Source organism: Bufo gargarizans, chromosome 4 (genome assembly GCF_014858855.1).
Source record: "Bufo gargarizans isolate SCDJY-AF-19 chromosome 4, ASM1485885v1, whole genome shotgun sequence".
NCBI classification, from domain to species: Eukaryota; Metazoa; Chordata; class Amphibia; order Anura; family Bufonidae; genus Bufo; species Bufo gargarizans.
This window is the reverse complement of record NC_058083.1, coordinates 280203573-280491930: the sequence shown is the minus strand read 5'-3', so window position 1 is coordinate 280491930 and position 288358 is coordinate 280203573. Positions and strand designations below refer to the sequence as shown.

Sequence of the window (288358 nt, the reverse complement as noted above, 5' to 3'; positions counted from 1 at the left end):
AGCTTGGCTGCATCTGTATGTCAATCTTCAATCATCGCATGTAGCATCATTAAATCCATTATAACAAAATGTAAAGAATATGATACAACTACAATCCTAACAAGAGAAGGCTGACCACCAATACATACAGACCGAGTAAGGAGGGCATAAAACAATGATTCACTTAGACACCAATGACAACACGGAGCTTCAAAGATCCACAGAAGAGATGGAAGTCTCTGTTCATACGAACACTGTAAGCTGTACATACCACAAAGTGGGGCTTTATGGAAGAGTGGCCAGAAGAAAGCCATAGCTTAAAGAAAAATATAAGAAAATACATTTGGGGTTTGCCAAACATCATGTGGCAGACTCCCCAAACATATGGAAGAAGGTTCTTTGGTCAGATGAAACCATAATGGGAAGCTGTCCGTTGAAAGCTTATTCTTGATTCAGCAGTATGCATATTTATTTCAATAGGGGTACAATCTGTTGCTAGATACTTCAAGCAGCAGCTTATCTCTTGGCAGGACAACGTTTAGGACATACTGAAATCCAGTATGTCTGACCTTCATTTTCCTCCCATATCTGTTACTGAGCGACAGTCCGGAGTCCCTTATGCACATCATCTGATCTCACAAAAATCCTGTTCTGTCTGTCTATGTGGCTTGAAAATTTGACAAACTTGCTTTTGACAGACTACCTCTAATAATATGCATCATTCTGTGCTTTTGAGAAGTGATGGACGAACATTGGCCGGGACGGTTCGCAAATGCAAATGCGATCAAATGTTCGCAAACAGCAAGTTAGCGGCGGGCCCCATTCACTTGAATAGCAGGCGGACCTGAAAAACTTTCAGCTCATATTTACAGCCACCAAATACTTAGTAGAAATGCACAAATAGTCCCACAACATGGACAGTGACATACTAGAGGGGGATCAATGACAAAAATTCCAACAAAAAATATGTGTCTTAATCAGGGGACATTTTTATGCGTCTTAAAGGTAAATTCTCTTAAATGTGCCCTGTTTGAGCCTAGAAAATTTTTATTTTAGGCCACAGGAGTGCGGGCCTTAAAAATTAGGCATTCAACTAAATAAATTCAGATTATGTGGCTCGAGGTACATTATTGGGTCAATGGATAAAAATTTTACTGTAGGCCACTGGACTACAGGACCCAAACATTCATTCACTGGACAGAAAAGATCAAGTGATTATGTGGCCGGAGGCATATTACACGGTCAATGGACAGTACAAATACAGGTCAAATACATATGTTTTAAAGAACTAAAAATATAAAATTGGATTAAAAACATGGCTAACGATTCGCCCCCTTTTGAAAAAAAACCTAATAAAAATTGTTAAAATTCGATAACACGTGGTTGTCAATGATGTTGAATTCCTCCGAGGCTGCAACAATTATTCATTCACCGTACTGAAAAGAACAAGTATGTGGCTGGGGATAGATTACACGGTCATTGGATATCAATTTTACAGCAGGCCAGTGGACTGCAGGCACCAAAAATTATGCATTCAGCGTACAGAAAAGAACAAGTAAGTATGTGGCTGGAGGTAGATTACACGGTCTTTGGATATCAATTTTACAGCAGGCCAGTGTACTACAGGCCCCAAAAATTATGCATTCAGCGTACAGAAAAGAACAAGTAAGTAGGTGGCTAGAGGTAGATTACATGGTCATTGGATATAAATTTTACAGCAGGCCAGTGGACTAAAGGCCCCAAAAATTATGCATTCACCGTACAGAAAAGATCAAGTGATTATGTGGCTGGAGGTCTATTAGATAGTCAATGGATATCAATTTTACTGAAGGACAGTACAAATACAGGTCAAATACATATGTTTAAAAGAACTAAAAATATAAAATTGGATAAAAAAAAACATGGCTAACGAAATCCAACCTCTTGAAAAAAAAACTAATGATAATAGTTGAAACACGTGGTAGTCACAGGTGTTGAATTCCTCCGAGGCCCAAAACATTAGACATTCACCGGACAGAAAAGGCCTTTTATACTCCTGTATTTACCTAAAACAGAGAACATTATTTGTTTTGGGTGGTGGCGGATATTTGTGGGTTGTAAATTCAATTAAACTTGGTCGTCGACTCGTCACATGTAGAATTCTTCCAAGATCCATGCCTCATTAATTTTTATAAATGTGAGGTAGTCGTGAGCTAGGCGAGTGCGCTTATCGGTCACGATCCCCCCTGCTGCACTGAACGTCCTTTCGGACAGGACACTAGACGAGGGGCAAGTTAAGTGTTCCATGACAAATTGTGCCAGCTCTGGCCACAGGTAAGGCCTGCACACCCAGTAGTCCGAGCGTCCACATTGGCCTGATGTAGTTGGACACCTGTCGGTCTAGGCGTTCCCTGAGGCTAGATCCGGAGGGCGGCTGTCGATGGGTTGGCTGCAAGAATGATATCATATCCTAAGTGACCAACACATCTTCAAACTGCCCTTTTCTTGCATGCACTGTTGGATTGGTACCCGCAACTGTTTCCCTGTGAGTGGGAATTCCTCTGCCAGCACCCACAAAGGCAGAATGCAGCATTTCTCGAAGCAAGGCCTGGATGTGCTGTATTCTAACAGCCCTCTCTGATGTTGGTAACGTTGCCACCCACTTCTGGTCCTTGCCCTTTATGCTTTTTATACGGGGGTCCCTCTTCAAACACTGGAGCATGAAGGCCTCTATTTGCACACTAAACTGGAAGTGGTAGAGTGGCCTTGCTCTTGCTCATCGTCCAGGATAATGTCATCCTCGGTCTCCTTCCCCCAGCCACGGACAACACCAGGGATCCCAGAAAAGTTTAAAGCATGCTCTTCTTTCTCCTCCTCCTCCTCCGCCCCGGCACCATCCTCCTCTGACTCTTGTTCAGACTCCTGTTGACTTGTCTCAGATGGAGTAGCCCCCCCTGGGAAATCACCCAGCATTGCAACTTCCTCATCTTCCTGCTCCTGCTCCTCGACAGCTTTATCAATGACACAACGCAATGCAGAAAGAAGGCGTGATCTCATCAAATGGCCGCAAAAGTCTGCGTGCGTTGCGCATGAGCAGCCACTGGCGTGGTGAAAAAAAAACAAGCTCCCCAGAACCTGTCCTGCCGCAGAGTTCATACAGGTAGTCGTTAACTGCACGTTTCTGCTGGAGAAGCCTATCAAGCATATACAAAATGGAGGACCAGCGAGTCGGGCAGTCACAAATCATACGTCTGACAGACAGGTGGTGTCGCCGCTGAACGTCAGCAAGGTGAGCCATGGCCATGTAAGATCTTCAAAAATAGCCAGAGATTTTCCTGGCCTGCCACAAGACGTCCTGGACCCCAGGGTATTTGGCAACGAATTGCTGCACGACTAAGTTCAAAACGTGTGCCATGCACAGCACATGTGTCATTTTGCTCTGTTTCAGCGTGCTCAGCAGATTGGCACCATTGTCGCACACCACTTTGCCAACTGTCAAATTAAGCGGGATTAGCCACTGATCGCCCTGTGACTTAAAAAATGATAGGAGTGCAGGACCGGTGTGGCTCTTAGCTCCCAGGCACAACAGCCGCAGCAAAGCATGGGAACATCTCACCTGGCACGTCGAATAGGTTCTGGGTAGAGTTGAGCGGACACCTGGATGTTCGGGTTCGACGTGTTCGGACGAACTTCAGAAAAAAGTTTGAGTTCGGGACCGAAACTTGACCCGAGCTTGACCCCGAACCAGAACCCCATTGAAGTCAATGGGGACCCAAACTTCTGAGCACTAAAATGGCTGTAAAAATGTCATGGAAAGGACTAGAGGGCTGCAAATGCCAGCAAAATGTGGTTAAGAGCATGGCAAGTGCTCTGCAAACAAAAGTGGAAAGGGAAATGACTTTAAATAACATACAATTTGTAAAAAACAAAATAATAATATTGATCTAGGAGGACGAGGTCCATATAGAGTAGGAGGTTGAGGAAGTGGTGGCTGTGTCGGTGTAGGTGTATGCGGCGGTGGAGGAGGAGGAGGTAGCCTACACAGTTTTTTGGTTTAAAATTTTATTTTTATTTTTTTAAATTTGGATACACCCCAAAACATTGGGAAATATAACCTTTGATAACCCCCTCCAGTCGGTTTTAAACACACGTTCAGACAATTTCACTGGCTCCAGCACCTCCAAGGCGTAAAGGGCAAGCTCAGGCCATGTGCCTAATTTGGAGACCCAGAAGTTGAAGGGGGCAGACCCATCATTCAGTACGTGTAGGCGTGTGCATAAATACTGCTCCACCATGTCGCACGTCCCCGTGATGTCCACAATCCAATTGGATATCTTCTCTATCAACTTTCGATGTTCTTTTATGCGCCCTACCATGGTGATCACGGGTGGCAGGGATTCAGGGTTCCAGGCCGGAGAGGGAGCTTGAGAAAGGGATACCACATCCAAGGGAGGTCAATGGAGGAAATTAAATGTAATCACGTGGAAATGTGGGACAAAGTATTAAAGCATAAACTTCCAAGTTAAGGAGGGGGCGCACGGCAATTACCCACTCCTGACTCGTGGAGGTAGTGACGATAAATAACAATACAGGACTCTTAAGATGCCCTGTTATTGGAATGATTAATAAAAAAAATTATAGGGAATGTCACTGTGGTATTTTGGATTTGGAAACGTTAGCCAGGAGAGGCCCTGCTGCCGCTTTGTTGACTCTAGATAACTTCTGCCTGATCGAACGTCCCTGTGACATCCACCATCCATTTGGATATCTTCTCTATCAACTTTCGATGTTCTTTTCTGAGCCTACCATGTTGATCATGGTTATCGGCGAATCAGGGTTCCACGCCGGAGAGGGAGCATGAGAAAGAGAGACCACATACAAGGGAGACAAATGGATGAAATTTTATTTAGATCAAGCGGAAATATGGGAAAAGTTATTGAGGCGCAAATGTGGGACAAATTATTAAAGCGCAAATGTGGGACAAATTATTGAAGCTCAAATGTGGGACAAATATTTGAAGCACAAATGTGGGAAAAATTATTGAAGCGCAAATGTGGGACAACTTGATAAAGTTTAAGCATTGAATGAAAGGAAGTGGTGCGCATCAAGTAAAGAATAATTTCTGAAATGTTATTCTCTGTCACCTGTGCAGAGCAGGGGTTTATTCACGTCACAAATTGTAAAGTGTTAACCCAAGAGTGTAACATAAAAATTTGTGAAATTTATTAACCTGTCTACTTGATAGAGAAGGGGTCTATGACAGAAAAAAATTGTTTAATGTCACCCGAAAATGTAAAAGAAAAATTTGTGAAATTTATTAAGCTGTCAACTAGGTAGAGGAGGGGTATATTACACCCAAAAATTGGTGAATTTCACCTGAAAATGTAACAGAAAAATTTGTATATTTTTTTAACCTGTCTACTAGGTATAGCAGTGGTACATCACACCCAAAAATTGGTGAATTTCACCCGAAAATGTAACAGACAAATTTGTGAATTTTTTTAACCTGGTGGTGAAGGTGTTACGCTGACCAGATGAGGAGCCGGTAGAGGATGAGGAAGTGGAGTAGGAGGAGTAAGCAACAGGAGGCAAACTGAAGCGCCCTGCAATCCTCGGTGGTGGAAGGATATGCGCCAAACTGCTATCCGCCTCAGGCCTAGTCGCCACTGAATTTACCCAGTGTGCTGTTATGGAGATATAACATCCCTGACCATGCTTACTGGTCCACGTATCCGTAGTGAGGTGCACCTTGCCACAGATGGCGTTGCGCAGTGCACACCTGATTTTGTCCCCTACTTGGTTGTGCAGGGAATGGATGGCTCGCCTGGAAAAGTAGTGGCGGCTGGGCACCGCCACCGCCATAAGGCCTTTAAAACTCTCCACCTCCACCAGACGGAATGACAGAATTTCAAAGGCCAGTAATTTATAAATGCTGGCATTCAGGGCCAGGGATCACGGGTGGGTAGGGGGGTACTTCCTCTTCCGCTCCAGTGTTTAGGAGATGGAGAGCTGAACGCTTCCGTGGGACATTGTGGAGATGCTAGGTGACCCAGGTGGTGGTGTTGCTGGCAGATCCTCAGTTTGCGCGGTGGCATGTCACTCCAGATGTGGATGAAGAGGCCGAGACTGCAGCAGAAGAGGAAGCTGGAGGAGCCAGAGGTGTCTACTCCACTGCAGCTCATGCTTTGCACCTAAATGCCTGGTCATGCAGGTTGTGCTCAGGTTGAGAACGTTTATGCCTCGCTTAAGGCTCTGATTGCACAGCGTGCAAACCACTTGTGTCTTGTCGTCAGCACATTGTCTGAAGAACTGCCACGCCAGGGAACTCCTTGGAGCTGGCTTTGGTGTGCTCGGTCCCTTGCTCGGTGGGCAGTAGCAGGCGTACTGTCTAGGGGATGGCCGCTCTGCTTTTGCACCCTGCTCCCTCTTCTACTGTGCTAGTGGCTCTGTGCGACCACTGCCTCTTCCTCCGAACTACACAGGTCACTCGCATGACCTTAATTCCATGTGGGGTCGAGGACCTCCACATCATCTTCCACCCAGTCTTCACCCCTGCCCTCCTTGTCAGTCTGCACACTTTTGAGGGCCCCAGCGGTTGGCACTTGTGTTTTGTCATCATCCGAGACGTGCTCCGATGGTCCTCCTATGTACTCAGCAGGAGACTGGGTGGGAGACAATGTGAAGGAACTGGAGGCACTGTCAGCAACCCAATCTATCGCCTGTACTTGTTCTGGCCACACCATTCGTAGAGCCGCATTAGGCCCGACCAAATACCGCTGCAGGTTCTGTCGCCTACTTGCACCTGAGAAAGGGGTTTCACTTGTGCGTGTAGCTGGCACAGATCGACCTCATCCTCTCCCTGCAACAGGAGCTCCACCAGCAGCACCACGATCTGGGCCACGTCCCTTTTTTGACGCTCTCCTCATATTTCTAAAATGTAGAATCTTGCCATAAATGGGTGTTTAATTAATAGCAGAATAGAATGACAGTATGTAAAGGTTGTATGGTGTTTTATTAATAGAAGAATATAATCACAGTATCGAAAGTGTGTATCTCACATGGACTTATCCAGACTAGGCCGCAATTAAAGTTTTTTGCCCAAAATGGTTGTTTTTCAAATATCTGAATAGAACCACAGTATCTAAAGCATGTATCTCACAATGACATATGCAGCAAAAGCTGCAAAATTAATTTTTTTGCCCAAAATGAGTGTTTTTTTTTAAATAACTGAATATGACAGCAGTATATAACTCTTGAATTTCACACGTGCTGATGCAGCAAGGGCTGTAAAATTGTGTATTTTGCCCAAAAAGGGTGTTTTATTAATAGAAGAATATAACCACAGTATCTAAAGTGTGTATCTTACACATACTGATCCAGACTAGGGCTCAATTAAAGTTTTTTGCCCAAAATGGTTGTTTTTCAAATATCTGAATAGAACCACAGTATCTAAAGTGTGTATCTCACAATGAAATATGCAGCAAAGGCTGCAAAATTTTGTTTTTTGCCCAAAATGAGTGTTTGTTTAATAACTGAATATGACAGCGATATATAACCCTTGAATTTAACACGTGCTGATGCTGCAAGGGCTGTAAAATTGTGTATTTTGCCCAAAAAAATGTGTTTTTAAAACCCAGAAAATTATGGCTGTGTTTCTAGCTTAAATTGCACATTGACTGATCCTGCAAAGGCACCAGATGTTGGATATTGAAAAAAATTGGTGTTTTTTCAAAGCCAGAAAATTATAAAAAAAAATGTAAAACTTGTTTTTAACAATCACAGATGCAGCAAGGGCTGCAATATTAAAGGGACACTGACAGGCAAAATCTGCATATTTAGTTATATATATGACATTACAGGTCTTATACAGTCTATTAAATGCATCTAAGTATCCCCCCTGTCCACCTTATAAATCTTCGCGATGTAACCACGGCCGGGCGCAAGCGCAGAAGATTAGACGTGAACGATGCCAGGAGGATTCAATTGCCCCTGCGCAGGATCGTGACTGGGGAGAGTTGTAGCTGCCGCCCAGCAAAGTGAATATTGATGAGCTGGGCGGGGCTTCAGAACGGCAGTTGGGAGCGGCTGGCTGGGCGCATTTTGAGATGAAACGCCGCCCCTTGGGCAGATTGGTGACGAGACAGGCAGGTTATAAAACTTTATTTTTCGGTATTTATAAGGTGGACAGGGGGGATACTTAGATGCTTTTAATAGACTGTATAAGACCTGTAATGTCATATATATAACTAAATATGCTGATTTTGCCTGTCAGTGTCCCTTTAAGTATTTTGCAAAAAAAAGGTTATTTTTTTAATAACAGAATATGAAAGCTGTATATAAAGATAGAATTTTACACGTGCAGATGCAGCTAGGGTTGTAAAATAGTGTATTTTGCACAAAAAGGGTGTTTAAAAACCCTGAAAATTATGGCTGTATTTCTAGCCTAAATTGCACACTGACTAATCCTGCAAAGGCACCAGATGTTGTATATTGCCCAAAAAGTTTTTTTTTTTTTACTAACAGCAGGCCTTTTTTTTCTGGCGGAACGCCCCGGAACTGCGTTCCGGCACCTATTTGTCCGATATGTGAATAAGAGAAATCTTCTGCGATTCTGCAATCCTCTCTGTACTCACAAACTCAGTAGCAGGCAGGCCGGGCGGCAGCGTAACTCACTGACGTCACGCGCCTGCTCCGCCTGCTTCATTCATAAAGTGGGAGGAGCGTGACGTCAGTGAGTTGCGCTGCCGCCCGGCCTGCCTGCTACGGGAGTTTGTGAGTACAGAGACTCTGTAATACAGGGAATAAGGAAGGAGAGGCAAAGTGATATATGACATGTAATATTGCTGTGAGGGGTGGTCGGATAATTAGAAGATGGGCAATGCTTCAATACCAGTCATGTAGTAATCTAGTGCTGAGTGCTCGTCTGGGAGAGATCTTGTCTGCTGTAATTGAGGAAACGCAGGGTAGAAATGACCCTGCAGGCTGTACAATACGGTAATCTTATGGAAATGCAGGAATCTGGAGTGGACCGCTGGTTTCGGATGAATACAGCTGACAGGACACGGCAGCCCGGGCAGTTTCGGGTCTCGTGCCGGGTAATTGATCAATTAGCGCCGCTCATTACCGATCATTTCCATAAATGGATTAGCAGAGGATCCCAGACAATGGACTCAGGGCTGCCCGGTGTAATTCACTTATCCTGCCCAAGAGTTCACCAGTGATCACTGCTGCTAGCAATGCCATATTATATTACTGCCACTATATACCACCACTACACCTAGATTACTGCCATATTACTGCCACTATATACTACCTCTACATCACCACTACACCGGGCCCCGCTCACTGTAATATTGAGGCATTATTGTAGGCAATATGCATTTTAAACAAGAGGAATCCTCTGCGATCCTCTCCCTCTCTGTGAAGAGGATCGCAGAGGATTTCTCTTATTTAAAATGCCTATTGCCTACATTAATGCCTCAATATTACAGTGAGCGTGGCCCGGTGTAATAGAATACAGTGACTGCACCGGGCCCCGCTGCCATTACAACGCCAGATTCTGGCCCCCAGACCCTGTATTGGGGATCATTACCTCACAGGGACACTGTTATGGGGGATCTGTGGATGACACATATATAGCATAAGGTGCTATATATGTGTCACCCACAGATCCCCACAACAGTGCAATCCACAGAGCCCCCACAACAGTGCCATCCACAGAGTCCCCACAACAGTGCCATCCACAGAGCCCCCACAACAGTGCCATCCACAGAGCCCCCACAACAGTGCCATGTTGGATATTGTCAAAAAAAGGGTGTTTAAAAAAAAAAAGATTATTAGTGCAGTATTTCAAGCTTGGTGTCACGGCCACTTCTGTGAGAAGGTCTGTTAGATGTTCTTCTCTACCTGCATGAAGTTCTTTGTTTTGGTTTCACTTTGTCATCTCCTTTCCTTCTCCCAGCTGTCACCTATTTACACTAATTGTCTCCCTTTATATTCCCTCCCATACCGTTTCTTTTATTTGTGTTTCCTTGCTGGCTAGATTCTAGGTGACCCTGACTCCGTTCGTATTAAGTGCAGGGAGCCGGTGGTCGTGTCCCCTCACTATTATAGGGTTTTCAGGTGTCACATATTATAAGGTATGTGGACATGCAATCGTCTACCATAAAGACCTTTGCATGGGCATAGCAGTCAGGGAGAGCTCTAGGGGTTTTAAAGGGCTGAGCTTGCATTAAATTGCCTCCGTCACCGTCCACCTAACTAACAGACGGATAAAAGTAGTTTTTATCTATCACTGGGCTCAGGGCAGGGTAACAAGATTGTGCACTGCACCCACAAAACAAAATCGCTGTAGATCGTTGAGTTCAATTGGAGTTCTGATCACAGATTCTGTCCTATTCTCTCCCTCAAAGCACCAGCAGCATCCTCTCCCTACACTAAGCACAGCAGAGTGACGTGCAGCGCTACGTGACTCCAGCTTATATAGAGGCTGGGTCACATGCTGCACTGGCCAATCACAGCCGTGATGGCTTCTAAGGTCACACAGTTAAACGCTTGTTGATTGGCTGCTCTGCAGCCTTTCAAAAAGCGCCAAGAAATCGCCGAACCCGTTTACTGAAATGTTCAGGTTCGGGTCCGGGGTCCAAAAATCTTACAGTTCGGGTTCGCTCAACACTATTTCTGGGGAGTTTGAGGGGCGCAGCAAAAGAGGCGGTAGCAGTGGAAAAGGAGGAGTCAGCCGAAGAAGAGACGGAGGATGGAGTAGGAGGAGGAGAAGAAGAGGCAGGCCTGCATGCAATCCGTCGCGGTAACACCAAATCCACACAGGTGCCACGGGTTTCATGCTTGACGACTGTCAGAAGGTTCACCCAGTGGGCAGTAAAAGTTATGTACCTTTCCTGCCCATGTTTGCTAGACCACGTTTCTGTGGTCAGATGTATCTTGGCACCAACACTGTGTGCCAGAGATACATTTAATTGCTGCTGAAGGTGGCCATATAGTTCCGGGATGCCCTTCTGGGAGAAATATTTCCTTCCGGGGACCTTCCATTGCGGTGTGCCAATGGCCACAAATTTTCTAAAAGCCTCCGAGTCCACCAGTTTATATGGCAGTAGTTGGGGGGCTAGCAGTTCCGAAAAGCCAGCGGTCAGTCGTTAGGCAAGAGGGTTATCCAGCGTCATCATCTTTTTACGCTCGAACATTTAGGCCACGGAAGCCTGCCTTTTGTCAGATGAACGTGACAACGGCACGGTGGAAGGTGGAGTGGAGGACAAATGGGAGGAGAAGAGGCAGGATGTGGAGCGCCGAGAGTGTGGCTTTGTGGGTTCTGACGGTGTTGCTCTCACTGGGCTTGATGATGGGAGGCCAGGTGCCTTCTAAAGGCAGTTGTCCCTAGATGAGTGTTGGGCTTACCACGACTTATGCGTTGACAGTACAGGCAGCAGATGGCAGCACTATTGTCAGCAGCAGACACGTTAAAAAAAGCCCACACTGCAGAGCCATGTGCCGACTTCCTGAGAGCGCTAGATGTAACCATGGATGGTAGATGGGTCGTTCCACATACATTAGCAGTCAGCTTTTTGCCTCCTTTGCACTGTAAATTCTGCTTGCTTCTCCTCCTTCTCCTCCCTATCTGCTTCTCCGTCTCTCTCTCTGAACTCCCCTCCTTTTCCTCTCTTGTGGGCACCCACGTGACATCCATCGACACATCATCATCGTCACCTTCACCAACACTGACATTAGAGATCGTGGAGTAGGCAGCAACAGCGGGGATCACCCTCCTTGGGCTGACCTGGGTACTGTCGTCAGACTGCTGGGTGTCGACTGTTGATACCGCCTCTTCCTGATCCGATGCCAAGAATGGCTGCGCATCGGTAAGGTCTTGGAATTGATGGGAAAATAATTCCTCTGACTCGAGGGGAGGGGATATAGTGGTGATGGTGGCTTTGGGTGTGCACACAGCAGAGAGTGAAAAGGGTGCAGATAGAGAGGATGAGGAGGATGCAGAAGCGGAAGGCGGAGTGAGCCACTCAACCAAGTCTGCGTCCTTTGACGTAATTGCACGCACCTTCTGCAACTTCCCACTTAGGGTCTGGCCTGGTGCACCTGCCCGACCCCTACAACCCCTGCAGAATGGCCTGCCTCTTCCTCTGCCTGTAATTTTCAAAATGACCCTGTGACTAAAGTCCCTACTTCAATCAGTTTTTTGGGGGGGCAACTGGTATATCACACTAGCAGAAATTATTTCTACCAATAGCATTTGTCACTCTGTGTAGCTGCGGTAACGCAGCAAAACCGCAAACAAATGCTGCACTACCTAAATGCACTATATAGAAAGTATATTATTGGTATATAACACCCCTGCTTCAATATTTTTTTTTGTGGGGCAATTGGTATATCACACCAGTAGAAATTGTTAGCGTTTGTCACTCTGTGTAGCTGCGGTATCGCAGCAAAACCGCAAACAAATGCTTCACTACCCAATTGCACTATATAGAAAGTATATTATTGGTATATCACACCCCTGCTTCAATCAGTTTTTTTGGGGGGCAACTGGTATATCACAGCAGTAAAAATTATTTGCTCCAATAGCGTTTGTCACTCTGTATAGCTGCGGTAACGCAGCAAAACCGCAAACAAATGCTGCACTACCCAAATGCACTATATAGAAAGTATATTATTGGTATATCACACCCCTGCTTCAATCAGTTTTTTTGGGGGGGGCAACTGGTATATCACACCAGTAGAAATTATTTGTTCCAATAGCGTTTGGCACTCTGTGTAGCTGCAGTATCGCAGCAGAACCGCACACAACTGCTGCACAATACAAATGCACTATAATATATTTTCTATGTTAGAAAGTGATATTATAAGTATATTACACCCCTCAGTAAGTCACACCTATCAATAGCACACCTATACCAGTCCTTAAAAGGACTTTTGTGGCCCTATTAGCTAGCGTTTGGTGTCCCTAACAGTCTGTCCCTGCTCCACACAGCAGCCTCTCCCTACGCTGGCAAAAGACTGAATATAAAATGGCAGGTGGTATGTCCAAGTGCTGAAACGTCTCAATTTGCTGTATTGTACCACCTGATGGATGTGTCATGGGTCAAAGTTCTTCAAAATGTAAAAGAATATGGCGCCGGCGGACATCGCCATATGTTTGCATGTTTGGCAAGCCGCGAACGAGCAAAGTTCGCCGTGAAACGACCGCCGAGTAAACCGCAAGGCCATCTCTGCTTTTGAGTATAATAGATGCTAACACTGTATATGTGGCCAGCGATATCATAATGACCCAAAACGCATACATTAATCATTTTATTATTTATAAACTGATGATATGAAAGGCAAATTTTCAATTCTTCAGCAGAACTGTACTGTGTCAAAGAATGGAAACATAGATCTGTAATTTCAGATGTAAAGGATCCTTCAAAGTGTTTCTTAATCTTAAACTGTATAATGACTAATCACTGAGAAGTAATGTATTAATAAATTGTCAGGTGTTAACGTCAAATCAATTGAGCCGAATGTCAGAAGAGAATGTTTTATTTCAATGTCACCAGGTTTTAGCAGCAACTGTTATGAATCAAAATCCAGGATTTCCAAATGTTCTTCAATCTGCGGAACAAGTTTTCATCAATAACCATATTTGTGCATTTTTTCAAATAATGACAGACTTTCAAGCTGTGAACTGAAAAGGAATACTACTGCAATATTTTAATAAAAAGAGAAAACTGTGATTTAACAATTCAGCTGATCCATTTTCTGATATTGAACTAGATATAATAAATGTTTAAAGTGAATGTGTCATCAGACAATGATCTCTTGTTTAACTCATTTTTATGTTAAACATTTTGTAAGAGTTTTTGGTAATGTTTTATTTTTATTTTCCATATAGTATATTTTACGCTCTATAAGACGCACCTAGGTTTTAGAGGAGTAAAATTAGAAAAAAAATATTTTTTTCCAGACCTCAGATCAGACCCTCAAGCTTCATCAAACCCCAGATCAGACCCCCAATCTTCATTAGACCTCAGATCAGACCCCCACTCTTCATCAGACCTCAGATCAGATCCCCAATCTTCATTAGACCTCCCAAATCAGACCACCAATCTTCATCAGACCCCCAATCTTTATCACACCTCAGATCAGACCCCCAAATCAGACTCCCAATCTTCATCAGGGAAAAAATAAATAAAACAACTTACCTCTCCTATTCCGGATTGCTCCTCCTGGAGATCCAGGGAGTGGTTAGTAATACCAGCGCTAGCATCACTACACTCACTGTTCCCCAGTCCTACTGTATCAATGAGCGCTTCCATAATGAAAGAGCTCATTATTCTTTGTTTTATAAGATGCAATGTCATTTCCCCCTACCTTTTTTAAAATCCTAAAATAATGCAGTTTTTATCAGGCTGAAAATATTTTTCAGAGAAGCCACATGGGCCACAGACACAATGAACAGGAGGAGACCTCATTATCTTCTATTGAGGAGTTTTCTAGCTATGTTCTGTGACATGTGCAGAGGTCAGGAGGGAGTAGATAAGCTGTGATATCACTGATTGTGAATGGAGGATCCTGTGCTATCTATACATATGACATATCTGTTACTGTAATTCTGCCTGTGATGATAATGAGATGGCTACTAAAAGGTTACATTTGCAGAACAGGACATCTGAACTCATGTATAATCTGTCTATTTAGGCAATAAATCACCTTACCTATAATTTCATAAGCCCCTCACCAATTGCTAATGTCCATTATAGTCAATAGGCCAATTCACATGTCCAATTTTCCTAACAGACCATCATTCCAATACAGGGATAATAGACTTATGTATTTTGGTCTGACTTTTTCATTAAAATTACCCCATCAAGTGAATGGGTCAGCAAGAAAAATGGACTGCATCGGAGAGTGGTCTGTTTAAAAAAAAAAAAACTGCCCTTTTCTTGCAGTCAAAACATAGAGGACTTTTACAAAACTTATTTAAATTGCCCCTTACTAGTCTCCAGTGGTGATACCATAGGTTCCCTTATCTGCCAGCTTGGTTGACTGTTTCTGTAATGTGTGTACACTGGGTTCTTTACGTTCAGTTCCCGACTCCCCACATGGATGCAGTGACTGCCTCACTAGGTTGGCAGGGTCCCCTGTCCTCCAACACATGCAATCCCAAAATGACATATTTATGGCATATTTGGTGTATTTGTCATACATTTCAGAGGTGGTTAATGGCTTTACAAAGGACCTGTTACTGACATTTTTGCTTTAGTAACTACTTGCATTCCCCATTTAATACCAACTCTGGGTCATCTATTCTTGACTCCATGTTGTGTCATTCCTTTATTATTCCTGCCTGAAGATATAAATGAATTGCTTGCAGTTTGTATTAAAGGTCCAGACTGGTGTTGCCAGTTGGGGGGGTGTCCCTGCAAAGTCTGACATTGGCAGCACTGATTCGATGGTATCAGACTTTGCCAGGACACACCCTAACTGTTAACTAGTGTTGAGCGTGAATATTCGAATAATGAATTTTATTTGCGAATATTTCGAATATAGTGCTATATATTCGTTATATCAAATATTTGTCATTTTTTCCATCTGAACACATGATTCCTCCCTGCTTTTGCTTGTGGGCCAATGATGTCATTGGCCCACAAGCAAGAAGCAGGGAGGAATCATGTGTTCACTTCAGATGGAAGAAAATGATGAATATTCTAAAAAACAAATATATAGCACTATGTTGAATATTCAATATAGTGCTATATATTCGTTTTTTAGAATATTTGTCACTTTTTTCCATCTGAAATCATGATTCCTCCCTGCTTAAGTTGCTTGTGGGCCAAAGACTCATTGGCCCACAAGCAAGAAGCAGGGAGAAATCATGTCTAGATGGAAACAATGACGAATATTCGTAAAAACGAATATATAGCACTATATTCTATAGTGCTATATATAAATTTTTGACCCATGCCTGTATTGAGCGCATAATATTCGCATATTACGCAATCATTACCTTGCCAATTTTTGCGTAAAAAAAAAAAGAATGTAGAATATAACGAATATACGAATTCGTGAATATATGACGAATATTCTACAAAATGTCCCCGGCTGCTCATCACTACTGTTAACACCCATCAGAACCTTTATTGCATCTTGCTAGTAATTCATTTATAACTTCTAGCAGGAATATTAAAGGAAAGGCACACCATAGAGTCATAAGAAAAGATGCTCCAGAATTGCTATTACATGGGAATTGTATGTCAGAAGATATTTTTCTATTTTTTTTCCTATAGAGAAGTCTACAGTAAAATGGCTAAAAAATATATATTTTATTTTATTTATATACTATGACCCCAAGTTTGAAACAAAAATTTGTTTAAACGAAAACAGCACAAAAATACACAGTTTGAAATGCCTTTAATATTTCTCTAATGCAGGGATCTGCAACCTTCGGCACTCCAGCTGCTGTGAAACTACAACTCTCAGCATGCAAACATACTCTGCTCTTCTTGAAACTCCCAAAAAATGAAAGGAGGATTCTGGGAGTTGTAGTTTCAGAACAGCTGGAGTGCCGGAGGTTACTGGTCCCTGCTCTAATACCTTCCAGCTAACATCTGGTCATAGCATTAAAAAGAAAGAAATTGTAAAGCACCACAAATCACTGATCTATCCTGAGGACCCCCTCTCAGCTCATTGGCAGCAATGTGGCTTTGACGTTAGAAGCATGTCTCAGCAATGCTAGAAAATCCCTGGTGTTGCTGGTGCACTACCGGCCGGCGCCAATACCTTTCACAGCACTAGTTGTAGAACAGAGTCTTATAGGGTAAATTGTATGATCGCTAGCCATGACTATGGTATCCATTTCTGATTAATCTCTATGGAAAACAATGATGATTTCTTTAGTAAAGGGTTTGGAGAAAAAAGATGTGTTGTAATACAGTAATGCAGCACTACATCCTAAGAAGCCTTTCACATATTCAAAGAATTCCAGAAAGTCGTTCCATTAATATAATAAAATAAACAAGACTCGTTGGACAGAAAATGGTGATTCCATCACATAAAACCATCGGTAAAGTCAGAGAAGGATCTGACTCAGTCCAATAAAATGTTAAACTGAAGAAATGTACTGTCTGAAATGTAAAAAACTTCATCTCCCCAAAGTATAGTAAACGCTAGGGAAGAGAGGGGGAGGCTTTGCGGACTTCTGCCAGCAGTGTCTGCTTTTCTTTGCCCTCGGGGAGTTAACCTTTCCACTCCTGGCCTGTGGCAGATACAGATGGACTTTGTCAGACCTTGCTGCTAAGCTAAAACAGGTGTAGAGATAAAGACTTTGCTCCATTAAATATCTTTTGTTTTCAAACCATTCCCTTTTCTGTTTCACACAGAACGTATAATAGTATAATTTGTTCCATATTTGATATTTTGGAACACACTAACATACCCTGTGGTGAACGAAGTCATCATTTCCATATCCAGGTCATTTATACAGGTGATCCTTTGCATACAAAGTGTGTCTACGTTGAAGGCAATCAGTTGAATAAGTTTGTATCTTAATGTCATACTGTTCATTTTTAAGATCTCTCCGTCATGGCATTTTAAAGTTGTGTTCTAATTAACAAGTGCATAAGTTATTCCAAATCACACCCTTTAAATGGAGTCCCCCATGAATTGACTTGTTTTGTGTTAAGTCTTTATTTCCTCTGTATATTCAATTTCGTTTGTAGAATGGAAATCAAGTGTTTCTTTCCTCTTTTCATCTGAGCCACCAGCTCCCTTTGGACCACTCACGAGAAGAAAGCTTGTCAGAAACCCTGACAACTCCACAATACAAAAGTGCTTCTCAGCACCACCAGTTCAGGTGGATTTCAGCGTAAAAAATTGTACTATACTTGACACCATTGCTGAGCTGCTTGCCGTCTGTAGACGCACATTAAACAAAATGTTAAAAGGGATTAAGTAACCCATTTTTCTGGCAGCTACAAATTAGAACGGTGTAACCTTAGTATTTATTTGCGAAAATTCTAAAAAGTGATAAATTCTATGGACTGCTTTGCCTTAGAGCTTCAATTATTCCGGCAAAGAGGAAAGAAATCTGACTAAGGCCTCCTGCACACGACCGTATGGCTTTTTGAGTGTTTTGCGGTCCGTTTTTTTCACGGATCCATTGTTCCGTTTTTTATTTTCCGTTGTGTTCCCATTTCCATTCCATTTTTCCGTATGGCATATACAGTAATTACATAGAAAAAATTGGGCTGGGCAAAAAAAATTTCAATAGATGGTTTCGCAAAAATGGAACAGATATGGAAGGCATACGGAGTACATTCCATATGTGTTCCGTTTTTTTTGTGGACCCATTAACTGGAATGGAGCGACGGAATAATATGTTTTATCTTTCAACGGAACGGGAAATAAAAGGAAATAAAGAAACGGAATGCATAAGGAGTACATTAAAACTGGAGTACAAAAAAAACTGCCCGTAAACGGAAAAAAAAAAAACGGTCGTGTGCAGGAGGCCTAAGGCCTCATGCACATTGCTGTACCGTGTTTTGTAGTCTGCAAATAGCAAATCTGCAAAACACGGATATCAGTTGTGTGCGTTCAGCAGTTTGTGGCATGGAAGATCTGAGCCTCAATAAAGTGTGATACGATCAAGAATAGGACATGCTGCGACCCCATTGAAGTGTGCACGAGCCTTACAGCAAATAAGACTCTACCAGCACATCATAAAGGACATTTTTTCACAAATTTAAAGGGAACTTGTCACCATGAAATGCAGTGCAGATTGCAGGCAGCATGTCATAGAGCAGGGGAAGTTGAGTCGATTGATAGGAAAAGATTCAGTATAACTTGTGTTTCATTCATTTTAACCTCTGCTTTTTCTATGCTTTGGAGTCACATAGGTGGTTTTATCAGTGATGGACAGCTAATCTGTATGACTAACCATCCAGAGACAGATGTCAATCAATAGGTACAACCGTCCATATGTCTTCTAAGCAGAGAAAGCGCAGAGGTTTAAATTTATAAAATACAAGTTGCATGACTGTTTAGCTTTCCGTTCTTCTGATCCGTCAGAAGAAGAGAGGAAAAAAAAACTGGATCCTGTAGAAAAAACATCCTGTTGCATCAGTTGTCATCCATTTGAGCTATTTCCGTCTGAGATCCGTTTTTTAGATGGGGGAAAAAAATCCTGCATGCAGCACTTTTGTTTCCATCTAAAAAAATGGATCTCAGACTAAAATGGCTGAAACGGGTGACAACTGATGCAACGGGATGTTTTTTTTTACTGGATCCTGTAAAAAAACAAATCCTTTGCAACTAGATCCATTTCTTTACAGGATCCTCTCTCTTCTTCTGAACGGTGATGGGAATACACCCTTAGGGTACGGCCACACACAGTTTTTTAGCAGGTCTGCCTGCAGTATTTTCTGCCAAAGCCAGAAATGGATTCTAAATTAATGGGAAATATAAAGGAAGGATTGGTACGTCTCCTTCCTGGTAGATCTGCCTCGAAACCTCGGCCAAAAACATACCCTTATACTGCATCTTTTCCCATAAAATAATACAGCTCCTCCCGCTCCATACCTTGCTACCTGCAGAGTGCACTGCCTTTACATGGTGACAGGTTCCCTTCAATGGAAATTCTAATCATTTTCAGGTTGTGGGTGATAAAAACAAGACGCACAATACCACTGATGTTTTGATTTTGTAACCACTTTTTACCAATATCTCCTTCTTAGCTTTTTTTGGGACACTGACCATTTAGAGGGGTACCTCTATAATGCATAAATAAAGGTGGATTTAGACGGGCAGATAATCGGGCGGATTATTATGAATGAACGTTCTTGCAAATGCTCATTCCCAACAATCTGCCCTTCTAAAGGTGCAGCTGATCATTCGATGAACGAGCAAAACGCTCGTTCATCGGGTAAAACTGTTGCTTGTACAGGCACCTAAATTATCGTTTCTGGGCAGCAGATTATTCTATCTAAACAGTGATCTGCTGCCCAGAAATAATGCAGCTATATGAAAACGAGCGATCGAAAAGTGATCATACTGTGGAGGTGATCGCTGCATGTAAATACAGAGCTTCACCTCCACTGAACGAGCAGCCGACTATCGGTAAGGAACGCTTCCTCCCTGACTATCTGCTGCTCATTGCACCATCCACCATTACATTTATTGTACAGGGCACAGGGTGTGTTACCACTCTGTAATATACTGCTGATTCCAATACTGTCTCCAAGCTGTGATCATGGGAACAGAAGCTACAAGGACGCACCAGGGCACATACCCTATGTGTAGACGTTCCGGTCACACTTGAACCCTGGAGCTTTAGCCAAATGAGGAGATAAATGCTATTAAAATGCGCATTAGTTGGGGAGCTCCAAAACAGAATTCATTCTTATTCAAGCAATTAAATATGACGATCTAAATCCATATGTATTATATAATGGTATAGTGACAGATTTTCTGTTTTAGGTTTTATTGTACAAAAATATGGCTGTCTTTGATGCAGCAGATGTAAGGTATTGTAATTTTGTCTCAAGCAACAAATCTTTCCCATCAACTACAGTAAAGTATAATCAGCAGAGTTCAGCAAAGCAGATATCAAGTCTAAAGCACGTCTAATACCAATAAATTCTATCCAGAATCCAGTCTATTAACGATCTACGCACGCGATATAAATTACTCTAGTCTATCCAATTACTATAAGACAGTCTACTACAACTATAAAACATCAGATATGTTTTTAGCACCATCATTGCTTTGATTTTCAGTCAATTCTTTGTTACGTGGGTTAGCAGAGTTATAGCTACACATATTCAGATAAGAGGAACCACATGGGGGAATGAAGCATACATGATAAAGTGATATTCATGTTTCCATGCATAGATAGAAATGGACATACGGTATGATATAAGCTACAACCGACAGCGAGAAATGAAAACATGAGGTGTGCACTGCTATGTTGACCACTGTTTCAACTCCCATCATTTCACATCATGGTTCATCAAGCTAAGGGCTTGTCAAAACGGATCCATCTTTTCCTACAAGAGAACAGATGGTTATTAAATATGCTGCTATGTTGAACATTCTTAACAATTCAGCAGATATCAATACTTCTTGTTCTTATCACATTTTGTTTGATCCCAAAAATCTTCACCTGTTCTTAAACAGCAGACAACATGCCATCATTTATTAATATTTGGACACATGCTTATCTACTACTTTACATTTTTGTTATATAATTTTAAGTACAATGTCTGTAATCCAACAACGCCATAGCTTGAAATTGCCTAATGGATCCTGATTCATAATATTCTCCACATGTTTGTCTTCTCTAATTGCACATCAGAAGAATATATTACTAAGGCCTCATTCACAAGACGGTGCCGTTTTTTTTGCGGTCCGCAAACCGCGGATTCACAAAAAACGGAAGCCGTCCGTGTGCCTTCCGCAATTTGCGGAACGGAACGGGCGGCCCATTGTAGACATGCCTATTCTTGTCTGCAAAACGGACAAGAATAGGACATGCTATATACAGACGTGGACAAAATTGTTGGTACCCTTTGGTCAATGAAAGAAAAAGTCACAATGGTCACAGAAATAACTTTAATCTGACAAAAGTAATAATAAATTAAAATTCTATAAATGTTAACCAATGAAAGTCAGACATTGTTTTTCAACCATGCTTCAACAGAATTATGTAAAAAAATAAACTCATGAAACAGGCATGGACAAAAATGATGGTACCCCTAACTTAATATTTTGTTGCGCAACCTTTTGAGGCAATCACTGCAATCAAACGCTTCCTGTAACTGTCAATGAGACATCTGCACCTCTCAGCAGGTATTTTGGCCCACTCCTCATGAGCAAACTGCTCCAGTTGTGTCCGGTTTGAAGGGTGCCTTTTCCAGACTGCATGTTTCAGCTCCTTCCAAAGATGCTCAATAGGATTGAGGTCAGGGCTCATAGAAGGCCACTTTAGAATAGTCCAATTTTTTCCTCTTAGCCATTCTTGGGTGTTTTTAGCGGTGTGTTTTGGGTCATTGTCCTGTTGCAAGACCCATGACCTGCGACTGAGACCAAGCTTTCTGACACTGGCTAGTACATTTCTCTCTAGAATTCCTTGATAGTCTTGAGATTTCATTGTACCCTGCACAGATTCAAGACACCCTGTGCCAGACGCAGCAAAGCAGCCCCAGAACATAACAGAGCCTCCTCCATGTTTCACAGTAGGGACAGTGTTCTTTTCTTGATATGCTTCATTTTTTCGTCTGTGAACATACAGCTGATGTGCCTTGGCAAAAACTTCGATTTTTGTCTCATCTGTCCACAGGACATTCTCCCAGAAGCTTTGTGGCTTGTCAACATGTAGTTTGGCATATTCCAGTCTTGCTTTTTTATGATTCGTTTTCAACAATGGTGTCCTCCTTGGTCGTCTCCCATGTAGTCCACTTTGGCTCAAACAACGACGGATGGTGCGATCTGACACTGATGTTCCTTGAGCATGAAGTTCACCTTGAATCTCTTTAGAAGTCTTTCTAGGCTCTTTTGTTACCATTCGGATTATCCGTCTCTTAGATTTGTCATCAATTTTCCTCCTGCGGCCACGTCCAGGGAGGTTGGCTACAGTCCCATGGATCTTAAACTTATGAATAATATGTGCAACTGTACTCACAGGAACATCTAGTTGCTTGGAGATGGTCTTATAGCCTTTACCTTTAACATGCTTGTCTATAATTTTCTTTCTGATCTCTTGAGACAGCTCTTTCCTTTGCTTCCTCTGGTCCATGTCGAGTGTGGTACACACCATATCACCAAACAACACAGTGATTACCTGGAGCCATATATATAGGCCCAATGGCTGATTACAAGGTTGTAGACACCTGTGATGCTAATTAGTGGACACACCTTGAATTAACATGTCCCTTTGGTCACATTATGTTCTGTGTTTTCTAGGGGTACCATCATTTTTGTCCATGCCTGTTTCATGAGTTTATTTTTTTACATAATTCTGTTGAAGCATGGTTGAAAAACAATGTCTGACTTTCATTGGTTAACATTTATAGAATTTTAATTTATTATTACTTTTGTCAGATTAAAGTTATTTCTGTGACCATTGTGACTTTTTCTTTCATTGACCAAAGGGTACCAACAATTTTGTCCACGTCTGTATTTTTTTTCAGGGCCTCAGAGCGGAGCAACAGATGCGGACAGCACACTGAGTGCTGTCCGCATCTTTTGCGGCCCCATTGAAGTGAATGGGTCCGCACCCGAGCCGCAAAAACTGCGGCTCAGATGCAGACCCGAAAAATGGTCGTGTGCATGAGGCCTAATTGTATAACCATTTTTGTATAAAATATACATTGCTAAGCTGAGCAATATCATTGCAGGACTGACTTTTTTGATTCCCTCTACTCAACTGTTAATGCCTTGTGAAATGCTTCATAGAGAGGGACATATGGTTCCAAGTGATGTATTGACTCTGTCCTCCTGTATTGCTTAGTGATGGATCTATTTACTGATGTTTTACTATTTTAACACTCAGATGATGAGGGAGTTCACCAGTTGCGCAGGTTTGGTTCCCCTGATCCTCTAAAGCCTTGAGTTCTTGAGGAATTCACACCTTAACAGTCTCACTAGTACAAATGCAACATGCTGCAGGGGAGCAGAGGAGAGGATAGGAGTGGCAGTAGCAAGAATGGCAGTCTTAGTACTCACTCTGTCACTCCCCTGGAATGTGCAGTGATGGGATAAAGCCAGGTTAACAACAAACAATCATTTACTGAAGGATTAAGGTAAAGCACATCGGTTACAGTTTTCAGCATGCATTGGAATGTCTAATGTTACAAAAATGCCCGTTTCACAATTCTTCCAGGTAACATAAGCATGCAGGCATGTCCAGGCTTTGACATAAGCATCCAGGCATGGAGTGCAACACTTTCTCTCTGCAATGCAACCTCAGGGCGGACTCTTATCATCAGACTATGTTCTGCACCTTTTTTGATGTACTTACATTACTTTTCCACAAATATGCTGTAGAGCCAATAGGTCCTCTTCAGATAACTTATTTCTACAGATCTTCTACTCTGCACCTCTCTCTCTTCTGGCCTGCTTTTGCAAGTAAAGTCCTTTCTGGCCTTTCCCTGGCTAGTACCAAGGTCCAGATGTGGCTTGTGTGCCAGCATTACATTTTGCATCTGGCCTCTTTGCTGTCCAGGCACTAACTTACAATTAGACTCTAGATTGTTCTAAACTCCTTCTTCTCTATAGAAAAGAGAAACAGCCCCACCCACTGGTTGGTGGGTGACTTATGATCTATTAATATCTTATGTATACATATATACAGAGATACATTTCCTACTCCTACTACAGTGGGACACTGTGCAGTGACCCAGTGGATCACTACTAAAAAGCTAATCTGTTGCTAAAAGAGTTAATACCTTTCGTTATACCTTGTATGTACTCTCAAGAGCTATGTATGGGCAGCACCACTTAGTTTTTTTTGTCTTACTCAGTAGGAGGGAGGCTGGCTCTGCACCCTCTGGGTGGGGAGCTGATCAGTGCAGACCTGTTGTGGTTGCATCAGCCTCTAAGACTGGTGTGATCCAGGGAGTTATCAGCCTGAGGAGCTAAGGAACAGACCTGTTTTGGTTTTGCTAAAGTCAAACAGGCCCAAGAAGGAACTTTCATCCAGGAAAGTACCATTTCGGAACAGCTGCTAAGGAACAACTTAACCGAGAGAATCCTGCTGAAAGGAAGAGAACTACCATTTGCATAAAAAAGTAGAGCAACCCGTAAAAGGAACAAAATCTAGTCTGTTGTAAAGGGGGACACGCCATGTTTGAATTGGGAAGATTGCAAAGTGTTATATAGATGGAAATGCAGGGAGGATTACTACCATCATTGTTGCTGCCTATGCATAGCTGTTGGGAAAAGCTGTTGGATACTTGTACTGCATCGCCCATCATCCTCAGTAAAGAGACAGTTCTATGTTATCATTTAACTGGGCCTGGTTACTGTCTCCACCATTTGCCAGCCCTCATTCTACCTGACCTTCTGCTTTGTACCCTGTCAAATATCCATCAAGGGCACCCCAACTACCACCAGGCAGGAGCCCAAAGTGTCAGGGAGTTCCATTCACTGTTGTACAGCCCCAGGGAGCGCCAGAGTGAGAACAGCCACCATAAACCACTACTACTTCTATTAGTGCCATTACCACTCCCATCCTCCTAACAGCCCTGTGGGTTGCTACACTTGCTTTTGAGTCACAGGAAGAATTGACAGAAGTGTCTGTAGGTCCGATTTCATGTTTTATAATTCTAAATAAACTCTTTATTGAGCACACTAAGTAAATATTCACAGTCAGGGCCATATTAACCATTAGGCACATGCTGGCATGTGCCTAGGGTACTGGCCAGCAGTAGGGGCAGTGCCAGTAGAGGATTTTTCCCCCACTCCCCTTCCCCCCCTGCCAACAGGCCACCATATTCTCGCTGGAAGGATGGGGTTGGGGGAGTAGCTGTGGCGCCCTGCAACAACACAACAGCAGTGACTATGAACCAGGCCTTGACGGACCTGTCATGATGTTACCATCATGTGATCAATGCAGCGTGGGTCATAGCTCAGCAAATAAGGGGGGAAGAGGTGAAGGACCAGTAATGACACAATGGATTTAATGTGAGAGACAGTGAATTGCTGAAAGTTGTAGTTCTCTACACTTGTACCCCCTCCCTGTCTGGAGGGAGTGATGTCATTTATGTGGCACTGTATTTTAGTATGGGGCTGGAGGTAGGGAGTTATGTTATTAGCATGGGACTGTATGTTAGAAGGGCTGAAGGGAGGGAGTAATGCGATTTACATGGAACTTTATGTTGATGGGGGCTAAAGGGAGTGATGTTATTTACATGGGACTGTATATTGGCGACAGCTGGGAAAAGGAGTGATGTTATTTACATAGGACTATGGGGGTCATTTACTATCCATAATTACACCTATATTAGGCGTATTTCTGGCACAGATTACAGTACAATGGTTAGTTGGGCCGCAATCGGAAGAGGACAGGCCGGCAGGCCCGTCTCACTCATTATTTTCTACGCATGTTTTAGGCATAGAAAATGGTCTAAATTTAAGCCACCTAGGAGGTGCTCAAGGGAGTGGACTGATGTTATTTGCATGGGAATGTATATCTGAGGAGATGAATAGAGTGATGTTATTTACATGGGACTGTATGATGGAGGGGGCTGAAGGGAGGAAGTGAAATTATTTACATGGGACTGTATGTTGGAGGGGACTGGAGAGAGCGATGTTATTTACATGGGAATGGATGTTGGAGGAGCTGATGGGAGGAGAGCAATGTTATGAACAAGGGATTGTATATTGGAGATGGCTAGGGGAGAGTGATGTTATTTATGTGGGACTGAAGGGTGTGTTAGAGGGGACTGAAGGGTGTGGAGCAGGGGCAGGCTGGGACCTTTAAGTGACCCTGGCAAAAATACTAAAAAAGTGGCCCAGTTTTGTAGTTGGGTCCAAATTGATGGAAGGTAGGGGTATCAATATTATATTGTGGCACATTATACCACCCCAACAGAGCTAAATACCACAGTTCATTACAAAATAATGCCAGCAGCACAAAATACATCCCCAAGAACTTCCACTGGCTGGTTGTGAGGAGGGCCCAGGTGGGGAAATTTCTGTGTAAGATCTATGGCCATGGAGTGGAGTGTTTTTTTTTTTACATGTGACTACTGCATATGTTGGGATTAAAGGGAGAGGAATTAAGTTATTTACATGGGACTAAATGCTACAGGGACTGGAAAGAGGGTGTGATGTTTCTTACATGGGACTGTATGCTGAACGAAGGGAATGATGTTATTTACATGTGCCTGTATGTTGGAGACTGGAGAATTATAATTTCTGGGGCACTGCAGAGGGTAATTATAAATACTAGAAGCACATTATAAATATTATAAATACTGTGGGCACTGCAGTGGGGCATTTTAAATACTAGGGGGATACACCAAGTGGCATTTTAACTACAGGAGGAGTACTGGGGGCATTATAATTACTAGGACTTCTACAGGGAGCATTAAAAATAATGTATGGGGCATTATAACTACAGGGGACACTACATGAGGCTTTATTATTACTGAGGGCTCTATATGAGTTCCTTATAGAAGATCATACTTCTACTGGGGGGTCTAAAAGGGTTTATTTATACTGGGGCTATTATTACTACTAGAGGTTTTGTGAAGGCATTAATATTATTGGGCATAATATGGAGAGCACTTCTACTAATAAAGGCACTGTTGTGGAGCATTATTACTATTGGCGGCACTGTAGGTGACACTATTATTAATGAAGGCACTCTGGGAGAAAATTACTATTGGTGGGACAGGGGTAATGCATAAAGTGATATAAAATGACAGTGATCATGCACAGTGATAGCACAGTAGTGTGATAATGTACTTATCTACAGATTAGATAATAAACACAATAATGTAATATTAATAACTAACTGAATTAAGTTACAGGATTCATGTACCCATGTCACAACAGTATGATAATACAGTGAGGTCACAGTACCTGAACAATGCACACTGTATGTCGCCATAATGAGAAAAAGCACAGTGTTGTCACTGTACAGGGATAATGTACACAGTGATGTCACATACAGCAATAATCTGCTCAGTGAAGCTACAGCACAAGCATTACACAAACAGTGATGTCACAGTACAGGGAAAAGGCACACAATGATGTCACAGTACAAGAAGAAGGCACACAATGATGTCACAGTACAGGAAAAGGCACACAATGATGTCACATTACAAGAAGGCACACAATGATGTCACAGTACAAGAAGAAGGCACACAATGATGTCACAGTACAAGAAGAAGGCACACAATGCTGTCACAGTACAAGAAGAAGGCACACAAGGCTGTCACAGTACAAGAAGAAGGCACACAATGCTGTCACAGTACAAGAAGAAGGCACACAATGCTGTCACAGTACAAGAAGAAGGCACACAATACTGTCACAGTACAAGAAGGCACACAATGATGTCACAGTACAAGAAGAAGGCACACAATGATGTCACAGTACAAGAAGAAGGCACACAATGATGTCACAGTACAAGAAGAAGGCACACAATGCTGTCACAGTACAAGAAGAAGGCACACAATGCTGTCACAGTACAAGAAGAAGGCACACAATGATGTCACAGTACAAGAAGAAGGCACACAATGATGTCACAGAACAAGAAGGCACACAATGATGTCACAGTACAAGAAGAAGGCACACAATGCTGTCACAGTACAAGAAGAAGGCACACAATGCTGTCACAGTACAAGAAGAAGGCACACAATGCTGTCACAGTACAAGAAAAAGGCACACAATGATGTCACAGTACAAGAAGAAGGCACACAATGATGTCACAGTACAAGAAGAAGGCACACAATGATGTCACAGTACAAGAAGAAGGCACACAATGCTGTCACAGTACAAGAAGAAGGCACACAATGATGTCACAGTACAAGAAGAAGGCACACAATGATGTCACAGAACAAGAAGAAGGCACACAATGCTGTCACAGTACAAGAAGAAGGCACACAATGATGTCACAGTACAAGAAGAAGGCACACAATGCTGTCACAGTACAAGAAGAAGGCACACAATGCTGTCACAGTACAAGAAGAAGGCACACAATGATGTCACAGTACAAGAAGAAGGCACACAATGATGTCACAGAACAAGAAGAAGGCACACAATGCTGTCACAGTACAAGAAGGCACACAATGATGTCACAGTACAAGAAGAAGGCACACAATGATGTCACAGTACAAGAAGGCACACAATGCTGTCACAGTACAAGAAGAAGGCACACAATGCTGTCACAGTACAAGAAGGCACACAATGATGTCACAGAACAAGAAGAAGGCACACAATGCTGTCACAGTACAAGAAGGCACACAATGATGTCACAGTACAAGAAGAAGGCACACAATGATGTCACAGTACAAGAAGAAGGCACACAATGATGTCACAGAATAAGAAGAAGGCACACAATGCTGTCACAGTACAAGAAGAAGGCACACAATGCTGTCACAGTACAAGAAGAAGGCACACAATGATGTCACAGTACAAGAAGAAGGCACACAATGATGTCACAGTACAAGAAGAAGGCACACAATGATGTCACAGAATAAGAAGAAGGCACACAATGCTGTCACAGTACAAGAAGAAGGTACACAATGATGTCACAGAACAAGAAGAAGGCACACAATGCTGTCACAGTACAAGAAGGCACACAATGATGTCACAGTACAAGAAGAAGGCACACAATGCTGTCACAGTACAAGAAGGCACACAATGCTGTCACTACAAGAATAATAGACACAATGAAATGATAGCACAGGAAGAGTACAAATAAAGAGGATAACAATGTACTCTATTACATGTCACGTGCACATATAATGCAAAAAGTAATGCAGCCGTAGAGAATAAAAGTTCCTAGAAGAGGTCACCATGGGATGTATAGTACAAATTAGAATAGGCTTACAAAGCCCACCATAGTACCTCCACCAATAGTGAAGACTAACTGTGCCTATTCTCTATGTGCTCTACGTGAGGTAATCACCCCCTTAGTTGTTAGGCAGCGGCTCTCAATGGTTCTGCAAACCATTTTGACAGGATTTTACATATATGTCCACTATAAGGACACTTGATTATAACCTGATAGGAGCCATGTTGGCAAATGGTTAAGGAACGGTCTGCGCCTATTTCCAAACTCAAAGGCATAATCCTACATGGAATTACTAGCAGTATTTGTTAACTCACTAAAATGGTTTCTTTCATACTTTGTACAGTTAAATAAACAGTATTTTTTCCCCCTTCTGTTTCAAGGCTGTTAACCCCGGCCACGGTTAAGTTAAGCAGAAGACAATTTAAAAGGGCATACTGGCTTTGTTGTAATGTGCCTTGATGTTGGTGATGAGTGGAAGGCCAGGCTGCCTTTGCGGCTGCACCATGCATTCTTTACAAGACACAAAACTTTGAAGAGGCATGACAGAAAAAACTATTAGCAGATTAATGAGGATCCCCACAGTTCTGTCTTTTATGATAGCCAGCTTCTTATTCATCGGTCATTTTCACTGGACAAGTAAATCCGCAAAGGAAAATGTGAAAGGCTTTCTCCTTCAACTGCAGAGAAGTATTAGGTTCTTCATAAAAAGATCTGGCTGCATTCAACAACCACAGTGCTATTCAACACCCCCCTCCAACCACCTCACAACATATTAGTGTTATCTACAGGGGAAATATTCTCACATACTGGATAAAAATGGTCTCCACACAAATATGCAGCTTTTCCTCTTTATATTATTATCTTTAGAGATAAGACGTGGCATGCGGAATCAAAACAATTACTTGATGTATAATGTGCTGCCTTTAAAAAAACAGCATATCTCATCGCTAATGATATTGCATAGTAGTGTGAAATGTTGATCCGTGTAACAGTAATTAATTTATTGCACAATTATTTTTGCAGCATATCATTTTTCAACAGTTATGACCTAATGGTTGTAACAATCATCTATCATTATGAAACATAGTAATGTTTGATAAGCATGGATTGTCTTTTTACGTAGCAACTTAAGTATTTCTGTTACATTACTATTCAGCTCCATATAATGGTTAGCTTTTTTTCACTTAAAGGGAACCTGTCATCAACTTTATGCTGACCTCATTGGGGGCAGCATAAATTAGTGCCAGAAATTCTGATTTCAGCGGTGTGTCACTCATGAGCTAAAAGTAAGTGGTTGCTGAGAACCAGCATCATAATCATTGCAGCCCAGGCCTTGAAAAGAGTCAAATCTACTTGAGAAGAGTTCTGGTTATTCCTAATCTCCTGTATGCTCACCCATCTGCTGATGGTTGGCAGTTCTCTCCTAGAGAGAAAGGGAGACAACTAGGTAGAAGCCTGTCAGTCATCAGCAGGTGGGCAGGAGATCATGAATAACCAGGACTCTTCTCAGGTGGCCGGGACTCTTTTCCAGGCCCAGTCTGCAATGATTGTGATGTTGGTTCTCGGCAACCACTTACTTTTAACTTATAAATGACAGACCGCTGAAATCAACCCCCCTGTCTCTACTTTATGCTGCCGTTAGTATGGGCAGCATAAAGTTGATGACGGGTTCCCTTTAAGCATACAAATTCATAAAAAAATAAAATAAAATTGAAATAATAAAAAAATGCATAAGATTGACATGATCTACATGAAGCTTGGAGTTTTGGCCATGGTCTCAACTTCATTAAAATTTCAATTTAATTGCACTTGCAGCTTAGAAGTCCCTACTAAATAGCTGGTAGGATCTCTTTTGCCTTCAGGAGTGCCTGAGGAATGGTTTTAATGTTGTGGATACACTGCTCACAGATGCCATCCTGTTTAGGGCTTGTTCACACGATCATGTGAAGCCCATGCTGGCGACCCCAAATTGCAGTCCGCAATGCATGGGCACCATCCGTGGGGCAGCCGCATAGGGATCGCAGACCCATTCACTTGAATGGGTCCGCGATCCGTCTGTTCCGCATACGAAATGTACACAGAACGGTGCCCGTGTATTGCAGATCCGCAAATGCGGTCCGCAATACGGCAATGGGCAGCACACGTTCGTGTGAATGAGCCTTTAGGCTGTGGAGCAGCAAACTGGTCTTGCTGATTTGATGACAGTACTGCTCACAGCCTGTTCTTAATTACACAGATTGGTAATTGGATTGTGATGAAGGAGTCGTACTGATCACTTAGGTGTTAAGTCATGAACGTGGTCCTTGAACTATTCCGACAGAGTCTATGCCTTGTACCAAAGTTTGTTGACTTGGATGGTGACGTTTTAGACCTCAACAATTGGGGAACAATAGTCCAGTAATATGCACCATGGTATGTTTAATTTATTTTATTTAATCTGCACATCCTTGGCGATGGGTGCTCGTAGGGGACGTATGCCAATCTATTTTGAAGGAGAAATCTACAGCACACCAAAAGTCCTTTTCAGATAATTATTTTAATACATAATGTTTAGTTATACATCATTTTGTTCCATCCAGAAAAAAAGTGTGAATATAACAGGCCATAAAAGAAACCCCAACGTTTCAGTAGGGTAGCGACCTTTATCAAAGGGTCTAGAAAGAATATAAAACAATATCTTATGAGATATCCTGGCAAAATGATAATGAGGATATAACATAAATATGCAAATAAATGGTAAATGCTGTTTTCAATGTAAATAGGGAGGGTATATGCATATATGCAGGCTAGATTCACAATCATAAATTGATCAAGGTCCAAGTAAAATGGTTCAGAGTAAAGGAGAGACAAAAGTAAATAAGGTAGGGAATGAAAGGGTGCACAGTGTGCATGGGTATCCTCTATATACAGGTCCATATAGTATAATTAGGTACATGTAAAACATTGTAGAGAGGCATAGTGGAGGTCACTGGAGAGATTAAGACAATCACTGGAGAGGTGAAGACAATCAAAGGGGATATGGAGAGGACATGGAGAGTACTTTACCTGTGGCCTCAGTGAGACAGCGCTTGCCCTTTCCAGCTTCACCATGCGCCACGTGCATTCACGCGCCTCCTGGCCGGGTGACGTCAGACGCCCGAGGCGTCACCTCTTTCATTCCCTACCTTATTTACTTTTAGCTCTCCTTTAGGTCTCATGCACACGACAGTTGTTTTTCTCGGCCTCCGTTCCGTTTTTTTGTGGATAGGATGGGGACCCATTCATTTCAATGGGTCAGCAAAAAAATGCTGATAGTTCATAGCAAAAAATAAAAAAAAAATAGTGCATGTCCTACTTTTTTCACATTTGTGGACAAGGATAGGCATTTATTACAAGGGATCTGTGGAAAAAAAACTGATCCTCCATCCGTTTTTTTGGGCCGATGCACAATTTGCGGCCGCAAAAAACGTGTGCATGAGGACTTACTCTGAACCATTTTACTTGGACTTGGACATTTTACTTGGACTTTGAGCGATATACCTTGATCAATTTATGATTGTGAATCTAGCCTGCATATATGCATATACCCTCCCTATTTACATGGAAAAAAGTATTTACCATTTATTTGCATATTTATCTTATATCCTCATTATCATTTTGCAATCCAGGATATCTCATAAGGTATTGTTTTATATTATTTATAGATCTCTTGATAAAGGTCGCTATCCAACCAAAATGTTGGGGTTTCTTTTATGGCCTGTTACATTGACATTTTCTCTGGATTGAACAAAATGATGTATAACTAAACGTTATGTATTAAAATTCACTAAAGGGACTTAGGATGGATCGCCGCCTTTACATGGTGGCCCAATCTAAGCACTGCACGGGTCTCCCATGCAGTGGAGAGCGGGGGCTCGGCTCTCATATTAGAGCCGCGCTCTTGCTCTATCAGCCCACAGGCAAAGGCTCCCGCTACATGTAAGCAGTTACAGAGGGAGCTGACTAATTCTGTCTCCGATCTGCACCCTGTAGAGATTCAGAGTACTGATGTATGTATACGCAAGCTGGGACCTAGTATAGGTCTCAAGCCTGACTAGAGTGTTCCCCAGCAGGCTGCACCTCTCTGGCATTGACATATAGAAATAGGGTATTGTATTAACTGCTTAAAGAAATCAAAAGAAAAATGTGTTAAATAAAAAAAATCCAATAAAAATATATACTTTTTTCTTATTGAAAAAACGCTTTTCAATGGAAAAAAATAAAATCTCCCCCAAAGGTTTGGTATCATCGCATCTGTAATGACCTACACTACAAAAATATAATGTAAATTATCCAATACAGTGAACACTGTAAAAAAAGCCAGAATGCTGCTTTTTGCTTAGTCACCACCATAAAAACATAATAAAAAGCGATCAAAAGTGTTATGTTCCCCAAAATAATATCACTGAAAACTAAAAGTCGTCCCTCAAAAATCATTTCCTCACACACATCTGTAGAACGAAAAATAAAACTGTTATCTTGGAATGCGGCAATGAAAAAAGATTTTCTTCTTTTAAAAAAAAGGGGGTTTTATTGTGCAGCAGTAGAAAAAAAAAACTGAATGTATTTGGTATTGCTGCAATCGTACTGACCCAGAGAATGAAGTTATTGTGTTATTTATGCTGAAAAATGAACTCCACAAAAACTCAGTAGCAGTATTGCTGTTTTTTTCCCATCCCACTCCCAGAAAGAGTTAGCCCTCCTGCACACGACTGTATGGCTTTTTCAGTGTTTTGCAGTCCGTTTTTCACAGATCCGTTGTTCAGTTTTTTGTTTCTGTTGTGTTTCCGTTTCTGTTCCGTTTTTATGTTTCGTTTTTCCGTATGGCATATACAGTATACAGTAATTACATAAATAAAATTGGGCTGGGCATAACATTTTCAATAGATGGTTCCGCAAAAAACGGAAGACATACAGATGGATTTCCATATGTGTTCCATTTTTTTGCGGACCCATTGACTTGAATAGAGTCGTGATTTGCGGGCAATAATAGGACATGTTTTATCTTTAAATGGAACGGAAATACGGAAACGGAATGCATGCAGTGTACATTCAGTTTTTTTTGCGGAACCATTGAAATGAATGGTTCCGTATAAAGGACCATATACGGAACGCAAAAAAACGGCCAGTAAACGGGGGAAAAAACTGTCGCGTTCAGGAGGCCTTAGACCTCTTGCACACGACCGTGGAAGACTTGGCGGAAAGGACAAAAGAGAAAAATAAATACAGTTTATTGTACGAAGGGGTTAAATGATATGGTTCTTTACATGGTTTTGGGAGAAGGTGCTAGATATTTCCTAAGGAACGTGAAAAGCATGTATTCAAAGTAGCACATTTTCTTCTCCTTTGTATACCTGACAATGTAGAAAAGCATTGACAAAGACACAAAACAATACATTCCATACAGGTTACCATTACGTATTACACTTCATTCCTGATGAATATACCAGAAGAACAAGAAGAACAACACATGTGGTGCTGCATATTAATAGATTTTGTCTGCATCTATTTCTGGTCAGCTTAACTCATTCTTAACAGGAGGCTTTTGTGAATATACAGTATATACACTGAACAAAAATATAATCACAACACTTTCGGTTTTGCTCCCATTTTGCATGAGCTGAACTCAAAGATCTGAAACATTTTCTACATACACAAAAGACCCATTACTCTCAAATATTGTTCACAAATCTGTCTTAGGCCTCATGCACACGACAGTATTTTTTCACTGTCCGCAAAACGGGGTCCGTTGGTCCGTGATCCGTGACCGTTTTTTCATCCGTGGGTCTTCCTTGATTTTTGGAGGATCCACGGACATGAAAAAAAAGTCGTTTTGGTGTCCGCCTGGCCGTCCGGAGCCAAAAGAAGCATAAGTATGATGCTTCTACTATTGCTAAGTAACCATGGCAACCAGGACTGCAGTAGCTTCCTGGTTGCATGGTTACCGATCGGAGCCCCAGCGATTAAACTGGGACTCCGATCGGAACTCCGCTGCCACCAATGATGTGGGGGCCGGGGGAGGCCGCACACTGTGCCACCAATGTTCTAATTACAATAGAGGGAGGGAGGGGGGGGGCGGGGGAGGCCGCACACTGCCACCAATGTTCTAATTACAATAGAGGGAGGGAGGGGGTGTCGGGGAAGGCTGCACACTGCCACCAATGTTCTTATTACAATAGAGGGAGGGGGGGGGGCCGGGCAGGCTGCACACTGCCACCAATGTTCTTATTACAATAGAGGGAGGGAGGGGAGCCGGGGGAGGCCGCACACTGCCACCAATGTTCTAATTACAATAGAGGGAGGGAGGGGGTGCCGGGGAAGGCCGCACACTGCCACCAATGTTCTTATTACAATAGAGGGAGGGAGGGGGGCCGGGGGAGGCTGCACACTGCCACCAATGTTCTTATTACAATAGAGGGAGGGAGGGGGGCCGGGGGAGGCCGCACACTGCCACCAATGTTCTAATTACAATAGAGGGAGGGAGGGGGGACCGGGGGAGGCCGCACACTGCCACCAATGTTCTTATTACAATAGAGGGAGGAAGGGGGGGGGGGCAGGGGGCGCACACTGTGCCACCAATGTTATTATTATAATAGAGGGAGGGAGGGGGGGCCGGGGGAGGCCGCACACTGCCACCAATGTTCTAATTACAATAGAGGGAGGGAGGGGGGGCCGGGGGAGGCCGCACACTGCCACCAATGTTCTTATTACAATAGAGGGAGGAAGGGGGGGGGCCGGGGGGCGCACACTGTGCCATCAATGTTATTATTATAATAGAGGGAGGGAGGGGGGGCCGCACTGGCCACCAATGAAATTTAAACTGGGGAGAGAGGGGGGTCTGCCTGAGGGGTCAATTGTGCAGCACCTGAGGGGTTAATTGTACGGATCACAGCCCCCTGTAAGAGATCGGGTGCTGCCAGGCAGCAGGGGGCAGTCATGTACACAGTTTGTTGTATATTCTAACTAGAAGCGTCCCCATCACTATGTGAACGCCTCTGTGTTAGAATATACTGTTGGATCTGAGTTTTCACGAAGTGAAAACTCAGCTCTGAAAAAGCTTTTATGCAGACGGATCTTCGGATCCGTCTGTATGAAAGTAACCTACGGCCACGGATCACGGACATGGATGCCAATCTTGTGTGCATCCGTGTTCTTTCACGGACCCATGGACTTGAATGGGTCCGTGAATCGTTGTCCATCAAAAAAATAGGACAGGTCCTATTTTTTTGATGGACAGGATACACGGATCACGGAGGCGGATGACAAACGGGGCATTTTCCGAGTTTTCAACGGACCCATTGAAAGTCAATGGGTCCGCAGAAAATCACGGAAAACGGAACAACAGCCACGGGTGCACACAACGGTCGTGTGCATGAGGCCTTAATCTGAGTTTTTGAGCACTTCTCCTTTGCTGAGATAATCCATCCCACCTCACAGGTGTGAAATATCAAGGTGCTGATTAGACAGCATAAATATTGCACAGGTGTGCCTTAGACTTCCCACAATATAAAGCCACTCTGAAATGTTTTGCCTTACTGGGGAAGGGGGGTGTCAGAAAACCAGTCAGTACCTGGTGTGGCCACCATTTGCCTCACGCAGTGCAACATATCTCCGTCGCATAGAGTTGATCAGGTTGTTGATTGTGGCCTGTGAAATGTTGGTCCACTCCTCTTCAATAGCTGTGCAAAATTGCAGAATATTGTCTGGAACTGGAACACGCTGTCATATACTCTGATCCAGAGCATCTCAAACATGCTCAATGGGTGACATGTCCGGTGAGTATGCTGGCCATGCAAGAACTGGGATGTTTTCAGCTTCCAGGAATTGTGTACAGATCCTTGCAATATGGGGCCGTGCATTATCATGCTGCAACATGAGGTGATGGTCGTGGATGAATGGCACAGCAATGGCCCTCAGGATCTTGTCATGGTATCTCTGTGCATTCAAAATGCCATCAATAAAATGCACCTGTGTTCGTTGTCCATAACATACGCCTGCCCATTCCATAACCTCACCGCCACTCGATCCACAACGTTGTCGTCAGCAAACTGCTCACCCACACAACGACACACACGCTGTCTGCCATCTGCCCTGAACAGTTAAAACAAGGACTCATCCATGAACAGAATGCCTCTCCAACTTGCCAGATGCCATCGAACACAGGAGCGCGTGTTCACAGGAAAGGCAGGAAAACGAGTGCATCTACAGCCTGCCAGCGGCGATCATTCGCTGGCAGGCTGTAGATGCAATTTTTTTAACTTTTGAAAGGTATATCAGATGCTGTTTTGTTAACAGCGTCTGATATACCTGCTACCTGGTCCTCTGGTGGTCCCTTTTGCTTGGATCGACCACCAGAGGACACAGGTAGCTCTGTAATAAGTAGCACCAAGCACCACTACACTACACCCCCCTGTCACTTATTAACCCCTTATTAACCCCTGATCACCCCATATAGACTCCCTGATCACCCCCCTGTCATTGATCACCCCCCTGTAAGGTTCCATTCAGACGTCCGTATGTGTTTTGCGGATCCGCAAAACACATACGGACGTCTGAATGGAGCCTTACATGGGGGTGATCACTCCATATAGACTCCCTGATCACCCCTTGTCATTGATCACCCCCCTGTAAGGCTCCATTCAGACGTCCGTATGTGTTTTGCGGATCCACGGATCCGCAAAACACATACGGACGTCTGAATGGAGCCTTACAGGGGGGGGGGGTGATCACCCCATATAGACTCCCTGATCACCCCCCTGTCATTGATCACCCCCATGTAATCACCCCCAAAACACGTGATTACGTGTGAATGGAGCCTTACATGGGGGTGATCAATGACAGGGGGGTGATCAGGGAGTCTATATGGGGTGATCACCCCCCCCCCCTGTAAGGCTCCATTCAGACGTCCGTATGTGTTTTGCGGATCCGCGGATCTGCAAAACACGGACACCGCGGATCTGCAAAACACGGACATCGGCAATGTGCTTTTCGCATTTTGCGGATCCGCACATTGCCAGAACTATATAGAAAATGCCTTTTCTTGTCCGCAATCAGGCCTGATCTTGTGCGCACACTTGCGTTCAGTCCGCCCCAGCGCAGTGACAGAATTTTTTTTTTCTGATCAGTGCAAAAATACCGTAAATTCGCTGTGGCGCTATAAAAAGATCACTTTTGAGGGGCATGGCGAGTTCATAGAAGAATTTTTGTTTTTTGCACAAGTTAGCGGAAATCGATTTTTTTTTGTTTTTTCTTACAAAGTCTCATATTCCACTAACTTGTGACAAAAAAGAAAATCTCACATGAACCTCACAGAATCCAAATGCGTAAAAATTTTTAGACATTTATATTCCAGACTTCTTCTCACGCTTTAGGGCCCCTAAAATGCCAGGGCAGTATAAATACCCATTAAGTGACCCCATTATGGAAAGAAGACACCCCAAGGTATTCCGTGAGGGATATGGTGAGTTCATGTAAAATTTTATTTTTTGTCGCAAGTTAGTGGAATATGAGACTTTGTAAGAAAAAAAAAAAACATTGGGGTGTCTTCTTTCCAAAATGGGGTCACTTGTGGGGTATTTATACTGCCCTGGCATTTTAGGGGCCCTAAAGTGTGAGAATCCAAATGCCTAAAAATGCCCTCCTAAAAGATACTCATTGGAATGTGGGCCCCTTTGCACACCTAGGCCGCAATTTTATTTTTTGTCACAAGTTAGTGGAATATGAGACTTTGTAAAAAAAAAAAATCATCGGCACCCATCACCCTCCTGCACCTATTACCCTCCAGGTAGGTTAGGGTCAGTGAGGGAGAGGCACCGTTAGGCAGGGATAGAAGGCAAAAGTTAGTTAGGATAACACAGGCGCTCTGACGGCCGCTTGGCCGCTCCTTCCTCAGTGCGCCTGCGCCGATGACATCAGCCCTACACCTGGAAGAGAGGTCTTCTCTTCTGGGTGTAGGGCTGACGTCATTGGCGCAGGCGCACTGAGGAAGGAGCGGCCGTCCTTCTGTCAGAGCGCCTGCGCCGAATGACGACCGGTACGGCGCAGGCATGGGATTTGAGGCTGCAGGCAGGGCCAGCGAGAGGAGGAGAGCGCTCGCTGGCCCTGTCAATCAAGAGGAGGAGGGGGCGTTTTTTCAAACAGAGGATGTGGCGGCTACCAGCAAGTCCGCCCAACTTGCTGGTAGTGAAGAAACTGACATATAATAAAAGTATGTTTTTTTACTGTAATTACTGCACTGCCCGAGGTAAGAGGGGCATAGATGGAATCTGCTTACATTAACAAATATAATAAGTCAAAAACTGAAAATTGGGGGTGACAGAAGCCCTTTAACTCTTGTGGAACACCTAAAGTGTTAACAAAGTTTGTACACCCAGTTTTGAATACCTTGAGGGGTGTACTTTCTTAGATGGAGTCACTTTTTTGGAATTTCTATTCTAGGGGTGCAACGGGGGGCTTGAAATGGGACATGGTATAAACAAAACCAGTCCTGCAAAATCTGCCTTCCAAAACCCATATGGCATTCCCCTCCTTCTATGTCCTCCCGTTTGGCCAAACAGTAGTTTAGGACCATATATGGGGTGTTTTTGCAGCTACAGAATCAGGGCAACCCATATTGAGTTTTGTTTGGCAGTTAACCCTTTCTTTATTACTGGAAAAAATGGGTTAAAATGAAAAATTTTGCAAAAAAATAAAATTCCAAAATTGTTTCTCCATCTGCCATTAACTCTTGTGGAACACCTAAAGGGTTAACAAAGTTTGTAAACCCAGTTTTGAATACCTTGAGGGGTTGTCCCCATATTGAGTTTTGTTTGGCAGTTAACCCTTGCTTTGTTCCTGGAAAAAAATGGATTTTATTGGAAAATTTTCCAAAAAATTGAAATTCTTACATTTTATTTCCATTTGCCATGAAGTCTTGTGGAAGACCTAAAGGGTTAACAAAGTTTGTAAAATCAGTTTTGAATACATTGAGGGGTGTAGTTTCTAAAATGGGATCATTTTGGGATGGTTTCTATTACATAAACTTCTAAGCTATGTAACATCCCCCAAAAATAAAATATCATTCCCAAAATGATACAAACATGAGGTAGACATATGGGGAATGTAAAGTCATCACAATTGTTGGGGGTATTACTATGTATTACAAAAGTAGAGAAACTGAAACTTTGAAATTTGCTAATTTTTCCAAACTTTTGGTAAATTTGGTATTTTTTTTTGCAAAAAAAATTTCTTTTTTGACCCAATTTTAGCAGTGTCATGAAATACAATATGTGACGAAAAAACTATCTCAGAACGGCCTGGGTAAGTAAAAGCGTTTTAAAGTTATCAGCACTTAAAGTGACACTGGTCAGATTTGCAAAAGATGTCCAAGACCTTAAGGTGAAATAGGGCTGAGTCCTTAAGGGGTTAATGAAACTGAACAAACCAAAAAACTCATCATGGTCTATTTAACAATTTAACCGTTCTGGGAAGAAATAAATGCATAACCACAGAAGAGGAAAATGCATATGAAAAATGAGGTTTATAAAACACATTAAATTACTTTTGCTGCTTTAATCATTTGTTTCTACAGGTTTGACAATACAGCTAATTATTTGCATAAAATGAAATGTGCTTGTTTAGCTAAACTAAGAAGGTAGCACAAAATGGAGCTGCGTAAGCAAATTGGGCTCCTGCTTAAAAAGAATTAATATTGATGGAATCCCACAATCCGCTTGTCCCAAAGGACTGTGAAATTTCATACTAAATCTTTCAGGGTGTTGAATGTAACACGTTTCATACATTAGCGATGTAGGTTATGTATTAATCAATGTTTAACAATGTAATTACAGCGGTTTTAGTATCACTGGAAAACAGATCGCTAAATGACCTGGACTTAGTGAAGCGTGTAGGCAATGTCATGAATCCTTCTGTTCACCGCACGGGTCTATGGAAAAATCACACAGTAAAATAGTTTGGTTAATTTCAAGTATTTCAATTCAGCAGATAAGTCATTTTATACTAATTTCAATCGGAATCAATCAAGGCATAGAATATCCAAATAAAGACAACTCGCCCTTGTGATTAGGCTTGCCTTTGACAGAACCCCCAGCAGTTTTCTTAAATCCTGGAAATGAGATTTTAATATGGAGTGTGGGAACTTCATGCAGATCCATTGTTTACAGCTACAAAGACCAGCAGTTTATTCTTCAAGTGAACACATTTGAGTTATTCCTTCTGAAGGGAATTATTAATGCAGTTTGTAGATACACTACCGAGTCTGCATCCAACAGTTTACTGAAGCAAAAGGAAGCAGCAAGAGGTAACAATGTAATTCTGGATACAGATTATATGCAGATCAGCAAAGCCAAGCTCTACAGGGCTAGTTAAATAGTTCACAGCGGCTAACTTTCTGCTCCAACTATGTTTTTCTAACCATCTGCTTTAGAAAGTCAACCAAACAGGTCTGGTCAGTGCAATTACAGTCCTGATCAAAAGTTTAAGACCACTTGAAAAATTGCAAAAAATCATATTTAGCATGGCAGGATCTTAACAAGGTTCCAAGTAGAGCTTTAACATGCAACAAGAAGAAATGGGAGTGAGACAAAACATTTTTTGAGCATTCAATTTAATGAAAACAAGAAATAAACTGAAACACCCCCAAAACAGAAATCCAACTTACAAACATGAACTCAGTAATGAGTAGCTTTGTTGTTATTGTTTATCACTTCAAAAATTCGTTTCGGCATGCTTGATGCAAGCGTTTCCATGAGGTGAGTGGGAACATTTCTCCAAGTGGTGAAGACGGCCGCACGAAGGCCATCTACTGTCTGGAACTGTTGTCCATTTTTGTAAACTTCCCTTGCCATCCATCCCCAAAGGTTCTCAATTGGATTTAGATCAGGGGAACACGCAGGATGGGCCAAAAGAGTGATGTTATTCTCCTGGAATAAGTCCCTTGTCCTGCGGGCATTGTGTACTGTAGCATTGTCCTGTTGAAAAACCCAGTTGTTACCACACAGAGGAGGGCCCTCAGTCATGAGGAATGCTCTCTGCAACATCTGGACATAGCCAGCGGCTGTTTGACGCCCCTGCACTTCCTAAAGCTCAATTGTTTCACTGAAGGAAAAAGCACCCCAGACCATTATGGCGCCCCCTCCACTGTGGCGCGTAGAAAACATCTCAGGTGGGATCTGCTGACGTTACTATGCCAGTAACGTTGGAAACCATCAGGACTATCAAGGTTAAATTTTTTTCTCATCAGAGAATAAAACTTTCTTCCACCTTTGAATGTCCCATGTTCGGTGCTCTCTTACAAAGCCCAAACGAGCAGTTCTGTGGCGTTCAAGGAGACGAGGTCTTTGAAGGCATTTTTCTTTTTTGAAGCCCTTCGGTCTCAGATGCCGTCTGATAGTTATGGGGCTGCAGTCAGCACCAGTAAGGGCCTTAATTTGGGTCGAGGATCGTCCTGTGTCTTGACGGACAGCCAATTAGATCCTCCGCCTCAGTGCTGATGAAATTTTTTAGGGTCTTCCACTTGACTTTTTTGTTCCATAACCCTCAGGATCATTTAAGAAATTCCAAATGACTGTCTTACTGCGTCCCACCTCAGCAGTGATGGCGCGCTGCGAGAGACCCTGCTTATGCAGTTCAACAACCCGACCACGTTCAAAAAGGGAGAGTTTTTTTGCCTTTGCCATCGCAAAATGTGACTACCTGACAGAAAATGACAATGAATACACATTTTTGCACAGATTTGGCCTTTTAAAGACATGTGGTCCTAAAATTTGGATCAGCTGAAAAACAGCCTGTTTTGGTTTAATAGTTATTTTCAATAAATTGAATGCTCAAAAAATGTTTTGTCTCACTCCCATTTCTTCTTGTTGCATGTTGAAGCTCTACTTGGAACCTTGTTAAGATCCAACAATGTAAAATATGATTTTTTGCAATTTTTCAAGTGGTCTTAAACTTTTGATCAGGACTTTATGGAGACACCCCTGTAAACCTCTTATTGACCACCCAAACACCTTTTCATAGTGGTCACTAAGGGGCGTTAGGCTGGGCCCGCCGCCTTTTTACGTCTTCTTTGCAGCACAGATTGGGGATTTGGCTCTCACATGAGAGCTGTTCTCCTGTTGTAACGTCCTGGACCAGCAGAAGTGCTGATCAAGGCCGCTTAACCCCCTCAGATGCTACAGTCAATAGCGACGCGTCATCTAAAAGGTCTCAGAGCTCCAGACTTCCTCCGTCTCCCATTGCCACCCCACAAATGAAATTGCAGGGTGCCAATATCTTTGTATGGTAGCATAGGGCCTAATAAAAGCCCAGGCCTGCCATCAGTGTATTTCTAGCAAGCTTTGCCTCTCTGGTGCAACCTGCTGGTGGATGTCAGTGTAGCACTGACAGAATAATACATTGCATTGCATAAGCAAAACCATGCATTTCCTGGATGATCATCATAGTAGCATCATTGGCTTAAGGCCTCATGCACACGACAGTTTTTTTTCACGGTCCGCAAAAACGGGGTCCATGGGTCCGTGATCCGTGACTGTTTTTTCGGCCGTGGGTCTTCCTTCATTTTTGGAGGATCCACGGACATGAAAAAAAAGTTGTTTTGGCGTCCGCCTGGCCGTGCGGAGCCAAACGGATCCGTCCTGAATTACAATGCAAGTCAATAGGGACGGATCCGTTTGACGTTGACACAATATGGTGCAATTGCAAACGGATCCGTCCCCATTGACTTTCAATGTAAAGTCAGGAGTCCCTTTACTTTCACACTTGTGTTCATAATGCAGACGGTGGCTCCGTTCAGAGCGGATCCGTCTGCATTATATTGTTAAAACATTTCTAAGTGTGAAAATAGCCTCAGACGGATCCGTCCAGACTTTACATTGAAAGTCAATAGGGGACGGATCCGTTTGAAAATTGAGCCACAGTGTGTCATCTTCAAACGGATCCGTCCCCATTGACTTACATTATAAGTCTGGACGGATCCGCTTGCCTCCGCACGGCCAGGCGGACACCCAAACATAACTTGAAGCGTCCCCATCACCATGGGAACGCCTCTACGTTAGAATATACTGTCGGATATGAGCTACATCGTGAAACTCATTTCCGACAGTATATTCTAACACAGAGGCGTTCCCATGGTGATGGGGACGCTTCAGGTTAGAATATACTGAAAAACTGTGTACATGACTGCCCCCTGCTGCCTGGCAGCACCCGATCTCTTACAGGGGGCCGTGATCAGCACAATTAACTCCTCAGGTGCCGCACCTGAAGGGGTTAATTGTACTATCATATCCCCCTGTAAGAGATCAGGGCTGCCAGGCAGCAGGGGGCAGACCCCCCCCCTCCCCAGTTTGAATATCGTTGGTGGCACAGTGTGCGCCCACCATCGGGCCCCCCCTCCCTCCCTCTATTGTTATAAATCGTTGGTGGCACAGTGTGCGCCCACCATCGCCCCCCCCTTCCTCCCTCTATAGTTAAAAATCGTTGGTGGCACAGTGTGCGCCCAGCATCGGCCCCCCCTCTCTCTATAGTAGTAACAACCATTGGTGGCAGTGTGCGGCCTCCCATTTCCCCCCCCCCCATCATTGGTGGCAGCGGAGTTCCGATCGGAGTCCCAGTTTAATCGCTGGGGCTCCGATCGGTAACCATGGCAACCAGGAAGCTACTGCATCCCTGGTTGCCATGGTTACTTAGCAATAGTACAATTGTAGAAGATTCATACTTACCTGCTTGCTGCTGCGATGTCTGTGACCGGCCGGGAGCTCCACCTACTGGTAAGTGAAAGGTCTGTGCGGCGCATTGCTAAAGAACTGTCACTTACCAGTAGGAGGAGCTCCCGGCCGGTCACAGACATCGCAGCAGCAAGCAGGTAAGTATGAATCTTCTACTGTTGTACTATTGCTAAGTAACCATGGCAACCAGGGCTGCAGTAGCTTCCTGGTTGCCATGGTTACCGATCGGAGCCCCAGCGATTAAACTGGGACTCCGATCGGAACTCCGCTGCCACCAATGATGGGGGGGGGAATGGGAGGCCGCACACTGCCACCAATGGTTGTTACTACTATAGAGAGAGGGGGGCCGATGGTGGGCGCACACTGTGCCACCAACGACTTTTAACTATAGAGGGAGGAAGGGGGGGGGCGATGGTGGGCGCACACTGTGCCACCAACGATTTATTACAATAGAGGGAGGGAGGGGGGGCGATGGTGGGCGCACACTGTGCCACCAACGATATTCAAACTGGGGAGGGGGGGGTCTGCCCCCTGCTGCCTGGCAGCCCTGATCTCTTACAGGGGAATATGATAGTACAATTAACCCCTTTAGGTGCCGCACCTGAAGGGGTTAATTGTGCTATCATAACCCCCTGTAAGAGATCGGGTGGTGCCAGGCAGCAGGGGGCAGTCTTGTACAAAGTTTGCAGTGTATTCTAACTAGAAGCGTCCCCATCACCATGGGAACGCTTCTGTGTTAGAATATACTGTCGGAAATGAGTTTTCACGAAGTGAAAACTTAGATCAGAAAAAGCTTTTATGCAGACGGATTTTCGGATCCGTCTGTATGAAAGCAACCTACGGCCACGGATCACGGACACGGATGCCAATCTTGTGTGCATCCGTGTTCTTTCACGGACCCATTGACTTGAATGGGTCCGTGAACCGTTGTCCGTCAAAAAAATAGGACAGGTCATATTTTTTTGACGGACAGGATACACGGATCACGGCCTCGGCTGCAAAACGGTGCATTTTCCGATTTTTCCACGGACCCATTGAAAGTCAATGGGTCCGCGAAAAAAAAACGGAAAACGGCACAACGGCCACGGATGCACACAACGGTCGTGTGCATGAGGCCTAAGAGTTGTAGGACTAGGCCGAGTACATCATAACCTTATACTGGATGTTTTTCCCTTTTCACACCATTCTTTGTAAACCCTAGAAATGGTTGTGCGTGAAAATCCCAGTAACTGAGCAGATTGTGAAATACTCAGACCGGCCCGTCTGGCACCAACAACCATGCCACACTCAAAATTGCTTAAATCACCTTTCTTTCCCATTCTGACAGTTTGGAGTTCAAGAGATTGTCTTGACCAGGACCACAACCCTACATGCATTGAAGCAACTGCCATGTGATTGGTTGACTAGATAATTGCATTAAATAGAAAAGAACAGGTGTTCCTAATAATTCTTTAGGTGAGTGCATATTTAAGTATATTTAATTATATTTGTGTCATATTATTTAATTTAATTGATTTACATGAAGTTTGATATCATATACGTATTTTTTGGCCAATAAATCTTTTGGCATATTTATATGTATCATGTGCACCTAATTATGTTTGCTACTGATTTCATTGATTTTGTGATCATGAGTAGGGATGAGCGAACTCGAACTGTATAGTTCGGGTTCGTACCGAATTTTGGGGTGTCCGTGACACGGACCCGAACCCGGACATTTTCGTAAAAGTCCGGGTTCGGGTTCGGTGTTCGTCGCTTTCTTCGCGCTTTTGTGACGCTTTCTTGGCGCTTTTTGAAAGGCTGCAAAGCAGCCAATCAACAAGCGTCATACTACTTGCCCCAAGAGGCCATCACAGCCATGCCTACTATTGGCATGGCTGTGATTGGCCAGAGCACCATGTGACCCAGCCTCTATTTAAGCTGGAGTCACATAGCGCCGCCCGTCACTCTGCTCTGATTAGCGTAGGGAGAGGTTGCGGCTGCGACAGTAGGGCGAGATTAGGCAGATTAACTCCTCCAAAGGACTTGATTAACTGATCGATCTGCAGCTGTGGATCATTGAGCTGCTGATCCTCAATTGCTCACTTTTTTTAGCCTGCACAGACCGTTTGTCAGTCACATTTTTCTGGGGTGATCGGCGGCCATTTTGTGTCTTGTGGTGCGCCAGCACAAGCTGCGACCAAGTGCATTTAACCCTCAATGGTGTGGTTGTTTTTTGGCTAAAGCCTACATCAGGGTGAAGCTGTCACACCAAGTGCATTTAACCAGCAATAGTCTGTTCATTTTTTGGCCATATACAAAATCAGGGGCAAGCTGCGCCTGTCACCAAGTGCATTTAACCCTCAATGGTGTGGTTGTTTTTTGGCTAAAGCCTACATCAGGGTGAAGCTGTCACACCAAGTGCATTTAACCAGCAATAGTCTGTTCATTTTTTGGCCATATACTAAATCAGGGGCAAGCTGCGCCTGTCACCAAGTGCATTTAACCCTCAATGGTGTGGTTGTTTTTTGGCTAAAGCCTACATCAGGGTGAAGCTGTCACACCAAGTGCATTTAACCAGCAATAGTCTGTTTATTTTTTGGCCATATCCCAGTCTAATTCTGTCACTAAATCCATACCGGTCACCCAGCGCCTAAATACTAGGCCTCAAATTTATATCCAGCTAAATCTGTCCCTAGTGCTGTAGCTGGGCGAGTTATTTAGTGTCCGTTCAAGCACATTTCTTGTTCTGGGTTGAAATACAATTCCCAATTTAGCAATTTCATAATTTAGTGGTTTCTGCTATATCAGAGCTATTTGAAATCTATCCCTAAAAGGGTATATAATATTCAAGGTGCACATTGGGTCATTCAGAATAACTTCACACACACCCGCTACTGTGTATTTCCAAGTCTAATTCTGTCACTAAACCCATACCTGTCACGCAGCGCCTAAATACTAGGCCTCAAATTTATATCCCGCTAAATCTGTCCCTAGTGCTGTAGCTGGGCGAGTTATTTAGTGTCCGTTCAAGCACATTTCTTGTTCTGGGTTGAAATACAATTCCCAATTTAGCAATTTCATAATTTAGTGGTTTCTGCTATATCAGAGCTATTTGAAATCTATCCCTAAAAGGGTATATAATATTCAAGGTGCACATTGGGTCATTCAGAATAACTTCACACACACCCGCTACTGTGTATTTCCAAGTCTAATTCTGGCACTAAACCCATACCTGTCACCCAGCGCCTAAATACTAGGCCTCAAATTTATATCCCGCTAAATCTGTCCTTAGTGCTGTAGCTGGGCGAGTTATTTAGTGTCCGTTCAAGCACATTTCTTGTTCTGGGTTGAAATACAATTCCCAATTTAGCAATTTCATAATTTAGTGGTTTCTGCTATATCAGAGCTATTTGAAATCTATCCCTAAAAGGGTATATAATATTCAAGGTGCACATTGGGTCATTCAGAATAACTTCACACACACCCGCTACTGTGTATTTCCAAGTCTAATTCTGGCACTAAACCCATACCTGTCACCCAGCGCCTAAATACTAGGCCTCAAATTTATATCCCGCTAAATCTGTCCCTAGTGCTGTAGCTGGGCGAGTTATTTAGTGTCCGTTCAAGCACATTTCTTGTTCTGGGTTGAAATACAATTCCCAATTTAGCAATTTCATAATTTAGTGGTTTCTGCTATATCAGAGCTATTTGAAATCTATCCCTAAAAGGGTATATAATATTCAAGGTGCACATTGGGTCATTCAGAATAACTTCACACACACCCGCTACTGTGTATTTCCAAGTCTAATTCTGGCACTAAACCCATACCTGTCACCCAGCGCCTAAATACTAGGCCTCAAATTTATATCCCGCTAAATCTGTCCCTAGTGCTGTAGCTGGGCGAGTTATTTAGTGTCCGTTCAAGCACATTTCTTGTTCTGGGTTGAAATACAATTCCCAATTTAGCAATTTCATAATTTAGTGGTTTCTGCTATATCAGAGCTATTTGAAATCTATCCCTAAAAGGGTATATAATATTCAAGGTGCACATTGGGTCATTCAGAATAACTTCACACACACCCGCTACTGTGTATTTCCAAGTCTAATTCTGGCACTAAACCCATACCTGTCACCCAGCGCCTAAATACTAGGCCTCAAATTTATATCCCGCTAAATCTGTCCCTAGTGCTGTAGCTGGGCGAGTTATTTAGTGTCCGTTCAAGCACATTTCTTGTTCTGGGTTGAAATACAATTCCCAATTTAGCAATTTCATAATTTAGTGGTTTCTGCTATATCAGAGCTATTTGAAATCTATCCCTAAAAGGGTATATAATATTCAAGGTGCACATTGGGTCATTCAGAATAACTTCACACACACCCGCTACTGTGTATTTCCAAGTCTAATTCTGGCACTAAACCCATACCTGTCACCCAGCGCCTAAATACTAGGCCTCAAATTTATATCCCGCTAAATCTGTCCCTAGTGCTGTAGCTGGGCGAGTTATTTAGTGTCCGTTCAAGCACATTTCTTGTTCTGGGTTGAAATACAATTCCCAATTTAGCAATTTCATAATTTAGTGGTTTCTGCTATATCAGAGCTATTTGAAATCTATCCCTAAAAGGGTATATAATATTCAAGGTGCACATTGGGTCATTCAGAATAACTTCACACACACCCGCTACTGTGTATTTCCAAGTCTAATTCTGGCACTAAACCCATACCTGTCACCCAGCGCCTAAATACTAGGCCTCAAATTTATATCCCGCTAAATCTGTCCCTAGTGCTGTAGCTGGGCGAGTTATTTAGTGTCCGTTCAAGCACATTTCTTGTTCTGGGTTGAAATACAATTCCCAATTTAGCAATTTCATAATTTAGTGGTTTCTGCTATATCAGAGCTATTTGAAATCTATCCCTAAAAGGGTATATAATATTCAAGGTGCACATAGGGTCATTCAGAATAACTTCACACACCCGCTACTGTGCATTTCCAAATCTAATTCTGTCACTAAACCCATACCTGTCACCCAGCGCCTAAATACTAGGCCTCAAATTTATATCCCGCTAAATCTCTCGTTACCGCTGTCCTGTTGTGGCTGGGAAAGTTATTTAGTGTCCGTCAAAGCACATTTTTTGTTCTGGGTTGAAATACAATTCCCAATTTAGCAATTTCATAATTTAGTCGTTTCTGCTATATCAGAGCTATTTGAAATCTATCCCTAAAAGGGTAGATCATATTGAAGGTGCACATAGGGTCATTCAGAATAACTTCACACACACGCTTCTGTGCATTTCCAAGTCTAATTCTGTCACTAAATCCATACCGGTCACCCAGCGCCTAAATACTAGGCCTCAAATTTATATCCCGCTGAATTTGAATACAATACATTGGGCCAAATAATATATTTGTTGTTGTGGTGAACCATAACAATGAGAAAAACATCTAGTAAGGGACGCGGACGTGGACATGGTCGTGGTGGTGTTAGTGGACCCTCTGGTGCTGGGAGAGGACGTGGCCGTTCTGCCACATCCACACGTCCTAGTGTACCAACTACCTCAGGTCCCAGTAGCCGCCAGAATTTACAGCGATATATGGTGGGGCCCAATGCCGTTCTAAGGATGGTAAGGCCTGAGCAGGTACAGGCATTAGTCAATTGGGTGGCCGACAGTGGATCCAGCACGTTCACATTATCTCCCACCCAGTCTTCTGCAGAAAGCGCACAGATGGCGCCTGAAAACCAACCCCATCAGTCTGTCACATCACCCCCATGCATACCAGGGAAACTGTCTCAGCCTCAAGTTATGCAGCAGTCTCTTATGCTGTTTGAAGACTCCGCTGGCAGGGTTTCCCAAGGGCATCCACCTAGCCCTTCCCCAGCGGTGAAAGACATAGAATGCACTGACGCACAACCACTTATGTTTCCTGATGATGAGGACATGGGAATACCACCTCAGCATGTCTCTGATGATGACGAAACACAGGTGCCAACTGCTGCGTCTTTCTGCAGTGTGCAGACTGAACAGGAGGTCAGGGATCAAGACTGGGTGGAAGACGATGCAGGGGACGATGAGGTCCTAGACCCCACATGGAATGAAGGTCGTGCCACTGACTTTCACAGTTCGGAGGAAGAGGCAGTGGTGAGACCGAGCCAACAGCGTAGCAAAAGAGGGAGCAGTGGGCAAAAGCAGAACACCCGCCGCCAAGAGACTCCGCCTGCTACTGACCGCCGCCATCTGGGACCGAGCACCCCAAAGGCAGCTTCAAGGAGTTCCCTGGCATGGCACTTCTTCAAACAATGTGCTGACGACAAGACCCGAGTGGTTTGCACGCTGTGCCATCAGAGCCTGAAGCGAGGCATTAACGTTCTGAACCTGAGCACAACCTGCATGACCAGGCACCTGCATGCAAAGCATGAACTGCAGTGGAGTAAACACCTTAAAACCAAGGAAGTCACTCAGGCTCCCCCTGCTACCTCTTCTGCTGCTGCCGCCTCGGCCTATTCTGCTGCTGCCGCCTCGGCCTCTTCCTCCGCCTCTGGAGGAACGTTGGCACCTGCCGCCCAGCAAACAGGGGATGTACCACCAACACCACCACCACCACCTCCGTCACCAAGCGTCTCAACCATGTCACACGCCAGCGTTCAGCTCTCCATCTCACAAACATTTGATAGAAAGCGTAAATTCCCACCTAGCCACCCTCGATCCCTGGCCCTGAATGCCAGCATTTCTAAACTACTGGCCTATGAAATGCTGTCATTTAGGCTGGTGGACACAGACAGCTTCAAACAGCTCATGTCGCTTGCTGTCCCACAGTATGTTGTTCCCAGCCGGCACTACTTCTCCAAGAGAGCCGTGCCTTCCCTGCACAACCAAGTATCCGATAAAATCAAGTGTGCACTGCGCAACGCCATCTGTGGCAAGGTCCACCTAACCACAGATACGTGGACCAGTAAGCACGGCCAGGGACGCTATATCTCCCTAACTGCACACTGGGTAAATGTAGTGGCAGCTGGGCCCCAGGCGGAGAGCTGTTTGGCGCACGTCCTTCCGCCGCCAAGGATCGCAGGGCAACATTCTTTGCCTCCTGTTGCCACCTCCTCCTTCTCGGCTTCCTCCTCCTCTTCTTCCACCTGCTCATCCAGTCAGCCACACACCTTCACCACCAACTTCAGCACAGCCCGGGGTAAACGTCAGCAGGCCATTCTGAAACTCATATGTTTGGGGGACAGGCCCCACACCGCACAGGAGTTGTGGCGGGGTATAGAACAACAGACCGACGAGTGGTTGCTGCCGGTGAGCCTCAAGCCCGGCCTGGTGGTGTGTGATAATGGGCGAAATCTCGTTGCAGCTCTGGGACTAGCCAATTTGACGCACATCCCTTGCTTGGCGCATGTGCTGAATTTGGTGGTGCAGAAGTTCATTCACAACTACCCCGACATGTCAGAGCTGCTGCATAAAGTGCGGGCCGTCTGTTCGCGCTTCCGGCGTTCACATCCTGCTGCTGCTCGCCTGTCTGCGCTACAGCGTAACTTCGGCCTTCCCGCTCACCGCCTCATATGCGACGTGCCCACCAGGTGGAACTCCACCTTGCACATGCTGGACAGACTGTGCGAGCAGCAGCAGGCCATAGTGGAGTTTCAGCTGCAGCACGCACGGGTCAGTCGCACTACAGAACAGCACCACTTCACCACCAATGACTGGGCCTCCATGCGAGACCTGTGTGCCCTGTTGCGCTGTTTCGAGTACTCCACCAACATGGCCAGTGGCGATGACACCGTTATCAGCGTTACAATACCACTTCTATGTCTCCTTGAGAAAACACTTAGGGCGATGATGGAAGAGGAGGTGGCCCAGGAGGAGGAGGAGGAGGAGGAGGAAGAGGGGTCATTTTTAGCACTTTCAGGCCAGTCTCTTCGAAGTGACTCAGAGGGAGGTTTTTGGCAACAGCAGAGGCCAGGTACAAATGTGGCCAGCCAGGGCCCACTACTGGAGGACGAGGAGGACGAGGATGAGGAGGAGGTGGAGGAGGATGAGGATGAAGCATGGTCACAGCGGGGTGGCACCCAACGCAGCTCGGGTCCATCACTGGTGCGTGGCTGGGGGGAAAGGCAGGACGATGACGATACGCCTCCCACAGAGGACAGCTTGTCCTTATCCCTGGGCAGCCTGGCACACATGAGCGACTACATGCTGCAGTGCCTGCGCAACGACAGCAGAGTTGCCCACATTTTAACCTGTGCGGACTACTGGGTTGCCACCCTGCTGGATCCACGCTACAAAGACAATGTGCCCACCTTACTTCCTGCACTGGAGCGTGATAGGAAGATGCGCGAGTACAAGCGCACGTTGGTAGACGCGCTACTGAGAGCATTCCCAAATGTCACAGGGGAACAAGTGGAAGCCCAAGGCCAAGGCAGAGGAGGAGCAAGAGGTCGCCAAGGCAGCTGTGTCACGGCCAGCTCCTCTGAGGGCAGGGTTAGCATGGCAGAGATGTGGAAAACTTTTGTCAACACGCCACAGCTAACTGCACCACCACCTGATACGCAACGTGTTAGCAGGAGGCAACATTTCACTAACATGGTGGAACAGTACGTGTGCACACCCCTCCACGTACTGACTGATGGTTCGGCCCCATTCAACTTCTGGGTCTCTAAATTGTCCACGTGGCCAGAGCTAGCCTTTTATGCCTTGGAGGTGCTGGCCTGCCCGGCAGCCAGCGTTTTGTCTGAACGTGTATTCAGCACGGCAGGGGGCGTCATTACAGACAAACGCAGCCGCCTGTCTACAGCCAATGTGGACAAGCTGACGTTCATAAAAATGAACCAGGCATGGATCCCACAGGACCTGTCCGTCCCTTGTCCAGATTAGACATTAACTACCTCCCCATAACCATATATTATTGGACTCCAGGGCACTTCCTCATTCAATCCTATTTTTATTTTCATTTTACCATTATATTGCGATGCTACCCAAAGTTGAATGAACCTCTCCTCTGCCTGTGTGCTAGGCCTAAATATATGCCAATGGACTGTTGCAGTGGTGGCTGACATGAAGCCTGATTCTCTGCTATGACATGCAGACTAATTCTCTGCTGACATGAAGCCAGATTGTCTGTTACGGGACCTCTCTCCTCTGCCTGGGTGCTGGGCCTAAATTTATGACAATGGACTGTTGCAGTGGTGGCTGACGTGAAGCCTGATTCTCTGCTATGACATGCAGACTGATTCTCTGCTGTCATGAAGCCAGATTGTCTGTTACGGGACCTCTCTGCTCTGCCTGTGTGCTAGGCCTAAATATATGCCAATGGACTGTTGCAGTGGTGGGTGACGTGAAGCCTGATTCTCTGCTATGATATGAAGACTGATTCTCTGCTGACATGAAGCCAGATTGTCTGTTACGGGACCTTTCTCCTCTGCCTGGGTTCTGGGCCTAAATATATGCCAATGGACTGTTGCAGTGGTGGGTGACGTGAAGCCTCATTCTCTGCTATGACATGCAGACTGATTCTCTGCTGACATGAAGCCAGATTGTCTGTTACGGGACCTCTCTGCTCTGCCTGTGTGCTAGGCCTAAATATATGCCAATGGACTGTTGCAGTGGTGGGTGACGTGAAGCCTGATTCTCTGCTATGATATGAAGACTGATTCTCTGCTGACATGAAGCCAGATTGTCTGTTACGGGACCTTTCTCCTCTGCCTGGGTTCTGGGCCTAAATTTATGAAAATTGACTCTTACAGTGGTGGGTGACGTGAAGCCTGATTCTCTGCTATGATATGAAGACTGATTCTCTGCTGACATGAAGCCAGATTGTCTGTTACGGGACCTTTCTCCTCTGCCTGGGTTCTGGGCCTAAATTTATGAAAATTGACTCTTACAGTGGTGGGTGACGTGAAGCCTGATTCTCTGCTATGATATGAAGACTGATTCTCTGCTGACATGAAGCCAGATTGTCTGTTACGGGACCTTTCTCCTCTGCCTGGGTTCTGGGCCTAAATTTATGAAAATTGACTCTTACAGTGGTGGGTGACGTGAAGCCTGATTCTCTGCTATGATATGAAGACTGATTCTCTGCTGACATGAAGCCAGATTGTCTGTTACGGGACCTTTCTCCTCTGCCTGGGTTCTGGGCCTAAATTTATGAAAATTGACTCTTACAGTGGTGGGTGACGTGAAGCCTGATTCTCTGCTATGATATGAAGACTGATTCTCTGCTGACATGAAGCCAGATTGTCTGTTACGGGACCTTTCTCCTCTGCCTGGGTTCTGGGCCTAAATTTATGAAAATTGACTCTTACAGTGGTGGGTGACGTGAAGCCTGATTCTCTGCTATGATATGAAGACTGATTCTCTGCTGACATGAAGCCAGATTCTCTGTTACGGGACCTCTCTCCTCTGCCTGGGTGCTGGGCCTAAATTTATGACAATGGACTGTTGCAGTGGTGGCTGACGTGAAGCCTGATTCTCTGCTATGACATGCAGACTGATTCTCTGCTGACATGAAGCCAGATCCTCTGTTACGGGACCTCTCTCCTCTGCCTGTGTGTGTGCTGGGCCTAAATATATGCCAATGGACTGTTGCAGTGGTGGCTGACGTGAAGCCTCATTCTCAGCTATGACATGCAGACTAATTCTCTGCTGACATGAAGACAGATTCTCTGTTACGGGACCTCCCTCCTCTGCCTGGGTGCTGGGCCTAAATATATGCCAATGGACTGTTGCAGTGGTGGGTGACGTGAAGCCTCATTCTCTGCTATGACATGCAGACTAATTCTCTGCTGACATGAAGCCAGATTGTCTGTTACGGGACCTCTCTCCTCTGCCTGTGTGTGTGCTGGGCCTAAATATATGCCAATGGACTGTTGCAGTGGTGGCTGACGTGAAGCCTCATTCTCTGCTATGACATGCAGACTAATTCTCTGCTGACATGAAGACAGATTCTCTGTTACGGGACCTCTCTCCTCTGCCTGTGTGTGTGCTGGGCCTAAATATATGCCAATGGACTGTTGCAGTGGTGGCTGACGTGAAGCCTCATTCTCTGCTATGACATGCAGACTAATTCTCTGCTGACATGAAGACAGATTCTCTGTTACGGGACCTCCCTCCTCTGCCTGGGTGCTGGGCCTAAATATATGCCAATGGACTGTTGCAGTGGTGGCTGACGTGAAGCCTCATTCTCTGCTATGACATGCAGACTGATTCTCTGCTGACATGAAGCCAGATCGTCTGTTACGGGACCTCTCTGCTCTGCCTGTGTGCTAGGCCTAAATATATGCCAATGGACTGTTGCAGTGGTGGGTGACGTGAAGCCTCATTCTCTGCTATGACATGCAGACTGATTCTCTGCTGTCATGAAGCCAGATTGTCTGTTACGGGACCTCTCTGCTCTGCCTGTGTGCTAGGCCTAAATATATGCCAATGGACTGTTGCAGTGGTGGGTGACGTGAAGCCTCATTCTCTGCTATGACATGCAGACTGATTCTCTGCTGACATGAAGCCAGATTGTCTGTTACGGGACCTCTCTCCTCTGCCTGTGTGCTAGGCCTAAATATATGCCAATGGACTGTTGCAGTGGTGGCTGACGTGAAGCCTGATTCTCTGCTATGACATGCAGACTAATTCTCTGCTGACATGAAGCCAGATTGTCTGTTACGGGACCTCTCTCCTCTGCCTGGGTGCTGGGCCTAAATTTATGACAATGGACTGTTGCAGTGGTGGCTGACGTGAAGCCTGATTCTCTGCTATGACATGCAGACTGATTCTCTGCTGACATGAAGCCAGATCCTCTGTTACGGGACCTCTCTCCTCTGCCTGTGTGTGTGCTGGGCCTAAATATATGCCAATGGACTGTTGCAGTGGTGGCTGACGTGAAGCCTCATTCTCTGCTATGACATGCAGACTGATTCTCTGCTGACATGAAGCCAGATTCTCTGTTACGGGACCTCTCTCCTCTGCCTGTGTGTGTGCTGGGCCTAAATATATGCCAATGGACTGTTGCAGTGGTGGCTGACGTGAAGCCTCATTCTCTGCTATGACATGCAGACTAATTCTCTGCTGACATGAAGACAGATTCTCTGTTACGGGACCTCTCTCCTCTGCCTGTGTGTGTGCTGGGCCTAAATATATGCCAATGGACTGTTGCAGTGGTGGCTGACGTGAAGCCTCATTCTCTGCTATGACATGCAGACTAATTCTCTGCTGACATGAAGACAGATTCTCTGTTACGGGACCTCCCTCCTCTGCCTGGGTGCTGGGCCTAAATATATGCCAATGGACTGTTGCAGTGGTGGCTGACGTGAAGCCTCATTCTCTGCTATGACATGCAGACTAATTCTCTGCTGACATGAAGACAGATTCTCTGTTACGGGACCTCTCTCCTCTGCCTGGGTGCCGGGGCCTAAATATCTGAGAATGGACTGTTCCAGTGGTGGGTGACGGGAAGCCAGATTCTCTGCTATGGAACCTCTCTCCAATTGATTTTGGTTAATTTTTATTTATTTAATTTTTATTTTAATTCATTTCCCTATCCACATTTGTTTGCAGGGGATTTACCTACATGTTGCTGCCTTTTGCAGCCCTCTAGCTCTTTCCTGGGCTGTTTTACAGCCTTTTTAGTGCCGAAAAGTTTGGGTCCCCATTGACTTCAATGGGGTTCGGGTTCGGGACGAAGTTCGGATCGGGTTCGGATCCCGAACCCGAACATTTCCGGGATGTTCGGCCGAACTTCTCGAACCCGAACATCCAGGTGTTCGCTCAACTCTAATCATGAGTTATTTTATACATGGCTGCTATATACTAATCATGTTTTCATGATGTATTCTACATTTATGTTACTTAATTACTGGTGGTCATACATATAATCTTTATTACGTGATTTATTATTAATGTTGTATTATGTGTATATATAAATGTATTTGATTTCCTTTTGTAAATTATCATGTTGCTATTCTGTTGATTGTTCCCTTATTGTTCAATTTACATCTATGCTTTAAACAACATCTTTGTTTTCAGAGTAGAGCACAATTTGCCCTTCTAGATCGTGTTATGATTGGCTTTACTCCATCAGTATCGCAGACTGCCTCCATGTTTGTGGAACACATTTGCGTTCCACCAACGGAGGGGGCATGCACCATGTGTGATCACTTGACCACACTATATTTCCTCTGGCTTGCCATTGGCGCAGACGTGCTTACCGCTGCATGAACGTTCTTTGTTATTTAATTTATTTATATGAATTTTGTTTCCTTATAAATTTTTCATGGTATCCATTGGCCATAAATCTCTCAGTATTTTTATATATATGCATACCTAATCATGTACTTATGTGTGTTACTGATTTTGTGATCATGGGTCATTTTATACACAGTTACTATATATTAATCATGTTTTCATTATGCACTATGTCACTTAATTATTGGGGCTGCAATTTGGACTACCTACATTTCACCCATATTTGCAGTACTTGGTGGGAGCTGGATAGGTGGTCTTTTTGTGTACCAACACTTGTATTCATTGTATACATTTTTTAATCATGTCTTAGTGTCAATTCTTGTACTGTTTTTATAATTAGTGGATGTGCATTCTTTGGGGTTTCTTTGGTGCTTGTGGCCAGTATTTATATACAGAAATGATCAAAAGATCACCTATTAAAGTCCTTCTGTGTGCCCAATGAATAGTTTAAAAAAAGTAAACACAAAGTTATATTTAATAAAAAAATTCCAAGTTAAAAATATATATTTTTTCCATCACTAGAAAAAAGTTTTTCAATAGAAAAATGCTATTAATCTCCACCTCTCCCTACATATTCAGTATCGCTGCGTTCTTAATCATCTCCACTATACAATTATCATGTCAATTTCCATACGGTAAAGAGCACAAAACAACAACAAAAACAAGCCCTGAACTGCTGCTTTTTGCTTATTTGTCACACAAAATAAGCTGTATGTACCCCAAAATTATATCAATGAAAAGTACAAGCCATCCCACAAAGATCAAGCCTTCAAACAGCTCTGTAGAAAAAAAAAAAAGTTATGAGCTGTGGCGAAGCAAAAACATGTTAAAAATGTTAAAAAATCTATGGAGGTCATTTATAACCAGATATACACTACTTTTGTGGCATATATCTGGTGCAGATTTGGTTGCACGCCGTGGTGCGGCAGAATCTGCAACTTATTCCCTGCTCACGCCAGGTCTAAAAACTGATTCAGGCGTAGAAAATGGTCGAAATATAAGACTGTCCTCATTTAGAAGCAGAGATATGCAGAGGCCTGCACCTCTATATAACTTTGACGATCCACCGCCAGTTATAGGGCTTATTAAGACCGGCGTCTAAAACGCTTGTCTTAATAAATGTGCCCCTGTGTATTTGGTGTCACTGTAATCGTACTGAATTTATAACGTAAAAACTCAGTGGCAGTATTGCTGTTTTTTCACATCCGCATCCCAGAAAGAGCTGATAAAAGTAAGTAATCAGTAAGTTATTTGTACACCAATATGGTGCCATTACTACAACTACAATTGCCCCACAAAAAAACAAGCCCTCATACGGTTATATGAATATAAAAATATAAAAAAAATTGATAGCTTTTGGAATGCAACTATGAAAAAATTGGTAAAAAATGCTTCGTCACTAAGGCCCAAAACAGGCTGGTTGATAAGGTGTTAATCATTGAATTCAGGTGTTTCATTCTGTCCCATATCCACAGGTGTATAAAATCCAGCCCCTAGCCATGCAGTCTACTTTTACAAAAATTTGTGAAAGAATGGGTCATTCTAAAGAGCTGAATTGTACTGTGGTACTGTAATAGTAAACCACCGAGTCCCTTCTTCCCTCCTAGATATTCCGCCAACAACTATGAGTGGTATTACTGCAAATTGGAAGCGTTTAGGAACCACAGCAATGCAACCATGAAAGGGGGAATTTGTAACGTTTACAGAGCGGGGATCACTGAGTACATCGTGCATAAAAGTCACCAACACTCTGCGGACTCAGCCTTCCTCTGGCAATAATATCAGTACAAGAACTGGGTGCCGGCAGCTTCATGGCATAGGTTTTTGTAAGTCGTACATCATTAAACATCAAGTATTGGCTGGAGTGGTATAAAGTATGTCACCACTGGACACTAGAGCAGTGGAAACGTGTTCTGTGGAGTCATGAATCACACTTCTCTATATGACAGACTGATGGATCAGTCTGGGTATGGTGAATGTCAGGAGAACGTTACCTGTCTGACTGCACTATGCCAACTATAAAGTTTGATGGAGGCAGACTAATGCTACGCATTTGGTTTTCAGGAGTTGGCCTAAGCCCCTTAGTTTCAGTGAAGGGAAATATTAATGCTTTAGCATACCAAGACATTTTGGACTATTGTATGCTTTTGGGGAAGGACCAATGTGGCTGTGCCCCAGAGGACATTGTAAGGGTACTTTCACACTAGCGTTTTTCTTTTCCGGTGTTTAGTTCCGTCACAGGAGTTAAATTTTTTGAAAAAAACTGATCAGTTTTATCCTTATGTATTCTAAAAGGAGATCATTCCGTTCAGTATGCATCAGTTCAGTCCCTCATGCGCAGACCTATAAAAATGCAAAAATAAATAAAACTGGATCAGTTTTTCCATATGGCACCGGAGAGACGGATCCGGTATTTCAATGCATTTGTCAAACGGATCCGTCTGACAAATGCCACCCATTTGCATCCGGATTTCCGGATCCAGCGACGGAACTGCCTGTCGGAATCCTCTGCGGCAAGTGTGAAAGTACCCTAAAGCCCATGAAGGCATGATTGGGTGAGTTTGGTGTCAAAGAACATGACTGGCCTGCACATAGCCTTGACCTCAACCCTATCCACACCTTCAGGATGAAATAGAATTGAGATTGTGAGCCAGACCCTCTTGTCCAACATCAATGTCTGACCTCACAAAAGGTCCTCTGGATGAATGGGTAAAAGTTCCTACAGACAAACTCCAAAATCTTGTAGAGTCTTGTAAGTCTTCCCAGAAGATTATGACTAAGAACAGAAGTGTTCGAAACGCGTAAATCGGGGAAGAGTGGGAACAAGTGCCACTGTATTTGTATATCTTGAAAATTTGGTGAATAAAGACCGGGAACGAAAAACTTTCAAAACTGGTGCTGGATCCTCTTCTTTTTTCATATGGATATTCATCAGGACTTACTTGGGTCTGTTCCGTGCACCTGTCTACAGGATTGATGTGGGTGAGCTGGTTTTTACAATTTCTTTATCAGAAGATTGGACATTGTTTTAGCTGCAAAGGGCGGACCAACTCCATATTAATACATTTTAGAATGGGATGTCAAGCTCCTGTAGATGTAATGTGTAGGCGGACCAGTACTTGTCTATATAGTATATATCTATTTAAACACCGAAAAAAAACAAGTTGGTGGTTAAATCGAAGACAAAACTGGGGCAGATTTCTTTTTAATCCTGAATTGATGGGTAGAGATTCAGGGACAATCATCAGTCAGTTATCAACAATTGATACCAAGGGCACATAATGACTACTGAGGGCTTCTGCGGTGGGTGGGGCCCTTCTGCCAATACACGCACAATCAACATGCTGAAAATAAATTGTGATATTAAAATAATATTTTAGCTGTTATTGCTACAGAAACTCTCAATTTATATTGCAGGAATCATTTGCAACTCTAGTGGTCTAGGAAAGTGAAGGATTTATTACTAACATCCCTAGTGGTCGGGTTAATAGTACCATTTTATGATGTCATCCCTTGGGGGTTAATGTAGAGAACAGTTTAAAGAGGACCTTTCACTACCCCTGACATGTCTCTTTCAGTAAATAGTAAATATTTGTGTTCCACGTGAAACAATAATTCCATAGCATCTTTTCTCCACATTTTGCTGTTCCTCCTTTATTCCTCCTGGAAATGTATGAATACATTGATAATGGTGTGTTACTCTTCCCTGGTTGCACTTAGGGGCACATTTATTAAGACCAGTGTTTTATACACCGGTCTTAATAAAGCCCCATAGCTGGCCTGGCGGTGATTCTGCCAAAGTTATGAGGTGCCGGCCTCTCTATAACTTTGGTGCAACCAGCGCCAGTTCTAAGTGTAAGCCAGCTTCCTTCCTTCCAGGCGTAGAAAATGGTAAATGAGACAGGCCTTCCAGCCCTCAATATTAGGCCTGGCGTGAGCGGGTCAAAGTCGCAGATAGTGGCGCAACTAACCGTTGCGTCGCCATATGCGCCTGAAATGTGCCTAATTTTGACGTATTTCAGTATAGTAAATGACCCCCTTAGTTTCCAATTTATGAATGTTTCTAGGAGTAATAATAAAGAAACACCACAGAGGTATAAGAAATAAAGCTCCTGCATCATTATTCATGGGAAATACAAGTATTTAGCAAAACAGATATGTCAGGGTAACTGATAACTCCTCTCTGAATACATATACTGAAGGCTTCATGACTCCTTCCTCATGCTCATCCATTTCTGAATGTAGGTCCCTGTGGCACAGATATACTGCTGCAGTGACCAGGTGGTTCATTGCTAAGTGGGCTTATGTGACTGTACTGTGTATATTATGTCCCTTAGGGCTTGTTCACACGACCATATAGCTTTTTCATTGTTTTGCAGGCCGTTTTTAACGGATCAGTTTTTTGTTTCAGTAGTGTTACATGGAGGGCCCCCGAGAGGAAAAAACTGGTGTACCCCTCCCATTTCTGCACAACCCATGGAGGAGCACCAGAGGAGGACTTCTACCAGAACTATTTTGACTCCTAATCTCACCATCACTACCACTCCTCTCCCCCTGTACCTTCCTCTGCTTGCTGCACTGCTTCATCAGCAATAAGACAATTACAAGCATCTGGGATGATACAGTATCTGTATAAGTGTATGAGAAGGGTTGATAGGAGAAGAACACTTACAGGCTGCACAGGCTGTACAATACCAAATATATCAATATATGATAAAAAATTATATACTAACTTTTTTTAAGCATCACTTCAATATTTTCACTACAAAAGGTGGAGTTTTAGTCAACAAATGTAACTGTTATGTAACATGTCCAATCTCAACAATATTTTTGGTTGCTCAAGAACCTGTCTTCTTGGTCTAGAGCAGGGGTGCACAACCTGCGGCCCGGGGGCCACATGCGGCCCTTGATACCATTCTGTGCGGCCCCCAACCATCTGGTAACAGCCATTTGTATGCCTATGTATTGTGGCTGCTCACATGTATTTTTCATGTATTTCTCCGATAAGATGGGAGTCCTGGAAGTGTAACTAGACATTCATGTTATATAATGTGTGTTCAATATGCCATAAGTACAATATTTCAGTTGTTAATACACCTTTAAATTTTAATTTCGGCCCTCGTCATTGGTTCAGTCTGGCAATGTGGCCCCCAAACAGAAAACGTTGTGCACCCCTGGTCTAGAGGGTCATGCACTTGACCAAATTAAGACTTTGTACAGCAGCAGTGAGTAGAGCAGAGATGTAAGACAGAGCCTCTCTGTGCTTCATCTACATTTTGTTTCATATAGAATCCGACAAAAAATTATCTTAAACTGCTCTATCAGACGCTGTAATATGTAGATGTTTTTTCTCATAAGACCACTGAATCTAGGGTAAAGAGTCTCAGACATATGACACTATACAGTGTACCATGCTGCAACACACTGCAGTCCTAAGGCTCTGTAGTACGTTGTTGCTGGGACTCCAAGTGCTGCCGTACAGTGTCCTGTCCAGACACAACTATTATTCATTCATTCACTCAGTACTGGGGCTAGGTATTCATTCCTGGTAGCAAAAAGGCTGGAGTCAAACAGCTTTGTCTGTAACACCACATACAAAATACACTACAAAGCCGCATAACTTTTCATTATCTCACCCAGTGATTAAGAATTATCTACATGAGGCCAGACAACCATTTCACCATATGTTGTGGATTTACATTCCCATATATTCTACAACCATGAAAGGCTGGATATGGCCGTGAAGTAGTAATAGAAGTCTAGACTATCCCTCTCAATTGTCAAAGACATACAGCTTATCTATATACAGTGGATATAAAAAGTCTACACACCCCTGTTAAAATGACAGGTTTCTGTAATGTAAAAAAATGAGACAAAGATAAATCATTTCAGAACTTTTTCCACCTTTAATGTGACCTATAAACTGTACCACTCAATTGAAAAACAAACTGAAATCTTTTAGGTAGAGGGAAGAAAAAATATAAAAATAAAACAATGTGGTTGCATAAGTGTGCACACCCATAAACTAATACTTTGTTGAAGCACCTTTTGATTTATTACAGCACTCAATCTTTTTGGGGTATGAGTCTATCAGCATGGCACATTTTGACTTGACAAGATTTGCCCACTCTTCTTTGCAAAAACACTCCAAATCTGTCAGATTGCGAAGGCATCTCCTGTGCACAGCCCTCTTCAGATCACCCCACAGATTTTCAATCGGATTCAGGTCTGGGCTCTGGCTGGGCCATTCCAAAACTTTAATCTTCTTCTGGTGGAGCCATTCCTTTGTTGATTTGGATGTATGCTTTGGGGCGTTGTCATGCTGAAAGATGAAGTTCCTCTTCATGTTCAGATTTCTAGCAGTAGCCTGAAGGTTTTGTGCCAATATTTACTGGTATTTGGAACTGTTCATAATTCCTCTAGCTTAACTAAGGCCCCAGTTCCATCTAAGGAAAAACAGCCCCAAAACATGATGCTGCCACCACCATGCTTCACTGTGGGGATGGTATTCTTCTGGTGATGTGCAATGTTGTTTTTGCGCCAAACATATCTTTTGAAATTATGGCCAAAAAGTTCAACCTTGGTTTCATCAGACCATAACACCTTTTCCCACATGCTTTTGGGAGACTTCAGATGTGTTTTTGCAAAATGTAGCCTGGCTTGGATGTTTTTCTTCGCCTTGCCACTCTACCCCATAGCCCAGACATATGAAGAATACGGGAGATTGTTGTCACATGTACCATACAGCCAGTACTTGCCAGATATTTCTGCAGCTCCTTTAATGTTGCTGTAGGCCTCTTGGTAGCCTACCAGACCAGTTTTCTTCTCGTCTTTTCATCAATTTTGGAGGGACATCCAGTTCTTGGTAATGTCACTGTTGTGCTATATTTCCTCCACTTGATGATGACTGTCTTCACTGTGTTCCATGGTATATCTAATTCCTTGGAAATTCTTTTGTACCCTTCTCCTGACTGATACCTATTAACAATGAGATCCCTCAGATGCTTTGGAAGCTCTCTGTGGACCATGGCTTTTGCTGTGGGATGCGACTAAGAAAATTTCAGGAAAGACCAACTATAGTATATATATTATATATTGCCACAATAGCGCTAAAATAGTGACCAGTCCATAGATATGGAAGAACGATGGAATCCTGACTTCTTGCTGCTAATGGTCATGTAGATGCAAGCAATATTATCGCAATAAGATTCACAATAAATTCACAAATTCTAGAATTTGTGATCTCGTCATTGTTTTCGGGATTGTGCAAATCGGCACAAATGATGCGTGTATTTTTTGCACAATACATGCAACTTCACATTTTATCAGGTCTCAGTAGATATTACTGATTGGTGCACTAAGTATTGTTGTGACATCACAGCACTATGTCTGTAGTATGTATGTATGGACAGCTACACTATGTCACAATCTAACCTACACTGACTATCTCCCACTAACTATCTGTATTATATATATAAGCTAACTAACTATCTATCTAAAGTAGTGTGGAAAGCACAGAGCACATGACACTACCTGACACACTGCACTGGAACCTATCAGCTACACTATATCACTATCTAACCTACACTGACTATCTCCCACTAACTATCTGTATTATATATATAAGCTATCTAACTATCTAATGTAATGACACAGCAAAGCACAGAGCACAGCAATGACACTGCCGTCTCTCTCAGAACTCCATAAAACTACAGAAAATGGCTGCTGGGGAGGTTCTTATATAGTAAAGGGGTAGGCAACTTTGCTATTGGTTGCTAGGGATGTTGCTAAGCTCAGACAAAGACATTGCAGCCTTCTCATTGGCCCACAAACAAGAAGGTGTCAAGGAACCATGAACCAGACGTACAACAAGAGATACGTGGAAATAAGAAGGCTTTATTGCAAATCAAGCTGTAAGCAAAAGTCCAAACGGATGGCTAAACCGGAGCAGGGTCTTGTGAAGCCAGAGGTCAGGAACCAGAAGGGTAGTCAGACGAAGCCAGGATCAGGAACCAGAAGCAGCAGCAGTCTTAGAAGCATGTGCACACAGGAGGACCAAGCAAGGAACTGAAGCCACAGACCTCCTATATATATGAGCTAGGCATCCAGCTCCTCCCAGTGGGAAGGAGAAGCCGCAGGGTGGGAGGCTACAAGAAACCCAGAAACCAAGATGGCCGCCAGCACATGTCAAACGAAGGAGAACAGCAAGAAGGTAAGACCATGACAGAAGGGAGGTTACTGATGAAGAAAAAATCTAGAATACTCGCGATTACGAATATATATCACTATATTCTACATCTTCGCGAATTCTCGAACTGACGATATTTGCGATAAAAATTTGCAATTAGAATATTCGCACTATTGTCAATGAATGGGGACAAAACAGAAGCGTTTTCTCTGGTATTGAGACCCTAGGATGGATCTCAACACCGGAAAAGTAAAAGACAAACGTAAAAGTAGCCTAACATGACTACATGATCTGACAATACTAGGCTTGTTTGTAGTCTGTTACTATGGAGACACACAGGTCTGCATAGGAGCTGCATACACAATACCACTTGATATCTTTTATTGAAGATCAAATAGCGAATGTACAGTAGGTCTGTAGACTCAGTGGTAGAAAAATGTTTGTTTTCCAGGAGAGTTCATCTCATTCCGGGTAAAAATGTTAAATGTGTTTTAGTGCACGCTCACACATCCAGGTTTCTTTGGAAGCCAAAACCAGGAGTGAATTTAAAAAAGAGAAGTATCTGTCCTGAACACTTTCTCATCTTTTATGATCCAAACATGATTTTGGCTTCCAAAACCGCATCAGGAAACCTGACCATGTGGCCGGACCCCTATACAAGCATGTTGTTGTTTTGAGAACTCTTAATAACTCATTAATAACGATATGTATATGAAATTGAAGGTAGCATTTCACCGCTTACTCAACCACATGATCTACTGCCACGTTAATGCTGTTGTCACCTCGTTCAGGTAGAAGGCGTACATTGCTGAGTGTTTGAAGCAGTTCCCACAATCTGGCATGTAATGCAATCAGCTCATTCAGCACCGGCACATCTGTAAGCATGTGGTTATACTTTCAAAGTGAAATAAAATCCTGAAATAAAGCAGTTAGTAGTAAAGTGGTTTTCCACTTAATGGATTTCTCAAATATGTCTTGCTTTTCCTATTTTTCAAAATGGAAGGTATAGAGAAAAATGCAGACAATAAAATTCATTCTGGTAATTCTCAGCATCTGCAAAACAAATGATGTAGTAGAAATAAATGCAAAGTCCTTGGCAAAACAAATAGCTAAATTCTGTGTTGCCAAGCAATGTACACTTCTCTGGAGTCTCCTCTGTCTACATGAAAAGGAAATCTAATTCTAATCTAATTTAGTCATGGCTAGAAACTGTTTTGTTAACTAAAATGCAAAAAAGAAAAGTATTAGAGTTCAGAGGATGGGGAATAATAAAAAAAAAGGGACAGACAATAGATTGGATAATTTATACTGTAGAGTAATAAATGTTATAGACGGCAGATAAACAGATAATAAAGAGATGATAGATATACAGACTATGGGTGTTCACCATGCTTTGGTCTTATGTAGCGACCACTATGTGTGTGTACAGTGACATACAGAGAACCTGTCAAGTCCAAGTCAGTAGGATTGCATGGGATTGATACTGCACCTATGAACAGGAGGTGGGCCTTGCTCCAAAAGACAGGTAACCCCGACAGTCCATGTGAGTAGCTGAAGACTGATTCCAGTGCCTTGATTCCAAACTGGTTCTGCCAGGGAGGGAGATCTGTGGCTGGTGAAGAAGGCCCTGAGTTTCCTGCAACAAGACTCCTGTATGGAGTTGGGTGGTGGCTGCACCACAACATCTCAAAGTGTAGCCAAGGATTGACACTGTCTCAGCATCACCGTATCCTGGCAGGATGTCTACAGTCGTGGCCAAAAGTTTTGAGAATGACACAAATATTCGTTTTCACAAAGTTTGCTGCTAAACTGCTTTTAGATCTTTGTTTCAGTTGTTTCTGTGATGTAGTGAAATATAATTACACGCACTTCATACGTTTCAAAGGCTTTTAGCAACTTAGTTATCACTTTTGCCTTATGGGACGATGCTCCATCGTGCTGGAAAATGCATTGTTCTTCACCAAACTGTTGTTGGAAGAAGTTGCTGTTGGAGGGTGTTTTGGTACCATTCTTTATTCATGGCGGTGTTTTGGGGCAAAATTGTGAGTGAGCCCACTCCCTTGGATGAGAAGCAACCCCACACATGAATGGTCTCAAGATGCTTTACTGTTGGCATGACACAGGACTGATGGTAGCGCTCACCTTTTCTTCTCTGGACAAGCCTTTTTCCTGATGCCCCAAACAATCGGAAAGAGGCTTCATCGGAGAATATGACTTTGCCCCAGTCCTCAGCAGTCCATTCACCATATTTTCTGCAGAAGATCAATCTGTCCCTGATGGGTTTTTTTGGAGAGAAGTGGCTTCTTTGCTGCCCTTCTTGACACCAGGCCATCTTCCAAAAGTCTTCGCCTCACTGTGCGTGCAGATGCGCTCACACCTGCCTGCTGCCATTCCTGAGCAAGCTCTGCACTGGTGGCACTCCAATCCCGCAGCTGAATCCCCTTTAGGAGACGATCCTGGCGCTTGCTGGACTTTCTTGGATGCCCTGAAGCCTTCTTAACAAGAATTGAACCTCTTTCCTTGAAGTTCTTGATCCTATAAATAGTTGATTGAGGTGCAATCTTAGTAGCCACAATATCCTTGCCTGTGAAGCCATTTTTATGCAACGCAATGATGGCTGCATGCGTTTCTTTGCAGGTCACCATGGTTAACAATGGAAGAACAATAATTTCAAGCATCACCCTCCTTTTAACAGGTCAAGTCTACCCAATCAGCCTGACATAATGATTTCCAGCCTTCTGCTCGTCAACATTCTCACCTGAGTCAACAAGACGATTACTGAAATGATCTCAGCAGGTCCTTTAATGACAGCAATGAAATGCAGTGGAAAGTTTTTTGGGGGATTAAGTTAATTTTCATGGCAAAGAAGGACTATGCAATTCATCTGATCACTCTTCATAACATTCTGGAGTATATGCAAATTGCTATTATAAAAACTTAAGCAGCAACATTTTCAATATTTGTGTAATTCTTGAAACTTTTGGCCACGACTGTACATACAGAATGCCGTATTTTCCTCAGCTTCCTGTTGGGTTTTCTAACCAAACCCAGCATGCTTTCCCTGTACATTTCAATAGGCTTGCTGCACCTCGCTAATATGGAGAAGAGAGGTGTGGACTTGTGACTACTGCAGACAGAACAGTGTGGAATTACGTGCTTACATAATATTACATAAATATATAGTATGTGTAGACACTTTTACACTTGGCTGTAGAGTCAAAGATTACTGGAATGAGTCGTGACAATGAATACAATCTCACGTACATAAATGCTCACTGGCACTAATATTCAAATAGACAACAATACAGCCAGGTGTGAATAGAAGCTTACATATATCAGATGTAGGGCAAAACACGCCTCATGCTAAATAGAGCATGTAATCAATAAAATATATTATATATTTTTACTCAGGACCGATGCTTCCTGTTTTTTTGCTTATTTGTGGTTGAATTATGAGAAGGGTCCATTGGTTATTTCTTATGGGCATATGTAGGTGATATTAATTAGAAAACTAAACAGGAAGTTGAGGAAAACAGGAAGTTCTGTATGTAAACATCCTGCCAGGATGCCGTGATGGTGAAAAAAGGGGAAGGAAAGTGCTGACCTGAAAAATATGTATGTAGGACAAAGGATGCAGTATTTGGGTTACTCTGGGAAGATTTAAAAATTGTGCTCTGCTCTTAATCCACTGGCGCTGATCTATATAGTGTGCTGCGGTAAGATGATTTTTATCTTCAAACGTGGGGGACCGCGATGTGGGACAAGGTTCACACCAGAGTTCGCTAATCTCTATGTGGGAGCATAAATATATACACCCCAATGGCAAGCTCCGGGCGGGCCTCGTCCTATAGCGGCGGTTTATAGACAATGTTATTTGTATATGGGAGGGAGGGGAAGTAGCATTAAAGCAATTTTTAAAGGCTATAAATAAAAATGAGTTTTATCTGGATTTTACCTCAGCATATGGTAGGGAAGAGATATTTTTTTTAGATCTGACCATTTATACAGAAGGAGAAAAAATCTGCACGAAAACCTTCAATAAACCCACAGATTCCAATAGTTTTATCTCCAGAGAGAGTAGCCATTTACCTCAGTGGCTAGAAAATATCCCCAAAAGTCAGTTTTGCGCATCAAAAGAAATTGTACTACATGGGAGGACTATAAGAAGGAGGCAGAAAAATTGCAGAAAAAAATTGAGCTAAAAGGGTATGATACACAAAAACGTATTCATCAGAAAACTGAAATAGGACAAAAGGATAGACAGCTATTATTAATGAATCGAAGAAGGAAGGAAAAAGATAAGAATGACAAAAAAACATATGAACTACAGGAAGTAATAAAGGAATCAATTCTGCCTATTATCATACCATATAATGGGCAAACAAAGTATTTTAGGAAGATAGTAAGCAGATATTGGGACATCCTAAAGGAAGATAAAGTAATTGGAGACCATATTCCAGAAGCAATAAATATAGGAAATCTAGTAGCATCCACTGGGAAAGGTGCGGCAATAGAAAATAAAAGAATAACAGATAACAGGTTACCTAGGGTTTTTTTCCGGTGCAAAAAATGTACAAGATGTAAAAATTTTCTGAATAAAAACCAAATCCAAATACAGAATAGTGATGGTTTATATACACACAACATAAAAGAACACATAACACCAGAGGAGTAATATATGTCATTAAATGTCCCTGCAATAACATATACATCGGCCGCACAAAAAGACAATTGAAAAAGAGAGTAGGAGAACATGTATATAATATCCAAGGGAATTTTAAGGGACACCCGTTGTCAAGACACTATAAGGATAAACATGGAGGGAAATTTGAGGGATCTACGTTTTGTGGAGTAGAAACAGATGCACGAGGAGGAGATTACAATAAAAGTATGTCCAAAGTGGATCTTCAATATGGATACAATGGCACCAAAAGGTTTAAATGTAGAGATAGAGCTGATTGCGTTTGAATAAGCGGGAGGGGGGGAGGAATATGTGTAATAGTATGAACTGTCGAGGCGGAGTGTGGCAGAGAAAGTGTTAATGCAATTAAGAGAGTACAGGTCTATATAAGAAGCGGTGTAGGTAGTACCAAAGTGATTCCATAATGAAGAACAATGTTACTCTTCGAAACGCGTTGGTCCTTTTTGGTACTCACAGTGATCCTTAGCTCGTACAAGTGACGTCACTAGGTAGCTCTACGTGAACACGAGCCCCCGTAAAAACTGAGTTACACCGGCCGGGGCGTGCTCTGACAAACAATTACCGAACCCGAATATATCCAGTAAGAGACATCTGCAACAAGGAATACAGAGGAAGCCGCAGAACATAGATCAATTACAGGGAACTCTTCATTTTAATATTGATTGAAGTGGTTATCCTGCCAGGATAGGTACGGGGGAAGTTGTGCGCAGTATTGTGTATATCATTAAAGATTTAAAAATTGTCATTATGAAATCAGAGAACCCCTTTAAATTAGTCAATTGTTCCCCCCCCCCCCAAAAAAATCTAAAGACAAAACAAAACCAAATAAAACACAGGTAAATCTACAGAGAACTTTACTTGCCATTCTTTCCTGTTAAAAAAAAGCCCACGTTTGAAGTTCTTACGGGAAGAGATTGAATCTTGATATATTCTTCTCTTAAACTGTAATTTTAAAGAACAGGCCTCAAACTAATTCTGTTAACTTCAGCTTCAGTACACTGACTCCGGAAAGCACTTTATTATTTCCAGTCACTGCGTTCCGAGAAAACAATACATGGTTTCTGTGCTGCAACCAAGAACAAGAAACATATTGTATGTTTTAGATAGAACAGTAGAGATTACATATTTAATCTGCAGTGGTAATTTGACGTGGTTTATCCGTGTCTAGTAGACGAGTACATCATGTTGTTTGTTGGGTTCAAGCTCCAGGGATCCTTTGCTTGCTTCTCAGGAATGCAGCTCTCAGTGCGCATGGGTGACAAGTAATTAGGCTGCACATTTGGAATACCTGAACCTGAGATGCTCGCTAGTAAAACATCAGAATACCTGATTAACATACCAAGCAGCCAGCAAAGGAAGGGGGATAAAGCACACAACAAGCAGTGGCTATCTACTCACATAGCAGTGTCCAGTTTGTCAATACAGCAGAGCTGAGTGTGACAGCTGGCTCAGTTTACTATGCAGTATGTGTGGTTCTAAATATGACTGCAGAAAAAATCCTGCATTATCGTAAATCTTGGAACAATACACCCCAAAGAGTTAATGGCAACCTTATCATGCAACATCTATCTACAGTATCTATCTAATTATCTATCTATATTATCATCCTCTGGGCTGTGATAGGAAGAGAGCTGCAGCAGACAGGACACATACTCTGAGCTGTGATAGGAAGAGAGCTGCAGCAGACAGGACACATCCTCTGAGCTGTGATAGGAAGAGAGCTGCAGCAGACAGGACACATCCTCTGAGCTGTGATAGGAAGAGAGCTGCAGCAGACAGGACACATCCTCTGAGCTGTGATAGGAAGAGAGCTGCAGCAGACAGGACACATCCTCTGAGCTGTGATAGAAAGAGAGCTGCAGCAGACAGGACACATCCTCTGAGCTGTGATAGGAAGAGAGCTGCAGCAGACAGGACACATCCTCTGAGCTGTGATAGGAAGAGAGCTGCAGCAGACAGGACACATCCTCTGAGCTGTGATAGGGAGAGAGCTGTAGCAGACAGGACGCATCCTCTGAGCTGTGATAGGGAGAGAGCTGCAGCAGAAAGGACGCATCCTCTGAGCCGTGATAGGAAGAGAGCTGCAGCAGACAGGACACATCCTCTGAGCTGTGATAGGAAGAGTGCTGCAGCAGACAGGACACATCCTCTGAGCTGTGATAGGGAGAGAGCTGCAGCAGAAAGGACGCATCCTCTGAGCCGTGATAGAAAGAGAGCTGCAGCAGACAGGACACATCCTCTGAGCTGTGATAGGAAGAGAGCTGCAGCAGACAGGACACATCCTCTGAGCTGTGATAGGAAGAGAGCTGCAGCAGACAGGACACATCCTCTGAGCTGTGATAGGGAGAGAGCTGTAGCAGACAGGACGCATCCTCTGAGCTGTGATAGGGAGAGAGCTGCAGCAGAAAGGACGCATCCTCTGAGCCGTGATAGGAAGAGAGCTGCAGCAGACAGGACACATCCTCTGAGCTGTGATAGGAAGAGTGCTGCAGCAGACAGGACACATCCTCTGAGCTGTGATAGGAAGAGAGCTGCAGCAGACAGGACACATCCTCTGAGCTGTGATAGGAAGAGAGCTGCAGCAGACAGGACACATCCTCTGAGCCGTGATAGAAAGAGAGCTGCAGCAGACAGGACACATCCTCTGAGCTGTGATAGGAAGAAAGCTGCAGCAGACAGGACACATCCTCTGAGCTGTGATAGGAAGAGAGCTGCAGCAGACAGGACACATCCTCTGAGCTGTGACAGGCCCCGAGGTGTATTAAAGCAAGAGCTGCAAAAGAAAAGATGCACCCTTGAGCTGCCACTAGCCCTATTGACTGTTAGAATCTGTGACAGTTGCAGGGAGAGAGCTGCAGCAGCAAGGACACCCCCTGAGTTGCTACCAGCTGTATTTCTGTATTTACTGTTAGAAGCTGTGGAAGTTACAGGGAGAGAGCTGCAGCAGCAAGACCCCCCCCCCCCCCCCCGACTTGCCACTATCCATATTTAAGTGACGTAGCTAGAAATGACTCGGCCCCACAGCATATTTTTCAATGGGGCCCCCCTCCCACAGTAATTTTTTAGTGACCCCTTCCTTTCATGCCGCCCCCATTCCTGTGGCTAGTAAAGATCGCTCTCTCAGACCAGGGCCGGCAGCTTTTCCATCCATTTTCTACACTGTCTATACCGTCACTGTATCTAATTTCATTGTGTAATACTGTTGAGGGGGCCCTGACAAAATCTTTTAGTCCTCCTCCTCCTTCTGGGTCAGGGCCCCAAAGCAGCTGCTTCCCCTATAGCTACGCCCCTGCCATATTTACTGTTAGAAGCTGTGACAGTTACAGGGAAAGAGCTGCAGCAGAGAGGACATGCCCCCTGAGCTGCCAGCTTGAAATAAAACTAGCAGAGCAATTGGAGCAATGCATGTGGAGAGCTCTGGATCCACATGAGGAACATTACTTTTTTTATTTTTGCAGTTTGGCCCTTTGCCCGATGGCAGAGCCAGGTATGTGGTCCTTTACAAAACGTATTTGTGTACACCTCTTCCATGTTTTGGACCCACTCCTGGTTTTGGCTTACAAATACTGATGTAAAATACTGACCAAATACAGATTGTGTGAATACGTCCTTATATAATAATTAGGCAATTTATAGAAAAAAAAAACTGCCTTTTTCATATAATTGGACCAGCTAAAACAATCAGGTATTTAATGATACATTCCAAATGTCCCAATAAAATATACTAATGTTAACCTCTCCAAACCAAATCCAAATCACATAAGTATTTTAGTTTTAATTTGAGGGCTTATTTTTTGTGTGATAGCATTTTTTTTATGTTGACGGACTGCATAAAGAAGCAATTTTGCGTATTGTAATGGCAGGGTTCATGGGCAAATAATAAATGGGGCTCCTTCCCAGCACACGTCACGCTGCTGAAAGGGTTAAATGGGTTGAAGGTTTCCTGTTGCATGTGATTGTGTTGGCACATATGTTGTATTCCATGTACACTGTTTATATGACTGTGTGATCTGCAATATACTATAGGACTGGCCTTACACCTGCAGGATAGATGCCAAGCCGAGCATTAAGCTACATAATAAACTAGTTTTACATTACAGACGTCTGCCAAGTGGGCGTCTGAAGATCAAGGATGCTTCTACAGGAACCATCTATAGTAAGATTTTGGGAATCCATTTTCTTACATTAACCCTTGATATTGCCCAGAGAGCAAATGCATAATATCACACACTGAACTATGGAGCTATTGATTGAGATATAAGTAATATATATGATAGAAAATGACCTCCCTGCATTAACTGTAGATGCTATCAATGCCTTTTTTAGAAGTCTGTATTAGCTGTCTACTATCATTTTGATGGCATTGACATACTGTACAATATATACTGAAATCCTGCTCTGTCTTATATACTTTACACAGTAAAGGGGTATTCCCACATTATAATGTTATAGAATATTACTAGTATCAACATGATAATTGGTGTGGTCCGACCTCTGGGACTCAGATGATTACAAGAAGGGAGGTACTGTTGTCTCCTTGGCCACTGTGCAGGGAACTACAAGCGAGTGAGGCTGTGTTTTATCTCTCTGCTGCTGCAGTGCTCTACTGCTTAAGGGGATTCATGTAATATCATTGTATTTGGGCACTGTGTATATTAAAGGCTGTGTATAGGTAAGTATAGGGTTTATTATCCAGTCCCTATGTCAGTTGATAGGCAGTTGTTTGGTGTGAGCTGGCTCCACCCTACTGGAAGTAGTCAGAGTCTGGAGTGAGCTGGGAGTTGAGTCTCTGATTTGTGAGCCCTGTGTCTGAGGAAAGAAAAACATCTAGCTAAGTGAACCCACGCTTGAGGGAAAAATTGAACTAAAGAGGCTGCACAGCGGCCATTTACAAATACAAGATACAAGCCAGTGAGAGGTAACACACACACACACACACATCTGTTTTGGACTTTACATCAATTTGGTCTGATTAGAAGTCTCAGATACCCTGCCATACTTAACAAACAGGCTGGCTACCTGTGAAAAGGGTATTCCAGTCGTTAGAGGCTATCTTCTATCCAAATGATAGGGGATAACTATTAGATTGGTTTAGGTCCTACCATTGGGAGCCCCACGATTATGAAAATGGGGGCCCCATTCACCCTGCAGCTCCCTTGAAATGATAATTTGGAGTAAGGGGATAACTTCTAACAACCGGAATACCCCTTTAAGTGTCTGTCTCTGCAGTGGGAAGAGCAGAAATCCTTACTCAATAAGCGGAAGTAGAGCTGGGCATTGCACCCCTTGGTAGGATTTGAGAAGACTTTGCAGGTTATATAGAGAGGAATTCCAGAGGACATTTATACCATCAAATCCACCTGTACAGAACCCTGAGAACATGTATATGCTAACTGTAAAGATTGTGTGTAATGTGTGCAGTGCCAGTGTACCATCCACTGAACTGCCCCTGTTAAATACAGTGGACTTGTTGCATTAAACCTTGCCTCATCATCATTAAAGGTGCACCCTTTCTACCACTGCATGGCTCTAAAGAGTGTTGGAGAGGACAAACATCATGAGTACTACAACCTCCATCTGTGCCACTACTACCACCCTCATGCACTCCACCTTCTCATTTGGTCACTGCACATGCACACAGCTGGCCAAAAAGGTTGTCCCATCATAACGGCTTATCTACAGGATAGGTCATAAGTATCTGATAAGTGGTGGTTTGACTGCTGTGGTCCAGACGACAAGAACAGGGTACCGGTGTGAATGTAGTGATGGTCATGCAGGCTTCATTTATCTCTACGGAACTGCTGGATATAGCCAAGCACTTTACTCGACTTCTTTTTAGACAGTCCCATAGAATTAAATAGAACAAGCAGTGGTCTTGGAAATATTACTTCAACAACTCTAGGATCACATTCTCTTAATCAGTTGGAACCTCCACCAATCAGATACAGGTGATGAGTTATTGTAGAACAACCCCTTTAACACCTCTCCACCCACTGACTAGCCACACTAGAGTTCATTCAAGGACAATACTGATTTGTAAAAGACCAGCTGGTGCTGTATGGTTGCAAAGGGGGAGGGGGGAAAGCTATAGAGGGTTTAATCCTGGCTTTAAAACAAGACCATGAACATGGCTCTAGTTACAATCTAGCCTGAACTAGAGCAGGTTGAAGTGAGAGTTGCATATACTGTACTTGCAGCTCTCACTTTATGTTACCTTCCCCATATCAATCAGCAAAGTGGTTTTACAGAAAAAAAATACATTTTTTTCTCCTGTATATAATAGTTTGAAGACCTTAAATCTGTAAGTGATGTCATATCCTAGTGATATGACATCACTTCCATTATAGGAAAAACTTTTAAATAGAGAACTCAAAGAGTAATCAGAGATAAGTTCTTGAATGAGTATGCACACGTTCCGTTCATCCAAGTTGTCCCTGCTGGAGAAGGTCTGGAACAAATATGACTTAGAATTCATGGTAAATAAACCGTTGACTATCGGACAGGAAAAAAAACACAAAAAGAACATGTATGATTATTTTAACAAGGGTTGTAGTAACTAAGGATCTATATATTGTGAGAATACGAGGGGATCCATTCATCAATGTCTCCAAGCTGTAAACATAGGAAATAGAAGGCAACAAGACAATGCAAGAACTACAGCTCAGATCTACGTTCTACTTGTAGGGTCTTCAGAAATGATATGTATCTCTATATTTATTGCAGGTCATTGGGAACATTTGTTTGTTTTTTTGTTTTCATTTTCAGTGACACTTTTTAAACATGACCCCCCCCCCCCCATTCCCCCCGGAAAGTCATGGTCAAGACATATGAACATATTTGTAGTGTATATTTACCCCATACATTAACAAACACTCTCTGGAGGGATTAGTGCTTGTAACATGCACTTGGACATTTTCTGGGAGGTCTGGCAGTATTGATACAGAGCCCTTACTGCATAACCAGTGGCTCTCTGTCTATTATGAAACTACAACTCTCAGCATTCTACTTTCAAAAGTTTTGGAGAGCCACAGGCTGTCCTACTCTGTGTAGACGAGAGACAGTCGACATTGTGACTCCAGCCAGCTAAATAAATAATCATGCAGGAAAATGAATTATAGAATAAAATATCTCAGATAGCAGTCAGTTGAACTGCAGATCCCTGGAGGTCCCTCTGTAATGTGTGCCAGCCAGGCAGGGAAGTATTGATCTGAGGAGATGTCAGGCCAGTGTCCATTTGCTAAACACTTCTCCAGCACTTGGAGTGACATGGCAACCACATTCCCATGGCTGTACTTAGCAGGAATGTAGTAGACTGAGATAATAATGAGCAGCCTCACCAAACTTCATTATGTATTGCAGAGAAGTCTCAATGTCTTTCCCGCTTGATATTGTGCTCCTGTCAATCACGCACATTACCCAGGCATATATTAATCAATGCATTCATTAATTGGTGCTCTCATGAATGGAAGCAGCATCTTAAGTCACTTTTAAAAGTGTCCTGTGAGAAATAATAATACTCTCCAGGCTCTGCCATGTTCCCATGAACTTTACCGATCCTGCTTCGTGCCTTTGTATACAAATACGCCGTGTATATTACACATGTACATTGGTGGGATGAAAAGAAAGACCAGTAGTGAGAGATAACGGAGGGGGTCTTTCCTGCACACACGTAGGGCCACAATGCAGGTGACCGGCTGCACAGACATTATGGGTTGTATGCCATCCTGGGCTAGTCATCATTATTCTGCTGCCAGACTCCTGTCCTGGACTGTCCGGTGATTGGCAGCCTTTGAGAGAAGTCCCCGGATCTTCCCAATGATGCGCCTGATGAATTTCCAACTATAGGCTGGTTTCACGCACAGGGTTGCAATTTATTTTTAGTGGAATTTGTTTGTTTTTGTTCACAGATGTCACTTTACAGTAAAACACTGTCTACCAACATTATGTTTTTGCAGCTTTTTAGGCTCAGTTTAGTTTTTAGTAAAATCAAGCAGTTTCTAGATGTGGTATTTTTTCTCATGCTGAAAATATCAAAAGCTATAAAGAACCACATAAACACTTGCATAAAAAAAAAAAAATCACACACATCAATAAGACTTGTTCACATACATTTTTGGTCCTGCTGTGGTGCATCAAAGGTGTCTGACTTGATCAGTACTTTTTTGCAGCAATTTTGAGGTGTTTTTTTTTCCCCTTATAACGTATTTTAGAACCTAGTATTTTTTATGGCATTTTTGAATGTCTGCTTTTTTTTCTTTAGAGGAAAGCATGTGCCACTTCCCCCATTTTTGGGGGGAATGATTTTATTAAATTGCAACATGCTCTGGGTGTGGTGTTTTTTTCTCAGGTATTTTTTCCCATAGACTTCTCTATGAAGGAAAAAACACCTATAAAAATGCTGTTTGACTAAAAAAAACACATCCTTAAAAAATGCTTGTAAAAATGCCAGAATCCCCTGTTTTTTCCAAGTAAAAAAAAACAAGACTGTTTGGCAGGCAGCACCCTTAAAACCCTTTTACTTGTATTTTTATAAGGTCACTTTCACACAGTCGGTGATCAGTGATTTTCAGCCAAAACCAATAGTAGAAGCTACACAGAGATCAGGAAAAAAGGAAAGATCTGCACCTGTTCTGTGTTTAGAGCCGCACCTGGTTTTAGCTCACAATGGGCTCATGCACACGACCGTATGTCTTCCGACACATATGGTCCGTGAACGGGCAATATGTCCCCGAGCGGCATACATTGTGCGTATGGGAGCGCACAGTATCATAGGTTACTATGATGCTGTGCGCACCAGGCCACCTGTGGGGCTATTGTCCCACACTCATATGAAGTATCTGAGGCTCCGCTGCATGGGAAGAAGGTCGGTGCTAAGATCCAAGTCCTTTAGATCATTTGAATGGTCTTGGGGTGAGAAGACCGCCATTAACTCACGGCCGTTGCAGGCGATTTTGTGCAACCTCAAATTAGATAGAGCGAGCATTTCTTGGGCCCTTTCAAGAGACTGATTGTGGTTTCGTTCATGGGTGTGGATTTCAAACCGTCGTCAACATAGAAATCCTTTTCCACAAAGGACCTGACATCCGACCCATACTTTGCTTCACCCTCTTGGGCTGAATGTTTGAGACCGTAGATAGCGACTGCAGGGAAAGGACTGTTTCCGAAGAAGTGCACTCTCATTCGATACTCTACAATGTCTTCATTGGGGTCGTTGTTGCGGTATCAGAAGAACATCAAGTAGTTTTTGTGTTCTTCCTTGACAAGGAAGCAGTGGAACATCTGCTCTATGTCGGACATAAATACGGAATATCTGTTGAAGCAAAGTACCTCTAGAAGTCTGTTGTTGAGGTCTGGACCAGACAGTAAGACATTGTTTAGCGAGACGCTTTTGCACCTAGCGCTCAAGTCGAATACTACTATTATCTGCCCTGGTTTTTTAGGATGACACACGCCAAATATGGGTAAGTACCAACACTCTCTGAGTCTTGGAGCGTGAGTGCCATTTTTGCTGGTTGTTCTGGAATATTCTTTCCATGAAGGTAAAGAAATGTTCTTTCGTCTCTGGTGTCCTCTGAAGTTTGTGTTTGAGGGAGATAAATTGACTGTAGACAAGTTCTTTATTGTTAGGTAAGCGTCGTCTCTGGACTTTGTCGTCTCTTTTGTTGTAATGGTGCGACCCAGCTTTATGACTTGTCTTTTACTATTCCTTGATCCATTATATTCAAGAACAGCCTGTCTTCGATGGACATTGGAGCCCTGTTGACTTCTTTTGCCCTGTGGAAGACCGTGCACCCTAAGTGATCTTGCTCACCATTGCAGACGTGGTCTTCACAGGAGGGATCTGCAAAAGGACATGGCACAGGAGCGCTGTGTGGTAATTCTTTTATCAGGAAACTGTTGTGACTATACTGGAATATGGAAGAATGTCAATTTTCAACTGTGTTGGTTAGCATACTGTTAACTGAGGTCGGCTTGTCTGCTCCTCCTAGAGAGATGTCTATAATGACCCATCCAAGGTCAAGTCTCTGGGCGTATGGAGAGTTTGGGGACCGTTAATCTTTACTCTAGCCTCATGAACTCGCAGTATGTCTCTTCCAAGGAGTAAGACTATTGGGGCTTCTCAGTCCAGTTCCGGTATCAGGTGAGCTATACGCCTCAGGTAAGGGTGGTGTGCTGCTACCTTTGGTGTTGGTATCTCAGAAAGGTTGTCAGGAATGTTATTGCACTCCAGTATGGTTGGCAAGGACAAGCAGGTCTGACCATCCATGGACTCTACCTTGTACCTAGTTGCCAGTACCAGTCTATTGAAGGCGTCGAAGAAGGTGGATTTAGCTAAAGACCTGTTGCTTTGATCATCAAAGACTACCTATACCTTGATCGCCTTATCTCGGTGGCCGACGGATATACTTTGACAAGGCAGATTTTTAAGCAGGACCTCCCTCCTACGAGTCTTTTACAGATCTCTGTACACTGAAAAGTGACTACCGGGGTGTCTATGTTAGTGTGTATCTGCTTTCCGTCATGATCCTTTGCTTGGGATGCTACCTGAGAAGGTGATCCAGGGTGTAAAGCCGTGTTGTATTCTGTGCTACCTCATTATGTGCATGTCACACTGACTTTACACTTCCTGGTGAAGTGTGATGATGTTGTAGTGCAGCACCTGAAGCAGATGTTGTTTTCTTTCAGGAGTTCTCTTTGGTCCTCTGAAGACTTCTCCCTGAAGGCTTTGCATTTTAGTACAGAATGTGGTTTCTTGTGCAGGGGGCATTGTTTGTAAGATCTTTGGGTTTGTTCTCTTCTTGAGAAGACTTACACGGCCTGTAAAGAGAACCTATGGAGGCAACATTAGTTTTGTGTACTACCACTGGTGTTTTATGAGGTTTGACACCAGGGGGAGTAAAGTCAAAACTGAGATAATTTCTGATCTTTGCCTGTTGACTGGAAAGGCGACGACCATGTTGCAGCTGGTATTCCACTACTGCCCTCTGCTGCTCACAAAGCCTGGCCAACATGTGGCACATAGAGTTCCAGCACATGCTCACATCGCACAACAGCCAGTGAGCTGGCAAATTTAAGCACTGCTGCAGCGTTGACAGACCGGCTGAAGCTGTCGATGACTTCGAAATGTGCACACACGCAGCGCACCTTCACCAGTAGCTCAGGCAAATTTGGGTGGGTTTTGAGAAACCACTGAATCACCAAGTTTAAGAAGTGGGCTGGGCATGGGATATGTGTGAGCTTGCCAAGCTTCAAAGCTGCCATTATCAGACACAACTATGCCTGGTTCTAGGTTGAGTGGCGAGAGCCACAACTCAGTCTAGTCTCATCCCCTGCCAAAGCTCTGCGTCGGTGTGCTGTTTGTCTCCTAAGCATATTAGCTTCAGCAAGGCCTGTTGCCGCTTTCCCACTGCAGTGTTACACTGCTTCCAGCTACAACTAATGACTGACTGGTGCTGCATGCGGATAATTCGAAGGTGGAAGTGGAGCCACTAATGTAGGTGGTGGCGGAAAACCTGATGGAATTAGGACCCGCAATCCTTGACGTCAGCACCTGTGCCATGCCAGGGTACGACTCGCTCCCGGCCTCCACAACATTCACCCAGTGTGCTGTCAGAGAAATGTAGCGTCCCTGGCTGAATGCACTTGTCCATGTGTCCGTGGTTAAGTGGACCTTCCCAGTAACTGCGTTGGTCAGGGCATGTGTGATGTTACAGGACACATGTTGGTGTAAGGCGGGCACGGCCCACCTTGAAAAATTGTGGCGGCTGGGGACTGCGTAATGCGGGACGGCCGCCGACATCAAGCTGTGGAAGGCCTCAGTGTCCACTAGCCTAAATGGCAACATTTCCAGGGTTAGTAATTTGGAAAGCTGTGCATTTAGTGCTATCGCCTGTGGGTGGGTGGCTGGGTATTTGCGCTTGCGTTCAAATGCCTGGGGTAAGGACATTTGTATGCTGCACTGTGGATGTGGTCGCTTATAGTGCTTGCGAAGGCCCAGGGTGGGAGGCATTCGGCCCGGCCTTCAACAGGGGATTGGCCAGCACATAACACAGGGGAAGAGGAGGCAGTGGTGTGATCTGCAGACACAGATTGTGGACCCAGGCGTTCGTCCCAGTTATTACAGTGCTTGAATGCCATGTGGCGGATCATGCTGGTGAGGTTGCTAGTATTCACGCCCGGCTCATTTTGGTACGGCACAGGTTGCAAACTACTATCCTTTCGTCGTCCGCACTTTCCTCAAAAAAGCGCCATACTGCGGAACATCTACCCCTTAGCAAGGGAGATTTCCGCAAGAGGGTGCTCCGGGGAACAGTTGAGGGCCTGTTTGGTGTGGCCCGCCTTCTCCCTTTTGACACCCCACTGCCTCTTCTAGCCTGTTGCGGTAAAGCAGATCCCTGCCTCTTAGTATTGTCCTCGCTCGCCTTTCCACCTTCCTAGGTTGGGTTAGTGACTCATTGTTCACCACCTCCTCCTCCACTTCCTCACTCTGCTCATCCTGACTTGTTGACCTAACCACTTACTCAGTGACTGACAAGTGTGTCTCATCCTCTTAATCAACCTCTTGAGACAGTAATTGCCGTTGAGTTAATGGCACCTGTGTCTCATCATCATCCACCTCATTAAACAGTAATTGCCGTTCCCCACCGTCATCTTCTTGTGATTGTGGATGCTCAAGAGTTTGGGAATCAGGGCACAAGATCTGTCTCTCATCGAGCATGCTTGGCGAGAGGGCCAATTCAAAAAATGGCGCTGAAAAGAGCTCCTCAGAATATCCAAGTGTGGGATCACTTGTTTCCCCAGACTCTCCATGGTGGGAGGAAGGAGGATCAGGGTAAGGATTGGGTTGAGCAGACTCTTGGCTACTGTGACTGGACTTGGCGGAAGACAGGGTGGTGCTTAACTGACTGGAAGCATTATCTGCTACAATCCAACCGACCACCTGGTCGCATTGGTCTGACTTCAAGAGTGGTGTCCTGCACCTCCCTGCAAACTGGGACATTAAGCTAGGTATTGTGGATGATTGCGGCCACTGCCCCGTCCCTTACTGCTCGCCTTCTTCATATTAAATGTTATATATGATTGAAAGTCTTTCACACGTACAGTAGCGTAGGATTTGGAAGTGTATGAGCAAACAAATTTAAAAAGGTATTTGGGATGTGGAAACGTCACACAGGACACATCCTGCAGGTCAATGCTGTCACCAGTGGCTAATGAAAAATTATAGGGAATGTCACAGGTATTTGGGATGAGGAAACGTTATACAGGAGAGGTACCACCGGTAATGTCACTGTCCGCAGCGTCAATGCAAAAAAGTACACTGTATGTCACAGATAAATTTTTGAAGCGCACACGTTACACTTTAGATGTGGCCCTGGTAATGTCACTGTCCGAAGCGGACACCATGTATTGTATGTTATAGATATTTTTTGGATGCGCACACTTTACACAGGAGATGTGACGCAGCTAATGTCACTGTCCGCAGCGGACACCATCTACAGAAAAAGTACACTGGATGTCACAGATATTTTTAGGATATGCACACTTTACACTGGAGATGTGGCGCAGCTAATGTCACTGTCTGCAGCGTACACTGTCTATGGAAAAAGGACACTGTATGTCAGATAATTTTTTTGCAGCGCACACATTACACTGCAGATGTGGCCCTGGTTATGTCACTGTCAGAAGCGGACACCGTCTATTAAAAAAGTACACTGTATGTCACAGATATTTTTTGGATGTGCACACTTTACACAGGAGATGTGGTGCAGCTAATGTCAATGTCTGCAGCGGACACCATCCACAGAAAAAGGACACTGTATCTCACAGATATTTTTTGGATGTGTACACTTTACACAGGAGATATGGCGTCGCTAATTTCACTGTCCGCAGAGGACACCATCTACAGAAAAAGGACACTGTATTATCACAGATAAAAAATTTCAGCACACATGCTACACTGCAGATGTGGCCCTGGTTATGTCACTGTCAGAAGCGGACACCGTCTGCACACTGTATGTCACAGATATTTTTGGGATGCGCACACTTTACACTGGAGATGTGACGCAGCTAATGTCACTGTCCGCGGAGGACACAGTTTATGGAAAAAGTACACTGGATGTAAGATATTTATTGGATACGCACACTTTACACTAGAGATGTGGGACAGCTAATGTCACTGTCCACAGTGGACACCGTCTACGGAAAAAGTACACTGGATGCCACAGATATTTTTGGGATGCACACAATTTACACTGGAGATGTGACGTAGCTAATGTTACTGTCCGCAGCAGACAGAGTCTACGGAAAAAGTACACTGGATGTCACCGATTTTTTGGGGATGCGCACACTTTACACTGGAGATGTGGCATAGCTAATGTCGCTGTCTGCAGCGGCCTAACTATTGTACGCTATTTAGCACAGGTTGCGCTAAAAATAGATAGTCCTTAGAAGGACTTTTGGGTCGGTAAAGTTTTAGCAATTTAGCGCAGGTTGCGCCAAAAATATAGATTGCTGCTGCCACACAGAATAGTCCTTAAAAGGACTTTTGGGTCTCTGAAAAGTTTTGGTGGTAAAAATATTCTTAAATCACTCCCTACACTGTCTGTCCCTTCCTCAGCACAGCTCTCCCTGACTAAGAATGAGCCGAACATGCATCGTCCGATATAGATTTTTTTGAACCGATAATCTGGGAACTTTCAGGCCGATAGCCGATAATTTATACCGATATTCTGTGAATTTTCTTTTTTGAAGAAAAAAATAAAAAATCCTACACAAATCTGCTAAAAATGAACATGTTTATTGTTAACTTGTAGATTTTATTTCGTAAATCTTTATTTTTCATTAATACTTAATATTTCTTTTTTTACTAACTTTTAGCCCCCTTAGGAACTAGAACCCTTGTCCTATTCACCCTGATAGAGATCTATCAGAGTGAATAGGACTTCACACTGTCCCTGCTGCCCTGTGCATAGTGCACAGGGCAGCAGGGAGTCGACTATGGCAGCCAGGGCTTCAATAGCATCCTGGCTGCCATGGTAACCGATCGGAGCCCCAGGATTACACTGCTGGGGCTTCAATGGGAACTGCCACTGAGAAGGAGGTGGAGAGAGGATCCTGTGGCCACTGCCACCAACGATTAATACTGAGGGGCGCACTGCGCCACCAATGTTTTTAATACTGGGGTCGGGGGCGCACTGCACCACCAATGATTAATACTGGGGGGGCGCACTGCGCCACCAATGAAGATAACTCTCTTATTAATTAATATACAGGAGGCGGGAGCTGGCTGCAGAATCACATAGCCGGCTCCCGACCTCTATGACAAGTAGCTACGATCCGCGGTAGTTAACCCCTCACATGCGGCACATGAGGGGTTAACTGCCGCGGATCGCAGCTACCGCTCATAGAGGTCGGGAGCCGGCAATATACCGATAACTTTCAAAATCCTGAATATCGGCCGATAATATTGGTAAAACCGATAATCGGTCGATCCCTACTATATAGCACCTGATGACGGGTTCTGGCCAGCCAATCACAGTAATGCCAGCAGCCAACATGGCTACGGCATTACAGTGAGGGCAATACTTCCCTGAGCGTTTATTGGCTGCGTGCAGGTGTTCGGCCGAGCATGCTCGATCATCACTAGTTGACACCTCTGACGGTGTCCAGGAATGCTAGCCCTGGCAGATCTCCTTCTGCCTGAGCAACCTGTACCTCTATTAACAAGTCTCTGAGTTCCCTGAGCTTCTGGTAACCCCTACCCACTATTCTGGGAAAATTATCAATTCTCTTATATAAAGCATTTTCTAAAGCTTTTATTGACCCATAACACTCATCGAGTCTTTCCCACACCATTGCCTGGATAGTTTATGCTAATGTCTCTGATTCATTTAGCATGTTCAGCAGACTCGCTTCCAAGCCACTTTACCAAGATCTAACTCCTCACTACAGGAAAGATCTAAGTCCCTTATGGCGTTCTGGAATGAGGCTCGCCATGCCCTATATTTCTCGGCCTGATCAGTGAACTTTGTAAGTCCTTTGGTAACCAGCTTCCATTTAGCAAAGAACTTAGCAAAGTCCATGGCAGCCTGGTTAGAACCGATAATACCAGGTGTGCTGTTGTTATGCTGCGTATCACCATCCCTCTTAGGGGTTTCTGGCTTAGGGCAGTCTGTATAATACCATTCTGACGCAAAGGGTGTCCCTTTAAGTTGAAGCAAAGTTTGTAGTTTTCGTTCTGTAGAGAGGTAGTTGTGGCTGACATCGCCTTGTCGTATACCGTCCTGCGGTTCAAGGTAGGATCTTTGGCACTCTGTATAAGCTGGCTGATATACTTGATCATAGTTGTTGTCCGTCCTAGTATGCTGATGGACATATTCTGAGACGCGCTGTGCTGGATCTTGTTGATCTAGGTCTGGTCCAAGTACTTTGCTGTGTTTCTTAGATCCGGGGAAGTCCATGGCTTCTAGGAACTTGGCTTTGGCTACTGCGGCTGCCGCTTCTTTCTCTGCGGTGAGTTTTTTCAGTGATGCTTGCAGGCATGCCTTCTCTTCTTCCAGTGACGCTTGCAGGCATGCTTTCTCTTTCTTTAGTTGCATCTCTTGTGCATCAAAGGAAGATTTTACTTTTGCAGCATCAACCTCTGCACGGGCGAGAGCAGCCATTTCTTTTATTCAGGACTTGCTAGAGAGGCTTGCATGTGACCTGGTCCTGAATGATGATTTCTGGCTAGTGGACATTGTGTCCCTGTTTGCTGGCTGCTTAATTTCTCTATGCAGACTCAGTCCAGGTAGGAACAGACTTCAGTGTGGTCTGGATCGTGCTGCACTTTTGCTTCTTGTAACAGTTTGCCATCCGCTGCAATTGTGCACGCAGGACCACGTGGCTCCGTATAGTCAGATCCACTATCGCTGGCGACAAGCATCTGTTTTACTGTTCTGTCTTCATACACGTTGACACAGTGTGACATTCAGCATAAAACATTCCTATCTTCCAAATAAGAGGACTGTTCTTTGTAGTCTAACTTGTTTATTATATAAACTACAAATTGGTGTGGTAATGAAAAGCAGGAAGTGCTCAACCCCATATGCAGTGGTGCATCTATATAGGGGGGCAGATCCTGCACTTGTGGTCCGCTGCTAATGGCAATCCCCACAATAGACATCCTACACAGGATAGCAAATGTGTGGATGTGATAAACAATAAAACAAAATAACAATAACTTTTACAAAGCCAGGTGCACTCTGCAGTCTTACTAAACCCTCATACTGATGCAAAATTGAGAGATTAGCCAACATATCCTACTTTGGAGGGCATGTCTGATCCTGAGCACCGTGTCATTGTAAGCATGGCTGCATGCTGGAGGTAACTGGGAGCTTCCTGTGAGTCAGACCTTGCGCTTTTGTATTTTGTCCACTGGCTCCTGGTATTGCCCATACGGCACAGGTAGGTTTAGCGTTAGGTCCCGAGCAGTGTTCCCTGTAAGCTGCGCGGGCGCGCGGCCGCGCAGCTTCCTTTATGCCTCCGCTCAGCACCTCTGCTGGCCCGCTCACTGCTGCTGCCCGGACTTTATGTAAGGGGCTCGGGGCCTCTCTGTGCAATTTATTTTTATGATGCCTACAGTGCGATTGGCCGGCTGCGCTACCGGCCCAGTGCGCACATTAAGTAACCCATACCCTCTTCGGTGCTGCGCCTGCGCCACCAGCTGTGACAGTGCGAGACTCGGCACTGAGGTCACAGGTCTCGCAGGATCACGCGGGATGACTGAATGGCGCGGCGCCGGAGAGGGTATGACGGGATTGTCCTGACAGATGAGTGGAGCAGAGAAGGTATTTTTATTTATTTATGTATGCACACACACCGGCTTCATAGGGAGGGGGGGGGGCACGCCGCACTTGAATTCAGAAAAGGGAGCCCACGCCGGCCATATGAGGGCAGGCCCACTGGCAGCAAATCCTTCATTATCATGGAATATATACAGAGATGGAGAGAGGGGCAAAATAATGAAATATATACAGAGAGGTGTAGGGACACCGTGTAGGGGTTATACTGTTTATTGTACAGCATGGCACAGGGGTTATATTGTCATTTGCTGTACAGTATACTGTACATTATAATCCCTGTACCATGCCGTACAATATACAGTATAGTTCATACACCGTGCCGTACAATATACAGTATAGTTTATACACTATGCCGTACAATATACAGTATAGCTCATACACTATGCCGTACAATATACAGTATAGTTCAGATACCATGCCGTACAATATACAGTATACCACCTACACTGGGGGATTATTGTGTATATTGTACGGCATGGTGTATGAATTATAATGTATATTATACGTCATGGTGTATGGATTATATTGTGCAGCACGGTGTATGAACTATACTGTTCATTATCATGATTAAGGACCAGCATGTAAATGTCCGAAATGCATAGATTTGACTGCCCTGCATATGTGGAAGTTTTAATACCGCTGTGAATAAAGTATTCCCTGCTATCAAGAGCTGGATTTTCTCTCTTTTCTTCATGAACTATACTGTATATTGTACGGCATGGTGTATGGATTATAACGTACATCGTACAGCATGGTGTAGGGATTATAACGTACATCGTACAGCATGGTGTAGGGATTATAATGTACATCATATTGCATGGTTTTGGGGTTATATTGTATATTGTACAGCATGGTGCATGAACTATACTGTATATTGTACGGCACTGTGTATGAACTATACTATATATTGTACGGCATGGTGCAGCGGTTACACTGTATTGTACGGCATGGTGCAGAGGTTACACTGTATGCTCTTTGATGTGACACTTATCTTAGGTTTTCCTAGCGCCCACCTTTGATGGCGCTGTGCCCAGCTCTGAGCCGACCCCGCTCAGCAGCTGCCAAGGCTTAGAGGGAACACTGGTCCCGAGCTACTTGAGAAACCTTGGCGCGGTGCTAGGGCTCAGACATGTCCTCCACAGTAGGATATGTTGGCTAATCTCTCAATTTTACATCAGTATGAGGGTTTAGTAAGACCGCAGAGTGCACCTGTCTTTGTAAAAGTTATTGTTAACTTGTTTATTGGTCAACAGGTCGTATATACTGTATGTGATTGATTATATATGATTGATAAAACAGGAGTATTAAGCATGGATAGCATGTACTATAACATTTGCATTGACTGTGAAAGCACATGGTGCTGGGCAGAACCTGTTCTATTTTTTATTTTTTTTTGCAGTGCGGAGCCAAGGAACGAAATCCCACAGAAGTGCTTCCAATCCGTGCCTCTGCTCCTTGAGGATTGAGGACCAATTCAGGTCAATGGATCTGCATCCATGATACTGAGTGCACACAGCCGGTGCCCGTATATTGCGGACCTGCTGTTTATGGTTCCCAATACAGTTAAGGGGCACAAATACCTTGTGTGCTTGATCCCTAAGGTTGACATCTGTGAGGAATCCGTGTTTAGTCCATGGTCCTCAGACACTAATTAGCTAAAAATTTATTTCCAGAGCATCACCTAGAAATTGGTCTGTAAAACACTGACAGAGCATGGACACCATCCGTGTTGTGTCGTGGTTTTCACGGCCCCATAGACTTCAATGCGCTTGTTTGGTCCGCTTCATGGACCAAAGTAGTACATGTCTCTGTGACTTTTCCACTGACCCATAGTCAATGGAAAAATCACAGATGTGTGAAAAAATGCATAAAAAAATCTGTGGGTATGTGTGCTGTCTACTTAACCCCTTAGGGACACAGCCTTTTTACACCTTAGGACCAGGCCATTTTTTGAAAATCTGACCAGTGTCACTTTAAGTGATGATAACTTTAAAACGCTTTGACTTATCCAGGCCATTCTGAGATTGTTTTTTCGTCACATATTGTACTTCATGACACTGGTAAAATAAAGTTAAAAAAAATATTTTTTTTTGCATAAAAAAATGTCAAATTTACCAAAAATTGGGAAAAATTTGCAAATTTCAAAGTTTCAGTTTCTCTACTTCTGTAATACATAGTAATACCCTTAAAAATTGTGATGACTTTACATTCCCCATATGTCTACTTCATGTTTGAATTATTTTGGGAATGATATTTTATTTTTTGGGGATGTTACAAGGCTTAGAAGTTTAGAAGCAAATCTTGAAATTTTTCAGAAATTTACAAAAACCCAATTTTTAGGGACCACTACAGCTCTGAAGTCACTTTGCGAGGCTTACATAATAGAAACCACCCAAAAATGACCCCATTCTATAAACTACACCCCTCAAGGTATTCAAAACTGATTTTACAAACTTTGTTAACCCTTTAGGTGTTGCACAAGAGTTATTGGCAAATGGGGATGAAATTTGAGAATTTCATTTTATTGCCTAATTTTCCATTTTAACCAATTTTTTCCACTAACAAAGCAAGGGTTAACAGCCAAACAAGACTGTATCTTTATTGCCCTGACTCTGCCGTTTACAGAAACACCCCATATGTGGCCGTAAACTACTGTACGGCCACACAGCGGGGCGTAGAGTGAAAGGTGCGCCGTTTGGTTTTTGGAAGGCAGGTTTTGCTGGACTGGTTTTTTGACACCATGTCCCATTTGAAGCCCCCTGATGCACCCCTAGAGTAGAAACTCCATAAAAGTGACCCCATCTAAGAAACTACACCCCTCAAGGTATTCAAAACTGATTTTACAAACTTTGTTAACCCTTTAGGTGTTGCACAAGAGTTATTGGCAAATGGGGATGAAATTTGAGAATTTCATTTTTATGCCTAATTTTCCATTTTAATCCATTTTTTCCACTAACAAAGCAAGGGTTAACAGCCAAACAAGACTGTATCTTTATTGCCCTGACTCTGCCGTTTACAGAAACACGCCATATGTGGCCGTAAACTACTGTACGGCCACACAGCGGGGCGTAGAGTGAAAGGTGCGCCGTTTGGTTTTTGGAAGGCATGTTTTGCTGGACAGTTTTTTTGACACCATGTCCCATTTGAAGCCCCCTGATGCACCCCTAGAGTAGAAACTCCATAAAAGTGACCCCATCTAAGAAACTACACCCCTCAAGGTATACAAAACTGATTTTACAAACTTTGTTAACCCTTTAGGTGTTGCACAAGATTTAATGGAAAATAGAGATACAATTTCAAAATTTCACTTTTTTGGCAGATTTTCCATTTTAATATTTTTTTTCCAGTTACAAAGCAAGGGTTAACAGCCAAACAAAACTCGTTATTTATGGCCCTGATTCTGTAGTTTACAGAAACACCCCATATGTGGTCGTAAACTGCTGTACGGGCACACGGCAGGGCGCAGGAGGAAAGGAATGCCATACGGTTTTTGGAAGGCAGATTTTGCTGGACTGGTTTTTTTGACACCATGTCCCATTTGAAGCCCCCTGATGCACCCCTAGAGTAGAAACTCCAAAAAAGTGACCCCATTTTAGAAACTACGGGATAGGGTGGCAGTTTTGTTGGTACAAGTTTAGGGTACATATGATTTTTGGTTGCTCTATATTACACTTTTTGTGCGGCAAGGTAACAAGAAATTGCTTTTTTGGCACCGTTTTTTTTTTTGTTATTTACACCATTCATCTGACAGGTTAGATCATGACGTAATTTTAAAGAGCAGGTTGTCACGGACGCGGTGATACCCAATATGTATACAATTTTTTTTATTTATGTACGTTTTACACAGTAATTTCATTTTTAAAACAAAAAAAATGTTTTAGTGTCTCCATAGTCTAAGAGCCATAGTTTTTTAAATTTTTGGGCGATTATCTTAAGTAGGGTCTCATTTTTTGTGGGATGAGATGACGGTTTGATTGGCACTATTTTGGGGTGCACATGACTTTTTGATTGCTTGCTATTACACTTTTTGTGACGGAAGATGACAAAAAATGGCTTTTTTTACACCGTTTTTATTTTAATTTTTTTACGGTGGTCATCTGAGGGGTTAGTTCATGTGATATTTTTATAGAGCCGGTCAATACGGACGCGGCGATACCTAATATGTATACTTTTTTTTTTATTTATGTAAGTTTTACACAATGATTTCATTTTTGAAACAAAAGAAATCATGTTTTAGTGTTTCCATAGTCTAAGAGCCATAACTTTTTCAGTTTTTGGGCGATTATCTTGGGTAGGGTATGATTTTTGCGGGATGAGATAACGGTTTGATTATTACAATTTTGGCGTAGATGCGACTTTTTTGATCACTTTTATTACCTTTTTTGGGAAGTAAGGTGGGCAAAATTCCAATTTCATCATAGTTTTTAATTTTTTATTTTTATGGCGTTCACCGTTCGGGTAAAGTAACATGACCGTTTTATAGATCAGGTCGTTACGGACGCGGCGATACCAAACATGTGTAGGGAATTTTATTTTTTTCATTTTTAATCAGTGATAAATGTGTTTTTTGATTTTTACTTTATTTTTCACTTTTTTCACTTTTTTTTTGACCCAGACCCACTTGGTTCTTGAAGATCCAGTGGGTCTGATGTCTGCATAATACAGTACAGTACAATATATATTGTACTGTACTGTATTTTACTTACACTTTGTCTGAACAGATCTATGCTTTCAGCACAGATCTGTTCAGCACCATGGACAGCAGGACGCCTGAGCAGGCGTCCTGTTGCCATGGGAACCTTCCCCGTCTGCTCAGTAGTGGCCAGAACTGCGCAGACGGGGAAGGGTAAGGACGGGACTTGGGGGGCTGCCTGGAAGCTCTCTCCCTCTCCATTCGGGGGACTGCAAAGGCACAGCAGCCCCCCGATCGGAGAGGGAGGGAGCTCCCTCTTACTGTTAACCTTTTCCATACAGCGGTCCGTACGGACCGCTGTATGGAAAGGGTTAAACGGCTGACATCGCATCACCGATGTCAGCCGTTTATACCAGGGTGCCAGCAATGTGCTGGCACCCTGGTATAACCCACTAGACGCCAACGATTACGCAATGGGAGGCGGGCGGGGGATCGCGATCCCGCCTACCGCACCGCCCGCCTCCCGCACCGCCCGCAACCCTCCCCCTGCACCTCCCACCGTGCTCGAATAACTCAGGGGTGCAGGGGGGGAGGGATACATTTATATTTTACCAATGCAAAAGTTTCTGATCCCCGCGGTCAGGGACCGCGGGGATCAGAAACTGCAGAAATCGCAGCAAACCGCAGGTCTGAATTGACCTGCGGTTTGCCGCGATCGCAGACATGGGGGGGTCACGGGACCCCCCCGCGCATTTAGCCTAGGTGCCTGCTCAATGATTTGAGCAGGCACCGGGTTCCGATCACTGCCAGCCGCACGGCAGTGATCGAAAATGCACAGGGCGTACATGTACGCCCTGTGTCCTTAAGTACCAGGGCACAAGGGCGTACCTGTACGCCCTGTGTCCTTAAGGGGTTAAACATGACAAAGGCCTAACACTGAATGTCAGTGGAAAAACTGCATCAAATCTGCACCAAAAACCGCTGTTAGACATTGTGGATTTTAGTGCGGATACACTACAGAACAACTTGCACAGATCTTATGTGCGTTCACCCACACCCCTGTGCAGGTGGCCTTAGAGGGAAAAGACCGACCACTATTTTCATATAAAGCATGCTAGTATTGCATATGTATTTAGCTCATACTACTTTGAAATGTTTAATACTAAACTGTACACACCATAAAGCTACCATCATTCCACAGAACATCCCTTTCCATAAGGGCTCATTCACACGGCCGTAGGTGGGCCGTTCCGTGCATTGGGGACCACAATTTGCGGTCTCCAATGCAAGGGCACCCTCCGTATGGCCGCCGGGATAAATCCAGACACATTAGACTTGAATGGTTCTGCATTCGTCCGTTCCACAAAAAGATAGAGCAAGTTCTATTTTTTGCGGAACGGAAGTACGGAACAGAACCCCACAGAAGCACTTTGTAGTGTTCCATTTCATGATTCCATTCAGCATCTCCAGATTTGTGGACCCATTGAAGTGAATGGGTTCGCACTGAAGTGAATGGGTCTGCAATATGGCCACGGTCAGCACACGTTCGTATGCATGAGCCCTAAGGCTGGAATCAAACTTGATTCTTTTTTTACAGGAGTGGACACAAAAGAGAGATGTATAAATGAACGTCTGATTCTCCTCTCTTTGGTATTCAGCTCCGGGCTGTGTTCACATCACGTTGTTGTCCCACATTTAACGTATATATGTGGGGTAAAACAGGATGTAAAGGCGTAGTATACTGTGCTTTTCCATCCGCAGTGTCCAGTAAAATCCCTATATGTTAAATATGACCCTATGGTGAAGGATTCTACTGTATGGCATCTGTTTAACTCATTAAGGACACAGCCTTATTTCACTTTAAGAACCAGGCCAATTTTTGGAAATCTGACCAGTGTCACTTTAAGTGGTGATAACTTTAAAACGCTTTGACTTATCCAGGCCATTCTGAGATAGTTTTTTCATCACATATTGTACTTCATGACACTGGTAAAATGGAGTAAAAAAAATAAATCATTTTTATTTATAAAAAAAATACCAAATTTGCCAAAGATTTGGAAAAAATACCAAATTTCCAAGTTTAAATTTCTCTACTTCAACAATACATAGCAATACCTACAAAAATAGTTATTACTTTACATTCCCCATATGTCTACTTCATGTTAGAATAATTTTGGGAATGACATTTTATTTTTGGGGGATGTTACAAGGCTTAGAAGTTTAGAAGTAAATCTTGAAATTTCTCAAAAACCAACTTTTTAAGGACCAGTTCAGGTCTGAAATCACTTTGTGAGGATTACATAATAAAAACCACCCAAAAATTACCCCATTCTAGAAACTACACCCCTCAAGGTATTTAAAACTACTTTTACAAACATTGTTAACCCTTTAGGTGTTCTACAAGAATTAATGGGAAATAGATATACAATTTCAAAATTTCACTTTTTTGGCAGATTTTCCATTTTAATTTTTTTTTTCCAGTTACAAAGCAAGGGTTAACAGCCAAACAAAACTCAATATTTATGGCCCTGATTCTATAGTTTACAGAAACACCTCATATGTGGTCGTAAACTGCTGTACGGGCACATGGCAGGGCGCAGAAGGAAAGGAATGCCATATGGTTTTTGGAAGGCAGATTTTGCTGGACTGGTTTTTTTGACACCATGTCCCATTTGAAGCCCCCTGATGCACCCCTAGAGTAGAAACTCCATAAAAGTGACCCCATCTAAGAAACTACACCCCTCAAGGTATTCAAAACTAATTTTACAAACGTCGTTAACCCTTTAGGTGTTCCACAAGAATTAATGGAATATAGAGATACAATTTAAAAATTTTACTTTTTTGGCAGATTTTTCATTTTAATATTTTTTTTCCAGTTACAAAGCAAGGGTTAACAGCCAAACAAAACTCAATATTTATGGCCCTGATTCTGTAGTTTACAGAAACACCCCATATGTGGTCGTAAACTGCTGTACGGGCACACTGCAGGGCACACAAGGAAAGAAATGCCATACAGTTTTTGGAAGGCAGATTTTGCTGGACTGGTTTTTTGACACCATGTCCCATTTGAAGCCCCTCTGATGCACCCCTAGAAACTCCAAAAAAGTTACCCCATTTTAGAAACTACGGGATAGAGTGGGGACCCGATGGCACCGACGCCGCCCGCAACATGAAAAGCTGCAAACTGCAGGTCTGAGTTGGGGGGGTGCACGGGACACCCCCGTGCATTTAGCCAAGGTGCCTGCTCAATGATTTGAGCAGGCACCTTGTTCTGATCACCGCCCACCGCCCTGTGTCCTAAAGAGGTTAAAGAGGTTGTCTAGTCCCAAAATCAAAATTATTTTTATGTGCTCCTAACACCCCTCACCATCCTTACATATACCCCAATACCTGTTTTTGATGTCCGAGCTTTCCTTCCCCCCTGGAAGGCATCACTTTATCCTGGCAGATCTGTTTACTTTCTCCCCTTCATGTTTTGTTGAATACATAACTTTATTGGTACACAAGCCTGGCTGCACTGCACAGAGATGAGTCACAGGCTGGCCACGCCCCCCACTGCTCTGTCTGCAGCAGCTACTCCATCTATGACTCCTGTGTCCATCTTTCTGCACACAGACATGATTCTACTTCTCACTCAGTGTCTAAATCCCATTACTGACCGTCCACAGGCTCTGCCCTCACATGTGTATCTAATCCTATCCTGTGTGATACCGCCTGCTGAGCGGTGTATCTAAACTCATCACTGACTGTCTGCAGGCTCTTCCCTCACCATCTCCAGTGTGTGATAAACAGCTGGAAGCAGCAAGCGTATCCAATCACATGTGTATCTAATCCTATCCTGTGTGATACAGCCTGCTGAGCGGTGTATCTAAACTCATCACTGACTGTCCACAGGCTCTTCCCTCACCATCTCCAGAGTGTGATAAACAGCTAGAAGCAGCAAGCACACCCAAACACATGTGTATCTAATCCTATCCTGTGTAATACAGCCTGCTGAGCGGTGTATCTAAACTCATCACTGACTGTCCACAGGCTCTTCCCTCACCATCTCCAGAGTGTGATAAACAGCTAGAAGCAGCAAGCACACCCAAACACATGTGTATCTAATCCTATCCTGTGTGATACAGCCTGCTGAACGGTGTATCTAAACTCATCACTGACCATCCACGGGCTCTTCCCTCACCATCTCCAGAGTGTGATAAACAGCTGGAAGCAGCAAGTGTATCCAATCACATCTGTATCTAATCCTATCCTGTGTGATACAGCCTGCTGAGCGGTGTATCTAAACTCATCACTGACCATCCATGGGCTCTTCCCTCACCATCTCCAGAGTGTGATAAACAGCTGGAATTGGCAAGCACGTTCAAACACATCTGTATCTAATCCTAACATGTATGTGTGCCTGATACAGAGCCTGTTGTGTGCGATACTGCCTGCTGAAGTGTATCTAATCCCATCTTATATAATACAGCCTGCTGAGCTGTGTATCTAATCCCATTTTGTATCATAAAACCCTTATGCACACAACCGTATCCATTTTGCGATCCACATTTTTTGCAGTCCAATTGAGTTCTATGGATTTGAGGACCTCATTTTGAAGACCAGAATAGGACATGTTCTGTCTTTGTTGGAACTGACATACCGATGTATAAAACACACTGATGACGTCCCTGTGCTTTTCACATCTGTATGTCAGTTCTGCGAAAGATAGAACATGTCCTATTCTGGTCCTCGTAATGCAGATCTAAAACCCATAGAACTCAATGGGACTGCAAAAAAAAATGTGAATGTGAATCGCACACGGACAGTAACCTTATTTAGTGGATCCGAAACGTGCAGACCGCAAAACCGAAACGGTTCTGTGCACGAGTCCTATCACTTATACTCAGCGCCCATGACAGTGCCATCCACGGTGCCCCCATAACAGTGCCATCCACAGTGCGTCCATAACAGTGCCATCCACAGTGCGTCCATAACAGTGACATCCACAGTGCCTCATAACAATGACGTCCACAGTGCCACCATAACAGTGACGTCCACAGTGTTCCCATAAGTGTCAGCCACACTGCCCCTATAACAGTGACATCCACAGTGCCATCCACAGCGCCCCCATAACAGTGACATCCATAGCACTCCCTCATAACAGTGACATCCACAGTACCCCCATTCTACCATCCAGTGCCCCCTGTTTGCTGTCCAAAGTGCCCCCATTGTGCCATTCAGTGCCCTCATTGTGTCATCCAGTGCCCCCTTGTGCCCGTTTGCCATCCAAAGTGTCCCCCTTGTGCCATCCATTGCCCAATCCAGTGACCCTGTTTGCAATCCAAAGTGCCCCCTGGATCATGCACAGCATAGCGATCAGCCTCTGCGTTTACATTGCGCTGTGCAGGAGTCAGTACAGGCTTCACATAGAAGCCTGTACACTGCAGAGAGCGGTCGGCAATTCCGCGCTTGCGCACAAGCTGAATGCTAGCTAGTGCGCATGCACTGTGAGTGAAGACGGCCGGGCGGAGCTTTCTTTTGCAGGAGGCGGTGACGTCATTCATGACGATCCGTCTCCTGCACAAGAAAGGAAGAGAAGACAGTAAGAGAAGAACACGGAGACTCACCGGAAGACAAGAAAGCCCGACAGGAGCAGTCACGTGACCGGGTGGTGGATCTTGGAACCGGCTGCGCTGTGGAAGGTAAGTATGCGCTCAATAATCTTTCCTCCACAGGTTAGCTTTTAATAAAAAATAAAAAAAAAGATTAAGTCCGGAGAACCCCTTTAATGTATACGTTAAATGTGGGAAACGCTCATGATGTGAACGCAGCCTAAGGCCTCATGCACATGGCCGTTCTGTGCATTGGGGACCGCAATTTGTGGCAAATATACAACTTAGACAGGTTTTTTTTTCATATTATTTTATAACCATTTAAAGAACAGATTAAATGAAATATTCACACCGTATAAACATAAGACATAATAATCTAATAAAGCATTGTTTCTTTTTCTGAATTACTAGAGAGCGCTGAGCCAACCCACTCACACAACGAAAGGGCATAGCGAAAAATGTAAAACACATGTCCATCACCCTATAAAACAGATTGCACAGGATAAAAAAAAAAAAAACACAACTCTTGTGTATGAGTCAATCCCATTTACTTCAACTGGGATGATATACTGTACACAATACCAGTCACAGTGGTGCCGTTTCTTTATTACCAAAAAATAAAAAAAGCTAGAGATAAATATTATTATTTTATTCCATTGAAACTAGGGATGAGCGAATCGACATCCGAAGTCAGTATCGCATAATACCTCATTTGAATACTGCATATAGTGAGCTCTCCGTACAGTATTAGAATGTATTGGCTCCTAAGAGCCAAAGTTATTACTTTGCGAAGACGTCCCTAATTGAAACAACCGAGTAAACAGCATGGTGAATCTGAGCCATTTGTTCCCCAGTAGATGCTTTTTTTTCTTCTTCTTTACAACGATGTTCAAAACTTACAGTATCCATTAGACTTTCAACAAATACATAAAGCTCATCCAACCAGATGAAACGCTCTAAATAAAAGGGGTTGTCCGGGATTTTAATACTGATGACCTATCCTCGGGATAGATCATCAATATCAGATCAAGGGGGTCTGACAATCTACACCCCCGCCGTTCAGCTGGTTGAAGAGAATCCTGTGTGCCATGCCAGCACAGCCTTACCTTTATTGTTTACCTGCTCGCTGTTGACATCGCAGTGGTGAGCAGGTGTAATTACAAGCCGTCCTATTCACTTCTATGGGACGGCTCGTTCTCATTCAAGTGTATAGGAACGTGCCGTCCCAATGAAATAAAAGTCGACGGCAAGCTGGTGAACAAAGGAACCCGCTGATCGGGCGGTGGTGCTGGACCCCCACCTATCCTGAGGATAGGTTTTTAATATTAAAATGGGGGAAACCCCTTTTAATTTAGGGAAGAAAACACAGACATCAGAGTAAATGTAACGTTTACACTTTCCCCGCCAACTCTGGTTACATCTCTGATGTGGTGGAAAAAGTTTAGAGACTCATGGTGCTTCTGAACCTCCTGACCAGGTCTTCTTCAGGAACCCTGCCACTGCACACTTTGGGAGCGGCAGCCAATGGGGAGCAACTATCCCTTTTTCCCTCACCCAGGACGGTGCCTTCACCAGGACACAGGTCTAAGGCCTCCTGCACGCGCAAAATGCGTGCCGCAATGCACGGACACCGTCAGTGGGGCAGCCGCAGCAGATCACTGACCCATTCGCTTGAATGGGTCCGGGATCCGGCCGTTCCGCAAAAAGATAGGACATGTATCTATTTGCGGAATGGAAGTACGGGACGAAACCCCAATGAAGCACTCCGTAGTGCTTCCATTCCGTATCTCCAGATTTGCAGACCCATTGAAGTGAATGGGTCCGCATCCGTGATGCGGAATGCACACAGTACGTGTATTGCGGATTCACAAATGCGGTCCGCAATACGGCAACGTGTGCAGGAGGCCTAATCATGTAAGGACAGGAAAGCATCGAGGCTCTGCCTTTTTACAGTCAGTTTTGGAAACTCTGCTGTGTATCAGTTGAGTGATGTTAAGCTTTTCAGATTGCTGCTTTGGCTTCTTAAAATTCTGTTTGGAAAGAGTCACCCCCAGGTAAACCATGCTCCTCTCTTACCATGGAGGAGGCCTCATCTACAAGCTTTGCTAATTCCACCTCTAAGGCCTCTTTCACACGAGCGTGACGGATTAGGTCCGGATGAGTTCAGTAAAACTCGCACCATTTTGCAAGCAAGTTCAGTCAGTCTTGTCTGCAATTGCGTCCATTTTTTTCCGCGCAGGTGCAATGTGTTTTGGTGCGTTTTTCACGCGCGTGATAAAAAACTGAAGGTTTGCAAACAACATCTTCTAGCAACCATCAATGAAAAACGCATTGCATCCGCACTTGCTTCCAGATGCAATGCGTTTTTCACTGAAGCCCCATTCACTTCTATGGGGCCAGGGCTGGTGAAAAACGCAGAATATAGAACATGCTGCGATTTTCACGCAATGCAGAACTGATGCGTGAACAAAAAAACGCTCATGTACACAGACCCATTGAAATGAATGGGTCAGGATTCAGTACGGGTGCTATGCGTTCACGTCACTTGCTTGTGTGAAAGGGGCCTTACTCAGGAAGGCAAGAAACCTCTTCAGATAGATCAAGTCAACAAGCTTGTTAGTGTTTTGTTTGAGTCCTCTAATCAGTCTTACGTTTTTACTGCTCCCTGGAGATGGTGAAGACTGTGATTTAGAACAGTGTGATGGAACAGCTTCCAGCGCTTTCAATTCTTCTTCATCATTTTTCAGTTGGTGAGCTATATCATATGTGTGTGTGTGTACTGTAAAAAGGTACGAGGAATCATCGTTGATGATAGGTACATGTCACTGAGGTTCCTGACCTCGGTGGAGTAAGACCCAGTTTTTATATGTCAGCAGCAGTTGCTCTTTGACACCTTGGTAATTAGCATGGCTGTAATAGCTGATCTGGGACGGCTCTTACTGGGAGTAGTCAAAGTGCTGGGTGGGTGACTACTCCCCACGTTCCAGGCCAGGTTTTGCCAGGCATAAAAACCAGCCAGCACTGCCAGGTGGAGAGGATTACCTCCGTCTGACAGTGAAGCTCAGGAGGTCTGTGCTGGGCTGGAGAGCGGAGACCCGTGTGTCAGGGGAACAGGCCGCCTAATGCCTGTATTTGAACTTTATGAGGCAGATCTGCCACCAAGGTGACTTTTGTTATATTAACTTGCCATTTGGTGTGAAGTAACACCAACACTGCAAAAGTAATGTTTTGTTTTTGGCATCATGTGTGAATAAACACTGAAGTTTAAATTACAAACTGTATTTTGCCTCTGTATTGCGCCCGCTTATCCTAACTACCAGAGCAAATCCCCACAGTACAAATTCCTGGGAGAATTTTTTTTATGATGCTGCAATAAATCCCAGGACTCCCTCAGTCCTTAGGATGCATTCACACAATACAGTGTGTCTGTTGTTCATGGCCATTTGTAAACCCATTTTGCATTTATGTTCTGTCTTTTTTTGTATTCATTTTTAACTGTTAACAGACATTAAAAACAGATGAATTCGATTGGCTTTTTATTTTTTTTTAGCCCTTCATATACATAATGCCCCCCATAGTGCTCCCAGTATTATTAATGCTCACACTAGTTGCCCAGTGTACAGGTCCTTCTAAAAAAATTAGCATATTGTGATAAAGTTCATTATTTTCTGTAATGTACTGATAAACATTAGACTTTCATATATTTTAGATTCATTACACACAACTGAAGTAGTTCAAGCCTTTTATTGTTTTAATATTGATGATTTTGGCATACAGCTCATGAAAACCCAAAATTCCTATCTAAAAAAATTAGCATATCATGAAAAGGTTCTCTAAACGAGCTCTTAACCTAATCATCTGAATCAACTAATTAACTCTAAACACCTGCAAAAGATTCCTGAGGCTTTTAAAAACTCCCAGCCTGGTTCATTACTCAAAACCGCAATCATGGGTAAGACTGCCGACCTGACTGCTGTCCAGAAGGCCATCATTGACACCCTCAAGCAAGAGGGTAAGACACAGAAAGAAATTTCTGAACGAATAGGCTGTTCCCAGAGTGCTGTATCAAGGCACCTCAGTGGGAAGTCTGTGGGAAGGAAAAAGTGTGGCAGAAAACGCTGCACAACGAGAAGAGGTGACCGGACCCTGAGGAAGATTGTGGAGAAGGACCGATTCCAGACCTTGGGGGACCTGCGGAATCAGTGGACTGAGTCTGGAGTAGAAACATCCAGAGCCACCGTGTACAGGCGTGTGCAGGAAATGGGCTACAGGTGCCGCATTCCCCAGGTCAAGCCACTTTTGAACCAGAAACAGCGGCAGAAGCGCCTGACCTGGGCTACAGAGAAGCAGCACTGGACTGTTGCTCAGTGGTCCAAAGTACTTTTTTCGGATGAAAGCTAATTTTGCATGTCATTCGGAAATCAAGGTGCCAGAGTCTGGAGGAAGACTGGGGAGAGGGAAATGCCAAAATGCCTGAAGTCCAGTGTCAAGTACCCACAGACAATGATGGTCTGGGGTGCCATGTCAGCTGCTGGTGTTGGTCCACTGTGTTTTATCAAGGGCAGGGTCAATGCAGCTAGCTATCAGGAGATTTTGGAGCACTTCATGCTTCCATCTGCTGAAAAGCTTTATGGAGATGAAGATTTCATTTTTCAGCACGACCTGGCACCTGCTCACAGTGCCAAAACCACTGGTGAATGGTTTACTGACCATGGTATTACTGTGCTCAATTGGCCTGCCAACTGTCCTGACCTGAACCCCATAGAGAATCTGTGGGATATTGGGAAGAGAAAGTTGAGAGACGCAAGACCCAACACTCTGGATGAGCTTAAGGCCGCTATCGAAGCATCCTGGGCCTCGATAACACCTCAGCAGTGCCACAGGCTGATTGCCTCCATGCCACGCCGCATTGAAGCAGTCATTTCTGCAAAAGGATTCCCGACCAAGTATTGAGTGCAGAACTGAACATAATTATTTGAAGGTTGACTTTTTTTGTATTAAAAACACTTTTCTTTTATTGGTCGGATGAAATATGCTAATTTTTTTAGATAGGAATTTGGGGTTTTCATGAACTGTATGCCAAAATCATCAATATTAAAACAATAAAAGGCTTGAACTACTTCAGTTGGTGTGTAATGAATCTAAAATATATGAAAGTCTAATGTTTATCAGTACATTACAGAAAATAATGAACTTTATCACAATATGCTAAACACTTGGAGATGCAGGCACAAGCGCTTCTCAATGAATGCAGCAGGAAAAGACTTGTGCTACCAGCGTCATGACGTCCTCATGCTGGGAGCGCAGGCAATTTCCTGCTGCATCCAGTAAGGATGTTCAAGTGGATGAGTTTTTTTTTTGTTTAACCCATAAAAGGCCCTTTGTATCCATTTTTAACAGCTGTTAGGTGAGTGCACTCCCGTCTAAAAGGACATTAAAAACAGTCCCATTGATTTCAATGGGGTCCATATGGCTGTGAAAATGGCCACAAATTGGACTGTCCTATGTTTTGACCGCCACTATTCACTGGACATTAAATAAAAAGGCCATGTGAATAGCCCCCCCTGAATTGATTCTATTAATGGCCATGCGCCGACCGCCAGACATTTTTCCAGTTCGTGTGGATTTAGCCTAAATGATTACACAGAGCACTCCTGAAACGCTCTGCCTAATCATAAAGAACTGCTCCTCTGTATCCCCTCCCTGCAGGCATCCCAAGGAGGACGCACCATCAGTGTTACAGCCAGGACAAGCCATGGAGCACTGACTTTCCGCTTCTTCACAGAAGTGGTTAGAGATCATATGTCAGCACGATCCACCCTCCAGGTGTTGACCACGATGAGTGAAGTGACACCTCCCTTGTTGAGATCTATGGCCCCGTCTTGGAGAAATCTGCAGTTCCTTTCACATGATAATGAGGTGCTCAGTGCACCAAGGGGCTGGCCTAGTCCCTTAGAGCACTGCTCCCGCCGCCTTTCCCTCTTAGCCGCCCCCCCTCCCCTTGATTGACAGGACCAGGCATCCTTACTCTCTTCCTTCTTAGCGCTGTAATGTTCAATCAGCACGTGCACAGTTCGGATCTAAGCATTGGGGAAAGCACATGGAGATGTACTGTGCATGCGCTGATTGACCATTCACTGGCGCATGCATGAGAAAGGCCGCAAATGTCAAACAGGCGCGGATTCCTCCTCTGGGACCTGAGTGGGCCCCATAAGTGATGGGAGAACAGCTACACATGCACAGCCACCCACCCATTCACCGCTACAGCCAAGTACTGGCTAGAAGATAGAGAAAATATCATATACTCACCGTTGTCAGCAGCGTAGCCCCTGTACTTGATGCAGTTCTGCTGACTAGGTCCCTAACTGCTACATACGCTTAGGGGGAACATAGCAGCCGGGATCTAAAGGCACAGCTGTCCTCCGCATTCTAGGTCCATGTGTGATAACTGCTGATATACGGTACAGGAAGGGGTTAAAGCATGAGATTGCGTTTTGCAGACAGGACTGTCTCCTATATATATATATGGGGTTTGAGGAAATCCACGCACGTGCTGCAGAAACAGCTCCATCCAGCTGCAGATGTTCTCTGCCGGGTGTGTACAGGAGACGGCTGCTAGAACAACACATTTATACACAGAGCAAAAGACTGAATCCTTCACTTTAAAAACTGGGCGGCAGCGAAGATAGCGCTGCGGGTACAGACAGTGACGGAACTGAGAAGTCCCCAGGAGGGGTGCAGGGAAAAATACCCAAAACGTCTAGCATGCCACAAACATGTTTTTACATAGGACTGCACACACCAGACGTGCTCTTCCATAGGACTGCACACACCGGCCGTGTTCTTCCATAGGACTGCACACACCAGCCGTGTTCTTCCATAGGACTGCACACACCAGCCGTGTTCTTCCGTAGGACTGCACACACCAGCCGTGTTCTTCCGTAGGACTGCACACACCAGCCGTGTTCTTCCATAGGACTGCACACACCAGCCGTGTTCTTCCATAGGACTGCACACACCAGCCGTGTTCTTCCGTAGGACTGCACACACCAGCCGTGTTCTTCCATAGGACTGCACACACCAGCCGTGTTCTTCCGTAGGACTGCACACACCAGACGTGCTCTTCCATAGGACTGCACACACCAGCAGTGTTCTTCCATAGGACTGCACACACCAGACGTGCTCTTCCATAGGACTGCACACACCAGCCGTGTTCTTCCGTAGGACTGCACACACCAGCCGTGCTCTTCCATAGGACTGCACACTCCAGCCGTGCTCTTCCATAGGACTGCACACACCAGCCGTGCTCTTCCATAGGACTGCACACACCAGATACATGGTTATCAACCAGCCTGTATAAAATAAACTAGAACTCCACAGAAGCCTTTTACATGGGGCTGCATACAGCAGACTACTTTCGGGATTGGACACAGCATCTTTTACAGAGAACTCTACATACCTGAAAACTTCCACAAAATATATATATATATATATTTTTACATAGGACTGTCCACAGAAACCCACAGTACATGGAGCTGTACACACCAAAATGCTGTCATATTCCCCCAGAACATGTTTTACATGGGACTACACACCTGAACCTTCCAATTTACATGCACATTAAAAAAATAACAATTCCATGTTCCCGCGGTACACATTTTGATATAGTATTTCAGAATATCGCAGCACATAGAATTTGTACATAGGGTTGCACATACCAGAAATCGTCCAGAATCCCACAGAACACACTCTTACATGGGACTGCACACACCTGAAAGCTTCAGGAATCCAACAAAACACACTTTCACATGGCATTGCACACACCAGAATTAGAAAGTTTGCAGAAGCCCACAGAACACACTTTTACATGGGACTACTGCACACACCAGAAAGTTCCTAGCCTTCCACTTTTACATGGGACTGCATATATCAGAAATCTTCCGCTTACATGGGACTGCACACACCGGAAAGCTTCCAGAACCCTACATATATATATATATATATATATACACACACACACACACACACACTGTACACATGGCTGAGGTACCAGCGCACTGACGGGAAACTTTCCACACGCAGACAGGTTCGCTCCCTCACTCACGGCCACACGGGTCCGAGGCTCCGCCCCGGCCAGTCACGTGATGCTGACGTCCACACAGCTCCTTTAACCCGCTAGGATCTAGCATCCAGGCTGCAGTCAGAGGCTGGCACAGCGCTGGAGCAGGGACGAGCATCCCTCCGTTCACAGGAATGTATTCTGCGCCCAGCACCTGAGAGTCCGCGGTCCGACAGCAGCCGCTCGCTCCGAGCACAGAGCACCATGTCCCCCCGCGCGGCTCCCATGACCTTCTTCCTCTGCCTCTTTCTATTTGCACACCCCGCGGACGCACAGACTGCCAAGGAAGGTAAGAGCCCCGCAAAGTTTCCCCCTTGCGCCCCGTGGAGGGGCCACATTGCCAGGGGCGAGGAGAGAAGTTTTCTGTGTTGTGGAGAAACTCCGTGCACGTCATGGCAAGAAGCTGCTCTATGTATAGAGTCCCGGAGGAGCCGCGTGCTCCGTTATCTGCGCCTCCGGGGACTGTCACCTACCTGGTATTAGGACCGCTGCGGGGACTGTCACCTACCTGGTATTAGGACCGCTGCGGGGACTGTCACCTACATGATATTAGGACCGCTGCGGGGACTGTCACCCGAGTACTAATAGGACCGCTGCGGGGACTGTCACCCGAGTACCAATAGGACCGCTGCGGGGACTGTCACCCGAGTACTAATAGGACCGCTGCGGGGACTGTCACCAGAGGTCTTGGAGAGACAGTAATAATATGACTTGTGTGGGAACTCATTCGCCCGAGGACTAGGAGAGACAGTAATAATATTGTCTGGGGACTGTCTCACACCTTGTACCAGGGGGAAACAATAATAATAATATTACCTATGTGGGGACTATCACACACCTAGTACTAGGGGAGACAATAGTAATATTACTTATCTGGGGACTATCACACACCATGTACTGGTGGAGATAATAATATTTATGTGGTTATTGTCACACAGTAGTACTAGGGGAGGCAGTAATAATATGACTATAATAATATGGCAGTAGTACTATTACTTGTGTGGGGACGGTCTCACATCTGAGAAATATTAGGACCGCTGCGGGGACTGTCACACACCTGAGTAATTTTAGGACCGCTGCGGGGACTGTCACCTGAGGACTGGGGGAGACAGTAATAATATGACTTGTGTGGGGACTCATACACCTGAGGACTAGGAGAGACAGTAATAATATTGTCTGGGGACTGTCTCACACCTTGTACCAGGGGGAAACAATAATAATAATATTACCTATGTGGGGACTGTCACACACCTAGTACTGGTTGAGATAATAATAATATTACTTATCTGGGGACTATCACACACCAAGTACTGGTGGAGATAATAATTAATAATAATATTTATGTGGGTATTGTCACACAGCTAGTACTAGGGGAGGCAGTAATAATATGACTATAATATATAATAACATGGCAGTAGTACTATTACTTGTGTGGGGATGTTCTCACACCTGGGTACTAATGTAGGCAATACTATTGTGGTGGGGTCTTTCACTTACCTGAGTATAGGTAGGTAAATAGATAGTCGTGTGTTTTGAGTGATAACTGCTGTCTGTCACGCACTGGTGTACTAATGGTGGTACTAATATTATTACTTATGCGCTGTTCTAATCTGGGCAATGATGTTGTGTATTGTCTGCCAGACTAGACTACTAGTATAGTAAACTACTATGGAGTATTGTAAAAATTGTAATATTACTTATGTGGCGTCTCATACACTGGAATACTAGTGTAGATAGTAATATTACTTATGTGGCGTTTCATACACTGGAGTACTAGTATAGATAGTATTATTACTTATGAGGCATCTCTTATACTACAGTATTAATATATATAGTAATACAGTGTTATGTAATAAGTCTTATAAACTGGTGTACTAGCGTAGACAGTAATATTACTTATGTAGTGTCTCATACTTATGTAGCATCTCATACACTGAAGTACTAGCGTAGATAGTAATACTAATGTGGCGTATTATACACTGGAGTACCAGTATAGGTATTAATATAATGTGGCATCTCATATACTACAGTACTAGTATATATATTAATACAGTATTATTTTTGGGTGACTCGTATGCTTGAGTACTACTGTAGGTATTAATAATATTACCAGAGTCGCTAAAGTCCTAGTTTCCTAACCTTATCCCTTGTGTCTTGTCTGTCGTGTGTGTAGTAATATTACTTCTGTGCTTTGTGGTGTTGCCCTGCAGAGTGCAATGTGTACGTTTATATGTGGTCTGGTGTCACCCACCTCTATGTACTTGAGTCTGCGGTGGTCTCTCACTCCTCAAATTAATAGTTTTCACACTGTGAAGTATTAAGTGTAGTAATATTACCTGTGTGATATACTGTTAGATATTGGTAGTATCAATATACATAATCTGTACATTAATGTGTAGTAATAGTAATATTACCTGTGCGCCTTTATGTGTAGTAATAATTGTGTGATCTGCTGTGCTACATACAAAGGGGGGGGGGGGGTCATACTGCGTACTCTGTGAGGTCTCACATGGGGGTAGTAGTACTTTTAGTACTAATGCAACTATTTTTAAACCGGTGTTGTGGCCTTGTCTCCAGGGCAGTAATTGTCATGCCCCCTGACATGATGGACCGCTTTCTATACATGTGTGTGTTTCTACCTGGACGGATCTGATTGTATGCAGAGTAGTCGGAGTATTAGTAGCGTATATAGTATTTGGACCATTGATGAAGAGAGGGAGATGGTAATGTGCCGTTACAGCAGGTCTCCCATAGCTCCTGTGCTTGTTTGCAGGGAAAGTTCCAGGCATAGCCTGTAGAAGGAGCATAGTGACCACCCAGAGCACCCCACCAGGACACAACGTCTTCTGCAGGACACCGCACCCTGCCTCATGGGTGCACTGTATCTACACTCCCACTAGACCATGATACTTCTTTCCAGCCTTGGGTGTTTGTAGGTAACAGCAGGGTTCATGAATCCATTCAGCAGTAAGTTCATTATGAAGCAGATGGGACTTCTGGTGACCGCTCCTCAACCTGTGGCCAGGCTGTAATATAACCTGGTCATCAGAAGTGATTGTAGTCCCACCTTCCATGTATGATGAGAGTGATATACATACATGTGCCACAGTCCCTGCAGGTGATGCTTGATATAGAGGCACAGTGCTTGTGAGGGCCACGATGGGATGAGATGTATGATAAGGTGAAGGCACATTGAGCGTTGCCTGGAGCTGTATGAACGCATTATGCAGATCACAGCTCGGTGTCAGCAGTGAATGATCCAGCCAAGCAGGACACAAGATAAGGAGAGACCGCTGCCTTTCCTCCAGCAGCTTTGTAGTCCTGGGAATAGGGGTCTGTGCAGAAAGATCCGTCTCCAGTGCTCGCAGGCAAAACATATCCATGTCGTGTCCTTCTGCTTGAATCCACACGTCTCATTGTAGAACCGTTACACCCGTGTGCTGTGGGGTAACGCCGACATGCAGCCAGCCACACAGCACATAGTTTATGGAATATACAGAAGTCTGGCAGACCGGACTCCTTTCTTAAAGAGGCAGGCACACAATATAAATTCTGTCATGACTGAGAGGTCTATCACTCTGAGGGCCAGCATGAGCCAGACAAGGTGTAGACAGGATGCCAGCCTTAATCTAGGCAAAGGCATGAAAGTGTGATCGTATGACGTCTGGGAGACTTCACATGCAGCGTTTCCGTAGGCTTTCTAGCTCTCCATGTGGCACATTTGCTCCAGGAGCTAAGCCTGATATTGCTGAGTAAAGTAGATCAGAAGCTGTGACCATTAGTGTGACAATATACCCGGATCGCAATTTTACTGCCTATAGGTGACGTCCCATTACAGATATTCCATACAAGGGTCCACAATGCTCTCAAAGTAACACAAACAAGAAATAGTTTACACCAGTAAATTCCCATAGTACAAATTGGCTTTATGTTCCGCCCGGTAGTGGTGGAAGGCCCAGTGCCATGTTCTGGTGAAAATTCCTGGCTCTTCACTTCACCAAGCTAAAGATAGGCAGCCCTGAAAGGTAACAAACGGATGATGGTGAAAAAAGGCAAGACGATGACAATCGTGGATAAAAATCGCATTTTGTTTAAGACTTAAAATTTATAAAAAAGGGATAAGAATGGAGTGGAGTGCTGTAATAAAAAGGAACATTAATATTAGTATATAAAATGTAATGTACATATCTAAAGACAAGACATAGCCAGAAGTATACGAGGCAGGCGAGCCGCCCCGCAACCTCAACATGCTTCCTGCACACAATTTATTTTCATCAAACAGGAATTTACCCTTTTTTTTTATTTTATATACCATTGGTGAATGTATACTGTATATACCGTATATTATTTTTTATTTTTTTTACTTTATGTGCATTTTAATTGCTCTTATCATGTCGGGTCCAGTAATTCTCCCCATAACTCTTTTCTTGCAGTTATTTTGCTGGATTCCAAAGCACAACAGACAGAACTGGAATGGATCTCCTCTCCATCCAGTGGGGTAAGATTTCTTCCTTCCAGTCCTAAGAGAGACGTGGTCAGGGCGGGCAGCAGACCGGAGTAGGGAATGCTCAGGCGTTAAGAAGGTTTTACATTTCGTACAGGGCGTAGGGAAGGGGGTCTCTACATCAGAACCAAATGTTACCTGTGAAAAAAGCCTTTCGGATTTAGTTTTGTATTGGCTTACCTTTGTGTCCTTCCCGCAACCTCCGAGGCTGGGTGCCCCTTCACTCATTAACGTGCTCCTCACATAGCGCTTCAGTACTTAGGAAATAATTACCGCTGGACAGAAGATTACCTGTCAGCTATTATTGTCTCCGCCAGTGAAGAAGACCTGGGAACTGGCCTTTAACCGGTTTAAATATCATGATCCGCACCATTGTAGAAGCCGTGGACATAGCTGGTGCAGATCAAATCTATTATGTGTTACAACAACCAAAAGATGAGAAGGGCTAATTGAACACCTTATTTTACTTTAGTTTTGTCATTTACACCCTTAATAATTAAATAGACAAGGAATATATGTTTCCCAGTGTAGAAATGTAACAAATAGGCAAGCATTACTATGAAACTGCAGTATGTAATCATCTGGGTAGCCCAACAAATAAGCCGTAAACCCACAGTGACCTGCCATTATTATAATTACATGTTATTGCTGTTTGGGCTAGCTGCGGGTCACATGTTCTCGCTATCAGATCGCTGGGGTGCCATTAGCTGCCCCCTAATACTCTAGCGTCTTCACTTCATTCTAGGCTTTTCCCAAATTATTTGTTGATCTTCTTACAAAGTTGCCTATAAAATGTAACGGCCATGTACACACCTCTCCAGTGTCCTCCATCAGTGTGTGTGATGCTGACCCAAAGCTGGGCTTCTCAGTGGAACCCTATCTATCTATATACTGCATATTTATCTGTCTGTATATCTCATATCTATTTCTTATTTATCTATATATCTACGGTATCTCATCTCGATCTGTCTATCTAATATATGTCTCGTATCTATCTGTTTTATCTCGTATCTATCTATCTCTCTATCTCAAATCTATCTATCTCTCTCATATCTATCTCTCTATCTCGTATCTATCTGTCAATCTCGTATCTATCTCTCTCATATCTATCTCTCTCATATCTATCTCTCTCATATCTATCTCTCTCATATCTATCTATCTCTCTATCTTGTATCTATCTCTCTATCTTGTATCTATCTCTCTATCTTGTATCTATCTCTCTATCTTGTATCTATCTCTCTATCTTGTATCTATCTCTCTATCTTGTATCTATCTCTCTATCTTGTATCTATCTATCTATCTTGTATCTATCTATCTATCTTGTATCTATCTATCTATCTTGTATCTATCTATCTATCTTGTATCTATCTATCTATCTTGTATCTATCTATCTATCTTGTATCTATCTATCTATCTCATATCTCATCTCTCTATCTCGTATCTATCTCTCTATCTCATATCTATCTCTCTCGTATCTCTCTATCTCGTATTTATCTCTCTATCTTGACACGTCCACGTTCCTGGTACTTGTACTATTCCTTTCTTCTGTTTCCGTCTCCACATATGACTGTGAAGTGCTGCACTACACCAGCATGAGCAGAGCTGGCTCCTGGCCCGTCTGTCATTGTCATTTTCCTGTCCTCTTTACACATTTAATAAAAGTCCATCATCAGGTTTGCTTCCTGAGCAGGGAAATGTTGAATTTGTTAGTGTTCCAACCAGTTACCTTCATAGCCCATTTCTGACAGAAACTGCATAGATTTTGTGACTAGTAGTAACTAACTGTACTTCATGACATGGCTTTGTATACTGTAGCTGGAGGTCTTCTCCTGTCCGTCATCCGCATACCGTCCGGGGTTTAGGTAGAAGTCCTATAGCTGGAGCGATGAAAATGTCGCCCAAGTAAACAGGGCTTGCTTTGTTACATGGCTGATATGACTTCTATCTGTTTTCAGTGGGAAGAAATCAGCGGTTTGGATGAAAACTACACACCTATTAGAACTTATCAGGTATGTCAGGTCCTGGAACCCAACCAGAACAACTGGCTACGAACTAACTGGATATCTAAAGCCAACGCACAAAGGATTTTTGTGGAGCTAAAGTTCACTTTAAGGGATTGTAACAGTCTTCCTGGTGTACTGGGAACTTGCAAGGAAACCTTTAACTTGTATTACTATGAAACCGATTACGACACTGGCAGAAACATGAGAGAAAATCAATATGTGAAAATAGACACTATTGCCGCAGATGAAAGTTTTACCCAAGGAGATCTCGGAGAGCGCAAAATGAAGCTGAATACAGAGGTTCGGGAAATTGGCCCCCTCTCCAGGAAGGGATTCTACCTGGCATTCCAGGACGTCGGAGCCTGCATTGCCCTGGTCTCAGTGAAGGTCTACTACAAGAAATGCTGGACCATCATTGAGAACTTAGCCGTATTCCCTGACACCGTCACTGGCTCCGAATTCTCCTCCTTGGTCGAAGTAAGAGGGACATGCGTGAGCAACGCTGAGGAAGAAGCGGATAATTCTCCCAAGATGCACTGCAGTGCGGAAGGCGAATGGTTGGTGCCCATTGGAAAATGCATCTGCAGAGCGGGCTATCAGCAAAAAGGCGATACCTGTGAACGTAAGTCTGAGCGGTAAATCCAAATGATTAAGAACTGTTTTTGTTAATGATTTTCTGGTGCATTTATGAGTGGTTTAGGCTTTTTCTTATGACAGAATCAATAAGGAGTGGACTATAGCTACTTCTGCCATCTGGAAAGTTTCTCCGGGGTGGACTGTAGCGTTAAGGCTTTATAAACCTTGTAGTGGACTGTAGAGATAAGGCTTTATAAACCCTGTAGTGGACTGTAGTGTTACGGCTTTATAAACCCTGTAGTGTTGCAACTTTATAAACCCTGTAGTGGACTGTAGTGTTGTGGCTTTATAAAACCTGTAGTGTTGCGGCTTTATAAACCCTGTAGTGGACTGTAGTGTTGCAACTTTATAAACCCTGTAGTGGACTGTAGTGTTGTGGCTTTATAAAACCTGTAGTGTTGCGGCTTTATAAACCCTGTAGTGGATTGTAGTGTTGCAACTTTATAAACCCTGTAGTGGATTGTAGTGTTGCAACTTTATAAACCCTGTAGTGGATTGTAGTGTTGCAACTTTATAAACCCTGTAGTGGATTGTAGTGTTGCAACTTTATAAACCCTGTAGTGGACTGTAGTGTTGTGGCTTTATAAAACCTGTAGTGTTGCGGCTTTATAAACCCTGTAGTGGACTGTAGTGTTGTGGCTTTATAAAACCTGTAGTGTTGTGGCTTTATAAAACCTGTAGTGTTGCGGCTTTATAAACCCTGTAGTGTTGCGGCTTTATAAACCCTGTAGTGTTGCGGCTTTATAAACCCTGTAGTGTTGCAGCTTTATAAACCCTGTAGTGGACTGTAGTGTTAAGGCTTTATAAACCCTGTAGTGGACTGTAGTGTTAAGGCTTTGTAAACCCTGATGAGGTTGACGGCCAAAATAATGTAGAATTACAGTCGGAGGGAAGTTCAGCTCTCATATCAGCTACATGCAATGGAAGCTATTTGAGCCTGCAGAGCACAGCTTCTCCAAGTGCATACCTATAGAGGCTGATGTAGCAGAGCCAGCGTCGTATACTGATTCATCTTCCAAGTGACTGTATCAGGGTGGCACATGTAGTGTTTCTTATCCCATGTTTATGTGCTGTGGGTAAGGCTACTCAGTTTTGCTCTAATGAATTCTGAATGGATAAGTGTCCGTCTGATGAAACTGAGCCAAACGGATCCGTTCTGGCACACAATGTAAGTCAATAGGGACGGTTTTCTATGACACAATCTGGCACAATAGAAAACGGATCCGTCCTCCATTTTACTTTCAGTGGTGTTCAAGACGGATCCGTCTTGGCTATGTTAAAGATAATACAAACGGATCCGTTCTGAATGGATGCAGACGGCCATATTATCTGAACGGATCCGTCCATGAGGAATCCGCACAAAACGCGAACAAGTGAGAACATCAGGGCGGTTTTCTAGAATCTGCCTTCCACCCACCAGGGCATGTTTCCTATTCCCACAAATAGCCTTTCAGTGTGTCCGATACCCGGATTCCTGCAAGGGACAGTTTGGCGCTATTTAACTGTACAAGTAGTGGTTACATTCTCCGAGTTGTCCTCTGCCAGGACTTTAAAATATAGCAAATGAAGCTGAAAATTCATGGAGAGCCATCACCGGGCTCTGGCAGGGCCCTTTTACATTACTTGCTCCACGGCTGTAGACGCTAACTGCCATTTTCTAATCCTCGGGCAACTCAAATGACTTTCTTTAATAAGGTTTGATGTGTAATTGCTAAGCGCGGGTGGATTCCGGAGCAGTTGATCAGACACTCCAGCGGCTCAGCACAATCCACTTTAACACTTGTAGCGGAGAAATTGGAAGTTGGAAGTATAATCTAGTTAGAAATAGAGGTTATAGGTTGCCCGGGCGTCTCGCACAGCACTGTGTCTAAGCTTCTAATGGCATTAAAGGCAAGGCTTCCCGGGATAGCGTCTCCTAAGGAACAGCACATCCTTCCGTAGCACTGGGGGGGCAGGAGTTGTTTGCAGCCATGTAAAACAAATGCACTGAACAAGCTTCCTTGAGCAGGGCACTTCATTTTGAGCAGCGAATATGCCTGGGCTGTCATTTATTCTGGAGTGTTGCACTGTGTTTGTTTGCTACAATAATTCCCTTCCTTGGCTTGCATCCCAAGCAACTGCAGAGAAAATGCCTTGCAGAAGAAACATACATCAGCTTCTGCCGCTCCTGAGCCTGGCAGCCTGACCATGAATTCCCCACAGCTATGATGGAATACTTGACTTGCCAATGCACTTGATCACGGATCCCCAGATTGGTGTACGCTTACTGCCCTCTCTCTTCTAGCCAAAGCTTTACCCAAATCTCAAACGCCAGAGAAAAACCTGAAAAAGCCAGATCATTACAAGCCGCTCTCAATCTGACGGTATGAAATGAGTGTATGCTTCATTATTAAACCATTAGCTGGCTGACGGCCCTGACATTGCGCAGCCTCTTGCCGTCCGTAGAGTGGGCGACTTGACGTCCCCTCTTGCTGAAATCTTTGATTGATAGCTCAGCTAGGCTCGTCCTAAATCCCTGCAGCGTTTAGGCACTGGATACCGTTGTACGCTGCCGGCAGAGCTCGCGCGTTTTGTGCTACATTTCCAGAGATTAGTTTAATGAATGCGGTCCCCCTGCCTGTTTCAGTAACTTCTCACCCGGGAGAGCAGGCGTACCTCTCGACATCTTTATCAAGGCCAGCAGCTATAGGTACAATGTATATATCGCAGCGCAGGAATTAATTTGCCGGAAGCGTTAATAACGCTGCTTCAGTCGGTTCACGTTTCCTTCTTAGCGGGGCTTGCGGAAAAAAATAAAAATAAAATGTAGAAAAAATTATTTCAAGTTAAAAATGCCACACTGTACGTTTGCACCGTAGGTTCCCCATCCCCTTCCCATAATTCCTAAATAAGACATCCGTATTCTGTAGACCATTCTGCAGCACGTTGCACCTCAAGGCCAGTAGGTGAGCTACAAAGCCTTCTATTAGCACACCCTAATCTGCCCATACATTAAATATGAGCACAATGTGCGCCTCTCTAACAGGGGCTGGATAAACGAGTGCTTGGCTCCCTTTCATTGCCGGTTATTAAACACACAGATGAGCATTACGGCTCTTGGAAATACTTCTTTCAATCAAGTCGTCAAAGCATCAGCGATGTAATGATGAGCTTTAACTAAATTGTACTGTGATTTAATCATTCAGCGTGGAAGAGAAAGGGAAACGGGGCTTCGGTTTCCTTCTTTTATCCTGAAAACAGAGAGCCGCTGTGAAGGCAGAACTTGATAGGTGCACACAATAGGGCAAATTGTTCAGGAGCCGAAGGCTTGTGTCATTATTCCTAAATCCACCAACTGGCAGCATGTGAACTGGATTTATTCCGTCTGAAACCCCTCCGTACCCTCTTTCTGCAAATTATATATTTTAGTGTAAACAGCTTTAAAAGTCTCTTAAAGGGCCACCACACTTTTTTTTTATTTATAAACCACCATATCAAAAGTCGTACTAGTTTTTACGTCTTTTGTGCAAGGCTTTTTGAAACACAGCGGGGAGGTAGTAAAGAGGACAGCTAGAGGCAACTTTGCTTATATACACTTGGTCACCTAAAATGAAGAAATTGCCTGTAATGATAAGTACGTGTTACCATAGGGGCTGACACCCAGCTTTTCTATACCCTTGAATGGCTGAACTGTCACTGATGAATCGGGCCACCATTTGACTGCTTATGGTAACCCAGTGGTAAGTACTGTTACCTTGTAGCGCTGGGTTAATATGTGAGTTTCCTCTTACACTTCAAAAAGTGTTTTTAGGGTGGTTTCGCTCAAAGACAAACACAGATTTTTTTTGGGGGGGGGGGGGAAGCCACTGGGGGAAGCCACTGCAAGTTTTTTATATGTAGGTTTTTAAGCCAAAGCTAGGAGTGGATCCAGGAGGATGGAAAACTATAAGACCTTTTTATATTTTATTTCTTTGCCTAAAAAAAAAAAAACACCATAAAAAAAACTACCACAAAGCTGCATTAAAAAAAAGCCTTATGTGAACCCACCCTAAGGGTCCATTCACACGTCCACAAAATGGGTCCTCATCCGTTCCACAATTTTGCGGAACAGGTGCGGACCCATTCATTTTGAATGGGGCCGGAATGTGCTATCCACATTTTCGGATCCGCACTTCCGTTCGGCCAAAAAATAGAACATGTCCTATTCTTGTATGCTATTGCGGACAAGAAAAGGTATTTTTTATGAGAGTCCCAGCGATGTGCGGTCTGCAAAATGCGGAACGCACATTGCCGGTATCCGTGTTTTCCGGATCCGGAAAACGCATACGGACGTGTGACTGGACCTTTAGGTTGCTTTCACATGTAGTTTTTTTGGTGGCATTTTTTTAATGCAAAAACACCAGCTCTGGTTGTTAGCTATGGGAAATATGAAACGCAGGACACACTAATTTGATTTATTTTTGCTATAGGCGTTTTTGTTAATCTGGTGCCGTTTTTTTTGTTTTTCTGGCTTCCTTTTTTTTTTTTTTAAACCCAGCACTTTAGATCTTGGCATTTTCCAGGCTTTTTGAAAACTACTCCCTATAGGGGGGAAAAAAGCCATGTAGAAAATGCTAGTGATAAAACACACAGTATGCAACAGCCACCAGAAAAAAAAAATGCCACAAAAAATAAATAAATAAAGCTTTTGTTTACTCTGGGGCTTTCTTTTAGGCCTCATGCACACGGGCGTTGCCCAGCCATGGGTCTCAATCCGTCCCGGCCGCAACATGCGGTCCCCAATGCACAGAACGGCCGCACAATGGCCGTGTGCATGAGGCCTTATAGGTAGGAAAATAACAGAGCCAAATTCATGTGTGCAGACCCTTATAGGTTAATTAGCTTCTGAGGAAGTTGACCCTTGTGTGGGTCTGATATATGGAAAATTAGAATGATACGACTGTCGCCAGTGGAATCACAATCTGTACAGTGCGGCAGAATATGTCAGCACTATATAAGCAGAATAAATAGATAATAAACTAAATAACCCTAAAATGCACTTTACATAAGATAAAGAAATAAGAAGTGTAGAAATCAGTGTGTCTCATTCCATTTTATATAATATATATATATATATATATATATATATATAATTATATAATATGTGATTTTTCTGTTGTTTTGTTTAGTAGACTAATTTACTAAGTGCATTATTTTGTATAACATTACAAGGTTGGCCAAAAAGATGCAAGCCAGAGGCACCCTGGTGCCAATCTGACTTTAGTCTCTCATCAAGAGCTTTTATGATATCGGTAGAAGGAGACCTTAAAAGCAAGGATGTGGATTGCAGAGGTGGTAGTCTCATCGGACTCCTCCAGTAATTATGTGTGTGTGTTTGGGGGTGGAGGAGGGGGGGGTCTGGTACAGGATTTCAGTTGGGGCCCTGGTTCTTCAGGTTACTGCTCTGTATCAGTATTATTGCAAGGTGAATTGACTGCCTCTCAGTTGAGGTAGGGGCTCATGGATAATCGGAAGACTATTTTGACATTTTTACCTTTTGATACTTCACTTTGTGTAACAGGTCCGTCCACTTTAGGTGCTGTTCACGTGCATACACATTCACATACCTGAATACCTAAAAAATAATAATATCCTGATGGGTAATAATGGATTGGGTATAATCTGTCAGATGGATCATGGCGTATATGCCATATTCCACATCTTAGGTCAGCTATAAATTTGACCCCACCATGTAGTGCTGCAGTCTGTGGACACATGCTTTAGGAGATATATCGCTGCCATGACCGCTTTCACTTGAATGATGCAAATACAAAAATGTTATCACAACACATGCCCATATATTGTATTGCCCAGCGCAATGTAAGGATGCCGTCCAGCACTTTACACTTATTGGCACCTTTTATAAAATTTTGCTTCAAAGCATGATGTTGTGTAAAAAGGCATACAAATAATTTGTGGGGGGCTAAACTGTTGACCTAAGCAGAGCTTGAGATGTTCACCCCCTCCAAAATATACATTTCAGGATGTTCATATTCACCAGAGCTCCTAACACCAATATCCTCTTGAAGGGTGTAAATATTCGTGTCGCAGAGCTGGCATGTGGCCTGATGAGGTGATTACATGTGCAACTGCTCATAGTCACTCTTTATGTGGAAAAAAATAATAAAAGACCCCTAAAATGTTAGTCAGAGCGCACATATCCTCTCTAAATCGTAGAAGTGGGTGATAACATGGAACAAAGGTTATGTAATCTCCCAATCCGACAGAGGAGAGAGAACATGCAACACAGTCACTAGTCTCTTCTCCTCTCCCACCGCAAACACAGAGGACCCGAAAGTCCACCTTTTCTTACTGCTCCCCAAATAAGATTCTGGGCTTCAATGTCCTGCAAAGGTCTAAGCTCTAGCTACCACATTCTTGCCATGGCATAAATTACATATACCCTTGGCAGATAAAAGCGTGTAATCTTTTTTAAATCTCATTTATATCTTTGTGCTATGTGTTTTCTGCTGCTTTTCACCTATTTTTCACTGGTTTCTATTTGTACAGCTTTTATCTTTACCTTACTGCAATGCTGCTTTACTGTTCCGGTAATGAAAATGACTTCTCTTCGGAGCTCTGTTTGTTCAGATATATCTTGTGGTAATCCTATATATGTAAATTCTAACATTTTTATCTTTGTACCTAAATATACAAACTTGCAAAGAGATAATGCAAAACTGGAAAGGACACTGAACACAATTATGTGCATTTTGAAGGACATTTAGCCCTTGGACATCTGTTTTGTTTTTTTCCTGCTTGTGCCAGTGAGTGATGCTTTTTTAATGGCATTTGTACGTTGCGTTTTTGTACTGATGTATTTTCTCCATACTACTTTACAGAGGAAGTGTCATGCTTTCCTATTGAAAAAAAATAAGGAATACAAAAAAGTCCATATAGTGTAGTAACACATACTATATGGACAAAAACACCTGTCAGGCAAGTCGGGCATTTTTTGAAGGCCAAAAAAAATGCACAACACAATACTATGCTTCAGCAACCTAGGGGTTCTTCACATGCAGTTTTGATCCTGGTGTCTTTGGTTCCCCAAAAAAGGCCTGACTTTTTGGAGATATTTTTGCCCATATAGTATATTACATCCCCCCCCCCCCCCGTAGTATTGCATGCATCCTATGTGGAGCTTTATGAGGAAAAAAACATAGTTAAAGGGAATCTGTCACTTCAATTTTGGACCGTTATCTACAGTAATACTTGAGTAGTACTGTAGATATGGAGCCCAGGTCACAATTTTTTTTTTTTCCTACTGCCCCCATTCTCATGCTGTCGGCACACAGAGCTGCATTGATATGCATTGTCAGGACTTCACTGCATACACACGAGTCCTCTCCATTATGTTAGAAATACACAGCAGTCCAAGACTGTGTATTTCAGTGTATTTTTCAGTGCTGGAGAACCGGGGACAGTAGGAAAATAAAAAATAGTGATCTGGACTCCTTATCTGCAGTACTACCCATGTCCAAAATCGAGGTGACAGATTTCCTTTAAATACTTCCATGCAAAAAGCGGCATTAAAAATGTCAGCACACATTACATATGCATATTTTTTTTAAAGCTGGAGTAAAAACAATCGAATTCTGATGGAGAAAAATGCTGGGCAATAAAAAATAAAATTTCCCGAAGAAAATACAGCCGTCCCCCACTGATCAGCTGTAAGAAGAAGTTGCAGCCCTTTATGAGCATGCAGACCTCTTACTAGGCCATGTGACATCACGTTAATCGGTCACATGGCCTACGCACATTTCAGTTCAATTCAAGTGAATGGAGCTGAGTTGCAATACCAAGTATGGCCACTATCCAGTGGATGGCGCTGTAATTAGAAACCTGTAAGGAGGCCGCCACGCTCACCAGAGCTTCGGTGAACGCCACAGCTTCCTCAAACATCTAAATGGGCAGGGTTGTCAGGAGTTGGACGACTGCGATTTCATATTGAGGACATATCCCGAGGATAGTCCTTTGGTTTAAAAATTCTGGAGAACCCCTTTTCTGTTCCATCATTTCTGGCCTTGGCTCAAAATCTGCGTGAAAAAAAAATAATATGTGGCTTTTTCCCCAAAAAACTATGGGCATCATTTATGTACAGATATACGCCAGCTTTGTGGCATATATCTGGCGCAGATTCTGTCGCACACCATTTTGCAGCAGAGTCTATGATTTCTCCGCGTTCACGGCAGGTCTAAAAAACTAGGGGTGGATGGAGAAGGGCCGGCAGGTCCGTCTCATTCATAATTTTCTACACATGTTTTAGGCATAGAAAATGCTCTAAATGTAAGACGGCAAGGAAGCTATCTTGCATTTAGAATTGCGGTGGAAACGCCGAAAAAATGTATGGCCAGCGCTGTAAATAACTTTGGTGATCCACCGCCAGCGCAGGGCCTTATTAAGACTGTCGTCTTAATAAATGTACACTACGGTATAGAATATACATTAATAAATTAATAAATGTTTGTCGATTCTTAAACGGTTAAACTGAAATCCTGAATGTTCGTGTTTCTCTTCCTCACTTCTGTTTGCTGGGACTTCACATTGGAAATCTGCTTTAGCTGTCCCTGAGCACACAGAAAAGACGAGGGAGAACAAGGAGTTACCTGTGAGGTTCTGAAAGAGAATAATGATTATGCAGGGTGAAACCAAGAACTCACCAATGACCACAAAGCTCTAGGCTCTACCTAATATATCTCTTAACCACCCAACAGTCAGCCTAAAATTGGAAAAACCCTTCTGAAAATGGCCCTTTTTATTGTAGGTTTTCAATTTATGTCTAAAATACAGTTAGCGCACAGCTCATGTGACTCTTAACAATTTAACCCCTTAGTGACATAGTTAATTTTAGACTGTGTGTCAGAGTGGTAGATGCCCCTTAATAAATTAGGCACATCTCTGGCACTCCTTTTGTCAGAAACCCTAGCTGGCGTAGAATTGATCTATAACTTACACCAGTTCATGGCTTCCGTTATAGTAAATATGATGGGATGCAGAAAGCTCCGCCCCTCCTGCTAAGCCCCACTTTTTTTTTGCCACTTTAGAAAAGTTTGATAAGCTCATAAAGTCGCAAATTATGATGCAAGTGTGCTGTGTGCAACTTTATTTTTTTTATGGTGTAATAGCTTTGATAAATGCTCCTTGTAGTGTATTAAATAACTTTTACTATTTTATTTTTAGGTGTGGAAGATAAAAAACATCAATTTTAACTTTGTTAAAGGGGAGAGGGCTGATTTAACCCTTCATTTCTTGGGCGCTGTAGATAGAGTTATGGGTCTGGTCTTGTTCAAAAGCTGACAACCTGGCGCTTTAAAGCAAAACCAGGATTGCAGAATTATCTCCTATACATCGGGAGATATTGGCTTTAGAAATCAGGTTGGGAGTAAAAGCAGATCTCCTCCTACAGGGCCAGAGATATGAAGGGTTAAAGCATCCCAAGCCCGCCCACCCCCCCCCCCCATCTCCCCCCTTTTGCTGAACCTCTGCTCCGGCTCAACTGTTAGGTCCTTTTCTCAAAGCTCAAGTAGAGCTTGGGCAAAAGTGTTGGGGAGTTAAAGGAGTATTCTCATCTCAAACATTTATGGCATATCCTGTGGCTACAGCTGTCGTCTCTGGGACTCGTGCCTATATCTAGAATAGCCTCTCCTAAACTTTTCCTGCCTGGAGGTGGTTGGGACTATGGAAACAACCGAGTGGTCTGTGCTACTCAGTTTTCATGGCATCCCTACAAGTTAATACATATCACAAGTTACGGCGACAGCATTAGCTTGCTCTGTTGCACAGTTTCTCCATCTACTATTCACTTTAATGGGGACCATGAAAACCTTGAAGCATAGATTATATGGCTCTTTTCTTAGTCCAGACCATCTCAGGACACTGCATTAAGAGGAGAAGATGTCCAGGGTCTGGCTCCTACTGAGATGGGAATATGCCCTCAATTATTAAGATGTTGCACTGTCTCACCCTGCCGAGTCCTTGTGAGACTTGTGGGAGAAGGAGCACTCAATAATAAATTGACCTGTTGTGTGTAGGGAAAGACTTTGATCAAATCTTAGTTAAAACAAGGCTGGCTAGTAACAGGTATTCTACCTATTGTGGGGACTCACTCTGGTAGACAAGACAAGCTGACGCAGTATAAAGGCATAAACCAGTTTGTAACTTAAAAACTTCAGTGTTTTATTCACACTTATGGCAACAAAACAGTACGACAGTCTATTTGCAGTTTTGGTGTTCCTTCACACCTAGACAGTTCATACAGCAAAAACAGTCACCTTTTTTCCTGGGTGTTAATCCACACCCGGTCGGCATAGCACAGGACAGAGCAGTCCTCCCGGACTCAGGCGTCCAGCAGGCACAAGGCTCAGATTCCACAGAGATTGACGAGCTCCAATGTCAGAGAGAGATGATCACTACCACCTAACACTGATGTTTTTTATAGGCCTCTAAAAACTTGGCCTAGAATGTAGGGAGTAGTCACCCACCCAGCACTTTGGCTACTCCCAGTAAGAGCCGTCCCGGATCAGGTATTACAGCTATACTAAATAGCAAGGTGTCAAACAGCAACTGAAACTGGCTCTTACTCCACCAAGGCCAGGAACCTCGTGACACATACCTTCCGTCAACGACTGTCCCTTGCGCCTTCCTACACTATCCAGAAGCAGTAGCAAATGTGCTCTGCCTGCACTGTTCTGCATGATGACTATGTTGCGTGACCATGGCATAATTGCCATGCAGAAGGTTCATTGCAGACTTGCTCTGGGGTCCTAAAGTGCTTTTATTGTAGAGTATTGCACATTCTAATTAGAATTGGCCATACAGTAGTTTTCCATTTTACCCCTGTCGCTAGTACTTAATGTGAGCAGGAAATGGTTAACGTAGACAAGGCAGCCATGCTCCTGCAGACTATCAGGAGAAAGTCCACGAGTAGCATTGTAGCAGAGCCGATTTTCTCTTCTTTGTTTGTTTTCTAGTGAAGTGTGCAAATCAAATGAATAATCCACGTTTTAATCTCCTGCTGATCATCCCACCATTGTAAGCATATATGAATATGTAAGCAGGCGAGGCCCTCTTATTATTCATAATCAGTCAGACGCAAACTGACGACAGGAATCCCAGAGAGCCGTGACATTGATTGATAGACACGCTGTGAGACTACGCACGGGCCATTTAGACACATAACACCACAGTCGCCCAGCAGCCCCTAAAAAGCACCATGCCAGGCATTCACTCTTCTACACTGAAGACATTTGACATTATGGGGGGGGAAGGGCATGCTTTCTTCCGCTCAGTTGCCATATGCTACTACAAGACTGTAAAGATATGTGAAGGATCTTTAGTGGTCTACGTTGTATATAAATTGAGACTTCCACAGATTTGGTAGCAGCTTGATGCTTGTAAGTTACACATGAATTGAAACCACTCAAGTGGGATTTTCGAGACTTTTTTTAACTGATGACCTTTCCTCTGGACAAGTCATCCGAGGATGGGTCATGAGTTAACAAAAATGCCTTTAAAGCTATGTTCAGACACTATGTATTTGCCATGGAACTTCGAGGCTGACTGGTCTGTAGTTGGACTGCTTCCGCTTCGCAGTTTTCATGTGATTTTATAATTTTTTCTGGCGGAAACACATTTTTAAAATCTAAACAGAAGATATTTGCGGCCCTGTCGATGACTGTCGATTTCCCATGAGAGGCGGATGTGAACATACCCTAACGCTTGCTTAAGGCAAATGTTAATTAATAGCTGCTGCAAGTAAAGTCCCCAATGTGATACCTCTCAAAATAGGTGTTCCTCCATGACCTATGCATGTGCTACAGACAGTGTACCCTGATCATCTGTTGGTATTGTTAGAGGTGACACATGATTCATTAACAAGGTAACAGTCAGTACTCTGACAAAAAAAATCACAGAAAAAAATAAGATAAAAACATCCTGCATGGTATGATATACAAATCTGCGGATGTCCCTGGCCATATTATTGAAGAAAACCACAGAAATAAGATAATAATGCACTTAGTAAAGTAGATGCAAGCATTATATATGGACAAAGTCCTCACTCTGATATAATATCTGAGACACTTAGCCAATATATTTTGATCAAAACACATCTGAGCCCACCTACCAAGCGCCAAGGTGGTCTCAGGTCAGGCGGGTCCTACGCTAAACCTACCTAAGCCATTGGGCTTCTATGTTCAGGAGCGCAGACGCCGCACATATGGTGTGCTGCTCCTAGTCACCTCCATGTGCATCAAGCAACCAATGGAAGAAGGAGCAAGCACAGCCATATGTACCACCTAATTAAGGCGCTCTATTGTATAGGAAGGGCAAAAGTGCAGAGTCAGTACTCTGCAGAAAACATTCACTATGGGTAATGTAGGAAGCATACGCAAAGGTGAGGGACATTGTAGACGACCTGGGTCTGTATTTAGATGATGTCCGATTGTCTGGCAAGTTTAGGCCCTATATGGAAATTATCATATATGGAAGCAAGTTCAGACGGATTGTTATATATAGTAGGCAGCTAGCAGAAACTGCACACCCGTAGTATGAGCAGCAGAAGCAAAGCACATGGTATGGAAGTATTTACAAGTATAGGGTGTAACACCAGTGTTTTCTCTGAGCTTTGAAACTTGCATTGTTATACGGTAGTTTATTTAGCCATATACTCTACATAGCCCAGCATAGGAATTTAGTGATTATTGACAACCGATGCATGCAAGTTACATTTAGTCTTGTTTGTCCAAGCCACCTGTTACTTCTAGTAAAAAACGGAAATGTAATAGGTAATCTTAAAGGGCAGCAAATGTTATAAAATACAAAAAAAACAATACTCCCCTCTCCAATCCCACGCTTAAGTAACGCAGAAGCCTCAGCGGCCTTTGTTTGTAAGCAGCCAATCAGTGACCTCAGTGGTCACGTGTAGTACCACTGGTGCCACTGCTGTGCTATGAGAACCATGATGTCCGTCGTATGGCATGTGATTGTTGAGCCCACTGAACCATAACCGGGGTGACCTATAGATGTGCACTGCACTGGATGTTATTTTTCTCAAAGGTCGGATAAAAGGTGTAAAGTAAATGAGACAATTAGAACTTTGTGTTGTGTAACCAATAACGTATAGATATTTTATTAATTAGTTTCTACAAAACGTACCAAGAGTGGATTTCGGCTACTGTTCGGGGGTCAAATGTGATAGAGGAAGGGCTATTGTGTAACCTGTATGTCTTAGGGATGCTGCTATGGGCTTTTTGCCACAAGGATTTCAAATGTCCTTCTTTAAGTGTTGAGCAGTTGACTGTGTTTTGAGATGAATCTAGACGATTGACAGGGGAGACTTTAGGCTAGGGCTGGTCAGAAAGACCTTTTTGGTGTGTAGCAGGAGACATCTCATGGCATTGTGTCTTTTGTACACCATTTATGGCCCTTATGGCTGTATTTCACTTATAGGTGTGTCCTTTTACTCCTCATGCACACGACCATATGTGTTTTGTGTCCAGAAACTGCGGATCTGCCAAACATGGATACCGGCTGTGTGCATGCCAGTAGAAATGTCCTATCAATGTCCAGAAATTGGACAAGTATATAGTAGCTTTAATCTTTTTTGCAGGACTACGGCACAGACATATGTGTTGTCTGAATTTTTTTGTGCCCCCCCCCCCCCATTGCATTGAATGGGTCTGCATCCGATCTGACCAAATATATGGTTGTGTGGATAAGATCTTAATATGCATCCTTTAGTCTTTAAGATGCAGAGGATGCTCCAAAGTTCAGATGGAAGGGAATAAAATGACTGAAAGGGATCTGAGACTGGGAGCAGCACTTGTTGTCTTCTATCTGATCTGCACGCTTTCCCTTCCTGTCGCTCTCGGCGGCATTGAGTCACTATCATGCTTACACAAGCGCTATCCATCACTGTCACACTTGCATTCACTGTCACTCAAGCAGAAATGACCAATCACTGTCACATTAATTGTTATATATTGTTCTCACATATAAATCAATGGATCCTGAGCAGACACGTCTTGGGGTTTATATAGGGAGGCAGAGTATACGGTAATAATCACTATAATTGCTCATAGTCCCTGAAGATGTTTCCATTCCCTTCACCCTTCCCATCCTCGCCTCACGCGTAACGTTCTAGAACACATTTAAAAAAATGTTTGTCTAATACATTTTTGGGTTATTTTGGGTAAAAACTGAGGCAATAAGTGGCTTTGAGGTGAACTAATCATGCCCATGAAGGTTGTAAGGACTGTTTTGCCCTTGGTTCTTGCTTTAGTATGGAAGTGGCGAAGCCAAGGTCACAGAAAGCAAGCTTCTTCAATTTAATTTAGGTTCTGGGTATGCAGAAGATATTGCATTGTGAATTGTCACAATTGATATTACGAACAGTGCTAAACCCTGAATAGCAATTTTCTCATTGTTTTCCTGATTTCCCAAGCAGCCGTGTAAGATTTTATATTACAGAATGCAGCTTGGTTTAGAGAAAAATGTTATTATTTTATGTCTTAATTATTGTTCAGAACCTACAATAACAATAAAACAAATGGAGGTTGCCTCCAGTCTTCTCACCATTGGTGGGAGCCGCGTTTCATTTCGCTACACATTTCATGTGGATTTTAGGGGCCTAAATGTATTAAACGCCTGATTTATTAGCTCAGATAATATTACATATCAGCCATGAGCTGGGATAGTCAGCCACGGGGAAGGCATTATTGTGGTTGCTTGCAAATAGCTGACCCTGCTAATATTACTTTGAATGCCCCTTGCTGTATTTGTTGTGCCCTCCATAAAGGCTATATATATATATATATATATATATATATATATATATATATATATATACACACACACACATCTATAGGAATTCATTCTGCATATTGGACTCCCCTGCCTGCAAATCTCACAAGGAAGTCAAAGACTGAGCGTACTGGAAACTGTGTTCGACCAAGACTGTAATAGAAGTGGCAGTATAACACCACCCTGCGAGAGGCTATCCCTGCCTGCACAATGCCCTCTATACAACAGGGACCCGCCGACAGGTTCTCTTTATTGCAGAGCCTTCACAGATATAAAGTGACCCTTTGTGATATAAACTACCACTGCGAGGTTCTATCATTTACAAAGAAAACACAAATTCTATTTAAGGTGGAAAAATGTGTAATCATGAGAAAAAATATATCCGCACATGATCCAACAGACTACAGATTCATCTATACATAGTAACGGCACAGAATGGCATCATATACTAACATACAGTTGGTATTGTTCATGTAATAAGGCATCTGATAATCAGACCCAAAATTTAGAAGACACAGAAGAAACGTAACTAAACCTTAGGGTGGTCTTACGAACTTTTTTATGGCTGTTTTGTTTGTAAAAAAAAAAGCATGAATTTTTAGCAGTTTTTACAAGTTCCCTCCTAAAAAGGGGGAAAAAACTTTTTTTTTTTTTTTTAATGTCTGGACATTCTTCATGTAGGTTCTCTACTTTTAATCCCAATTTTTTTTTTATGCCATACCTGGCCATTTACTGTGATTAATGAATTGACACAGTCCAGTCAGCTATCAGGTCACCGCGAAGCTGCATTTCTATAGTGTTACATCCTCATATAGGTCCTATATTCACTTTGCTGCCATATACGTATAAACCACAAGTCATTTGACTGCCTTTGGCCGTATTAATGATGCCACGCATCATTATATAGCTGCCGCAGTGCCACATACAGTTGTCGTTGGCTCGGCCACCTCCAGCCCAGGCAGCCACTCATCTGGCCTTTGGGCCGGCAGGTATAGAGTGCTGCCCTGGGGCTGCACTGAATACGTTAATCTGTATGTTAGGCACTTCTGGATTTTGATAGAGATGAAGTGTTCCTTTCCTAATGAATATGCATTAAATGAAGTTTTCGTTCCATGTTTTTGTATTGCAGAGAAAGAGATTATTACCCAGCAGGTTATCAAGTGATTAAGCATGATCGCGAATCAGATGTAATTATGCACGAAAATGAAAAATGATTAGAAGTGATATTCACATTTGATGTAAAATGCGTGCGAATTGTGTCCAGATAAAGTAGGACTAGATATAAGATGGATGCAGCGTGTGTGACGAAAGGGTTAACTTCTCGAGGCTAAGCACATATCACTTTCTCTCAAATGCCACGGGGAACCTGAGATAAGTGGATAGACATTTTCTGTGTCGATGTGGTGTTCACATGTCCGATTGCATACTTCCCAACAGACAGCAGAGAAGCAATTAAAAAAAAAAGACATCTGTGCCAAGGTTTAGCGCGCCAAAGAGGGCAAGCTCTTGTGCTTAAGAAGGATAGAAAGCGATCGATGGAAATGTCGGGACCTGTTAGCACCAATAAAGCTGAAGACCACTGGGAGCTTGGAGAAGGCCTTTTGTTGTAGAGATACTGAACTGTGGCCTGATAGGGGGGAAAGGGGTCGGGCTGTGCAATCATCCATCTTCCTCAGTGGCAGCTCTCTGTCACATCAGCTGAACAGGGACATCTCTATTGTTGACATCAGGCCATTCTGGACCAAGTGTAAATTAAGTTAATATTATGTGACCTTATACAGAGCCAATAAAAACATACATGTCACCGAGGTAATAATGGCATGTGACACTTCAGAACGCAACTGCCACTAGCTGCTATGTGTTTGCCTTGGAGCCATAAACAAAGAAGCATTATGCCATAGACGTCCTATGATTTCCTTAATAACTGGAGCTGAAATTTACCTCTTTGACCTTAAGATTGAATTATAAATTTGCATGTCATTATACGTATGCCTTCTATATTCACATGGGGGTTAATTGGATTACTCTAAGGAGAAACGTTATCCTTAAAAAAAACAGGCGGGGAGAGTCATGAATACTTATGTATGCGCAGGTGCAGGCTTTCCGGCACATTTGCAATCGCGAAAAAGTTTCAGCTTTATAATCAGCACCGTTTTACATTTAGTGGGAAAATGCAAAGCATAATATCATAATTTATAGAAACTTTGTGTTCCTTGGATAGTAACGATATGTAAATGAGGCCGTCTGCACATCAGTCATAGGAATACAAAGTCTAGGCGGAATGTGTACAATGTGCCTGTATTTGGGAACAAAAGTCACTTTCTTACAAAGAAGTGTTTTACCACTCCCAAGAATGTTAATGTTCACCTTTTATGTCAGTGAAGTTGAGATGCCTACAGACATATATGTTTTGAAGCTTGAATCAGAAATGTGGTGGAGCAGGGAGAGATTGTCAGGACCCTGGTGTGGAGGACCTAATGTGACCAATGCTCCGTTACAGGTGGGTAGCTGCTCCCAAAAACATATAGTAAGAGCGCCAAAGCTAAAAAGGTAGATCAAATTTCCAACAGCTTAAGGCCCTGTTACACCAATAGATAATCGCTAAGATGATCGCTAACGAACGTTTGTAGTAACGCTTGTTAGCAATCATCTGGCAATGTAACACTGCCGCCAATTACCCGATAAACAAGCAAACTCTCGTTCATCGGGTAATCGGGATCTTTTAACATGTTTAAAAATCCTTGCTTGCTGGCGGTGTAATAGGCGCTCTGGCGAGTGATGGCATTAATGATCGCTCGTCTCTATATTGAGGAGGAAATCTCTGCATGTAATAGCAGCAGATTCCTTCTCTAGCGAGCAGGCAATTGACGGGAGGGAACGCTTCTTTCCCGATAATCGCCTTTAGAGAAGGTTCACATCATCGTTTCGTTTTCCGTTCTTCTGATCCGTCAGATGAACAGACAACAACAACTACAAAAGAACAGATTCTTTTATTTTGAGCCTTCCGTTATGCTCCTTTTGCATCTGTTTTAGCCATTTCCGTATTCCGTTATTTTAGTCCTTCACAAAGTACTTTTTCTTCTGTCTATAATAACAGTTCTCATATTTTTTTTGTTTTTTCTGTGCTTCTAACAGATCTGAAGAACTGACTACCAGGTAGAACAATTAATTTTTGGCCTGCGTCAATGACGTTTCAGGCAATGGAAAGGTGGACGGTAGGGTCCATCGGCGGAATTTGCGGTAGAAAGACCCATGAAGCACTAATTTTCTATAGTATGCCTCTTCACATTGGAAATGCTGCGGATTTTCAGTCCTGGTTTGCCAGTGGAAAATCGGCAGTGTATTACAGTAGCTGCAAAACGACAGTATTTGAACAAATATTGCAGGAAACTGTCCGCCCATACGCTGACATGCGGTGTGGATTTAAAATCTACAGCACGTCTCTTCATTCTATGGATTTTCACAATGCTACAATGCATACGGTAAATTCTGCAACACATATACATATTGATATTAGCAGACATTATATAATGTACTTTTCCGTTTCCTAATACATTCATGATTACATTTCCATCTTATGATAGATGTATGAAGAATAAGTGAACAGTTTGGCAGAATTATTTTTTTTAAACATAACTTTGCAGATTATATTTTGCTTACATTGAGATTCGTTCTATAGTCGCAGTCATATAGTATTCTGGCTGAATTGCATCAGAAATGAAAGATGCATACTGCTTTGATCTCTTGCAAAATATTTTAAAGAAAATCAATGAAAAAAAAATGGAAAAAAAGCTGCTAATGGTCCCCCTGCCCTCTGATGTCGTCCATTACTGTTTTTCCTTCTTTATAAAAGCTGAGCCAAATACACTAATGTGGAAGAAGCCGTACTCTCTTACTCAGTTTGTACTATTGATCTTAGATGTTTCCAAACTGCATTGCAGGTTTACTTTAAATGTCACTATACAATCACGCTTTAATAGAAAATACCATTGCCTTCACGAGGCAGCAAAATGTGCTGTACCAGCATAAGGTCCTAATGGTTAGATATAATAAATGCAGCTGGCACATTGTGTCTGTTGGGTATAATATTATCTTCTATGCAAATGTTTTTTAATTTAACAAAAAAGCTACATGGGAGCAAATTTTTCTGAGTTCACATCACCGTTCAGCCTTTCCGTTCTCCTGCTCCGTTTATGATGCAGGACTTTTGTCTCCGATTCAAAAATCTTCCTCTGAGTGGAAACATAACGGACCCCAATATAGTCCATGGGGTCCGTAGGCTCCGTTCGGCTCAGTTATGTGCCCAATCGTCCTTTCCGCTCTCCTGCTCCTATAACATATGACAATTTTTCTTTTAGACAACATTAGACACATGAAGCTCTTTAAATTTTGTCAAAATATTACTTTTATATACTTGTTATGGCGCCCCCTATCAGAACGTCCACAGTGGGTTTCTGGGATTCTTAATATTTATGACCTATCTTAAGGATAGGTCATCAATTTCAGATCAGCGGCTGTCCGACAGCCAGCACCCTTGCCGATCAGCTGTACGGGGAGACGGCGCGCAGTGCGCACATGCCGTCTGCCTTCTCTCTTACTGAGGGACAGGCAGCAGTAGGCAGGAAGAGAGAAGGGAGACTGCACGTGCGCACAGTGTGCACCTTTTTACCGTACAGATGATCGGCGGGGGTGCTGGATGTTGGACCCCCACCGATCTAATATTTATGACCTATCTTGAGGATAGGTCATCAATTTTCAAAAGCCCGGACAACCTCTTTTTAAGTCCTGGAGAGAAGAAGCCACTTTTAGGGTGGTGATTCTTATGGGCTGGCATGGGCACCCACCAACTCTGTGCCAGAGTATTTGAGCTGTGGGACTGAGCTACTGAGCATGTGTGACCACCAGCACTGGACACACTAGATCAGGGATCAGCAACTTTCGGCACTCCAGCTGAGGGGAAAGTACTACTTCCAGCATGCAACATGCTCGGCTGTTCTTATGACTCCCATAGAAGTTAATGGAGCATTCTGGGAGTTGGAGTGTCAGAGGTTGCTGATCCCTGCACTAGATAGAGGTTTCGGGAGTAAATCAAAGAAACAGAAGGGGGCACCACAAATATTTTGTAGGAACTTTAAAGGGGTTTTCTGGAACTGGGGAGAGATTAAGTATAAAACTTTCAATAGCAGAATCATGCTACAGACGTCACTTAAAAGTTAGTTGTTCCCAGAGAACCACTTGAAAGGGTTTTTCCAGGCTTTTATATTGATAGCCTATCATTAGGAAAGGTTATTGTATCTGATCGGCAGAAGTCTTACTCCTGGCACCTGAAACACAAATACATTGTGTAGTGGATAGAGCTGATTACGGCAGCACTCTTTCCGTTTGCTTAAATAGAATCAGCGCAGTAGTAACTAGCTCCACCCACAACACCGTGGATGGATCAGTGTAGTGCCTGTTTCCAGCGCCGGAACTGCGGAAAAAAGCTGATCGGTCAGGATGCTGGGGGATGGGCCCCTGCCGCTCAGATATTGATAGGCCAGCAATGTAAAAGTTCTGGAAAACCCATTTACAAATGATTTCAATTGAAAACTTGTTTGGGCAGTCTTTGTTGGCAATAGCAACCGATCATAGTACAGCTTACATTTTTATGGCCATTATAAGGCTTGCAAGATATGCTATGATTAGTTGTGACAAAGACATAGACTTTGACGTTTTTTTCTGTAGATCTAAACATACATTTTTGTTTCATTTTTTTTATCTCAATTGGGATAAATTGTATAAGAACAATTTGATGCAGTGTGATTGGTTTGATGTATTTTTCAGCAGGCTGTACTGTGCTTTATGTATGTTTTGTCTGGAAGCAATAGATCGTTATTATTTGCATTGCTTGTGTCTCTGATGCTGTTTCCTTTCTATTTGCATGTTGTAAATTCTAGAAGTGAGGTTTTTGCTTTTCTGCTGTTTGTTTGACTATTTATGTGAACACGTAATCTGTTTTAAAGGGGTTGTCCAAGAGAATAACATATATATGGACATGTTTGGATTCCGATTTAGTTTAACAGAGGAAGGACCCGCAGGAGCCACATCTAGTGCCCAGGACACAATCGGATCCCATCTTGTGTGATCAGGAATGCTGAACAGAATCTGTTCTTGGCTGGAAATCTGTAATATAAGAAAGACAGGTTTTCCTACTGCTCACGCTGTATCTGAACTACACTGTGAAGCTCTAGCCTCAGGCATCAATATGTATATGAGTCCATATATATTTACTAAGCCATGGATGGATAACATACTGACAACAACCCAAAAAGTTAAGCTTCAGCCAACAGTCATTTTCACAGACTCCCCCACTAACATTCCCATCACGTTATTTCTATGTGAGGTACATTTGGTTATACTTATTTCAGAGGGTCTTTATTTTACTTTTCCCATTAGTTCGTTTCATGTTGAAAGGCCTGTAATTTATAGTCTTTTAGGGCTAAAAAATAAAAATTACTTTTTTCATAATTTTTGCTTTCTTTGATTCCCCATTGGTGCTTCTGCTAATTTCTGCTGCTGGTGGTGGCTCTTTACAAAATCACACTTCTTCCTTCTCTGGCAGCTGACATTATAGTACTTTCTTCCTTGGAAAAGAAGTCTTCTTAGCTATAGGCCTCATGCACACGACCATTGTTCGGGTCCGCATCCGAGCCGCAGTTTTTGCAGCTCGGGTGTGGACCCATTCACTTCAATGGGGCCGCAAAAGATGTTACTCCGTTCTGTGGCCCCGGATCCGTGGTTTGCGGACTGCAAAAAACGGAACGGTCGTGTGCTTGAGGCCATACTGTCATTCTTCTGCATATGCTTTGGTCCTTCCTTACAGGTGGGGCAAAAAAGTTGTTTCTGTTGACTGCTCACTGTGGGAGGGTGACTAGGCATGTGTGACCAGCAGCACTCAGCTCAGTAGATGGAAGTGCGTACTGCTACACCCTTTGACCACCAGGTGGTGCAATACTAGTAAATGTTATAACTCTACACTGGATCATTTTTAATGCTATGGAAAATATGCTTAATTTTTATGATGTAAAAATGAATGGAGCATGCTGGGAATTGTAGTTTCGCAACATCTGGAATGCCGGAGGTTGCTGACCCCTGATGTATATAAGGAGTATGATATTTAATACTTTGTTATTGCTGTAGAAACATGTGCCTACCCTTAGAAGATTGGTTCAACGAAATCTAAGGGTCTTCTTTATAATTAATGAGCATTAGCTGTAACTTACATGATTAAAAAAATCATGTAACAGGCTCGCAGATTTGATTGCAATTTTTTGTAGTAAAATTCTACATTTCTGTTTACTAGCACTGTACATCTGGCTGCAGTGGCAAAATCTTGCCGGTCAATGTGATTTGTTGGCTGAAGATGTATGGCACCACTGGTGGCACATCATACTGGGAAGTCTTTTGTTTCCGTCTGAAGGGAGCTGTCAGGCTGGCGGAGCTAACAGCTGGTTTAACATTGTCATTGTGTCCAGCTGTTCTCATGGAGCTAGCCAGGCAGAAGGGCGCACTGGGACTGCAGAGATTACATCTACCATGGGAGATGGAATAGTTATTCTCCTGATTAATCTAATGTGGAGGGGGGCGAGAGCGCCGGTGCAAAGATGTAGCCACTTTCATTATACAGAATAATGGTTAATTCTCACCTAGTCTCCCGCTTGGTCTCTGAAGAAATCACTTGTATGGATTGAAGTTCTTTTTCTTTCGTATTGTCAGCAAAGCTGTGATTTCAGTTATCAGACAAGGAAGGAGAGAAAGGGAATTAAGGTGCTTTGAGCTACAGTTACAGGACCTCAGTGTTGTTTAGTATATTGTGTATACGTTATGTCTCAACCTGTCGTTTTAATACTCCCCCGGCAGACTTTTTAGGACTTCATTTGCTTTTCGTTAAAGGGGAATTACAACTTTAAAGATGATACGTTTTATGTGTCATATGGCCCCTATAGATAACATTTGTAGGGTGCACGAGTTCTGCTATTAATTTCCTAAATGTAATGGGTTATGGTACTCTCTTTAGTATCCGTCCCTATTACAGTGGTCCCCCAAGATACAATGACCTCAGGATACAATATTACAATGGTGTTTTCTGGGCAATCTTAAGTTGAAACTAGATTCAACATGCAATGCCTCAGACTCAGATCCAACCGATCAACATGGCCATTTCTCTGGTAGAACAACTGTATTGGTTGTCTGGTAGCGCCTCTTTTTAGGGTCCATTCACACGTCCGTAGAACGGGTCTGCATCCGTTTCGCAAATTGCGGAACGGGTGCGGACCCATTCATTCTCTATGGGGCAGGAATGGATGCGGACAGCAAGCAATCAAAAGGCATATGCCCCCAAAATAGAATCAATAAAAAAATGAGCCCCTACCTAAGACAATCTGTCCAAAAATATAAAAACTATGGCTCTCAGACTATGGAGACACTAAAACATTTTTTTTTTTTTGTTTCATAAATGCTATTATTGTGTAAAACTTAAATAAATAAGAAAAAGTATACATATTAGGTATTGCCACTTCCGTAATGATCTGCTCTATTAAAATGTCACATGACCCTCAGGTGAACGCTGTAAAAATAAATAAATACAAACTGCCAAAAAAACTAATTTTTTGGGTCACCTTGCCTCATAAAGTGTAATAATAAATGATCAAAAAAACAATAAAGCATCAACTCTAACTGCAAAAAATATGCCCCTGCACAAGACGATTAGCAGAAAAATAAAAAAAAATGGCGTTCAGAAAATGTAGACACAAATTTTATTTTATTTTTTAAATGCTTTATTATGTAAAACTGAAAGAAACAAAGAAAGTAGATGTATTTGATATCACCGCGTCCGCAACAACCGGCTCTATAAAAATAGCGCATGATCTAACCTGTCAGATGAACATTGTAAAAAAAAATAAAAAAAATAGTGCCAAAACAACCATTTTTTGGTTACCTTGCCTCACAATAAACATAATATAGAGTGATTAAAAATCATATGTACCCCAAAGTAGTACCAAAATATTTGTCTGTCACCTTATGCCCTAGTTTCAAAAATGGGGTAACTTTTGGGAGTATCCACTGTAGGGGGGCTTCAAATGGGACATGGTGTCTAAAAACCAGTCAAGCAAAATCTGTCTTCCAAAAGCCATATGGCGCTCCTTTCCTTCTTCGCCCTGTCGTGCGCCCTTACATCAGTTTACGACCACATGTGGGGTGTTTATGTAAACCTCAGAATCGGGGTAATAAATGTTGAGTTTTGTTTGGCTTGTTATCCTCGATGTATTAAAGAAAGGAATGGATTAATATGGAAAATTTGCCAAAAAAGTGAAATTTAGAAATTTCATCTCCATTTTCGTTTAATTCTTGTGGAACACCTAAAGGGTTAACAAAATTTGTTAAATAAGTTTTGAGTAACTTGAGGGGTGTAGTTTCTACAATGGGGTCATTTATGTGGTGTGTTTCCTATGTAAGCCCCACAAAGTGACTTCAGACCTGAACTGGTCCTTAAAAAGTGGGTTTTGGAACTTTTCTTAATTTTTTTTTTTAGAATTGCTTCTAAAATTCTATGCCATCTAACGTCCCCAAAAAATAAAATGACATTTACAAAATGATGCAAACATAAAGTATACATATAGGGAATGTTTAGTAATAAATATTTTATGAAGTATCACTTTCTGTATTAAAAGCAGAGAAATAGAAATTTAGAAAATTGCTAATTTTTCTAAATTTTGGGTAAATTTGGGATTTTGGATAAATAAAATCGTTCCAGAGTTATTACCACATAAAGTGACAAATGTCAGATTTGCGAAAAAATTGCCTGGGCAGGAAGGTGAAAACTAGCCCGGGGTAGAAGGGGTTAAAGAGGACCTTTCATGGGTCTAGGCTGTGTATAAACTAAATATCAGGGTATGTTGGGCATACAGCAGGGATCTAATAGCGCTTACTATTTTTTTTCTGGGCGCCGCTCTATTTGCCCGCTGTGGCCCCAGTTAAATTCTCCTGACCTGTATGTTAATTTTAGCATCAGTACAGGGAGGAGGAGACTGCCCTGGTTCTCAGTGGGCCTCTCCTTCTCCCTGGCTGTGAGCTGTCCAATCGCAGAGGACAGCGTCACAGCCATGGAGAAGGTGAGTTTTTATTTTATTTTATTTTTGTTTTCTTCCTGGCTGTGACGCTCTCCGCTGTGCCAAAAACTAAGCAACCCCTTTATTTCTCAGTGAAATCTTTTGGTATATGTTGGAATCTATGATATTGGCCGTGACTCCATTATGAACAGAAACCAAGATGCTAGTGCGAACTGAGACTAAGATTTTTCTACGCACTCCCTGACTGTGTTGTTGTGTAATCACAGTATTAGTTTATTTCTTATATATGTGTTTGTCTTATTTGCATATTACATACTACTACATTGAAGATTACTAATAGAAGGAAAACCTATACTTTACTATCAAATGATCGGACCTGTTCGGCACGTGTGACGTTGATCCATTCAAGGGCTAACGGACTGATGGAAACAGGCGATTGCTGTGGATAGCTGATGACTGCATTATAAACTCCCCAGTATTTTCTCCAGAGAGGAAGAAGAGATTCTCTTAGAGGGAGTATATTAGGGATGTATTTATAATATATACACAGATGTTCTGTGTAGACATAATGTATATCATGCTGTCTCCAGTATATATATACTTAGGTGGGTTATCTATGCCTGTGATCTGTTCTCTGTCTGCAATGCTCTTCATACAATAACGCCTTGTGCACGTGACCATATGTATTTATGTGTTCCACAAACCACGGATACTGGCCGCGTGCATGCCGCATTTTCAGAATAGGTCTGCCTAGTTTGCGGACAAGAATAGGATATGTGATATAAGTTGTACGGATGCGGACAGCACATGGATGACATCCCTGTGCTGTCCCCATTTTTTTTTTTTTGCGGACTCCTAGAAATGAATGGGTCCGTGTGTGATCTACAAACAACGGTCGTGTGCATGAGGCCCAAGTGAAATATTTTAACGGTAGGGAACAGGAAGGAAAGCATTGATCAACAAGAAGCTAGCAGAAGACAATTGTGATATGCTGCAATCTAGTAGAGCCAGGGTGCTTTGTTCTTATGTGTCTGTTGCTTTTATGTGTTCATTGATTGTCATTGTTATATATTTTTTTTATTTTCTGTTAAACCGTTTTACTTGTTTCGTTCTAAAATATAATTGATACAGTTAAACATTTATTACCCACAAGTCATTCCGCACTGATGCTTATAGTTACCCTCCAGGTCTCCATAAAATTTTGAGATGACATAGGGAATGTTTAGAGTGACTGCATTTTCAAAAAAACAATTCATATGCCCTAGTGACTTAAAGGGAGTCTGTCATCAGCATTTCTTTTTTTTTTTACCCTTCGCATAGCTCCCTAGCATGCTTACAGTTAATAAAAACGTTACCTCTGGCATCAATCCTGGACTTAGAAAACCATCAAAAACGATCTTTATAACATATGCAAATGAGGGCTCGCAAGTGCCCAGGGGCGGCGTTACCCTCATAGGTGCCCTGCTAGCTCAGCCTTTTCATTGCTTCCCCCGCCCCTTCCTACCCTCCGCCTGCCCATCCTTTCCCTCCGCCTGCCCATCCTTTCCCTCTGACCGCCTATCTACCAACTTGTTATTCCGCCGAGATCCCGCGCCTGCGCACTCATTACTTTGGCCGGCACATGCGCACTGCGATGCTCATTCCTTGTACGGCATCACAGTAATTAATGCGCATGCGCCGATGGATGCCTCCTTTGTTGTGTTTTTGCGTCGTTAGCCGGCGCATGCGCAATAGTTACTGTGATGCCATACAAGGAATGGGCATCGCAGTGCGCATGCGCCGGCCAAAGGAATGAGTGCGCAGGCGCGGGATCTCGGCGGAATAACAAGTTGGTAGATAGGCGGTCAGAGGGAAAGGATGGGCGGGCGGAGGGTAGGAAGGGGCGGGGGAAAGCAATGTAAAGGTTGAGCTAGCAGGGCACCTACGAGGGTAACGCTGCCCCTGGGCACTTGCGAGCCCTCATTTGCATATGTTATATAGATTGTTTTTGATGGTTTTATAAGTCCAGGATTGATGCCAGAGGTAACGTTTTTATTAACTGTAAGCATGCTAGGGAGCTATGGGAAGGGTTAAAAAAGTGAAATGCTGATGACAGACTCCCTTTAAGGATTTAGAAGCCCTCATCCGAGCACTATCTCACCTCGTATCACGATCGGCGTGACTATCACATACGTGACACAGAGGGAGGGAAAGAGGAAGGCCCTGCCCAAGTGAGAGGGAAGGTGGTGACCCCTGACTCACCTTGCGGCTGGCACCTGGCTGCCCTGACGTCCCTAGACGGGTTCCTCACCCATACGCCGATCACGTGCCTAAAACCCTGGCTTTCCCTAAGATGAGCCCTAGATAGTGAACAGGGCGGTGGGAACACTAGTCCGCACCACTAGTTCTAAAGGAAAACACCAAGGGGAGGACAGACAATACAGACTAAACATATAATCCCAGGTGGGCGACAACAGGAGACAACAAAAAGCCCAACAGGGATCCGGAGGGTAGCACTCTGGAACAACAACCAGGATTCACAGCTCCAGTGGGTCAGTATAGATGTCCAGGCAGGAAGCTCTATAACTGGCAACTAGAGAAGTGTGAGAGGAGAATATAAGGAGGTTGGGAGTGGCAGACAAGAAACAGCTGAGGAGGAGAAGCTACGGATCCCTGAGTGAGACAAAAAGGATTGCAAGGCAAACACAGAAAACAATCACTAAGAAACAACGTGATCTTTAGACATAGAGCGCGCAGCCACCCGCTGCGACTTCCTGACCCCGGGTATAACGGAGTCAGACGTGGCTCTTGACACCCTCGTGACACCTCGTTTCTGTATATGGCTCAATAGAAAGTCTGTAGATCTGTCTTCAGTACGTCTTCAGCAACAAGTGCTCTGCTTGTAATTCCTCATTTGATCGGCAGAGGCACCCCCTGATCAAAACTTTTAATAAATACCAATTTTTTTTTTTTTTTGAAAGTACAGTAACTGTTACCTTTTTTATTATTTATTTATTTTTATTTTTTTGGTCCTTTTTCCATTGGGTAGTCTGAGAAGCTGGTGGCCCTTGTAGATGAATGCAGAGGGATCCAAAATCATTGAATCTGTAGTAGGACTAAAAAAGGAAGGTGTCTTTGTCTTCTTTTGATCACGATTTAAAGGGGTTTTGCTTTTTTTTTTTTTTTTAACTGATGATCTATCCTCTGGTCTGTTCACTTGAATGGAGCTTAGCCGCGCCCAGGCCAGTGATCCTAGTCGTGACATCACTGGACCTGTGGTAAACAGCGAGAAGGCTGCGGCACTACTGCTAGCGCCGCTGCCTCCTCAAACAGCTGATCACCGCGGGTGTCGGGCCCCTGCCGATCAGATGCTGATGATCTATCCTGAGGATAGATCATCAGTTTAGAAAAACTGCAGAACCCCTTTAATTTTATTTCATGATAGATCATCACAGAATATATTTTACTTTGTAGCAAATATATCGATAACTAGAGTTAGTATTCTCATATGTTTTTACCATAGATGGGTGTGGTTGGATGCTCAAGTGGTATCTATTGTATATTTTAGGGTGGCACTACACTCGTACAATGGACAAAGAAAAACACTTGGGGAGAGATTTATCAAAACTGGTGCAAACGATGGCAAGCAATATGATTCCACCTTTCATTCTTCAGAGCTCCTTTGCAAAATAAAAATGTCAATCTGATTGGTTATTGGCAACTAGGCCAGTTTTCCTTTTGCACCAGTTTTAATAAATCTCCCACTTGGTGTTTCTATTAGATCCTTGTTATTCTGGAAAGCTGTACTGCTTTATTTTTCTTTATTGCAGACATTTGAACTCATTATGGTTTTACATTATGTACACTTTCACCTTGTAAATAATATGCTACTATTAATCCATTATGCTAATTTTCCACTGTCCTACTAACATACCGTTATGTCCTAGGCAGATTCAATGACAATTTTTTCAGTTGACAAACTTTAAGACTGAGCGCATCATTGGACTGAGAAAAGCATGATGGTTGTTTTGATGAATTGCTGCCATCTAGGCCTTTCTTATCAGCCATTTAGGAGGCATTGGGTGCAATGGTTACATGTGGGCATACACACACTGCGTACAGGCTCTGGACAGCCCAGACAGACCACCGGTAGAGAGGATCCACAGTTTCATTGTCCACCATCCATACACTGGCAGCACCTTCATTACACATCTGCACAAATTATTTCCAGGCACTTAAGAGAAGAAAATTTGATGTCACAGCACCCATTATGTGTCCCACCATTGACAGCTAGCCACCATCACCTTTTGCAGTGGTATTGTTAATGAGAAACCCTGGACTGCTACGTAATGAAACTGTACCATCTGTAACAACCAATCCAGGCTCTGTTTGGGATCTGGCGATGGTCAGGTTCAAATATGGAGCCCTCATGGTGAGCGCTTGAGTTTCGCCTTTGCAGTAGGGCGACACACTGACCCAACTGCTGGTGTAAGGCTCTGAGGAGCCATCTCATATGATAGTCCGTCACCTGTAGTTATGATATGCGGGACACTAACAGCTTAGCGATATGCACAGGACATCCTGCGGCCACTTGTGTTGCTTCTCTTGGCAGGGCTTCCATTTGCCATTTTTCAGTAGGAAAATGCTCTGCAAGGGTTTCCCAGGATGTCTCCAGCAGGTTGCAGCACTTACTTGGCCTGCCTGGTCACCAGATTTATCACCAGTCATATATACTGTATATAAATAGTCTTATGCAGCTTTTAAAATCAGTGTCTACAATGTCTCTAGCAGAAAACAGGATCAGAATGCAGCCGGTAATTAATTTTGGGGACATTTTTTGAATTTCTTGTTGCAGTATTTGGAGGCTGGTAATGGTTTTATAATTGGTGTGGGCACAGACTATCCTTTTGCTTTGCAGGTAGTTTCACTAGCTGCAGTTTATGAAAGGTTAACCTCTTTCACCGGTGCAGTTTCATGTTGCTCCCAACCACGTAACTTAAGCCGTCTGCTTCCACTGCTGACCTCAACTTTTAATGAGATTCAAGAACGATGAAGCCTCTTTGACAACGCACACAGGCAGGGTAGACACAATGGACATCAGCTTTTCTAAAACGGTGAAAGTCTCACTGTCGGATAACACATTTAAAAGCTCCTTTCTCAAGAACATTGAATTCGCATCACTCATCAAAGATATTGAATGCTTCTGGGGTTGGAAAGAGAATGTTTGTCTCCAGCATATTTGATCTGTGTTCATATTTCTCTTCTTACTGACAATTTTTATCATCTCATTCAATTTGTCTACCTATTTTAAATGAAAAAAAAAAAAAAAAACAACATAAGTAGATTTTTGCTTGCCATGTATCCTCAGTTGATAGTGTTTGAGTTGTTCCTATTCCAATTGTGCAAAATTGAAGGGGATATAAAACCCGAATTGCGGATAACAGGTCATTCCATAAGTGAGAAGGTGTTGACCGTTAGATCATTCATGAAGTGTCTTAGGATTGGCACTGTCAGTTGTAAACCTGATAGTTGATCATTTCATACTAAAATTGTTCCAATCATTATGCTTTGAACATTCATATTAGATGTCTGAATCTTGGCTTCTGCCAAACAATTTCAAACAATATGAAATTATACAAAGTTATATGAAGATTTAGGTTTCCTTGTGTTACATAGCCATTAAAGTAAAGCTGATGCCTTCTCAAATAGCTAAATGGCGGGCTCCTAGGTGTCAGACCCCCACCGATCAGATACTGATGACCTATCCGAAGTAGGGCTGTCACCAAGGGGAAATGAGAGGTGCCCTGTTGTGACAAGGCAAGCCTACTATGATCATTGAGGAAAGGGGGCCCACCTTGATCATTTAGGAAAGGCAGAAGAGACAGGCTATGAAAGAGGGGCTGCACTGATTTTTGCAGGTACGTGGTGTAGGCTGAGTCTGCAAGGTCAAGGTGCGTGTAGGAAAGAGAGCAGGGACTCTGCTGTACCTCTTGGGAGACAGGACAGACATAGCTTTGATTGCGGAATCAAAAGACTAGACATATAAAAGAGACCCATGAGCAACATTGAGCCAAGCTTGGTGTTTTGTCTATATTTAACTCTTTTCTAAATGTTAGTTTTAAAAAAAAAAGAAAAAATGAACACAACGTAAAAAATGCTCTGGAGTGGTTAGGGTTAGGTTACGTATTCTACATAAAAAACCATTATTCATCGCAGAGTTGCATATGCTGTGTTTTTCAGTATATTATAAACGAACATCCTTCATACAGTTGGGAACATAGGGGTCTGTTGCCAATTTATCAAAAGGAAAATGCAGGCATTAATGAATAAGCACTCTGAATGGAATAATTAGAGGCATATTTTGGTGCCAGTACATTCTATGAAAAGCCAATTATTTCACTAATCCAAGAGAGGAAACCTAAAATAGTATCTTCTGTATTCAGTCATCAGGTTAAGTCAAACTTGGCCTTGACGGATATTGTTCATATTTTGTAGACAATTCTTGGAAGTGCCTTCTAGCTAGCACCATGATAAGTTGCTTGTAGAAGAGAAAGGAAGAAAGTGTGGAAGCCGGGTCTTATGCAGGAACAGAGATTTTGGAATGAAAGCGTTATTGGCATTCTCCAGGTAGTTTTGGGAAACAGAATAATTTCAGGGATTATGAACTGTGTGTGACTCGGGCACCAGAAATATGCCTTTTTCAAGCAAATTTCACGTAGAGGGTTCTGTTTAATAACTACAGCTTAAAGTGTTGCTTCTGTTTTGTAATTTTAGGGAATTGTGCTCAATTGTCCCTACTTTGTGTGGGAGCAGATTGGCGGGGACAGTCTGGGTTTGCCTTTGGAGCCCATCAAACAAATTATAGATTCATTTTTATGGACTCCAGAGATCAGGCCACGGACTATCGTAAAATAGTCTCTAGCTTCTAGATGGTCCTCAACTAAGCTAAGCTGTAGGGTATTTATTTTCCAACTAGGTTCTTGATATAATTTGCCACAGGACCATATTAAGGGAGTTGTGCAGCCAGTACATATTGATGACTGATCCTCAGAATAGGTCATCAATATCCCCCGGCACCCCCAGCGATCAGCTGTTTTGAAGACAAGGAGGTGCTCATGCTAGCACTGCTTCATCTTAAGGATTACACTGCGTGTCCTCTCAGAAGTCTCAGCGGCGCAGTGTAATTATAAGTGCAATTACACTGTGCCACCACTGCAAGAGGGAGCAGCGTTCTCATGAGCACCGCCTGGTCTTCAAACAGCTGGATCCCTATTGACCAGATATAGATGGCCTATCCTGAGGCTGCACAACCCTTTTCAGCTTATAATACTGAATTAGAACTTTGCATATAATGTGATTGACTAAAAGCTTACCCTGTACAGCTGCAGGATTTGCTTATAATGTGTGTTTTTGCATGTTTCAAGTTAATCAAACCCTTTAATTACATGTGTCTCATAACAGATGAGATACGTTTCTGATGTCAGCAATTTGAAGAGACAGTCCTAAAACAAGACCATGTCCGTGGACTATTGTATATCTGCTCTATACAGAAAAGACTTCTCTGTGTGGAGATCAGCCATGTCCCTTTATGACCATGTGGCTCGCTATAAAACAACTGGTTGGAGCAGGAACCTCTCCCCCCTGTCCTGTCTGCTGTCCAATTGCTAAGGCTACTTTTCTGCGGATCCGTCATGGATCTGCAAAAACGCTTCCGTTTCAATAATACAAGCGCATGCATCTGTCATAAATGAAAGGATCCGGTTGTATTAGGTCTTCTATAGTCAAGACAGATCCGTCTTGAACACTATTGAAAGTCAATGGGGGCGGATCAGTTTTCTATTGTGCCAGAGAAAACTGATCTGTCCCCATTGAGTTACATTGTGTGCCAGGACGGGCACAGGCAGCGTTAAGGTGTCCGCCTCCAAAGCAGAATGGAGGCGTAACGGAGGCAAACTGATGCATACTGAGCGGATCCTTTTCCATTCAGAATGGATTAGGGCAAAACTGATCCGTTTTGGACCGCTTGTGAAAGCCCTGAGCGGATCTCGCAAACGGAAAGCCAAAACACGAGTGTGAAAGTAGCCTAAACCCTGCCCCCTAAGCTGACATTTTTACAAGACTGTTCTGAATAATGTAGAAATTGAGGACAACTACATTTCTAGTGTACTTCTAGTATTTATTTGTAACCAACTGTAGAAAGCTGATTTAACACTGAATCTCTTCAATAGGCTTGACATAATAACACATTCTACACTTTTTATATAACTAGTGCCATTGATCCACACAACACTGACTATTGTTAGGAGGCAGCTGAATAGCAGCAGGGATCAATATTAAAATCCGAGAGAAATAGGACATTGGTAGCATCAACGTGACTTGGACTACAGACCTCCAAGAATCTGAATATCCCAAAGGATCTCAGTGAGGAAATTGGAAATTGAAAAGGCTATACATGTGTTCACCTTTACCATCTGCCCTAAGCTTAAAATGTGCATGAATTTACTGGGTCCTTTGGGACGCTCCAGACAAAAGGGAAGGACTCCTTAGAGGAGATAGAGGTGAGACATGCTAAAGGGAATAGTGTGAAGAACTGGAAAATTCATACATTACAATATATAGGGTTGTTGGATACCATACTATTCTTATGATGGTAGAATATGAAAGTTGCCCTTCCCATTCCGGGCCACAGCATGTCACTCTCTAGTGGCATCAAATATAGGCTGTAACCAGTGCAAATCCTATACCCTATTCTAGCAACTTCAAGGGTATAACTGGCAGTGTAACCACTTCGGCTTCCATTAACAGTTCTAAAAGGCAGCCTTTTCTCTCTTGATTCCACACCTTTATTTTTTTTCTATTTTTATTATATAAATATATATATGGTATATATTTTGCTATAACCACATGTACTGTTAGTCAACCAGTACATACCTATTAACGTGCTGAGATTTTGCCGTGTAGCTTTTGTGCTGCTGCTAAATCCCAAGCTATTTCTGTCTATTGGAAGCTTTTAAGCACTTTGCTTTTGCTTGTGCATCTTGATACCCATTTTCTGAATTGTGATATATCATCCGCAGCTCATTTTCAGTCTGAGAAATTGCATTGTAGGTGAAACAGGAGGTCTGGAATTGAGTCTGATTGTTGTAATTACTCCCAGTGTGAGCTGTCAATATGATTAAAATAAAAGATTCTGGAGCTGTCCATCCCAGATGAGGTCAGCAGCACTGACTGTGGGAGGACTTTTCCTGCAAGCTGTGCGTTCTGCGCTGAATTATAGCAGAGCAGACACTAACATGACAGGAATGTTTGAAAGCTCACGTTGTGAATCCTCTGACTTTGGTAGTTAAGGCTCGCCATATGTGCTGTTACCCATGCTTGTAATTGTCCCTAATAGAAGATCTCTATCAGGTATATCAAACTGTAGTTAGAGTCCCAGATTGTGTCACTGCCACCCTCATTAGTCTGTTCTGCTGCAAGTAAAGAAAATGGAACTCTTATGGAATATTGAAATCTCCTGCCGAAAAAATCAGCCCACAATGGCCAGGAAGACTTGGCACCCGATATCTGGACGGAGGGGGTAATATTCCTTTTCTGGTGGTGTTTTCTACCAGTGTTAAAGTAAATGATGTGCAGCTAGCTGTGATAAAAAGTGGTAGTACAAGTTAGGTAATTAAACACATTATTTACTTTTTGGAAGTGCCGTGGAATTTTTTATTTTTATATTGATCTGGATGTTGGATCGCTTCCGTGGCCGCTGGCACTCCGGTTTCTACCTTGTCTGCAGTGCTGCCCAGCCTATTGTTTTATATATATATATATATATATATATATACAGTACAGACCAAAAGTTTGCACACACCTTCTCATTCAAAGAGTTTCTTTATTTTCATGACTATGAAAATTGTAGATTCACACTGAAGGCATCAAAACTATGAATTAACACATGTGGAATTATATACATAACAAAAAAGTGTGAAACAACTGAGAATATGTCATATTCTAAGTTCTTCAAAGTAGCCACCTTTTGCTTTGATTACTGCTTTGCACACTCTTGCCATTCTCTTGATGAGCTTCAAGAGCTAGTCATCTGAAATGGTTTTCACTTCACAGGTGTGCCCTGTCAGGTTTAATAAGTGGGATTTCTTGCCTTATAAATGGGGTTGGGACCATCAGTTGCGTTGTGGAGAAGTCAGGTGGATACACAGCTGATAGTCCTACTGAATAGACTGTTAGAATTTGTATTATGGCAAGAAAAAAGCAGCTAAGTAAAGAAAAACGAGTGGCCATCATTACTTTAAGAAATGAAGGTCAGTCAGTTTGAAAAATTGGGAAAACTTTGAAAGTGTCCCCAAGTGCAGTCACAAAAACCATCAAGCGCTACAAAGAAACTGGCTCACATGCGGACCGCCCCAGGAAAGGAAGACCAAGAGTCACCTCTGCTGCGGAGGATAAGTTCATCCGAGTCACCAGCCTCAGAAATCGTAGGTTAACAGCAGCTCAGATTAGAGACCAGGTCAATGCCACACAGAGTTCTAGCAGCAGACACATCTCTAGAACAACTGTTAAGAGGAGACTGTGTGAATCAGGCCTTCATGGTAAAATATCTGCTAGGAAACCACTGCTAAGGACAGGCAACAAGCAGAAGAGACTTGTTTGGGCTAAAGAACACAAGGAATGGACATTAGACCAGTGGAAATATGTGCTTTGGTCTGATGAGTCCAAATTTGAGATCTTTGGTTCCAACCACCGTGTCTTTGTGCGACGCAGAAAAGGTGAACGGATGGACTCTACATGCCTGGTTCCCACCGTGAAGCATGGAGGAGGAGGTGTGATGGTGTGGTTTGGGATTTATTCAAAATTAAAGGCATACTGAACCAGCATGGCTACCACAGCATCTTGCAGCGGCATGCTATTCCATCCGGTTTGCATTTAGTTGGACCATCATTTATTTTTCAACAGGACAATGACCCCAAACACACCTCCAGGCTGTGTAAGGGCTATTTGACCATGAAGGAGAGTGATGGGGTGCTGCGCCAGATGACCTGGCCTCCACAGTCACCGGACCTCAACCCAGTCGAGATGGTTTGGGGTGAGCTGGACCGCAGAGTGAAGGCAAAAGGGCCAACAAGTGCTAAGCATCTCTGGGAACTCCTTCAAGACTGTTGGAAGACCATTTCAGGTGACTACCTCTTGAAGCTCATCAAGAGAATGCCAAGAGTGTGCGAAGCAGTAATCAAAGCAAAAGGTGGCTACTTTGAAGAGCCTAGAATATGACATATTTTCAGTTGTTTCACACTTTTTTGTTACGTATATAATTCCACATGTGTTAATTCATAGTTTTGATGCCTTCAGTGTGAATCTACAATTTTCATAGTCATGAAAATAAAGAAAACTCTTTGAATGAGAAGGTGTGATCAAACTTTTGGTCTGTACTGTAGATATAGATATTTTGGGGTTTCGCTCTGGTAGGCAGGATTAGCGGACGCAGTAGAGAGGCAACAACCAGTTCTTTGGATCAAACAGTTCAGTGTTTTATTCACACTTTAGGCAAGTGACAAAACAAGCAGTGATAATAAAACAATAAGTCTCCTTGCAGTGTTGGTAGTAATTCACACCATGCGGCAATTCTGCCTCAAAGAGTCCTTGACCATAGCAGCACAAACCTGTTTTCACGCCAAACAGGTAGCAAGCCTTCATCCAGACACAAGGCTCCCAGATCCTAACACAGAGACCTGGCTTCTGAGCCCAGCTGCCTATATAAGGACAGCCAGGTGCTGCCAAAACCCGGACTGGCACTTAAAGTCCGGTATTTGACCTCACTTGGCTGTAAATCAGCCCAGCAGCACATGCTGGGAGGAAAATGCCTGTTTTCCCAGACCAAACCTCTCGCTGTGTCACAATATATATTATTTATACACTGTATAATAAATCAGTTTTTACTGAAGTCAGTAGACAATGCTAAGCTAATATGTGCAAAATACCTTTCTGATCTTTTTATTTCCTGCACTTCTTTAGCACTCCAGTGGCCAGAACATCACCTGTCCGTACAACTGTCCTGTAGCACTGGACAGCCGCTTTACTGTCTGTGTAGTACTCCACCATACATTATCATTGTTCTGATCCTGCTTGATAAGGTGGAAAAGATAAGGTGATATATTCACAGAAAATTCATTAGCATGGCTTTTTGGTCTGATGGATACAGCTCGTGGAACAATGATGTCCTTGAAGAGACATCCAGAAACATGTTGGTAGAGGAAAAAAAGAAGGTGAAATCACTAACAATTATGCAGAACGTTACTGTAGAAGAACCCAAACCAGTGGGGCTAAACAAAATATTTCAAGGGTTTATCCATGGCAACAATAAGCTTATGAAGGCATGTTAAAGGGGTTGTCCATGCTACAGATATTGATAACGTATCTACATGATAATATTCGATCGGTGGGGGTCTTATACCCAGCGATTTTGGGCAGCCATGGCACCAGAAACTATACAGTGTACGGAGCGGAAGCAGAAGGATCCATAGACTATGTAGTTTCCGGCGTACTGCTGCTGAGCTCCCAGTGCCCTGGCATGCCCACTACACAGTTTATGGAGCTGTCTGCTTCCAGAGCCATACACTGTATAGCTTTCTGTGCTGCGGCTGCCCGACACAGCTGAGGTGTGTGTTAGGTGGCAGGCCCCAATCTATCTGATATTGATGACCTATCCTGAGCAGGGGTGGACTGGGAACTTAAAGTGGCCCTAGAAAAAATACTAAAAATTGTGCCGTTTTCTAGTAGGTCCAAATTGATGGAAGGCAGGGTCAGCAATACCATATTGTCGTATATTATACCACAGTCCATCACAAAATACATCCCCAAAAACCCACTGGCGGCCCCCTGAGCATTAGTCTACCGGGAAATTTCCCTGTAAGGGCTATGGCCAATCCGCCCCTGATCCTGAGGATAGGTCATCATTATTTAAGTCTGGAAAAATCCTTTTGAATGAAACTCTGGTACTATAACCCACTGTTACCAGGCATGAAGGGTCCCAATTCCTGGCTCCCAGTTTCAGAGTGACCATGTTTGTTCAGAAGCTCTCTGTAGAAAAATAAATGAATTTGATCTTTTCCTTGTAAATGGGTGTGAACATAGTCCAATAGTATGGTAAACTTTCCTTGTTTTCATGCTTCTGTTAATGAGCACCGTCAAGTAGCATAAGTTTATACAGTATTGTCGTTTTTCTTCCATTTTTAATATAATATAGGGCTGGATCAAGGGTGGTGCAGGCCCCTGGAACAAAAAAAATGCTGGAGGCTAGCTTCTCAGTAGCAGTGTTGTATAATATCAACTTACAATGATCGGCCGTTGTGTGGCCACCTGCAGCTACTGATCACCAGGGGGTTCTGAAGCCACATGCACCAGCTAAGGGGTTGTCTTTGTGAGGCAACTAGGGTATATTGATAAAAGAGCCAACTTAGCCATTTCACGTATGATGAGCTTAAGAGCGTTGTAGCTTGTTTTTACCTCTTTTGTGATGTGTGAATAGACCTAGCAAGAGGTGATGATATATTATTTGTATCCAGCGTGATTGTATAGTATTGATGACTGCGTACGGGTTAGAAAAGCCTACTTTTGGAGGCTAGGACTGCTTTAACAGAGAAGCACAAGTAGGTCCACGAGTCAATAACTAGAAAAAAGCACATTTCCATTGTCCGTTTCAGGTTTCCAAAGCACTTGAATTGATTTGTATATATGTATTTCTGTTCTCCTTTTCTTTAAATCACGAGACTCTGTTCCCTCCTATTTCTTCATCTTCTATTTATATCCTTCAGAAACTGGGACCATTTCCTTTGAGAATTTAGACTTACAAGATGAGGCGGTTTACTTTTTCTTCATGTGACAGTTGTTTCAAGGGAAATCTTTACTAATGATGGCTATATTTTAATTATCCATTTAAGAAATTGATTATGCATATGCATAATGTATCTAGTAAGTGACGAGCCCTATTCATAGGACATGCTAATATACGTGTTTGCCAGCCGGGTGCACTGAGCAGTGAATTCTCTTTGTATTCAGTTATTTAGGCGCATTTATTCAGCTATACCCTCTGTGGACTGCAGCCAATGTCATGTATATGAGGTGTACGTTTGCTTATACACAGGTTCTGGGAGCAGTGACGTTTGATTAATTTCCAGCCTTCAGGTTCCCTTTCCTTCACATTTGGCATGTTTTTTAGCTTTTCCCGAGCGATGAAATGATAGCGCTAATAAATAAACATGTCTCCTTTTGTAAATGCATGAGGACGGCTGACTTTCCGTTACTCAGTTAAGTAAGTTTAGTTTCTGCAGTTTACACAGATATTTCCTAATGCTGATACTTAGCATGGCATTAGTGCGATAACCTGTGAAATCCAAATAAAGCTTAAATATATCACAAATGCATAATGCAAAGCTTTCTCTGCCTTTTGGTCTCCCAGGTGTCTCTCCACAGCTCAGCTAGTCTGCACATATGAATTTACATCTGACATCTAAAATATCACAAGCTTGTGGCATTTTTTTACATTTTTAATTCTGGAAATAAATGACATTTCAACACAGTGACATTTGTAACATTCTGTAATGTCAAATGAGCGCTGTTCATTTAGTATAAACCTATTCTGGGTTAATTATGTATAAACTGTCTAAGTACAAATAAATATATAATCACTATCTATTGCCGATCTATGTACTGTAACTACAGATAAAGATTCATACAACCATTGGTACACTAGTTTCACACTGCCAGCATAGCTATCTGGCATGGCCAGACTTTCCCGGAACGCCCGACCGCCCCATTAACTGTAATGGGGACTCCAGCGGAGATCCGGCCGCTACCTGGCAAATATGGCGACAAATACTGCTGAGCGCAGTGGTATCTGTGCGGCCGAATCCCGGCATATTCTAGTCAGTGGGGTAGGTGAATTTTTCGGTAACGTCTGGCAATGCCAAATCTAGATAGGTCTGGTAGGCGGTTTTCGTCAAAACGATGCCGATAGAGTGAAACCAGGTGCTGAATCGATGGTTACAAAGGCCTCCCCACCCCTTCCATCTATGAAACTGACCGGGTCTCATAGGCAACTGTCAGTGTGCAATTGACGGTTTCAATTGTACTGCATTGAAACAGGGATCAGACCCTCAAAAGTAAAACAATAAAAAAGCTGTGTTTTTATAAAAAAATAAATAAGAGTTTTAAGTGCAAAAAAGTCCCCTTCTCGTCAAACTATTTACCATTGTAAAAAAAAATTGAAAAAAAATGACATATTGGATATCTATGCATCTGTAACTACTAGCTTTATAAAAAATATCACATGATCGTAAAACAATAAAATAAAAGCTATGCCAGTCTCCTCACCTTGTATAAAACATAGCATGAAGAGATCAAAAAATCTTATGTACCCCAAAATGGCACCAATGGAAACACTGATCACAACCAGTCCTGCAAAAGACAAGCCCTTACACAAGACCAGAAATAAATGTAAAAATATTACTCTGATAATGGCGAAACAAAAACATGATTTTTCTTTTCAAAAATGCTTTAATTGTGTAGCAGAACGGAAAAAAAACTAAACAAAACTGAAAATTGGTTTCTCTGTAATCGTACCGACCAGAAGAACAAATTTAACAAGTCATTTTTCCTGCACGGTGTATGCCACAATAAGGAAACCCAAAAAGCGATGGCAGAATTGCAGCCATTTTTTATTTACCCTGCTTTGCGAAAAGATAGAACCAATTATATTGGCTGTTTGGTTTACAGGCGCCATGTTGCCTTTAATCTATCAAAACATGTACAGCAAAAGCCAAAAGGTGGTCTGTCCCTCCTGAGCGCCACAGCATACCCAAACAGCAGTTTGTGTCCACGCTTGTGGCATTTCCGTACCCAGTCAAACCCACCTAACAATTTAAGGAGTGTAGTGTGTCCCAGGTGACACAAGTTGGGCACAGTATATTGGGACGGACACCACCAATATAACTAACGATACACTACGGGTGCCGTCCTGCACGTAGCAATAGCAATGATAAAAAATAAACGGGAAAGAATTTTCTGTCCTTGGCCCTTGAGGTACTGGCTGCCTATGGAAAAATGCAATATCTGGTGGACAAGGAATAATAGCATAGAATTGCTTTTCATTTCTTGGACCTAGACCCTTAGTTCAATTGAAGGAACGTCCTATAAAGCATTCTGCCTGCTTATCAACACAGATTTTGCTTTTCTAACTGCTGGGGATCAGCTGTTATTTCTGGGGAAAGGCTGTGTGGCCACATACTGTTCCTACAGCAGTCGTATCATTACATGGTGTTCAAATGGGGAAGAGAATAAGGACCTAAAGTCTGTCAGGACCGCATGTTAATTTCTTCTGTCCCACACATCACATCAACCAAGCAACTCTTAAAAGGGTTGTCTCACTTCAGCAAATAGTATTTATCATGTCGAGAAAGTTAATACAAGCCACTTACTAATGTATTGTATTGTATTGCTTTGCTGGCTGGATTCATTTTTCCATCACATTATACACTGCTCGTTTCCATGGTTACGACCAACCTGCAATTCAGCAGCGGTGGCCGTGCTTGCACACTATAGGAAAAAGCGCTGACCTATGTGTGCTCACACGGTCCCAGTTAACAAAGATGCTGGTGCTTTTTCCTATAGTGTACAAGCACGACCATCACTATTGGATTATAGGGTGGTCGTAACCAAGGAAAAGAGCAGTGTATAATGTGATGGAAAAATAAATCCAGCTAATAAAGGAGGCAATATAGTCCAATTTTAAGGGACGGGGCACTGTGGGGGGGGGGGGGCAGTCTTAAGGAGTGGGGGGCTGTGGAGGTCACTGTTCTGGGGGCGGGGTGTCACTGTTATAATGGATAGTGTTGATATCTTTTAATGACACACACAAACTTTAAATGAAATAGATTAAATTATACCCGAGCGAAGCCAGGTCCTTCAGCTAGTATGTAATATGATGGAAAAATGAATCAAGCCAGCAAAGAAAGCAATATGGACAGTCACAATACATTAGTAAGTGCCTTCTATTCACTTTCTCTACGTGATAAATGCCACTTGCTGAAGTGAGACAACTCCTTTAAGTTGAAGGGTTCTGTCACCATAACACATTCCTTTTAAATGGAACTTGCGAGAAGATAACCACAGGCAGCGTGAAGTAGCATCAGACTCCCGTATTATGTCTTACTTTGAAACAGAGAAAAAAAGCTAGCTCTAATAAGAACCGGGCACGGGGAAAAGTGCCTGCTGGGCGGCTCCCTTCCAGCTTCTCCTCGACTGGCTTCAGGTTATTATCCGGTGTCTCGCTATACAAAAATAGGGTCACTCAAGCCATTTGGGTTTGAAACTGGATGGTATCTGCCCTGTAGATACTTCATCCCGTGCCCAACTTTAAAACTATACCTTTTCTGAAACACCAAGGCATTTCAGAGTAAAAGTTTGTCATGAGGCAGCGTGGCGCTGTGTCAGGCTCCCCATGGTTACGGCAGCATACATCTACTGACAGGCTCCATCTTCTTGTGACTTGTAGCACTTTGCTGTTGTCTGCAGCCTGCTTGATTGCCTTTGATCTCCACATTCTACTTTATTTGGTGACAAAGAAGATGTCAAAGTAAAATGTCTATTTGGGGAAAAAAAGAAGAAAATTTGAATATGCTTTGAAAGCTGTAGCCTTGGAAATATTACCTTTTAAGGATAGCATTTTCATTCCATCTTCCTTGCTGTTTTTCATTTTGTATTATTAAACAGTGAATATGCCAAAACCTCCAGGGACCACATGGTAATATTTGTTCTGTTAACTTCTTAATCAAAAATATAATAAAATCCTAATAGCACTGCTGTTCCTTCTTTAACTCCACTACATACTTACACGACTGCAACTCCCATTACCACAGGGCTAACGATTAAAAAAAAAAAAAAAATTGTTAAAGAAGAAGACAATTTAGAATAAGTCACTTATTTTTTATGTTTTATTTTTTTACTTGTTTGTCCAACTAGTACAACTAAAGATGTTATTATTTTAAGGGTAGTTTTTGGGAGAAGGTTTTGAGTCAGATTTTCCTGCCCGTTTTTTAGCCAAAGCCAGGAGTGGATCCAGCAGGAAGGAGAAGTATAAGTCCTTCCTTTTATATGTCTAATTCTTTTCTAATTCACTTCTGATTTTGACTGAAAAACCTGCAGGAAAAAAATTTGCCTCAAAACATTCTCCAAAAAACTGTGTGAACCTACCCTAAATGTAATATTCATGGGCAGATTGTCCGTAGACCCCAAATTGAAATTTTCTGGTGGGCCAGTGCCTAGAGGGCCAGCCAGGTACACTCAGCATTAATTAATGCAGGAGTATCAGGCATTTAAGCATCTGGCCAATGTCCGCAGGTAAATTCAACTGCGTTGCCACCCTTAAGACGATGATGCAACTTATACTGTGGTGTGGGTGGCAATATTTTCTCACTGTGGTATTTAGTTTTGCAAAGGCAGTGTTTTGTGCTTTATTTTTTTAGCTGGTTCTTTTGGGGCGGTATTTTCTACTGCAGTGTGGTATCTGGTTCTGCTGGGGCAGTATTTTGTGCTGCAGTGTGGTATCTAATTCTTCTGGGGTGGTATTTTGTGCTGCAGTGTGGTATCTAGTTCTTCTGGGGCGGTATTTTCTACTGCAGTGTGGTATCTGGTTCTGCTGGGGCAGTATTTTGTGCTGCAGTGTGGTATCTAGTTCTTCTGGGGCGGTATTTTGTGCTGCAGTGTGGTATCTAGTTCTTCTGGGGCGGTATTTTGGCTGCAGTGTGGTATCTAGTTCTTTAGGGGCGCTATTTTGTTCTGCATTAGCATTGCTGGCCCCGGAAACATCTCTTACCCCACCTTTTGTCAGTTTGGACACACCTACAACATGGGGACACTTTTAGGTTTTTTTCCAGGGCCGCTTTAAGTTCGCAGTCTGCCCCTGGTAATATTTGTCAGAGTCTTTAAACCCCCATATACATTTGACATTAGGCTGTTTTCAGCTGAACCTTCTGTTTTCAATGATGTCCGGCGACAATCTAATGTGTATGGGGAGCTCCCGACTCTCCCCCGACATGATAAGAGATTGAACACTTTGAAATGTAAAACCCTGTTCTTTTATTTTCCATAGGTGTTCGGCAGTGGCTTTCTTCTCTCTCCACATTAGAAAAACACATACCCTCTTGGCCGAACTGAGTGTGTATGTATATGAGGGAGGTCGGGAGCCATAGCCGTCAGCTTAACAAGCACTGAATGTGTATGGGCACCTTTCTAATGGGTTAGGCAGTAGTTGCAGACAAGATCTGGCTACATACGTTTCTAGTGCTTTCAATCAAACCTTCATCTATTGTACGCGCTTAGATCAGAAGACGACACCTTCTCAGCTTTTTGGTCCCTTAGAGTACATATGATTGCAGAAGTCTTACTGCTAGGGTCCTCAGCAATCAGCTGCTATTGCCAAGGGAACGATAACATAAATGCAAAAAATACGCCTTTCAGCCATCTTGTAGGAGGTTGTTTCTGCAATATGTGCACAGGACTTTTACAAACCCTACGTAGTAAACTAATAATGTTATTTCTTTCTGAAATGAACTCTGCCGTAACATTGGTTGTGATAATCCTACAGAGAGAAGCGGACTGTTGCTAGTCAGTCATTTGCCATGTATGATATACTGTTGTACATAAGAAGTAGTTTACCTTTAGGAATGGAGCTCATGTTTACCAAATTAATTTTTAATGTGTATGAGAATATAATATTGTATAGTAATAACGGGCAAAATACAGTTGGCGTCCCCTGTGACTCTATAGCCATCAACAAGAAATTTCTAGCCTTGTTGACTACCCTGGGGTTTTTCTAACGTTGGTTATATGTGCTGTACAAAGACGACCCTTGGGTTCATCCACATTGATTGTTCACCATCATCATAGGAGCAGAACAATGATAGTGCCGAATCCATCACATGACGGACAGTAACAGCACCCATCGGATGTCACCATGCTGCACCATTTCGTACTTGTTTTTTGTTGTTGTTTTTTTAACCCCTTAGTGACCAGCCTGTTTTGGACTTACTAACCAAGCGTTTTTCTAACTTTTTCCATCGTCGTGTTCCAAGAGCTATAACTTTTTTTTTACATTTTTCCGTCTATATAGCTTTATGAGGGCTTGTTTTATGTTTTTTTTTGCGGGATAAGTTGTAGTTTTTAATGGTGCCATTTTGGGGAACACATAACTTTCTGATTTAACTTTTATTAACTCTTTCTGGGAGGGAGATGGGGAAAAAAACTGCCACTGCGTTTTTACATTATACTTTTTACGACGTTCATTTTTCGATATGAATGACATAATATCTTTATTCTCTGGGTCAGTATGATTAAAGTGATACCAAATACATATATTTTTTTTACGTTTTACTACTTTTTTCAATAAAACTTTTTTTTTTTTTTTTAAAGAAAAAAATATTTTTGCAATGCCGCTTGCCAAGACCCATAACTTTTTTTTATTTTTCTTTCTATGGAGTTGTGTGACAGCTTGATCTTTGCAGGACAATTTGTATTTGCCCTTGGTATAATTTTGGAGTAAATGACACTTTTTGATGGCTTGTTTCTACATTTTTTCGGTGGCAACCAAGAATACATTAGCAATTCTGTCTTTTTTATGGGATTTTTTAAAATTTTATAAATTATATATATATTTTTTTACTACTTAAAAGCCCCAAAAGGGGACTATAACAGACAGCTTTTTGATTGATTTTAAAATGCAATGTACTATCTCTATAGTGTATTGCATTTTAATGTTAGTGCTATTCTGACATTGACCTCTCTGGCGCAGCCTGCTGGAAATTACTCAAGCCTACATCAGACCCCTACCAGCCTTAACAGACATCAGCACCCCGCGATCGCATTTGCGGGGTGCCGATGGGAGACGGAAGGAGTCCGCTACCTCGGTCAGCACTTAGCATGCAGCGGGCGCCATTGCCCGCGTCATGTAAAGTGTTAAACAACCAGGATTGGCTCTCCTGCTGTTCCGGACTGTTAGAGCAGGAGCGCAGGCCCTGCTACCCGCTGCATGGGGGACCCGTGCAGCTCTTAGACTGGGCCGCCGTAAAAAAGTGGCGGCCCAGCCTGAGGCCCCTTCGTGACTGCCATTAAAACTCATATGGATGGCTACTAAGGGGTTAATTACTGGAATATGTGGCTCTTAATGGAACCTCCAACGCACATGTGAGCATGTGAGCACACCCTTTGAGGGCTACTTTTCTTCTTTTTTTTTTCCTTCTTTTTTTTTTTTTTTACAAAAGTACAATCCAGTGTAGCACACTTCAGTAAATTTTCTATTTAATAGTTACAGTCTGGCTTCGAGTCTGGCATATTTTTGAGCTGCAGTGACACCTCCTCCCTTTCCCACCAGCAAATGACTGACCACTTTCTACTTATACTTAGGGTCCATTCACACGTCCGTTGTTTCTTTCCTGATCTGTCCCGTTTTTTGCTGAACAGATCTGGACCCATTCATTTTCAATGGGTCCTGAAAAAAAATCTGACATTGTGCTGTCCGTTTTTTTTCAGGACCCATTGAAAATGAATGGGTCCATATCTGTTCCGCAAAAAACGGAATAGATCAGGAAAGAAACAACGGACGTGTGAATGGACCCTTAAGGTGGCCATACACATTGGATAGATGTTAGCTAATGCTTGCTGCAATTGAATGAACAATCATCTTGTGAACGTTCGTTTCGCAAATGCAGCCATTCACATTATAGTCCATATTGGCCATTACAGTTGCTCAATGAAATCGGGCGTTTGTTTTGGTTGAAATCGTCCATTTTTATTAACTTTAGACTAATGTGTATGGCCACCTTTAGTTATGGAAAGGAAACTTAAGCAGTGCCAGTGGGAGGCGCTTCACTCCCTTAAACCACTCAGCTGTTTAAGAGGCTGTGGTGCTAGGATGAAGGATTTGGCCTCTTATAGAGGACCTTTCACCACTCCTGACATGCCTATTTTATTAGCTACATGCATTCCCTACGTACTAACAATTCTGGAGCATCTATTCTTATGTTTGTATGTTGTGCCGTTCCTTTATTATTTGCACTAGAAGTTATGAATGAACTGCTAGCAGTCTGCAGTAAGGGTACAAAGGGGTGGTAACCAGTTGGGGTGGTGTATCGGCACAGTCTGACAATGGCAGCGCTGATTGGATAGAGTCAGTCTGTGTAGGTACACCACCCTGAACTTGTTACCTCCCCTCTGTACCCTTACTGAAGGCTAATAGCAATTAATTCATAACTTCTAGTGCAAATAATAAAGGAATGGCACAACATAGAGCCATAAGAATAGATGTTCCAGAATTGTCATTACATGGGGAATGCATGGAGCTATTAAAACGGGCATGTCAGGAGAGGTGAAAGGTCCCCTTTTAATTGAATTCCAGGCGTAGCAGCACTGTACATTATATAGAAGCTGTGCTTGGTACTACAGCTCAGCCCATTCATTTGATGAGGACTGAGCGCCACTGATTGAGGTCAGTGGCATTTTAAAATATTTTTTTATTTTATTTTTTGCTTTTATTTTGGCCATATGCGACTTTAAAGCCTGTTTTAAAATATAAATTGCATTGCATACAATTCATACAATGGCGTTTTCAATGGGACTTGAAAAAATACAATAAAAACACAAAAATATCACTAAAATGCATCTTCAAAAAAATGTTGCAGTCTTAAAATGCTTTTTTATGCTTTTTAAAATTGCACAAAATAGAACACTAGGGCATTTTTATTAAAGCATTTACGCCACTTTTGTGGCCCAAAAAAAGTCATGAGTATGGCATGCGAATTTGCGCAATTGGGCAGAGTTTAGCAAGTGAGGATGAGGCCTCGTACGACCAGCTGAATTTACTATAATTGGCTCCAGATACTGACGTATATTCTATCTCCTATCTATCACAGCTGGTGTCTATTTCAATTTCTGGCACAAGGACTTCCAGAAGGTGTTCCAGTCTTAGTAAATCCTCTGTGTGGAGGGCCTTTCTGCAGTTTACAGATCATTTAATCACAGAATCTCTCCAAGCATTTGGCTATCCAGTCATCGTGGCTTCTGTGCTTGATAAACATGAGTAGTAGCATCTTCTGGGTCTCTGATATGCAATAAAATGAATGAATGATCAACAGGCTCAGTACAGGGTGCGGTATGAAGAGTTTAATGACTCAGCCCAACAATAATATATATATTTTTTTTTTTTATAGGATGTTCATTTAAAATAAATTATTTCCATATGTTCATGGCATGTTAATGATCATCTCTATGAATGGAATCTATGAACGTTGGTAAAAATATTTCTGTAGGCACATATGTATAAGAATGAAAAAGCAAGCTCAGGATGTATCGGTAAACATTTTTTCTTTTTTCCCCTTATTCTAGCTTGTGGTCGTGGCTTCTATAAATCTTCTTCACAAGACTTGCAGTGCTCCCGATGTCCGGCACATAGCTTCTCTGACAGGGAAGGCTCATCTCGTTGTGACTGTGAAGATGGTTATTACAGGGCCTATTCTGATCCATCGTATATCGCGTGCACAAGTGAGTTCATCATTTAAATGACGTTGCTTAATCAGCCGTTGTCATACATAATTTGGCATCGCATATCTAAAAATGGCAAGTCTTCATTTATGCTTAATATTAACTAATGAAAGCTGCCACACTGACATGGAGACTGAAGATTTCAGGAACCTTCACTTCCAAGCAGAGTATATGTGTGTACACACTGGAGACCTTTGCAGCCTGTAAATACTGTTTTGGATAAAAGTTGGTAATGTTATGCCCATCTTGACCGTTTACTTTTTGGGTTATCATATTCAACATGACGGCCGGTTTATCCAAAGATGGTGAACTTAGGACAAAGAATTGCAGAAGTAACCAATAGCAAGACTATTTTTGGCTGCCCATACACCTTAGATAACTGCTGCCTGAACTCTCCTTCAACTGACAGCTTTTCCTTCCAACCCCTCCATAGATGTGCACTCAGATCTGCCAATAGGCAAAGCTGCCAGACATCTTTGGTGGTAGCTTATCTCCCTTGAGAACACAACGATGATCTCCTGATTCTCCTCTGTTGGATTTCAATGTGCTTGACCCTTCTTTGCAGGAGCACTCATTAGCGATGATCTGGCAGTGTGATACTGCCGCCCATTACCGAATGAATGAGCAAACGCTCGTTCTTCGGGCAATCCAGATTTTTAATCATGCTTAAAAATCAATGTTACCAGGCGATTACCAGGAAGGAATGGTTCTCTCCGGACAAACGCCCGCTAAATCGTTTAATCTAATACAGCCTTAAGGGCTCATGCACCCTGATCCAATACATGGAGGCAATAGCTCTTACACTTCCTACAGTGTACTTTTATTTTTGTACACTGTATGCAGTATCACAGAGGTATCTTCTCCAGGAACCATTCCTTATCGAGAGCACAGTGCCTCAGACACATCATACAACAACTTGTTGAAAGGTCCATAATACAAACCCATGAATCTGTGTTTGCATCCAACAGTGATGTGTGGATGGGCCCTCAGTCACAGCAACTTGTGCAAAGGATTTCTCCTCAGAATAAATTATTCTTTTATCATATTTTGAGTTCATATTTAGTGAACCGATTACAATTATCACAAGGATCCTGTCATTCCAAAAGTAGAATAACTTGATTAACAATCAGACACATCATGCAAAATAGTTTTCATTAATTCTCCTTACTATGGCACTTATTTGTAATGACCAATGTAAGAAAATGTGATTTCCAGGGTCACCGTCTCCCCTTAAAGGGGCTGTCTCACGTCAGCAAATAGCATTTATCATGTAGCGAAAGTTAATACAAGACACTTACTAATGTATTGTGATTGTACATATTGCATTCTTTGCTGACTTAAATCCCTGCCCCAGGTCCCACCAAGCCACGCCCCTTATCTGGTTTGGCCACGCCTCCTCAAAATCCTGAGCCAACAGGGATTTAAAAAATGAAGGTAAAAATCAACTTCTGTCAGCTGCAGAGGTGAGAGGGAGAGTGACTTTCTCCCTGCAGCTCACACTCAGACAGTACAGTGCTGCTTAGAGTGAGCTGTTCAAAAGGACTCGCCCCCAATCCAGTAAAGGTCACTGTTAAGGGGGCGGGCCCCTGTGGATGTCACTGTCAAGTGGTATGCTGTGAAAGTCACTGTTAAAGGGGAAGGCTGCTATAAAGGTGAAAGTTAAAGGGGTGGGCTGCTGTGGAGGTCCAATTTTAAGGGACGGGACACTGTGGGGGGGGGGGGCAGTGTTAAGGAGTGGGGGGCTGTGGAGGTCACTGTTCTGGGGGCGGGGTGCTCTAGATGTCACTGTTATAGTGGATAGTGTTGATATCTTTTAACGACACACACAAACTTGAAATGAAATAGATTAAATATACCCGAGCGAAGCCGGGTCCTTCAGCTAGTATATAATATGATGGAAAAATGAATCAAGCCAGCAAAGGAAGCAATATGGACAGTCACAATACATTAGTAAGTGCCTTCTATTCACTTTCTCTACATGATAAATGCCATTTGCTGAAGTGACACAACCCCTTTAAGTTCTTCAGTTTTTTTAGACACTGACCCCTCTCGTGTTCTGAGCATTCATGTCCTGGAACATTCAATTCTAGATCACTGGACATGTCATAATGTAAATTGAGTATAACTTGGACATATGTAGTAATCGCTGAATAAAACAATGTAAGTAAGGCAAAATAATTGGATCAGCCACTGCAAAAAATGCCTCTAAAACATAGATTTAATCTACTCATTAAAACCAACAAAAATTACAGTGGTCATTTAGAAATAAAACGGGTTACAGTGTTGCAACAGATCTATTGGGCCAAACTCACCATCACCACATGATTATCCACTCATGATGGCAGCTAGGCACCCCATGTTCAACTTGTGTTTTAGAGGTGTTGGGAGAGATTGACCTAGCCCTGGGGTTAGCCTGGTCTCAAAGGGGGTGACCCTACAAAACTGACAATAATGAACCCTACTTTAATCATATAAATTCATCCTAGTGGAAGACCAGAAAGGTCTAAAAACAGACAAAAAGTTAGCAGATCTTAAATAATGGTTATATAACCAAAGGCCACGTATGGTAGTGCCAGTAGCTGGCATGCTCACTTAATTTGGGCACATGTAGGATCTTACACAGTTTTTTATTCCGCACACAATGTTCTATGTTTAATGTAGGCAAAAGCTCCTGGAATATATATATATGAAGCATATCCATTGGCGCGATTTACCAGGCAGAGGCCAGTAGAGTATGCTTCTGCCTTTCATCAGGTTGGTATGTGCCAAAATACCTTTTTTCAACCATATAAGAAAGCACACCAGTGTGCGCTTTCCTTTACAGAGGGCTATTCCCAAAAGAGTATACCGTGCAGTACGCAGATTCTTGGGACCCTATGGGTGATGTTTACCACTGCATAGTATCCGTCACAACCCATCGTTGGATGTTACAAAGGCAATGTATACAAAGCCCCATTTATTGTGTTTGTATGACTCTGAATGTATGCTTATTTGGCTTGTCAACTTGCTTTAATGTATGTCTAAAAAATATTTTTTCACTTTTTCATTCCATGTTGTGAATCCAGCTGCTTGTGACATGTGATAAATGATTATATTACCCTTTATTGAATAATTTAGTACAGATTAAAAATAATAGATACTATAGATAAAAAGAGATATTTCACAGTTTGGATTCGTAGCAGTAGGCCTGGCTCCTCTTTTATTACACAAAATATCTTTTTAATATAACTTTTTAGAAATCTCTCCATTGGTGGAGTCTTATCTCCATAAACATATTTCAACTCTGCGAGATCAGCAGGAATAGATTTTTTTTTTTCCCCAGTTCCATTTATTTATTTATTTCCAGCTGTTGCTTTAGACTGATCTACCTTTTTGTACAAATGGCTATAGTGGTATCAATATCTTTTCAGGTAGATCACTCTAAAGCAAAAACGGAAAAAAGAAAAAAAAAACTAAATTGTGTGCGATGGTATATTTATCAAAATAAAGGGCATGAAATTCAATTACTGTGGGAATAAAGGGATTTCTCTCCTATAGAGAGAGAAAGTTTCAGCTTCATCTAAAGGCTGCAACTAGAAAAATAAGTACATTAGTAAATGAAAAGGCTGCCTTGACTTTTCTGTCACCAGAAGTTTTTCTCTGTCAGAATGAATCTCTAAGGCATTCACTTCAAAAGTTCTCGATCTGAGCAGCACACATTTCCATTCTTCATATACTGTAGCTTACAGTGCAAAACCATTTAACAAGCAGTGAAGTTTATCTAGACCTTGGTCATATATAGTCTTCAAGTTACCCTTCAATTGGCACTTAAAGGGAGCCTGGTACTAGATATGAAGCCACTAAACCACCCGGGCGATTACCTAGAAAAGAGATGAGTCTAGTCCTCACCTATAGCGGCACTAAGAGCATGTGCTTTGTACATATGAAGCCGGGAACTGGTCACCTCTCTTCATTGCACATGTGCAGTGATCTGAAGCTTACTGTCCTCGGATTCATATGTGCCAAGTGCATATAAACACTACGGTATTTTCAAACAGCTGATCGGCTGAGGTGCTGGGTCTCCAACCCCTGCCTTTCTGATATTGATGACGTATCCTGAGGATAACCAGACAACCCCTTTAAGGACCTGTATGTAGTTTTTATGTAGTTTTTCATCCTTTTGAAAATAGAAGGAAAATTTAAGGGGTTACTTCCATCTGGGTTATTGATGGCACCAGTGATAACATGATGGCATTGATGGTGTGGGTCCCACGTCTTTTAGGTCTTGTACCCCCCACTAGACATTTTGTTGCAGAGTATATCCCAAAAAGACAAGTGGCATAATAAAACTTAAAGTTGTTTACCCATCTGGGACACTTCTCTAGGACCCCGTCCTATCTAGAGAACGGGGCCCCAGAAGTAAAGAAGAGCATGCTGCTCATGCAGGGAATGCTCCCCATTCACTACTATGGGAGTTCGGAAAATAGCTAACTTGCCTATTTCCAGCAGTCCCATAGTAGTGAATGGAAAGGTGGCCACCCTTTGCATGGTCTGCTCTCCATTCACCACTTTTGGACTTCCAAAAACAGCTAAATGAGCTCACTCGGCTATGTTTGAAAGTCCCATAGCAGTGAATGGAGAGCAGACTGCAGCCACCTCTCCATTTACTACTATGAGACTGCTGGAAATTGCTGAGCTAACTCCTATAGCAATGAATGGAGAGCCTGTCTCACATGCATGGTGTGGTCTCCTTCACTTCGGAAGCCCTGTTCTCTAGATAAGAGTGGGTCCCAGAGATGGTGGCATATCCTAGAGGTATGTCATCAATGTCTCGGATGGGCCTACCGCTTTGACTTCTATTATACCACTTCACTCCCATCTTTCTGGCATACACACAAAATGCATCAAATTGCCTAGTGGGGATACAAGTTGCAGTAAATACATCACTATAAGGCCTCATGCTCGCAACCGTATGTATTTTGCGGTCCACAAAAACGGATCTGCAAAAAATACGGATGACGTCCGTGTGCATTCCGTATTTTACGGAACAGCTGGCCCCTAATAGAGCAGTACTATCCTTGTCTGTAATGCAGACAATAATAGTACAGGTTCTATTTTTTTGCAGAACGGAAATACGGACATACGGAAACGGAATGCACACATAGTAACTTCCGTTCTTTTTGCGGACCCATTGAAATGAATGGTTCGGTATACGGTTTGCAAAATTAAAACGGAACGGACACTGAAAGAAAATACGTTTGCATGATGCCTTAAGCTGATTTCAGGTTCACCCCATTGACAAGCTATACTATGCTGGGTTTTTACTATGGTTTTGTTGTGTCTGCACATTTATTTTGACATATAAATTAACATTATGCATGAATAATAAAAAATATTATATGATAGAAAATAATTTTGAATAATTATATTTTGTGAATGCTTCCCATTTTCTTTTTAAAAGGACCACCTTCAGCTCCACAGAATCTAATTTACAACATCAACCAGACAACAGTGAGCCTGGAATGGAGTCCTCCTGCGGATAATGGTGGAAGGAATGATGTGACCTACCGCGTTATATGCAAGAGATGCAGCTGGGAGCAGGGGGAATGTGTATCCTGTGGGAACCCTGTGGGATATGTGCCTCAGCAAAGTGGATTAATAGATACCTATATTACTATTGTGGACCTTCTTGCTCATGCCAACTACACTTTTGAAGTGGAAGCTGTAAACGGGGTTTCTGACCTGAGCCGTTCACAAAGACTATTTGCTGCAGTCAGCATTACAACTGGTCAAGCTGGTAAGTATATTTCAGTTCGGTGTAATGTGCATGGTGTCTAAATAATTAAATATTAGGCAGTCAGTATATTTATCAGTAGGTTCCATCTCTCTCATAGCTAAAGGAAAACTGCATCAGAAAGGTCCAAAGGGGCCAAATTCTCAGTGCAGTTTCCGAAGTAAATAGAAGTTTAGACTGGAAGTCCAAAGGGTGGAGTGATTCAGTCACTGGACTCCGAAGCTCAGAATAAGTAGTGGTGTAAATAAAGACCGAACATTTTCCCCCAAAACTATAATTTGCTTCGCTCCTTCTGTTCTGTAACCTACTGCCCACAGACAGGACTACAAGTTCAATGTGACAGGTTCCCTTTAAGAACGTTGACATTTATGTGCGTAACTGTTTGGAGCTAAATGTATTTTTGAATAGTCTGTTAAATGAATGGTTTGTCTTAATTTGCAACTGCCCCACTTGATGCTTGGACATAAATTCTGCCTGGCACATTTCACACAGCTCCATTATGAGCTAAAAGAGCCGTGGTTTCATGGCCGACCTATAAATCAGCTTCAGTGGCTTGGCAGTGCTTGGTTGGAATTGTGGGAGGTGAAGGGTATCTTTCTTTTGTAGTGTTTTAGGGAACACTATTCATTTATTTTTTTCTATATAACGTCAATTGCCTTACAAAAATCACATGAGCTACGTAAATATTTCCATTGTAGACTACTACTACGGGTAATGTTATACGAGAAGGTCGTAATTCTGACCGCGACCAGCATAAGCTGCATTACTTTGTGAAACGCCATGTCACTTTGCAGCGTCTGGTCACTTGCCTGTATGTATTCATTTATGTGTAGATTCATGTTTTTCTCTTGCTCAGGATAATTGCTGCATTTATTAGTGAGTGTAGTCCAATTAGATCTTTTTCAGTCTACAATTTAAATGGTTTATGCCACCATACCACAAAGATAACCCATCATTTTCTGAATGTCGGGGCCTAAGAATGAAGAAACCAGTTCCTTCACTTACATGGTGGTGTGCTATAGCTCCCTGCTGCCTGATGGTTGTCCAAACAAATGGAGAAAGCCTGTCTTTGCCCTTTTTATTAGGTGGTCAAGCCCCCCCCCCCCTGTTCATGAAGTGATGGCATATCTACAACAATGCACTGGTATTACCTACATAGACATATGCAATATACCATTTAAAGGTTCCGTGTGTGGGACAGGTTTTTTTTAATTTTATTTTCCTGAATATATTTTGTTCAGTTAATCTGGGATACGATTTTGTTTTTACCATTTATTCCCCATCTTGATCTCCACAAGTTGTTTCATTGCTTCCTTATGTGATCCTATAGAAAAGTTAAACAGAAAGACACCACTCCTTTCTTGTAGCATCTTTTTTCTATACTATATACATTTTTTGCTTTGATATTTTACTTCCAATACCCTTTGTACAGAATGACATAATGTTTGAAAGTTTGAACTCTTGTCCCATTGTTTGCCAGACACCACATCATACCAGGCTATGCCTGGTATCACAGCTCAATCCCTTTCACTTGCGGCCTCCTAAGTCACTACCACCGATCAGCCATTGATGGACTGTACGATCAAATCTATATTCTGGAATAACTCTATTATCTGGTACTGATACTAGTTTACAATCCATATTATAGTCCAGAGCTGAACTCACAATTCTGCTGGTTGTCACTGGAAACAGTCAATAAGCTTGTTAACACACACCTCTAGCAGCATAGCTGAACCCCTGTAGGGCAATGAAAGTTTTTCCTGTATTATATTACTGTACAGGGAGTGCACCATCAACATTGCGTGCAGCAGCAACCACAGCCTCCCAGACACTGTTCAGAGAGGTGTACTGTTTGATGATGGACCACAGGTTCTCAATGGGGTTCAGATCAGGTGAACAAGGAGGCCATGTCATTAGATTTTCTTCTTTTATACCCTTTCTTGCCAGCCACGCTGTGGAGTACTTGGACGCGTGTGATGGAGCATTGTCCTGCATGAAAATCATGTTTTTCTTGAAGGATGCAGACTTCTTCCTGTACCACTGCTTGAAGAAGGTGTCTTCCAGAAACTGGCAGTAGGACTGGGAGTTGAGCTTGACTCCATCCTCAACCCGAAAAGGCCCCACAAGCTCATCTTTGATACCAGCCCAAACCAGTACTCCACCTCCCACCTTGCTGGCGTCTGAGTCGGACTGGAGCTCTCTGCCCTTTACCAATCCAGCCACGGGCCCATCCATCTGGCCCATCAAGACTCACTCTCATTTCATCAGTCCATAAAACCTTAGAAAAATCAGTCTTGAGATATTTCTTGGCCCAGTCTTGACGTTTCAGCTTGTGTGTCTTGTTCAGTGGTGGTCGTCTTTCAGCCTTTCTTACCTTGGCCATGTCTCTGAGTATTGCACACCTTGTGCTTTTGGGCACTCCAGTGATGTTGCAGCTCTGAAATATGGCCAAACTGGTGGCAAGTGGCATCTTGGCAGCTGCACGCTTGACTTTTCTCAGTTCATGGGCAGTTATTTTGCACCTTGGTTTTTCCACACGCTTCTTGCGACCCTGTTGACTATTTTGAATGAAACGCTTGATTGTTCGATGATCACGCTTCAGAAGCTTTGCAATTTTAAGAGTGCTGCATCCCTCTGCAAGATATCTCACTATTTTTGACTTTTCTGAGCCTGTCATGTCCTTCTTTTGACCCATTTTGCCAAAGGAAAGGAAGTTGCCTAATAATTATGCACACCTGATATAGGGTGTTGATGTCATTAGACCACACCCCTTCTCATTACAGAGATGCACATCACCTAATATGCTTAATTGGTAGTAGGCTTTCGAGCCTATACAGCTTGGAGTAAGACAACATGCACAAAGAGGATGATGTGGTCAAAATACTCATTTGCCTAATAATTCTGCACTCCCTGTACAGTTTAAATATTACATTTCTCAGAATGCAAATCACCAAGCCAAATTAGTGTAAGCAAAAACATGGCTGGTCACCAGAGCATAAGAGTACATCCACATGGGTTGGTATTGCTACGGACTTTCCTTTCAATTTGCGGGCAGAAAATTTGCAGCAGAATACAGCAGCAGCAACGTAGATGAGATCTGAACAAATATCATCCAAATAGTGCAGAATTTTTTTTTTTTTTTAAATTACCTGCCTTATTAAATCTGCAGCATATAAAATTTTGCTGCGGAAAAAACATGGCTTTATTGTGGATTGTGCCCATCTACTGCTTGGTAATCTGCAGCAAATCTGCACCACAATTACAAGAATTTAGATCCCTGTATATGTAATTTCCAGCCATTGACAAACTCTATATAAGCAAACGTCCCCCTCTTTCGGTCTAGATTGGTACTTGGGGACTGAACTGGAGCAAGCAATGCATTATAAAACATGAGCGTGTTATATGCTCTGTTTAAAGGGGTTCTCCGGGAATTAAGAAAATGATAATACTTAAATATTACTTTATTATAAATGTACGGTATTCCCAAATACCTTTCATTAGTTATCATGGCTTGTTTTGTCAAGGGAGCAATCATTAGAAAAAATAAAATGGCCGCCGTCCTATTAGTACACACAAAACCTGTGCTAATCACACAGAAGGACAAATTACTTTACAAAACTGAGCTAAAGATCTGCCTAATTTTCCTCTCTGCTCTGCTTGTCAGGGATTATGATCCTGAATACAGCTAATAAATCTTCAGCTGAATCTTTATAGAAATGGAGTTCATGAGGAGACATGAAGAACAGAGAATGGACAGGACAGACTGTGGGGTTGTAGTAATAGAGACTGTATACAAGTGCTGCTGCTCATTAGCCACCTCCTCCCTCCTCATGAACTCCATTCCTACAGAGATTCAGCTGAAGATCTTATCAGCTTTATTCAGGATCATAATCCCTAACAAGTAGGAAAGGAGGATGAGTGTTGTGAATTAACTTGTCCCCCTGTGTGATTAAGACAGGTTTTGTGTGCACTAATAGGACGTCAGCCATTTTATTTTTCCTAATGCTCCCTAAACAAAATGAGCCATTATAACTAATGAAAGGTATTTGGGAATATATTTATAATAAAGTAATATTTAAGTATTTTTATTTTCTTAATTCCTGGAGAACCTCCTTAATAAAGATCATCGACCCTGCCCTGGAGAACCCATTAAATGTAATGTACGGTAATCTAAACGCCTTCTTTATTCTCTTCCTGGTAAAAGTAAAGCCACAATTTTGATCAACGTTGCATAATGTATAAATATAAAAATGACGGCTTTCTTTCATGTATGACCGTGAGAGTGCTGACATTGTGAAAACAGGATTATACTTGGAGTTATAATTATAATGTTTGTTATATGCATAAGAGCGTGTGCTAAAAATATTAATTGCTGGCTGATTGCAGCTGAGCATCACATAAAAAACCCTCCTAATTATATTTGTTTCATTTGTGCCTGGATCCAGAGATGTATGCCAGTGAAATGGAGCATAGCCATCTATAAAAACATCTGTACTAATCTAACAATGCAGTAAATTATATCTACCAGCAAAGACATTGATCCAGATGGATCATTAACAGCTTTCAACAACTGATCCAAGTAATAGGGCTAAATGGGAGAACATAATCAAGAACCAAGTTTTCAGATATGTCAATTGCACATGCAGAAACACTTCTTTTCAGCCCATAGTGATTATTTGTATTTTTATATTTTTGATGAATAAGCCAGTAGCACATGGTGGGACCAAACAAAAAAAATATCAAGAGCTCAAGTGCGAGGAATGCAGAAGCCAGGCAATGTCTGTTCCATTTACCAGTGGCTCGGGCCCTGGGGAAGAGGTAATTGCTGCTAGCCAGTAAATTTAATCGGGGATGAGCTGGAAAGGATGATGTATGTCCTGTAGCAAAGTATCTGACAAGGGATATTTGTGCAAATCTGCTATTCCTTGCTGGTCAGTAAGACAAGGACGAAAGAAGGATACAGTTAAAAGGAAAACAGTCATGGCACCCCTACATCCATATATTGAATGTCCAGTCATTATCACTGTACAGAACTAAACTAACGCGTTTGGAATGCTGGCAGACGTGATATTTCAATTTCACCATTGCATTTACCTAATAAATAAATAAATAGGAAACTATCCCTAGGATATAGCAAGCTGTTACGTCAATGGAAGGAAACCAGACATACATATACATAAAACTTACCTACATTGGAATGTGCACAAAATTAAGGAAGCACTGGGAGTGTTGCTTACCGTTAAAATCTTACAAGGTAAACTAATGGAGTATAACCGGAAAGAGGGAACTTACTAGCAGTCTCAGAACACACAAACTCTGCCTTCTGTTGGAAGACATTGTACATAGACACCATATTCTGTACTCGTCTAGGGGTATTCCTATCTTAGCCATTCATGGGGAGTTCAGGACCAGGTAGAATGTTTTCTTCATGTGTTTCCGATCTTATCTAAAGAGCAAAAAATAGTTTTCCAAGACTGTCTAGAGCAGTGATGGCTAACCTTGGCACTCCAGCTGTTGTAAAACTACAACTCCCAAGATGCCCCCCTTGCTTGGCTGCTCTCAAAACTCTGTAGAAATAAATGGAGCATGCTGGGAGTCGTAGTTTCACCACAGCTGGAGTGCCAAGGTTAGCCATCACTGGTCTAGAGCTTCCAAAACAGGCCGAAAAGTAATGGGTATGAGAATGAATGGTGCTTTTCTGTAATGATATGTATTTAAATATTCAGGGCGTAGGCTTTCAGTGGCACCTAATGGAAAAATGGGCATATTGTAGCCTGTGCTGCTCAAACACATCATCCTCAGTAGGCTTGGACTATGTGTTTTTTTTACTTCTGGTTAATGGGCATCTGTCACTATGGCCCAACCGTATAACATGGCCAGTAGAAGCAATGTAGTTGGTATAGACAGAACCGCCAAGACGGTAAACCGTCTAGACTTATTCCAAGCACAATCTCTACATGGAGAGTTGCCTATAAATGAAGCCTCATGGGTGCCCTCTTTGAGCCACTAATTGCATTTTTTTAGGCATCTTGTGAATGGATTATTATTGATTAGGGTCTTTGGTGTCCAATTGCTGTTAAGTAATGTTTGTATATGCTTTTACTTACTTTTTATGGATGAAGGCTCATCTATTGCTGTACCCTGTAACTACAGTTTCAGGCGTTTCTTGTCCACTAAACAAACTGTATTTGGCTTGGTGCGGTCAGTTTAGACAAGTTAACCAGCCAGAACTCATGAGAGATAACCGATACCTTCAGGGGTCCTCAGTGGTGTAATCATTTACTTTTGACAAGCATTAGGTCTCTAGGTTGTGGATTCTGCCTTTAATCCCGTGACAGGTGTTGTTTTTTCACGTTGACTAATGGCAGCTCAAGTTTGTGAGAAAACTTGTTAAACACCTTTCAGAAATTGTGTACTCGCCACCGACGGCCCGTGTTTGAGTGAATTGTGGATCTAGCTACATTTTCTCTTGTTTATACAGAAGTCATAGTTGAAAAGGTTTTATTTTTATCATTCTCTGCAAACACAAATTTGCCTTTTACACTCGATTCAGTAGAAATGATGCGTAGCAGTAAGGTAAAATCCACATTAGTGCAATGGTACATTGCTATAGTAAAATTATGATTGTGTTGAAAGAAAACTGATTTAGAAATAATATATTGTTTGACTCAGTTGATTTGCCACATTTTAAAATAAACATGCCTGGACACATTCCTGGTCACTACAATGCCTGGTCACTACAATGCCTTTTAACAGCCAGCAATTCTGTACCAGAAAGATCTTACAGCTGTTTTAAGATTTGAAGCTTTGTATTGGTGACAGGTGAAAAACGAAACCCTAAGAACACATACATACACATATACATGCATACATGTACACACAAAGATAAAGATACCGTGCATAGATACACATGCATACATGTACATACACACATGCAAACATACTGTATATACAGGAGTCTGAATGGGTTGAGTATACAGCCTGGACATGGGTACTGTAGTGAAGAGCCCTCCTCGACCCATCACACAATGATACACCATCAATGGAAAATCCTGGAAACTGTGTGTGTGTGTATACAGTATGTGTGTGTGTGTATATGTATGTGTATACACACACACACAGTTTCCAGGATTTTCCATTGATGGTGTATCATTGTGTGATGGGTAGAGGAGGGCTCTTCACTACAGTACCCATGTCCAGGCTGTATGCTCAACCCATTCAGACTTTAAAGGAGACATAAGAAGTGTGGCAAATTATGTTCTCAGTTATCTGTCAATGCGGCATAGCGCACAACAGTGATCGGAGCTCACGGGGATCCTTCTAATTCATTATGAGCTGGCCTATATGTATCATGCATCAATGCTGTCCTTATTGGGCACTTTATCCCCATCCAAGCTCGACTGAATATATGGGTGTTGAGTTAAACATAAATAACACTAAGTAGATACCCTTATGCAAATTCTCTTCCTACCTGGGCCCCATCTGTATCCACCTGGAAGAATCCCACAGTACTACAGGAGGAAGTGCTCAAGGACAGTAGCAAATTATAATAGGGATCTTTAGGTCGGGGGCTCCAAGCCCGACATGTCTGTGGGGCCCAATAACTCTCTACCCAGAGAGTTATTGCTATGATATCTGGGGCGTTACATAGGACTACAGGTAACATCTACTACATTATATGTACCCATAGGGTTATCACGGTGTTATCGGTGATGTTACATAGGACTACAGGCGAAATCTACTACATTATTTGTACTCAGACTCTAAATACAAATAATGTAGTAGATGTTCCCTGCAATTCTATGCAACATCACATATGACACCGTGATCACTACAGTACAGATAAAGTAGGGGATGGTTCCTGCAGTCCTATGTAACATTACAGATCACATAAGTTTCTCCAGGACTTACATATTTGTGTATTATTCTCAGAATAGGTCGTCAATATGAGATTGACAGGGTCCAACTCCCATCACAGCAGCTGATCAGCAGTTTGAGGAGATTGTGGTCCTCTGGTGAGCGGCCTCCTTGCTGCTTACCAGGCATAGCACTGTCCGATTGATAGCAGCTCTGCTTGGCTTTGCAGCACTGCCCTAGGCCAGGTAACTGCCCCTAGGCCATGTGACTTATGAATATGATGTTGCATGGCCTTGGAAGAGGCTGCAGCCTCTTCATACAGAAAAAAATATCTATTGGGCGGCACATGGAAGAGGGTATGTTGGGGGCGGGGAATTGAATAGAAGCAGAGGGCCTGAGTTGGGTAGACAGCCCAGAGCCTATGATGCACTTAATCTGCCCCTGCTCAGGTAATATAAGGGCGGAGTAGGGTATAACAGGGTAATATTTCTGTTTAGGGCCTCTGTTCTCAGGGCGATCTCCCAGGAAGGATGTGAGGAGAGAAGTAGGGACAGAAAGACAGTGGTGGTTAATGCTGGATACTGAAACCGGGACATGTTAATCATGGTAGGACTGTTCCACCTAAATATATATTGGAGATTTTTCTTATATGTAGTTGCATTCTTGTGTCAACACTGCAGCGAGTCCGACAGCTCCATTATACAGTGGATTGCTGGGGAGCACAGGAGTCAGCTTTAATTATTTTATGTTGTTCCACTATTGCTATTTATCAAAAATTTAGCTGGATTCATTTTGACCATACTTTTTGTTTCATTCCGCTGTGTGGTTTACGTTCTAACAGCCCGGTCTGCTCACTCTTCTATACTTACTCCCACAACAGTCACATTAAAATTTGAAAAACGCTCCTGCAAATGTCACTTTTTTTATTTTAAATTTGTCTGACAAAGGCACACAACTCAGGGGACTTAAGTGCATTTGAACCCCTTAGTGACATGACAAATTGTAGCCTTAAGGACACTTTGAATTTTGCAGGGTGAGTTGTGTGTTTTTTTTTTAACCATTTTTGGGGTACATATAATGTCTTAAATTACATACTTTATTTTTAGGGGGAACATAAAAAGTTGCTATTTGAACATTATTTTGGGGATATTTTACGCTGTTCACTGTGCATATAGATTTTCAGAATAACTTTATTCTGTGGGTCAGTATAATTATGACCATGCCAAATGTATATAGTTTTTGTTATATTACTTGCATAACAAAAACACCATTTTTATTTTATTTTTTCCTGACAACATAACCAGGGGAGGGCTTGTATTTTGTAGGATAGTTTTTAGTTTTCATTGGTACTATTTTTTTTCCAGCATTTTATTCTGTTTTCTGTTATTGTTTGACTGTCTGTCTTTTTTGTGACCTATACATATATTAAATGTATGATATGGTTCCTTATGATGCAGTGTATCTAGGTTTGCCACCTTTCCCACCAAAAAATCCCATCCAAGTTAACATGGGTGAAAATGTGTGTAGTTTTTGGGGTGTGGTTTAACACTGTTATTTTTTCATACTTTGAGCTTTGTGGCATTCTAGTTTTTTATAAAAAGTTTTTCCTCTCATTTTTAAAACAAATGCAGCCACAAATGAGCTTTTATGGAGAAGCAAATAACCACCAAGTCAGGAAAAATACCCTACACCAATTTCAGTGCTGTCCCCTGTGCTATGCTGCTCTATGCAGGAGCCCAGTTTACCGTGGTTTGCCATACTGGTTTGTTTTGTAAAACTGAATTAAAGAGGAGCTTTCATCTGGCAAAAGAAATTGTGAACTAAGTGTCATGATCTGTACAGCGGCGCCCAGGGATCTCACTGCACTTACTATTATCCCTGGGCGCCGCTTTTTTCTCCTGCTTTGCCCTCCCATATATTCGGTCACTTGGTATAGTAGGAGGAGACTGCCCTTGTTCTCCTGGACGTCTCCTTCTCCTAGGCTGTAGCGCTGGCCAATCGCAGCGCAGAGCTTACAGCCTGGGAGAAGAAGACGCCCAGGAGAACAAGGGCAGTCTCCGCCTACTATAACCAAGTCCCCTAAGTCTCCGCCTACTATAACCGAGTGACCAAACCTACTGGAGGGCATAGAGGGAGAACGGAGCGGCATCCAGGGATAATAGTAAGTGCAGTGAAATCCCTGGGCGCCGCTGTACAGATCATGACACTTAGTTCAGAATTTTTTGCCAGTCTTTCTTGGTGACCGTCAGTGAGAGAAAATGTCTGGTCTGATTATCAGAATTTTTTCATAGATATATAAAAATAAATACATACTGTATATTTTATACTCCTCTCTAGTGATAATTGTTATTGCTATTACTGTAGAGTGTAGCGGGCATCAATCAAGCAGTGGTACACATATTGTATGGTACTGATAGCATATAGACAGGATAAGGGCAATGTAAAATGGAAACTTGATTGATGTTTGTGTGACTTATTTGCACTCTGTGATCTGTGCAGAGACGTGATTGGATGAGCCAGTGTTCATCTTTTTAGACCTTTCCTGGGCAAAAAGAACCCACCATATGTTGCAATCAGAGAGCAAGTATGCTCTCTGATTGATGTGGTAATTGGGATTGATAACCTGCTCAGAAATCCATATTACTTTTCCCCCGGAGACACGTATATAAATTTTATATGGTTTTTAGTACCCAGTCCTCCAGATACCCCTACCAATAAGCCTGATATCCAGTAACTAGTATGTGGGCAAGCTACCTAGCTATATATTAACTGTGTATAGCATTTTTCCTCAGGCAGTTATAAATTTATAATTTTTAAAACGCAAATGGATACATCAGTTTCTGTGAGGCCTGTTTTAACCCTTACTATCTCACTGTGTAGCAGCTAGAGATATGAGTGTGGTCTTCTTGAAGCTGACAAGGTAAGCATTAAATAAGGCCAGGATTGCAGCATTATCTGTTCAACATCGGGAGATATAGTCTTTGAGAGTCTGGTTGGGATTGAAAGCAGCTAAAAGCAGTTAAAACCTGTTGCTTTCACTCCCTACCAGATTTCTAATGGCTATATCTCCCAATGTAGAGTAACTAATGCTGTGATCCTGGTTTTGTTTTAAAGCTTAGATTGTCAGTCAGGCTCTTCTCTATAGCTGTTACACAGCCCAAGATAATAATAAGTGCTAAAGCAGACACCCTTACCCCCAACCACCCCTCTTCAATCTGCCCAAACTCCTTCTTAATCCCAAACAGAGCTCAGGGAAACCTAAGCAACTACGACAGATCTATTGTGAAAGGGACTCTAACAAATCCTTACCGATCCTAGTCAGTTATAATAAATTTGTCAAGGTTCTATTTTTACTGGAGGTAAGTGCAGCAGAATATGTTATTCTGGCCATAAGAGATTAACAGACACCTTATCTGGTTATATTGGTTTACAACACGTCATACAGTCTTTTCTCAACTAGTCTCATTAGTATGCCCAATTGTGCATGCTGCTGAACCCTCTGGTTGCTTAATAACTCTGCAGAACTGAATACTGACTGGCATGTGTAGTTTAAGTATAGTGAAATTTAAGAAAATCTCTCAGTAGCATAGTTCTAGCATACAGGTATTGACCTAGTGCTGATAGATTCTAGTAGCAACCAGCAGAAATCTAACCACTTAAATGTAGGAATTGGAGGTTCCATCTTCCAGATAGTTGCAGGTCCCAGAGATGGACATAAATGTCCAAGATAGGAATACCCTTTAAAAGCCATGTAACATGATTACAGTTCCTGTTGTGCTCCAGATAAAATACACTGTTCCAAGTAAAAACCCAGGTTATGACAATGGAGTCTGCCAACAGACTTTGTGGCCACTGACTATAATTCAAAAAGAGACATTGAAGAGGGCAGGGGCTCCACTTGTTAGGTGAGAAGCATTCATTCAAGAGGGCAATTTTCTTTGATTGCATTTTACTCACTTTTGGCAAAAAAAAAAAAATAATTTCAATCTTTCTTTATTAAAAATATTCTGCCATTCTGTCACAAAGGGTTAACTGTTTATCTAGCTGTGAGAATCATACTTTTACTTGTCATCTAATAACCCTTCTCACTTAAGTACTAAAATCAGTAAGATAAAAATTGAGCTATAATGAGTGTTTATAAGGTCAGATCAGAAATAAGGAGTCATCAGCTGAGCTGCCTGATGGAACAGACTGAAAATAGACTCCAGGCTATTAGAGAATCTCAAGGCTGTACAGAAAAAGAGGTTTAACATTTTTCATAAAGACCAATTGAAAAAGAGGATTTTTTTTTTTTTTAAGCTCAAAATGAATACAATGCAGGTTCCATAGCTCAAAATGAATACAAAGCAGGTTCCATAGCCTTTAACAAACTCTGGTCACCCAAAAACCTGAAAACACATTGATGTTTTTGGAACCAACACACTGGTTCTTACTCATAGCTTACTCATAGCAAGAGGTATGAGTAAGAGCTAGTCTTGAGTCTGTCTGTTGGAATCACGTAACATCTTTTCAATATGTACACCTGTTTTTTTTACGTTCTTTGAATAATTATTATTTTAGTGCTGGACAACCACCAGTTTGTTAGTTTTTTTTTTTAGAATGTACACTGGCGACGTTTAAGCGGATTGCTGATACGGTTCTAGTTTCTACGTTTACTGCCAGCATACATTGTGGAAGTATGATGTAGATCAAGTGCGATGAGCATATTAACCCATTTTTTTATGTTTATTTAAATGTAGTTTCAGGACCTGCACCTGTGTATTTTGTACACATGTGAGACACAAATGCATTGCATCAAAGGTTTACTTAAATATTTTTTCACTTGGGGCAAAGACCCAGTTTGCTGCCTTGTATTTAAATACCCTGGCTACGGCAGAGTGACTTTTTGGCTCACACTTACTCCTGGCACCCAGCACTCAGGGAACTTGCCATTCAGGTGACCCCTCTACTATACTTCTGCATTGCATGCATGGATGTTTTATGTAGTAATGCCAGTAACAGTATGAGCAGGCAGTCAGCAATTTTAGCAATTTAAAGGGGTTAAATATTAAAGAGGACCTGTCAGATCTCCTCACGTCTGATTTTATTTCCCATATAACAACATTCTGGATCTTTTTTACTCTATGGTATGTTGTTAAGGCTACATGCACACTACCATATGTGTTTTGCGGTCCGCCCCAAAAAAACGGATGACATCCGTATGCCATCCTTTTTTTTTGCAGATCCATTGTAACAATGCCTAAAATAGACAACAAGAATAGGACATGTTCTATTTTTTTGCGGGTCTACGGAACGGATATACTACTCACGGTGTGGTGTCCAAATTTTTTGCGGACCCATTGAAATGAATGGGTCCGCATCCTATCCGCAAAAAAAAAAGAAAAAACGAATGGACACGGAAACAAACAACATTCGTGTGCATGTAGCCTAAAGAGTATGTTGGTAGGTCATCAATATCAAATCAGCAGGGAACTGGACAGAGCCATCCCATTGAGTGAATGGGGATGGTGGGGTCTTTATACCTGCTCACCTCTGTAATGTCGAGTGGCGAGTTCTCTTCAAACAGCTGATTGGTCATCAATATTGCAAAAGCAGACAACCCCTTTAATGTTATTCCTCCTAGAAATGTATGGATAAATTGACAACCGGGTGATATCAGTTGGGGATGTGTCACTACATACTCGGATACTATACAGTCAGAGCTGATGGTGTCAGACAAAGGGAATTGTAGCACCCAGTTGTCAATTTATTCATAAATTCTAGGAGGAATAACAGAGTAACAGCTGAATGAGTCATGAGAAAAGATGCTCCACAATTGCTATTTCATGAGGAATACAAGTGTTTTCTAAAGCAAACAGGTTAGAAAAGCAGACAGGTCTTTAATTTATTCAAATCACTCAAAACATAATACATTTCCAACTGGATTTATTTAAAGCATACTTTTTCTCCATGTAGTCTCCATATCAATTTGTGATTTTCACTTACATTAGCTCTAGAGTGGGAAGAGACTAGTCGCTATGTCATTCAACCAACAAACTTGTAGGTCCCTCAGGGGGTGGCCACGCTATATATATTATAATGTGAAGTTCAAAGGTCTCTAGGACCTAAGCGTGTCTTTTGTACACCTCCCTGACTGATATTGTATAAAACATAAATCTTATCTTCACATAGTCGCTATGTCATCTCCCATACACAGCACACACAGAGGAGATCCTGCTTCTCGGTCAAATTTTTACATCTACTCAGCCGCAGCAGCATGGATTTTATAGAACAAGTGAGCAGTGAGGTAGAAAACATCTCTCAACAACATCTCTCTGTATTTCGCTCCACTTTTTCTCACTCTGCAGCTTCTTCTTCTCGCTCCCCTCTCTGTAGAGTTCTATGGGCACAATGTAACCTGATCCCTCAGTGAGCTGATAATCCATTTTGCCTCTCACAATGGATTTTAGCAGCGAACTGAATGTAAATGATCAAGTGCAGGAGGTTTGGGGAGGAGAAGTGGCTCATAAGTTGAGACAGACACTTTTTCTTAGTTATGATATACTATAAAGTTTCTTATAGTCACTTGTACTATTGATATATGCAAAGTTTGCACAAACGACAGCAAGCAAAAAAAATGCACCTATGACTAGAGTTTGCTGTGAGTATAATAAATGGCACCCCCAAAGAAATGGGCCTAGGCTTTCTCAAAGTAAGAAAACCAGCCGTTAGTATAGAGCTAGAAGGTGTCTATCCCTGCTCAACACTTATCAGCTAGCCTGAACTCCTGTGATAAATCTGGTGCAGGTCTAGACAGTTTAAGTTCATGCCATCTGTAGGATTAGTAAATCAGCCCCAATATGTAGATGTGACAGCATTTTTTTATTATTCTCGTTAAAAATGTCACTTTTTGCATGATCTAACAGAGTAAATTGCTTTTTATTTGTAGGACAGCCCACACGTGGTTGAAGTGCCTGCTGCATATTTCCTGGCTTTGTGCTTTTGGCCTAATAATGGTCTTTTGAACTTCTTTTAATCATATCTTGTGTTTTACAATTAAAGTAGAATAGCAAAAAAGTGTTATTAATTATAATTTGAGTTCCCTTGGGTAACGTAATTATTGCCACATAAAAAAGCTGTCTCCTATAATTACTGAATTATGTAAATAACTCTATCGGCAGCACTATAATAAGGTCTCATTCAAAGAGTCTATTTGGTGCTACTGATGTGAGAAACTTCTCGCCTTATTCGATTTTCTTTAATATACAACTGTATTTGATTGCTTAAGCGTATAGTGGCTTTCATCTGCAGAAATCACACCCATGGGACCACTAAACGTATTAATTCATCACTTGCATCCTTTTTATTGCTACAATCCTTTGCAAAGGTAAAATAACAGAATTGGATACAAATCAGAAAGCTGACAGTCGACTGATTCTCCTTTATCTGAACTTTTTTTTGTTTCCAGATACAGTGGTATTGTTGTGGTATCTCTTTTTTGCAGCTTCTTTTACAATCTGTGCCTTTGTCTCCATAACATGAGCCTGGTTAAAGTGAATTCAATATCACTGCTAGCTGTGGAGGTCTAGAAAAGGAAAAGCCCCTCTGCAGGTTAACCTATAGCTTTTTAAATGCCTTTTGATTTATCTGTCACCTGATATGCCAGTAATGAATATTTTTCATGGAAGGTGCACTTTAATTACTTTCCCATTTGACTTGCATTATAGGACCCTATCTAGGTAATTAATCTTACCAAGTATCCAATTTCTGCCTTTATTGCAGGCAAACCTCCTGAATTGTGTGTGCTTGAGTGGCTCTGTTTTACCACACAGGCCTGAAAACCAAAGTTGGCCACTCGGATTGCTATTCAGGGAATAGCACAACTAGCATGAAAGTCCTTGTGTTGTCTAAATCCTTTCTAGCCTTTAAACGGCTACTAATTTCTTCATTTAAGAGCAACACATTATGATTCTTGATGTAATAATAAATGGATTTATAGGTGGAAATCAAACAATCATCGTTTGACCATGAAAAAATAATTTTCTGTTCTCATATCCATGATATAACAGATTGCAAAATCAATTGCAAAAAGGCAGCCACTGACCTCAAAGGGTTTTTCCAGGGTATCAGACCCCCACCGATTTAGACCCTGATGACCTATTTTTTTTATTTTTTGGGGGAGGGAGGTGATGACTTCTGAGACCCTCCCAGTTGCTAAGATGAGACAGCATTTCGCTGTCCCTCTACATAGACTGGAATGGAAGCGTTGGAAATCCAGTTCAACTTTTGGATAGTCCCATTCACATCACACTGGCCCAAATTTACTAAATTGTCTCCTCCAAAAATATAGAAAGTGGCATGGTTTGGTGCATCTAGGGTTTCTACATTTTTTCCAACATGCTTGAAATGGGGTGGGGCTTAGAAGAAATGGGCAGACCTTCATGGGAAAGGGTCAAGACCTAAGACCAGCTGTGTTGTGCCGACTTTCACCATACATTTGGAGTAAAATTATGTCTTAATGTAGGCCAACCTATAGTTGGTAAAGAGTCAGAGAAAAGTCTCTATCCCTGCACCAGTTTTATAATCCAGCCTGAGCCACTGTGAAGGTCTGGCACAGGTCTAGACAACCTGTCTAAACTTACACCCTCTTTAGGATGAATAAATCTGGTCCATTGTTCACATAGCAGAGTTTTATCTTTTTTAGGCACAACAAAAGACATATACAAAAATGGGGAGATGTATATATTTAAAGTGGGTCTTATATATTTAAAAGGAGTTTGTCTCATGAAGACAGCCCCTGTCTATATACCCTCTTAGAGGCATATGCACATCATAGAGCCCCCACCCAGGACCCTTATGTTTGAAATCCCTTTTTATTGTTATATGAGCAATACAAGGCTCAACAAAAAGCTTGTGTCGCAGCACAGCGTTTATCACATCTTATTACACCAGGACCCTTATGTAAGAGCCAGAAGAGTGTATATGCCAGTGTTTTACAGACATTTTTTCAATTAAGCATACCCAAGTTAAAAAAAAAAAAGTTTGTATATTGGCTGTGCATCTTTTTACTATCATTAGTGTGAAGGAACATTTATGTGTGGGCTTATCTAATGTTTTTTTCATTCATATTGTTCCCTGTTTCAGTTACATAGCTAGATGCATTTCACTCAGAAGCAGATGGTATATTCCTTTTGCCAGTAATGTACCGCTGTGACATCCTTTTCCTTAATTCTCATTAAGTTTGTTTTCAGCTCTGGAGCACTTACAGAAAAGCTGTAGGCTCCTGTGATGTTCAGAAGCAATGTAGAAGCAGTAGCTAGTTCTGACAACCCTCCCCCCAATTCCTCTCAGCCATCTTCTGAGTCTGTTACCAGGGAGGGATCTTGCCTGACAATAGGCAGTGGACTGTAACTTAGGTTGAAGTGAGACCCCTAGTGGACATGACTTTACAGCTTTTTTTCATGTGGATGCAGGCAGATTTTTTAAATGAAGAGATTTAGAAATTTGCTAGTTACACTATTCTCTATTAAATGAAATTGGGTGAAAGTACAGTGATTCTTTTAAACATATCTGTTGCTGTTGAAAAACACTATTAAAATTCCTGTATAAAGTTTTACAGCTGAAAAAAAGCATTTAAAGTTATGCAAAAAAATGCTGAGAAAAAATGGTAAAAACGTGTGGCATTTTTACCAATAAAAAGCCATAAGCATACTACAGGTATGTACATATGACGCTTAATAGAGATATTCTTCTAGAGGAGAATATGACACCTTATGGAGTGTCCATGCACCTGTGATCCTCTGCCTCTGTGTAAATTAATTAGACAAGTACTAAAGACATAAGGACTTGTGTGTATTGCTGTTTTTCAGTTTCTTGTTGAGGATTGTAATCTAGTACCTATAACTGCTGTAGAGTCATACCTCCATATGCCTTTGGGTTTATACAGAGAAACAGATTTCACTTGTAATTTTTCCATACATTCCCCATAGATTTTCCTAACTTCGATTGGGGAAAAAAATGTAACAATGAAAGCTGTATGTAAAAACAGACACTGCGTTTTTTACATGCAGAAGCAGGGTTCTCCATAAATGAACATTTTCAGTATCTACAACCTCAGGGGAGGAAAAAACTCCTGTGTATATAGACATTATGTGTCTCAGTTTCTTCTGTGGCATAGTGGTACGGGTTTGCCCATTTTCACATGGTCCGTATTTTGCATGCCAAAGCCAGAATTGAAACCTAAACAGAGGAAAAGAAAGATCGGTCTTCTGTGTTTAAGACCCACTCTTGGTTTTGGCTTACAAATACTGACCAAATGCTGATCGTGTGAATGTGTCTGAGTTTAGGTACCATCACTCTCGAGGGTTGAAATATGTGGAAATGAACTACTAATGTATAGCTTTTGCTGTAGAAAGAATGTAAAATTTGGGGTCGCGTTAAACTAAAGGGCATGTCGCAAGGGGTTCTCTTGAAAGATAGCACACGACTAGAAATAGTTCATCATTAAAAATGCCTGGTCTGTGAACTCTAGCAAAATAGAGGAAAGACAAAAACTTACATAGCAATACCCTGCAGGCTGACCAGAGATAATTAAGACCATGTTTTCACTGTTTTCTGCAAAGTTTACAAAGAAAAAAAAAAATCATTCCTGGATAGGTTTCTTCTGCTGAGAACTCTATTTTATTGCCAAATGACTCTCTCTCATCCTCTGTTTCTCTCTTTCCTTCCTCTCTTCCTTACCTTTTCTCATTCTCTCTCCTCTCTCTTCTTCTCACCTCTCTATTAAATCTTTCTTTCTTTCACGCTTCTGTTTTACAGATCTGTATTCATTTTTTTTTATAATTTAAAAAACAGTGGCAATAAATGTAAATAGTTTTCTTTACATTTGTTTTTTCTTTATAATATAAAGTTTTTATGCTTTTGGAATTTTTTTTTCAATAAATAGTTACACGAATAGATGCACTACTGTGGTGGATGCAAACAGTAACATCTGACTAAGGGTACTTTCACACTTGCGTTTTTCTTTTCCGGCATTGAGTTCCGTCACAGGGGCTCTATACCGGAAAAGAACTGATCAGTTTTATCCCCATGCATTCTGAATGGAGAGTAATCTGTTCAGGATGCATCATGGTGTCTTCAGTTCAGTCGTTTTGACTGATCAGGCAAAAGAGAAAACCGCAGCATGCTACGGTTTTCTCTCCGGCCAAAAAAACTGAAGACTTGCCTGAATGACGGATCAGGCATTTTTTCCCATAGGGATGTATTAGTGCCGGATCCGGCGTTTAGAATGCCGGATCCGGCGTTCCGTTATGCGCATGCGCAGACTGAAAAAAAGGTGAAAAAAATAAATGCCGGATCCGTTTTGCCGGATGACATCGGAACGACGGATCCGGCATTTCAATGCATTTTTTCGATGGATCAGGTATTTTTAAGACTGATCAGGATCCTGATCAGTCTTACTAATGCCATCAGTTAGCATACATTTTGCCTGATCCAGCAGGCAGTTCCGGCGACGGAACTGCTTGCCGGATCTCTTTGCCGCAAGTGTGAAAGTAGCCTAAACCCTCACACTGATGTTAAAAATGAGACTTTAGCCAGTATATCCTTATATTAAGGACATACCTGAGCCCGCGCACAATGTTAAGGTTTCTCAAGTGGCATGGGATCTAACGCTCAACCTACCTGTACCGTATGGGTAGTACCAGGAGGCAGTGGGCAAATTGCAGCAGCGTAAGGTCCGACTCACAGCATACCGCTCCCAGTTCCCTCCAGTGTGACTAACCACACATACAATGGGAGGAGGGAGGAGTCTTAGTGTACCACCCATGGATGGATGATATGTTGCAGGCCTCACAGGTGCACCTAAATGCTGCCTATAGATGGTAATCAAGGCGCCTTTAGATTGGAGTTTATATGCCTCCACATATAAATATACGATTAAAATGCCAGAAATACGTGGTCTCAAAAGGCAGGAAATTCTCAACCCCAAATGCAGTTGTGCATTTATGCTCAGGGGAGCAGATGCTGTGCTTGTGGTCTGTTGTTAAGGGTGATCCCCAGCAAAAAATGCATACATTGGAGGATGCCCGCAGCAGACCACAAGTGCCAGAGACATCCTCCACTGTATGCATTTTTTGCTGGGGATCGCCCTTAGCAACAGACCACAAGCGCAGTATCTGCTCCCCCGAGCATAAATGCACAACTGCATTTGGGGTTGAGAATTTCCTGCCTTTTGAGACCACGTATTTTTGTTATTTAAATCATACGTTTTTTTTTCAATACAGAGCATGCTCCAGTTAGCTTTGTTGCGGGTATCAAAATTTCGATACCCAATCAATACTTTTGTCCCGGTATCGATATGATACCGGGATTTCCATTTTTTCGATACTGGGCTGCACTGCTGCGCAGTCTAGTATCGTTGAACATGAGCGTGCTGCTGTCAGCGCGCTCATGTTCTCTCAGCAGCACAGGGGAGAAGGAAGCAGTCTCTCCCTGCCCCCTGTGCTGCTGCTGCCGCTGCCACCAATGAACGGAGAGAGGGGCAGAGGGGCGGGCGTACTGCGCCACCAATGATGGGACTTTTCCTGGGTCCAGACTTTCAGTATTAGGCTACATAGAGTGGTGCCCAGAGATGTCCCTACACTTACTATTATTCATGGGCGCCGCTCCGTTCACCCGCTGTGCCCCATTACTGTCTCCTGCTCCACATGCTAATTACTATCGGAGCAATGGGGAGGAGACATTAGCTTCTCTAGTGGGTGTTCCTTCTCCCTGCCTTCTCCCTTCTGTCCAATCGCAGCGCAGGGAGAAGAAACGATCACTAGAGAATATATGAATCACCCCCTTTCCCAATTTCACATATAAAATATATAAACAATAAAAAAACATATCACATCGCCACGTCAGAAAAGTCAAAACTATTAAAATAAATAAAAAAAATCTATGCGGTGAACGCCGGAACAGAACAAAATTAATAAAAACTGCGCAATTCGCCATTTTTTTAAATGCGGAATGCACGTTGCTTTTTTGGTTTATTTTTTTCCGCATGGTATAGAGTATCGCAATACTTTTTTGTAGTATCGAAATCAAATAAAAAATGTGGTATCTCAACAACTCTAGCTCCAGTGTAGGGTTGTTTCGGGTATCGAAATTTCAAAACCCAATCGAAACTTTTATGCCAGTATCGATACAGTACAAGGATGCTACTGCGTAGTCTAGTATCTCCACTAATGAGGGAACCTGGCGCTTGGCGCGCTATTTTCTCTTAAGCCAGACAGTGGAGAAGGACGGAGGGAGGGGGCTCTGAAGCTGCCCGCACTACTGCCACCATTGAATGTGTGGCTAATTAAAGCAGGAGGCGGGACGGGGGAGGTAATAAACTGCTGCGCCGTCCGAGCTAGTGAGCTCTGTGAATGGCAGCGGCAGCCTCCTCCTTCTGAGTGTTTTGTGTGCTCCCCAGCATCAGCCCCAGAGTCAAGCAGCCAGCATAGCAGGTACCCGGCCTGCCACTGTGCCATCAATAATAATTAACCTTTAATACAGATACAGGAGGTGGGTGCCGACGGCAGATTCACATAGCCGACACCTGTAGGGTTAACTGCTGCTGATCGCAGTGCCCTGTCATAGAGGCCAGCACCCGCCTCCTGTATCTGTATTAAAGGTTAATTATCATTGGTGGCGCAGTGCACCCTCTCCCCCCCAGTATTAAAATCATTGGTGGCAGTGGCCACAGGGTCCCCTCTTCATTGGTGCTACTGTAATCCTGGGGCTCCGATCGGTTTCCATGGCAGCCAGAACACTACTGAAGCCTTGACTACCGTGGTAAGCTCCCTGCTGCTGTGTGCACTATGCACAGGGCAGCAGGGAGGGTGTGAAGTCCTATTCATCCTAATAGAGATCTATTAGGGTGAATAGGACAAGGGCTTAAAATATCCCAGGTTTTAGCCCTGAGGGCTAAAATAAAAAGTAAAAAAAAACAAAACAAAATAACTAAATATTAAGTATAAATCGCCCCCTTTCCCAATTTTACATATATAATATATAAACAATAATTTAATAAACATATTACATATCGCCACGTCTGAAAAGTCTAAACTATTCAAATATTTTAAAAAATCTCCTATGCGGTGAACACCGTAAATAAAAATCGTGCGATTCGCAGTTCTTTTTAGTCACCTTGTCCCCCCAAAAAAATAGGATAGGATCAGTTCGATTATAGGCCGGACGATCCATAAAATGCGGGATGCACGCAGCTTTTTTTGTGTTTTATTTTTTTTCGCGTGGTATCGACTATCGCAATACGTTTTTATGGTATCGCAACTGAATCAAAATTTTGGTATTGCATCAACCGTACTCCAATGTATCTGCGTTGGCACCTTTTTGAGCTCATGTTTCAGCATTACAAAATCACATTGCCAATGTAGATGAAAAACAGACAACAAAAGCAAAACAACAAAAATCCCCAAAAAACAAAAAAGGGATAAATTATAGAAAAAATACTCATATTTAGCATTCCTATTTGACCTGTATTTTTGTATGCAAATGTGAACACAGCCTAAAATTTTCCTTCTTGTCAAATGTTGCTTATTGCTCCTAAATCCAGCCTAAAGAAAAACCCAGTAATTAAATAGAAACTTATTGAGCTTAGCTATTAGCAGGGTTCTGTGAGTAATGGCGCTATAATACATAGACTAGTCATGTTGAAAGAATATTTGATATCAGAGTCAAAAAGAAAAATGATTTTAATTGTATATGCTTGCAAGTTGAGGTTTAATCATTTACAGAGAGGAAACCAATTAAAAGAATGCCTGTAACTGTTCAATGTGTAGAAAATTATGTTCTTACAGCGCGTGCATGGCAATTATGCTTCAAGAAATTTAAGAATGTCCATTAGGCTGACGATTGCAAGATTTTATTTTTCTTAATTAAAGGTATCCAGTTTTTTTTTTAAATATTTTGACATGAAAATTTTCATCTTATATGCCACTAGCTGCTTTTGTACAGCCATCAATAAATGAAAGTGAAGTCATGCAGAGCATTTTTTTAGGTTGGTTTCACACACACTGTGTTTTTTATTAATACTGGGTCAGATTAACTGCTGCAGATACGTCACAATTCTGGCCCACAGGCCATGCTCCATATTTTTTAAGTCAAGTGGCACAGACCTTTTTTTTCGCTATGCCTTATGAGGTGTTGGAAAAGGGGCAGGCTAAAGGACCCTTTACACTGGCCGAGAATCTGCAAGATAATTGCTAACGAGTGTTCATAGGAACACTCGTCAAAGATTATCTGGCAGTGTAAAGTTTCCGCCGATTACCGGATGAATGAACGAAACACTTGTTCGTCAGGTATTATGCATGTTTGTGTAGAGACCTAAATCATTGTTTGCCGGCAGCAGATTGTGCCATGGGGACGAGCAAAGACGTTAATGATCAATCCTCCCCATACTGTGGAGGAGATCGCTGCATGTAATAGCAGTGGTCTCCTGCACTACTGTGCAGGCAAAGGCACACTTTCTTACCGACATTTGCCTGCTGAAGCGACCAGTGGAAAGGGACCTTTAGTGGCAGAGGGACATGACTTAAGTGTAATAATATTGTGATAAAATTGTGACACAGAGTAAAGCTTCATATTTGGTGGTAGGACTCTAAAGCCTATATTACACCTGACGATTTTTTGGCAGATTGCTAATTAGCGATCATCTGGCAGTCTAATTCTGCCGCCGATTACCCGATAAACGAGCAAACGCAATATTGCCCTACATTGTCATCTTCACTCTTTTTAGCTTCTTTACTCTCCCCTCTGCAGCTCTGGTTTCTTCAGTTTCTGTGGGTGAGCAGCAGCTATTCTCATGTGATTTTCAAGAACTTGTATCTCCTAAGAGTCTATTGCAGTCACTTCTTGACAACCCTGCCCTCTCAGCTTTGCTTTCCTGTATTCCTTACCTAGTGATTTCACTTATAAATAGCACTATGGAATGCAATTCCCTCACTACTCCCCAATATCTTTCTCTAGTCTGTCTTCTGTCTAGAGAGAAATATAACTATATACTTTGATGGATTTAGAAGTAGGGACAAATGAATGAAAGATGTAAGGGCCAGCTCACCTGATGAGATCACTATGCCAGCGTTTGAGAGGAAGCAGGGGACACTGAGAATGTTGGTCCACCACTGAAAGTGAACCACATTTTGTCCATGAGAAACCTCAGGGGGTGATACCAGAGAGGAAGATGTAATATACACAAAAAAGAAAAAACAAACTATTTTAATTGCAAGTATATTGCAATAATACTTAATTTGAAATGATGCCACACACTTTTTTCATAGGATAACCTGTTTAATCATTGCTCTGAATACAGAAAAGAACCAACATTTTAAGTGCAGAGCCCTTTAAAAAATAAAATGTTAGCAAATTGACCCCGATGACTTGGTTCCTCCTAATATTGGGTTTTCACACGAAGACCTCACTTGTGAAATAGAATCACTGTGTATTACTGTATTCGTTCTGGACATATCAAGGTCTATTGTTGCGGTGAGAGTGAAATTCTAAGCAAACTAAACAACTGTGGTACTTGTCTGGTTTCACTTAGGATATTGCATGCTGAATTTTGTATTGGTTTGACCTCTTTTTGTATATTTTTGTTGGCACGTAGACACACCATATGCTTGCCTACAGTAAATGTGCTGTATATACTGTATGATCATATTAGTGTATGCTGAGCATTGTCTAGTTTGATGATGTGCAAAGAATTTAGGTTATTGGAATATTGTTTTGACAGCTTTATCTATAGCGTTTAATGTTGTAGTATTGGCATAATGATTGATGTATGCTGTATGTAGCATGAAGTCACTTTCAGACACAGGTGTACGGCATGCTGACTTTGTGGATAGGTTAGTACAGCCTCCAGCAGTCTTGTTTGTGTCCAACATGTCAGCGCTTTATTAGCCTATCTGTGTCTGCCGATCTGTGCAGGAGCCATGAGCCATGTGCACTAACGCCTAGCCAATTGTTCTCTCATTTGGCAGCCCTCGCGTTGAAACAGTTGCAGGAAATCTGTTCTGTTTGCCCTGTCGCTTTAGCAGTTTCAAACATTCAAGCTGATAACAGTATCAGATCAGGATGCAAAATGAATATTTTGCTACAAGCTTTTATGCTATTGTAAGGCTAGATAAACTAGAGACATGAAGGCAAGTCTAAGTTTACACTACCAGGTCAAGTAGAAGCCTGGTAAGTTTAAGCAAATAATTGGCTAATGGTACAAATACCATTATTTATTCATTCATTTTCTAAGATTTTATATTGCGCCATCCTATTCTGCAACATTCTGTACAGTTTGGGATAAGACACATTAGTCCCTGTACTCAGTAGGGCTATAATCTAATCTCACGTTCTCAGTCGCGTACGCAAATACGCAAACTCGGGGCCAGCTTCTTAGAAAATGAATTAACCTATCAGTGTGTTTTGGGAGTATGGGAGGAAACCCCTGCGAGTACAGGGATAACGTACAGCGTTCTGATAAAGGAGCATGGCAGCATTGGGGAAATAAGGTTCCCCGCTGTTTTTCTGGAAATCTGTCAGCAAAAGTCACGAGCTACAATAAAACAGCTTGAGTCTGTCTCACATGGAATCCACAGGGAATGCCCTAGTTGTGCTGCAGTAATATTGGTATAGGAAGAAATAATACTTGACCTCTATGCCTAGGGGGCCAAAAAGGGCCCTCTGGCACTTGGCATTGAAATAGGTTTCATGGAGGTGCAATAGGTGCTCTGGTAAATAATGTAATAGTTATGCCACGCGTAACTTTCTCACTAAACAAATCATTCACTTTCTTAGTGGGGTAGCGGGGGGGATATTACACAGCAGTCTTAATCTATCACCCTCTGGCTTTAGATGTGCAACAGTTATTAAGAGGTGCACCTCTTAAGGCTACTTTCACACTTGCGTTCGGGGCTCCGCTTGTGAGTTCCGTTTGAAGGCTCTCACAAGCGTCCCCGAACTGATCCGTCCAGCCCTAATGCATTCTGAGTGGATACGGATCCGCTCAGAATGCATCAGTATGGCTCCGTCTGTCCTCCGCTCCGCTCAGCAGGCGGACACCTGAACGCTGCTTGCAGCGTTCGGGTGTCCGCCTGGCCGTGCGGAGGCAAACGGATCTGTCCAGACTTACAATGTAAGTCAATGGGGGCGGATCCGTTTGAAGTTGACACAGTATGGCTCAATTTTCAAACGGATCCGTCTCCCATTGACTTTCAATGTAAAGTCAAAACGGATCCGTTTGCACTATCATGAACTATCATGAACGGATCCGTTCTGAACGGAGCCACCGTCTGCATTAATATGAGCGGATCCGTTCAGAACGGATCCGATCGAACGCTAGTGTGAAAGTAGCCTAAGATGGGTTTTTTTTTTTGTTTTTTTTTACTGATGACCTGTCCTCTGGATAGTTCATCAGTATATGATCTGTGGGGGTCAGACACCCGGGACCCCTGCCAATCAGCTGTTTAAAGTGTAACTGCCGTTCTATTTTTATTTGTGTAATGTGTAGGGGCAGTGATATTGACCATTTTTGTAATATACTTTTAATTACTTTTCTAATAGAAATTTTTGATTTCAGTATCTTCGCAACGCTCCTATCCGTCTTCTGTATACATAACAGTGGAAACTTGTTAACACTGACTGTGGTATGTATACAGAAGACAGAGGAGCGTTGCAAAGGCTCAAAATGGCCAACCTTACAGATATTTTTCTAATAGAAATGTATGATTTCAGTATTTAAAAGTATATTACAAAAATGTTCAATATCACTGCCCCTACACATTACACAAATAAAAATTGAACGGCAGTTACACTTTAAAGGGAACCGGTCACCGGGATTTTGTGCATAGAGCTGAGGACATGGGCTGCTAGATGGCCGATAGCACATCCGCAATACCCAGTCCCCATAGCTCTGTGTGCTTTTATTGTGTAAAAAAACTGATTTGATACATATGCAAATTAACCTGAGATGAGTCCTGTACGTGAGATGAGTCCTCGCCTCACGTACAGGACACATATCAGGTTAATTTGCATATGTATCAAATAGTTTTTTTTACACAATAAAAGCACACAGAGCTATGGGGACTGGGTATTGCGGATGTGCTAGGGGCCATCTAGTAACCCATGTCCTCAGCTCTATACCCAAAATCCAGGTGACAGGTTCCCTTTAACCACCTCCCGACCGCTGAATGCGTATATGCGTCCGGGAGGTGGTTGCTTTATTCCTCCTGGACGCATATACGCGTCTTCTCGCGAGACGCGAGATTTCCTGTGAACGCGCGCGCACAGGCGCGCGCGCTCACAGGAACGGAAGGTAAGCGAGTGGATCTCCAGCCTGCCAGCGGCGATCGCTCGCTGGCAGGCTGGAGATCCGAATTTTTTAACCCCTAACAGGTATATTAGACGCTGTTTTCATAACAGCGTCTAATATACCTCCTACCTGGTCCTCTGGTGGTCCCTTTTGTTAGGATCGACCACCAGAGGACTCAGGTAGGTCAGTACAGTCCCACCAAACACCACACTACACTACACCCCCCCCGTCACTTATTAACCCCTTATAAACCCCTGATCACCCATGATCACCCCATATAAACTCCCTGATCACCCCCCTGTCATTGATCACCGCCCTGTCATTGATCACCCCCCTGTCAGGCTCCGTTCAGACGTCCGTATGATTTTTACGGATCCACGGATACATGGATCGGATCCGCAAAAAGCATACGGACGTCTGAATGGAGCCTTACAGGGGGGTGATCAATGACAGGCGGGTGATCACCCATATACACTCCCTGATCACCCCCTGTCATTGATCACCCCCCTGTAAGGCTCCATTCAGACGTCCGCATGATTTTTACGGATCCGATCCATGTATCCATGGATCCGTAAAAATCATGCGGACGTCTGAATGGAGCCTTACAGGGGGGGTGATCAGTGACAGGGGGGTGATCACCCTGATCATCCCCTGTCATTGATAACCCCCCTGTAAGGCTCCATTCAGACGTCCGCATGCGTTTTGTGGATCCGATCCATGTATCCATGGATCCGTAAAAAATCATGCGGATGTCTGAATGGAGCCTTACAGGGGGGGTGATCAGTGACAGGGGGGTGATCACCCTGATTACCCTGATCACCCCCTGTCATTGATAACCCCCCTGTAAGGCTCCATTCAGACGTCCGCATGCGTTCTGTGGATCCGATCCATGTATCCATGGATCCGTAAAAAATCATGCGGATGTCTGAATGGAGCCTTACAGGGGGGGGTGATCAGTGACAGGGGGGTGATTACCCTGATCACCCCCTGTCATTGATAACCCCCCTGTAAGGCTCCATTCAGACGTCCGCATGCGTTCTGTGGATCCGATCCATGTATCCATGGATCCGTAAAAAATCATGCGGATGTCTGAATGGAGCCTTACAGGGGGGGTGATCAGTGACAGGGGGGTGATCACCCTGATTACCCTGATCACCCCCTGTCATTGATAACCCCCCTGTAAGGCTCCATTCAGACGTCCGCATGCGTTTTGTGGATCCGATCCATGTATCCATGGATCCGTAAAAAATCATGCGGATGTCTGAATGGAGCCTTACAGGGGGGGTGATCAATGACAGGGGGGTGATCAGGGAGTCTATATGGGTGATCACCCCCTGTCATTGATCACCCCCCTGTCATTGATCACCCCCCTGTCATTGATCACCCCCCCCCTGGTAAGGCTCCATTCAGACATTTTTTTTGGCACAAGTTAGCGGAAATTTTTTGTTTGTTTTTGTTTTTGTTTTTTCTTACAAAGTCTCATATTCTACTAACTTGTGTCAAAAAATAAAATCTCCCATGAACTCGCCATACCCCTCACGGAATCCAAATGCGTAAACATTTTTAGACATTTATATTCCAGACTTCTTCTCACGCTTTAGGGCCCCTAAAAAGCCAGGGCAGTATAAATACCCCACATGTGACCCCATTTCGGAAAGAAGACACCCCAAGGTATTCCGTGAGGGGCATATTGAGTCCATGAAAGATTGAAATTTTTGTCCTAAGTTAGCGGAAAGTGAGACTTTGTGAGAAAAAAACAAAAAAAAATCAATATCCGCTAACTTATGCAAAAAAAAAAAATTCTAGGAACTCGCCATGCCCCTCATTGAATACCTTGGGGTGTCTTCTTTCCAAAGTGGGGTCACATGTGGGGTATTTATACTGCCCTGGCTTTTTAGGGGCCCGAAAGTGTGAGAAGAAGTCTGGGATCCAAATGTCTAAAAATGCCCTCCTAAAAGGAATTTGGGCCCCTTTGCGCATCTAGGCTGCAAAAAGTGTCACACATCTGGTATCGCCGTACTCAGGAGAAGTTGGGGAATGTGTTTTGGGGTGTCATTTTACATATACCCATGCTGGGTGAGAAAAATATCTTGGTCAAATGCCAACTTTGTATAAAAAAATGGGAAAAGTTGTCTTTTGCCAAGATATTTCTCTCACCCAGCATGGGTATATGTAAAATGACCCCCCAAAACACATTGCCCAACTTCTCCTGAGTACGGCGATACCACATGTGTGACACTTTTTTGCAGCCAAGGTGGGCAAAGGGGCACCTTTCGGATTTCGCAGGCCATTTTTTACACATTTTGATTGCAAGGTACTTCTTACACATTTGGGCCCCTAAATTGCCAGGGCAGTATAACTACGCCACAAGTGACCCCATTTTGGAAAGAAGACACCCCAAGGTATTCCGTGGGGGGCACGGCGAGTTCCTAGAATTTTTTATTTTTTGTCACAATTTAGCGGAAAATGATGATTTTTCTTTTTTTTTCTTTTTTCCTTACAAAGTCTCATATTCCACTAACTTGCGACAAAAAATAAAAAATTCTAGGAACTCGCTGTGCCCCTCACGGAATACCTTGGGGTGTCTTCTTTCCAAAATGGGGTCACTTGTGGGGTAGTTATACTGCCCTGGCAATTTAGGGGCCCAAATGTGTAAGAAGTACCTTGCAATCAAAATGTGTAAAAAATGGCCTGCAAAATCCGAAAGGTGCACTTTGGAATATGTGCCCCTTTGCCCACCTTGGCAGCAAAAAAGTGTGACACATCTGGTATCGCCGTACTCAGGAGAAGTTGGGCAATGTGTTTTGGGGTGTCATTTTACATATACCCATGCTGGGTGAGAAAAATATCTTGGTCAAATGCCAACTTTGTATAAAAAAATGGGAAAAGTTGTCTTTTGCCAAGATATTTCTCTCACCCAGCATGGGTATATGTAAAATGACACCCCAAATCACATTCCCCAACTTCTCCTGAATACGGCGATACCAGATGTGTGACACTTTTTTGATGCCAAGGTGGGCAAAGGGGCACATATTCCAAAGTGCACCTTTTGGATTTCACCGGTCATTTTTTACACATTTTGATTGCAAAGTTCTTCTCACACATTTGGGCCCCTAAATTGCCAGGGCAGTATAACTACGCCACAAGTGACCCCATTTTGGAAAGAAGACACCCCAAGGTATTCTGTGAGGGGCATGGTGAGTTCCTAGAATTTTTTATTTTTTGTCGCAAGTTAGTGGAATATGAGACTTTGTAAGAAAAAATAAAAAAAATAAAATCATCATCATTTTCCGCTAACTTGTGACAAAAAATAAAAAGTTCTATGAACTCACTATGCCCATCAGCGAATACCTTAGGGTGTCTACTTTCCGAAATGGGGTCATTTGTGGGGTTTTTCTACTGTTTGGGCATTGTAGAACCTCAGGAAACATGACAGGTGCTCAGAAAGTCAGAGCTGTTTCAAAAAGCGGAAATTCACATTTTTGTACCATAGTTTGTAAATGCTATAACTTTTACCCAAACCATTTTTTTTTTGCCCAAACATTTTTTTTTTATCAAAGACATGTAGAACAATAAATTTGGCGAAAAATTTATATATGGATGTCGTTTTTTTTGCAAAATTTTACAGCTGAAAGTGAAAAATGTCATTTTTTTGCAAAAAAATCGTTACATTTTGATTAATAACAAAAAAAGTAAAAATGCCAGCAGCAATGAAATACCACCAAATGAAAGCTCTATTAGTGAGAAGAAAAGGAGGTAAAATTCATTTGGATGGTAAGTTGCATGACCGAGCGATAAACGGTGAAAGTAGTGTAGTGCCGAAGTGTAAAAAGTGCTCTGGTCATGAAGGGGGTTTCACCTAGCGGGGCTGAAGTGGTTAAAAGGCAGCTTCCCTCTACTCATCTAGCACAGCACCATACGTTGTATAGTGGCTGTGCTTGGTATCTCACTCAGCCCCATTCACCCAGAGGATAGGTCTTCAGTATAAGAATCTCAGAAAACCCCTTTAATATTTGTGGTGCAGTTGTGCAGATCTGTGTGCCAAAATGGAACACTGCACCGCCCATACCACCCACATTTTGAAATAGTAGCAAGCAGACCTGTAAACCCCCAAAAAGTCTGAAAATTTTGTGTATGGCCTAAACTAAGCTTTTTGATGCCAGTTTTCTGGCATTTCACCGGGGCTCTGAAGAGTCAAGCTGCCTCTCTGAATGTTCCCACCAAACCGTGACTCACACAGTAGCAGTATGACAAGTCTGTTAAGACTGGAATTCTATACGCCAGTGTTAACCAATGCTTTGTTGGAATAAAATGTGTGCACGCCTTTTAATAAATTTGGCACATTTGTGGCAGATTAGATATACACTATAAATTGCTCCAGCACAGTGGTGTGCGATAGTAAATCTGTTGGTTTGCAGGAGCTCCCACCCCTCCATCCCAATCCACCTTTCTCGCTTCGTTTGGAATGTGGTGAGTAGTGTGAAATGTTGCAAATTACAACTCGGATATGGCACATGCCATGATTTTCGTCAGTTACACAGTCATTGCTACATTTCTGCCTGTGTCTCTATAATGTTATAGACTATAGTATTAGAGACGTATTTCCTAAACTCTGGGACATTTTTAGAAATGTCTCAGAAATTGTTGAAATAATGACCATTTTTACATAATACCACATATTGTGATAGGATTCATAAATCTGTCCCAATTTGTCAATGCTTGTTACTATTCTTGACCTAAATATCTTGTGCCGGTGATCTGTTATGCCCAGCATGAAGAGCATGCGGGTGGACTGCTAATTTACCTCTATTGTAGGCATTTCAGTAGAAATATTACAGTGAAGACGGCCATTTGTGAAGGAGATTTACATTTCACTGTATAATGAACCGTGTATAACGGTGTAGTTCCAACCTTCATACCACATTCCCCTTCATTTTTCTTCAGAGCTTCCTTTTTACATTTTGTTATATTGCAGCCTTGTGCTAAAATAAAAAAATAAAAAGTTTTCCCCATCATTGTGCACTCAATCTCCCATAATAACATATGACATAAGTGAAAACAGAATTTTCTAAATCTTGGCTAATTTATTGAAAAAAAGATAAAACTAAAATCTAGCACTGATATAAGTATTCAGACCCTTTAGGCCTCTTTCACACGACCGTATGGCTTTTTCAGTGTTTTGCGGTCCGTTTTTTATGGATCCTTTGTTCAGTTTTTTTATTTCCGTTGTGTTTCCGTTTCTGTTCCGTTTCTCCGTTCCGTTTTTCCATATGGCATATACAGTATACAGTAATTACATAGAAAAAATTGGGCTGGGCATAAAATTTTCAATAGATGGTTCTGCAAAAACAGAATGGATACGGAAGACATACGGATGCATTTCCGTATGTGTTCCGTTTTTTGTGGACCCATTGACTTGAATGAAGCCACGGAACGTGATTTGCTGGTAATAATAGGACATGTTCTATCGTTCAACAGAATGGAAATATGGAAACGGAATGCATACAGAGTACATTCAGTTTTTTTTGCGGAACCATTGAAATGAATGGTTCTGTATACAGAACGCAACAAAAAAAGGCTCGTAAACGGGGGAAAAAAAAGGTTGTGTGAAAGAGCCCTTACTCAGTACTTAGTTGAAGCACCTTTGGCAGCGATTACAGCCTCCAGGCTTCTTGGGTATGATGCCTCAAGGTGTGCACACCTGGATTTAGGGATTTTCTGCAGATTTACTCTACAGATCTTCTGAAGTTATGTCAGGTTGTATGGGGAGCCTTCTAACAGCAAATTTCACCCCTTCATATCAGATAATTCTCAAGCTTTCATTCTGGTATAATAAAGCTTTATACTTTGTTATCGTCTTTTTCAGTATCTCTGTTTGCTGTGAGTCAATGTGAGTATTCTTGTTCATGTAGCAAGGCTGGACACTGGTACAGTCCTGGAACATCACACATCTACAATAGTTTCCAGCCCAGGTAGTCCTCTGTGAACTTGAACACTGCAGTGTATTGATAGTTTGCTACATACAACAGCACACATATGTAATAAATATTATTGTGTATGCATGAGTGACCTGTTCTCATTTCACTGCAGTGCTCAACAGGGTCCCATTCTTAAGATAGAGGTGAGACCCACCCCTATCATATGTTTATGGCCTTAAACATCCAGATGGGAATACTTCTTTAAAGCTCTGGACTTTTTAGTTAGTGGCTAAAAAAGCAGTTAAAGGGGTTATTCTGTGACTAATCTAGAACATGAAAATACGACATATAGTATATAACAATATCTTTCTAACAAAGCTAGGACCAGCCCTGTACCTCACATGGATCCAGAGATCTCCCCATTCATTGCTCTGCTACATTTATATCAAGCGGACAGCTCAGGGGGAGTGTCTTTTCTGCTGCAGCTAAGGGGGCGTGTCCATGCTCTCTTTATTACAGCTCAATGGGAGTGTCTTTTCTGCTGCAGCTCAGGGGGCGTATCCATGCTCTCCCTATCACAGCTCAGGAGGCGTGTCCATGCTCTCCCTATCACAGCTCAGGAGGCAGTTGAAAGGTGAAACTGAGCAAGTGCGGCCATCTCAGTGAGCAGGACAAAGAAATTAGAAAAAAAATATCAGCAGGTGGCGCTATACAGATACATTTTATTGAATAACTCAGTGGTTGGTTTGAAAACTGTAGAATATATTTTGTGGGACAACCCCTTTAAGTCATAGATACAAGCTTCATAATTATTGGATGTCTGTTGTATATATTCTGTATAAAACCTCACACACAACCGTGTTTTTTTTCCACATCCAAGAGTAGGGCCGCAAGAAATTCAGGCAGCACAGCATGTGCTGTCTGTATTCTTATATCTGCATCCTATTCTTGTCCATTTTGCGGACAAGAATAGGCATTTTTACAGTGTGGCCCGTGGAAATTATGGCTAGGATCCGTATTTTACGGATCCGTTTGTGGACCATAAAATACATACGGTTGTTTGCGTGAGGCCTAAGGCAATTCCCCCAGGCAACCGGGCTCAGGTGTGGCTGTTTTTTTTTTTTTTTTTTTTTTTTTTTTTTTTTCCTGTGCCTCCTTTGTCTCGTCCCTTATAGAATGCATTAATGCTTATTTAAAAACAGTGTGAGGAAATGCCCAAATTTTATAATTGCAAATTGTTCTTTTATCCATCTGTGACCAACTTTGCATTCAGGGCCACTGATGAATAGTATATTAACAACCTTTCAATACAGAGCAGGTTACACCACCTTTCATAGTACAGTTTTAGCTTGTAAGCTTACATAGACATCAAAATATAGAAGTCCATTTCAGAGAGAACCATATAAAATTATAAATGATTTACAAAGTGACAAAGTGGTGGGTTGCATGGTCCTTCGGATACGGTGCTTTTCTTTATTTCTAGGTGAGAATACATATATCACCCAGTGGAACATTGCATAGTATCCTATGTAAGCCTTTACAGCTCTGTAATGTGTGGAGGTATATGGGATCCTGTGTGCTGCCATACAGTCTCTGTACCATGTGCATTACACGAAGCCTTAGAATGTATGTTCAAATGGGCTTTCAAAACTGATGGCAAAAATCCTTTAGAAGTCATGATATCTGTTTGCAATACAAATTTAAAGCAGATGCAGAGTCAACTCTAAATAATTCTTTCCTGCTTTTCTCCTTTAATTGGTGCACGTCTTTGTAGTTTTTACCTCTTCTCCATTAAGGCACCACTATGATGAGTGAATGCCAATACACTTCCTTACATTTCCCGTCTTATCAAAGGCTCGTGGTATCCACACACATTAAATGAACTTAGGCCAGACCCACAGATTTTGGCAGGACTGCACATCCATCTCATGTGTATTGTGGTGTGTGAAATTGGATGTTGGGGAACAAAAGGATTGTTTTGTTGCATTTCATCATACCTAGACATTTTATTGTCATGGGAGATAAGCAGCCGTCTGAGGTGTCTAACAGCACCTTAACCTGTCTTTTGTGTTTTTCCCAGTTAGGCCTTTAGTTGGCGCTCTTCTATTGATATTTGAGTGCAGCCTCACATTTTGTCTTGATCAAGAAGCGAAAATCTGGAAGATTCATTCATAATAAATTCTGTCCATTCCTTAGGCCAAAAATACCCTAATTATGATCTATTCTTCAAGTTGGCATGTCTGGGGTACATTTATGGTAGTTTTGGTCGCAGCAAATAATTTGCTGTTGCCATGAATAGTTTGTGTTTTATTTTTTCCCTTATTCTTGACTGGCCACTTAACTGTACTTGACAAATCCCATTCTCGCTAATCTGTGGAAGTATTAGCATGTGAATAAAAATAACAAGATAAGGCTTAATGCGTAAAATGGCTCCTATAAAAGCAGAGAAACAGCCAGTGTAAATCTTTTCTTCCTTTTCGTGTCCTCTCAGTAACACGTTTTCCTCCTTCTCTTTTGCTCAAATATAGAACTAAAGCTGTCTTTGTGGCAAACCCGTTTTAACATATTGAAGAATTTCTGAAATTAAGGTCTTTCTTAATGTAATCTCTTCAAGGAGGAAGGAGGGTGACTTGCTAGGCTTTCATCCTGTTAAAGAATGACTGAAGGATTTATAAAGTAACTTTCAGCTGATTTCATTGATGAGGTCAGAAGAGATCACATCCTGAATTTATTGCAGATTAGGTTTGATTAATCCGCGGGCCGGCATTGCACCAGCTGTGTGCTTTGCCGTTTCTTTTTATTTTATTTTATTTTTTGAAAGGGGGATTAGGGTTGATTTAGTTTGGTTTCTTTCTTGAAGTTTGTTACTCATAGAGGACATTCCTTTCACAGGTCTGGGTGGGATTGTTGCAGACTCTACAAGTCAGAGAATGTGATGAATAGACTCGGTTAAGCTTATTGAGACGTTGAGACATATTTTTTTTTTCCTAGCAGACATTGGAGTTGCGTTCCTTGGTATCCCAGAATAATTGATGCAGATGATTTCAGCTGTTCAGTGCGCAATTCTAACAAATTCATCATTCTATTTGTCATTAATGGCTATAAACAACATGGTCAGTAAAATGCCAACGTTTGTGTCATATTAGGTTCAAGTAGTCCCAGCTCTGATTATGACAGTAGTAACTATAAGTGCAAGTCCCAGCGCTTCTTACTGAATCTTGCAAAAAATCGGCAGCAGGTCTACTGCAAAATCCGTGTTACGCAGTTTTTGGGCCGGATTGTGCAGCAAATTCACTGTGGATCTCAACCTTCTACATTGATGGGGTGAAACTGTGCACTTTAATCCACACTGCTAATCTACAGCAGATCTGCTACAATTACATTTAAAGGAGTTTTCTGAGTTTTTTTTTGCTGATGACCTGTCCTCAGGTTAGGTTGTCAGTATCTATCAGTGGGGGTCCGACCCCTAGGACCTCCGCCGATCAGCTGTTTGAGAACCTCGGCTAACTCCTAGCTCACCAAGCACAGCGCCGTACGTAGTATAGCAGCTGCGCTTGATATCGCAGCTGAGTCCCATTCACTTCAATGGAGTTGAGCTGGTCCTAGTCCATGTGACGGATGGACGTGTTGTCACTGGCCTACGAAAAGCAGAGAGAAGGCTGTGGGGCTAGGGCCTTCTCAAACAGCTGATCGGCGTGTGTCCCAGGTGTCGGACCACTTCTGATCAGATACTGATGACCTATTCAGAGGATAGGACATCAATATAAAAATCTCGGAAAACCCTTTTAATCTAACAGGGCTGTTTTCTTCTCTAGCCAGGGCTGCTAGGTCGGGTATAAAAAGAAACTCGTATAAAATAGTAAATGTACAGTAAACTCATATGGTATTAAACTATCGCATGTGAAGAACTGCTAAACTGTGTCGGGTCAGTAAGACCAAAAAATACCTTTGTCATTAAGGGCTCATGCACACGACCGTATTATTTCACGGTCCGCAAAAAATACAGATGACGTCCTCGTGCGTTCCGTATTTTGCAGAACGGAACAGCTGGCCCCTGTAGTAGTATCCTTGTCCGTAATGTGGACAATAATAGGACATGTTTTTTTGCTGAACAGAAATACAGAAACGGAATGCACACAGAGTAACTGTGGACCTATTGAAATTACTGGGTGCACACAAAAAAAAGGAATGGACACGGAAAGAAAATACATTTGTGTGCTTAAGCCCTAAGGGTTCAAAGGTGAATCCCATAGGGAACAACGATAGATAATACAGATGTTATAGGGACCCATAGCAAAACTTTTGAATTTATAAAGGAAACTTTTAACTTAAAAAAAATGCTTTTGCCCACTTTTTCCAATTTCTATGTTGGAAAAAGTGGATTAGATACTTTATAAATACGCTGCTCATTATGGGAGTCCTATTTCTCCATGTATTTACACCAGACAACTGGCATAAATACATTGTAAAAACGTCCCTTATACAGCTATAAATCTGACTGCCTGCAGCCGCCACTAGGGGCAGCTCAGCGCATAAGAATCAATAGAGTTACAACTGAACTTTATTTGCACTCCATCTAGTGAGATCTAGAAATCCATCTAGTTGTGGCTGCTGGAAAATGCCATGGATTTATATCAGGACGCCCATGGATTTATATCCACCGCTGACAGGCCCCATAGCAGTTGCCTGATCAGCCTCCATTGTAGGCAAGTACGCAGATAGATAGATACGTTTGTTTTTATTTTTAAAGGAATCTGTCACCTGCTTTTACCATTTTAAGCTGGCACCATTGCTATGTTGACTAAAGTACCTTATTTCCAGGAGTCTATAAGGTAGACTATGACGTGGGGAGGGGGCGGAATCGTTTTCCGGGCTGTGGGAGGTTATTTGATGATCAGGAGGCGTTCTTGGGCACTGGGCACCGGAGAGTGAAAAAAACGCCCCCCCTGGGCACCTTGGACCCTAATTAGCATAACATAAAAATCGCTTTTATATCAAAACTACAAAACAAAATAAAGTAAAAAGAAGACTCCTGGAAATAAGGTACTTTAGTCAACATAGCGATGGTGCCAGCTTAAAATGGTAAAAGCAGGTTACAGATTCCCTTTAAGCAGTTGTCATTTTGGAACAGACACAGTCAATAATTACTCCCTTCCTAAGTTTTCCTCAGTTGACTCCATATTTCTTGAAAGTGTATTATTGCTTTATAGTATTATTGAAAATACAGAACATGCAAGACATTTACTATGGTAAAGAAAAATGTAAGTAGAAGTAAAGTTGAACTTTGAACTCTACAGGTTATAGCTTGGTAGCCAGGGAATAACTGGGGTTGGGCTGAGGTCTGATTGTTCAGATCCATAACACTTCTGGTCAATCCAAGAGAGACATGAAATGTGATCTTCAATGTTTGTGCAATCTGTTCCCAGTCCACAAGTTTATATTTATTGTGGTGGTTGACCTGAGTTGTTCATGGACTTTAAAGGGTTTCTGTCACCAGAATTAACCCTATTAAACTAGCTGACATTAGCGATGTGCTCATGTCAGCTGAACCTAACTAGTCTATTCCTACTTTTATCTATGCCCCCCGTAAATCGAACTTATCTATCCCCCGTAAATAGAACTTTTATAATATGCTAATTAGCCTTTAGGTGCAGGGGGGGCGTTGCCCCTGCTCCTAGAGGCTCCGTTCTCCCACCTCTGGCCACGCCCTGCTACACTAGATTGACAGGGCCAGGCAGCTTTCACCTCCAACTGCCGACCCTGTGCGCTGGGGAAATCTTGCGCCGTTCAGTATTCAGTGAGGAATCCGGCAGCCGGCGAGCACCCTTCACTTTCTGTGTCTGCGCCGAATTCTGAACAGGATGGCGCAGGCGCGAGATTTACACGGCAGACGGCTGGCAGTAGGAGACCAATGCTGCCTGGCCCTGTCAATCTAGTGTAGCAGGGCATGGCCAGAGGTGGGAGAATGGAGCCTCTAGGAGCAGGGGCAACGCCACCCCTGGTTCTATAGGCCAATTAGCATATTACAAAAGTTATATTTTTGGAGTAACGGGGGCATAGATAAAAGTAGGAATAGACTAGTTAGGTTAATTCTGGTGACAGAAACCCTTTAAAAACAGGTGGTTAGATTAATAAGGCGAATTATAGAATCACCTAAATATACACTTAAGCTCTTATTTGTACACCGTGTAAGAAGGTACCTGGAATCATCGTGGATGGAAGGTATGTGTCACCGAGGTTCCTGGCCTCAGTGAAGTAAGAGCCGGTATTTTATGTGTCAGCAGCAGCTATTGCTAATCGACAGCTTGTGATTTAGCATGGCTGTCATAGCTGATCCGGGACGGCTCTTACTGGGAGTAGTCAAAGTGCTGGGTGGGTGACTACTCCCCATGTTCCAGGTCAGGTTTTCCCAGGCATAAAAACCAGCCAGCACTGCCAGGTGTGTGTATTTACCTCTGACAGTGAAGCTAAGGAGTCTGTGTGCTGTGAACTGAGGGCTGTTCTGGGATTTTAGGTTTGAGCCGGGCTGGAGGACTCAGGCCCCTCTAAAGGCGAACAGGCCGTCTATGGACTTGATGAGACTGAACTGCTAAGAGGGTGTGAATTAACACCCAGGAGAAAAGGTGACTTTTATTGTTTATGGACTTTCCTTGTGCGTGAACAAACACCAAGCCACCTGCGTTTTGTGATACACCTGAATAAACATCGCTGTTTGATTCAAGAATTGTGTACTTTGCCTCTATACTGAATCCACTTAGGGTGGCCAGAGGTCCAGTTTTAGGCCGGACAGTCTGGTTTTCAGGCTCCCTGTCCTCCGTCCGGCGCAGAGCCTGGGCGGACACAGGGATGTCCTCCTTTTCAGTAGCTCACGTCTCAGACAGCAGCATTGTGCTGTCTGAGCGTGAGCTACAGCAACTGACCGAGGCTTCTCTCACCCCCAGTCAGTCACTAGAGCCGCAGATATGGCTCCCTGTGGATGACTGAGGGGAAGAGAAGCACCACGGCTGCCCCCGCTCACCTTCCATTCACAAAGTTCTTCCCTCTCCTCCCCCGTCTTTTTCCAGCCGATGGTGGGTGTGTGGCTCCACTGACATGGGGGCGTGGCTTTATGTGGTTTGGAGGCGTGGTTTGGGTCATTGTGGGAGTGGTTTGGTGCATTGTGGGTGTGGTTTGCGCCGGTCCAGCTTTCTAGGGTGAAGCCAGTAGCCACCCTACATCCACTAGTCCTAACTACCAGAACGAATCCCCACAACCGTTCAATGAGATTTATGGCTTAAAATAACATTGATGGGATTTTTTTTATAATGCTTATGTTTTTGAAGGGGATGTTGTATCTGTTTTTTTGTTTTTGTTTTTGTTTTTCCGGAGATGGTTCATATATGTGAAAAGTTAAAAGGAATGAGAGCAGCTTCTGTGAGGAATCTAGTCTAAGACTGTTTGCTTCTATCTCAGGAAGTAAAATATAAGTATTTGGGTGGTCTTTGTCAATCTGTGGTAGACAAAAAAGCAAAGTGTATCATTATATAAGCATGACATAATTCAATATCCCTGCTATAATGAATGTCAGGTTTATTGAAGAGGAAAGCCTGCAATATCATGATTCCCTTGGCTGATAATGTAATTGTGGGCAGAAGCATAGAGAAGCCTTTGATGTTTTCTGGCACAGTGAGCAAATTGGGACATCTTTGTTTTATTCAGCAAAGACCTCATAGAGAGAATTGCCTGTATGGCCTTTTAATATTGTAGAAAAAGTGTATTGAAAAATGGATAGATCGCTGTGTATTAGCATACAATAATTATTATGCAGATGTTGTTAATTGTCTCAGAGCGACTGGGACGTCCTTGGAATTGCTGCCAAGAATCCGTGATCATCCAAAATATGCTGTAAATAAAAGCTTTGCAGGGGTCCCATAAAGTAAGTTTCAACAGTTAGGCCTCATGCACACAACCGTATGTATTTTGCATTCCGCAAAAACGGATCTGAAAAAAATACGAATGATGTCCGTGTGCATTCTATATTTTGCGGAACGGAACAGCTGGCCCCGATAGAACAGTACTATCCCTGTAATGCGGACAATAATAGGACATGTTCTATTTTTTTGTGTAACGGAAACTAAATGCACGCGGACCCATTGAAATAAATGGTTCTGTATACCGTCCGGAAAAAAAAAAAAAGAAACGTAGACGTCCGTGTGCATGAGGCCTAATGGTGTGTTAATTATATTTGAAGTTAATGCATTGAGTAAAATCGCATGAAAAGGGCAGTCCGGATTTTAAAAAATGTGTCAAACAGCAGGAGAGTTGATTTAAAAAAAAAAAAAAAACTGTTCAGTCCCACGCTTCTCCAGTGCTGCAACTTCAGAAGTGCATGTCAGTCTCCTACTTCCCTGAGGCAATGACGTGTTGTACATGCTAGCACCAAAGCTAGTCCAGGACAACCTCTTTCAGGACTGGGTCATTTTCTGTTTTTCATTGCAGTTTTACACTCCCAGCCTTCCCAGAGCCATAACTTTTTTTTTTATCTTATATTCAAAAAGCCGTATCAGGGCTTCTTTTTGAGTGACAAGTTGGATTTTCTAATGGCACCATTGACAGTTGCAAACAATGTTGTGGGAAGTGGGGAAAAAAAAATCAAATATGGTGGAATTATAAATAAAAATAAAAAAACACAATTCCACCACAGTTTGATGGGTTTTGTTTTTACAGAGTTTCCTGTGCATTAAAACTTATCTGTTACCTTCATTCTCCAGGTCAGTATGATTATACCACATGTATATAGTTTTTCTTGTGTTTTAATAATGATAAAAAAAACGTATTTTTTTTTTCTTTGCATCGACATATTAAGACCCTTATTATTTTTACAGAGCTGTGTGAGGGCTCATTTTTTGAGGGACAATATTTAGTTTTTTATTGATAACCATTTTGTGTATACGACTTTTTTTGATAACTTTTTTTTTAATGTCAATTCACCTCCCGAAAATTATTGAATAAATAGTTTTTTTACCCATTAAGCCATTCACCATATCTGATAAATATTTTTATATTTTAATAGTACGAGCATTTTATTTTTTAATTGTTAACTTTTATATTAAATTTGGAGAAAGGAGGGTGATTAGAATTTTAATTGATCTATTTTTTTCATATTTTAAAAACTTTTTCTTTTTTCTTTTTTTACTCTTCTCAATATTTCATTGATTTTCATTAGATTGCTTTTCTCATAGACTCCAATTCATTAGCATTGGAGTCCATGTGCATTTCACTGGGTCCCTATGGAGCCCTATCACAGGCAGATTCTTTATTGGACCATGGCTGCCACATACACCAACCGCCCCCACCCGATCCCCGCTAGGGGGTGCCGTTGCATGTCGCTCCTGGTCTTAAACAATTTAGAGTAGCAAAGATTAGAGTAAACACATCTGCATTATATATTACTATATTTGATATTATATATTGCATAAATATTACTATTTATGGCATGATATAAGCACCTGTCTCACTCAAATGGGCCATCAGTGTTCAATTTGTGGGATATATTGAACCAGTGATGCGACTCAAGGAGATAGGGTGACATAGAAGTTTTGTAGTGCTGCTGTTTTCATTCATGTTATCAATCAGCTGGGATCACAGAGGTCATATTTAAAGAGATTGTCCTTTTACTAAAGGGGTTATCCCATGACTAATGTAAAAAAAAAATGAAAAGGAGACATCATATAGAACATTACATTCTCTTTCTTACAAACCTAGAACCAGCCCTGTACCTCACATGGATCCAGAGATCTCCCCATGCATTGCTCTGCTAGATTTATATCAAGCTGACAGCTCAGGGGAGTGTCTTTTCTGCTGCAGCACAGGGGGCGTGTCCATGCTCTCCCTATAACAACTCAGGGGGCGTGTCCATGCTCTCCCTATCACAACTCAGGAGGCAGTTGAAGGATGAAACTGAGCATGTGCGGCCATCTCAGTGAGCAGGACAAAGAAATAAGAAAAAAATGATGGCGCAATACATATAGATTTTAATAATAGCTGTGGTGCTGGAAGCAGGCAGCTCTGTCCACTTTTTAGTGGACTGAGTTAGTCGCTGCAGCACTGCTCTCATTAACTTTAATGAACGGTGGACAATCCCTATTTAATATTTAGGAAAAGTAATTTTTTAATGAAATATTCTAAACCAAATTTTTAGAGATAAAAGTGATCATTTGGATGTGCTGAAGATAATGGCTGTACAAAGGTTGTGGTTACGCAGAGAAATCTCTCAGTGCAATTATTGGATAGTATATATGCCCTTGATGGTACATTCCCTTTTAAAGGATTAAACTGTTTCTGGGTTTGTTTTGTGCTTCTTTTCAATCCATAAATAATAAATTGGACAAAAACTGTGCACACCAGGCCTGACATTTATATAGGCTTTCATGTCAGGAACATCAGTGTTTGAAGTAAAATGAATTAGCTCGATGACTTTCAAAGCTTTTTTTTTTTTTTACATTTCTTTTAATTGCTCATCTCTACTTACAGTCTTCATGAAATAAAAATATTTCTTTAAGTGAATCGCAGACATTACGGCTGTAAATGACACATGTCACAAGCGATGAATAATAGAATAACCGAAAAGCGCACATGAAAAGGCCGCAAGGAATAAAGATGTCTCCCTTGCCTTTGGGAAACATTAACAAAATGCAGAGCCTGTGGGTTCAGATCTCTTGTTCAGAAGCAGGTGGCATACATTTATCTCATGACAAATTGCTTACAAGTACAACGTCAGGCAAAAATCAGTGTCTGCTCCAGCGATTATTTCCAGGAAAGAGAGGCAAGAAAATACATGGACCGCATTAGTTTTTTCGGTAAAATTGAAAAAGAAAAAAAAAATCAAGGAAGGTATCAGTTGCACTTTGTCCTTCTTTGTAAAAAATTTACCATCACTACAGCGTGTTTTCAAAGCTTCAGATTTGTGCCAGATATGTCAAAACCCATTGAAGGAGAAACATTGGCGTCTGCATTGGGAATCCGTTTTAGCAGTTTTATATGCAACGTGACATAAGATCAGAACTGATTGATACCGATGTTGACAGTTGTAGAGAAAGTGGACAATGAGCTGACAACTGCGTTTGTAAAAGAGTCAAGCGAATCTGCTAATGATTTTTAAGCAGCATGCCGTCATCGAACAGCAGGAGAGTCTGCAAGCTAGCTGGACAAGTGTGCTTTTAGTCACATTGATTACATTATTCTGATTTGCTCTTGATTTTCTTTTTACTTTTTATACTGTTTGACGCTTCTGAGCTGCAGTCTATGTAAATATCGCCATATAAGATGCCACAAATTGAAGTTGTAAAGTGTTCGATCTCTTTATTGGAAGTTTTGTGCAGTTTTTGATTTACATAGATGTGATTTTTGTGCTAAATTTATATTGTGCTAATGACAGTCCAGACTTGTTTCTTCAAGATGCATACCTGAATCTTAAACAAATATGATTGTAAATATTAAACAGCACCTCCAGTCATTACATAGTTTCACATGACGGTGCTTGGTAATTGTAGAATGGAACTGTATCAGTCCCTTATTATGTATTCACATGATCCATCATTTCCAACCATTTTTTATACTTCATTTTTTTTTCTAAACAGAGGTTAATCAATCAAAATATCAATTTTAATATTATACTACACTATGTAAAGTAATTAACACAAGAGGACAGTATACAGTTACGAATGGTTCTGGATCAGTAAGAGGCTTGAGCAGAGAATTGGCAAATGTAAGGTTATGCATGGGATATTTTGGTTGTTTGAAGGTATCCCCTATCCACAGGTCGCACATGCGTGTGGCTGCTCATTTCTATGGGAGTTTGGCATTTGGCTATCCCCGGACTTCACATAGAAATGAATAGAGCAGCTATACACATGTCTGACCAGCCGCTCCGTTCATTTCAGAGAGGCTGCAGGGGGGTATGGAGCCTCCGTTCTTTGGATCAGTGGTGGTCCCAGCGGTAGAGATGGGGGATAACTTCAACCAGAATACCCCTTTTAAGGTCACATTTCTATGGGCAGTTGCTCAGACAATTATCAAAAATGGACTGAACGTTCCACGTAATTGCCTGATTGTCAGAGCTGCATTTACAAGCAGTAACCATCCCCACTGTATGAGTAATTGTTACTGCGATTGCTTGTCCCCATATAGATCGGCCCATATAAAGGGGCATTTAGCTAATTCTTTGTTGGATCCAGTCTATAAACCAATGCGGAGACAATGTTTTATGCATACAATGCCGGCTGTATTACATAATGTCATACTTGTCATATTGATCTGTACGTTCTGGTAACTCGGATAATAGGCTGTCTCCATGCATTTTATTTAGAAATATTTGACACTCTGTCTCTGTGGTATATAGAGAGTAAACACATGCAGTTCCCTGTATCATATGATTGTATTGAATACTTGTACGTGAAGATTTTCTACATTTTCCAAAACTGTATTACCATGTGTTAATGTATGTAAAAACAAATGTTTGTAATTATATGTATAATATAAGCCATGTAGGCACTGATGTAATACAGTTTTTGGTGCAAGCATTTGTTTTTCATCACAAGAACAAAGTAACACCCTGGTAATTCAGTGAGTGAGCCGGTGGCACTGTGCTTGACAGCTGTTTGACCGTACAGTAGGCTTCCCTCTTGTATTGAGTTTCATGCTTGGCGGTTGTCATGTCGTACAGAAATGGTTTGTTAAATAGGCGGATTGATTCCAGAACATATAGACGCTACTTTACAGCTTTCCACAATACAAATAAGTCTGGGGTATTGTGCAGAGTTGGTTAGCGGAATTTAATCCTGAAAGCAGATGCCAATGCTTCATCTGTGGGACACACTACGTGGAACACAGTTTATTTCTTTCAGTCATTCCCTTTGCAATTGTTTGTAGAATTGTTAGAGTCTTTTTCACAAATGGATTTTATGTTAGGAGTAAAGCTGGCCTTAGAAGTGACACATTTTCATAAAAATGATCTAATATAGTATATTAAAATAATGAGCCGCATAGACTCCTAGTATGAATGTTTTGACCTAGTTTCGCACTTTGTTTTTTGAGCATAACCAGTTTGAAAATCAAGATAATATGTCGAATGCATCAGAACACAGACATTGTCTTCAGATATGATTTTTTTTTTTCATGTCACAAATTTGTAAAAATGGATAAAAAATGATAGTGCAGATTAACTGTTCCCAACTATTGTGAGTGATCATTAGGTGTAATGGTAAATTACAACAGTATTAAATAGGGTTTTTGGGCTCCAGATATTGATAACCTATTCTTAGGGTGAGATCCTTCAGGTGAATAGCAGCAAAGCTGCAATAACCTTCCACAACCACTAAACGTTAAACAGAGCTGTTCATCCGGCTTCAAAGTGCTTGTCCGGCTATGTTCAAAGTGCTTGTTCCGTTGCTGGCGGCTGCAAGGATCAGCTGATTGACGGGGATACTGATCTGATATTGATGACCTATCCTGAGGAAAAATAATCAATATCTAAGTCCTGTAAAACTCCTCTAAAGGTTATGTGCCATAAGAATATGACTACTGTTTAAGTCAAATTGAAATCAAGTTTATATGTTAAATGTATTTTTGAAGAATGTTTGGTGGTTATATTTAATTTGTTACTTTCTGTATAAAAAAAAAATCTTAACATCCTGTAGTTTCCAACTGGCCATTAAGGCTAATAGGTGCCAGTTTCTTGGTCTGTACAGTTACTCACCAAATGGAAGATAATTTTGACCAGCTTCTAAAAATATTGCCATTTTGTCTTTAATTGAAATGAATGAGGTATGTCAAAACACCATTTCTTTTAGGCTAGTTGCACACTAGTGGTGGTGATTTGGCAGGTTGTTCAGCAGGAAACAGCTGGTTAGATCCCTGCATTGCCGTAGGCTTGTAAAGCTCTGTCTGGCCCAATTCACTATAATGGGGACCGGCAGAATCTATGGCCGCATTTCAGCATATATACTGATAAACGGCGCGCAGAAGTTTTCTTCCAGCTGATTCTCTGCATATTTGCCGGTATGAGGTTGGATCTCCGCCCAGTCTCCATTTATAGTGAATGGGAACGGACGGAGCTTTACAAACTTCCGGCCATTCCGGAGTTTAGTGGGTGTGGATCCACTGTGCCAACTAAACAGTTTGACTTTGGGGTTAAACCTAAGGGTGTTGTCCTGGCAGTTCTCTTTTATTGACCCTTTAACCACTGTACAAGGATCTGGACTTGGCTGCAAGGAACCAACCAAGCTGCTACGTCTTGGAGTAGTCCTGGTGTAGTTGGCTGATTCCCCACGGCAGTCAGAGACACTGGCGTGAAACACCAATGAGTCAGACAAAAGGTGTAGTCTTAACGCAGTCCAAGATAAAGGCAGGCTGAGTACATGCATATCCCAGATAGCAGTTCCAAGGTCGGGGCAGGCGAGTACATGCATAGTTCAAGTAGCAGTTTCAAGGTCGAAGCAAGAGGCAAGGAGCAGAATTGGAAGACAGTCAAGGTACCATACATGGGTAGTCACACAAGAAATCCCACTTTTGCTGACTACTAGAGACTAGAAAACCCTCAAAGCTCAGGCATGGAGGTGGTCCACAGCCCAGCTGAATATGGGGGCTGACCAGCCCTTTATTCAGCAGCTGAACAGTAAACATGGACATTTACTTGGCACTAGTTCCAATACACACAGGGAGAGTGGCGCAATGCCTGCTTCTGCCCAGGACAGCAGGACAGTGGTGGACACCGGCTGCCAGACTAACAAATAGCAGTGTGAAAACAGCCTTAAAGGGGATTCTAGTATTGGAAAACATGCCTGCTTTCTTCCTAAACAGAATCACTGCCCTTCGTGGTATTGCAGCTCACCCCCCCCCCCCCCCCCTTACTTTTCCATAGAGCTGAGTGGTGATCCCAGACCCAATGGTGTGACACTGTTTCTAGTAGAAAGCAGCCATGTTTTTTAAATCCTGGAAAACCTTTTCAGTTGACCAGTTTTTAATCCATTGATTTGGGTTTCATTCACCCAGCATTGGTCCAGTATCACCTAAGTCTCCATGCAAAATGGCTTCTGCTCAACTTCATCAGATTGTCAACTTACATAGTGACTAGTGTGTAGGAAAATGTCTTCTGGGTTAATCTGTAAAACCTATACTGCTAGACGTGTATGCACAGTAAATGTAATTGCAAACATATTAGTTAAGAAACGTAAAAATTTCTATTGCTCCCAGCATGCAAGTAAATATACTACTGTTTTGGTAAAAGGAAACATATTTTTCTTTTATAACCATTTGTTATCAAGATAAAAAAAAAAAACTAGCTGGTCATTTTACATTTTACTATAAGAAATTTTCCTTGTGCTAAAATGTACATGCTGTCACTGCTTTGTACATTTAAAATATTTTATTGAACACCTGCTGGACAGCTAATACCCCTGCATGGACCCATTTAATTCTTTGTAAAGTTTCTTGCCAAGGAAGCTTATGGCAGGGCACATGAGTTTAAATGCACAGCACAGAGTGATAAATGAGCTATTTTCTCCATGAATTTTATGGAACCCAGCTGCGCAGAAGTTCATCGCTCTTTCTGGCTCCTTAAAGATGTAGTCTCACTTATTATTTAGCTGCCGTGAAAGTTAAGATTTGATTCACGGCAATGCACTGTAAAGCTTGCAGGAATTATTGAAAAACAAATTGCTAAGATGGGTTACCTTTGGGGTCTAGTTAGCCATTACTATTAAACCTATTAGACATGTATTTAATGAAAGCTGGGTTAATCCACATTTGATTTTAATTAGAAAAAAAGCTCCCTCTTTTGTAGCATAATGCAAAGTTTAAATAAAAAAAGACAGATGTAGCTGACATTTTGCTGATGCCTTCACTTATTAGGTACCTACTAATCACTAACTTCCGTTTGTCCCTGGGTGATAAATAGCTTTAAATGAAAAAAGGCGGCTGGCACTCACTATGTGGTTTCACATCAAACAACAATTTATTATAATCACTATACCGTTAATATAACAATGAAATACATATAATATAAAAATGGTAATTAAAAAATCCGAAGTATCTTATTATATTGGATCATAAACCGCACCAAAAATGAATAAAGTCTCTGTTGGAGAATAAATAATTCTTTGCCTGTTTGGGCAGTAATGTCCAATTTGATACCAATGCCGTCACTTTAAATGCAAAATGTAGCCCAGTCCACAAGCTGTATGAAATGCTGTTGGGGAGTAGTATCACTCACTTTATATTTCTCTTTCACAGTTCGTATAACAATCTTGTCACTTCCAATTTGAGATATATGATCGGTTTCTAGGGTAAATGTTGTAGCTTACCCTCCCAGACGAATCTCCAGCCGTCTGTTTGTGCTGCTTCTGCTCGCTCTCGGCGTCTCCGCTCTCCGGCGTTTGTCACGTGGTGTACCGGAGTTATCGCGGGATTTGAGTGTTTCAGTCCGAAGATCTGATGAGAGCTGCAGAGTAGGTAAAAAATGGAGCGCTCCACTTGTAGAAGGTAATTCAAATATCGTCGATCATGTAGAAAGCTTGTAAAAAGCTTGTTGTTGGCAGGTATATTACGCTAAACGCGTTTCGAGGACTTCAGTCCTCTTCCTCAGTAGCTACTGAGGAAGAGGACTGAAGTCCTCGAAACGCGTTTAGCGTTATATCCCTGCCAACAACAAGCTTTTTACAAGCTTTCTACATGATCGACGATATTTGAATTACCTTCTACAAGTGGAGCGCTCCATTTTTTACCTACTCTGCAGCTCTCATCAGATCTTCGGACTGAAACACTCAAATCCCGCGATAACTCCGGTACACCACGTGACAAACGCCGGAGAGCGGAGACGCCGAGAGCGAGCAGAAGCAGCACAAACAGACGGCTGGAGATTCGTCTGGGAGGGTAAGCTACAACATTTACCCTAGAAACCGATCATATATCTCAAATTGGAAGTGACAAGATTGTTATACGAACTGTGAAAGAGAAATATAAAGTGAGTGATACTACTCCCCAACAGCATTTCATACAGCTTGTGGACTGGGCTACATTTTGCATTTAAAGTGACGGCATTGGTATCAAATTGGACATTACTGCCCAAACAGGCAAAGAATTATTTATTCTCCAACAGAGACTTTATTCATTTTTGGTGCGGTTTATGATCCAATATAATAAGATACTTCGCATTTTATTATTTATTTTTTAGGGGATTTTTTAATTACCATTTTTATATTATATGTATTTCATTGTTATATTAACGGTATAGTGATTATAATAAATTGTTGTTTGATGTGAAACCACATAGTGAGTGCCAGCCGCCTTTTTTCATTTATTCTATTTTCTTGGACTGTTAGAGTGAGCAGTCTTTCGGCTAGAGCACCCCTACCTTACTGAGGAGGGTGGTGAGCTATCCACATACCTTTGCAGTTTTCGATAAATAGCTTTAACCTACCGTACACATAAAAGTTGTGTCTTGTGGTATGGTCAGTTTCTATAAACAAGTTCAAGAGATAGCATGCGCCAGAGATCTCCTATTTTTATAATTAGAAGGGCTGTGGCTATGTTTGGCCCATTTCCTGTCATAATGGATGGGTTAAATTGGCACGAGTACATAGTTTGAAATTTTGGGGGCAGGCAATGTTTAGTACATTCGAAAAGTCTTCAGACCCTTTAACTTTTTTTCACATTTAATTATATTGTGCTCTTGTGCCCAAAAAAGTCCCCCCCCCCCGTCATTCTGCGCTCAGTACCCCATAATGACTAAGTGAAAATAGAATTTTAGAAATTTGGATGCTGTAATCACTGCCAGTCTTCTTGAGTATGATGCCTCCAGGTTTGCATATTTGGATTTAAGGATTTACTTCTATTGTTCTCTGTAGATCTTCTTAAACTGTGTTAGGTTGGAAGGGGACCCTCAGTGGACAGCCATTTTCATGTCTCACCAGAGATGTTCAATTGGTTTCAAGTCAGGGCCACTCAAGGACATTCACAGAGTTGTCCCTAAGCCACTCATGTGTTGTCGTGGCTGTGTGCTTAGGGTCATTGCTTTGTTGGAAGGTGAACCTTTGGCCCAGTTTGAGGTCCAGAACACTCTCGATCAGGTTTTTATTAAGAATATCTCTGTATGTTACTCCATTGAGCTTTCCATTAACCCAGACCAGTATCCCTGTCCTGGCTGATGAAAAACACCCCACAGCATGATACTGTCACCACCATGTTTCACTGTAGGAATGGTATTGGGCAGGTGATGAGCAGTGTCTGGTTTTCTCCAGAATGACGCTTAGAATTGAGGCCAGAAATTTCAAACTTGGTTTTATCAGACCAGAAGATGGAGTGCTGCAATGATGGTTGACTTTCTGGTACTTTCTCCCTTCTGCACACAGAATCTTTGAATCTCAGCCAGGGTGACCATGGGGTTCTTGTTCACCATTATTACCAGGGCCCTTTTTCCCTGACAATTTAGTTTGGTGGGGTGTCGAGCTCCATGAAGAGTCCTGGTTGTTACAAACTTTTTCCATTGAAGAATTATGGAGCCACTCCTTCCCTGCTGCTCCTCATGCTATCCGTAAAACAGATTTTTATTTTATTTTTTTTTTTTTTTATTTTATGAAGACTATTGAGAAAGTTGCATATGTTTGCATTTATGAAGTAGATGAACAATAAAAATACAGTGTTGCCTTTAATCCCTCTGAGATTTTGGTGTAGTGGCACGAACCAACTCCATGATCCATTTGAATTTAGCTCCTGCTCTTTCTCTCTCTTCTGTCTAAGCCATAAGCCAATATTTTAATTTCTACTAGGCCTCATGCACCTGACTGTAAGCATTTTGTGGTCTGCAAATCACATATCCGCAAAATATGGAAGTGGTCCATCCTAAGAATCCTAAGAACATAATAAGATCTGGTAAGATAAAATGCCAACAAACCTCTGTGCACAAGTAAATGAGATATGTACTGTACAACGCACAGTTCATTTAATATTTTGCAGTTACTTCTAAAGTGTGCCTTGTAAGAATCTCAGTCAATCTCTGATATAGAAGTGGAGGAATATATCATCTGCTAAGCTTCAAACGAAAGGGAAAGATCATATTGTAATATTTAAATCTTGATTTTTACCTGTAGAGTTTATGCTGAAGCACCCATACTCGGAGCTTTGGATTTTTTTTTTTTTTTAATGTGAGGCAGTAAGTCCAGCTTCTGGCAGTGCAACTGAGCCTTATTGGATTTTGATGTACGTGCAGAAAAAGAAGGCAACACTTAATCGAAGATTTTGAGACACAGGGACAAATCTGTAATTCACACCTATTTCACTTTCCCCTATAACTGCTGCCTGAGAGATGGTTACAAGTATGAGAATGCGGTAGGATAAGAATTTAAATTAAACATGCATGCCTTGTCTGTTTCTTATGACCTGGAGTCAAGTGGTGTCCCTGGGTAAATGCATTGATTTTTTTTCACTCGATTACCAGAGATGAGCAATAGTAGAATCACTGTAAAATAAGGTCACTGAAGAAACAAGATGAGATAAAATCCAAGGGGTGCAAATTGCAAGCAATTTTGCCTGCCATTAATAATTTCAAGATGATTTCCATTCCCTGTACACACGTTTTAATAGAAGAGGACGTGCCCAAAATATTTGAAAATAGGCTTGGCTCGTGCTGATGAATGATTTCATGAATACTGCATAAACCTGCTGGAAGCGTGATGTCCTACATAGGCAGATACCTAGACAATCCATGTAGCACAGGATGATGAAGAATCAATAACAATAGTCTTTAACTGATTAGTTAAAAAGTACACTAGGGTGGCCACCTTCTCTGGAAAAAAATCAAAAATCACCTTTTATTTTTTATTTTATTTTTTAATTTTTTGCCATACTTGTATATGAAAGGGCCAAAAAAATAACATCCTTCTTTTTATGGCTGTTTAGTGAATAGCCCTTATACCTACTGCATGTAGGGCTGAAATAATGGCCCGGATTTATCATGCCTTCTCTCCAGAATTCTGGCTTCAAAAAGTCGCAAAATGAGGCTATTTGCGACCTTGATCACCTGAAAATTAGCAGCTCTTTGTATTTTTACACCACTCACTCTAGTAATTTAGGTGGCAAAGTGGGCATGATTTAGTTATGTTATTGAGTTTCACTCCAGATTTATCATTGAGACTTTATCAAAAAGTCTCCAAAAAATTGCAGTCTCCCTTCAGTAGGAGGGTCGAGTAGGAAAACTGGAGTAACTTTTCTAGACAAAAGTTTTAGTTTTACGGATGAGACAAATTTATGATACAACATATTTGATAAATGTGGTATAAAGTAAACCAACACAGACTCAAGGAAAACTGACTTCAAATATTACCCTCTTGATAAATCCCCCCCAGTATGTCTACGGTCACGGTGATTTCAAACAAACTTAAAGGTATTGTCCAGCAATATAAGATGTTGTTTGGATGTTTTTTTTTTAGATATAAATTAATTGAATTTACTAATGTCCTGATTTGAGAACCCTGGTTGCAGCAGCTCCGTTTCCGCATAAAGGTGCATTTACATGGGACTATTATCGGGAGCGTACGTTCGTCAGAACGCTCGTTCATTATAATCTGCAGGTGCCTCCAATCACCCAGTAAACGTTCATTGCGTAAATTGATCATTTATGCTGGGAAGAAGGAATATACTGCCCAGAAACAACAAATCTGTATGAGCATGAGCGATTGTGGTAGTGATCATCCCGCTACAGTGGAGGAGATTGCTGCATGTAAATGAGAGAGGCAGCGTCTTTAGCTAAACCAATCCCTGATCTCTGCAGCAAGGAAAGCAGCACAAGGCGCTTTTTGTTCAAGATATAGGGAGATGAACAAGTACCAGTAGGAGCGTACACAGAACTCATAGAGTTAAATCATACATTTAGATATCCCCCCCCCCCCCCCAAAAAAAAATAATAATAATAATGTTTGCTGATAATGGTGTGTAGTTGAACCTCGTGATTGTTTTCTGGCACTTCCCTAGGGCTTCTTTCACACATAGTTTTTGTGGTGTTTTTGGCATACTGCATTTTGAAAAAAAAAAAAGGCCATGAACCCAAAAACTGCACCAAATGTTATGAAAAGCACCTGGAAAATAATTTTTTTCCCTATTCCCCTATATGGCTGAACATTTTATTTTTATTTTTTAAATAAAAAAACTAAAATTATGTAATAGAAAAGCTGCTATTTTTTTTGAAAAAGGTGTTAAACCAGTAATGAGAGATATTGAAGTGCTGGTTGCCTGCAGCCACCACAAGGGGGAGTGCTGCATATATGAATTCCTACAGCTGCCATAGAACTCATTTAGAATGATCCCACCGGGGGTGGCTGCAGGGAATTCACTTAACTGTGTCAGGAAGCAGCCAAAGCAGCTCAGCGCTGAGCCCAGCTTCCCCGCTGGGACCTGTAGCAGTTGATTGGCCTGTCTCCATCTACGTTATGCCAGTAAGTTGTTAAATACAGCAGAGGCTGCTCTGGAATGGACAAGAGACTGGCACACTGCTTGGACAGTATATCAGTATTAATACATGTCCCTTAGTGCATCACTAACTATGTAGCCTTGTGCGTGTGGTGGAACCCTTGGAAGATTGCGTTTCCAATGAGTATAGAGACAGACCCGCCAAAGTCTACTTCTATAATGCTTCTATGATTGAACGAATGATCTGTATACGTCTCGTATAAAGCTCATGGTAAACGACATAGGCTCTCAAACTGTCATCTCTCATTGATTGATTCCTTTCCTGACGCCAGTTTTATCTCCATTCTAGCGTAATAAGAACATGATAGTTGTATGTTGTTGGTAGCTCAGTACAAGTGCATGATAATGGATGAATGTATTAAAGTGCCCTAAAATGTACAGCGACAGTAAGTGGATATTTTTATCGCTGGCAGCCATGCTATATATCATCCTGTATTGTTTTATCTTCAGTTTCGCTATTAGGTCAAAAGATAGATCTGGTGATTAAATGAAGTTGTTAGCAGATAATTGGCACCCTTCGATAAATATAATAGTCCAAATGGCCATAAAGTGTTTGTTTCTGTTGTTTTGTTGTGCTATTTTCATGTATAATAAATATTTGGTCTGTCAATGTATCACTGGAGATTAATCTGAAAGCCTGCGATTTTTGGCTTAATTAGAATTCATTTGCTTAATTGTCAGTATAATCCCATCAATTCCTGCTTGCACTAACTCCAACAATGCTGTCTTCTGCTGTTTGCACTTTAATTTACATTTCGATTATGGTTTATGAGGATAATAAGGCCTTGTTTGAATATTCATTAGTATCGGAATGTTATTGGACTTTATGAAATAGGTGCTTTATTTTAGTGTAATGAAATAATTAAAGTCACACTGTGAGAGACTGATCAAATGGGGGGTTTGACGTGATGGATGACGGCAAATGTGCTTATTTTTCTCATCTTGCTTTTTCCAGCGCCATCTCAAGTAAGTGGGGTAATGAAGGACAGAGTGTTGCAGCGCAGTGTGGATCTATCCTGGCAGGAACCCGAACATCCCAACGGAGTCATCACAGAATATGAGATCAAGTATTACGAGAAAGTAAGCGCTGTTAACATGGCAAATTACAAATGGCCATAATTTGCAATCAAATCATAGGAAACAAAATCAGTTTTACAAAATGTCTACTGCATGTCATGCAGTACGTTGCTGCTTTCTTTCTGTTTTTTGCTTATGGCTCTGAGTTAGTGTAACCGATATTCAGTTGTGTCTCAAGTGAAGTTCTAAGCTTTTAATCCATCCATTTCATAGCGTAGAGAGCATTAACCCTTTATTTACCCATTTTTATAAAAGAGATATTCTAGACTGATAGAAATAAAGCTCAATAATTCTGTAATGAACATGTAAAAAAATTGGGGGTTCATACACTAGAAAGATTGTTAGTCCCTTGAGCCACACTTATTAAAAAGCACACACCTCTTAAAGGAGTTGTGCCATGATTCATGTGGAAAAGTAAAACCTGACATGATGTAGTACACGACTATCTCTTTCTAACAAAGCTTGAACCAGCCCTGTACCTCGCATGGATCCAGAGGTCTCCCCATTCATTGCTCCAGGTGCTCTGTTATTCCCTTCAGTCTGGAAGCTCTCCTTTTTGCTGTAGCTCTTTCCCTATAACAGCCACAGCTTCTAACAGAACATACAGCTGGTGGCAGTTGAATAGTAAAAATGAGCATGTGCGACCACTGCAGTAAAGTTAACAAGAATAAAGGAAAAGAACAAACAGCAGGTGGTGCTATACAGATACATTTTATTGAGTTGGTCAGTGGCATTTGTAACTGCAAAAGTAATCACATCCAGGTCCTGGTTTGAAAAAATGTAGAACATGTTTTGTGGCGCAACCCCTTTAAAGTGGTTATCCCACAAAGGATGTTGTTTATAATTAAATCCAGCCCATAATTGTAAACCTTTTTTAGATTTATACTTATTATATGCATGCTTATACCCTCATGTTAGTATAGTACCACCTGCTGTTTATATTGAACAGCTGTTCTGTGTCCACTTTAGTAAATGTGCTGAGGTGGACACGTGCTCAGTCGTGCCTCTGCTCCTTAAGTGTGCTGAGAAATCCTGGTGTAATGAGCTGGCTGTTTCTGAAGGGGCAGTGATAAAATCATTACTGTAATTGTGCATGCTCAGCATCTCCTCTGAGTAGTAGAGAAGAAAATGCTAAGAACTGAAACACAAAGGGGGAGCTTGATCATTCCCTTTGCGCCTGAAAATTGGTGTTAAAAAGTTGCAGGTGTGACTTTTTAACTGCAATTATATTTTTTTTTATATTGTTGCATCTCCCCTTTTTCGCCACCCTCTCCACTTTTCGGAAAGGGGCATGGCCATCCGCTGTAACAAATGTATCTTCATTTACAGCAGATTTCTGGCGTAAATGAAGCCATAAATATTTGGCCTCTATGAGATTTCTTATTAGGTGCACGGACTGCAGGAGGATGGGCCTAATTTATGAAAAGGCATCATAACGCAGAAAGCGCCAGTCTTGATAAATCTCCCCCCAAAGTGGGAGTCTGTCAGCTCTAAAACACCCTCCAAACTAGAGTAAGTGGTGTATAGTGAAGTTACGCTGACTCAGTTTGCCATTTGTATCTTCATACTCCGTTGCGTTCTGATGCTGTCTTCTGACAAACCAGCAGTAAGGGCTCATTCAGACGGCCGTATGCTGTCCGCAAAATTACTGAATGCTATCCGTTTTTTTGCGGATCCGCAAAAAAACTGATCCGCAAAAAAACGGATAGCATTCAGTATTTTTGCTGACCCATAGACTTCAATAGGGCCATATCCTGATTTTCACGGACAAGTATAGGACATGTTTCATTTATTTTGCGGAACCTTGGAATAGAAAAGGGCCCCATAGAAGTGAATAGGTCAGCATCTAATCCGCAAAAAAATGTATCCGCATTTTTGCGGATAGCATACGTCCGTCTGAATGAGCCCTAAAATGCATTGAGAAGACTCCTGAGCTCATGTACGTAATGGAGAGGACTCAAAGTGGAGTCCTCTCTGTACATTTTACTGCTGGTTTGTTGGAGCACAGCATCAGAATGCAAGTGAGTATGAGGATAAAAATTACATAACCGGACCGGGCGTCACTTACACTATATCCTGCTTGCTCTAGTTTAGGGTGTGTTTTGGAGCTGACAGATTCCCTTTAAATATTTTGTTCATCCATTTCTCAGCTATTGTGAACTATAACTATGTAGGTAAATGATGTTGGATGAGAACTATTATTGGCTGTTACTACATCCAGCATTCTTCAAACCCTGAGTTGCATATATAGTTGCATTGTTATTCAGCTGCCTCCATCTTACGACGACCATGGCGCAGTCGTGATGTAGTTAGAGACAGCAGCATATTGTTTCCCAATAGAAGTCAATGGTGAAATGGGTTTCTGAGACAGGACTGGCATTTTCCAAGTTTTGAGGACTGCACGACCGCATGTAAAACATGTCCAGCCACTTGATATTTTACTGCATATGTCACTATTTAAGATTAATCAGATGAAAATTCAAAACGGTACAAACAGCAATGTATAAATGATTGTGGTAAAAAATGCCCCCTTAAAGCATGAATATACATGTGGTCGGCATCATGACTGCTTTACAACTGTGCCATGTGGTCGTACCCTTACACCTTCTCTTCTGTAGTTCTGCCATTCTTTTTCTGAACCAGAACTATCAGGATAAACATCTGCCAAGCATTCATACTGTAATGTAATGCATCTTATTCTGATAACACATACAATTTTAATCCAAGTATTGCAAGCTATTAATTTATTATCTAAATAGAAAATGCTGCAGTTATGGCCACAATATACATAGTAATATATTTTGGAAAGCTGGAAAAGGACACACGTCTATTGAGTTCACACTGATGCTATGTAAAAACTGTATACATTTTGATGTGTGTGATATGTTTATAAAAAAAAGTGTTTTGTAACCCAGCGTTAGTAGTGTCTGTAATTTTATAGCTATATGCTACAAAGGTAATGCCATGTACCCCAAAATCGTTTTGCGCACTTAAATATAAAGTATAAAATTCAGTTATATTCCAACTATTTCAGGGAATAGTAAGCAATTCTTGTCATACAGAGCTTTTATCAAAGCAGGGGGTCAAAGCACAGTTTTGATTTCATGCCAGATGGGTAGCGATACCCTAATAGACAGTAGAAGCTTCAGTTGCTGTGTTTGGTCATTCAGAAAGGTGTCCATTATCATCAGCTCTTCTGCTCTCTGTATCTGTGTCCAAATTATGAGTGTAGAAGGGCAAAGCAATACTGTATTTTCCAGCACTACATTGTCCTGTCTTCTCCTTAGTTTCTAATTAGCAGTGGCTTAATCTCATGGATAAAAGCTATTACTATAGTGCTATCCCATGCTCTCGTTATTAGACGTATCTCTGTAGTAATCTCCTTTTTCTAACTTTACCTGTCTTGTTCCATCTATTTCTTCTTATCTGTTCTTTTTACTTTTAAATTAAATCTCATCCTATCTAGTCTCTTCAACCACTCTGATTAATGGAATATCCCTATCTCCAGTTAAGCCTGATCCCATCATATTTATTCTTAAGAAATCTGCTCTTGAACACAAACTTCTCAGAATTCTTCTTTTCCTACTTCATAAACCATATAATTTGTTCCAAGGCCTGGCTTCACTCCCAGCATGCTGCCTGCCATCCAGTGAAATCTGTTAAGATAGAGCTACTCATTACATGTTCTTGTAGAACCCTCTGGTTTCTTTGGCACCTGCTGTGTCCATCACAATGAAATTCATCACAATTACTGCAATATCACAACCCCGTTTCCTCCTTGAGTCATTTTTACTCAAGCGTCTTCATTTTTTCACTATCATGCCACCTTTACCCTCAAAACCTCTCATAACTATCAATTCCAGAATAAAGATTTGACAAGGAAATGACGCCCTCCAATACAAAATTAATATAAATCAAAGACTTAAAAAACATAGTCAAGTGTCCTTGACCACATAACATCAAGGGTGTGAAAACCGCTACCTCCTCACTGAACTGGCATGCCACCTGTTGGATCTCAAGCCTTATCAAGAAATGCATTGATGCTGGCCGTGGAGGACTTGCCCGATCTAGTTACTGTTTTGAATTGCATTAGTTTAAAAGGGCTTTTTAGCTGTCTTTCAAGCAGATCAATGATATACTATATTTTATTTTTTTTAAGGATCAAAAAGAACGCACTTACTCCACGCTGAAAACAAAATTAACATCTGTTTCAGTCAATAACCTTCGACCTGGAACAGTTTATGTGTTTCAAATTCGAGCTTTCACTGCTGCTGGTTATGGAATGTACAGTCCCAGGCTTGATGTCACTACCTTGGAGGAAGCTACTGGTAAAGATTTCAATTTTATCTATGCAAAAAACATGCTCCCAAAATATCTTCTGTTGCAGATTGCTAATGATTAGCTGTATAACTGGACTCTTATTATATACAGTTGCATCGTATCCATGTTGATTCTGTGCAATTTCTAAAGACTTGATCACAATTCTGCAATGCTGTACTCAGAATTTTTGTATTTGTACTGTATTGTACTGATTATGTATTTATGTATTTTATATTACTTTGGGTTTTGATTATATTCTCTCTTTTTTAACAGCGACTGCTGTTTCCAGTGAGCAGAATCCTGTCATTATAATTGCAGTGGTTGCTGTGGCTGGCACTATTATTTTGGTCTTCATGGTCTTTGGTTTCATCATTGGAAGAAGGTAACAATTGTATATACTTTAGGAAATAAAATAAGAAGGGTGGGGAATAAATTACTAAAACAACTTTAAGAAGCTGATGAACGAGATTGCAGATTCATGAAAACACTTCACAATGGTTTTCAGTGATTTTGGTGGGGCTGTCCCAATATTAAATGTTTTTTCACATGAAATACTAAACACTTTTTTGTCATTTACTATGTTACAAAAAATACTCCAGTTGCGAGAGATTTCATTTGCTTTGTTATATTGGCTCCCAAGTGTTTAATCTCCATAGTAGTGTGCACATCCACCCACTGAGGTGGCCACACATGCTCAGTTCTATTCTTCAGCTCCCACTAGCCAGATGTAAGGAAATTTGTTTAAAAGTGAATGAATGTGAGGAATATTCCTGTCTTTGAGTATTCTGTTCCTCCATTTTTCATTCACTTTTTTAGGGCAGCCAGCTTCCAGCATGAAGAGAAAGCAGATAAATGTTGTATTTTAAAGGGTTAGAGGCAGAAAACATAATATGCATAAGCAGACATTATAATTTTAATTAAGAAGCATATGTTAAAACCATAATTTTCAATGTAAGGTATATGTAGAAAACAACCCCCACATAGTAAATATTCTAGTTAAATTATATAAAAAAAAAAAAACTTTGTCCAAAGTCTTGAAAAATGAGAAATCGTTCACCAGTGGTTCACTGTTGTTGCCATTTTTGCAAATGTTGTTTACAAAAAAAGGGGGGGGGGGGGGGCTAACCTGTGTAAAGGTATTTGTATACACATATATGTTAATGCCAAGAAGGGCCTAGACCTATCCTGACCCAGGTATAAAGAGTGTATTAAAACTTTACTTTTAATTCAACATAATGATAAAACGGCTGTGAGCCATAGCAAACAATTAAAACACTTTTGCAAAGGTGCTGCTAGATAGTGCAGGTATACCAGGTGTCAGATTTGAATTAGATTCTCAAACATTCACATTTTCTTAGGCTTCATGCACACGGACATTTTTCTTTTTGCGGTCTGCAAAAACGGTTTCCGTTTTTCTGTGATCCGTGTCCGTTTTTTCTTCCGTGGGTCTTCCTTGATTTTTGGAGTATCCACGGACATGAAAAATGAAAAAAAGAAGTCAAGTTTGCCTTTGAAATGATAGGAAAAAACGGACACGGATCATGGACGCGGATGACAATCTTGTGTGCATCCGTGATTTTTCACGGACCCATTGACTTGAATGGGTCCGTGAAAATTATTTTTTTTTCCACGGACTGGAAACACGGATCACGGACACGGATGCCAAATGGTGCATTTTGCAATTTTTCCACGGACCCTTTGAAAATCAATGGGTCCGTGGAAAAAAACGGAACAACGGCCGCGGATGCACACAACGGTCGTGTGCATGAGGCCTTAATAAAAGTTCTGAAACATTAATGAGCAGATCCACTAAGATTTTTTGAAAAAGTTTGAAAAGTAAAAAATCGCAGCACAAATATAGCACATCCGGTTGCCACTTTTGAAAAAACAAATGGCCACTAGAGCAATGCAGAAAAATGTATGTATGTATGTATGCTGTAGCTTAAAATATAAGTTATTTTTGTATTTTTTAACTGTATATTTCACAGGCATTGTGGCTATAGCAAAGCTGACCAAGAGGGGGACGAAGAGCTATACTTTCATTGTAAGTGTTTCCTTTCTATATTTTGGAAAACCCTTCTTTACTAACATGTAGTAGTAATAGTAATAATGTTATATTTGTGTAAATAAGACTTTTCAAAGTAACCCGCTGAAATGCAGGTGAGCCTGATGTAGCCAAGTATATTAGCAGTGACGTTGTTCACCGCCATGATTGTTATTTTCACACTTTTCTGGGGACCTCTCATGAGATTTTCTAAATTGGAAGGTCAATGGGCAAGTTGTTCTTTTCCCTTTTGCTATTTTTTCACATCCTCTTGTCAATCATTCAACCTTTAGGGCAAAGTGAAGCTGTTTATGCAAACCTTGTTAAATGCTATACAGGATTCTTTGGTTCCATTCTAGTTACGGCAGGATTTTATAAATGCACTAAATGTCAGAAAAATAGACTCATCACAACCTGCAATGTGTACATTGTAGAGTTGCCGACTATGCAAATGGTAACTGTTGACACACAGCAGAATTGCTTGACTTTGGCCTGGTTCATTATTTCAGTTCCAACGTGTTTTGCTGTTTGACTCGCAATTGAGAAAAATCCCAGCAAGTTGAAGCAATTATAAATAAGAGCCCAGACAATAGATGTGAGAATCAATCTTCTAAGACAAAATGAGGACATGGAAATTAGATGAAGAACACAATTCATGTTCTATTTATGACAGAAATTAGAATCTGCTGATACAGTAGGCTACCATCGCCATGCTCATTTGTAATGGTGGGAATATCACTTTAATAATCTCCCTTGTTTTTTTATACTAAATAAAAAAAAACTGTGATTTGGTTACTGAACAACTTGTATGCATCAATATGAAACTAAAATTGCATTGGTGCATTGTTGTAATTCAGTTGACTTATTTTTGCGAAAGCTGGCCATAGACATTAGAATATTTTCAATATAATTGAATGGGAGCTGAGCTGCAGTAACCCACCACAGCCCCCCTCTCTTAAAAAGGAACTGTGCTCCTGGCTTCATTCAAGATGATAGTTAAGGAACAGCTCGGTGTTGGACCCCCACTAATCTGATATTGATGACCTATCCTAAATATATATTAGATATACAGTAAGAATGGAACCACACTCTTTATGAAGTAGAGAGGTGCTCGTGGAAGGATTCGGCAATCCGTGTCACAGGATAGAGGAATCCATGGCACACTTTGTGCAATGCAAAGTGCAGTTGTATTTCTTGTGCTGTGGAAGGAATGACATGCCTTACACATTGCTGCAGTGAATTACGTATCTCAGTTCACCAGACTTCACTCAACAAAGATTATTAATTAACCAAAATATGGATTCAGTCTGGATATGCTTTATCTCATAATGCAGAAAGGGATATATTATGAATATTGTCTATCACTAATCCTGGAATATAATTTGCAACAATAAAATTGCACTTTCTTTACATCATGCATATGTAAAGTGGAGTCCTCCATACTGTCCTGAATATAGGTCATCAATATGTGGAGTCTGGAAAATCTCATTACACCTGCCAGTAGTGTACAGGGTTTTTTATGCAGTTTCTGAAGCCAAAACTAAGAGTAGATAAAAATAAATAAATAGGAGAAGTAGTATTTGTCCTTATTTCCTTCTCTCCTTTTACGATTAACACCTGATTTTAGCTTTAGATACTGCATATCAAAACCTGGACAGAGCGTGCACATGTTACAGCACGACCGTTGTGTGTTTTGCGGTCCGCAAACCATGGATCCGCAAAACACGGATGGCGTCCGTGTGCGTTCCTCAGTTTGCGGAACGGCATGGACAGCCATTAAGATAATTGCCTATTCTTGTCCGCAAAACGCGGACAAGAATAGGACAGTTTATATTTTTTTTGTGGACCACGGAACGTAGCAACAGTTGAGGACAGCACACTGAGTGCTGTCCGCATCTTTCGCGGCCCCATTGAAGTGAATGGGTCCGCATCCGAGCTGCCAAAACTGCAGCTCGGATGCGGACTAAAACAACGGCCGTGTGCGTGCATGAGACCTAAAGGAGTTGTCCCATCAGGGCGATCCCTTTTTCAGCTGATTACCTTCAGTCGGGCTTTAGAAACCCTTGATGATCAGCTGATATCAGTAGTTGAAGCTTCTACTGGCCACACATGGCCTACCATGTAATCTAGCTAAGTAAGCCAGAGTGAGGGAGGCTTTGTTAATGGTTAATATATTATAGCTCTTAAAGAGACATCCCCTCTGTGAAGCCCTAATGACAAACATTTTAATTTGTACGTTGGTCTTGCTTGTGTACTGCATTAAATGGGGCAAATTTTGAAATAATTTGGACAACCCATTTAAAGAGGACCTTTCACTAGAATAAAACTTCTAAACTAACTATACAGACATGGAGAGCGGCGCCCAGGGATCGCCCTGCACTTACTGTTATACCTGGGCGCCGCTCTGTTCTCCCGGTATAGCCTCTGGTATGTTCATAGTTAGGCTCCACCCAGGGGAACCTGCCGGCGTCTCATTCTCCCAGGCTATAGCGCTGGCCAATCGCAGCGCTCAGCTCATAGCCTGAGAGAAAAAAAAGCGCTGCGATTGGCCAGCGCTACAGCCTGGGAGAATGAGACACTGAAAGGTTCCCCTGGGTGGAGCCTAACTATGAAGATACCGGAGCCTATACCGGGAGAACGGAGCGGCGCCCAGGTATAACAGTAAATGCAGGGGGTCCCTGGGCGCCGCTCTACATGTCTGTATAGTTAGTTTAGAAGTTTTATTCTAGTGAAAGGTCCTCTTTAAGGACACTAATTTCTCAAGAAAGAAATTAAACCCGTTACATGCTAGGAAAACCTTTTGACAGGCTGCAATTCACACCACACTACACCACACCACTGGGCAGCTGGACTAAGACAACGTAGGATAGACATATTGTGACACAATATTGCAAAGTTATGGTTAGTCATCTCTCGCCACACTGCTCATACTAAAGATATGTTGATGTTCACCCAAGATGAAAGGCAAGAAAGGACACATCTATAAGTCTAGTTTCACACCTCTGTTTCGGCAGACAATTCCGGGAATCAGCCGGACACAAACCACAGCATGCAGCCGTTTGTGCCCAGCCGATTCTCCACATTGTGGGCTGGATCCCCGCCAGACCCCATTATACTTAATGAGGCCAGAGGACATTTAGTCTGCATCCAGCAGTGCCAGATGCAATGATTTTGGCAGGTGCGAAACTAGCCTAAGCTGTCACCAGAGATATAGGTCAGCGTCTTTTCCCCTTTCCCCATTCAGAACACATATATGCTCGGTTTCAACCAACAGCTAAAGTGTATGACCAACCTTAAGGAGGATATACATGTTAAATAGAAATTGGTTTATGGTGGAACAGCAGTTGATCAAGCAGTCATATGGTTGACTCATTTCACAGACGTGGCCATGTACATGTTAAGCCATATTGGCCTTTACAGTTGTTCAAACTGGCCTTATATGTTCAGTGAAACCAGGTGATGGACAAAAGATATTTCAGAACATTCTTTCAAAGAAAGATCTTTTGTCCACGAACAATCTTTCTTTGAATGAAAGATCATTTATCCGACTATCGGACAAAAATATCAAACATGGCCGACTTCTTTTCAAACGATAATGGTGTGTCATCGGTCTACAAAAATGACCATTTGTAAATTTCGCCAGTTATTTGGGTTGAAATCGCCTGTGTTGATCAACTTTAGACTAAGGCCAGACTATATTTTAGACTATTGTGTATGGCCATCTTTAGAGGTATTCAGTCTGCAAACAGAAAACTAATGTGTACAGGCAGTTTAGGAAACATTATGGTTCTCAAATTACATTTACAGTGCTGCATTGTGCTGCCTGTAATATATTATTCAGCATTATGTTTATATAATATCATTTCTTTATAACATGTTATGCTTTTACATTTACCAGAAGCACAACTCAAAGCTAAAGTTTGCAGGAAAAGACCTCCTTTTTTTTATTTTGCTGAACCAGTTTGTCAGCATACATTAGAGGGAAGCCTTGTGATTAATTTAATCTGACTGCATCAGCAACAACAGCACACAGTGGTCACCAGCTATTTACAGTTGGTCGTGTTTTATTGTTCTTTTGTATAAAGCAAATTTTCAGGAGTATAAATGTTTTTTTTATTTTTATTGATTTGTTCCTCATGGAAATAAAAGCCTTAAACTTGGGTCCCTGAAAGCCATACTGTATCTTCATTTTGTGTGCACTTCAATCTTTCATTCAATCAAGCTATTTAAAAAACAATAGCTGTGTTTACGAAAGCAATAGCAATTTACATTTTTATTTCCTCCTATGGTTTCCAACCAACAATGCCGTGAGATCCGAGCCAACGCTATTTCATGTTGGTATGCCAGAGTAGCTTTCTCCTGTCAAAATGTTTTATGACAACTTGAATAAAGAACCATCAGAAGCCCATTTGAGATGCAGGAGGTTACTTGGAATCCAGGCCGCTTATCATAGAAAACGAGAGTGTGGCGCATTCTCCATCTGCCTGCCTGAAATCACTGTGTAGGAGGTTAACCTATTGTTTTCTATGCCCTGTCTTCACCATTCATGTTTTTCTTTTCCATACACACTAGCCGATAAGAAGTCTGCAGTGATAACATTAAAATAAATAACTGTACAACCAATTGCATTATGCAGATGGAGGCAAAAAGATAAATTAATTGCATACCGCCTATTCAAAGTGCTGCTCAATATTGTCAGAAAATCCTGATTCATTTGAATGAGAAGTCAGAAATAGAAGTCTCACTAGGAAACATTAATTTATTCAGTAATCTTTGTTGTATATAATTTTTCCTTCCTATTGCACTCACCATGGAAATGCCTTGATTCAGTAAGATTGAATAACAAAACATAATGAAAATAAGCCACTGGGTTTTATTTCTTTTCAATTGCATTATCAGTATTTGTTATGAAATCTTACAGGAACACAACTCAGGACAAGGGATTCAGTACAGTGAATCATTTTAGATAACTGTTTATTCTAGCAGCCCTCCTTTTAAAGTGGGCTTCTCAACATAGACATCAGTGGCATATCCGCAAGCCATTTCATCCGATGGAATAGAGGTCAGGGAAGCTCCATTGCCACAACAGGTTGAGCCCCTTAGGTGGGAACCATATCTTTTTAATATTTGTGATATATCCTTTGAATATTTTGTAAATCCCTATTATTGTTGCCCTATCATATTATTCAAAAGGGTATTTGGGGGGAAAAGCCTGCAAAGTGACAATTGCATTAAAACTATTATAAAAGTGCCTATGATAATCAATCTGATCACTTCTTTTATTTTGATGGCAGATTCAGAGAAATTAAAATACTCAAATAACGATGCTTCTCTTTCATTTCCAAGATGACTAACAGTGTTGACTGCGAAATAATTGAGTTGTCCCCTTTCCCCACTTACAGATACATGTTGGCATCTGTTTTTTGTAATTTTGTAATAAATGCTGAAATGGTAAATGGTCTTGATGTGATAAGGTGTATTCCTGTCATAAGCAATTGTCACCTATCCCTTGGATAGGTAGTAACTGCTACTGTAGATGGGTAGAGGTCCGACCGCTGGGACCCTTATCAGTCACTAGAACAGGCCACCACAGTTCCTCCACGGCCAGAGGAATTGAATGGAGAAGAGCTTGAACTTACACCCTATAAAGTTAATTGCCCTGATGAAGATAGCTGAGCATAATGCATGGCTGTCTTTGTCATGGCCATACATTCTTTCCACTGGCAAATACAATGTAAATGTCAGGCCAGATGTTGCCTAAATTATCTCCTGTAAGAGATGTTTGACATACATTAATGCAGAATCGTGGTGGTGCACCTTGGTTTACCCATCAAGTGACATTATGCTTTATTAGCCTAACATTTTCTTGTTTGATATGCTTGGTGTAAAAACTGATGTTCATACCAGCTTCTTCATAGCAGCACTCCATTAAGTGACATCATTAAGTGACATTGTTAGTAATACGGTAAGTCAGAGCAACGGGACCTTTTTCTTTTCTTTTTTCTTGAAGGCATTTCGCTAGTCCACTTAATGGCTTTCTCAATTTGGATGGCTTGTACGAGAATTCCCCTGCTTTAGATACTGGTAACTCATGATTCAGTCATGGAGGTAAGGTGTTGATTGTATGACTGAAGTGATCAGGTGTGGTTAAACTACCTCAGGAGATATGTTACAGCTGCATTGTAAGTGGCAAACAATAGATGTTGCAGGATCCTGATCAGTCAGAAAAAATGACATGCGTTTGCATACAGTTTGCCTGATCAGGCAGTTCAGGCAACGGAACTGCCTGCCGGAATCAAACAACGCAAGTGTGAAAGTACCCTTAGGAGCGCCTAGAATGGAAACCTGGGAAAACAAAACAGCAGCTACATCAGCGTATAGCCCATCACGGAAAAGCTAACATCTGCAGTCAGGACTCGGCTGTACCTACATCTTAAGGATAAAGGACACTAATTTGATGACAGAGAGGTTTGCATCCTAGACACAGAAGAGGACTGGTTCAAAAGAGGTGTGAAAGAAGCTATTTATGTTAAGTTGGAGAAACCAAGCTTGAATAGAGGTGGTGCGACATTTATTGTCTGCCACTTACAATGCAGCTATAACACCTAGCCATAGGCAGTTTTAACCACACCTAATAGCTTCAGTCATGGAAATAAAATCAGCACCTTAACTTGGTGGCTGAGGCATGAGTCACCAGTAATTAATGTGGGATAATTCTTATACAAGCCACTCTAATTGAGAAAGCCAGTGGGATAACTCGCAAAACGTCTCAAAAAAAAAAAAAGTCCAGTTTCTCTGAAATATTACTACTGATATTCCATGACCTGGATGAATGAGAACTTTCACGTCCACTAAGTGACCATTCTAGCTGTATGAACAATAAGTGCTTTTCTGCATCACCGTTCTGCTTTCTGACATCATTACAGTTAAATTTCCAGGCACCAAAACCTACATTGACCCTGAAACATATGAAGATCCGAATAGAGCTGTCCATCAATTTGCCAAGGAGTTAGATGCATCTTGTATAAAAATTGAGCGTGTAATTGGTGCAGGTAAGAGACTGGTGCTTTTATTGAGCATTTCCATTTAGCCATTGAATTGTACCTTCAGAATGTTATGACTGGAGCGTGCTTTTAACATATATATTCAACCTTTTTATTCGTGCTCGGTTTCTAAATTCATGATGGAAAAAAAGGATGTTGTCATGGAAAGGTCTGTTATGTAGCAGCTGTGCAGAGAGCAATTCATTGCACATTGTATATACCTTTCTATCATTATGAGGACAACAACCAAGTTGTCTGAGTGGCTGCAAAGTCACAATTTGTATTTTTTTACTTATATAAGAGCCCATTGTAGGCATGTGTTTTGATATCTGCTATTCATTTGGAGAGGGAGAAAGTAAGGAGCCAAGCAGCCACAATTCCTTTTGTCAATGTCATGATCCTGTGTTATTTACCTCAAGGTTTTATCTTTGATTTTAATTGCCCCCACCCCTTATAATATTGAGGTACTCCCAGTGTATATAGCAATTGTAAAGTGATCTATTCCAAAAAAAAAATTGTGGTCAGTGCCAAAAAACTGTAAAAAAAAAAAAAAGAATAAAACTTTCTTTAAAGTTTTCATGACTCAGGCTTTTGGTGCTTGAGTATCCACTTCAGATTTCATCTTTTTAAAACAATACTTTGTAAGTGTGAATATTTTTTGGGTACATTGTTTTTTTACTGTAGATTGATCTTTCATATGGTAGCAGATTTTCCCCATTTTTATTTGTGTGTATCTTCTGCTTTTAGCTGGTATTTAGACTCAATTTGAGTGCTATGATTGTCATTCTTTGTGACAGGGAGCTGATCATCTCAACTCCCTGTTACTTTAGGAGGATCAGACTGACAGTGTACCAGCTCAGCTTCTTTAGTCACCGAGTGATATACAGTAAGATTTGTCATTAAAGTGGTGAATAGTTATATACATCGTAGCTGCATAGTGCATCAACAATTAGGATGAGTATATTGAGATGATGGGCGCAAAGGTATTAATAGACATTGACTTACAGAGTAGCTGCTTAGAGATGGCATTAGAAAGACAGTTTTCTTCCTTCTAGAGAAGAGATAGTTTGCATACTTTTTTTTCCAGGGGAGCCTTTAAGATTTTCTAGACTTGCTGGCATTTCAGCTAGGGTAAAAAAAAAAACCGACCCAAGAAAATTTCTTTTCAATATAAATCATAACATGGAAAATACAAAAACAGTCATTCCTGGTCATTTTTATTGCAGCTGTTGGTGTGAACAGGATACATAAGCCTCATTCAGTAGATCAAAGGCTAAGCCATTGTCCACTCACTTTCAGAGTTTTAGTCTAGGATGTTTTCACTGATGACAAAGTCCAAAAGGCACCACTGAGGTTTGGTATCTCAGAATATTACCATGTACACATTATATGAAGAAGTGGTATGGGTCTGGGCTTCACACACTCACAAAAGTGTCTATATGAATGTTAGATTGTAAAAGTTGTCCTTGGTTATAATTTACTGTATGCAACAGAGAAAATGGTCAGTTACATTTCTAACATTTGTATCTGTCCCAAATAATAACAGTTGGAAAAATCACTTGGTAGTCTGAGTGATTTGAAGTGCAATGTACAAAGATTACAAATGCTCTACACATTAATATTAATGCCCTACATTATCTCCACTTAATCGGCAGTTTTTGACTGATAAACATGGCTGTCGCCTCAGGAAACACAAGTAATAAATGATTAAAGTAAAAATTCATTTCCCAGCACCCTCATGTAACCTGTAATTAGGCAGGACGAAGTAAGTTATCCCATAAACACGTTGATTTACTTAAATCCAACAGGTGAAAAGAGCTAATCCCATTTCCTGATTTTATGTATAATTGAGCGCAAGATTAAAAAAGACAAAAGCAGGTTGTCATAAGGACAGAGATATTAAATATCAGGTCCCGATCGACTGACAGGATGCAGTGTTAATTCTGGCGGGATAGGAGCTCTAAATTATACAGTGTGTATGTCATTTTCTGAAATCTCTGATAAGAGACTTTCACAACGAAAAGCCTTATGAGATTTAGTGACTGCACAGAAATGTCCTTTGTTTATTGTCTGTCAGTACAAACCTGGGGCTGGATACAAACCGTTTCGTTGTGATGGCTCCACGAGGTGAACCTCAGACAACACACACTGCTTCCACTAACGCAATTTTACTGATACCCAGGAATCAAATGCATTTTTATTTTATTTCTCAGTAAAAATTTATGAGCAGCAAAGGCTTGCCAATAAATCATGTTTATTGGAGTTTGATAGCACAATTTTATAGGCAAGCTGCCATAAGGTACAACAGTTTGCTTAATACATTTTTATTTACTTTCAATAAGCATAGAAAGCACTTTAGAATAAAATCTTAGATTACAGCAGATAAAGTATAAAAGAGCTGTATGTAATGGTGTGTGTGTGTGTGTGTATATATATATATATATATATATATATATATATATTGAGAAGCTCCTCCTTGAATTATTTTGCACAATTTTTTTCACAGTTTTTTTTTTTTTTTAAAGCTAACATTGTTATAGCCAATTATAGCTTTAAAGTATTTAGCAAATTATTGAAGTCAGAATACACAGCCTGTTTGTGGTGTTTACTGCCATAGGGTATAGTGTTTTTTCTACCATTTTTACCACAGGCTTCTCTATGTTATGGACAAGGGTTGTGGAACCACTGTGTCAACTAACCGGTTTGACTTTAGGCCAATCCTGAGAGCAATATCCTGACAGTCTCTTGGTATTCACCATTTAACCCCTATACAGGATCTGGACTTTGCTGCAGGCTAGAATAGTACTGGAGTAGTTGTCAGCTGACCCACTGGTGTGAAGCACCAAGGGATCCGGCAATACTCATAGTCTGGAAAACAGTCCCTGGTCAGCGCAGGCAGAGTTTTTGCATATCCCTGAAACAAGTCCGAGATTGGGGCAGCTGGCAGCTGAGGGTCAATATGATAAAGAGGCAGTGGTCAGAACAGGAAGTGTAGGATCAGAGATGGTAAACAGGAAAGGCTTGGTACACAGGCAATCAGAAAGAAATAAGCACACCTTCACTAGGACAAGTAAGACTAGAATACCTAAAGCTCAGGTTCTCCTAGAGGAAGGCAATTTAAATACACATAAGTGACCAGCCATGGGCTGGAACAGATCTAGGCATGCATCCGAGAATCTGCAATGGCAATGTTTGTGACACATTCCAAAATAATTTGATTTGTAGATTATTGGGTAATAAATTAATATGATCAGTATTGTCCCCATTGAAGGGGTTGCGCAGAGCTACATTATTAGTTGGGGATGTGAGGGGGTTCAACCCCTGACAGCCAGCTGTTTTAAGAGATAGCAGTGTTCATACGAGCGCTGTTCCTCTTTAGAATTATCTGTGTGCAGTCTCCTTTGCAGCAGCGGCTCATTGTAATTGCAACTAACTTGAGTGGGATAAGTAGTCTTAATTACACTGTGCCACCACTATAAAGGAGACGATACGCAGGTAATAGCGCAAGCTGTGCTCCCACAAGCGCCGCTTCACCTTCAAACAGTTGACATCAGTCTGATATTGATGACCTATTCTGAGGAAAGGTCATAAATGTTGTAGCACTGCACATCCCCTTTAAGGTATAACCACACAATCGGCTTTCCTGATGCAGTTTGGAGGCCAAAAACAGGAGTGGATCATAAAAAGAAAAACATGTATACATGTATGATTCTCATAAGCATAGATAGTGATTCTCATAACCATAGTAGATCTTTACCAAAGTTACCTACTCCCATCCTGGAGTAACCTGTTATATTATCATGAAAGACATTTTATTCTTTATTTTAAGACATTTACGAATGGAAAGTCTAGTAGAAAACATCTAGTAGAGAAATCACATTTAGTCACCTTCTATTATATTTTTCTAGGAGAGTTTGGAGAAGTGTGCAGTGGTCGCCTAAAGCTTCCAGGAAAAAGAGATGTAGCAGTTGCCATAAAGACACTGAAGGTTGGCTACACAGAGAAACAAAGGAGGGATTTCCTGTGCGAAGCGAGTATAATGGGCCAGTTTGACCATCCAAATGTTGTTCATTTGGAAGGGGTAGTGACGCGTGGTAAGTAGACCTCACTACTGTGGCTTGGACTTTTTGCTAGGCTTGAATGAAATGATCTCAGTCTTGCAGTAAATATTTATTGTGTCCACATTATTTTGATGGAAATTAGTATACAGAGATAAGGTTTCTCGTTGATTTATGTTAGACATGCAAACAGCATGGCAATTCAATGGGAAGAAAAGTGTCTTTCCTTCCATCCCCAGTACATACTGACATATTGTTTCTTACTATTTATGTGCACAAATTACATCCATGCTGCACACAGATACTTAAAACTGCCTCATCTCATTACCATTGCTACTACTCCTCTGGTGCAAACTTTCAAGTGCAGCAAGATGTTTCTTATCAAAATGAATGTTGGTTCTGCTTGGAAAAGGTCTCACAAACATTAAATGTTTCATGTTTTAGGGAAACCAGTAATGATTGTAATTGAATACATGGAGAACGGAGCTCTAGACGCATTTTTAAGGGTGAGTGCTCTTCATAAATTATTGTAAAATGAATGTTTTGGGTTTCATAAATATGCATGGGATTTGTGTTTACTTTTACATTCTCCTCAGTCATCTGGATTGGTATGTAATAAGAACCCCCTACATTTAATATGTAAACATCATCCTCTATCGGTTTTCTGCTTGTTTTCCTGGTTGATAGGTGAAAAAAGACAGTGCCGACCATGTGAATATAGTCTCTCCAGTTCTGGTGATATTCAATATCCTGTATGATTTGGTGAATTAAATAGTTATGTGTATAATGAAATTTCACAAGGAGATTATTTTATGTCTCTAAATAATAAAGTAACCCAAGAAAAGGAATGTCTATGTTTTTACCAATATTTTTTAGGCGGTTTGCTTCAATCTTAAAGGGATTGTGCAGTGCTACTATACTGCTGACCTATCCTCAGGATAGATCATCAAAATCTAATCGTCAGGAGTCTGACTACTGTTACTTTTGACTATTTGCAGTCATGGCCTTAGCAATTTCTATAGGTAAATCTTGCAAAGGCTGTTTCTCTCACTGGTGCCTCCTTGCGAGATGCATTTCAGAATTGCTCCATCCTTAATAGGAGCTTTAATGATATGCTTGTCGCCATATTTATTTTTCAGGATCAAAATAAAAACCGGGCTGGATCAGGTTTTTACAATTGTTCTTAGTAATATAAAATAGTAGTTCCTTATACTTGTGAACAAAAAGGTTTTCCAAGACTTTAATACTGATCACCTATCCTCTGGATAGGTGATCAGTATCTGATCGTTGGGGGTCCAACACCTAAAACCTCCAATGATAAGCTGTTTGACAGGGCACTGGTGCATTTATGAGCACCCTGGTCTTCTCCGCGTTTACCAAGCACAGCGCCGTACATTGTATAGCGGCTGTGCTTGGTATCGCACTCAGCCCCGTTCACTACTTTTGGGCTGGGCTGCGTGTAGGCTATGTGACCGATGGATGTGTCGTCACTGACCTAGGAAGAGCTGAAAGAAGGCTGTGGTGGTACTGTGAGCGTCACTCCCCTCTCGAACAGCTGATCGGCTGGGGTTGCGGGTGTCGGACCCCCAGCATCCAGATACTGATGATCTATCCTGAGGATAGGTCATAAGAATTAACGTCTCAGAAAACCCCTTTAAGTCTCAGTCAAAAGCAATATGACTATACAGTGTTTCCATCTATGACCAAAACAAATACATTGCAATATAGTAATACATATTAGAACAAAATGACAGAAAGTAAACAAAAAGAAATGAAGACAGATGCAAACAATTGTAAAATAGGACATAATGCATGCAATAGTAAAAATGGAATGTACACAGTGATGACTTATATACTCATGAGTATACTTGAATACATGAAAATACAATGTGGATGTACAGTAAATTAAGTACACCTGGTACTTGACATACAGTATATCGTAGTCTCTCTTCAATACAATTCCGTGGACCAATGTTGAAAGCTATATTAACAGTATCTATAATGTTGTGAAGGGTATGTGGAGGAGACATCTGAAGACCAGTCCAAGCACATCTTTGGACAAATCATGAGATGGCTACACTGTACACTGTGGGGCAGATTTACTACAGCTCGGTGGTGTACACCAGGCTCTGATACCCATACTGGCTGCCAGATGCTGCACCTAATTTATGAAAAGGTGTACCTCTTCTCATAAATTAGGCGCAGCATTTGGCAGTCCATGCGCCCCTAACTGGTGTAGATTACAATGTTCCCCGGCGTAGAAGATAAATGTAGTGGGGCAGGTGGCAGTGCCCCTTCCCCGTCCTAGCCATAACCCCTTTTCAGGAAAGTGGCATGGCCAGCGGAGAAACGGCACTTGTGCTAAAAAGTTTCAGCAACGGCCATTTAAAAATGCGTAGTTTGCTAAGTTTTTACGCAACAAAAGTGGCATGTCCTTATGATAAATCTGGCCCAGTAAGGGACATTTATCCCTGGCGTACCAATACTTGCACACCCTGCACTGGTGTGAAATACATCTAACTTAAGAGGCAGATGCCTTTTAATAAATTAGCAACCTTTCTGTCCTGCTGTGCTAGAATACTGAAGTCTATGCGTAGACTTCCGCTAGAACTTACACCACCTTCTGGCAAAAGTTATAGTAAATCTGATGGGCAATGCAAAGCCCCACCCAATCCCACTAAGCACTGCCCCCTTTTTAGGCATGTTGGAAAACTGCTGAGAGCTAAAAAACTCACAAATCATAAATGATTGCACAAATACCATGTGCGCCATAATTTGTGCTTTTATGCCACAATAGTGAATGTCGCCCAAAGTGTTCTTCAAAAAGCCAAATATTTGAACTTCTGAGTTTAATCCTTTTAGAACTAGAGACTCAAACTCATAGGTCTTTCTAGATTCAGCCAGTGACATTTTGGCTAAGAAGTTGCCTTTTCTTCCATTATGTTTCACAAACTGAATTGTCATACTAAACCTGTTGGGTTAGAACTATGTTTTTGTCTAAAGTGTAATGATAAAGAATGCTCATATATCTATTCCTGATATTATTATGGCCCATAATTCTTCAAATTTCTTGATGGTCGGCACTGATATGTAATTTGTTCGCTATTACAAATCTAAAACTCATCTGCTGTATGTTATATAATCATTATTTTTCACACCTCGCAATACCACAGATTTTTGTATTACCTATGTTATCTACACTATTTTGTGGTGATGAATGCCTGTAGGACACCAGTGTATGAGTCCCTGGAGATGGTTCACTGTGAAAGGGTGTTGGTTCTACCTGCTGTTGTGTTATGAGTATGGTGGTATATGTCCATACACATTAGACTATTTGACACACCATCATGGGTACATTTTGACTACAATATGACCTCCTTTAAACTGCTTCATAGAAATGTTTAAGATTTATAGAGGTTTTCTGATTTCAGGTTAAAACAGAACAATCCCAGGGATCCATCTGAAGAACAGGTAAGTACTTATCTTAGAGATGCCTCACCACTGCTCCAGTTCTCCCAGCTGGACTCCATTTACCGGGTTGCATAGGTGATGTCATATCAACAACAAGTGACCAAGGCAGACAATCACTGGTCTTGTCAGGTGCCCAGCTGAGGCCAGTGATTGGCTGCAGTGGTCATTGTTGTCATGACGCCACCACTGCCGCTGGGTAAATAGAGCCCGGCCCAGGAGAACCAGAGCAGGTTCTGTGCGGGATCTGTGAGGTAAGCACTTACCTGTATTTTATTTCAGGTGTATCTTGGGTGTTGTCAACCATTTTAAGATTTTGCCTAAACATTCACATTTTGGACACATCAGGATTACGTAATAGTACTTGTAATTTTTTTCCAATAAATTAAGTTGTGATCATCTTCTGCTTTAGAAATGTTTGGAATTGTTTACTGCACCTCCAAAAACTAAACGCTCAGGATCTACTCAGACAATGCCCTTAAAAGTCCAAACACTAAACACTCCGGGATCAAATGCACAGGTAAAAGCACCCCAGCCATTTCTAGCATTCATGATTCCCATAAGTTCACTTAGTTCCAGTTAATGCATCCATTTCCAATTCAACGTCATGGATATAGACTTACTGAAGGACATGTAATGCCGTCATTTAGTCACATCGGGCATTTATCTACAGTGCATAATTTACTCGGGAATCAGCGTATATTTTCCTTTTTCTGTAGAAACATGATGGACAGTTCACCGTCATTCAGCTGGTGGGGATATTGAGAGGCATTGCAGCAGGAATGAGGTATTTGGCCGATATGGGATACGTACATCGGGATCTTGCGGCGCGCAACATTCTAGTCAATAGTAACCTTGTCTGCAAAGTATCCGATTTTGGCTTATCTCGAGTTATAGACGATGACGCAGATGCAGTATACACAACAACTGTAAGTGATTTATATATTTGTATAGATATGTTGTTTGTTCATCATGTTCAACTGAAAGGTGGTAATTTTCATTATGATATATGTTTCTTGTTATGTCTTCTTTACTTTTCTGTGTTTTGCTTTGAATGCTTTCTACCATGCAGTATGTCACCCAGAATTGAAGTCAAGACCCAGCAATTAGTCCCAGTCCCATAAAGATGAATGGAGCAGCACAGCACATGTTTAACCAGAGTTCCCTTCAAATAAGTGAAATTCTCATAATTGGTGGAGTTCTCAGTGGTCCGACCTCTATCAGTCTTAGGCTACTTTCCCACCTGCGTTAGGTGCGGATCCGTCTAGTATCTGCACAGACGGATCCGCACCTATAATGCAAACTCTTGTATCTGTTATTTTTTTTTGGTTCATGATAATGCAAACGGATCCGTTTTGACTTACACTTACATTCCAGAGCGGAATGGAGGCTGAACGGAGGCAAACTGATACATTCTGAACGGATCCTTATCCATTCAGAATGCATTGGGGCTAAACTGATCCGTTTTGGGCCGCTTGTGAGAGCCCTGAAACGGATCTCACAAACGGAAACCAAAACGCCAGTGTGAAAGTAGCCTAACATTTATCCCCCTATCCAGTAGATAACTGGAATGCCCCTTTAGGTCTTTAGGTGTTATTTTTATTACATTCATCGCTTTCCAGTGTTGGTCTGATACAATAAAGGACACACAGGATCGCATAATCTGATAAATAATGTAGTGATCACCCAAAATACCATGTAGTGCTTGTTTATGTTCTGTGTATTTGAAGGTTAATATGGTAGAATTTGTTAATAATCTTCCATTACTTCAAGCAAATGTGTTTTCATGTTCTAGTAAGCTAGAAAAACTGTCTACTTGTTGGGGGGGGGGGGGGGGTGACTTTAAAACAAACAATAATAAAGTTGATCCTACAAGTCTGTTGGTGGAAGTAGAAAATCCGGTTCTTCAGAAATTGCAAGGAGACTTATGACTGGCTATTGACCACTCCTTTTGATAGGGTAATGGTAGACCAAAGCAGGGATTATAGCAAGGGGGTTACAGATGTGTTACCTTTTACCTACAATTAGACAGTAATGTCACCATGAACAATGAGAATCATTTTACAACCTAATCCCTATTATTTTATGGCATTGCCTTAGTTTGAAGGCATATTTGTTATGGGAATTTGGCTCAATGGTCAGAGTCGGGACAGGCAACACGTATACAGGTTGTAAGATACTAAAAAACACAAAAAGAAAAAAAAGTGTATGCACCCTCTCTGTTTTACATACAGCAGCAACCTGTACCTACAGCTTGTGTTTAGCTTGTGAGCAGCCTCCATTCTCTGTCCAGAGAGCGATCCCAGTGTAGCTAGGCCTCCGTACAGTTGCTCTAATGAGACAAATGCAGAGGAACTGGAGTAGGACCAAAACATTGGTTTATACATGGAGGGAAACAAAAAATGTGTTGCTCTTCTAATTCATGGAGCCTCTCACCATGTATATGTGAGAATCCTAGGTGAATTATATACACTATCTCACCATCTTACATTGTGAGTTACTTTATCTCAAATAAATATATTTATACAGAGAGATTGGATATAAAGCTTGCCAAATACATTTCATGTTTGGAGAAACCTAAAATGACTATGCTTTTAAAAATGCAGATCACTCCCAAAAGCATGTTTATATCATTATGACATGTTGGCAACAATAGCAATTGGACAGAAAAATGTTTTTATTTCTGGTTTTCTTGTGATTTACCAATATATATAAAAATTTCTGTTTTGGATAGAAATGCACTTTAACTTTTTCTTTTCCTCTTTTTGTTAGCCACTGACTTTGCAATCTTTTTAATATTTTCTTTTATCAGGGAGGAAAAATCCCAGTTCGGTGGACCGCTCCAGAGGCAATCCAGTACCGCAAATTTACATCAGCCAGTGATGTATGGAGTTATGGGATTGTCATGTGGGAAGTAATGTCGTATGGAGAAAGGCCTTACTGGGATATGTCAAACCAGGATGTAAGTTTTTCTTTCTAAACTCAATACTATTCGCTTTAATACATTAAGTGTACCTGTTTCCAGAAATGAATGTGTTTCCTCAATACACAATATAATAAAAATGTATTATGTTTATTATATACGGTAAAATTGCCTGATGGACTTCCGTAAAATTTAATTGGGAAATTGTGATCCTTTTGGAGATCGAGATCACAAAAGCTTGAAAAAGATATAAAAAGTTAGTGACAAGCTTTTTTTATTGTTTATTTATTTTTTGCACAGTGCAAAGTTGTTAACATCTGACAGGGCTCAGTGTCAAAGATTTCATGGACTGTCAAAATATGTGCAAACAAATCCTTGGGGCTGGCAAAAAGAATATTTGCATTCCCCTAGGTAGTCAGTAAAGTTTTATATCTTTGACACCTTCTTCAAGCTCTAGCAGCAAACATAAACATCTCTGACAAGAATATAAAATGATTGTAAAGCTGCAGCTGCTTAACATTCAAGGAAGTGCAGGGGAAGTAGGGTTTATCAGTTATTGTTTAGCTTGCAGAGTTAGGAGGCTCTCATCTGTATTTATCCCCGAGCTGGACATAAGCTGTGAAGAGATTCAATTCAAGGAGTCCGCTCATAAGTCACTTGCTGCACTGTGTTCGAAGTTGCATTTTAAGCATGTCTTATCTTGAGCAGCTCTCCTATTGACTTTCAGCTTTCTGTCTCTAATGTCGCAGAATTAACAAACAGATTATTGATCGGTGATATCTTCATAGAATCAAGTTATTAACAGTGTACAGTCTCATCAGTCAAAGCATTCTTGGACACGCCGTTGTTGAAAAGCGTGAGGCATATCTAGTGCCTTTCATATCGCATAATATGCCCATGCAAGGTGGTTCGTTTATCATCAGCTTTCCTGCTGCTACTGTTAATCCTTGTGCCATTCCATCTTACTTTATCACAAGGAAAAAAGGGTCCCATATTCCAGCCTATCAAAGCTTCATTTTTCTTATACAGCTCTTCCTAAGTTATGCTGAACGTGAATATTTTATATAGTACCCAGCGAGGTTTCGAAATCTTCCCAATTTTAACTATTATGCACGCAATTTCTTATTATAAAATTATTTTCCAGATCAGCCGCCCATAGGTCCTCATGCCCTTGATCCGTAATACGGTACTCATATCGCGCCATGGGCTCATACAGTTTTTTTCTAAATGGATTTGTACAGAAGGGGAAAAAAAATGTTGCTTACTCAATCAAATCCCATATTATGGAAGTATTTTCCCCTTGGAGCTTTGCTCTAGGGTAGAATGCACAAGGAAGGCAACATGTGCATCAATATTAGAGATGAATAAAGTTTGATTTGGCTGCTTTGCCAAATTTCACAAAGAAAATTGCTGGTGGAGCTTTTAGTTCTGGCACAGGAGTTACAACAGCTGATTGGCAATGGTGTGGGTTTTTAGACTGCCACTGATCAGATAGTGTTGGCATATCTTTCGGCTATCTGTATTTAAAAAAAAATATATATAAACTTTTGATGTCATTGTGACATATCAAAGGTTTTCATTAATCGGGGTCTGAATGCTTAAACCTCTACCAGTCACTAGATCAGGGAGAAAGATGCGCTCACACAGAGCATTGTCTAATGAAGACTGACTAATCTACGAGCCCGTCTCTAGTGCATCTCCTGCAGCAAGAAGAGACAGCGCCCTATAAGAGCAGTTCTTTCTCCTTATTTTAGCAATTGGTGGGAATCCCAGTAATCGGACACCCACTAATCAAAAGCTTCAGATCAGACCAGCAATCAAACCCCCCAATGTCAATCAGACCTCAGCTCACAGCCCCAGTCAGACCCCCAGTGTTAATAAGATCTCAGATCAGACCCAAAATCAGACCTCAGCTCAGACTCCAATGTGAATGACCCCCAATCACACCTTAGATAAGAGCCCCAATATAAATAAGACCCCCCCATTCATACCTGAGAGGAGACCTCCATACCTCAGAACAGACCCCTATACCTCATTATAGCCCCCAGCCATATATCAGCCCCATGCCTCAAATCAGCCCCCAGCTTCAGATCAGCCCCCAGACTGATTTCATCAGCCCCCAGCCTCAGATCACAGAAAAAAAAAAAAATCCACTTACCACTCCTGCTCCAGACGCTGCCACTCCTCACCTCAAGTGTTCTCTCTCTTCTTCCTGCCGTCGGCTGTGCTGTGACCCTAATCGCACAGAGTGAAGTCGCAAAGCTCCCTCACGCTATGCGCAGCCACATCACAGCCGACGGCAGAGGACCAGGAAGCGGTGAGTACAGAGCCTGGGGATCGCTGCATTCACCGCTTCCAGGTCCTCCGGCACTATAAGCGCATCAATAATTGAAGCACTTATTAGTATTCGCCCCATAAGATGCAGTGACATTTTCCTCCTACTTTGGGGGGAAAAAGTGTTTCTTATGCGCTGAAAAATACGGCATATGCCTTCTTTATGTTGGCATCATTTTGTAAATGTAATTTTCCTGTAACACAGCAGGGGTTAACAGCAAAACAAACTTTAATATTGATACCTCGATTCTGCAGTTTACAGAAACACCCCATGTGTGGTCATAAACTGCTGTTTGGGCACACAGCAGGGCTCAGAAGGGAAGAAGTGCCATATCACTTTTGGAGGGCAGATTTTGATGGAATTTTTTGAGTGCCATGTCACATTTGAAGAGACCCCGAGGTACCACTCCAGTGGATACCTCCAAAAGTGATCCCATTTTGGAAACTACACTCCTCGAGGAATTTATTGAGGAGTGTAGTGAGTGCTTTGACACCACAATTGTTTCAAAGAATTTAGTTACCCATTTTCTCCTGAATACAGAAACGCCCCATATGTGACCGTAAACAGCTGTTTGAGCACACTGCAGGGTTTAAAGAGGAAATAGCACCATATGCATTTGAGGCCTAGTGTGGTGCTTTATACATCACAGGCTAACAACTTCAGAGGCTCTGAGGTGAGATAAAAAAAAAAAGAAATCCCCAAGAAGTAACCAAAGTGAAATTACAATTTTCACTTTGCACCATCTGCTGTGAAGTAATTTCTGCAAAACACCGGTGGGGTCAAAATGCCTTCAAAAAGCCTTCAGAGGCTTTATTTTCTGAAGAGTCTGAAGAAAGCACAACTCCCAAAACAGCTGCTTGTCAATTTTTACAGGTGCACCATCATCAGAATGGCTGGCAGAATCACTGGTACTCAGTTACCATCACTGGATGACATCTTCACTACTCGCTGCAGCAACAGGGCAAAAATTATCTGCGGGGATCCAACTGACCCCGGCCACAGCCTTTTCATTCCCCTACCCTCTGGTAGGCGTCTTAGAGCCCTACATGCCCGCACCACTAGGCTGAAGAACAGCTTTTACCCCAAAGCAATCAGTCTCCTAAATGCTCGGAGATTATTGCCCCATCCTAGGATAGAAACTACCACAGACTGAAAGTGACTGCTGCATTCATGAATCCATGATGACCTCTTGTCTGCAGTGGTGTCTGAATCAGTGTGTATATATATATATACTCACAAGCACTTCCTACTTTGCTCTTGCTATATAAATGCTGTGAACTGTGAATAGTAATGCTTTCTAGTGCAATGTTTTTTTTTTTCTAGTGTAATGCTTTAGTTTAAATGTCAGTTCTCGTTCCTCTGTCCATGGCATCTAGGATTGCTCCAAACAATATTTCATTGTATTGTACATTGTATTACATTGTATTGTACAGTGACAATAAAGGCATCTTATCTTATCTTAATGTTCACAACACCCCTTAGTAAATTATGTGAGGGGTGTGATTTCAAAAATGGGGCCACTTCTTGGGGCTTCCATCTATTATTTCACTCAAGAGCCTCTACAGTTGTCAGCACAAGATGTGTAAGAGTTCAATGTAATTTTTTCCAATACGTTACCTGGATGGTTCTAATTGCAGCGAGTCCCAAAGTGAAGTGGATCCTTATTCACAAGTAAAGTTCATATATAAAAAGGGGCCGCGCAAAACTCCAAACCAATAGGACTGATGTACGTCTTCCATCAACTTTCAGCAAGCACACACTAGATTCGTTAGGCGTTTCTTTCAATCAACATCCTGTGAGATTTTAGAGAAGTCACGCACATGGTGAAGCGCTGCAACAAGCAGCCGTTCCTCCTCTCGATGTTATACTCACAAGTGTATACCGTAAGTAGAATATGCGCCTCAAAAGAAAGCCGACCAGTAGGTCCTCTGCACGGTTGTTCTCGTTGTGCCTCCTACAGATGATTCAATATTGCTCCCATAGTGAAACTCCGTATTTTAAAATTCATAAATATGGTTTATTATACTCACATTTAAATAGCATAAAATGTGCAACAGTAAAATCAACACCAATCAATGGTCCTGCCTAACCTGGGTTTCGCTCCAAATGGCTTCATCAAGAGCATGGCTTCCAAGCATTCCCACAATCCTTAAATCCCCAAGTTCACTCCACCCACTATTCTCAATGCTTTACTAAAAACTCCTACTCAATCTACCTTGATACATTCTAATGCACCTTAGTTTTTCAAGATAACAGGGATCGGGGCATGAATTGTTAAAATGTTATGTACATCGCAATACTACCATAATAATTATAGATTTAACAGGAATTAGGGATACTCACAGCCATACCAAAAATTGTCTTGCTATAATAGATTGGGACCACCCCCTCAGACATACCGTCATCAGCACCCAACTGGAAAAAGATATCGAGACCATACCTATCAATTTGAGAATAGAACATATGGTGGCCAGGAGTTTTATGGGACTCATTATTATAAATACAACAGAGGGAATATAAATAACACCAATGGAATTCCAGAACAGGGATGTCAGGATAATCAAAATAGAAAAACTGTGAATGCACAAAATTTTCCACACCAGGGGATACAGGGAATACAGAGGAAAATTGAGGACTAACAGACAGCCAATTCAAAAAAAAACGGGAACCTCGCAGAAAAGAATACATATAGAGGAAAGAGAGGAGGAAGGAAACGGAGGGCCCAACCCCAAAAAAAGCAGGGGAACTAACAGGTATTTTTAATTTGAGTAGTTATGTTTTGACAAAAGAAGAAGAGGGTGTATTAGGGAGAGGCCTTAAATTTACACCAACCAAGGGGTTAAACAAATTTGCAGTTTTTCTGGATGTACATAAATAAGTTAGAAAAATTTATTTGACTAAGTACTTTGTTAAAACCAAACCCTGGCGATTAAAAATGCAGAACAAATAGAAGGGGTGATACATACCAACCTATGTGAAAAATCTGTTTTTTGCAAGGAATAAAGAAAAGGAATGCATAGAGGCATTCAAGAGAGGTGTCTTGACCGAAATAGTAAAAATTCAAGAAAATTCCAGAACATATAATCTCACTAAGAAAGAAAAAGAGGCTTTGAAGAACTTGGAAAAGAATCCAAAATAACAATTAAACCGTCAGATAAGGGGGGTGGGTTAGTTATAATGGACACAGAAAGGTATAAGGCCGAATTAACTAGACAATTGGCTGATAAGGACACATATCGTCGCCTTACAAAAAATCCATTAATAGAATTTAAAGCACTACTGGAGGCGTTGCTTCAAGAGGGATACTGCACTGGGGTGATAAAAAAGAATATGATTATCTATTTATCAAGAAACCTGTCACCCCAGTAATATATAATTTACCGAAAGTGCACAAAAGTCTTATAAACCCCCCCCCCCCCCCCCCCCAGACGACGCATTGTCTCCGGGATTAACTCTTTGACCAGTAGATTAACTGAATACATAGACTTCTTCTTGCAGAAATATGTGGTTAGATCTCCATCATACCTAAAAGATACTGGAAGTGTTATTGAATTGGTGAGGGGTCTAGGACCAGTTACTAAAAATGTATGGTTAGCTACACCATAATCCCTAAAGATCTGGGACTCAGAGCCATTGGCGATATACTGGAGCAGGACCCAGATATGTTACCATCACAAGGAGAATTTATCCTGAGTATTGTCTTGGCCTTAACTACTTCTGGTTCAAGGGGGACTTCTTTCTACAGCAGCTCGGGACAGCGATGGGGGCGAAATTCACCCCCAGTTTTGCTAATATTTTTATGGCCGCCTAGGAAAAGAAGAAAATAAGTCCCAATTTGCACAGAAGCACAGATTTAGGCAAATTAACAGTATGGCAAAGATATATAAACGATTGCCTATTAGTTTGGGAAGGAAAAAAAATAGTATTAGAAAATTTTCTGGAGTCCCTAAATAACAATGATTTGAATATTAAATTTACCAGTTTTATTAGCAACTCCTCTGTTGATTTTTTTTTTTTTTAGATTTAACCATGTGTATATATAGAATATATATATTTTAAAACTAAAACCTTCTTCAAAAGTACGGACGTTAATGGTTATATTGATACCAATAGTTGTCACTACAGACCTTGGCTGGAGAACATCCCAAAGGGACAACTAAAACGAATTAGACGCAATTGTTCGGAGGTATCAATATATAGAGAACAGAGTCGTATTATACAGGATCAATTTAAAGAGAGAGGGTATGATGAGCAACAATTGATTAAATGTAGCCAAGAATTAGAGGAAGTGAAAACAGAAAAGACAGAGAAAATGGCACAAACAAGAAGGACTTTCAATTTTCCTTCTTGACATAGTATTCTGCGCAAGCAGGATTAATAAAAAATGCGGTAAAAAAGAAGTGGGCTACATTAAAGAATGATCCAGTTATAGGTAAATTAATACCGGACCACCCAGATGTGATTTTTAGAAAAGTCCTGAACCTACAGAACCACTTGGTGCACAGTGCGGTAGCACTAAAATAACGAAAGAATAGACAAAATAGGTTCCTCTGGTGTGGGTTTTGTTTACCCTGTAAAAACCGTAGCAAAGAAAAAAAGAAGGCAAGACAGGCAACTACCGTGTACTTTAATAAAAGAGATAGAGATCTAAAGATTGTGGGTGACATTACGTGTGAGTCCTCGGGTGTAGTCTACGTGCTGGTGTGCCCATGTGACCTCCAGTACGTCGGCCGCACCGTGAGGAAATAAAAAATCTGAATACAAGAACACATAAGAAATATTAAAAAGGGAATAGAAACCCATGGATTTCCATTACATTTTAAAACTGCCCATAATAAAAATCCAAAGGGTCTGACTTACATTGGAGTAGAACGGGTGCAGGCTAACTGGCAAGGTGGCGATACTATAAAAAAGATTGATCGAACTGAAGTAAAATGGATCTATGAGATGGGTACATTAGAACCGCATGGTCTGAACATGGAGTTGGACCTGAAACCCTGTCTCATAGATTAGAACACCCAGCCAGCCACACCAACTTAACAGTGGGAACACATGTGTGAGAGGGAGAAATTGAATCTGAGTGAGTGCTATAGCTTCTGGTAGAGTATCATTTGTTTTATCTGCTTTTGAAGAATTTTAACAGTTCATGCCCCCGGTCCCCGTTATCTTGAAAAACTAAGGTGCATTAGAATGTATCAAAGGAGATTGAGTAGGAGTTTTTAGTAAAGCATTGAGAATAGCGGGTGGAGTGAACTTGGGGATTTAAGGATTGTGGGAATGCTTGGAAGCCATGCCCCTGATGAATCCATTTGGAGCGAAACCCGGGTCAGGCAGGACCATTGATTTGTGTTGATTTTACTGTTGCGCATTTTATCCTATTTAAATGTGAGTATAATAAACCATATTTATGAATTTAAAAATACGGAGTTTCACTATGGGAACAATATTGAATCATCTGTAGGAGGCGCAACGAGAACAACCGTGCAGAGGATCTACTGGTCGGCTTTCTTTTGAGGCGCATATTCTACTTATACACTTGTGAGTATAACATCGAGAGGAGGAACCGGCTGGTTGTTGCAGCACTTCACTATGTGCGTGTCTTCTCTAAAATCTCACAGGATGTAAATTGAAAGAAACGCCTAACAAAGCTAGTGTGTGCTTGCTGAAAGTTGGTGGAAGATGTACATCAGTCCTATTGGTTTGGAGTTTTGTGCGGCCCCTTTTTATATAAGCACAAGATGTGTAAATGACCTCATTGGGCCTCAAATGTACGTAGTGCTCTTTTTACTCCTGAGCCCTGTTGTATGTACAGTAAAAGATTGGTGCCATACTTAGGCTGTTTCTAAAACTTTAGATGCACAGAATTATAACAAGAGGACTGACCTTTCACATTGACACATGCTGGGTACAACACATTGGGCACTGGAATGGCATATCTGTGTAAATATTAACAATGTTTCTAAGATTTTTCTACAGATATGCAATTTCAGTGCCAGTGTGGAAAGTAAGCCCTACTTATGGCCCTAATCTTTTTCCTGAAAAATTGCAAGTTTTCCTTCCCTGCCCATGCAATGTCCACTTTTTTAGACCTGGCGTGAGCGAGTAAAAGATGCCGATTGATGCGCAAAGGACCTTTGGGCCACAATCTGTGCCAGAAATACGCCTAATCTAGGAGTATTTCTGTTTAATAAATGACTCCCAATGTTTTTTTTTAATTAATTTTTTTACTGGTGATGGTCTTGTGTGAGGGCTTGTTTTTTGTAGGATGAGGTGGTGCTTTCATTGGTACCATTTTGAGAAACATACAACTCTTTAATAACTCAATATTATGCCTTTTGTAACGCAAAGTTCTGGCATACCAACTGACAGGGTAGATCAAGTCACATTATTTACTACCAGTGTGCTGTATGTCCTGAAATGCAGCCCTCAACCTGAGGAAATTGGCTTTTTTAAATGCAACTTGTGTTTGCTTTTACATGTTGGCCAAAATAAAATTTGATTGTGGTCACTGTTACCAGTGTTTGCCTACCTTTTGTAATTCCACCCTCAAGGTTTCAACATCCTCGCCATCTTCAACTAAGTTGCCTTTTTCGTACTTGCTTTCATATAACGGAATATATCATAAATGTCTTAAGGATGCATGTCCCACCACTTGTCTACAGAACAGAACACCCACAATCCCCTCCCCCTATTCCACTTGCATTTGGCACCTACTGATTTTTAGAACTATTCAAGGAACTAGAAACTTTTTTTTTCTTCAGTATAGCATAGCGTAGCCTAATACCGTGGTGTACTGTGAGATATACATTATTTTAGAGTGGGTTCCTGTGTTTGACATATCCTGCTGTTTGCCTGCACAATGACATACAGTATCGTAGAGCCTTCCTATGGAGGTGTATTACACTATTAATATACATCTGTGATGAAAGGCTTTGAGTTTTATCCAGATTTTAATATTTATTTTCATTCATATATAAAGGTGTGCCTTCATACCATTTTTTCATATATTAACCTATATCCTATGTGGTATGTACTTTTTATTTATTTAAATATGGTGGATATTTTTCTGCATAGAATTTTTTGTCACTCCATCTCTTCTACTTCCTGTAATGGCTCCTTAACTCCCGCATTGTTTGCTGTACTGTCTCAGTCAGTCCATCACTGCAATCAGAGAAAACCTCTCTGTAGTGACTAGTTTAGACACATTCCACATCAATGCAGTGCTCTTCTGTGGGCATCTTTATCTAGGCCTATCAAGAGAACAAAAGATACGGTATGTCTTAGTGTTATCCCAATTCTACACACACTATTATAATGACTATTATCTGGCAGATAACATTCCCTCACAGCAGCTGTAAACCAACAATTGATTACTTATAGTATATTGAATTCCTTATCATTTAGGGTACATTCACACGCCCGTATAATTTCATCCGCATCCCTTCCGCATTTTGCAGAATAGACGCGGACCCATTCATTCCAATGGGTGTTTAAAATGTGCGGCCAATGTTCAGTATGTTGTCCGCATCTGTGTTTTCGCATTTATAGTCTGCAAAAATATGAAGCTTTTACTACTATTGTCCGCACAGATCGGTCCGCAACCCTATTCAAGTCAATGGACCCGCAAATTGCGGATGACATACGGAACGGTTTCCATATGTCATCTGTTTTTTTTTTCCGTATTATCCTTCCGTTTGTGTTCCGTATGTCTTCCATGTTTTGCGGACCGTAAAAAAACGGAAGTCAATCGTCCGCAAAATGCGGACACGCGGTTCAGTTATTTGCGGACCGCAAAACAGAAAGGATTACACACGGTCGTGTGACTGTACCCTTATGCTGACTTTTACAAAATAACAACATTTTGTATTTAGTTGGTGTAGTACTACTGAAACAAAAAGGAAAAACAGCTAAGAATTCTAAAAAAAAATATTTCTTTGAATATTGAGTTTAAAAAGTATATTTAAGAAAAATACAAAGAATGTAATTATAACTAAAAGAAATAAAATAAGGAAAAACCTTGAAGATTTGGTCATTTATGGATCTCACAATTTGACACATCATGGTAAAATTTCTGCAGTGATAAATTATTGCAAGGTCTATACATTTATTTTAGTAATGGCTAAAGACATCTTAATTTTCCATTTTCAGTTTTGTGAATAAAAGCCCATTTTATTTATGAAATAGTCCTTTCATGTTGCTGGATTGCCATCATGATAAGAATTAATTGGCACTCACCAGTCAAACTTGTTTCCACTGTTAAGGTTGAGAAAGTCTTTTGTTGCCTTCTTCCTACAAGTCAATCTCAGACAATCCTTCACTGCATGATATTCAAGAACATGAATACTACACCAGTGTTTTTTCCAAGTGCTTTATAACTCAATGTCACTGACATGAATTACCTTATAACATCATTCTAACCTTTTACATGTCCTTTTGATTGATTCTCTCTGTGCATTTCTACTCAGGTCCCTAGGGTTTAATGAAGTTTGCAGCAATATGTTTTAACTTAACCACCACATTTGCAGTTAAAGGGTTCTCTATTATGAATCAGGACTCGGCACAAAACCACAGTGGGATCACGTTTAACTCTTTTTGTTGCAGTATCATAGGTGTGCAGTATTGAATGAATTTTTGAGTTTTCTCAAAGATTTTTCCCTTTTCCTTTTCTGAAAGTGGTTATTTCTGGTGACAATATAATAATACGTAGCACCTCTCCATGAAGTTGATAAAATCCAGATTGAGTGAATTAGGTGTTAACAGTTTTATTGAATGAGTGGTATCTGACTTTAAAAACATTCCAACAATGTAGGACTGTTGTTTTTTTTTTTTTTATGTTATGCTTTTTTTACGTTAGATATTTTTATGTTTTTTATCACATCCAAAGTGCATCTAGAGTGCATGCAAAGAGAAGTAATATAACTGTGCAAAGATGATGATCAATGACAAAATATTTGTACTAGAAGCAATACACATGCACACAGAACAGTATAGTTTATGTCAAACCATTTGTTTGGTCTCACTGTCCAATTATCATTACAAATTGTGTGCATGAGGAAAAAGATCAGTGATTAAAGTATCCCAGATCATTATAGATTGTGCCACAGAAAACGATCTGGTTATTGGTGGTGCTATCAGTTATTGTAAATTACCCTCTAGCAATTTTTGAAGAACCTATTGCTATTAGTGAATGTCTCTAACAAGAGCCGGTGAAAATGTGACCACTTGCCAAGCAAAACCATCAGATCCACGCAAAACTGATCACCACTGATCACTTTTTATTTTAATTATTCAATGAAAATGAACGGGTTAAAACTTAGGGTTGTCTAAGTAGTTTAAAAAAACTTGTACGTTAACAGATGCCTTAGACCAGTGGTGGCGAACCTATGGCACGGGTATATACACTATGCTGGACTGTAGTATTCAGGGTGAATTACCGTGTCGGCACTTTGCGATAAATAAGTGGGTTTTGGGTTGCAGTTTGGGCACTCTGTCTCTGAACGGTTCGCCATCACTGCCTTAGACTGATACCATACATTGGCATTTTAAACCATTGTATAAAATATGTATACGTTAAAGTATATGTTTTTTGCTGGACTTTGCAAGATAGAATAGTGCAGTATACTATGCCTTTCCATCCTCCAGCCAAAAATATATAATGGAACTCCATGGTCACATATGCCAGTGTATGGCATCTGTTTAATGTATTCATCTCTTTGCATATGTTAAACGTAAGACAATAATGTGATGTGAACCCAGCGACCTAGAGGTAATAATACTGCAGCCAATCATTAGCCTAAGCGGTATATGGCATCTGACCACTGAAGCCAGTGATTGGCTTCAGCATTCACTTGCCATATGCGTCACTGCTGCAGCCTTGTATACAAACACAGAAAGGAAGACTAAAGCTGATGCACTACCTCTTTAAATTACAAGGAATAATATAGGGATCCTTATAAATATTCTGGCTCTGAATATGAATAGATTAGAAAATATCAGTGACCATAGGTCACAAGCGTAACCTTTAATTGTAAGAAGTCGATTTGGTTTATGGATTTTTGACAGTAATTAATACTTTGACGTTTCTTTACACTCATCTGATTTGATATTTTGTCTGTTGTAGGTGATAAAAGCTATTGAGGAGGGTTATCGGTTGCCAGCACCAATGGATTGTCCCGCAGGTCTTCATCAGCTGATGTTAGATTGCTGGCAAAAGGAACGTGGAGAGCGACCTAAGTTTGAGCAGATTGTTGGTATTCTCGACAAAATGATCCGGAACCCCAACAGCTTAAAAACCCCAATGGGAACTTGTAACAGGTTAGACAAAGTTTAGAAATATAGTTTCTGAATTATTTCCCCCCTAGGTTATTTACAGGTATTTATTGTGAGCTAGAAACAAAATGAAACAAAATGAGAAGTCGTGGCTTACCCAACTAGACGAATGAAAGGCAAAAGTCTGCAACTTTGACATTAAAATCTTCACAACCATTATATAATGGCCAATATGAACACCGCTTGTGCAGTAAAATCTTCAATACTTTAATCATGCTCCAAAAGATCTTTTGGAGTATTAATAAAGTATTGTAGATTTTTAGTTCCTCATCCTGGACTTTTGCCTTTCATCTTTTCCTATGTGATTTTTTTTTTTTTTTTTTTTTTTTTTTTTTTACACATCCTCCTACTTCAAACTACCTTAACTGTTCCTTAAAGGTTTTTCCTCTAACCATGAACACATTGTTATGCTAGTAGATTATTTAGCTTGTTTTTCACCCTGTTTTATTTCATTTTCCTTTTATACTCTCTCGTATGACCTTTTTCATGTCTGCCATTTGTCTGTAACACATAAGAAACAAAATAATGAATGTTCACATATGTACCACTCAACAAAACAGCTGCTCTTGTCTACACTGTCTAACAATAATATGTGCTGTCCATCATCTCTTATGTTATGTTCTTACACATTTCTTTAAGTCAAATTTTAAATCCCTATATTAGTTAGTCAAAGGAAGCTCTTCTTTTAAAGAGACTCACGTCTTCTTCCCTATTTATTATTTTATTACTTATAGCAGGCGCTATTCTTTATGTAATATGCACTGTATTTCCAGTGTCAAAGTGGATATTAATGAATATTTTGGTAGTATCAATAATAATATTCATAATAGGTGTGAGTTGTCTATTGATGACTCCACCTATTTATACTATACTACCTGTTGTTATATATTTTTCTGAACTACGTGCAGTGGATTATTACGGCAACTACAAATGACTATAAACTGTGTATTGAACAATAAAGGAGTTTATTACACAAATACAATTCTACAGTCTATCAATTCTACTATATCTATATATATATTTATATCAAAGGTTATATAAATATATATACATATAGACCCCCCACCCCCCAATTTATTAACAACACTACAAAACCTAGCTATGCTAACACAACACTATCTACTATTCCATCCCAATTCCACCCCACAAACTATCAACATCACACTTACATACACACGTTAATATCAGCAGCACCCTCCCACCTAGCTATACACTGTCCCTACAGGGTAGCAAGGGGTTAACTGCAATCAGGGGTAATGGTGGCACTGCAAGGGTTAATATATGCAGGCCAGGGATATAGGCAGGGTAGATTGCAGGGGTTATCAAAGTAATGCAGGGGTTAATGCTAGGGCTGCTTAGAATGCAGGGGTTAATGGGCAGGAATTGCAGCGGTAAATGGAACACGTTAAAGGTAGGGATAATGTGGGGAATATTAGGGTTATATGCAGAGGTTAATCATCATTGGTGGTATAGGATAGGGGAGGTAATGCAGGGGTTAATTCATTGGTGCTATAGGGAAAGGGTTAGTCAGCCATCCAGGGGTTAATGCTAGTCTTCCAGGGGTTCTTGCTTGTCGTCCTGGGGTTGATTCTCCCTTGAATCATTTCTCAGGGGTTAATTCTCGCTCAAGGGGCTGCTGGGCTCAACCGATCAGCGCAGCCGGACTATTTAACCACCTCAGCTCCCCTAGCTTAAACACCCTTAACGACCAGACCACTTTTTAGAATTCTGCATGACACTACTTTCACCGTTTATTGCTCGGTCATACAACTTACCACCCAAATGAATTTTACCTCCTTTTCTTCTCACTAATAGCGCTTTCATTTGGTGGTATTTCATTGCTGCCGACATTTTTTTTTAGCAAAAAAATGACATTTTTTACTTTCTGTTGTAAAATTTTTCAAATAAAACTACATTTCTATATAAATTTTTCTCTAAATTTATTGTTCTACATGTCTTTGATAAAAAAAAATGCAATAAGTGTATATTTATTGGTTTGGGTAAAAGTTATAGCGTTTACAAACTATGGTGCAAAGTGAATTTACGCACTTTGACTTTCTGAGCACCTGTCATGTTTCCTGAGGTTCTACAATGCCCAGACAGTAGAAAAACCCCACAAATGACCCCATTTCAGAAAGTAGACACCCTAAGGTATTTGCTGATGGGCATAGTGAGTTCATGGAAGTTTTTATTTTTTGTCACAAGTTAGAGGAAAATGATTTTTATTTTGTATTTTTTTTCTTCCAAAGTCTCATATTCCACTAACTTGTGACAAAAAATAAAATTTGACATGAACTCACCATACCCCTCACGGTATACCTTGGGGTGTCTTCTTTCCAAAATGGGGTCACATGTGGGGTATTTATACTGCCCTTGCATTTTAGGGGCCCTAAAACATGAGAAGTAGTTTGGAATCCAAATGCGTAAAAATGCCCTGTGAAATCCTAAAAGTACTCATTGGAATTTGGGCCCCTTTGCGTACCTAGGCTGCAAAAAAGTGTAACACATGTAGAGCAATGTGTTTTGGGGTGTATTTTTACATATACCCATGCTGGGTGAGATAAATATCTCTGTAAAAGACAACTTTTCCCATTTTTTTTTTACAAAGTTGTCATTTTACAGAGATATTTCTCTCACCCAGCATGGGTATATGTAAAAAGACACCCCAAAACACATTGCCCTACTTCTCCGGAGTACGGCGATACCACATGTGTGACACTTTTTTGCAGCCTAGGTCCGCAAAGGGGCCCAAATTCCAATGAGTACCTTTTAGGAGGGCATTTTTAGACATTTGGATTCCAGACTTCTTCTCTCGCTTTAGGGCCCGTAAAATGCCAGGGCAGTATAAATACCCCACATGTGACCCCATTTTGTAAAGAAGACACCCCAAGGTATTCCGTGAGGGGCATGGCGAGTTCATAGGAAAAAACATTTCTCTCACAAAGTCTCCCTTTCCGCTAACTTGGGACAAAAAGTTCAATCTTTCATGAACTCAATATGCCCCTCAACGAATACCTTGGGGTGTCTTCTTTCCAAAATTGGGTCATTTGTGGGGTGTTTGTACTGCCCTGGCAGTTTGTACTGCAGGCAAGTCCACATGGGCTGGCACGGTGATATGATATCATTGCACCAGCTCGTGCTTCCAGGAAGTAGATGCTTTGATCCTCCTGCCTGTGAAGTGCCCGCACATCTCCGGCACCATAATTACAGTGCCGGAGGTCTACAGCATACAAGGACAGGGGAACCCTCTGTTCCCCTATCTTATTACATAATTATCCAGTCACCTAGGCGTCATTCTCTTGCCGCTCCTGTGCTTGGGGGACATCATATTGGCCGATTATAAATAAATATATTTAATATATATAATGTGTATATACAATAACTGGAGCATATACCATACATATCTCTCTCTCTCTCTCTCTCTATATATATATATATATATATATATATATATATATATCTCCCCCCACACACACATTGGTGTGCTGCCCATAATTATTCATACCCCAGTCAAATTTTGACTTAAAGTTACTTTTATTCAACCAACAAGTACTTTTTTGACGGGAAATTACATAGGTGTCTCCCAAAAGATAATAAGACGATGTATAAGAGTTATTACTGTGGGGGAAAAAAACATTTCTCAGATTTCTTTACATTTGAGCAAAAAGTGTCCAGTCCAAAATTATTCATACCCTTCTCAATAACCAATAGAAAAGCCTTTATTGGCTATTGCAGCAATCAAATGCTTCCTATAACTGCAGACCAGCTTTTTGCATGTCTCCACTGGTATTATTGCCCATTCATCTTTAGCAATGAGCTCCAAATCTTTCAGGTGGGAGGGTCTTCTTGCCATCACCCTGATCTTTAGCTCCCTCCACAGATTCTCAATTGGATTCAAGTCTGGACTCTGGGCCACTCCAAAACATTAATGTTGTTGTCTGCTAACCATTTCTTTACCACTTTTGCTGTGTGTTTTGGGTCATTGTCATGCTGAAATGTCCACTGGTGCCCAAGGCCAAGTTTCTCTGCAGACTGCCTGATGTTGTCATTGAGAATCCTCATGTATTGCTCTTTTTTCATGGTGCCGGTTACTGTGATTAGGTTCCCTGGTCCATTGGCTGAAAAACACCCCCAAAGCATTAGGTTCCCACCACAATGTTTGACAGTGGGGATGGTGTTCTTTGGGTTGAAGGCTTCTCCATTTTTACGCCAAATGAAGGAAACATCATTGTGACCAAACAATAAAATTTTAGTTTCATCTGACCATAACACAGTAGACCAGAAGTCTTCTTTGTCCAGATGAGCTTTTGCAAAGGCCAAGTGAGCTTTTGTGTGCCTTATCTGGAGAAGTTGAACCCAGCAGTGTGCAGTGTCCGTTGGATTGTCTGCCTTGAGACATTGCCACCAGCAGAGCCCAGATTCACCAGGATTCTTTTTCACCTCTCTAACTATCCTCCTGGCCAGCACAGGTGTCACTTTTGGCTTCCGACCATGTACTCTGAGATTTTCACAGTGCGGAACATCTTGTATTTTTTGCTCAAATGTAAATAAAAGCTGAGAAATGTTTATTTTTTTTAACGATAATGCCTCTTGTATATAGTCTTATTATCTTTTGGGAGAAACCTATGTCATTTCCCGTCAAAAAATTACTTGCTGGTTGAATAAAAGTAACTAAGTCAAAATTTGCCAGGGGTATGAATAATTATGGGCAGCACTGTATATATTTACATTTTCCCCTTCCCTCAACATCCAGATATTTCCATAATATATTTATAAGTGTGTAATTAGTAATTATTTTGTGAATATGTTAAAAGTAGACCTTTGACCTATCTAGCTTCTTCTATGCCAATTCCCTTTCACTGCTCCTTCTATGGCTCAGTGGTAGATGATGGTAGTGTGGTATACAGAAAAAGATGCTGAGAATGTTCTGCATTATTGTATTCTATTAAATCTTCTCAATTAGTGCTCATACTCTTTTGGGTGGCCCTGCTCAATAACTGAAAGCTACCTCTGCATTCACATTCATACTGGGAAGGCTGACCCACTTGACAGTCTGGAGTAGGACCTCCCACTTGAATACGGAGTTCAAAATAAGCAAAGATTTAACACCTTGACAACATCCACTGTACATTCAGATGTTGGCAGTTTAAAGTGCCAACTGAGGAGCTGAGCTGGTTTCATAGCTGGAGGGTGGTTGCTGTTTAACTCAACTGATACCTGCGGGCAATATACTTTACTTTGTCTTATTATGACCAATAAGAAATACTAATGTTTCACACTAAATGGATTTAAATTAAATGTGTATATTAAAAATCTTTACCCTAACTTGCTGCACATCTAGACTACTGAGTTTAAGAAAAAATCTAACGTATTTTTGCCAGGCTCAACAGATTTTACTGAATGTTTAGCAAAAAGTGATTAGATTAACATATGGCTAACACAGTTACTCTTGGAAATGTACAGAATTTATATTGAGGAGCCATTCTTTAAGACTCTGAGTGTCAGCTTTAGTTGACTCACAAGTATAAAAATGTGTTTATCCGGTACTCAGTATATTCTCATGAGGTCTTTTAAGGATCTCCATTTTAGAGTAGTTGCATTTCTTTATATTACATTTGAAAAGGAAAACTTGAGGAAACTGCCAAGACTTTAACCACAAAGTTATAACATAGAATTTCCACAGTCGTGTTCCTAAAAAGACACCATGTACTATGCACAAGGAAATTTTGTATGTGCTCTTTAATTTTTTTCACATGTATTAGCTGACATATTGCCTCTACAGCTGAGCTAAAATACTTTTTTGCCCATAAATTCCAAAAGAGCAGTGCCTTGAGTGGCCAAAATGTAATTAGGCTGCAACAAAATCTGGCTTATTTTTTACTTAACAGATTTTTGACTAACACATCTTTCTGATATGCAGATATTTGTATATTCTATCAGTTATTCATAGATTTCTGAATGCTGGGATGTCTGTTTTGAAAAATAATAAAAAAGATATTTGATTATCTGAGGTAAACTCCAAATAATGCTGTAACCCTCTTGTAATAGGAAAAATTAAAGTCATTTAAATGGAACCTCTCCATGCTACCCGCACCACAGCAGAATGAAATCCCAACAGCTTTCCTAGTTACAAACAACTGTATTTTACTTTGAAACACTGGCATTTCAGAGGAAGCATAGTTTGAGCTGGGAACAGGGAGAGGAGTCATCTGGAGAACTCCCTGAAGGCTTTTCCCAGTCCGGTATTGCTTGATTGACAGGTTTTTCCGTATTTGTGCACTGAGAGAGATCTGTCACCTAAGAGGAGTCGGGAGACTCTTCTCCCTGTTCCCGGCTTTACTCTGAAGCGTCAAGTACAACAGAGCTGTTTGTAATCAGGCAGCTTGTCATTATTTCATTCTGCCCATGGTTCAGGCAACAGCCTTCACATAACAGGTTGCCTTTTGACAAACAATAATAGCAAAAATTCCAAAACTAATTGTTATCAAGCAAAATGATCTGGTGAAATCCTTCTTTTTAATCACATTTATCTGGTAACAGGTAGATGTGTAACCTCATGCTCCTTGACTCCAAATCTGTAACAGAGCACCCCACCTACCAGCCAGTGTTCTAGTCTGTCCCACTATAATGCACCAAGGTCCTTTAGTGACTGCTATGTACCTCTACCCCTATGCTTCTAGTAAGGTGGAGAAGGTATATCTAAATAAAGTAACAAGACATGGCTTGACACCATGTTAGTGCTGTATTAGATAGCCTCTAAAGTATTTGTCTCTTCAGCTGGTAGAGGAACCAGGTTAAGAGGCCTTTTGGTTTCTTCACAAAATATCAGATCTTACCTCTTACTGCTTATTGGTAAAGTGTGATACACATTATGGCTGTAGTTGACTGTATTCTTCTTTTAAAATGTTTAGACCTGTCAGTCCACTCTTGGACCAGAACACCCTTGATTTCTCAACATTCTGCTCTGTTGGAGAGTGGTTAGAAGCTATTAAGATGGAACGGTATAAAGAGAACTTCAGCTCTGCAGGATACAATTCCCTTGAAACAGTGGCCAGAATGACAATAAAGTAAGTATAGAATGGAAGATACAACCACAAAGCTGTGTACATGGACCCTGCTTGGAGGTATACAGAGTTCTTTTGGGCCATTTTCATATTCTTATGGGAGAACAGTTCTGTATTAAGGCATCTGATACCACTGAGAAGTCTTTATGTAAAATGTAAAGCATGCAGAGAAACATTATAGGCACAAAGATTAATATTAGTGCCTTATTCTGGATCAGTATATATTAGAGTGCATACATTAAACCTACATTTACATCTTAAAGAGGTATAACTATGTAATAAATAACTATATATAAACCTAAATGTATGTCTTAAAGGGGTGTAATTATGTAATAAATGACAATCTATAAACATTTATTCAATGTAATTTGACATTGTAAACATCATTTATTTTCCTTCCTTTGCAGCGATGTCATAAGCTTAGGAATTTCACTGGTTGGCCATCAGAAGAAGATCATGAGCAGTATTCAGACTATGAGAGCACAAATGATACACCTTCATGGAACCGGAATACAGGTGTGATAGACAGGCCTCCCTTATGGGGGAGGTAAGACTATGAGACAACAGCACTGGCCTTCACTACACAAGAACTGCTGCTAGAATCTGCTCAGTTAACTGAGTCATCTCTACTACAGCGTTTTGCAGTAGATAAAAACCAACTAGATCCTCAAGCACCTACAGACTTGAACTCCTAAGTGCCACCAGACATTTCCTGAGAGAGAAATTGGATCAGACTCACGTGGCAAGGATGACAGCAGTAATAACAAAGTACTACCTGAATAAAGAACAAACAGAGCTCTCTAACCTCCTTTTTGCCCAATGGACTTTTTCAAATGTACTGTACATAATTCATTTAAAAAAAAAAAGAATATATTTGTTGGACAAAATCTTAAGATTATTGGTAAATACGGCAAACTATTTTCCTTAAGCTGTGTTTTATTATATAATCTTATTTTATAATGTGTTATTCTCCTTAGATTAATTTTTTTTTCTCGGAGGGGGTTGGTCGATATGTTGAATTGCACATTTATTAGGAGACTAATATCATTAGCATGGTTAGAGTTATATTTTGAATGCTGTTATTCTGGCATTTTACTTAGATATCTACGTAGACATTGGCAAATCAACAGCAAGCAAGTAAAAACTCTGCAGGTTAATAACTGTTTATTTTTACATATTTTCTAAGAATTTGCTGAATACGAAGCAATAATGGCACTTCGTGCAGCCATGGCACCTTTGATACAGAATACATAGTGAAAATATGAAGTCATAAAAATTGCTAAAAGTGAGAGTTATTTAATTCTCTGAAATACAGGGTCTCCTAAACTACATACTAGAAACTAGTACTGTAAAATACAAAGCCTTCCCTATGCGAATGTCAAGTTCAATAAAAAAAAAAAAGCAAAAGACTCTTGTGGCATAGTCACTATCTAAACCTTTCACTGCCTGCAAACAAGTGCAAGGTGACTGAGGAATCAACATTTTTGTACAATAGGTTTGAAATAGCCAAAATATATTTTATACAAGATCTTGTTGAATGAAATCCATGTTTGATTGTAAGGTTTTAGATTTTATATTTAGCGCTATATATCAGGGTGACAAAGATGGCTCTTTTGTTTACCATTCAAGAGATGGGCATAGACCAGAAGTTAACGCTTAAACACATGGCAGTTAAAGTTTAGCTTTTTTTTTTTTTTTTTTTTTAAACGGTACCTGATGAACAGAGGGGTTTTTTTTGTGTGTGTCTACCGGAAGCAATAATAAATTGTGTCTTTCTAGATATTCCCTTTGTGCATATCTTTAGAGTAAGAAATATATTTGTAAAATAAAATATGTTTAGATGGTGGATGACCCCATCATGTAGAACAGATTCGGTTTGTTTAAAGAAAGATCCCAAGGATCGATCAGAATTTGGTCTTCATCGATTTATGTGGGCATCCACAGAATTGTAAATGTTTCAGTGTAAAGTGTGTAAATTTTATTTATACTGTCTTGTTTTGTATACACATTTCTCTGTAGTGAGCTCTGAATACATCGAAAATGCACTATATTTTTCTATTTTACTTGCAGAGATTCATAAGAACAGGTATTTCAATGCTACATAATGTATTTTACCATATAGGACCAAAGATGGCTGCAGAAAACACAAATGGATATACTCTTCTGCTTACTTTACTTTCCAGTCATTTTAATCTCTGTACATTGTTATTTTATGGCATTTTATTTATTTGATTGTTAGAATAAAAAAAGATAATTTTTAAGATGTTTCCTTAAATATAGTAAAATACATTTACAATATTTCCATTTCATAGACACTTCCATTTGTAATCTTTGTAATAGACTGTAAATATATTTTTCAAACTATAGTGTAGTCTTCTGGAAGATTATTTGTGTTTCTTTCTTTTTAAGGGACCACCCAAGATCAGTTTTTCATCAGAAAATCAAATATGATAGTATGAGGTATTTCTGCCAAGCAGGGCTAATACGAACCGGATTCCAAAAAAGTTGGGACACTATGCAAATCGTGAATAAAAACCGAATGCAATGATGTGGAGGTGCCAACTTCTAATATTTTATTCAGAATAGAACATAAATCACGGAACAAAAGTTTAAACTGAGAAAATGTACCATTTTAAGGGACAAATATGTTGAATCAGAATTTCATGGTGTCAACAAATCCCCAAAAAGTTGGGACAAGGCCATTTGCACCACTGTGTGGCATCTCTCCTTCTTCTTACAACACTCAACAGACATCTGGGGACCGAGGAGACCAGTTTCTCAAGTTCAGAAATAGGAATGCTCTCCCATTCTTGCCTAATACAGGCCTCTAACTGTTCAATATTCTTGGGCCTTCTTTGTTGCACCTTCCTCTTTATGATGCGCCAAATGTTCTCTATAGGTGAAAGATCTGGACTGCAGACTGGCCATTTCAGTACCCGGATCCTTCTCCTACGCAGCCATGATGTTGTGATTGATGCAGAATGTGGTCTGGCATTATCTTGTTGAAAAATGCAGGGTCTTCCCTAAAAGAGATGACATCTGGATGGGAGCATATATTGTTCTAGAACCTGAATATATTTTTCTGCATTGATGGTGCCTTTCCAGACATGCAAGCTGCCCATGCCACACGCAGTCATGCAACCCCATACCATCAGAGATGCAGGCTTCTGAACTGAGCGTTGATAACAACTTGGGTTGTCCTTGTCCTCTTTGGTCCGGATGACATGGCGTCCCAGATTTCCAGAAAGAACTTCGAATCGTGACTCGTCTGACCACAGAACAGTCTTCCATTTTGCCACACTCCATTTTAAATGATCCCTGGCCCAGTTAAAATGCCTGAGCTTGTGGATCTTGCTTAGAAATGGCTTCTTCTTTGCACTGTAGAGTTTCAGCTGGCAACGGCGGATGGCACGGTGGATTGTGTTCACTGACAATGGTTTCTGGAAGTATTCCTGAGCCCATTCTGTGATTTCCTTTACAGTAGCATTCCTGTTTGTGGTGCAGTTTCGTTTAAGGGCCCGGGGATCACGGGCATCCAGAATGGTTTTACTGCCTTGACCCTTACGCACAGAGATTGTTCCAGATTCTCTGAATCTTTGGATGATGTTATGCACAGTTGATGATGATAGATGCAAAGTCTTTGCAATTTTTCGCTGGGTAACACCTTTCTGATATTGCTCCACTATCTTTCTGCACAACATTGTGGGAATTGGTGATCCTCTACCCATCTTGGCTTCGGAGAGACACTGCCACTCTGAGAAGCTCTTTTTATACCCAATCATGTTGCCAATTGATCTAATTAGTGTTAATTGGTCTTCCAGCTCTTCATTATGCTCAAAGTTACTTTTTCCAGCCTCTTATTGCTACTTGTCCCAACTTTTTGGGGATTTGTTGACACCGTGAAAATTTGAATCAACGTATTTTTCCTTTAAAATGATACATTTACTCGGATTAAACCTTTGATCTGTCATTTAAGTTCTATTACAAATAAAATATTGCCATTTGCCATCTCCAGATCATTGCATTCAGTTTTTATTCACAATTTGTTTAGTGTCCCAACTTTTTTGGAATCCGGTTTGTATTTCAAGACAAGTACACTGGTGCCCAAATATATACCATTTAAATGGCATGAAACTGCATAATGTTAATAGATAGGGCACCCTCTAGAAGTTAACCAGAATCTGGAAAATTATGCCCATACATTTGAACAGTTTGAAAATGTCAATTTTATTTCTACATGTTACACACCTGATTATAGTAAACAAGTATAATGTATATTTTGTCGAGAGTTGAAACGCTACTGATCAGATATGATGATGTCCTGAAGATAGGACATCAATATCAAAAATTGTGAAACCCCATTAAACACTATTTGTGATAAGGTATTATATATCGACAATCCATGCACACTGGTTGATCAACACAGTCTGTTGCTCATGACAACTCTAGATGTCCACACGTAGCCTTTCTGATTCCCTGCAAAGAAACAAAAAAAAGGTTGACCCCCACAATATTGAAATAACATCACAGCCAGGTTTTCCACGCAAGATTTATTATGTTAACAGATGTTGTTTAACCCCTTCCCGCTCCATTCCATTAATATATTCCATGGTCAGCATTACATTGATGCACCATGCCGTATATTTACAGCATGGAGATGGCAAGGACAGAGCCATCCCATCTGCGAGTGTCAGCTTTAAAAGTGAACCACTGATCCCAGCGGTTTAACGCCTTTGATGCTGTGGTGTGTAGCAACTCCTGTAGCTGTGAGGTTTACAAAGGGAGAGAGCTCTACCCCATTGGGCTTCTGCAATAGGATTGCAGGTTCCCACCTCCCCTATCGGCCTTCAAGGACAGTTGTCTCTTCAAATGCAGTTGGACCTTATTGCTGAAATGAGGAAAGATACTTGATATCTAGAGCAACAGTCGGCATGGAGGAAAGGTTCCTAACATTTGGATCTGGAGTACCCTGAGGGCTAAGAAACATTGCGCAATCTCAGATTTACAGGAAGAGAGACCTTGTGGGATTACACATCACATGTAATTATCATCCAACCATAGCCAAGACTGCGCAGAACTAGTCCTCTCTTTTTTCTAGATGACTTCCATATCAGCCAGATGCCTTACAAAGGCCTCTGGGCCTGCCATGCATGGAGGTCTGCCAGGCCCTGAGTTTTTTTATGAGTTATATTCCAGGCCCTAAGTCTTTTAGAAATTATGGACGTCATTTACTATCCAGAAATACGCCTATATACGCAGATTGCAAAGGTTATTTGCACCGCAATCTGCAACTTTTCGCTGCTCTGGCAGGTCTAAAAAAGTGGATGTGGCGGGGATGGGGAGAGGCCAGAAGGCCCTTCTCGTTCTTAATTTTCTTTGCCTGCTTTAGGCATAGAAAATTGGCTAATTGTAAGCCAGAAAGGAAGCGGTCTTACATTTAGACTGGCACTCGATATGCCAAAGTTATGTTGAGGCCAGCGCCTCTTCATCACGTCGGCGGATCCACCGCCAGCTATAGGGGTTAATAAGACAGGCGTCTAAAGCACAAGTCTTAATAAAAATGAGCACCTATGAGTATTAGATGTGGTGATGCAAAGAAAAATATTTTTATAAAAAAGTGATTTTAGAATGAAAAATTTGTAAAACATGAAATAAACCTATATAGATTTTGTATCTCCATATTTGTGTCTCCCTGCAGTATAAAGTTATCCTATATACCGCATGGTGAACCCCATAAAAAGCGAAAGTAAAACATGAAAAAACTATATAAATCTGGTATCACCATAACTGTATCAACACACAGAGTAAAGTTATCATATACAGTTGTGTTCAGAATAATAGCAGTGTGTTTAAAAAGTGAATAAAGCTCAAAATCCTTCTAATAGCTTTAATTTCCATACACACAAATGCATTCGGAACACTACACATTCTATTCCAAATCAAAACAGGAAGAAAAATATATCAAATTTGTGGTGTTTCTCTAAAAATATAAAAAAAAAGTGATTAGACTGTTCAAAAAAATAGCCGTGTTTGTATTCTTCTTTACAAACTCAAACATTCACTATATAAACTGAAAAATGTTTGAAGATTTTGCTTTCCTTTGAATCACTTAACTAATATTTAGTTGTATAACCACTTCTTCTGAGAACTGCTGTACATCCGTGTTGCATGGAGTCAACCAACTTCTGGCACCTGTGAACAGGTATTCCAGCCCAGGATGATTGGACTACATTCCACAGTTCTTCCCTTTTTTCTTGGTTTTGCCTCAGAAACTGCATTTTTTATGTCACCCCACAAGTTTTCTATTGGATTAAGATCCGGGGATTGGGCTGGCCACTCCATAACGTCAATCTTGTTCGTCTGGAACCAAGATGTTACTGTGTGTTTGGGATCGTTGTCTTGTTGGAACACCCATTTCAAGGGCATTTTCTCTTCAGCATAAGGCAGCACGACCTCTTCAAGTATTCTGATGTATTCAGACTGATCCATGATCCCTGGTATGCGATAAATAGGCCCAACACCTTAGTATGAGAAACATTCCCATATCATAATGCTTGTGCCACCATGTTTCACTGTCTTCACAGTGTACTGTGGCTTGAATTCAGTGTTTGGGGGTCGTCTGACAAACTGTCTCCAGACACTAGACCTAAAAAGAATAATCTTACTTTCAGCAGTCCACAAAATGTCTCTTTATGCTAGTCAATGTGCTCTTTGGCAAATTGTAACCTCTTCAGCACATGTCTTTTTTTTAACAGTTGGACCTTGCGGGGACTTCTTGCAGATAGCTTGGCTTTACATATGTGTCTTCTAATTGTAACAGTACTCACAGGTAACTTTATACCTTCTTTGATCTTCCTGGAGCTGATTGTTGGCTGAGTCCTTGCCATTTTGGTTATTCTTCTATGGTAGTTTTTCGCTGTCTTCCGCATCTTTCCGGTTTTGGTTGCCATTTTAAAGCATTTGAGATCATTTTAGCTGAGCAGCCTATCATTTTCTGCACTTCTTTATATGTTTTCCCCTCTCCAATCAACTTTCTAATCAAGGTAATCTTTTCTTCTGAACAATGTCTGGAACAACCTATTTTCTTCTGACATTCAGAGAGAAATGCTCCTGAACGCATCTGTGCGTCATCTCGCGAGACGCGAGATTTCGGACTGAGCCGGCCCGCGCATGCGCATCGCGGGCCGGCAAAAGTACAAGCACTATTTCGTCACCAGCCTGCCAGCCAATGATCGTGGCTGGCAGGCTGGCGATTTTTAAAATCACAAATCAGAAGCCATTTAACACATTATATTTGTAAATATAATGTGTTAAATGGCTTCCCTGGTCCTTTTGGTCGGTTGGTTCCAGCAGAGGAGCAGGCATCACAGTGAGTAGCACCAAACGCCACACATAGCCCCAGATCACCCCCCTGCACCCCAATTAACCCCTTGATCACCCCTTCTTGTCCCTGTCAATCACGAGTGAAAGGGAAAAAAGTGATCAGTGTAAACTGTCACATTTTTTTTTCCACTGGTATTGACTGTTCGGTTTTAGGGATAGTTTAGGCCCCTTGGTTAGGTAGTTTAGTGATCGTTTAGCGCCCAGCCCACCGCACCGCACCGCAGTCACTTATTTGTACTTTTATAGTATCTGTAAGTGATCAAAACTGATCACAGTCAGATCTATAATAGTATTAGTGTCACCTTAGCTCGCCCTCCACCCAAAACGCAGTGTTTGCCTGATCAGGCCTGATCGGTCGCCCACACGTGCGTTCACCCACGCCCGCCCCGCCGCAGTGACAACATTTTTTTATTTTTTTTGATCACTGCACAATCACTTTACAAGCGCTGCGGCAATAAAAAAAAAATCAGTTTTGATATTTTTTATCAACCGCAGCGGCCTCCGGTACTTCGCTAGCCGCCCATTTGTAAGACAGGCTTGCTTTTTTTCTTGGGTAGTCTCAGGAATACCCCTAAATTTAGTAGCCCAAATGTCAAACAGGGGGTATTCTTCTGAAGAGGCCTACAGGCTTCTGACCCAGTCGGATGAGGAATGGGAACCCTCATCTGATAAATCTAGCAGGTCAGAATATGAACCTATAGAAAGCAGTGGCAGTCTGACTCAAAGTTCGGACGAGGAGGTTGAGGTCCCTGATAGCACCAGGCGTACCCGGCCCCGTGTCGCTAGACCACAGGTTGCGCAGGATCCGCTTCAAGGGCAGCAGAGTGGGGCTGGCGCTGGTGGATTACATCGTGAGGCACACACCAGCAGCGCAGCCCATCCTGGACCTAGTACCAGCACTGCCGTACAACATGGTGAAGTGGCGAGCACCAGAAGGGCAGTTGAAGGTGGCACGTGCAGTAGTTACTACATCGCAGCCACCGCACAGACAGGCCCGTAGAGCCCCTAGAATCCCTGAGGTGCTGGCAAACCCTGATTGGCAGTCCCCAACTTCAGCCGCACCTGTAGTTCCCCCTTTCACCGCCCAGTCTGGAGTTCGGTTTGAGACAGCTCAGATCGGTTCGGCCCTGGGATTTTTTGAGCTGTTCTTGACTGCGGAGCTCTTGGACTTAGTTGTGGCAGAAACAAATCGGTATGCCACACAATTTATATCCGCCAACCCGGGAAGCTTTTATGCCCAGCCTTTCCGAAAGTTTCCAAAATTAAAATTTTTCTGGGCCTTCTCCTCAACATGGGTCTAACCAAAAAGCATGAATTGCGGTCATATTGGTTCACGAACCCAATTCATCACATGCCCATGTTCTCTGCTGCTATGTCCAGGACACGATTTGAGACCATCCTGCGTTTCCTGCACTTTAGCGACAACACCACCTCCAGTCCCAGAGGCCACCCAGCTTTTGACCGGCTCCACAAAATTCGGCCCCTCATAGACCACTTCAACCAGAAATGTGCAGATTTGTATACCCCTGAGCAAAACATCTGCGTAGATGAGTCCCTAATACATTTCACCGGGCGCCTTGGCTTCAAACAATACATCCCAAGCAAGTGCGCCCGGTATGGGGTCAAATTGTATAAGCTCTGTGAAAGGGCCACAGGCTATACCCACAAATTTCGGATCTATGAGGGAAAAGATCAGACCCTGGAGCCGGTCGGTTGCCCTGACTACATGGGGAGCAGTGGGAAGACAGTCTGGGACTTGGTGTCACCCTTATTTGGCAAGGGGTACCATCTTTATGTGGACAATTTCTACACAAGTGTGGCCCTCTTCAGGCATTTGTTTCTAGAACAGATTGGCTGCTGTGGCACAGCGCAAACTAGTCGCGCGGGCTTCCCCCAACGGCTTGTTACCACCCGTCTTGCAAGGGGGGAGAGGGCTGCCTTGTGTAACCAAGAACTGCTCGTGGTGAAATGGAGAGACAAGCGTGACGTGTACATGCTCTCCTCCATTCAGGCAGACACGACAATCCAAATTGAGCGAGCAACCAGTGTCATTGAAAAGCCCCTCTCAGTCCACGACTATAACCTTCACATGGGAGAGGTGGACTTCAATGACCAGATGTTGGCTCCGTATTTAGTTTCCCGACGCACCAGACGCAGGTATAAGAAAGTGTCTGTATATTTAATTCAATTGGCTCTGTATAATAGTTTTGTTCTCTACAGTAAGGCTGGGAGAACACGATAGTTCCTCAAATTTCAGGAAGAGATCATCGAGAACCTCCTGTATCCAGGAGGTTCCGTGGCCCCATCCACCAGTGTAGTTAGCCGTCTACATGAGCGACATTTCCCCAATGTCGTTGCTGGTACCTCAACCCAACCGTCACCCCGAAAAAGATGTTGTGTCTGTAGCAGGAGTGGAATAAGGCGTGAACTACAATTGCTCTACTTCCCCTTTAAGAGCAGGGATATGGTGTGTTGACCAACATTCGCTACTACTAATGTCCTTTTGGACTCGATTCCACCAATTGTTCCTGCACCTACCTACTTAACTAAGACTTAACTTTTATTCTCTATTATTTAATATTACTGGTGTAGATAGCTAATTTATTAAAATTAAAATTCCAGTAATCACTGGCCTTTATATATTGCTTAGACCACCTTGTCAGGATTGTCACCTGAATAGGTTAACCTCCTAATGGGTTTGTGCACACTTATGCCAACAGGCTGCGCGCTGCCTGTATATTATATGTGCACTGTGTGTTTCATTTTACTTATACTGCTAGGCCACAGTGATTTACTGTTGTAAAATCAGAGCTTCACGCTGCCCCCCGACATGTTTCGCCGTATCACGGCGTCTTCAGGGGTTAGGGCAGAGTGTGAATAAGGCGTGACACCCGCTATTTCTGTCCTGACTGCCCAAACCACCCTGCCTTATGCTTAGGGGAGTGTTTCCGGAAGTACCACACACAGGTACACCTAGCATAGGGATCACATCTCACCAGGACAGGCACACAGGGCTATTAGGGCCCATTCACACACAGAGCTGCTGCAAACCTCTCCTTTCACCTGGGACAAAGTGCATAATGCACTTCGCCACATCTTTGGGCGATTTGCACATTGTCCCATGGGGAAGGAGAGGTTTGTCCTATAAAGGTAAAAAAAAAAACAAGCAAAAAAAAAAATACACCAGTAAGCAAAAAAGTTAACGTTCAGTTCCAAAAGTTAAATAAAGTTTATATGTTCTGTTCAAAGGTTATTATAAAGTTAATAAAATGTATTGCGTTGCGGCCTGGTTTTTTATTTTTTGTTTTGTTTTTTTTACCTTCCAGGTGGACCAACCAATCGACTAGCTGCAGCACTGATGTGCATTCTGACAGAAGCATTGCGCTGCTGTCAGATTACACAAAAGTCGGTGTATGCGGCGCTGCAAGACGAGATTTCTCCTCTGCAGTAAAAGATACGTTTGCCGAGGCATATGAGCTGAGGAGGTGGCGGTGTTCATATGCTTTGGCAAACACTTTGTATATAAAAACAAAACAAAAAAAAATCCCGGCAATTATTTATTCATCCACATCGATTGATGTGAATGGAGAAATCTGGTTTGCCAGGGCATACGAGCTAAGTGGGTATGGATGTTGGGCGGAGCTCCTATGTCCTGGCAGATGCCTTTCCCCTCCTTTATTTTTTGGGCAGAGATTCACATTCATTTTACATATACCCATGCTGGGTGAGATAAATATCTTGGTCAAGTGCCAACTTTATATAAAAAAATGTGTAAAAAATGGCCTGTGAAATCCGAAAGGTGCACTTTGGAATATGTGCCCCTTTGCCCACCTAGGCGGCAAAAAAGTGACACACATCTGGTATCACCGTACTCAGGAGAAGTTGGGGAATGTGTTTTGGGGTGTCATTTTACATATACCCATGCTGGGTAAGAGAAATATCCTGGCAAAAGACAACTTTTCCCATTTTTTTATACAAAGTTGGCATTTGATCAAGATGTTTATCTCACCCAGCATGGGTATATGTAAAATGACACCCCAAAACACATTCCCCAACTTCTCCTGAGTACGACGATACCATATGTGTGACACTTTTTTGCCGCCTAGGTGGGCAAAGGGGCCCACATTCCAAAGAGCACCTTTTGGATTTCACCGGCCATTTTTCACAGATTTTGATTTCAAACTACTTCGCACGCATTTGGCCCCCTAAAATGCCAGGGCAGTATAACTACCCCACAAGTGACCCCATTTTGGAAAGAAGACACCCCAAGGTATTTTATGATGGGCATAGTGAGTTCATGGAAGTTTTTATTTTTTGTCACAAGTTAGTGGAATATGAGACTTTGTAAGGAAAAAAAAATCATTTTCCACTAACTTGTGACAAAAAATAAAAAGTTCTATGAACTCACTATGCCTATCAGCGAATACCTTAGGGTGTATACTTTCCGAAATGGGGTAATTTGTGGGGTTTTTCCACTGTCTGGGCTTTTGTAGAACCTCAGGAAACATGACAGGTGCTCAGAAAGTCAGAGCTGCTTCAAAAAGCGGAAATTCAAATTTTTGTACCATAGTTTGTAAATGCTATAACGTTTACCCAAACCATTTTTTTTGTACCCAAGACATGTAGAACTATAAATTTAGTGAAATTTAGTGGATGTCTTTTAAAAAAAAAAATTACAACTGAAAGTGAAAAATAATGGCCAGGAAACTTTGCATGCACTTCAGCCACTGTACACTGCAAAGCAAACCCTCCTTGAGCTGCAGCGGCAGAACAGCATCCCCCACAATAGGCTGATATGCGATATTTTCACCCGTTGGAATTCCACTCTTCCATATGTTGGAAAGACTATACGACCAGAGAAAGGCCATCAACAATTTCTTGATGATCCAAGCGGTCAGGAGTACTACCCTGTGGAACTTTGATGTCAGCCAGTGGCAGCTCATGCATGACACCTGCCATTTGCTCAGGCCCTTTGAGGAGGCCATGTTATTTGTCAGTCGCCAGGACTATGGGATTATCAATGTCATTCCACTGCTTCATCTCCAGAAACAGATGATGGTAAATCTGCCTGGTCAGGGGACTGGAGACGTGACGCCTACATCTCACGGCCACATGAGCCCTGTGGGGGAGGAGGAGGAGGATATTGGAGCACAGGCAATGTGTAGCAAAATGGGTGGTTTTTCTACACAGGTGACAGGAGAGGAGGAGCAGTCGGAAAAGCTACAGGGCAATGAAGGCAGAGGATCCAGACACACCATGGCAGTATGCAGTGGAGATGGAGACAGGGAGTCCCTCTGAGTCACTTCTGGCTCTCCACCTTGTTGGACCCTCACTAACTGTCCAAAATGAGGGCCTTTTTTACACCCACTTAGAGGGAGGACAAACTGAACTACTATAGAGACATCCTATCAAGTCAATTGGCCGCTGTCTATCTGCGCCATCGTCTATCCTCTTGCAGATCTGACTGGGGGCCCCTCTGTGCTAACGTTCCACTGCCATTGCTACTGGTTAGGGGTGGGGTGGCAGGAGCAGTACCAGCTCCATCAGCAGCAGCCTGTGTCTAGAGTCGCCTAGTGAAGAAACTACTCACCAGCAGCTAGACGTAGAGCAGAACCTGAAACAGCAGGTGGTGGCATACTTGGAGTGCACCCTGCCAGCCGTCATTGAAGACTACTGGACAGCCAAACTGGTTTTGTGGCTGCAACTGGCCAAGTTTGCCCTGGAAAAGCTGTCCTGCCCAGCTAGTAGTGTGGCATCAGAGCGGGTGTTTAGTGCGGTGTGGGCCATAGTTACCCCAAGGAGAACTCACCTGTCCACCATAAATGTGGAGAAACTGACCTTTGTCAAGATGAATCAGGTGTGGATCAGCCAGGATTACCACCCACCAATGTCTAAAGCATCAGATTGTATCATCCATGGTGCCACACCAACACTTTGACAAAAGAGACCGGTTTCTTCTGGCTACTTGCCTGATGCCACAAATCTGATGACAAGTGCTCCTTCTTACGCCCACCATTGTCAGCGGGTACTGTTACTGCCACCCACCTCCACACTCTGTCACTGGGTCACTCTGTGATCTCCTGATGCTACCTCCACAATATGTCACCTTGCCAATCTGTGGTCTCCTGATGCTGCTGCTGCCTCAACACTATGTCACCTTGCCACTCTGTGGCCTCTTCATGCTGCTCCTGCCACCTCCACACTGTTACCTTGCCACTCTGTGGTATCTCTATGCTGCTGCTACCTCCACAATATGTCACCTTGCCACTCTGTGGCCTCCTCATGGTGCTGCCACCTTCACACTCTGTCATTGGGCCACTCTGTGGTCTCCTCGTGCTGCTTCCACCTCACCACTATGTCATAGGGCCACTCTGTGGACTTCTCGTGTTGTTCCCACCCTGCCCACTTCATGACTGGGCCACTATTTAGCCTTTTTGGCTTGGCTGACATTATTTATTTCACCCTTCTTCTGATCTGTCAGAAGGAAGGGAAAATGAGACGCACAACGGATCCTCTCTGTGTAGCAGCTGTAAGGCCTGTATGGGCCCAGAATTAACTTATGATGCAGAAGACATGCAAATATTCTGTTCACGTGTCATCTCTGTTTTGGATCCACTCCTGTTTTTTTTTTGGCATTAGCAATACTAATGGATTACTGACCAAATGCTGACTGAGTGAATGCGGATGCTCCACAGGATCCGTTTTTTGTGGGTTATTGTTCTGACTAATCAGAAGAAGGGCAAAATAATCAGTGATGTCAACACAGACTTACTGCTGACACCCTCTCCACTCTGTCGGGGGGGCTCTACTTGTATAAGCGTTTAATAGAGCAGGTTCTGTAGAAATCTATGTGGAATCAGCTGACGACGGTGTAAAAGGAGTGCGCTTCTTCTTGGCACTACCATCAACCTTGTAAGGCTGAGTTCATAATTGGTCAGTTTTGGCCCTGTGACTGCCCAAATAAGTGAAGTGTGTAGTGATTCTAAGAGCGACGCCTGTCATCTGCATGTCATAAGAACTCACAGTATTATTTCACTACCAAAGCACACTCCCTATGCGTGTAACTGCAAGGCACAGTGTTGTACACCATGATAAAGGCTCTCTAAAGCCAGGAAATAGCCGCTTTTAACGTAATTCAATGCAAATATAGTCATATTATATTTTTCCCAAAAAATTTGGCGAATCGAATCTTGGAAAAATTCTCATCTCTAGTTATGGATGTTAGTATATGGAGATGCAAAATATAGCAGATTTTTTATAAAAATCAGATTTTTATGATGCAAAAGTAGTAACACATGAAAAATTACTTTGAATCTGGTATAATCATAATTGCATTGACACCCAACAATAGTTATCATATCATATATACTGCCTTGTGAACCCCATAAAAAAAAAAAAACGCTTACAGAATTGCATTTTCCCACCTAACCTCCCCAAAATTTTAAATTAAACGCGATCAAAAAGCCAAATGTACCCCAAAACTGTACCAATAAAAACGACAGCTTGTCCCACCAAAATTTTTTTTTATCGAAAACAACATATTAAAGGGAATCTGTTACCAGTGGCATCCTTATCCGACTCTTTGCGTAGGGACATAGCTGTAGTTCAACTAATTAAAATGCTGTTTTTGTTTTGCACATCTGAGGCTCCGTCCCTGAGTTATGATACTGTTTCTTAATATGCAAATTAGGCCTTTGGTGCAATCAGGGCATCACCATTACTCTTGTTGCGCCCAAGCTCTGCTCCTTATTGTGACCAGCCCCAACCTCACTGCTTTACCACTGCCTGGTTCTGTCAATCAAAGCAATCAGGGAGTGGTTGGCCACAGAAATGAGTGGAGCTTGGGTGCAACATGAGCAGTGGTGATACCCTCATTGCACCAGGCACTTAATTTGCATGTTAATGAAAGTATCATAACTTGGGAATAGAGCCATAGATCAATAAAACAAAAAACAGGTTTTAATCAGGTGGCTCATAGCTATGTGTCTACACAGATTAATAGGGAGGTCAGATTCTCTTTAACATGAAACTTTTCATTTTCATGACCTAATTCTAATAAATTATGCCAAACACCTGTGGGGTCAAAATGCTTGATGCACCCCATATTAATTCATTGAGAAGTGTAGTTTCCAAAATTGGACCTTTTTTTTTTGGAGTGGGTGGTTCTTAATGCCTCTGTAAACCAGAAATGGTGCCCAAAAAAGTCATACAAAATGGAGACCTAAAATCCACAAGGTGCTTCTTCAATTCTGAGGCTGGTATTTTAGTCAAGCACACTCTAGTGCCACATATGGGATATTTCTTAAAAAAAACTGCAGAATCCGGGTAATTTATTTGTAGCATTAATTCCATTTTATCACCTGCTGTCTTCCAAAAAGTGGATTAAAAGGTAAAAGAAAAAAAAGACATTTTGCACTAATTCCTAAAGGGTTAACAAACTTCCTTAATGCCATTTTGAATAGTTTGAGGCATGGAGTTTTTCAAATGTGGTGATATATGGGGGTTCTAACATAGTGACCTCTCAAAGTCACTATACAACTGAATTGGTCCCTTTAAAAAATAGGATTGAGAAATTTTCTTGAAATTTTAACATTTCTGCTAAATTTCTAAGCTCTCTAATGCCAAAAAATACATTAAAACTACTTTTCAAAAATGATGCCAACTTAGACACATGGACATTGTGGATAAATTAACTTTTTTCTGTGTCTTAAAAGCATGAATGCTCAAATATTAAAAATTGCTAAATTTAGGATATTTTTTACATAAAAATACAAGCATAGCAACCCAAATTTGCCACAAATATAAAGTACAATATGCCATGAAAGAACATTGTCAGAATTGCTTGGATATGTAGAGGAGTTCCAAAGTTATTACCACATATAGTGAGTGACATGTCAGATTTGAAAATGGGGCCTGCGTTTTAAAGGGGTTATCTGACCCCTGAAATGCCTCCCATATGCTTGTGCTCCTCACGTACATTGTGTGTGAGGGGCCCTGGCATATGGGGGGCATTTAAGAGGTCAGATAACCCTTTTAAGGGCTAAAGGATGGTAGTACTTACCATATTATAGTTAAACAAAGTGCAAGATTTTTTTTTTCTATTTGTTAACTAAAAGAAAGCCTAAATACATATCACCCTACTTTTACTTTATTTTATACTTTACTTGTAGTACAAAATGTGATAATAACAATGTCAATATCACTTGGATACACAACCCTATTAGAAAGGACCTAAACATAGCACTTTTGAGGAAAAAAAAGACATATTTGGTATCCTTATTACTGTTGGGGGTTTTTGCCATGAAGGGCATTTTTCTTTGTGATATTTTTGTGTGTTTTTTTTTTCTTGGGTTATTGGCATTTACAAAAAATGCAGCATATATTTAGCCTCCTATAGGATTTGTCAAGAAAAATATGTGCAGTTAAATTTTTTTGTCCAGTTTATAACAGCGGATCTTTTTTCTTTTTTTTTCTTTTGTACAATGCAAGTCCATGGCCCATGATGCTACAGGATAAGGATAGGCATCCTATTTCACCTTTCTGTTTGATGTCTGTTTTTTGACATGGTGAACAAACTGGATGCTTAAGCAAAATGAAGAAATATGATGTGAAGCTAGCTTTTAGAGGACATGTCAGGTTTTCTGAAATGTTTTGTTTTGGCAAATACTTGTATTTCCCATGAAGCATATAACCTCTTAGTAAATTAGAGATAAGGGTTATTAGATGACCGGCACAAAGTGAAAGTTTGGGTGTATTAGACACTCAGATGCTGCTAGGTATTGTTGGGAGCTAAGCATTCCCTTCCGGCAGCCGCCAGATAGCTACGCCATCGCTCGTCCCCGTGCACGACAGCGGTGTGCCGGTGGCAGATTGTAATTACACACCACAATCTGCCGCCGGCAAGCGCGCTGAAAGATCTGAATTGCCCGATGGACCATTAGTATTGCTAATGAGCGTTCATAGGAATGCTCGTTAACGATTATTGGGCAGAAAATCTGCCCATCTAATAGGCTCTTAAAGGGAACCTGTCACCTCCCAAAACCATCCCAAGCTGCCAGCAGTACCAACGTGTAGCCAGCAGAGTGTTTCTGATGATGTCTTTCTTCGTGAAGGCAAATGCAGCAAAAGTACTTAAAACATTGTTTTATCCCCTGCCCAGCACGCTTCTCCACACATGCTTGAAGTCAAGGAGGCAGTGGCCTCCTTGCTTCAAGTCACGGTAACCACGCCCCCTTTCTTGCCCCTTTGCTGTGACTGATAGCGCTTATGCACAAGACTTTGGCTACCTTTGCCGAACTGCCAGCTGTCAGTCACAGCGAAGAGGCAGAGAAGGGGGCGTGGTACCTTGACTTGAAGCAAGGAGGCCGCTGCCTCCTTGACTTCAAGCATTTGTGGAGAAGCGCGCCGGGCAGGGGATAAAACAACGTTTTCAGTACTTTTGCTGCATCTGCCTTCAGGAAGAAAGGCATCATCAGAAACCCGCTGCTGGCTACACGCAGGTACAGCTAGACAAACAGTTAACCCTTTGTGACATAACTGCACAATATTTTTAATAAAGACCAATAATAAAGACTAATTGAAAAAATGATTTTTAGCCCAAGTTGAGTAAAATGCAATCATAAAAAATTTGCCTCACAAGGTATACATAGCCTTTAATGAAAAATAAGTGCAAGGAGAGATGACAGCGTGTAAGAGCTTACAATATTACTGCCAAAAAATAACAACTCCCTACACTGGGACAGCTCATGTCTGTATGCATACAAAGTCCAGTTCAGAAATGACTGTTGGATTATGCATGGACCTGATTGTGTCTACTGACCTAAACCTTATACAATTATCTGAAACTGGCCAAAAGAGAAATTTCTCATACAGAAGACAACAAATAGTCTAGTCATTTTTCATTTTATATATATATATATATATATATATTTTTTTTTTTCATTTATTTTTTTAAGAAAGCCACCAAGACAACCATTACAGCTCCTACAGGGATAGTTAAACGATTTTCTTGTAGCCCTGAATGCCAAACCTGGCAAATTATTAGACAATACAAGTGCAAACCATGAATGACTGTATAACAAATATTTAGAAAGACCAGCACTCCGATTTTTCTTTGCTGAAAGGGATCCGACCTATTGACCGCGCACCCGGACCTTAAAGAAAGCACAGTGCCGTCCATTTGTCTTGTATTAATATGACTGTATAACAAGTCAGATGTGCCTTTCAGAAGTCTGGGAAAGCTATGCGACAATCCCTTTGGTAATTGTAATGTTAATCGTTAACTGTAATATGGAATTTTAGAGTAATACACTTTAAGCGCCTACTGTATAACCAAGCTTCTATATTTTAAATAATATCACTATATTGTCCTAAAATCTCCTAATTTTGGGACATGATGCTAAACAATAGAACTGATGCAACTTGTAGAGCCCAAATTTTGGGCATTTATGCTTATAGTTGTCTATATGATCTTCCATCGACACAGCTTTTTCACCAGCATGCATGGAAATGTATTAAAAATGATCCATATTTTCTATCACCCACAAATATGTCTTACATGGTGTAGAAATTGTCCATAGTTTTGCCTAGTCCAAAAATATATGTTACACGTCGTGCTCCAATGTGTTTTTATTTTTACTTTTTCAACTTTTTTTTCACAATTTTTTGGCACTAAATGCTGCTGAATTTGTGACCTTACAATGTCAAAGAAGTGCTTGGGGAACTGAGCCCAGGATGATGGAAAGGAAATAAGGGACAAGCAAGCACCAAGTCCTCCTGGACCAGGTAGCCAGGTGTCCAATTTATCTGAATGGAGCTTGCAGAAATCCATGTGCTTGCTGACAAAAGGAGCACATTCAGGCTGTTGCATGTAAATTCACTCTAAGGAAGCTCCTCATCTCTTGCTCTAGCCCTGGCTTCCTACAACACTGTTAATAAATGTCCCCGATTGCATTTTTCCTACTAAGGTGTGTTTGAAATCAGAGCCTTTTGGAATCAAATTTGCTAAATTCTTTCAAACTGTTCTCTAAGTGTACAGCATATGGGTGCAGGTTTACTACCAGAAAATATGCACAGATTTCCATGCCATTTTCTGTGCGTTTCTGCACCAAAACTGCACCAAAAAATATGTTACTTGCAGTTTTTGCTGCAGGTTTGCTGCAGTTTTGCAGCAGATCTCACCCTTCCATTGAAAAGGACGAAATCCACATAAAAGAAGCGAACTTCTGCATGACAGGTCAATTTCCACAAAGAAAAAATTTCATTTTATAAAATTGACTTCTTTTATGCGGATTTCGTCATTTTCAATAGAAGGGGAGTAGAGTATTTTTTTTTTTCATGAGATTTGTCTAATTTCATACACTGCATTACTCTGAATCTGTGCAGAAAATACTGTGTGGAATCCGCAGTGTGCAGGTACCCTAGCAGATCCCAAAAACTGTTAGCTTTTTTTGTTCTGATATGATGATATGATCTCTTAGAAATTGTTCACTCACCACTAACATCAAAGTAGGGATTGACTGGAAATATGCAGCAGTGATTTATGACCAAGCAAGAAAAAAAAAATTTTTTTTTGTTTGTTTAGAAGATGTGACATCAACTATATTAGCTAATGTGCACAATATGCTCAATCTCATAAGTAAAAATGGTGAAAGCATGTAAAAGACATCCCTCTTGTATTAATACACAGAAATGAAAATGAATGAAGGAGCGTGTTTGATAGAAGCTGAGTGCTATGTGCAAATTGAAAATGCTTTATGGTAAAAGGAAGACAAATCAAGTAGATTACTTGCTTACAGGC

The 288358-nt window shown here is 41.7% G+C and overlaps 1 protein-coding gene across 2 annotated transcripts; it reads left to right on the top strand.

Moving 5' to 3' along the window:
- Positions 1-107593: 107593 nt before the first annotated feature.
- EPHA7 (EPH receptor A7) lies at positions 107594-270521 on the top strand. Of its 2 annotated transcripts, none has more exons than XM_044288966.1 (17): positions 107594-107794; positions 111939-112003; positions 113965-114634; positions 162990-163145; positions 168586-168921; positions 224471-224595; positions 228752-228920; positions 229186-229294; positions 230901-230956; positions 237895-238008; positions 241908-242093; positions 242502-242563; positions 246245-246454; positions 248338-248487; positions 260904-261097; positions 268024-268179; positions 268584-270521. In XM_044288966.1, exons 1-17 carry the CDS (start codon positions 107710-107712, stop codon positions 268696-268698), a joined length of 2958 nt encoding a protein of 985 aa, XP_044144901.1. In that variant the 5' UTR covers positions 107594-107709; the 3' UTR covers positions 268699-270521. The 2 variants fall into 2 exon arrangements, with proteins under 2 accessions (XP_044144901.1, XP_044144900.1); XM_044288965.1 differs by having other exon boundaries at positions 237883-238008.
- The last annotated feature ends 17837 nt before the right edge of the window (positions 270522-288358 follow it).

Excerpts from the sequence above, each read along its gene's own strand:
- EPHA7 (XM_044288965.1), top strand. The coding sequence starts at position 107,710 with ATGTCCCCCCGCGCGGCTCCCATGACCTTCTTCCTCTGCCTCTTTCTA. Across the intron at positions 163,146-168,585 it reads ATCGTATATCGCGTGCACAA|GACCACCTTCAGCTCCACAG; the intron begins GTGAGTTCATCA and ends TCTTTTTAAAAG. Across the intron at positions 242,094-242,501 it reads GGAAGGGGTAGTGACGCGTG|GGAAACCAGTAATGATTGTA; the intron begins GTAAGTAGACCT and ends TTCATGTTTTAG.